General features: G+C 50.1%; 3 protein-coding genes and 2 non-coding genes across 9 annotated transcripts; 3 read left to right on the top strand and 2 right to left on the bottom strand.

Annotated features, from left to right (window-relative positions):
- Positions 1-18,498: 18,498 nt before the first annotated feature.
- On the top strand, positions 18,499-49,971 carry Nos2 (nitric oxide synthase 2). The gene is made up of 25 exons (XM_057774311.1): positions 18,499-18,529; positions 19,347-19,469; positions 22,363-22,511; positions 27,104-27,266; positions 27,975-28,066; positions 29,317-29,458; positions 29,554-29,693; positions 31,620-31,794; positions 31,892-31,993; positions 33,819-34,013; positions 34,405-34,487; positions 34,814-34,958; positions 35,044-35,148; positions 35,845-35,894; positions 36,200-36,374; positions 37,073-37,205; positions 38,393-38,471; positions 39,329-39,510; positions 40,505-40,668; positions 42,159-42,366; positions 44,445-44,532; positions 44,949-45,070; positions 46,553-46,701; positions 47,461-47,655; positions 49,763-49,971. Exons 3-25 carry the CDS (start codon positions 22,402-22,404, stop codon positions 49,859-49,861), a joined length of 3,096 nt encoding a protein of 1,031 aa, XP_057630294.1. The 5' UTR covers positions 18,499-18,529; positions 19,347-19,469; positions 22,363-22,401; the 3' UTR covers positions 49,862-49,971.
- Positions 49,972-54,473: 4,502 nt separating this feature from the next.
- Positions 54,474-77,682, bottom strand: Lgals9 (galectin 9). 3 transcript variants are annotated; one of them, XM_057775223.1, is made up of 11 exons: positions 77,596-77,682; positions 69,926-70,014; positions 64,267-64,468; positions 62,121-62,231; positions 60,968-61,060; positions 59,343-59,378; positions 58,712-58,762; positions 58,156-58,197; positions 57,257-57,345; positions 56,945-57,107; positions 54,474-55,025 (listed from the first exon to the last, which is right to left on the bottom strand). In XM_057775223.1, exons 1-11 carry the CDS (start codon positions 77,632-77,634, stop codon positions 54,879-54,881), a joined length of 1,062 nt encoding a protein of 353 aa, XP_057631206.1. In that variant the 5' UTR covers positions 77,635-77,682; the 3' UTR covers positions 54,474-54,878. The 3 variants fall into 3 exon arrangements, with proteins under 3 accessions (XP_057631206.1, XP_057631207.1, XP_057631208.1); XM_057775224.1 differs by lacking the exon at positions 60,968-61,060; XM_057775225.1 differs by lacking the exons at positions 56,945-57,107; positions 60,968-61,060.
- Positions 77,683-101,860: 24,178 nt separating this feature from the next.
- Positions 101,861-101,966, top strand: LOC130878836 (U6 spliceosomal RNA). Its single transcript, XR_009057462.1, has one exon. It is a non-coding gene; the product is annotated as a U6 spliceosomal RNA (small nuclear RNA).
- A 1,604-nt stretch (positions 101,967-103,570) lies between these two features.
- Positions 103,571-103,675, top strand: LOC130878939 (U6 spliceosomal RNA). Its single transcript, XR_009057545.1, has one exon. It is a non-coding gene; the product is annotated as a U6 spliceosomal RNA (small nuclear RNA).
- Positions 103,676-109,125: 5,450 nt separating this feature from the next.
- Positions 109,126-242,746, bottom strand: Ksr1 (kinase suppressor of ras 1). 3 transcript variants are annotated; one of them, XM_057774062.1, is made up of 21 exons: positions 242,330-242,746; positions 166,762-166,902; positions 141,653-141,800; positions 138,956-139,382; positions 137,304-137,308; positions 135,099-135,159; positions 132,894-132,977; positions 131,652-131,713; positions 131,451-131,557; positions 127,654-127,819; positions 125,549-125,590; positions 123,535-123,583; positions 122,897-122,945; positions 122,039-122,418; positions 120,380-120,476; positions 117,121-117,254; positions 116,349-116,480; positions 116,045-116,180; positions 115,283-115,416; positions 114,166-114,246; positions 109,126-112,076 (listed from the first exon to the last, which is right to left on the bottom strand). In XM_057774062.1, exons 1-21 carry the CDS (start codon positions 242,558-242,560, stop codon positions 111,998-112,000), a joined length of 2,745 nt encoding a protein of 914 aa, XP_057630045.1. In that variant the 5' UTR covers positions 242,561-242,746; the 3' UTR covers positions 109,126-111,997. The 3 variants fall into 3 exon arrangements, with proteins under 3 accessions (XP_057630045.1, XP_057630046.1, XP_057630048.1); XM_057774063.1 differs by lacking the exons at positions 114,166-114,246; positions 125,549-125,590; XM_057774065.1 differs by lacking the exons at positions 125,549-125,590; positions 166,762-166,902; positions 242,330-242,746 and adding an exon at positions 153,361-153,521.
- Positions 242,747-250,966: the final 8,220 nt, after the last annotated feature.

Genomic DNA, 250,966 nt, shown 5'->3' on the forward strand with positions numbered 1-250,966 from the left:
CTGATCAGGCAATCCAAGACGGGATGGGAAACTCTGTGGAGGATGTAAAAAGCAGAGTCTGGGAATGAGGAGGGTCAGGGAGAAGGGCTGGGATTTTAAGTAAGGATGGCGGGGAGCCCAGGGTGTGGCTCAGTGGTGGCATGCTTGCCTGGCATATACTAAGTCCTGGATTCCATTTCTGCTGCTGCAAAAGAAATAAAAGAATGAGTGAAAAAAATAGATAAGCAAATAAAAATAAATAGGTATGGCGGGGCGGGCCTTGACAAGGAGGTAACATACGAACAAAGATGGGGTGTGGTGAGTTGTGGGTCACTTTAAGAAAAGTTGCTCCTCCACAGGGTTCACCCCAACATTAGGGTGATGCTAAAGCCTGGAGCTGTGATGCGGAGTCTCCAGCCTTCTCTTCGATTCACTTTAACTGGGTACCATTTGTAGATCAGCCTCTCTCACCCATCACCTTGAGAGTCCAAGGATCAAGTTCTCCTGTCACTCAAACAGAAACTGGGCATCTTCAGAAGCCCCACCGCCACCTGCTGTGGCAGAAGAGACTGGCCTGGGATGGATTATGCCTCTCTAGTGTTAGAACACTAGGGGTGCCCCTGCGATGAGATTGACTTGGAACATGTTCACTCCAGCTGGCTTTGTTTCATGCCATAACCCCTGTCTTTGATGGGCATTTTAATTAAGTCCTGAAGAGTCCTTTGTCTCCAAGGGGGACATCAGCCCCTTCACCCTCCCACTTTATCCTGCCCAGATAGGAATGTGCCTCTTTCTAAGCAGAGTGCTGGGAGGCAGGATCCCACTCTGGACAGCTGGGCCCCCAGCACACCCCTTTGACAAGCTCCTCTCCCAGGCTCAGGGAGTCTTTGCACTCCTGGCCCCAGACATTGCTCTTTGATGGAGAAGATGAAAAGATCTGTGGCATGAATCGGGGGTAGGCATGGAGCCCGTTGCTTAGGCCTTCAACCAGCTATGGCAACAGCCATGCGACATCAGAGGAATAGCAACCACTCTCATTCCGCCGTGTGAAATGTATGTGCCATGGGTAACTGGTGGGCTCTGGACCCCAGAGCTGCCCTTTGCCAACAGAGTGCCCAGGCTTGGCAAATGCCTTCTTTCCTAGGGATCTCAGCGGAGCTCTCCGCCCTCCGGAGCCCCCATGAGGCTGCTATCAGGGTGCTTTCTTTCCAGTGTGCTTTACATACCCCAAGCTCCCCTCCTTCCATCTCATTTGCTTTTTTTTTTTTTCTGTCATGAAACTGGAGCTTCCTCAATATAGCAGCAGCAGCTGCCTTGGCTGTACTGGGTACCCAGGAGAAGTTACGCTCTTCACACTAGTGTACCAGTTACAGATAGCGGTCTCCTCGGACCCTAGGATGAGAGGAGCCTGCTCAGTTGGGAGTGTAAACCTATGCTCTGACCCGCAGCCACTCAATTGCTTTCTTCCATGTGGTCTAACCCAAGCCTACCTATAACTTCAACGTCTGTTCACATGCCACATCCCAGCACCTTGTCAATCCCCACTACCCATGTCTCTGGGCCAGAGGGCTTTTCCAGAACCAAGGAAGGCGGTCTGTCCATAGCAGGCCCTACGGAATCACCCTCCCCGAGATCAGCAGCCTCCTGTGATGTTCTAGAACTGTTGGGAACAGAGCTGGTGACACCCTGAAGGCTGGGTCACTTATTCCTATGCACTGCCCCACTTCACCCTTCCCCTGGGGCAACGCTCTGTGTGCCTGTTGGTACCGCACCTACCATGTGACAGTTGTTTTACCCCTCCTGGCTTTCTCCCATTCCATTTCCTCCCCACAACCCACCTGCAGCTTCGAGATACTCCACCTGCACCTGACCTTGAGCCACCACACCTCAGACGTCACCTGGTTATTAGTCCTCCACCTTGAGGGGCAGTGGAGGGCAGGCAAAAGAGAATTGGGGGATGTTGACAAGAGACTGAGCCCTTAGCTGCGGACAGAGCACTTAGCTAGCCTGTGTGAACCTGTGGGTTCACAGCACCGAAGTAAAATAAATTAAATTGGCCCTTAGAAGCATTCCTGGAAGCCCTGCCACTAGCTGGCGGGCTGCCTGCCGTGTCCAGGCCTGCTTTGTCACTGGACCAGTATGCACCACAGTCCAGGGACTCAACAAGCAGGGACTGAACATCTGGCACACCCTGGGCCTGCTGACCCCGGGACAACGGCCTGGGCATTTCCAGCTAAACTCCCACCTCTTCCATCAACTGTAAAGTCATCTAACATGGCACAAAAGGGAAACTAGCTACAAGAGTTTGTGTGACTCAGGCTCTCGGCTAGTCATCCAACAGATGACGTGGGGCTCAGAGGCTGGGGCCCACTGAGGGAGGGCAGGTACTCCTTCATGAGTCAGGACGCTTCTTAAAAAGCTGCTTTTCTGTGCCTTGTTTTCTTCTGGCAGATGAGCGGAATGAGGTTGAGGAAGGACATGTGATATGTGGAAGGTCACCCAAGTGTGGAAATACATCACCTACGTCCCTTTGTCTCCTAACTTCATAATTAAACATCTATGCGTTTCCGTGTGTGTGTGTGTGTGTGTGTGTGTGTGCATCGAATGACGCTTGTATGAGTTAGTTCTCTCCTTCCACCCTGTGGGATCTAGGCATCAAATCCAGGTCCTCAGGTTTGGCAGTAAGCACCTTTGGTTTTTGAGCCATCTTGTCAACCCCTTAAGTAAATATATACCTAAAAATCATTTGTCTTTTGCTTTTTGGTACATTTAGCCCATTCTGGGAGGGCTTCAGAGGGCCTTAACTAGAGAAAAGGAAGCTCAGAGGGCTCATGCAACCCAACTAAAGAGGCACAGCCGCTTAAGGAAAGCCAAGGACGCAGATGACATTTACAGGAGGTTGAAGATGACCGTGACACGATCCTCCTGCCTTAGCCTCCCAGTGCTGAGATTATAGGTGTATACCAATGCACCTGGGTCAAACTTTGTCCTTTTCCATGACTGGAGAGCCAATCAATTGCCACAGATGTGATCACATGAAAAAAATATTCCAATTATCAAAAATTAATATTTTGTGTGTCTCCCGAGTCCCCTTTGTATTGCTTTAGGCACACTGGTCATTCTGTAAGAAGGCTGCTTGACCATAAAGAGGCTCAGGAGTTCCTGGATATTGACTTTGCATTTCTATCACCAGCAAGGGTGCCTACCGTACACAAGGGGCAAACACACAGCTAGGCAGCTGCACACCAACCAAAAGAGATGAGAGTGCCACAGGTTACTGAGGTGCCACGGGTTGCCAAAGACTGGGAGTGGCCAAAGATCACTTCAAAAAGGAGTGGGGAGGAGCCTAGCAAGGGGAGTTGGAGAAGGAATCCAGGGTCTAGTGAACATCTGAGACCTTGCAGCCCTCACCTCACTTAGTCCCCAGAAGGCCCTGTGTAGAAGCTTGCTGGACCTATTCTGCAGCTAAAGAAACTGACATTGAGGGATTTGTGGGGTGGAACAGGAACACAGCCTGCACTGGCCTCTCAACCCAACTGCACAAGATGAGCCAAATGGCGGTACCTGCAGGAGTGCAAGGCAGCCAGCTGGTGTCCCGCTGCCTGATGTGGCTGCCCCGAGACCCTGAGCTTGCTTTTTATAGTTCAGGCTGACCTCGAACTCACAACAGTCTTTCTGCCTTTCCCTTTCAAGCACTGAGATTTCTCAAGATCATCCTTGGTTTCATAGTGAGTTCCAGGCCACCCTGGCCTACATGAGGCCTTGTCTCAAGAAATTAACTCACAAACCAAAAAGGATTTCAGATTTCTGATTGCTGCTACTCCCGAGGGCCTGGGAACATTGGCATCTGGGCGACATAGCCTTGCCCAAGGATCATGGGAAGGAGCGCAGTGTGTCAGGATGGCCAAGTGGGAGTTTCCTTCTGTGATCTGTGAGCCAGCAGACCCCCCTCTCTGAGCCCCAGTGTCTCTCCCTCCTGCAAAACGGAACAATGATGTCACCCTACAGGTTGTCTTGAGATTGGGTATCATGACATGCTCATAGCAGTATGTTGATCCTGCTTGCTGTCCAAGCTGAACATTGCTAGAACCACAGAAAAATAGGGTGAGTGTGGCAGACACGTCTCCTCTCGAAGCCCGGGTACTGTGGGCAGATGGCTCTCTCCATTCAGAGCCTGTGTAGGGTGGGCTTGCCTGCTTCCCAGGATCACCATGGAGATCATGGGAGTTCACTTTGGACACATTTGCCCAGTATCAAGCTGAATGAGTTCTAACGAGTTTCCCATAAATACACACATAGTTCTAGGTCCAGACCCTCCTTCACCCCCGGGGACCCAGTCCTCACTTCTCTGGGCTACAGATCCCTCTGCTAGTTGAAGGTAAGGGAAGTATATTTTATCTTCAGAGCTGAGGACCAAACCCAGAGCCTCCCGCTTGTTAGGTAGGCTCTCTACCACCAAGTTAAATCCCCAGGCCCTAGGATAGTACTCTGGGAGACAGCTCCTTTGTCTCCACCCTGGGCAGGAACTGGGCAGGGACTCTGCCTGCCTGCACCTCTTTCCACAGTGTCACACAGATGCCACCGAACACTCCTGCCAATGGGGGACACTAAGCAGATTGACTCAGCTGTTAGTGCTGTCTCAGTCCCTCTACTCTGTGCCCTCATGCAGTGAAGTGGGCACAGAAGATAGGGAGCCCTCTGGGGGTCAGCAAACATCATAGATCTCAGATCTGGGTTAAGCCTCAACTCTGTCACCTACAAGCTAAGTACACTGGGCTTGTGGCACACTTTTTGGTGTCAGTTTTGTTGTTCATGAAATCAGGGTAACAGCTGCACCCGTGGCTGGAGGGTTCAGCCAAAGAGCTGAAAACCAGGCCTGGTTATATTCACTCGGCAAGTACTCAGGGCGTGGAGCTTGTAAGTGTTCTAATAATTGATAATTATTACGGTGCCCGAGAAGGAGACGATGCCAAGAGAGGCAGCTGGGTGGTGCCCGAGGGCAGGTCTGGGAGTCGAGCTACCTTCAGGTCTTTTCCTGGTTCCGTCTCTCAGAATGAGTTTGAGGGGTTGGATGGGGAGAAGGGAAGAGACTAGCTGTGAGCCGGAACCCTAGCTGACTTCTGTGATCCACAGTGTTCCTGCTTTTTAATCCACACGGCTCTCCTCTGAGAGGGCTACTGTGACATCAAGGATCACAAAGTGTCCTGCTCAGTAAGCCTTAGCTACTAGGTCAGTGTTTTGTTGCAAATTATGTTTGTGGGGGTGTGGGGTGTGGTATATGTACATGAAGGCAAGTGTCAGAGGTGACAGACCTCCTGGAGTTGGAGTTCCGGGTGTTTGTGAGTCATCTCATGCCAGTGTTAGGAATCAAACTCAGGTCCTCTTGGAGAGCAAACATTGTACTCAGCGCTGAATTGCCTCACAGCTCTCTGACCACTGCTTTTGCGGAAAGACCCTTGAAACTGTTGTAAGCGGAGGGCCAGCTAACACGCACCACCTTCACATCCTGTCAGGGGCAGATCTGCTATATTTGAGGGACACCCATCCTAGGATGGAGGGGCTGAGGAATGCCACAGTTTGGGTACTATTGGTGTTATGCCTGAGATGCCCAGGAAGTGAGGGAGGAGGGTATTTCTCCCTGCCCATCTACCTTGGGACTTTCACTGTCACCCGCAAGGGGCCTACCCTTCTCCACCTGCCCTTCAAAGTGCCCTTTGATTTTGCCCCCGCGGAGTTCACCTGCCATGTCCATCAACAGCAGACATCCAGGAATGCTATCTGTTAGGTGAGCGCTGCCAAGGGGAAGGCGGCTTTTCAGGCCCCGAAGCTGTGGGCAAATGGTAGAGGGAGACCCAGGACAACCTCCATGAGTCCTGGACCTGCCTACAGAAGTGTAGGGTGCAGCAGAAGCTCACAGTGCGCTGGCTCAGAGGCTGCTATGTGACTGTGGAGAGTCTCGACCTCTCTGTACTGCTATTCTTACTCTCCCTTTCTTCCTGTTCAACAGAATGGCGGGATCGTGGGGATGTCCATACAACATCCTGAACGCAACGTGTCCTTTGCCTCCATGGGTTTCCCATCCTTAGCATCTACTAACTGCTGACCAAAAAGGGAAATATTTAAATTGTTTCTCTAGTGAGCATGTAGAGACAGTAAGCCCTAAGCATATGGTATGGCAACTATACATGTCCTTTAGCTTAGTCTGTGTTTGGTATTAAATATCATCTAGAAATGATTTAAAGTGTTTGGGAGGAGGGGCTGCAGTGTGACTCGGTAGGCAGAGGGCTCGCCTAGCGTGGGTGAAGTCCTAGGTTCTATCTGCTGCTCCACACTGGTTAGGTGTGGTTGTGCAAGCTCAACCTCAGGAGGTGGAGGCAGGATGACAAAAGACTCGAGGTCATCCATCCCTGGCTACACAGTGACTACAGTGGCCTATAATCCCAGTTACTCAGGAGGCTGGAAAGCTCAAGCCCTATCTGGGTGCAGAAAAGCAGAAAGTACAGAAATGATCTAGGATGCATGTCAGTGACAGAGTGCTCACTGAGCATGAGGAAGGCCCTGGGTTCAGTTCTCAGAACCATACATAAAAAGAGGGTGTGGGGGGTTTGGTGGCTACTGACCACCCCCCCCGGGGGGGGGAGGCTGATCTGTCCGAAGGTAAGTGGTTACTCCACAGCTCTAAACATTCTTTTATGTTCACATCTCCTCTTCATCATTGCCACCCCTTGGTGGCAGAAATGGTCCAGTGGCTTTTCTGAGCCTCCACAGCTGATCTGTGGTGGAGCTGTCGCGAGAACCCAGGACCTTGCAGGTTTATCTAGCCATGTCCTCAAAGCCTGGTGCTCACCGTGTCCTGTCCCCTGCACCAAACACCACAGTTGGTAGATGATGAGTTGGAATAGCACTAGAGGAGGCACGGTGGCCACAATGGCCAGGCTGGTACGTGAACAGAACGCAGAACAGTGAAGAGGAGAAATATCTTCCACGCTCCTACTCTGAGCCACCATATTGAGGCTCTGACGGGCTCCGGTCATCGTCCACTCACTCAGCTGCCAGCACAGAGTCACCTGAACTCCAGGCCCGGGGGTCTCACACCTCCAGAGAGTGAAGAGTCAGAGGTCCATGGCTCATCGCCACAGGAAGGCAGCTCTAAGCACTGTGATGTGGGTCGTGGGGTCCGTGGAAACCGAGGTTCCTGATGGGGGGATGCTGACAGCAAAGAGACGAGGCTAGGGAGGTTCCCTGGAGCCTGAGTTTGGGGGAATCTATCTGAGATGTGTCTACGAGGGCCAGCAGGGCACAGTGCCAAGACAAGGATATGTCATACATACCCTGGAGTGTCACTGCTCATGCACCCAAATCTCCTGTCACAGTAACAGATTAAATAACAGAATTTGGCCAAGTATTCAGATGCAAAGTAGGTGAGACTCTGGAAGATCCTATAAATGGGAAAATGTAGTATCTGCTTTATGGCATTTTAGGGTTGATGCATGTATCTGTTGCAGGCACATCTGGAATATTTGGATGCATAAACAGGGGCTAGGGGTTCATTGTGGGAAACTTCTGAATTCTGTCCTTACAAGGCTCTAGCTGCTTTGGGGCCAGGCTGCTTCCATCACTCTGAACTTTAATCATCCGTTCTTATCCTTAGACTTTGTGCTCCCCATTAGGGGCTCAATCTCTCCCCATTTACTGCTTCTTTGGGTTCATCTGGTTGAAGCCTGAAAGGAGGTTGGCTTTGATATACTGAGACCCATAGGTGTGTGTGTGTGTATGCGCACGTGCATGCAGATATACATGGAAGCTAGAAGACGATCTCAGTTCTTGTGTCCCAGGCACCATTCATTGCCTCTCAACAGCCTGGAGCTGCCTAGTAGGCTAGGTTGGCCAGCAAACCCAGGGATATTCCTGCCTTTGCCGCTGCAGAACTGATTTACAGGTGTACGCCACCACGCCCAGCCTTTTATCATCGGCTGATTGGCTGATTTCTCGCTGTGCATGCACAGTGGCACACATGGAGAGGTCAGGGGACAATTCGTGGGAGTTGGTTCTCTCCTTCCACCGTTTGGGTTCCAGGAATCCTGCTGGATCGCCAGCCTTGACAGTAATTCCCGTCACCTGCTGAGCTATCTCCCCGACCCACGCCCCGCACCTTTATATGAGGCTGAACTTAGGTCCTTGTGCATGCTAGACAGGCACTTTCCCAACTAGCCCATCTCCCCAGTCCAACGACCCGGTTTTTAATTCATTTATTCACTTGACGATTTATCTTCTCTCCCATCTCTTTGAGAGCACACATCTTCTGGGTGACTCTTAGTTTGTGTATCTTAGACAAAAGCAAAACTTTGAGGCAGGACTGAGCTTGGGAAACTTGGGAAAATGAGTGGACATGGATAGGGTGTGTCAGGACAGTGTGACCCAGGGGGACTTTCCCCCTCCCTGCGTGTCCCCTTTCCTCTAATACTGTCGTTATTTTACTTTCATAATGGAAATTTCCATGCCGTGTATGAATGCTTTATTTGAAGCATTATAGCGAATTATAACTCATCTATTTAGGTTTTTCAAAACGGGGTTTCTCAGTGTAGTCCTGGTTGTCCTGGAACTCACTCTGTAGACCAGGCTAGCCCAAACTCAGGGATCTGCTTTTTTCTGTCTTTGAAGTGCTGGGATTAAAGGCTTGTTCCACCATGTCCAGGTAGGAAATTATAGTTCTGCATATTAGAAGCTGCACTGTAATGCTCCCCATGAAAAGGAGACTTTCCCCACCATGGTCCTCCCTACCATGCTGACCAAGCTAACTTACTAGTAGTGGGAGAATACCAGTCAATCAGTATCTTGGAGACTTCTCTGTGCCAATGGCCTGCCTTCCATCCTTTCTACAAAACCCTCCTGATGGATGCTTCACTGGCCTTCTGGAACCTGGACCTGTTTTCCAGCACGTTCCATACTGTCAGTATTTCCCAGCTGCCTGGACTCCTGCAAACTGAAAGTGAGAGAACAGACAGGAATTAACCAGAGAGCTCCATGCCCAGAACAAAATTCCCTGAAACCCACAAGCCAGGCTATGTGGTTTAGCCAAGAATAGCCTCCGTCTCTAGTGACCCAGCATTGAAATGGCCATCTGCTGCCAAGTGGCCACTGCCTCAGACTGGAGACCAGGAAGAGGTGGCCTCGCTGAGGATGCACCACACAAAGTGATGTAAGAGTGCCTGCAGAGTAGGAGTGCCCATCATAAAAGAACTAACTGCACACACGCCTGGGGACTCTCCCTTGGGGATCGGAGACTATGCAAAATAGCTCTGCAGAGTGGTATAAAAACCCGATGGCTGCTGCCCTTGCCATGGCTTCACAGGGAGTTGAAGACTGAGACTCTGGCCTCAGAGGACACAGTGTCATTGGTTCGAAACCTCTCAGCCACCTTGGTGAGGGGACTGGGCAGTTAGAGACTCTTTTGAGGTTGGGTCTTGCTCACTCCAAGGAGAAGCGTAGGCAGCTGCAAGGTGAGTCTTGTGTTGGGGACAGCTGCTCTTTAGAGTGGCTTCTTGTTTGGGAAAGCTCAGAAGATCAGACTTTTTTTCCCCCCTTCTCTTTTTGTGGATGGGCTGAGCGGATGAAGGTCTAGGGGGAGCAACCACGGGAGGTTGTGACTGTTGAACAGGGCATCTTGGTCAGATTCCTTCCCTGCAGATCTTTACTGTGGTGGCTAGACTACAAAGAAAAGCTTTCTGGAAAGTTCAGAATGGGGGCACCTGCTGGAAATTTTTTATATGTAGCATATCCTGGCTAATCTTTATAAAACGTACCCCTTTCCTGCCCCCAAATCTGGAAAAGTAGGGATTATTAATCCCATTTCAGGAGTGCAGAAATGAATTTCAGTGAACTAGCTTGATTTAGATCAAGTGCCTAGAAAGACGCAGGTTGACATCTAGGTCATCAGGGCTCTGAGGTTCCTGGGTGGGCTTTGTTCCCACTCCCATCTGAGGCTGTCTTTCCCCAGGGAAGGCACTGGCCCCTGGGAAGCCCAGACACCCCCAGGCTGGCAGGCTGTGTCTCTCTCCATTTCTTATCTTTTTCTCTTCCTTTTGCTTTTTTCAAGACAGGATTTCTCTGTAGTTTTGGAGCCTGTCCTGAAACTAGCTCTTGTAGACCAGGCTGGTCTCGAACTCACAGAGATCCGACTGCCTCTGCCTCCCAAGTGCTGGGATTAAAGGTGTGTGCCACCACCACCTGGCCTCTTATCTTTTTCTTAAAGGAGATAACCTCAAGTGCTGAGAATTTAATGCTCTTTTTTCACAAATCATTGATTTCTTCTGGAATAACAAAGGGGTTAGCTGGTATAGTGTCCTTGGCTTAAGATGAGTAATGATTCCCAAACCAAAGGAAAGGTGGCGAGGACCGGCGCGAGTCCCAAGTGCAGGTCTAGCAGGAAGGTTACTGTTGATGACTGTTGGCTCTTCTCATCAACAGGAAGCAAGACGGGTCAGGCGAGTGTGAACACCTCGCTTCAGTGATCCCCAGCTCCTGTCCACCTTGCTTGAGGCCAAGGATAACTCTGTCCTGAGCCGCTGAGTTTTCTAAGGAGGATTGTGAACGCTTCCTTTGGTAGGTGGCTATGTGGCATCCAGTGTTGTTCCTTTGACTTATTATATGTCTTTGCAAAACAGGAGTCTGTCCCACAGGGTTTCAACCACCGACCCCAGAGTGCGAGCATGGGGAGGGTGGCCCAAGGCAAGCCTTAGCTGGACTTGGTCTCCATTCTCTGGGACACTGGCACCTGTGTTCATTAGTCGCTTTTTTCAACCCCGCCTCACAGCCTCCCTCCCCTTCCTCAGTCCCACAGAGATCATCTCGGAGTTGAAACAAGGGTGCAAAGTCACAGACATGGCCTGCCCCTGGAAATTTCTGTTCAGAGTCAAATCCCACCAAGGTGACTTGAAGGAGGAAAAGGACATTAACAACAATGTGGGGAAAACCCCAAGGGCAGTTCCCAGGTAAGCAATCTCTGCCCCTACCTGCTTGGGGTTTCCTTGACCCTGCTACCTCCCTCTACTTCCAGCCTCAGAGAGCCTGGTCTCCAGGGCACTGCTCGTAATTCTCTGCTGGTGTCTGTGCAGCTAGGGTGTGTAGAAGGAAGGCCTAGGGCTGGTGCTGCGCCCAAGGGAGTTTGGACTCTTTGGAGGAAGAAGGAGGGAAGAATTTGTGAAAATGGAGGCTGGAGAGCCTAGTAGTCAGCTCTGGTGATGTCCTGATTGGCCAGGACATGCGTGCCACCAGTTGTTAGATATTTTGACTATTAGACAACAGAAGGGTGTCAAAACGGCCCTGTGCTGTCCTCAGTGACCTTGTGGCTTTGGGCAAGTCCACCTGTTTGAGTCTCAGGCAGGTCTGCAGTGTGACCTACCTGATAGCATGCTGGGGGTGAAGTGAGGTATACTCAAGGCTTGTTGAAGCATCTCTGCATGCTAGAGATAAATAGAAGGGTTTGCCACCATTTACGGAAGCTTTTTTATCACCAAGACTACACAGTACTGTACCTACACACTTTGAACTTGACCTCCATGGGGTCCTTTGCTGTGGTCTCATTCGCAAACGAGGCTCTGGCAGGAAAGACTGGGTTGCATGACTGTTAAAGATGCATTTTAGAACTGAACTAGTTTATATAGACAGGGTAGGAGAATTCTAGAGAATGCTAGGGGTCCCCAGCCACAGCCTGGGACTTGATCAAGCTGAAAGATGGCTTTCTCTGCAAATGTCATGACACAGAATTATGTCCAAGCCTCAGTCTGTAACAGGCTCAGGTATTTGCAGGACTACAGTGGGCAGCGCCCCCTGGAGGCAGTATGCAGGGCAGCCCTAAATTTCCCTGTCCCTGTACTACCAGATTTCGAAAGGGAACTTAAGAAGAAAGGAATAGCTTTGCTACTTCATAGCCGTGTGTCTTTTGTCAAGTCCCTTAGCCTCCAAACCTCCATTTCCTCACTTGTAGGAAGACAGTTGTCATAGTAGGATTAAAGGAGGCCGACACCCCAGACACGGAAGGCAGAGAGAATTGGAGGTGACAGTACCAGGGCTGTCAGGAATCCTGGGGCTCAGGGGCCCAAGCGCAGCATCGCTGGCCTCTAGGCCACCTGATAGCACTTCAGTTTGAAAGTGCTGACTTTGTCTCCTCCTTCTCATTACCTGGTCCCTGCGACCCCTGCCCTTTGTCCTCCCAGAATCCATCTGCCCCCATACCCCTTTCCCTCCAACTCTACTTCAAACAAGTCATGCCCCTGCTCCGAAGTCTTTGGTAGCTCCCACACTGAGGCTTGACCCTGCCCAGACAGAGGGCATCCCCTCTGACAATCCGGAAGGGGAAGGTTGCTATCCTCCCCTTTAGGGAAGAGAACACGAAAGTCCAGGGTGCTTAAACCGTCTTAAGATCTTATAGTTGGCAAATGGCAAAGCAGGGATTATGGTTATGGTTGGGTTATGATCACTATCCTGGTTGCTGCACTCTGGGTCCTGGAAGAGTTTTATCCCGTTAATAATTACACTTGAATGCTCACCTGACACCGTGCTGCCGGTTAACATGCCGACAAAGCCTTCCTGTTTAATCAGTGGATCAACAGAGACGTTTATTAATTGCATAGCAGCCACAGATAATTATAGTGTACGTGATACTATGTCAATAACCAGGCGTGAACTGTTTTTATCTTGTCTAACAAGGCCAGTTTCTAGAAAGTGAGGGAGCTGAGATTTGAGCCAAGTCCTCTGTGCTCTTTCCCTGAGGACCCACTACGTTCTACACTGAGAAAGAGAAAAACAAACCCAATTGCCACAGTCAGGGAGGAAAGGGGAGGCAAAGGCTTCCTCTCTAGTTTGGGAAGTCCTGGAAAAGCAAGATGTTAGAGAGCTTTATGTGTGCTGGAGGGGTCAGGGAAGGGAGGAGTAACAGGAGAACGTGCTGAGCCCTCTAAAGGTATGGTCTGGCTGTTGGGCCAGGAGGGGCCATGGCAGATGGCTTTCTGGAGGAGGGAGACCAGCTGAAATGGGACTGCCCAGGAAAGGTGACAGAGGATGTTCCTGGAAGAGGAAGCAGCCTACAAAGGGAGTTTTGGCCAGAAAGCAGCAGGAGCCGGTTATTTATTTTTATTTTAAAACATCTTTTCAAATCCATGCAAACCGAGAGCCTGTTCCTGGTGGCTTTCAACTTTGTGTAAACAAGCGATTCAGACGTGTGCAGGGTGTGTCCACGCGTGTGCACGCGTGTGTTTTAGAGACAAAGGGGAAATGTCGGATCACCTGGGTGAATCACAGGGAATTCAGAGCAAAGTTAAGCTAAGTCTTAGTTACTGTGTTACAGGATGCTAAAGCAAACTCCCTCGAAAAGTAATTTGGACTTGGGTTTCATTTGCTGAAATCTTGGCCAGGAGGGTCTCTGAGGGTGCAGCCTTTCCACCTGGGTCCGACCGGCTGCCCTGTCCCAAATTATAACCTACCAACAGAACAAAATACCTTGGTCCTATGCCTTCTACATAGTGGGGTCCAGAGGTCTTGAGAGGACCCTCGGGATGCTTTGGGTCTGATGGCCCCCACTTTTTCCACAGAAGTCACCCTCAACCTTAAGCGTTCTTTCTTTTCCTTTCTGGAATCATAAAGGACAGGGAGAAGGGACAAAACGTTTCCTGGGAGAGTTTTGGTGAAGCAGAGGCAGAAATGGCCCTGGGGCTGTTGTGCAGCCTTGAGCAGGACCCTCATTTCTCTAGTCCCTCATCATCTACCTCAATAAAGCGAAGGTAAAAAAGAATTGCCTTCTTGAGTGAATTTCGTTAGGGGGAGAGAAAATAATAGACAAGGAAGATGCTGGTGCAGCGGAGAGTCTGGGTCGCCATCCTTATGTCACCGCTAAGGGAATACACAAACCGAAGCAATTCGCGCCGCCCTGCTTGTTGTCCTGGGCCACTAGAGGCCAAGCCGTGCGAGGTGGGCGGGCGCTGCGGGGTTCCGCCGGGATAAAGGGACAGCGCGAGCGAACGGCGGTGGCCCAACCATGCGCGACGGGCTGAGCAGCGCGTGCGATGCCACCCGGCCACGGCTCTGCCGCTTCCTGCGCAGGATCTTCGGCCCGAAGGTCGTCCGCCGGGTGGGCCCAGCCAGGTACAGCGCGCGGGACCTGGGGAGCAGCGAGGGTGTTGGGAGCCCGGGTGACCCCTCTGGGACGCGAGAGAGGTCGGGCTGAGCGCCCATGCCTGCCACCCTGTGAGTGCTTCTGCACCAAGGAACGTCTGCGTCGCTTTGAGACGGGTTCTGGCTAAGCCGATAGGTTCACATCAAACCTGGAAATCCTCCTGCCTCGGCTTTCCAAATACTGGGATTACAGGCGTGTGCCACTATTTAATATGTTTTGTCGTTCCCTTCCCCGACTGGGAACTGATCTGCATTTAAACAAGTGCTCTTCCACTGACACACGCACACCACACACACACACACACACGCACGCACGCACGCACGCACGCGCGCACGCACACACACCACCTTGTTGCACTCCTTCTCCTTACTATGCTCTAGACAAATACCGTGAAGAGGGCAAAGATGATCGTCTTTTACAATAAGACATTCTCCCTCTCACAAGACAGTTGGGGCTGACTGGGAGCAGTCGGGACCCTGCCCGCTGTGCATTTAGTACTCTCTCCTCAGCAACAGGGTTCTGCCACGCCATGACTGCAGATGCTTCTATGGACCTGAGCGAATCCTCATGATTCCTTTTGCCTGCAAGTCTTTAATGATTCTTCATTTCTATGACGGGCCAGGCAGGTCTCAAGCAGGCTGTGGGTCCTGGGAGTGTCTGCAGGCTCGCCATATACAGCCCAGTAATTTGGAACCAAGAATCCTGAGCCTTAAATTGCTCATCCCATACCTGGTCCTTGGTCTCCTTTAGCAGATGGCCAGAATAAATCTGCTAACTGGTGGCAGGGCATAGGAACTGGAGCAAAGCTCTGTTTATTCACTCTTACTCTTTTTCTCCTTAATCCTAATTATAAACACTCTTGAAGAATTATAAAATCTCATATATATGTATATATATATATGTATACACACGTATATATGCCTTCTAGATGCATAAAGTTAAAAGGAAAGAGCAAAATGCAAATAGGCCATGGTTTATCACATTATGCTAATCGTTGTGAACCTTTCTTGGCCTTTCCCCCAGGAGCTTCCAGGCCTGCTGGAGCCCACATTCATTCACACGCATGCATACATCGCACACATGCACTCAGACTGTCACCAGAGGGTCAGCAGATATCCAGTCTGAGCACAACCTAAGCATGCAGCCGTGGACCCTGGGGCCAGGCTAACTGGGGCTCATCTCAGCAGTGGATTACAGCGTTTAAAACCTTCTGGAGCACTTAAGTAGACAGTGGCGTTGTCTTTAAGTCTACTACTGTAGCCCCAGCTGGATCTGAAGGATGCGTCAAAGGAGGGTGGTGCGAATGCAAATCTTGGCTTTTTTTTCTTTCTGGTGGAGCAGACCAGTCCAGACCAGAGAAGCATGTCACTCAGCTGGGTGTGGCAGAACCTGCCTGTAACCCCAGCATTCAGGAGGCAGAAGCAAGAGTTCAGCTGAATAGTGAGTTCAAGGGCAGCCGGAGGTACAGGAAACCCTGTCTCAAGCAACCAAGAAAGAAATGTTTCATGATTTTGTTTGTTTAGTTTTGGGGGGGGGTGGGTGAAGGAGGGGTTATTTGTTTGTGGTTTTGTGTTTGTTTTGTTTTTTGACTAGCCTCTCACTAGATAACCCAGGCTAAACAATTCTCCCTCCTCCCCATGGGTGCTGGGGTTCTTCCAGACATCAATCAGACACCCCACTTTAGTGATACTTACTGACACACCACAAGGAGGACTTTACTGAGGATGGTCCCTCAGGTGGGTACAGGGACCACTGCAGTCTTGCAGTGGAGGGAGAGAGAAGGTTCCACACTAACACAGCAGGGCAAAGGTGAGCTATTGCCAAAGATAAAGAAGATTCTCGCTGAACTGACCCAACAAGATTCCTGTCGAAGGTAGACCTGGACAGTCAAACCTCTCTCGGGGATGAAGGACCGGGAGGTGGGTTATTACTAAATGACTAAGCAGGGAGGTAACAAAAACTGGAGTTTGGGCTTTTTGTTTCATTTTATTTTATTTTATTTATTTATTTTATTTTATTTGTTTCATTTTATTTTATATTTATTTATTTATTTTATATGTATACATGCATGCCTGGTGTTCTTGTAAGTCAGAAGAGGGTTTCAGATCTCCTGGAAGTAAAGTTATAGATGGCTGCGAGCCACCTTGTGGGTGCTGGAAATCAGACCTTAGGTCTTCTGCAAGACAAGTGCTTTTGTAAATGTTGAGCCATCTCGTCAGACCCTGGCTCTTTTGCTTGCTTGTTTGTTTGTTTTTTGAAACAGGGTCTTACTATGTAGCCTAGCCTGGCTTGGAACTCATGGGAAATCCCTCTGCCTGTTTCTTTGGTTCTAGGGTCACAAGTATGTGCTACCATGCTCAACTAAATCTTTATTTTATAAGGACACACACAAATGGGTCTATGTCAAGGTATCACCAAGCCAAGAGTCTTTTTTGTAGTTCATACACAGGACCCTTTCAGGGTCAGTGTATAACTTGGTTCAGATATAAATTGCTTTATGATGGCTGCAGCTGTCCTTTCCACCTGAGGGGACACAGTCTAGGACCACAAGGGACGTCTGAGGCCACAACAGTAATGAACCCTGACTGTGTACTCTTATTGTCCTACACATTCTTACCAATGATGAAGTTTAATTTATAATCTGGGTAAAGGAGGAGATATCCAACAATGACTACTAACATAGAACTGTAGTAAGAGGTCGCTTGTTTGGTCCCGGCTGCTCAGCCCTGAAATAATCACACAGAAACCATATTATTTGCAATACTGTTTGGCCAATAGCTTAAGCGTATTTCTAGCTAACTCTTGTCTTAAATTAACCCATCTCCATTAATCTGTGTATTACCACGAGGCTGTGGGTTACCGGGTAAAGTTCCGGCATCTGTCTCTGGTGGGGCTACATGGCTTCTCCCTTGACTCCACCCTTCATTCTCCCAGCATTCAGTTTAGTCTCCCCTGCCTAGCTCTGCTCTACCCTATCACAGGCCCCAAGCAGCTTCTTTATTAACCAATGGTATTCACAGCATACAGAGGGAAATCTCACATCACAGAACCATTATAGCAGTGCACTGTAGTTAAAAACTGTGGGGTGTGGATAGTTGAGGGATTAACAGTGTCAATAGTTGTCTGGTTTTTTCATTTTGTTTTGTCCTTTTCTGGTGCCAGAGCTTCATCTAGAAATGTGACTGCAATTTCTTTACCAGCAGACATGGCTTCTCCACTATTCCTCCCTCTCTCCCTCCCTCCCTTCTTCCCTCTCTCCCTCCCTCCCTTCTTCCCTCTCTCCCTCCCTCCCTCAGTCCCCTGTCCCTTCCTCCCTCCCTTCTTTCCTTCCTTCCTTTATTTATTTTTGTTTTTCCAGACAGAGTTTCTCTGTATAGCCTTGACTGTCGTGGAACTCACTCTGTAGACCAGGTTGGCCTCAAACTCCGAGATCTGCCTGCCTCTTCCTCCCAAGTGCTGGGATTAAAGGCGTGTGCCACTGTGTCTGACTCTTTTTCTTTACATTTTCTTTTTTTCCCACCAGTTATTTTTTTAATTTTTAATCTTATTTTTTATAGGCATTATATAGCACAGGCTAGCTTTGAATTCCCTATGTAGCTAAGGATAACCTTGAACTCCTGATCCTCTTGTGTCTACTTTCTAGGTATCGGTATCACACGTATGTGCCACCCACACCTGGCTTTTTTCCTCTCACTTTTTACAAGATAAAATACTTGGAGTACCAGGCATTGTGACTTCTATCTGGTTTCTCAGTACTCAGGAGGCTCAAGCAGATGGAGTGCCATGAGTTGGAAGTCAGTGTGATATACAGAGTAAATAAGTTAGTGTTTGGGGGTTGTTTATGTGCTTTGTAGAAAGTTTTCATGTAGCCCAGAGAGGCTTGGAACTTTCAGTGTAATTGAGACTGGTCCTTCTGCCACCATCAGCCAGATGCTGGGATCCCAGGCATGCATGACCAAGCTTACACTAAAGCTTGGAAGGACTGGATTGTTGGAGCATTTGCACTTGGTTCCCTGAGTGGGCATTTCCCCAGAGCTTCTGTGTGGTCCTGTCTGAGCAGTCTGGCTCATCCCCCAGACCGTTTTATCTTTGGGTGGTCAAAGTAGAGATGAAGAGGGAAAGCAGTGACAAGGTTCTCTGAGACTGGCTCCCTTGCCCTCCTTGATGGGAAGCCAGGGACAGGCCATTCCCACCTTTAGCCCCCAGTGCTCCGCCTACCAGACAGGGATTCACAGAGGCCTCCCAAGACCCCCTCCCAGATTCTATCTCTTTTCACGATAACTTTGTTTTCACAGTCCGACAACACAGGATGACCCTAAGGGTCACAGACCTGCCAAGCACCAAAATGCCTCTTCGCAGCCCCTCACTGGGACAGCACAGGTCAGTGGTTTGATCAGAGTATGGGAAGATCCTTTATCCTTCTCATGGGAATATTCAGGTTACACAGCCCTTTGGAGTCTGGGCAGGAGGGTACAGGAAACCAAGTTCTAGGGAGTGGAGCAACCCAGACCTGGGGTACAGAACAAGCCAAGGAGCTATGAACAATAGAACAATAGAATAGCTATGAAGAATAGTCTTGACAATCAGGAGAGGAGGTCCCCAGGGTGCACTAGCACCCAGATAACTTGCTGGGTGATTGACAATATGGGTGTCAGTGGTTTAAGACCATTTCTGGAATTATAGGTGGGACATTCTAGAATGATCTCAGACTTAGCTGCTGAGCCTCTAGAATCAGTCCCTGGCTTCCAGCCATGGATCCCATCTTCCTGAAGCCCTTTCCACCCTAGGATTGTAGAGAGGTGGCAGAGAGATGCAGACTGGGAAAGGTGTCCCAGGGGAAGTGAGACAGTGGGTATCTGTTAACTTCGCAGCTCCCAGCTCTGTCCTTGGCAGGCCCAGCTGCAGCAGTGGCCTTCCCATCTAACTTGAATTCCCCTTATGAGCCAGCACTGGCTGGGCCTTGAGAAGGACAGAAGCCTGGCTCTGGCCCAGCCACCTGCAGTGCTCATCTGGCACTGGGCCAACTTCTGGGAAGGGTGGAGGACTGAGGACTGGCCCTGTGTGTGTGTGCCCTGCTTTGTGTGCCCACACAAAGCTCCGTCCCTCACCCAAGCAGAGGATAGAGGTGCAGGGGACACTTGTATGGATCATTGGGGTTTCAGGTATTTGGAAAACCCTGAATGTTTACCCATCTTAGAATGGTCCGGAATCCCTGGAGAAGCTGTGTGTGCCTCCATCGACCTGCCCACAGCACGTGAAGATCAAAAACTGGGGCAGTGGAGAGATTCTGCGAGACACCCTTCACCACAAGGCTGCGTCGGTGAGAAGTCTGGGGACTGAGGAGGGCCAGCTTTGTCCTAGCTGGGGTACCATAAGGGCCCTCTGGGGGTCCATCACACATCCCCTGCATGTAATAGGCACCCATCTTCTCAGACAAAAGATGCTGGGAGCTCTGTTTTCATAAATTACAGTCAGAAGTCAATAAGGCCAGTTTCCTGTTCACCACCCGATTAGGCAGCAGATAACCTAGGAGGTCAGACAAAAGGCTACGGGAACCAATGTTTTCTTAGCATTCAAGAGTGTCCGACAGTTTTCTATTAGGCTTGTCCAAAGCTGACTGAACTGACGGGAAGCAGTGAGCTCCCTGTGACTGAAAGGGTCCAATGCTATTTGATAGGGAGGCGACAGTGGTTCAAGCAGTCAATGATGGGGACTAATTATCTTTTAAGGTTCCCTCCTGTCTGCACATTCCTTACTCTGACTCTAGAATTCACACTAAGAAGCTGAGTGTGCCCAATCATCCAGTTTCCCCAAGTTCCCCTCATCCTCTCCTTCACACTTTTCTCTCCCCATCTCCCCTTCCCCCCATCCCACCCCACCCCCAAGATTCCAATTTTTTGCCCGGCAATCTTGTCTATTTCCCATAGCCAGGAGGATAACTATATGTTTTTCCTTGGGTTTACCCTCTTGTTTAGCTTCTTTAGGATCACAAATTATAGACTCAGTGGCCCCTATCCATGGCTAGAAACCAATTATGAGTGATCTTCTTTTTGGGTCTGGGTTACCTCACTCAGGATAGTATTTTCTATTTCCATCCATTTGCATGCAAAATTTGAGAAGTCATTGTTTGTTACCACAGAGTAGTACTCTAATGTGTATATATTCCACACTTTCTTCATCCATTCTTCCATTGAAGGACATCTAGGTTGCTTCCAGGTTCTGGCTATTACAAATAATGCTGCTATGAACATAGTTGAACAAATGCTTTTGTCATATGATAGGGCATCTCTTGGGTATATTCCCAAGAGTGGTATTGCTGGATCCAGGGGTAGGTTGATCCCAATTTTTCTGAGAAACTGCCACACTGATTTCCAAAGTGGTTGCACAAGTTTGCAGTCCCACCAGCAATGGATGAGGGTACCCCTTTCTCCACAACCTCTCCAGCAAAGGCTATCCTTGGTGTTTTTGATTTTAGCCATTCTGACAGGTGTAAGATGATATCTCAAAGTTGTTTTGATTTGCATTTCTCTGATCGCTAAGGAGGTTGAGCATGTCCTTAAGTATCTTTTGGCCATTTGAACTTCTTCTGTTGAGAATTCTCTGTTCAGTTCAGTGCCCCATTTTTCAATTGGGTTAATTATCATTTTAATGTCTAGTTTCTTGAGTTCTTTATATATTTTGGAGATCAGACCTTTGTCTGTTGTGGAGTTGGTGAAGATCTTCTCCCAGTCAGTAGGCTGCCTTTTTGTCTTAGTGACAGTGTTTTTTGCTTTACAGAAGCTTCTCAGTTTCAGGAGGTCCCATTTATTCAATGATGCCCTTAATGTCTGTGCTGCTGGGGTTATACATAGGAAGCGATCTCCTGTGCCCATATGTTGTAGGTTACTTCCCATTTTCTCTTCTATCAGGTTCAGTGTGTTCAGATTGATATTGAGGTCTTTGATCCATTTGGACTTGAGTTTCTGGCTTTGTGGGAGCCTAGACAGTTTGGATGTTCACTTTCCTAGACCTGGATGGAGGGAGGAGGACCTTGGACTTTCCACAGGGCAGGGAACCCTGACTGCTCTTGGGACTGGAGAGGGAGGAGAAGAGGAGTGGGGGAGGGGGAGAGGGGCGGGAGGAGGGGGAGGGAAATGGGAGGCGAGGAGGAGGCCGAAAATTCTTTTTTTCAAAAAAAAAAAAAAAGAAGAAGCTGAGTGTGGTGGCGCACGCTTTTAATTCCAGCACTTGGAAGAGGCAAGCAGATGTCTGAGTTTGAGGCCAGTCAAGTCTACTTAGTGTGTTCTGGGACAGCCAGAGCTACACAGTGAGACCTTGTCTCAAAACAACAGAAACAAAACCCAGAACAAAACCAAAGAGAGAGAAAGAAAAAAAGGATTCATACTGTGGTTATAAAGTGGGAAAGAACCAGAAAGCCTAAAAAGGCAGGATGATTTCCCAAACCCTCAGAAACTGAGTTTGTAGTCCCAGCAGTTGGGAGATAGAGGCAAGGGGTTAGGAGTTCACGGTGACCTTCTATGTAGTGAGTTTGAGGCCATCCTGGGCCATGTAAGATCTTGTCTCAAAAACAGTACCCAGCTGGGTGGTGGTGGCACACACCTTTATTCCCAGCACTCAGGAGGCAGAGGCAGGCAGATCTCTGTGAGTTCAAGGCCAGCCTGGTCTACAGATCAAATTCCAAGATGGGCTCCAAAGTTACACGGAGAAATCCTGTCTCAAAAAATAAAAACAAAACAAACAAACAAAAAACCAACAGTACCCAACCCCCCCAAACAAAGCAAAACAGAGAAACACCATAGTTAACATCTGGGTGTCCATCTTTCTTGTGCTTCTTTCCGTGCCTCCCTGACTTTAGATTGTTCAGCCACTCATCCATTTTCTCTAGGCTGACACTGTACCTATGTTTCCCCAGGAGCCAGCTGGGTCTCTTAGAAAGAAAAGAAGACAAGAAGTCCCTTAGGAGTAAGCTATGGAGTTTTCTCTGAGGCTGGTGCTGGGTCTTTAGCTAACTGGAGAAAAGGGGACAGAGAAAAACCAGCTTGTACTCACTGGATCTCAGGAAAGGAGAGGGGAGTGAGGCTCTTGGTAGACCCCAAACGAGAGGGTGCCCGCATAGAGTCACTGTGAGTGTAGCAGCCAGAGGAAGGCCAGGATACTGACTCAGGGGTGGAGGGAGAAAAGGGAGGCCTACTTACCCCTGTCTCTCTTCCTAGGATTTCACCTGTGGGTCCAAGTCTTGCTTGGGATCCATCATGAATCCCAAAAGTTTGACCAGAGGACCCAGAGACAAGCCCACCTCTCTGGAGGAGCTTCTGCCTCAAGCCATTGAGTTCATCAACCAGTATTATGGCTCCTTCACAGAGTAAGTCTGGCTTCTGTCAGGGTGACATTTCCCCCTCCTCCCTGGGGCTAGCCTGTCTTCAACTGTCCCACACTGACTCCTGAACTTTGCAATCTCCAGACTTCCCAGGTTCTAGGCCCCAAGCAGACCCTGGAGGAGCTCAGGAACTGACAGTGTAGGGGAGAGTGTAACTGCCTGGGGTTCTGGCTCCACCACAGACCACTGAGACCTGGGGAAATTCACGGGGCCTCAACTTCCCTGTGTCTAAAATGGGGATCTTAACGGCTTATGAGACAGCCCTGAGGTCTGTGCATGTTTAGAACAATGTCCTAGCCTAGGGGCAATGAAACAGTGACTTGGAATGAATCCTTTTGTCCTCGAGTAAAAGGAAGCTTAGAGACTATGTGGTCAGGCTTCTCCTCCTAGAGATGTGAGCAAGATTCCCAGAGACACCCCTGGCATCATCTAATCTAGCTAGAGTCCAGGATACATGGCTTGGTGGGGTGCCACCCTCCTGGAGTGTTTTCATCTTTACTCCAGGAGGCTTCAGGGAGTACTGTGCCCAGATTCCTTCATTCTTAGTCAGCCACTCGACTAACAAACAAGTGTTAAGCACCAAGCATGGTCCAGCATGGAATAGAAAGGTTTGTTCATTGCCAGTTGCCAAGTTTTCTGCAAATGTATACAACTGTGATCAAGGAGAGACTGTGTGACATGGTTAAGAGCTGGGGGCCGATCAGCCACCTACACCAGTTCAAGCCTGGGCAAGTTTCTTCCTCTCTCCGGGCCTTGGTTTCTTGACTGAAAATATCTATTAAAATATACCCACCTTGTAGGAGTTTGTATGAAGATTAAATGAATTAGAGGCTATAAAGAACTAAACTGTGCTGGCTGTAATGACTGCAGCTGAAGTCTTAGTTATCATTGTATATATGTATTTAACTTTTAAGTATTTATTTATTTGTTGGAGAATGAGGTACCTGGGCCTCCAAGTGTATGAAAGTCAGAGGGGAGCCTGTGGGAGTTGGGCATCTCCTTCCACAATGTGGGTTCCTGGTACTGAACTGAGATCATCATACATAGTGACAAGTATCTTTACCCACTGAGACATCTTTCTGGTCCCTCGCTGTGTGTTTTTGACACAGCATCTCATGAAATAGTGGAGACGGGCCTCTGCCCATGATTGTTCTTCTGAGTGCTGAGATGACAGGTCCATGTGCTAACATAGAATATAGAACCTGTTTCTCTGTAGCTTTGGAGCCTGTCCTGGAACTAGCTCTTATAGAACAAGCTGGCCTTGAACTCACAGAGATCCACCTACCTCTGCCTCCCAAGTGCTGGGATTAAAGGCCTCCACCACCACCCGGCTGAATATAGAACATTGTTATTGTCCCATTATAATATGTGACTAAGTAATTTAGCCTCTCTAAACTTTCTAACCGAAATACACAAAGAGGTTGTGAGAACGACAGAGCAAGTCAATGAATGTCTGCTTTACAGCATGGCTACAGTGTGGCTACTGCATGGCTACAGCGTGGCTACAGAGTGACTACTGCGTGGCTACTATGTGGCTACTGCGTGGCTACAGCGTGGCTACTGCGTGGCTACAGCGTGGCTACTGTGTGGCTACAGCATGGCTACTGCGTGGCTACAGAGTGGCTACATCATGGCGGTGTCATTTTGTGGTTCAGCCTCACATAGCAGTTCCAACCTGGGACGTGAGACACAAAAGGACACCTGGGACCCAGGGCAGAAAGGATTGTTCTTGGTGATAATGGCTCCACCTGTCCACTGAATGCCAGAGTGGGGAGGGTGCTTACCAAGAGGCCCCCATTTTTATTTTTATTTTATTTTATTTTATTTTGATTTCTGAGACAGAGTTTCTCTGTAGCTTTTGGTTCCTGTCCTGGAACTAGCTCTTCTAGACCAGGCTGGCCTCGAACTCACAGAGATCTGCCTGCCTCTGCCTCCCGAGTGCTGGGACTATAGGCGTATGCCACCACCGCCCGGGTAGGCCCCCATCTTCAAAAACAATGCTTCCTACCCCTGTCTGGGAACTTGCAGAACATTGATGCCTGGCCCCCCGGGCCAAGGGCAGCAGTCTCAGGAGAGGGTAGGACTTGCTTGAAAACGCACACTGGGAGCCTGGGATACTGGTGCTGGGACCCTGGCTCAGCATCCTAGCATGGAGCCCTGTGGCCCATCAGGATCCGGACTCCTTTTGGAGCTGGGATACCCAGCTGATATTCCAAACACAGGTTAGGAAACCCTGGGAGGCTACAGAGCTGTGCCCATGCCTTTACTTCTCATTTTCCACAGCCACAAGTCCCTATCATGGCCTCCAGTAGTGATCAACAACAGCCTGTCCCCTAGTTGCAGGGACACCAGCCGCTGAAGGCGTCCAGCAGAGTGGGATAGCTGTACATGCAAAATGTCTCCTGACTTTCTGAGAGTGGCCATCCAGTCCTTTCCAGGACCAAGAGATGCCACAGTGTTCCTAGTAATTCTGAAATATGACCCTGAGAAACCACACCATTTGTGAGGTGGGCCTGGTGGTGCAGGCCTGTAATTCCAGTTACCCTGGAGACCAAGGTCCTTGCAGGAGGACTCAAGGACTGCCAGGTGACAGCCTGGGCAGCATCCTGTCTCAAAATAGAAGTGCTGGGGCTGGGCCTGAGGATGTCGGTCAGGGGGAGAACAAACGTAGTTTGATGAGGTTCAATCCCTGGTCCCACACACAAAAAAGAACAGAGAAAGAAAAGTCATAAAAGAAAATGCTAAAAATAAACTTCACTGGGTCTGGTGGCACGTGCTTTAATCCCAGCACTCAGAAGGCAGAGGCAGGAAGATCTCTGTGAGTTTGAAGTCACCCTGGTCTACATAGTAAACTTTAAGCCAAGGCTACTAAGTGAGACTCTGTCTTAAAACAAAACAATGGAAAAATGTCTCAGGGAATTGGGAGAAAACATGAAAATTAATTTTAAGAGTGAGACCCTGACCCAAATGAACAAAACAAAAATCCACTAAAAAAAAACACAAAAAATGAAATTTAAAATATTCTTTTAAAAGTCATCGTCCTCATGTGTTTCCCGTGTTGTGATTCTCAAGGCTTTGGTATTACTTTGTGTGGGAGTGGGTTTTTCAGCTTGCTTTTGCAAGTCAAACTTCCACCCAACCTGTTACTGACTTAATAATGTGCTTTGAGATCATTTATAACTGTGTGAGAACCACACCCTCCCTTCCCGACAGAAAATATTCTCAAATTTACAGGTGGGTGTAGAGGGATAAAATCCGCCTGTGGTCTCATGGGCTGTTCTGAGCCAGGGAATCCAGAAAGCCATGGTCTCTCTCTTGAGGGTCCGGTAAACAACCGGTTAAGACAAAGGCTCCCCATCTGGCTACCATGGCTGCCCCGCTGCTCATTACATGACGAGGACAGCTTTGCCCAGGACCAGTCCACTCCTTAGATTACGACCGAAGAGGCCAAAACAGCTCTTCCAAAGGAATCGGGGCCACTCCTGGGTAAACGACACCAAGAGTTTGTCTTTCCCCTTTTACATGGCATCTCCTTACCATGGGGACTGCTGTTCTCATGCTTGGGTACAGTGTGGGAGGTATTTCTAGAATCTTCCTCTGATGATGAAGGACACTGACCTCACCCAGAAGTCCCCATTACAGGGATCTCTGGGGACAAGCATCACCGAGTCTCCGAGTCTTTCTGTAATCAAAAAGGAGTTGCTAAGACCCTCTGCCTGCCCCAAAGGCTGTTCCATTCCAAGTCTCCGCTGCCTTTAATCACAAGTTCATTCTTTAAATAATTTTTTGTTTGTCGCCATTTCGAAAGCCTGTGGCGGTGCTGGTTGGAAATCTCAAGGTTACTGTGTTTCACCGTCTTTGTGACCAAGTCCCTCTCCCTTGAAATACTTTTGAAGTATGCTTAAATCATTGCGTGTGGCTCCTTTGGGTGGGCTGTAGGGTCCTTCAGGCTGAGTCCTGACCTCAGGTCTTGTCTGGGCCTGCCTTGCTTTCTGAGGCACCCTCCAGGCTGCAGTTTTCCCTTGGGTGGAAGGTGAAACAGGTCCTGTCCACTGCGAGGAGCCTGGCGTTGGCAGCGAGACCACCTGGGTCTGTGTCCTCATTTCTCTGTTTCCAGGCTTGTGTTTTCGGGCCTGGTAAAGACCTTTGATTGCAATGTAAACATGGCAATAGCTACTAACTTACTTGTGGTGGCATGCATCTGCAATCCCAGGTATTTGGGAGGTGGAGAGAGGAGGGCCAGAAGTTCTAGGCTGGCCTGGGCGTCTCAAGATGACGATGATGATGATGACAGCAACGGTGATGACAATGATGACAACTTGCAGGGTCCAGCGTAGAAGTGAAAGTGTGATTTTGTTCCACCAGGACTAAGAGCTTCAAGGTGGAGATGGCAGAGGATTAGAAACTGGCTCCTAGTAAGAGTGGGTCACAAAGCCAGCCCTACAGGGGACAGTGTCCCAAGGGAGATAGTTTGCTCTTTTGGTGTCCAAATTCAGTTACTGATTTCTGGGGATTGAATTAATCCCCATGTAAGGTCGTGCTATTGTTGATCTTCCTAATGGCTTCCTGTTCCCCAGGGCAAAAATAGAGGAACATCTGGCCAGGGTGGAAGCCGTAACAAAGGACATAGAAACAACAGGAACCTACCAGCTGACCCGGGATGAGCTCATCTTTGCCACCAAGCTGGCCTGGAGGAACGCGCCTCGCTGCATCGGCAGGATCCAGTGGGCCAACCTGCAGGTGAGCCTTACGGGCAGAACTGAAGGAAGCAGGATGGGCAGGTCCTGAGACAGAGCAAGTGGCAGGGGCTCCTCAGACTTCAGTCAAAACCAGAGATAGGGTATCCTGGGCCCCCCTCTAGGAGCCTGGAAGCTTATTTTAGCACCGGGGTCTCTAGAAGACCCTCTTTCATATTAAACGTGGAAGACCACATGCCACCATGAAACAAACGGCAACCTTGGATGTCTTATTCCCGAGGCCTTGGTGCTGCAAGTGTTTGCCTCCAGTGTTTACACTCTCGGCTCTAGAGAACATTTTATTTATCCTACCCTCCTAGGCCATCGTCTCCTTGGAGGGTCATTTTTTGTTGGGTCCTATCGAGGGCACTTGGATTGAGAACATCCAGGAGACTCAACGATGGCACACACTCCCATGGCAAAGATCCAAACTAGGGCTATGGGGACCCTGGCTTTTGATGTTTTAAAGCCAGACACTCTTCCCCAAGAGTTTTACTGGGGCCTTCTGAGTGGGATTCTATGTTCCCCATCTCAAGAGCAGAGGTGAGAAGGGCAGCTTAGTGATGGGCTCTGAAGATGCAGAGGGAGAGTGGGCCATGTGCGTTCTCTGGGGCAGTGGTGTGTGGGCTGCCCTCTTTCCCTGGGGACTTCCTGTCAGCCCCAAACCTCTGTCCTCACAGTCTTCCATGGTGCCATCTTGGGTTGTATACAGGTCTTCGATGCCCGGGACTGTAGCTCTGCCCAGGACATGTTCCAGCACATCTGCAGACATGTGCTCTATGCCACCAACAATGGCAACATCAGGTGAGACCCGGTTCCCAGTTGTGCTGGTCCCACCCTGCCAGTCTCAGGCAGAATAGGCTAGAGGGCTTAGGGGAGGGGCCTCTGGTTCCCAGAGAAACTAAGGGGAGACAAAAGAGTAAGGCTTAGCTCTGGAATAGTAACAGGGACTTCTTTCCCACTGGCCTCTGTCACAGTCCCAGATATTTCTTTTCCTTCTAACTTAGAACCATGAGTCAGTGATGTCTTTAAGAAGCCACTTCTAGTAGGCCATGCTCACACGTGCCTGTTATCCAAGCACTTGGAAAAGTAGATGCAGGACGATCAAGAGTTCAAAGTGATCCTTAGCTACATAGTATGTTCAAGGCTAGCCTCAAAAACAAAAAAGAATAGAATTTCTTCGCTGGGCGTGGTGGCACATATCTAAAATCTCAGTAGTGGGTAGACTGGAGCAGGAGGACAGATGAGTTCCAAACCAATCTGGGCCACATAGCCAGACCTTGTCTTGTTTTAAGAAGAGTCTACACAAGGAAGCAGAGGCAGGGGGATCTCTGTGAGTTCAAGGCTAGTCTAGTCTACATAGCGAGTTCCAAGGCAGCCAGGGTTACATGGTGAGACCTTGTCTCAAAAACAAAAGCAAACAAATACAATAAAAGATAATTCTGCCCTGTTTGGAAAGACAACACTGATTTTCTGGCTACACCTTTGCTTTGACATTTCTCTTAGATATGAGAGTCACTGCTTGGCATTGTATGCTCCTTGTCATTCCCCCACACGCATGCACGCACGCATACACACACACACACACACACCATTGATAGGACTGAACAGCACACTGAATCTGTCATTCGCTCATTTTGGTGACCAGCAAATATTTGGTGCACACCTGATGGGGACTCAGCACAGGACTAGAATCAGGCCAGGGAAAAGAGGTTGCAGAGTGAGATGCAGAGGTGACTGAGACCCCAGAATGCAGCTGCAGCCAACTGCAAACTCTGACTGCCAAACAGCCACCATCTGTGAGAAGAGCAGCATTGGCAATGAATGCCAACATGAGGGAGGGACACGAAGCTCCCTAGAGTGATGGTCTCTCTGTTGGTCCCGAAGGATAGGGAGGGACTGGAGGAGGACGGCTCATTGCCAGGGAGTGGTTTCATTCTGATTGGGGTATAGGGACTGCAGAGTAGAAAGAGTGGAGGGGGAACTGGCTGGGAACCCCTGCCCACTCCAGCCAGGGACAGTTGATAAACTGCAATGTCTCTGTCCTGGGGAAGGTCGGCCATCACTGTGTTCCCCCAGCGGAGCGATGGGAAGCATGACTTCCGGGTCTGGAATTCACAGCTCATCAGGTACGCCGGCTACCAGATGCCCGATGGCACCATCAGAGGGGACCCTGCCAGCTTGGAGTTCACCCAGGTACCTGTCCAGTCTCTGATGCATCCCTCTGGGCAGGAACCCAGAACAGATGCAGTGCCATGGGTGCAGACTCAATGCGCCTCTCTCTCCTGTAGCTGTGCATTGACCTGGGCTGGAAGCCGCGCTATGGCCGCTTTGATGTGCTGCCTCTGGTCCTGCAGGCTGATGGCCAAGATCCAGAGGTCTTTGAAATCCCTCCTGAACTTGTGTTGGAGGTGCCCATGGAGCATCCCAAGTAAGCCACCACCAAGGGTACAGATTATGCATGTATTCCTCTTGGGGGAGGGGATGCCTGTCTTCCTCCAAAACCCAGCCTTAGGCAGTCCTCAGAGTTACAAGGCTGGCTTGCCCTCTGCAGCAGCCATGTTCTTTCCTCTCCAGCCTCAGGTTTATGAGGAGCCACGGATGGGGACTGAGGGGAGCAGCAGCCTAGCAGACAGGGACCTGAGAACCTGGGAGGCAGTGCCTTCGGGAGAGCCCTTGAACCTCTGTCTGTGCAGCCAGGCCTTTTGCACTTCTCCCAATACTTTTGTTTTTGCTTTTTCATGACAGGGTTTCTCTATGTAGCCCTGCCTGTCCTGAAACTCTCTCTGTTGACCAGGTTGACCTTGAACTCAGAAATCCTCTTGCCCAAGTGCTGGGATTAAAGGCATGCACCACCAATACTTCCAACACTTTTTAAATTTTTTTCTTACATTTATTTAGTGCACGTGCATGTATGGTGTGGTATGCTTGCATGTTTGTTGTGTGATATGTATATGTGGTTATATTCATAGTGTGTGTTGTATGTGTGGTATGTATACTATGTATACAGTACAGTGTGTGTTTATTTGTGTGTGTGTTTGTGTGTATGATATATGTGGTATGTGTGTGTGTGTGTGTGTGTGTGTGTGTGTGGTGTGTGGTCAGAGGTCAAGTGCTGATTCTTCCCATACGGTCCTGGGAATTGAACTCAGCTCATCAGGCTTGATGGCTGGTGGTCTTTACTACTGAGCCATCTCAATGGCTTCCCAACTTTCTTGGGAAAAGGACCCCCCCCTCCCAGATAGAGGAAGTGTAGGGCCTCAAGGACTTTAAGAACTTAGCTGACTGAACCTCTGCAGAATACCTCCATATATGGAGATTTAATAACCGGATGGCCCTGGACTGACTGTCCTGTCCTTTGAATACACTGAACTCGCTCCTGCCTCAGGACCTCTGCACTGCTTCTCTGCCTGATATGCCCTTTCCTCAGAATTCTGCAAGGCTCAAATCTTCTCATCAGAAGGTGTTTCCTATGACATCACCATGGACTCTGAGAAGCTTTTCCTGACCGCCCACCTTCAGCTTAACATCACACTTTGTTTCTCATTTTCTTATGGTGTATTGGTTTACCTCGTTGTGGTCTACAGTCTAGATGCTGAGCTGTAGCTTCTTTGAGAATAGAATCTTGCTTTTCTTTAGTATATCTCCACTGTCTACAAGGGACAGGACACATAGTAGGTGCTTAGGTATAGGTATTTGTGGAATGACTAGCTAGCCAATGAATGATGCTATGTTTGCAATAATCCATGAGTTTGATGCTGTTGGCTCTATGCTGATGATGGGGATACTGAGGCTCCGAGAGGCTAAAAGCCCCCTAGTCAGTGCTGAGGCAGAACCTGAGTCCACCTGTCTGATGCCAGAGTCCTTAGCTGCTTGCTGCGTTGTGCTGGAGTCTCAGCATTTAGCCTGGCATACGCCTGACCATTTGCATGAATGATTGGTTAAAGGGGGGGCCTTATTTAATGAATGACCCCTAGCATGCCCTGTTATCTCTCCCAGTGGGGTGACTGAGATCAACTCCTAAAACAGATGTTTCTAGTGCTGGCAATATGGCTCAGTTGAGCATGCTTGCTTAGTACGCTCGAAGCCCTAACTTTGATCCCCAGCACTGAATAAACTTGCTTTGAAGAAGCATGCCTGTAATTTCAGCACTTGGGAGAGAGGAGTCGGGGGAATCAGACATTCAAGGCCACCCTCAGCTACATAAAATCAAGGCTGGTCTGGGATATAAGACCCTGTCTCAAAAAAAAGAGAGAAGGAATTTCTTTGGTTGACTCTTTTGCTGAACTTAGTTATTTTTATTAAGGGGAGCAGGCAAAGAAGACCTTAACTGCAGCTGGCTCTCCCTCCCTGCCAGGTACGAGTGGTTCCAGGAGCTCGGGCTGAAGTGGTATGCCCTGCCTGCTGTAGCCAACATGCTGCTGGAAGTGGGTGGCCTTGAATTCCCAGCCTGCCCCTTCAATGGTTGGTACATGGGCACAGAGATTGGAGTTCGAGACTTTTGTGACATGCAGCGTTACAACATCCTGGAGGTGACAAGGGCTACCCAGCTGGACCATCTGGGGGAGCAGACAGGTGGGGTGGGTTGGTCCCCAAAACTATCTCACTCTCAACACCTGTCTTCTATAGGAAGTGGGCAGAAGGATGGGCCTAGAGACCCACACACTGGCCTCCCTCTGGAAAGACCGGGCTGTCACGGAGATTAACGTGGCTGTGCTCCACAGTTTCCAGGTAGGTCAAGCGTCTTAGGGGTGGGTAGAGGCTTTGGCAAGAAGGTCGCCCCCACATTCCCAATTTTGTCAGGCGATCTTGTCTGTTTCCAATTTTCAGGTAGGTATATATATGTTTTCCTTTGGGTTCACCTTATTACTTAGCTTCTCTAGGATCATGGACTATAGCTCACATGGTAACTTCTGATCTCCTTGCATCCACATCCAGAGTGCTGAGATCACAGGTGTTAGCTACCACATCTGGGTTGTTCATTTCTTAATGTGGTACTAGGGCTTGAGCCCAGGCTGTGGTGTATGCTAGGCCAGCACCCTGAAGCTGAGCAACCCTCCAGTGCCTATTCAATGTGTCTTGACTGACGATACTTTCATCTTGTGACGGACCCTCAGAACAGAGCCCTGTTAGGAGACAAGCAGCAACTGCAAATGGGTTTTAAGTGTGGCTAGACAAGTATTGATGGCAGCTGCAGGCCTTGGCTTGTACAGCATCTTCCCTCAGGAATGCCCCTCCCTCAGCCAGCTTGAACCCATCTCTAAAGACTTGCCCTCTCCTTGTAGCTGTCCTGACTCCCATCTCCCCTGGGCCTACCCCTGACATTAGGCTTTCTCCATGGTCCCCCCCACCCCCAAGCAGCCTTTGCTTGCCTCCTCCACAAATCCCACCGGACCTTACAAAGATGGCTGACACCCTTCAGCCTCCCCAAGAGGCTTGCTGTTTGTGGACAGCGCTTGGAGACCCGTGCCATCTCTCCTGTACCCGTGGCTGTCACAGTCCGCGACAGCCGGGCTGGAGCAGATAATGCCCACTGAGAGCATGTGCTGGTTCACGTTCTTTCAACAGCCTCACGATGGAGGAACAGAGACAGGAACTGTTGCCTCCCATTTCACAGATGAGGAAGCTGATGGGTGTCAAGGTTAAGGATCTCGTAGCTCAAGTCACGTGGCTAATGAGAAGGCAAAGTTTTGACCACTATGTTAAACATATTTCTCTTTCAAAGAAAATTTTTTAAACATTTTTTTTAACTTAGTGTGGAGGTCAGAGAACAACTTTTAGGAGTTGGTTCTCTCCTTCTGCTGTGTGGGTTCCCGGGATGAGATTCAGATCTGGCTTGATGACAAACACCCTTATCCAGTTGGCCATCTCCCGAGCCATAAAACAAATTTCTCTTGGTTGAATCGATCTCCAGACTTTGGGGGCACAGCTGCTTTTACTGTGTCGTTCTAGGCTAGTTCAGACCTTCGTGTCCTTTAGGTGTAAGCGGTGGGTAGCTTATCTCCCCTATATTCTGGTCCTCTCTGTCCCCACAGGTGACTAGGAGAGTTTTATATTTGCTTGTTTTGGAGACAGGATCTCCTGTAGCCCAGGCTGACCTGGAACTCCCTATGCAGCTACAGATTTGATCTTCTGCCTGTACCACCGGAGTGCTGAGATTATAGACATAGGGCCCTGTGCATGCCAGGCAAGCCCTCCACCAAGTGTGCCACCTTTGACTTCATATTTTCTTTATCTGAAACAAGGTGGTGCTGTGTGAGTGGCCCCCATCTGAGGTTCGCTGTTTGTTGGCAATGCATGGAGTTTCTGGATGCTCCTCTAGGGTCTGGGGGAAAACTATCATGTGACTGAGGGCTGGCCACCATGTGAACGGCTGTGACAATGGCCTCGGGGTTCAAATCTGTGGGCTTGGACCTGTATGTATTTCTGCAGCAATCGGTAGAGGACCAGGAGTAGTGGCAGAGCCGTTGCATAGATCACCTGCCTTCCGGGGCAGCCGTCCTCAACTCTCCTCTGCTGCCCTTATCTAAGTCCACTCCATCTTCCCCTCTTCCAGAAGAAGAATGTGACCATCATGGACCACCACACAGCTTCAGAGTCCTTCATGAAGCACATGCAGAATGAGTACCGGGCCCGAGGAGGCTGCCCTGCAGACTGGATTTGGCTGGTCCCTCCAATGTCTGGGAGCATCACCCCTGTGTTCCACCAGGAGATGCTGAACTACGTTCTATCTCCGTTCTACTACTATCAGGTCAGGGGGAGCGCCCCACCCTCCCCATCTTGTAGCTGAGCTGCAGACACTATGTAGTGTGACTGCCCAGGGTAGCACATGCCAGCTGAGGGCCACCTTGTCTCTAAGGTGCCCAGATGAGACTATACATTATCTAGTGTCCCCAGTAAAGAAATACTAAAAGTAGGTGGGCCTCTGCCTTCTGGGACATTAATAAAGAAAGCCAAGTGCCCACTGCTGTGTGGCTCCATGTGGGACCCAAAAGGTGCCTCTCTGAGCTTTTGCTGAGGTTTGGTGATGTGGGTGCCATGGGCTTCCATGAGTGCTATAGAGAGGATCCTCTGCCTCCCCCAACATCCTCCAGTCCTAGCCCAAACATCTGCCACTGTCATATCTCCCTTTTTTCCTGCAGGTCGAGCCCTGGAAGACACACATCTGGCAGAACGTGAAGCTGAGGCCCAGGAGGAGAGAGATCCGGTTCAGAGTCTTGGGGAAGTATGTGGAAGTGAGCAATGTTGCTGTCTGCACTGTGTCCCCGTTCACAAACCCCATTCCCTGGGTTTGCCATGAAGGGTGGGGCATATGGAGAATGTTCTTTATGGTTTTGGTTCCCCAAACTCTAGACACCAATCTGAGACTCATTTTCTTCTGTTGTCCCAAATGTCCCAAAGGGACTGAGTCAAGGTGTACAGGGGCCACCAGCCAATGAGAAATGGAGGATGCTTCCCCCTACCATCCCTGGTGCTGTCCCTTTTCCATTGTCTTCTGGGAGCTGACTCAACACAGCATCTGTCTGTCTGTCTGTCTGTCTGTCCCCACAGAGTGGTGCTCTTTGCTTCCATGTTGATGCGCAAGGTCATGGCTTCCCGAGTTAGAGCCACGGTCCTCTTTGCTACTGAGACAGGGAAGTCTGAAGTGCTAGCCCGGGACCTGGCAGCCTTGTTCAGCTATGCCTTCAACACCAAGGTACACACGTAGGAGGAAGGAGTCTGGGGTGAGTGCAGAGGGCCTCCTGGGAGCGGAGGGCTGATGTCTCCTGTGCTCCATGCAGGTTGTCTGCATGAACCAGTACAAGACAAGCGCCTTGGAGGAGGAGCAACTGTTGCTGGTGGTGACAAGCACGTTTGGGAACGGAGATTGCCCCAGTAATGGGCAGGTGCGTGGCCGGGGTCTGGTCATCTGGGGGAAGTGGGCACATTTGGGACTGGAGACTGCCCCAGCAATGGGCAGGTGGGTAGCCAGGGTCCTGGTCATCTGGGGAAAGAGGGCACATTTGGGAACAGAGACTGCCCCAGCAACGAGCAGGTGCGTAGCCGGGGTCTGGTCATCTGGGGGAAGTGGGCACATTTGGGAACGGAGACTGCCCCAGCAACGGGCAGGTGGGTGGCCGGGGTCATGGTCATCTCGGGGAAGAGGGGTTTGGGACAATCAAGAAAAGAGATCCAGGAAACAGAGCATGTCCTGAAGAGGGCATTGGAAGTAAGTGCTCAGGCCACTCTGGGTCCTTCTTGTGCCATTGTCCCAATGGCACACACAATGCCTTCTTGTGAACTGACCAGGCTTTATTTATGTTTTAGGTTATTTGAGGAGATAAACTTCATTACATTTATTTATTTGTTTCATGGGTGTATGCGGGTGTGTGCATGTGCAGGTAGCACAGCTTGCATGTGGAGGAACTTGCAGGAGGCAGTGAGCTGGGGGGAGGGGCAACTGGACCTGTCCAGTGGCCTGCCCCAAGAATGTGGATTCCTTGCCTGCTCGGGTGGCCAGGGTTTAAATGAACCACAATGGGAACGGCAAATAGTAGTTTTGTGGATCCTGCCCTGAGAACTCTGATACTTTGTCTTTGTAGACTCTGAAGAAAGCTCTGTTCATGCTGAGAGAACTTACCCACACCTTCAGGTGAGGCACCCTCCCACAGCCCTGCCTCCTGGGCTGTCTGGGGTCAGACTATGGAAGTGGGCATACACAGGATGTCTTCTCTAAGATGCCGAGGGCAGAGGCCCTGGTCTGAGTTTTGTCTTCTAAGTGGGTTGAAGATCAGGACACAAAAACCAAGTCCCTCTTGCAGGTCTGCAATCTAAGAGGGCATTAGTCACATGACCGAAGAAGGCCAGATTGTGGGTGTGGGAGAGTAGGGCTGTCCCTGCAGACCGTGGCTATGGCTACCATGCATCCTCAGTCTCCGCCCGTGTCCTCCTTGGCAGGTATGCTGTGTTTGGCCTTGGCTCCAGCATGTACCCTCAGTTCTGTGCCTTTGCTCATGACATCGACCAGAAGCTGTCCCAGCTGGGAGCGTCTCAGCTTGTCCACACAGGAGAAGGGGATGAACTCAGTGGGCAAGAGGACGCCTTCCGCGGCTGGGCTGTGCAAACCTTCCGGGTCAGTTCCCAGTCAGACAGGATGTAATGTGTTCATGCCAAACACACCTGAGCCTGGTGTTCCAGGGGTCATGACCTCTGCCAGGTGTAGGCCAGAGCTGTGGGCCTGATGTCTCAGGTCAAAGCAGCTCTCCCCAAACCCCACCCCACCAGGAAGTGTCACTCAGGGCTCTTGATCCAGGTGGGAGAAGGCAGCTCATCAACTCCCCGTCCTGAACTTCTGGCTTAAGGACTTTCCTACCAGTAGCCTTGGCCACCTCGGGACAGTGGTGCCTTGCTTCAGTCTCCCCAGTCTACAGAGGCAGGGACAGGGACCATACTGCTGACCTCTTGTGACCTGGCTGTATCTCCTCCAATCTTCTTTCTGGATTCTGCCCTGTAGATGGAGGGAATTTATCTCTGCAGTAAAAGGACACCAATTGGAAGCCCAGAAGACTTGGGTCTTCTCCATGAAGTTTTCTATCAGGATAGGGAAGCCCTGGGCCTCCCTCACTATATAGGAAGAGGATAAGAATATGATTGCAGCTTTAATATTTGCTATAATATCAATGGCCACTGTGTACTAAACCTGGGCTTCTCTGAGCTCCTTCAGTCCCCAGCTGACACACTTAGGAGTTTGGGGATGCATCCATTTGGTATTTGACCCACAGTGAAGGGTGGTGACGGTGATAATAAATGCCACTCTGCCTAACTTTCCAGGCGGCCTGTGAGACGTTTAATGTTCGAAGCAAACATCACATTCAGATCCCGAAACGCTACACTTCCAATGCAATATGGGAGCCACAGCAGTATAGGCTCACCCAGAGCCTGGAGCCTTTAGACATCAACAAAGGTACCAGCCCCTCTGCGTACTACTGGTCTTTCCTGCCTGGGTTAAGGCTATGTGAGCAAGGCTTGAGAGAGTGTAGTGAGAGCAGGGAGCCAGCATCAGTGGGTAGGTGGCAGGGGCAACTCTTCCAGACACTGTGCCAGCCTCTTGACCCACACGAACTGGCCTGTGGCAAATCCAGAGAAGTTACAGCTCAAGGACATGAAGTGTGGGGTAGCATGTGGGGGACAAGGGGCTGGAGCCAGTCTTCCAAAGGGAGCCACATGACATGAAGAATGCTTCTGGGGTGACTCGGGACAACAGTCAGTGGCTCAGCTCTGCCCATCCTGGGTGTCTGCATGTTAGAACATGCTTGGCTTTACCTCTGCCGTGGTCTGTGAATCCCAAATCCCTAAACTACATGGGTGTCCCAAGACTTTCTGTGTCTTAACGTCTAAACTGCATCTCCCAGTACTTCCCAACCTCAAAGCCACTGTTCATCCGGGATCCTTCTGGTTGTTTAATTTTAGTTACTGTTTCCCCCTTCTTTGTGTCTATGTGGAAGCAGGGAGCTGAGACAGGAACTCATGTGGCCTAGACTGTTCTCAAACTTTCCATGTGGCCAAGAATGGCCTCGAACTCCTGATTTCCTCCCTCTGCACCCAAGTGCTGGCATCATAGACTTGGGAGAACATCCGGCCAGGCCCAGGGTCTTTCTTTTTTTTTTTTTTTTTTGGTTTTTCGAGACAGGGTTTCTCTGTGGTTTTGGAGCCTGTCCTGGAACTAGCTCTGTAGACCAGGCTGGTCTCGAACTCACAGAGATCCGCCTGCCTCTGCCTCCCGAGTGCTGGGATTAAAGGCGTGCGCCACCACCGCCCAGCTCCCAGGGTCTTTCTTTACTTGTGATTCAAAACTAGCGGGGAAGGAAAACCTTACAGGTCCTACCTCAGGACAGCAAGAGCGAGAGTAGCCTGCAGGGATACTCCACTTAGCTTACGGGGCTTCCTCCACCACATCACAGGGCCTTCTCCCCCCACAGGGGCTCCACACACACACACACACAACACAGCAACTCCCTCCACAGCACAGGGGCTCCCCTCCACAGCACAGCGACTCCCCCCCACAGCACAGGGGCTCCCCCACAGCACAAGGGCTCCCCCCAACACACACACAGCACAGAAGCCCATGCCATCCTATCTCTGTCTCCCCAGCCCTCAGCAGTATGCACTCCAAGAACGTGTTCACCATGAGACTGAAATCTCAGCAGAATCTGCAGAGTAGGAAGTCCAGGTAAGGATGGGCAGGGCTCTGGGATGAATAAAGGACCCGAGCGAGTCAGTCTGTAGATGAGGAGGGAAGACGTGTCTGCTGAGGATGCTGCCTTCGGGACCAGCTTTCCTGCTAGTCCTTGGCACCTCTGCCTTTGCCCAGTTTGGGAACCAGGTCTCTGCCTCACTGACCCTCCTCTTTGGACTCTTACTAAAAGGGGTGACCAGGGGACACTCAGACCATTTGGGTCTTCAGATTTTTTTTTTTTTTTTTTTTTTTGATTTTTCGAGACAGGGTTTCTCCATAGTTTTTTGGTTCCTGTCCTGGAAGTAGCTCTTGTAGACCAGGCTGGCCTCGAACTCACAGAGATCCACCTGCCTCTGCCTCCCGAGTGCTGGGATTAAAGGTGTGCGCCACCACCGCCCGGCGGGTCTTCAGATATTTTGTGAGGATATTTGACAAGGATGGAAAGCTCTCAGCTGGGTAGATGAGGGTCATGGGTGACCTGTAATTTGTACCGAGTTGTCTTTCCTCTCCCTCACTCCTACCCTTTGGGGAGACTAGCCTCAGTTCTAATGAGAACAGGGTTTGTTCTAGAGACAAGGAAAAGCTATTTCCAATGCTCACACACCCTGGGTGAAATGCTTCTTGTGGCAAAGTTGTGGCCAAACCCTATGGGCTCGGTCGCTTGCTAGGGAGAGCTGTGGCCAAACTCCTTTGGAAAACTCTGAAGCTCGGAGGGTCCCCAACTGAGGGGAGGTCCTGCCACAAACCTTGGTTGGTGACCAAAGCTGGAGGAAGCCAGCAGGAGGGTGGCGGGAGAGTGCTTATCCCGGGGAAAGCTGCAGGTACCCAGGGCTCCCGTTTTTCTTCTGCAGTCGAACCACCCTGCTGGTCCAACTCTCCTTCGAGGGCAGCCAAGGCCCCAGCTATCTGCCTGGGGAACACCTTGGGATTTTCCCAGGCAACCAGGAGGCCCTGGTCCAGGGGATCTTGGAACGAGTTGTGGATTGCCCTTCGCCCCACCAAACCGTGTGCTTGGAGGTGCAGGATGAGAGCGGTGAGCCCCAGGCCCCCAGAAAGACCTACCCTCCTCACTCCCATCCCCAAGGACTGGGGACTATGTCTGTTCTGGTGTACTCCAGTCCCAGCTCATGGGAGAAACTCTGGTCTCCACTAGTAGTGATGCCTCCTGGAGTGTGTCCCCTTACCTCAGGGGAGGTATCAGAGAAGCAGAACCTGGTAGTGTCACCATCACCTGGGAGAAAGTGAGTCAGCCTGAAACTTAGAGACAAGGGACGTGAGGCATCCTTGGGGCTGTAAGAACGCGGATGTGGTCCAGATGGGATGCCACTAATATACAATCCTTTTTCCTAGAAGGAAGTGGGGGAGGGGAGAGTATGTGCCAGCATGCAGTAAACACCTGGACCAAGCACCATGTCAATCATTTCCCAAGTATGGTTCTCCTCATTGCCGGTGTCAGCCCAGCCTTTGCCAGAGACCACAGGGTTCAGACTCTCATCTGGGAAGTATGGAGTCAGTTTGAACCTGGGTCTGCTGACCCCAGATTGTGCTGTGATTGCTCTACAAGCTGTCTCTTGGAACCCCTGAAGCCTGGCTACCTCAATTTATACTGATCTATCTATCCGGAACCTCTTGATTTAATACCTCAGGGGACTGGAGCCATGAACCTTTCTCTAAATGTGCAGCTAGCCTCTGGGACATACATCAGTCTCCAGTGAACTTAGTCACTGTGAATTTGTAGTTCACGTGAGGATGTCAGAGACTCAAGTAGGGGGCACAAAAAGACATGGTTAGTTTGTCAGGACAATGTCAATATGGGTGCCCAGGTGGGAGCAGTCAGTCAGCCTACCTGGAGAAATTCATCAGCCCACCTGGAGCAATCAATCATCCCTGGCAGCCCTGTCTCAGCACCAGTACCTGATCTTTGCCACGATGTCAGAGCCTTCTCTTCCTTGAAGCTGGGGGATAGGAGTCTTCTGAGAGACCCAGACTGGGCCTTCCCAGACTGATACCTCACTCCCTCCATTCAGGCAGCTACTGGGTTAAGGACAAGAGGCTGCCCCCCTGCTCACTCACCCAAGCCCTCACCTACTTCCTGGACATCACTACCCCTCCCACCCAGCTGCAGCTCCACAAACTGGCCCGCCTGGCCACAGACAAGACTGAAAGGCAGAGGTTGGAGGCTCTGTGTCAGGTGAGGGTCTGGCTGGGGGGGTGAGGCCGGGGCATTTCATAGAGTAGAGGGACCTCTGAGACCATCTTCGCGAGGCTCTAGATGTGACTCATCCGTGTCTGGTGGGGGCTGGGTATCCTTTGCTGCCCATCTCTTGTACACGGTAGTACCAAGCGAACGAGTTTCTCTGAGAGCCAGTATGGTGTGCCCTGTATTCAAGCCCCATTTCTCTGACAAAATACACAATAGAAGCAATTTAAGGAGAGGAGGGTTCCGTCCGTCAGGGTGGGAGTCACAACAGCAGAAGTGTGGGTGGCTGGTCACCTCACTTCCGGAGTGAGGAAGCAGAGAAAGGTAGATGTAGAAGCCCCGCTCATTTTCTCCTTTTCCTCTTGTCTGGAGCCTCAACCCAGAGGAATTCCTGGTGGGTCTTCCCCAGTCGAACCTCTAGAAACACCCTCACAGAGGTGTGTTTCTGCGTGATCCTAAATCCAGTTCACAGTGAAGAGTAGTCAACACATAGCCGAAGGGCACTTCCTCGAATGTGCCCCATGGAGGGGCAGCCTCCACGAGTGGCCTTTGTCTTTCCAAATGTGAAACAAACGTGTGGCGTCAATGGATGTGATGGCAGGAGGGAACCGAGTTAATGGGTTAGTGGAGGGACATGCTTGTCTCTGTGAGAGGCACTGGGCACAGTAGCATCACCTCAACATCCGTGTGTGAAAGCTCTATCAACTTCAGTCCACAAGGACTAAGGCTAAGCTAGAAGGGACATCTAGCCATGATTTGAACCCAGATCCAACGGGTTTCAAATCATAGTGTAATAAGGAAGTGAGTTGATCTGGACATGGTGGTGCATGCCTGTGATCCCTGTACTCAAGAGGCTGAGGCAGGAGGATGGTGAGCTAGAGAACCAGCCTGGGCCAGCAAAAGAGTTCAAAGCCAATCTGGGTTATATAGCAAGACCTTGCCTTCATTCCCCCTCCCCCCCAAAATAGGGCATTGAGCCCTGCCCATAGGGTGCTAATATTGGGGAGGTTTCTGTGTTTTGATTTGTGTTGCTTGGTCTTGGTTTTGCTTTTGTCCTTCTTTTGTGGGCACTAGGAGTTGGCCTCAGGCCTTCATATATGCCAGGCAAGTGCTCTACCACTGGGACAAACTCCCATCTCTCTTATATTTTATTCTGAGGCAGGGTCTCACTAAGTTATCCAGGCTAACTCTCAGCTTAGTCTGTAGCCCCTGCTGTCAATGAACTTGGAATCCTCCTGCCTCAGTCTTGTGACTAGCTGATGTTGCAATACTGCCTCATCACACCTTAATTCTGCCCAGAATACATATCTAGGCACAACTGAAAAATGTTACTGGCTGCCCAGGTCTTTGCTTCCTCCCCAAGATAGTGGCCTCAGCACCCTGGACAGCGCCCGCCTTGCCCTTGTTGCGTGCCTAGGTGGGAGAGCTCCTTCCCTACAATGGCAGTTACCCTAATCCCTCACATTGCCCTTGGGTTTCAGCCCTCAGAGTACAATGATTGGAAGTTCAGCAACAGCCCCACGTTCCTGGAGGTGCTGGAAGAGTTCCCGTCATTGCGTGTGCCTGCTGCCTTCCTGCTGTCGCAGCTCCCCATTCTGAAGCCCCGCTACTACTCCATCAGCTCCTCCCAGGACCACACCCCCTCAGAGGTCCACCTCACTGTGGCCGTGGTCACCTATCGGACCCGAGGTGAGGCAGGCAGACTCTGACGTCATCTGCACTTGTTACTTTAAGGGCAGCTGTACTAGATTGTTTTTTGTTGCTGTGACAGACACCATGGCTACCTCCTCTACAATTTAGGAGAAGGAAGGGTTTGTTTAGTTTTCAGGTTACAGTCCATCATCATGGGAAACCGAGGCAGGAGCTTGAAGCATGGAGGAATATTGCTTTCTGGCTTGTTTCCTTTGGCTTGCTCAACTACTTCCTTATACAACTCAGGGTCACCTGCCCAGGGACAGCATGGCCCACCGTAGGCTAGACTCTCCTCCATCAGTTGACAATCTGCTCCACAGACATGCCCATGAGACAGCCTGGCAATTTATCAACTGAGAGTCCCTCTTCCTGGGTGCGTCAAGTTGATGGCCAAGATTAACTGACCGCCTTGGCAGCAGCTCAACACCTCGGAGCTTTGGTCCCTATCAGCTGCATGGTGCAGTGACGGTCACCTGCCAGAGTTTTCATTAATGTGAGAAGCTAGCTGTGTGGGACACATTGCCAGGAGGCAGGCATGAAGCTCGCCCCTTTGTCTGCCATCCATGTGTCCTTTACAAGGGAGGAAAAGAGGCATGGAGTGGGTAAGCCACTTTTTCTGAGTCACCCTGTTAATAACTGGAGACTCAGAGGCAGGGAGCTTAGCTCTGAAGCTAAGTACTGGACACCGTTACAGTCTCTGACTGTGGAACAGGCTCAAATGGGCAGAGCCTTGAACCCTTGGGGAACCCAGTTATTCTTAGGACCCTAATGATGCAGCCCAAGACAGGAAACTTTGGTACAGATTGTTCACGCCCCCATTGCTCTCATTCTGTGATCCATGCTGGGACCTACACTGGGTGTGGGAACTCTGCCAACAGGCTCTGCCCTCATAGAGTAGGCATAAGGCAAGTAGAGGGTGCAGGCATGGAGATCTTAGAGAAATGGCTGTGTGTGACTGTAAACAGTGGGTACCCTGAGAGAGTGAGTGGGCGTGTGTGTGGAGCTACCATAGACTAGAGGGTCCAGTGATCTGTCCACTTACTCTTGGATCCTGCACTAGGTGGACTTGGCTCCCTGTTCTAACATCTGTAACTGAGCTCTGTCTGAGCTGGAAGGTCTGGGCAGGGTCCATATCTCAGAGCCCTCCCTTCTTGGCAAAGAACACAGTTTCCAAATACTGGACAGAGCCTGTATTTAGACTGACCACACCTCATCACTGGGTGAGAGAGGAGATGCATGTGAGCCCTGTGGAGGCCGAATTACACAGAACAGAAGCAAAGGATCATTCAAGTTGCTGGAGGCCTCCTCTGTGTGTCTGGTCATGAGGAAGAAGTGAATATAACCCAGAGGAAACTGGGGTATCTACAGGCCCAGGAAAGGCTGCTGGGGAGGACAGAGATGCCAGAAGAAACAGGGGGAGTGGAAGACCATTCCTCATCCTGGGCTCCTACTGGTGAAGACCTTCATGAGGACACTCCAGTGCCAGCCCTGGGGGGTCACTTCCCACTGCTGTGGGCAGAGCCTTGGCAGGGAGTGTGGCGAGAGTCCCTAGACAAACACTTGGGAGATGCTCCAGAGCAGGTTCTTAACCTTCCCAATGCTGTGACCCTTTAATACAGTTCCTCACGTGTGGTGACCCTCCCAAACCATAAGATTATTTTCATTGTTACTTCATAACTGTAATTTTGCTACCCTTATGAATCTTAATGTTAATATCTGATATGCAACCCCCATGAAAGGGTCATTTGACCCTTGAAGAGGTTGCAACCCACAGGTTGAGAACCAATGCTCTAGATTAAGAGTGAGGGACCTAAGCATGCATGGACCTGTGTCCACTATGACTTTAGTCACCTGTTCCTCTTACTTCTCTGTGACTCTGTCTGCAATGGCAAGGGGAGAATTTGCTCATCGGGTCCCTTACAGCCTTCCCTGATCTGTGTGGAGAGTTGGAAGAGAAGGTAACTCCTCATTCAGGAACGAGGCACCCAAGGGGTCTTGGCAGTGTAGGAAGAGCACCCATCTGGGTTGCATGAAGGCCACAGCGGTTGTTGGTAATGTCTGTGCTGTCATTGCAGATGGTCAGGGTCCCCTGCACCATGGTGTCTGCAGCACTTGGATCAAAAACCTGAAGCCCCAGGACCCAGTGCCCTGCTTTGTGCGAAGGTAAGCACCACTCAGAACACTTGAGAACCCCTGGGTCTGGGGATTCTGCAATACAATGGAAGGATTTAGGACTGAGTGCTCCCCTCGGCCTATGAAGGTTTGAGGGGGGTGTGATTCTGGGTCTCTTCATTTTCCATCTGACTACAAGGTGTCGTGGAGTCCATGGCAAGGGCAATGGTGATGGTGGGTGGTGGGGTCCAGCGTACAGTGAGACTGGACCTTTCACCAAAGATCTCAGGTGTGGGGAGATGCAATGCCTTGGCAGGGAGGATAAAACTTTGCATAGGGCTTAGAGATCGGCGTATCCCTCCATCCCTGACAGTACCGCCATACTGTGTGCTCAGCTCCCTGGCCCTATCCTGAGTGTGTTTCCGCCTTGGGGTGTCTGAGGTCTCCTTCCTTCTGTTTCCTTGCAGCGTCAGTGGCTTCCAGCTCCCCGAGGACCCCTCCCTGCCTTGCATCCTCATTGGCCCTGGCACGGGCATCGCCCCCTTCCGCAGTTTCTGGCAACAGCGGTTCCATGACTCCCAGCACAGAGGTACAGGAAGGGAGCATGCTAGTTACCGTGATTACACATACACATGTACATCAAATTATTACACTGTACCACATAGGTAGGTAAACAGATTTGGAGGGTTTGTGGCTGCCCACTTCATTCATGTCTCCTCATGTTTCCTTGTTCTTTTTTTTTTGGGGGGGGGGAGGGTTGTTTTTGTTTTTTTCTTTTTGAGACAAGGTTTCTTTGTGTAACTTTTTTTTTTTTCGGTTTTTTGAGACAGGGTTTCTCTGTGGTTTTGGAGCCTGTCCTGGAACTAGCTCTTGTAGACCAGGCTGGTCTCGAACTCACAGAGATCCGCCTGCCTCTGCCTCCCAAGTGCTGGGATTAAAGGCGTGCGCCACCACCGCCCGGCGTCTTTGTGTAACTTTTGTGCCTGTCCTGGAACTTGTTCTGTAGGCCAGGTTGGCCTCAAACTCACAGCAATACAGCTGCCTCTGCTTCCTGAGTGCTGAGATTAAAGGCATGCGCCACCATCACCAGCTTTCTTGTCCTTTTTTAATGTATTTGGAGGGGTGCATGCGTCTGGACTCACATATGGAGGTCAGAGGTCAACTTGCTTCTCTTCTTCCACCACATCAGTCCCGGGGACCAGACTCTGTGTCTTAGGCTTAATGACAGCTCCCTTCCCTGCTCAACCATCGCACCAGCCCATTTTGCTGCACTTGTTTGCTTGTTTGTTTTTGTTTCTTTAATGATGGCCTTGTTTTTGGTACCATCTATGGAATAACCCATAGAATGAGCCTGTGAAGACGACCTCAAAGCTACAAGATGAAATTGATACATTTCAGATAGACATTTTCCTTTTGTTTGAGAAACAGCCCAAAAGAAAGGATATCTCTATGCTTAGAATTATCCCAGGAGGCTTTTGTAGAACCTTTAGCAATGCCTGACATTTAAGAGCATGAACATGAAGTCCAGCACAGTCAAGAGCATTCAGGAGGTAGTCTGGGATGTCCTGGACACCCGAGGCCTCCCCACCTGCATTTGATGTCAACTGTGTCAGAAGAGATGATTTTTACAAAAGAAGGCCACAGAATTTCTGGTATTTCACTAAAAGAATGCCCTTAGCATGTTAAACACACACACACACACACACACACACACACACACACCTACATATATACATCTGGGACAGAGTCTTGCTAGTGTATCCCTGGCTGAACCAAAAACTCCCTACATGGACAAGGCTGGCCTTGAATTTTCAGCAATCCTCCTGCCCCTACTAGCTATAATGATATTTTAAAAGGAGAAAGTAAAATTAAAATGCAATATGGCAAGTTAAAAAAAGATCTATGTGTTGATATAATCATAACTGACACTGACCCATGTTCTTCAGGACTGCTTCCATTAACTATAAACGGGGGATAATACCAGATAAGAAACTTACCTGTTGGGCACCTGATGGTCATGGGTCTCCCTCTGGTGGCTATTGTGGTAATTGCAACCTTCTGGGTTTTAAAGGGCTCAAAGGAGGTCGCATGACCTTGGTGTTTGGGTGCCGGCACCCAGAGGAGGATCACATCTATCAGGAAGAGATGCAGGAGATGGCCCGCAAGGGGGTGCTGTACCAGGTGCATACAGCCTACTCCCGGCTGCCAGGCAAGCCCAAGGTAAGTGTGCCCACCCAGCAAGCCCGTGCCTGAGCTACACAGTCCTCCCTCTCAGAGCCTCCTCTGCTCCAAAGTGGGAGACAGCTGCACAGCCTCAAGTGATATGAAAAGCACTATGAGGAGAACCCCAAGTCTGGAATGGTTTGAGAATCCCACTGTATCCGCAGTCCACAATGCGGGCAGCTGTAGGCGCCCAGCAGCCCTGGGTGCAGGGCTGTGTGGGGAGATGTCCTGTAGACTGGCTTTATCCTCAGCTCCACATTATCGACTTGTTGAGCTGATTCCACCAGGGCCCTCAAATGGGCACTGTGCTCCAGGGGCATGAGCAGTCAGTATAGACTCTCAGCTCAGACCCTTGTTTCCTGAGGATCCCCTTCGGTCCAACAGCTGAACCATCTTATGTGGAAAAAGCACAATTCTGAGCGACTTAGGACCTCTCTTATAAATGGGAACCTGGGTGCCTACACCCCAGTCCTAAATCAGAGCTGGGGCTGCTACATGCTGGGAAACGCCTTCTTCCTGGGGTATAGGCAGGCAGATCTCAGAGCTCTGGGCAGGGAGGGCCACTAGCTTGATGGAGCATTTCTGAAGTACGGTGAACTCGGGGACGATCCGTGGGTTCCATTGGCCAGGATGCTTGTGCATCCTGAGCTGAAGTCCTGACTGAAGCCCTCAGTGCCCCTCCTCCCCTCCTCATGGCCAGTGTGCCTGGCCACAGGGACCACCCAGGGCTGGTGCCACCATAGTCTCTACTTTTAGGTCTATGTTCAAGACATCCTGCAGACGGAGCTGGCCAGTGAGGTACTCAGCGTGCTCCATGGGGAGCAGGGCCACCTCTACATTTGTGGAGATGTGCGCATGGCTGGGGATGTGGCTACCGCCTTGAAGAAGCTTGTGGCCACCAAGCTGAACTTGAGCGAGGAGCAGGTTGAGGACTATTTCTTCCAGCTCAAGGTATGAAAGTTGCCATGGGACCCTAGAAAAGGGTGTAGGTGAAGGTCACGTGCCATTGGAATCGGCCCTGGGACCCAGAACTGGGAGGGCCCTGAAACCCTCTGCGCCACTGCAGACACCTGGGATGGGCTGACTGGCAGGGCTCCTGGGGGCGGGGACTTCCTGTTTCATACCGGCCGCCGGCTAGCTGAGAAGTCCGGCTGGTATTTTCCTAGAATCAGAGTAATAGACTCTGCTCCACACACCCCCGCAGAAAGGACCCATAGAGCAGAGCAGGGCTGTGGACACCAGGACTGGGAGATCTGTCCCTACTGGCTATGGGAAACATACATTTATTTACAGCGATCTGCTGGCTGGATGCCCTCAGGCCTCTCAGGAAGGACTCCCGGTAGCAGGGCTTGCCTTGTTCCAGGAGCTCAAGGACTGTCTGTGACATTTCCCGCTGCCCTTCTAAGGGCATTATGAGGGAAGAATGACTGTTACTCCATTTTGTAGAGGGAAGGGGTCCTGGTGCTGACTATGAGAGCCCAGACTCATGGCCTCTCTCTCCCTTTCCCTCTCTCTGTCTCTCTGGTTCCCAAACCTGTCCTTAAGGCTTAGACTCATGCTCCACATTTATATTAAGTGCCTACTATGTGTTAGAGATTAGAAGCAATTAACAAACTGCCTCCCCCCAAATGGCCTAGGACATGATAGTGCACACCTTTAATCCCAGCACTAGGGAAACAGAGGCAGGAGGATCAAGAGTTCAAGATCATCCCTCGGTTACATGTCAGTTCAAGGTCAGCCTCGGCCACGTGAGATCCTGTCTCAAAACAAAAAAAGCAAAAAGCCAAGCTAAATGGAGCTTACGTTCTGGCAGGGTTGATGAAAGAGAACACGTAGAATGTGCGCTGCTTCAGGTGAGGATTAAACAGAACAGAGGCTCAGAGCAGGCATGCATTATTTTAGTGAAGATGCTGCAGAGGGGGGTTACTGGGAGGTGACGTGTGAGCAAAGTCCCTGAAGAAGGTAAGGAAGCAGGTTTGTGCATCCCCGACACAGAGGTCTGGACTATTCTGTTGGGAGAGCAGCAGGTACAAAGGTCCCGGGGTGCAGATTGTTCTGATGTGTGGTGACTAGCAAGGACATCATGGATGCCTTACAAAGTGTGTTCAATGTGTGTCAGGTGTGGTCATGGACTTTTGTCATCAGGTGGGGCAGAGGCACGGCACACCTGTACACCCTAAGGCTTTGGGGAAGCTGAAGCTTTAGAGTGATGGGGTCAGCATGGGGTATCTGGGCTGCAGAGATGTCTTGGCAGTTAAAAGCATATACTATTCTGTATACCACCTGCCTGTAACTTCAGCTCCAGGGAATCTGATGCCCTCTTCTGGCCTCTGAGGGCATTGCGCTCGTGTACATACAACCATACAGCCACAACCACAGCCACACAACACACACACACACAGAGCACGGGCATGTGCAAAAATAAAATCATAGCCAGACACGGTGGCACATGCATGCCTTTAATTCCAGCACTCAGGAGGCAGAGGCAGGAAATCAATAATTTTTTTTTAATTAAAAAAAGAAAATAAAAGCTGGGGATGTAAGCTCAGTCCTTGCCTCGCACATGAGAGGCCCCAGACTTGATCTCTAGCACCAAGGAGAAAAGCTCCCAAGGTCAGATCATTTGTAACCCATGTTCGGGTCCATAAAGAGCAACAGGTGGCTTTGCCCTCAGCCTGCTGCTGTGTGCTCTGATTTCAAGACCTGGGGAAAGGGAGGCACACACAGCCTGCTGCATGCATGCATGCATGCATGCCAATCTCAAAACTCACATCCACTGGTGTTGTGTGGGATGGACACTAAGCAGGTAGTGGGGCCGCCATCCATCCATGAAGTTTGGGAAGAGGCTGAGGTGGGCCACGCACAGCACTGAGGAGAAATCGAACCTGGGTGTGACGACAGCAAGCCAGGCAAGCAGGAAGGCACAGGGTTAGTGAGTGCATTGCGTGTGTTGCCAGGAAGCTGTTGCAGCCCCAGGGTTTTGCGCAGGCTAGACGTGGGAACTGAGAGTTGGCTGCTTCAGCAGAGCTGACGCCTTGGCCTCTGTTTCATTTCACAGAGCCAGAAACGTTATCATGAAGATATCTTCGGTGCAGTCTTCTCCTACGGGGCAAAAAAGGGCAGCGCCTTGGGGCAGCCCAGAAGCACAAAGTTCTGACAGCCCAGGAGTTACAGCTTCCGACACGGAAGTCAGTGATGGACTCAACTCCCCAGCTGGTCAGGGGCCTTTTTCACCGAGTCCTTCACATTGTAACTCTCGTCAACACACCCTACCAAGTAACATTGTGGACTGCTTGAATCTCTCTTTCCCTCTCCCTCCCTCTTCTTTCTACTTCTCCTTCCCCTCTCATGCTTCCCTAAACCCTTGGAGCTGCAAAAAGAGAAAAAGGAAAAAAAAAATCTCCTGATCGAAGCACTTTGAGTGACCACCAGGAGGAGCCACGCATCGTGTACAGTTATTTATACTTTGTATTTAAGGAAACACCCAAGGCCCTCATGGGCCTTCCCTGTATAATTTCTCGATGAAAATATTGATACAAAATGCAATTTATTTTAATCACCCTGTGTGTTTGATTGAGTTTTGTAGTGTATATTCTCAAGTAATATATGGATTAAGGCTGGCGGGACCCAGAGCCTGGGCAATGAAGCCCCCCGTGAAGGAGCATGCTAACCAGGTCCCCCAGGGGGCCGCGGATGAAGCTTGTGATTGTCTGAAACCTAGTCCTGGCAAGCAGCCCGGATCTGCTTCACACATGGTGCACCTTCTGCAGGGTGTGGTGAGCCCTGGGGTCTTCCTGAAGACCTTGACCCTCACCCTGTCTTAGAAGACAGTGTGCTTAGGGACTGTGGATGCAGTTCAGTGGGCAGAGTGCTTACGTGGCATACACAAAGTTGTGGGTGTGATCCCAAGCACTGTATAACCTTGGGCATTTGGGCACGCACTTGTAATCCCAGCACTTAGGAAGTGGGGGCGGGAGGATTTGAAGTTTAAGATCATCCTCAGCTGCATGGTGAAAGGAAGACCATCAAGAGAGAAAGATTGGAAGTGTTGGGTGTGCTCCATAGCCTGTTTAATGAGATCAGCCAGCCACTAGCTGGCTCCTGGGCAAGTTCTCTGCATGTGAAGCCTCGATGTGAAGGGCACCACTGTCCTCACCTGCCCCGTGCCCTTAGCAGACAGAGCTCCTTACCAGACAGCCGCATTGCTGTTCCTTACCCTGCACCAGGAGGGCGCTGACCTGAGGGGTCGGATTAGTTTTCCTCGTCCACTTCCACAGCTGCATCAGATGGAGCAGAAGAGGCGGGAGAAAGGAACCCACCAGTCTCTGGTTGCCCGTGGAAGCCCCCACCCCCACCTGCAGTAATGCACCTGAACAGTGTGGCCCAGAGTCCAGTTTTCCCACATGCTCAGGTGTTCTGAGCCACCTGGGGGATCGTGTTAAAATGTGACCTAGATACTGGGGGATGGGGAGATGGCTCTGTTGGTAAAGTCCTGGTCATTTGTTTGGACCCCAGCACCCACATAAACTTAGCTAGGTGTAGTCCTGTCACCCCAACTCTGAGAATGTGGAGACAGACAGACCCCTGGAGCTCACATGGCCACAGACCTAGTTAATCAGGGAGCTCTGGCTTCAGTGAGACACCTGGTCTCCAAAGATAAGGCAGACAGAGATTAAGAAAGTTACTGTGTGGGGACCAGGCTCCAGCCACACAGAGCTTTGATAGGAATTCACAGAGTCGGGGAAGCTAAACTTTTCTGAGGCAGGTTAGGGAAAGAAGCACTCCCAAACTCCCTGATGGTTCCCTTCTTTCTCCTCTCTCTGGCTCATGTTTCAGAGCTTCTCTCCCCAACAGACTCTTCCAGGCGGTACAAGAGTCAGAACAGCTGCGCTCCACTCTCAAGTGAACGATTTTAGGGAAAAACGTGTTTTTCATCTCCCCCACATGATAAACATTTTACATATTACAAGTGAAAAACAAATCACCCCAAGAACCCACATACATTCAAACCCAAGCAACTTGATATAGATTAACCATGTGGCAAACAAGGTGTTCTTATCGGATCTTTCACTGGCAGGCTGAAGTTTGCAGTTACAAAGAAAGGACCAATTACTTTATTACTTATCTTTTCTTTTATTGAAAAAAAAATTTCCGCCCGCCTCCCAGCCTCCCATTTCCCTCCCCCTCCTCCCCCTTCTCTCTCCCTTTCCCCACTCCTCTCCCCCTCCCTCTCCAGTCTGAAGAGCAGTCAGGGTTCCCTGCCCTGTGGAAAGTCCAAGGTCCTCCCCCCTCCATCCAGGTCTAGGAAGGTGAACATCTAAACTGGCTAGGCTCCCACAAAGCCAGAACATGAAGTAGAATCAAAACCCAGTACCATTGTCCTTGGCTTCTCATCAGTCCTCATTGTCCGCCATGTTCAGAGAGTCTGGTTTTATCTCATTCTTTTTCAGTCCCAATCCAGCTGGTCTTGGTGAGCTCCCAATAGATCAGCTCCACTGTCTCAGTGGGTGGGTGCGCCCCTCACGGTCCTGACTTCCTTGCTCATGTTCTCCTTCCTTCTGCTCCTCATTGGGACCTTGGGAGCTTGTTTGGGTGCTCCAATGTGGGACTCTGTCTCTATCTCCATCCATCGCCAGATGAAGATTCTATGGTGATATGCAAGATATTCATCAGTATGGCTATAAGATAGGGCCATTTCAGGTTCCCTATCCTCAGCTGCCCAAGGAACTAACTGGGGACATCCCCCTGGGCACCTGGAAGCCCCTCTAGGTTCCAGTCTCTTGCCAACCCTAAGATGGGTCCCTTAGTTATGAGGCTTCCCTGCTCTCATAACCATCCTTTCTTTATTTATTACTTATCTTTAAAGGTGATCTTATAAGGAATCTTAAAGGAATCCAAACCTAAACTTTTATATATGAGAAAGAATCAGTTAGCTCTACTTTAAATCTTTAGGGCACATATCTACTCATTAATTTTTTACATCAGGAGACTGAGGACAGAAATGGGTATAAGGAATTAATCATCACCTTTGGCCATCAACCAAACCGAGCAACGTCAGCCAGTAATTGGGCTGCTTTATTCTTGTTCCCTGACCTTAAAGAGTTCCTCACTCAACGAAGCGTCTTTCTAAATCTTTAGATTATCTTCTTGGGTTTTTCACCTCAAAGTTTTTAGTCTAACGTTGTTATTTTCAAAGCTTTGTTTCAGCTGTTGAGGCACTCCGAGCCCTGTGAACACATCTCCCAACAGTAAGGTTAAAAGAATTTAAACTAGCTGGGCTACTGGGACTCAGCTGTCAGTCATTAACTAGAGCTTCAATCCATGCAGCTCCTTAGGCGAGACTCACAGACCCCGGCTGTGAAACATATCCTTGTTTTTATTTTCATTCATCAAAACTCTGTATAAGCTGTCATTATCAAATTAGCTTAGGGAGGGGTCATCCTGACAATCCACAGGTAAAAATGCCCAGTAGAACAGGATGTTTCCAAGAGATAAACACATTATATTACAGACAATGGATACCATGAAAGAGTGCTGCAACAAACATGTTAAGGCACAGCAGAAGCAAAAAGCATTCTGGGGTCTGTAGTCCCGGGCCTTGACTAACTGAGATTGGCCCATCAGAGGATTCCTTTCTGCTGAGCTGACACCTGGACCTTCAACTGCACCTCGGGGCTCCTCTGGCATGGTCCACAGCAGGAAGACACTCGGGCTGGGCGTGGTGGCGCACACCTTTAATCCCAGTACTCAGGAGGCAGAGAGAGGTGGATCTCTGTGAGTTTGAGGCCAGCCTGGTCTACAGAGTGAGTTCCAGGACAGTCAGGGATACACAGAGGAACGCTTTTGGTGGCGGGGGGTGGGGACACGGATAAAAAGAAGAAATTCAGAATTGACCTCTGGCCTTCACACACATGCAAACACATTCTCACTCTCTTACACGCACATAGGCACTTGTGTACACACACACACACACAGGCTCAGTAGGGCTGGGAAGGACAAATGCGGCCTTTTCTTTTCTTTCATTTGTGTTTATGTGTGACAAGGTCATTCTGTGCAGCCCAAGCTGCTCTTGCCTCAGCCTCCCAGGTGTGCTGCTGCAGTTCTTTTTGTTGTTGTTGTCGGGTTTTGTTGTTGTTGTTGTTGTTGTTTTTCAAGACATGGTTTCTCTGTGGCTTTGGAGCCTGTCTTGGAACTCACTCTGTAGACCAGGCTGGCCTCGAACTCACAGACATCCACCTGCCTCTACCTCCCAAGTGCTGGGATTAAAGGCGTGTGCCACCACCACCCAGCTGAGCTGCTGCAGTTCTGACCAGCTCCCAGGTGTTGGAGATGTTGCTGACCTGAGGTCTCAAAAGTGATGGAGGCCTCGATGAGTTAGCAGGGTGCAGGAGATCCCTCATGTGGTGGGTCCCCACCCCAAGCCCCTCTGCTGGGAGGCCTACTGCAGATCAACTCCTTATCCCTTATCCCATTGCTTCCCCCTCCCACCCAGCACAAGCTACCAAGGCTTCCACAGCCTCTGCCCAGCCTGTCCCTACCTCAGGGGCCCGGGGTTATTTACAGAGGCCAGCATTCCCATCAGAGACTGTGTGTTCCAGTCCCCACCCAGTTACCCCAACACCTTGTGGGGTTTGAGAGGAGGGACCCCTGTGAGCAGGTATGGGCACCTACCTGCTTCCTCGCAATCCCTTTAGAAGGTTCCAGAATGTCTCCAGACCCATTCAATAAGCAAGTCGTCTCTCATGTGTGTGAAAAGGAGTATGATTTATTGTATGGACACTGGGCAAGCATGGGGAAGAACTGATGAGGACAATCTGGTCAGCTGGAGGCCAGTGGGATGACACCAGGTGGCCTTCCTGCGGTGGAGTGATGGGAAGAAGGGATAAAAGAAAAGGGCCAGAGAGGTTGAAGATCAGAGAAAGGGGCAGACCCAAGGGGGTCACTTCCCTCAGTGTATAACTAGTTGGAGAACCATGACACTGTGGGCTGGAAGCCATGTGCCACACAGCCAGGACACCCACTTCGTGGAGCGAAGTGAACTGGGAGTTCCCCCTTCTGAAACTCCTGTCTGCAAGGTGCTCTTCTGATGGCGGGTTCTGGGGAGCCAGGGCTGAGGCAGAGAAGAGGTAACAAAACACAACAGGGTGCCCCAGCCCTCATTTTTAGGCTTTTGCCTATGTCTGCACGTGGGTCAGTTGGACATCGCCTGCAACTTCTAGACTGTTGATGGCTGGCAAATGCTTCAGACGGTGGAAGTATTCACACAGGTGCTGCCCGTCCACGGCAACCTTGAAGCAGTGACCTTCACACAGGATCCACACCTGGGCAGAGACGCCACAACATTTGCAGGGCATTTGGCAACCCAGGCTCGCACCTCCCTCTCCCATCTCTCCTTCCTCAGGAGCCAGCCTAAAACCTGGCCTCTAGCCAACCTGAATGGTTTGCCCTTCATAGGCTGATCCCAAGCCCAGAATGTTGTTCCCACCCTGCACACCTTCCCTACAGGGGAAAGTGCTGGCCCACCCCTCACCATGACCTACCCTGTCTCTCGCACCCCCTGACCCCTACCCATTTCAGCCAACTGTCTGCTCAGATCATATCCCTCACCCCCGTGCTCACTCTCCAGCTGAACCCTAAGCCACTAGCAACAGGAATGCCGGCTCAGGCTGTCTGTGTCGTTCTCAATGAGACAACTGACACAATGTTAAAGCATCGTGACCCATGGCCACCGCTAAGACTCATATCGCAGTGTGTGAGGCCCAGGCTGGCACTCATGACGCACTGTATGCGTGCACTATCCAGATGCTGCAGACTCCGCCTGCTCCACCATTCCGCTCTGTGAGACTCAGTCTTGTTAGGTCTTTGTTCTCACTAAATTAAAATCACAGCTCAGGGGGCTGGAGAGAGGGTTCCGCCGCTAAGAGCACGGGCTGCTCTTGCAGAGGCACTGGGTTCACTTCCCAGCTCCCACATGGAAGCTCACAGCTGCCTGTAACTCCAGTTCCAAGGGATGGGATACTTCTGATTTCTGAGGGCCTCAAGCATGCATGCACATGGTGCATAAATATCCATGCAGAAAAACACTCACACACATTAAAAAGCAAACAAATGAAAAACAAAAAGAAACCTGCAAAGACCTCAGCAGGGTCTGACAGTTCACACATGCCAGTTCAATAGTAAAAAAAAAAAAAAAAAAAAAGAGCCAGGCTTGCTGTATGTCTATAATTAATTCCAGCACTTGAGAGGCAGAAGGATCAGGAGTTGAAGGCCAGCCTTGAACGCATAGCAAGTGTGAGGCCAGCCTGGGCTACTACACGTCTCAACAATAACAAATACAAGCTCCTTTCACTACCCATAGAGCCCTACATTCTACTCTCAACCTTGAGGCAGAGCGTGTTGCCATGACATTTTCAAACGATGGCCGCACATTGCCTTGGGGTGAGGCCCAGGCATTGATTTTTCTTATTTAAGCTCATGGGGTGATCTGATGTCATAATCAGGGTCGATAAGGCCTGCTTAGGGATCAGGCTTCTGGCTGAGCGCGAATCCAGCTCTCAGTGTGCTTCCTCCTGGGTGACACATAATTGCGGAAGCAAAGGAGTGAATGGCAATTCACTCCCGGGTTTGATTGGCACAAACTGGCTGGTATGACCTCATGCAAGTGCCCCAATCTTGTGAATGTGTTTGCCTATCTGTAGAAAGCAGGAACAGTGCCCTGGAGAGCAGAACTGTACTTTGACCTATGCAGGAAACTGAAGCAGCATTCAGGCAGTTCAAGACTTGATTGGGTTCAAGACTAACCTTACCAAGGCCCCGTCTCAAAATAGAAGAAAAGCAAGGAAGGAAGAAAGAAGGAAGAGAGGGAAGGCAAAGCAAAGAAAGAAAGGCTCAGGCCTGTAATCTCAGCTTTTGGGGGCTGAGGTAGATGACTGTAGGCCAGTCATCCTACAAAGTGATTTGTAAGTAAGCCTGGGCTAAAGTGAGTCCCTCCCTAAAACAAAACAAAACAAAAGGAGGGCTGGAGATGTAGCTCAGTGGTATTGGACTTGCTCAGCGTGCACAAGACTGTAGATCAGTCCCCAGAACAGGGGGAAGGGGGCACGGCAGATAGAAGCCCTTACTTTAGCAGGGACAGCAGTCATGAAATAATACCGATTTATACAACATTCTTCCTTCTTTGTGGTGCAGCCCTCCTAACCTCCATCCCATCACAGACCCATACACCCTCCCAGCATCTTACCGAGAAGCTCTGGCCACGATTGAAGGGCATTTTCCCAGGCAGATTTCGCTCCTCAGGCCCCCAGGAGCTGTTAATCTGGGTGTTTCGGACCACCACCTTCTCATCCAAACGGGGATTCAGGTGAAAAGCAACGTCCATCCCAGAGCGAAGGTTGATGTGGAACCTGAGATGGGCAGTTCACATAGACCCCGTCTGTGCACGGAGCTCTGAGCCCACCCTTACCCAACACTCCCAGGTAGCTCAGAGCCAGAGCCTGGCCAGAACAACCCTGGGAGCCTCCAGTCTCCCAAGAGTCCTGGGGGCCTGTCTTACCTTTTAGCATTGGGCAGGACCATGCCTGCTATGAGGATGGTCTTGGATGGGTAGAGCCCACTTGGAATGGAGGTGAAGAAAGGTACAGGCTGTTGGGAGAACGAAAACAGCTCATCAGCCGCTGGACTGCTGCAGCAGGGACTGTGGACTCTGAAGTCATGCCTGTGAGTCCTGCATCTTCTGGAGGGAACCCAGGGTCCTTTACTTGGTTCATTAAAGTTAAAAGAAAGCCTTCCAGTGTTTCTCAAAATACATTTCAACTACCATGGGAGGAACCTTGACAGGGCACAAATGTCTTGTTGGGGTGTTGTGGTTTGAATGAGAATGCCAACCCTCAGATGCTCGTATATTTGAATAGTTGGCCGCCAGTTGGTAGAACTGTTTGGGAAGGATTGGGGGAGTGGCCTTGTAGGAGAAAATGTGTCACTGGGAACGGGCTTTGAGGTTTCAAATGACCTCCACCATTCCCAGACACAACACACTCTATCTCTCCCTCCCTCCCTCTCTCCCTCCTCCCTCCTACAAAATGTGAGCTCTCAGCTACTGCTCCAGTACCACGCCTGCCTGTTTGCCGCCATGCTCCCTGCCATGATGGTCACGGACTCTTATTAAGCCCCAAATCAAACCCTTTGTTCTACGAGTTGCCGCGGTTGTGGTGTTTGTGACATCAATAGAAAAGTAGCCAAGGCCGGGCTTCAGTTTGCTCATGCTGAAGGGGCCATTTTAAAGTTGAAAACTCTGTTCAGCTCTCCACTAATTCACATGGGTATTTTTAACTGTTCACCTGGATGTAGGAACCTTCACTGATCATGCAAGTCAGAGGACGGTCTCCCCTCAAGATGCCCTTCATCCCTCACCGTGCCTAACAGAGCTCAGGCTCTCTGTAGGGAACCACTTACATAAGCCGAGGAGGGGTACACCACAGGCTGGATTCCGGAAGTCTGTGGGAGAAATCAGGATTCCACATAGAAGTGACACATACTTCAGGGCGACCTCAGTATCTAGCCCTTGAGATCTCCCATTCCCCTTCTCTGTCACACTAGCATTTCTAAAACTTCCTGCTGTTTTCCTGGCGCCCATTATGGTCCCCTGCCCTTCAGCCACTCCCCGTGCAGCCCAGCCAACTTTGGGTCTCCCACCTGCACTGCACTGGGTGGGAGGTTGGGGGGAGCTAGACCAGCTGTCTGCAGTGCCTCGGACAAGGGGCTTGACCTTAGTAAGCAAGCTAGAGGCTGGAGCCTGGGCGACCTGAATTTCTTGGAAGACTGTTTCTGAATCTGTGCTGTCCCTAGGAGAGTTTGAGCTGTGTCATCTTTCTAGCCCAGGGCCCGAGCCCAGGTTTCTCCACCCTCTTTCATAAGCACTTTGGTTCCAACTTTGAGACTCTAGGGAATTCTGGTTTTGATTAAAGGAAAGGGGTGGAGCTGTAGGATAACAAAAAATGTTTAGACTTACCGGAAATGGCTGTCCAAAGGCACTGTGAATTGTGTGGATGACGGTTTGAGCCTGGGAAGAAGAAAGGGGTCTTAACCAGTTCTCGCCATTGTGAAGACTATCACGTGCCACCAGAGGGCGCTACTTGATCTTCGCCCTTAAGCTTGAACCTCGAATTCTAACCAGGGAGGTCTTTCACCACAGCCCCTCCCCAGACAGGGACGGGGAGAGGCATTTCTCTACTACAGAGGAAGCTGGATTACACTAGAGTTCCACCCCACCAGCCTTGATTTGCAGGAGGGAGGGGGGAACGTGTGGCTCCCTCTGGGACAAACGAACCCATTCCGCCTACTTCCGCCTCCCCCGCGCTGGGATTACAGCACCATCACGCGTTGTTTGTGAAGTGCTGAGGATCAGACTTTGCAAGCGCTGGGCAAGCACTTCACCGACAGAATCCCAGCCCCATTTTCTATTTGCTCGGAGCCAGCCAAGCAGGCACACCTGCGACCCCTTTCCACCAACACCGCTGAGGCCTGGTGCATGGAGAGCCTTGTCTGCCCTCATGGGGGAGGCTGAGCCTGCCCCTCCTTTTAACCCACAATAAGGGCCATAATGAAGAGGTTCTAAAATGTAAAAGGATCAAGTGACTTACCACGGGTGCCTGGTGGGCAGGCCGGATGCCCTGAGGCTGAAAAGGATCAAGGGGGGGGGGGAGATGTTATCTATGGAGTCTGTGGGTGAGAGACATTTTCAAACTCCAGATGTGGTTCTTGTGGTCAGCTGTACCTTCCTAGACACGCTCACCTCATTGCTGCACCCAGATCTCACCCTCCTGTGCACAGGGGTGTCAGGAGACTGTCTCCTGGCTTCCTGAGAGAGGAGTCAATCTGCCTGACCACAACCACATCATCTCTGGGCCCTCAGAGGCAAGAGCACCACCCCCACCCCCCACTTCACCTGCTAGGTGAAAGTTAGCATTCCATACTCAGCACACAGCTCCAGAGCTTTCCTCGGAGGCAGAACTCTTGCGTCCCATCCCCCCCAGTGAGCCCCGAGGTTCATGAGGGTAAAGCCACTTGTCCAGTCTGGCCCAGGTAGCGAGCGAGTTAGAAGATTCCAAATAGAATCCAGCCTGGCCATATTGTAACCATTGCATCCTCTAGGCTGCCCTGCGAAGGCTTCCAGATGCTCCGCCAATCCTAAAGTTAGTACGGTAGAAAGCGGGTCCCGGCCTGGACCATCAAGAACCAAGAAAGGCTAGTACCTTTCCCCGAACCTCAACTGCCTGGATGACCACAGACCTGCTGGCCTTTTCCCCCTGCCCCCATCGCACTCCCACCCCAGAACCCCCTCCCTCCCATGTTTGCTTTCTATTCTCCCTGGTTGGGGGTGGGGGTGGGGCTCTATTGCATGCCAGCACCATGTGAGGAGCTGGAAATACACAAAAGAACGAACAAGCCACGCTGTTAGTCTTCCAGGGGCTCCTGGGCATGCGGAGAGCAGGTGGCACAATGAAGACAAGACATATAAAGGGTGTTGTGACCCAAGCCAGCACAGAAAGGCACAAAGCCCACGGTGACATGGGGTGGGTCAGAGTATAAACTCTTGAGTGCCATTTAAACAAAGTGTAATTAACAGTTTGCCAGGGACCAGGTGGACAGTAGGGACAGCCTATGCAAGAGAGGTATCTAGAGTGAGCGGTGGAGGAGGCACGGCTGAGCTGGGGTCGTGAGCTGGGTCCGGACGAGGGAGTGTTCTCTTATGCCTTGGAGGAAATTGGAGCTTGTGTTTATTTATTATTTAGGGTTTTTGTTTTGTTTTGTTTTTTGCTGTTGTTTTGTTTTTTGAGATAGGATCCCATGTAGTCCAGGCTGACAGTGATCTTGAACTTATGATCCTTCCAGACCCTGTCCCCAAGTATTAGGATTATAGGTATCCATCAGGTTTGGGCTCTGTTTAGAGAGACTTTGGGACCCAAGCCTAACAATTGTTACAGCGGGAGAGTGTGAGGTGAATGTGTTGGGTGAGGCACCGTGCAGTGGTGGGCAGGAGTGGGTGAAAGGAACCCAGCCACAGACGATGTGTGTGGGAAATTACCACAGGCTGGATCCAGACAGTGGCTAGGGAGGGAGAGATGATTGAGCGGCAGAACAAAGGGAAAGTGACAGAATGCAATGTGGAGGTGGGGCCTAAAGACCCAGGATAGCCTATGGTTGGGACCTGCCTCTGGGCTCTATCATTTTGATGGACCTCCAGGGCCCCAAACACTTAACTCACTTTCGGTTTGCGACCCCGGGGGTTCTGTGAGAACTGGCCAGGATGAGAGAATTGCACTGTGGAGTAGACAGGCAGGACAGGGGCTGCTGAGTTCTGTTAAAACAAAAGCATGTCTGGGTGACAAGAAGCAGGGGGCATGGTCAGAGCAAGCACAGGCAAAGAGAGAGAGGGTTAGCTTCTGACCCCGTGGAAAGAGGCCAAGAAAAGGGTTAGGTTGGCGTGAACGAAATCAGGGTGCTCCTGCAGGAAGATGGTCAGGAAACGGGGTGTGAGTCTAAGGCTGGGGGAAATGGGCCTAGCATATCCTGGCACACCCAGTTTTTCACAGATTATCTCTAGATATTTATTTATTTATTTACTGTGTTTGGTATTTTTTGTATCTGGATTACACAGAATTCAAGGCCATCCCAAGCTATACAGTAAGAACCTCTCTTTAAAAGAAAAAAAAAATGGATTTTCAGAACGGGGCTTGGTGTTACATGCCTGTAATCACAGCACTGTGGAGACTGAGGCAGAAGGATGGACACAAGTTCAAGGCCAGCCACGGCTATAGAGTGAGACACTGTCTTCATATAAATAAAATACTTTGTTTTCAGAGCTGAGCCTGGTAACATATATCTGTAATCCCAGCATTCAAGAGGCTGATGCATAAGGGTCATAAGTTAGGGGCTAGCCTGGGCTACAAAGTGAGATCCTGACACAGAATGCAGCAAAAAACTCACACACAGAAAGTTTTCTTGGTGTTTGTTTTGGCTTTTTCTCCTTCCCTCCTTCCTTCCTTCTTCCTTCTCTTTCTTTCTTTGTTTTTAATACAGAGGTCAAACGGAGCCATGCTGTGCCCTCTGATTTGAATTCCATTTGGTTCCCCAAGCATAGGCTCTTCTAGAACTCCCTGGTCATCTAGCATTAGACAGTTGCAGAGAAAGAGCAGCTTTGGCATCTTGGAGACCCAGGCGGATTGTTCATTACAGAGAAAGCAACACCAAGACGGACAGAGGGACAGACAACAGGCAGGCAGACAGACACCAAACCAGAGAACCAGTGCAGCCCCAAAGCCACCTAGGGAAGATGCTTGCTGGTGCCCTGCTGAGTGGGCACATGCCCAGCTGGTCACTGTCCTTCAACCCGGGGACAGGTGCCAGCTGCTCCTAACCTGGAAGGTGATGAAGGACAAGTTCAAGGAGCCGGAGACAGCAATGGTGTCCACGAGGTGGTAGGGGACGCGGTGTGGGTACTGCGTGAAGAAGTTCTTGTTCACCATCACCTGTGAGAAGAGAGTTGCAGTGGGGGCGTGTCGGCCCAGGCCACACATAGCTTTACGTTTGGAAATAAAGAGCTGAACCCACATCTCGCAGCCAGCCCTTCGAGGCAGGGGCATCACCTTCAGTGGGCTGCGATGGGTCACTGCACTCAGACCCACTGTCCCCTGGGCTCCTGACCTTCAGTTCAGACCATCATCCACCTATTACTCCAGGCTTATTCCTTTTTTAGAATATTTTTTAGAGCTATTTCCTTTTATGCGTATAGATGTTTTGCCTGTGTGTATGAATGCACACCACATGTATGCCTGTGCTGCCGGATGAGGGTGTCTGATCCCCTAGAACTGGACTACAGATGGTTGTGAGCTGCCATGTGGGTGTAGGGAACTGAACTCCGGACCTCTGCAAGAGCAGCAAGTGTTTTGTTTTTTTTTATTGAAAAAAAATTTTCCGCCTCCTCCCCGCCTCCCATTTCCCTCCCCCTCCTCCCACCCCTCTCCCCCTATCCCCACTCCTCTTCTCCTCCCTCTCCAGCCCCAAGAGCAGTCAGGGTTCCCTGCCCTGTGGAAAGTCCAAGATCCTCCCCACTCCATCCAGGTCTAGGAAGGTGAACATCCAAACTGTCTAGGCTCCCACAAAGCCAGAACATGAAGTAGGATCAAAACCCCGTGCCATTGTCCTTGGCCTCTCATCAGCTCTCATTGTCCGCCATGTTCAGAGAGTCCAGTTTTATCCCATGCTTTTTCAGTCACAGTCCAGCTGGCCTTGGTGAGCTCCCAATAGATCAGACCCACTGTCTCAGTGGGTGGGTGCACCCCTCGTGGTCCTGCCTTCCTTGCTCATGTTCTCCCTCCTTCTGCTGAGCCATCTCTGCAGTCCCCAGATTTATCTTTTCAAACTTGATTCATGTGAGTTAATTTTTTGTTGTTGTTGATGTTGAAAAAGGGTTTCATGTAGCCCAGGCTGGCCTCAAACTTGCTACGTAGCTAAGGATGACCTGATCTTTCTGCTTCACTCCCCAAACGCAGGGATTTCAGGCGTGTCCCACCATGCCCAGTTTCTCCAATGCTTCCTGTGAGCTAGGCAAGCATCCTACCGAGTGAACTACATTGCAGCCCTCACCTGTGTGTAGGATGCTTATGAGCCACACAGGAAACGCAACCTCAGGTTTTGCTGAGCGCACACAGGAAGCCCAGTGTCACACAGACAAGCTCAGGAGTAGACACACTCATCCCACCCCACCTCGGAGACGGTACCCCGAGTTTCTCCTGTAAAGACACTGCCTTCTAGCCTGAAGAAAGGACAGAACAAAGCTGTCAGCAGACACACGGTGAGACTGGGGACGCAGCTCAGTGGCAGAGGGCTTGCTTAGTACACAGGAGGCTAGGTCTGACCCCCAGCATCACAAAACACCATGCTACTGGGACCCGTGGTGGAGGAATGGGGCTAACTTGGACTTTGGGACCTGTGAGGCTACCTGCACACGAGGTCCCACCCCTCTGGAGGAGCTTTTGACTGACAGTTGACACTGGTGTGGGGGGAGCCATGTTTTTCCAGTCGCAGCTGCCAGGTGGCCATAATCCGGCAAACAGTTCCACACCCATGTGTACAACGCGACTCTAATAAAACCCCGTGGGCTATTGAGGGGGTAAAGACATAAAAGAGGGGGAGTGGGGAAGGCAAAGTTTCCAGAGGGAGTGGAAAGGGGCTTGGGGGGGGGGGGTGTAGAATGTACTCAAAATACATTCTACACGTGTATGAAATTATCAAAGAATAAATACAGAGATTTGGGGGATGGGGCTTTGGGTTTCTGTTTGTTTGCTTGTTTGGTTTTTTGACACATGGGGCCTAAAAGCAACATGGTGAAGATTGAAGTCTTATTTTCTGAGTAATAAAATCGAGAGGTGTGTTTGTAGACACAGGCTGGAGTGTGTGAGGCAAAGGTCACATCTCTCAGTGAATGTGGCTATTAAAATGTAGTCCACCCAGGAGGACAGGTTTTTTGGGCGGGTGGGGGGGGAGGGATAATTCCCCACTCACCTTGAAGTCTGACCTCTGCACCAGGAAGCAAAGTTCAAAGGGCATCCCCTTCTGGAAGGGCATCTGCATCTTCCTCTCCTCAGGCCCCCACTGTCCTTTCTGCTTCGTGTTACAGACCACATACCCTCCATCTTCAAACCGGGGATTGAAGTGGAAGGCAATGTCATTCTCACTGAAGCCGGTCTGAAAGTTCACAGCAATCCTAAGGCAGAGAAATAGGCTTACCGCCAGGGTTGGACAGAACCGCCCCTGTCTGCTTTGTCAGCATGTTGGGGTTCATCAAATTCCGACCTAACATACTTCCTGCAGTCACTGCATTCTGGCCTCCCTGCACCCTTTCCTTAAGCAGACAATTTGTAAGGAAAAATGACGGCAGCAGTAGCGGCAACGACAAAAAATGCCCATCTTTTGCCTCAGGCTCTGGTCACGGGACACAGAGGAACCAAGCTAGAACTCAGAGCTCAGAAGGTGCTATTCAGGGGAACTGTTTCTGGAGAACTGTCAACCATCTTACTCAGCCGTGTACCCTGTATGCAGCACCACTGTCATAGCTGGTTTTGGTTGTTGACACATCTGGAAAGGGGAAACCTCAGCTGGTGAATTGCCTCCCAGGGTTGACCTAGGAGCATGTCTATGGGGCATTCTTCTTGATTGTCAGTTGATGTAGGCAGGCCCTGCCCAGTGTGGGCAGTGCATCTCTGGGCAGGTGGGCTGGGACTGCATAGATAGATAGATAGATAGATAGATAGATAGATAGATAGATAGATAGATAGATAGATAGATAGATAGATGAATAGATAGAAGGATGGATGGATGGATGGATAGAAGGATAGATAGATAAATAGATAGATAGATAGATAGATAGATGGATGATAGATAGAAGGATGGATGGATAGATAGATAGATAGATAGATAGATAGATAGATAGATAGATAAAAAGATAACTGAGCACGCTAGGGGGAGCAAGCCAGTAAGCAGCACCCCTCTGCGGTCTCTGCTTCGGTGCCTTCCTTGACTTCTTTCAGTGATGGATTGTAACCTACATGCCAAATAAACCCTTTCCTCCCCAAGTTGCTTTTGGTTGGTTTGCTTTAGCAACAAAGAGGTAAACTAATACAAAGCCCATCTGGCCAGGCATGATGTATGTGGTGGTAGGAATGGAGCCCGTGGACTCACGTGTTTGAATGCCTGGCCACGGGGAGTGGCACTATTAGGAGGCGTGGCCTTGTTGGAGGAAGTGTGTCACTGTGGGGGTGGGTTTTGAGGTCTCATGTGCTCAAGCCACGCCCAATGTGGTACGCAGTCTCCTTCTGATGCCCGTGGATCAAGACATAGAACTCGCAGCTCCTTCTCCAACACTACATCTGTCTGCATGCCGTCACGCTTCTAGCCGTGACCAAAACAGACAAAACCTCTAACTGTAAGCCATCCTCGATTAAATGTTTTTCTTGCCAGGGTCATAGTGTCTCTTCCCAGCAAGAGAAAACCTAACTGAGACAATGTACCCACTGGTCAACAGGGGACAGCCTGTTACGGTGGTACCAACTATTTTCTGATTGGATTTGAGGCAGAAATTCACGCCTGGTACTGTAGACCTGGATAAAAGCCTGCAGCTAGAAGGTCTTAGGCTCTAATGGAGAAGCTAATACCATTGTGTTGCTAAAATGGACACAATGTTCACATAAAAACATCTCTACATAATCACGTTTGTGTCTGTAGATCAAAGCTGCTGTCAGCCGTGGGCAGAGAAGCCTCTTTTTGTAGTGGGCGGTGATAACTGCAGAAAAAGGGATAGCCACACATGGGCATCAATGGTAAAAACCAACAAAAACATAAATGGGCAATCTCTATCACCCCCGCCAAGGTTCGCAGAATGTTGCGGAAGGGAGGGCAGAAAGACTGAACGAACGAAGGCCCGGGGAAGGATGGAATGCTCTGGAACACTGTCTTCCAGGTGTAACACGGCCACTTCCCTTCTGAGCCCAGAGCAGCTACGGTTATAAGACCCACTCAAGACTGCATCAGACGACAGCACTCTGTCTCGAGGGAGGAGGGCTCCTGACCACGCACCCTTCCTGGGGATTTTTAAGTAGTTAACAGCAGATGTGGGGGCTGGGGGTTGGCCAGAAGTCTTCTTCTTCAGTGATGCAGCCACAATAGCCAAGTGACCATGTTCCTGTAAACATGCTTTCACGCATGCTCACGGAAGCAACCTTTATGAAGCCTACTAGGTCACACACAATGCATGGACTGGGGGGAAGGGGGCTACTTGGGAAAGGTAAGGGCTTCAAGAGGAGTGGGAGAGAACAAGAGAGGGTACTGCAGGTGAATATGATCCAAATACATTATACACATTCATGAAAATGTCACAAGTAATAGATGATAAAAAAAATTTTCAAAAATTAAAAGCAAGAGAAAAAAGAATGTCTTAGAAATTAATTACAATTGATAACAAAGATGGACATTAGGAATTCTACCCACTGGGAATTGGAGAGAGGGTTCTGAGGTTAAGAACATTTGTTGCTCTTGCTGAGGACCTGAATTTACTTCCCAGTCAGCACGTGGTGACTCACAACCATCTGTAACTCCAGTCCCAGGGGAAACAAAGGCCTCTTCTGACCTTTGTGGGCAACATGCACACATGTAGCATGCAGACACACATGCAGGAAAAACACTCGCACACATAAAATAAAAATTGAAAATAGTAATAAAGAAAAATGGTTCCCAAGCCTGGCCGTGGTGGCGCACACCTTTAATTCCAGCACTCAGGAGGCAGAGGCAGGCGGATCTCTGTGAATTCGAGGCCAGCCTAGTCTACAGAATGAGTTCCAGGACAGGCTCCAAAGCTACGGAGAAACCCTGCCTCGAAAAAAACAAAAAACATACAAATAAAAATGCTTCTCAGGAAAGTCCTTTGCACAAGTGGACAGTGTTTGGAAGCTGACACTGTTGGAAGCCAGCCATAACCTGCTTATTGCAGAAAGAATAGAACAAATTCCGAACAGGTGAGATAGCTCAGCAGGTAAAGACACATACTGCCAAGCCTGGACTCCTGGGTTCGATCCCTGGGATCCTCATGGCGGCAGGAAAGAACAGACTCTTCCAAGGTGTCCTTTGATATCCATATATATGCCATGGCAAGAGTGAGTGTGTGTGTGTGTGTATGCACACGTGCACACGCATGAGCACACACACACGTAATTTTAAAAAATTCAAAAATTATGTAAAGTTGTTCTCCAGGCATGAGAAGCCTTCACCCTGAGAGCAGTCTTCAGAAAGCGTGTCTGGGAGACACATAAGGTATGGAAGGCAAGCACAGACTCTGATCCCAGTTCCAAAGGGTCACCTGATATGACCCTTGACCCACACTAACTTGGCAAGTTCCCCTTTTCACCAACAGTGGAAAGCTCCCATTTCTGCCCCACTCCTAGGAGGAAGCCTCTCCTATAGCCACTTCTGGAGTACAGCCAGGGCTCCAAGGGCAGCAATTAAAATCACAGAAACTTCCAGAGAAGCGGACTCACAAAAGGAGCACCACCAGTGTTTGCCCTGCCTCCCCATGTCACAGCCAGCTTGGATTCAAGATCCAAGTTCAAGTCTGAGGTTCTCCGTCAGGTGCCACCAGTCCAGCCTTCCCTGAACTCTCAAAGTGGCGGGTGCCAGCTCAGCTACTCACTGGTCTCTGTAGCCCTCACACGGAGCTCTGTCACTTGTACCCCAACACTGTGCCACACTCAGTGGCAGCTCGTGACAGTTCCATCAAGTTCCTCTCAAATGGAGAGCCCGTTTGAGTTTTCTGTTGGAAAATGTGCTGTGGAACATTCTAGGCAGCAGAACACTGATGAAGTCCTCAACGGCTGAAGCTTTAGACATCAGGACCTACATACAAGAAGTTCCTGTGACCCTAAGTCAGGCGCTATTCCAAGTAGGTATGTGTTTGGGAGGCTTGAGTAGACACGACATCAAAGACTGAGTCCTCTTTAGAGAGAGGTCTCGTGCAGCCCCGCCTGGCCTCAAACTTGCTGCGCAGCTGAGGATGAACCTGAACTTCTAATCCTCCTGCTTCTGCCTCCTGGGTCTGACATTTTGATTATGTCCACCATACCTGTGGGTTGTTGTTTTTGCTTGTTTGTTTGTTTTTATTTTGAGACAGAGTCTTGATAAATTTCCCAGGCTGTTCTAGAACTCATTCAGTAGCACAGAAAGGCCTTGAACTTGAGATCCTCCTGTCTCGGCCTTCCCAGGAGCTTATTTTAGAGACCCACCAGGGGCTTACCTTTTTTTTTATTTTTATTTTTTGGTTTTTCGAGACAGGGTTTCTTTGTAGCTTTGGAGCCTGTCATGGAACTAGCTCTTGTAGACCAGGTTGGCCTCAAACTCACAGAGATCTGCCTGCCTCTGCCTCCCAAGTGCCTGTGCCACCACCGTCAGGCATGGGGGGCTTACTTTTATAAAGATAGTATATCCCCAGCATGTTTCAAGCTCCTTATGTAGTTGAGGTTGACTTTGAACCTTTTTGTTGTTTTGTTTTTAAGAAAGGTCTCACTATGTAGCTCTGGCTATCCTGGAACTCATTATGTAGGCGGGCTTTGAACTCAGAGATCCACCTGCTTTTGTGACTTTGAACTTCCGATCTTCCTGCATCAGCCTCTCCCATGCTTGGATTACAGGCCTGCACCACCATATGCTGTTTATATAGTTCTGGGATCCACCCAGGGCCTTGTGTGTGCTAGGTAAGCGCTCCACTAATTGAGCTACATCTTCATCCCTGGGATCACTCTTGATAGGAACTCTAAATATTTCCTAGGACTCAGAGGCTATAGGGCTGGAACTAGAGAGACAGCTGGAGGGGGGAGTTAAGAACACTTCCTGCTCTTCAGAGGACACCAGTTCAGTTGCTGCATCCTCATCAGGCAGCTCCTAACTCTGACACTCTCTTCTGGTCTCTTCTGTCACCTGCACACACATGGCATAGGCACACGTATGTGTGCGCACGCACAAACACACACAAACACACCTAAAAAGAAAATTAATAGAACTGCTACGGGAACTAATGGAACTTCCCTTTTTGCAGCACCATGTCACGGTGTCAAGAGTGCATCCTGTGGCCGGCCGCTCTGGCCATGCCGCTACTTCCCCCTCAGACTGTGAGCTCCCTGGGAGCAGCATACTCAGGAGCCAGGAGTCTATGGTGTCTGTCAATGGCGCCAGGATGGCAGGAGGTATAGGAAGGCCAGCTCTCCATAGCCAGTAGCTCCATGGTTGCTGAGGCAGGGGATTAACATCAGTTTTGTGGTGGTTTGAATAGTTATGACCCCATAGACTCATGTGTGTAAATGCTTGGTCCATAGGGAGTGGCACTATTAGGAGGTGTGGCCTTGCTGGAGGAAGTGCGCCACCGTGGAGGCGGGCTTTGAGGTCTTATATGCTCAAGCTATACCCAGTGTGGCACACAGTCTCCTTCTGCTGACTGCAGATCCAGATGTAGAACTCTCAGCTCTTCTCCAGCACCATGTCTGCCTAAGTACTGCCATATTTCCCACCATGATGATCATGGGCTAAACCTCTGAAACTGTAAGCCAGCCCCAATTAATGTTTCCTTTTATGAGAATTGCTGTGTCTCTTCACAGCAATAAAAAGACAAGTGTCGCCCACATACTTATTTGCAAAGGCGTGGATGGTCCCCTGGATGGTGATCTGAAGTCCCTCCTGTAGTCCTCCTTGAATTATTCCAGAAAAGGGGATGGGCTGCAGAGGGAAAAAGGAGAGATATCGGTTGGCAGGCACTTGCTTGGTGTGGTAGTACACAGTTAGGGCTTGGGGGCATGGCCATCAAGGGGCTAGAATCCTAGTCACACAGAACTTAGGGTCCCTCACAGATGCAGGTCCAATCCAGTTTATTACAGTCATACTGAGGATACCAGAAGTTTGCCAGGTTTCTGAGGCATGACTGGCAGTGGACTTCAAGTCACTTCCTTCCATAGTCTGAAGGAAGTGACAGCTGAGGAACCTACCAGAAGGAAACAGCATGCAAATGTAAGGTAAGGAACCAGAATGGTGGTGAGGGCTGCTGGCCCCAAACCAAGTTCCCCGAAAGACCTCAGGGTCCTGACTAGGGATTCAAGAGGCCAGAAGACCAAAGGGACCTACCGTTCAGTTTTGGACCATAAACCATTTCCTCCTAAGAGAGGACTGAGAGGGAGGCATCCCCTCCTACCACCATGTAACAATGGCAACCAGGACCTCACCCTCAAGGCCAGCTTTGCTGTGGGCTGATGGAAACAGCCTCATTCCTGAAGCTCACGGCTCCTGTTCATGCTTGCCCCACAAGCCTGTGAGCCTAAATGTTCCCTCTATCCCAGGCCCTGCAAGTAATCCACCCTCATGTCTCTCCCTGATCTCCCTAAAGTGTCCTAAAGGAGCACTGGGTCCCACTGAGTGTCACAATGTTTTAGAGTCAGAAGGATTGGGTTTGAACCCTCATCACTGCTCAGCATCTGTGGGGTCTTCCAAAACATAGTCTCTCTTTGCCTTAGTTTCTCCATTTGTAAACAGGAATAAACCACCTCCCTGCTTGCTTCTTCACGAGGCTGGTACCTCTCTGTTCCCAACACTTGCCTTGTGTTCCCAGAGTCGAATTCCCAAACTGATAACTTATCAACATCCAGAATGCCTTGGACACCAAGTGTGGACGTGATGTGAGAATCAGCTAGCAGACAGACAGGATTCCCACATCCCTCCAGTGCTTTTAATGGCTTTTCTAACACCAACTCTGGGTCAATGCCCTAAATAAATTAAATACTCCGGGAGCCAGGCAGGTGATGAAGTTGAGTGAAGTGGCCAGGTAGGGCACAATAGGGAGTGACAGGAATTGGGACAGAGTTGGCCTCACACCGTTTAGCAGGACACTGGTCACTCAGCTCTAATGAATGGTCACCATCCATGCCCAGTGCTGGGGAAATCAAGCAAGCAAACACGAGACAGTTTAGTACCCTGGGACCCTATTCGGTTTGGGGTTATGCACCCCCCATTCCTCTTAACACTCCACTTGGCAGCCTGGTTCCTCCACCTGCTTGTACTATGCATGCACACCCTCTCCAAACGATGCAGCTAGAAACCCCCACCAAGTCTCTGATGGCGGCACCTGCACCAGGCTGAACTACTCCCACATCTGAGCAATAATGTAGTTTCCCTGGTAACAATCAAATTTAGACAATTTCTTTTCAAATGGATCCCTAATGCGTTCAGGTAGTAAAAAGAGAAAGGGTTCATCCAGCCTGAACTGGTTTGGGGCATTGTGCAGTAAGGCAAAACAGTGAAATGGGGGGGTCTCTCAGTTACCACCCGGTGCCTCTGCAGGGGGGAAGGGACATGCATGGTTGAACTAACGAATATATTAGCTATCCGTCAAAGCAGAGAACCGCTGAGACCACGTCCCTTAGTAACCAGTTCCCTCTTCTTTTGAACCCTGTAAAAGGAGGCCCAGACAGCGGCGGGGCCCTGGGAGTACTCCCCACACCTGGCCCATTGTCAGTCTGGGGCTCCCACTCTCACCGAAAGCATCACTTCGGATAAGCTGTGTGGCTCCCTCTGCAAATCCCTGTAAGCCCCTTGCTTTGAATTCTTTGGATAACAAGCCAAGAACCTGGAAACACCAACCACAGGTAGCGGAGCTGCCAAAGTCTCACCAGACCAGAAGTCTGGGCAATGGGATGAGTTCATGTTCTAATTCTGGGGTGCAGCTGACTCCTCACAAACATACAAGGATTCTTGTCAGGTGTGGTTCGGCACACCATGATTTCAGCACTTGGAAAGTGGATGCAGGGGCATCTGAGTTCAAAAGCAATTAGTTAAAAATGCATCCTGTATCGTTAGCGGTATGTGAGAGGATGCTTTCGGTGAAATACGACTGGCGTCATTCTGAAATGACCTGGGGACTGGAAAGGAAAGAAGGTGAAGGTGTACGAGAGCATCAAGACAGGCTCTGAAATGGCCGGATGTTTACAACACTTCTCTGCAGGCTCAAATCAACAGAAAACAGCCACCCACCGAATTCAACCCACTGGCTGTTAGACCACAAATGCTGGCCCGGTAGAGACATCTGCCATGACTTGCATGCTATCTAGCAATGGCAAACTTCTAGCATGTGTCAGTTCTCAAGGCAGAGGGATGGGACTCTAGGGTCGGCTTCCTAGACACAGCTCTTAAGGCCTATCAATCATCTTCAATAATCTGATAAACTCAGAGACCTCTCAAGCCTAAGCAAAGAGACCCCTTCAGCAATAAACTCAGAGAGCTCTTCGCTCTAAACTTTGACTCCCCATAAGCTCACCCTCCCATCTAAGACCAGCAACCCCTCCCCTCTAAAGTCTATAGATTTAAAGAACTTCTGTTGTCCTGTGGCTTGCTGTTCCTTGTTCCGTGTTTCTGTTGGATCTCCACCATGTTCCAGCTTCCCCTCCTGCTAATGGCTGGTGTTGTTAAGGAATTGATTGTACAAATGTTGTCAGTTCCTACCTATAGCTAACCAACACCCCAGCCAGATTCTCCTTCCTTACCTAACTGACTCTGCCTTTTGGGCTTCGTCCTCGAGTTGTCTGGCCACCCAGAACCTATGGAAGCCTGTGATGGCCCCCTCATTCAGACCAACCCCACTGTCATCATTCGGGGAGATCCACAGCTCACGTTGGCTCTGTCACTGTTTCAGTAACTGGAAACAACAGTGTGCCGTGTTTGAGTTCCTTTGTTTACACCCTCATCCCCACAGGCAGCCCGAGGGAACTGTGCACTGACATGCCAGGGAAGGTTTGGTTGTCTTGTGTCTGTGATACTAGGGATCCAACCGAGGGTCTTAAATTTGCTAGAGAAGCACACTTTATTATATCTGCAGCCTGGCACGAGATGATTGTAAGGGGACTTACTCCTCCCGGGGGCTGGAGGATGCAAGCACAGCCTGCTTTTCCAGAGGACCCACATGAGCCAGAACCCACATCAGGCAACCACTTGTAACTCCAGCGCCAGAGGATCTGACGTCCTCCTGTGGCCTCCCTGAGCACCTAACACACGTGGCATACACTCACAGAGACACAAGTGAAAACCAAAACTCTCCTTGCCTGACTTTTCCTCAGAGCTTTTGCTGGCATCTGAAGACTTGACACTTAACTTGCCAGCACACCTGGGCAATCACAACCCACGAAGACCAGAAAGCAGATGAGACAGCTGTGAGTCATACGCGCACAGAAAGCAGACACATGCTGGGCAGTGCGGGCTGCTCACTGAAGAATCAATTTTCCCAAAGAAGCTTTGTGAGGTTTCAGTGTCTTAAAGCAATCTCAGGTAGCCTAGGCCAACTATAGCCTAGGTTGGCCTTGAATTTCCTGCCTCAACCTCTTACATGCTGGGATGGCCATGTGTCCCACCACCCCCAGCTTAGACTTTAGTCCCCAAATGCTGAAACATTATTTAGTATGAGTGGATCTTATAAGCAAGGCTGTTCATGTCTAGCATGGAGCAAGGCTGTTCATGTCTTAGCATGGAGCAAGGCTGTTCATGTCTCCACATGGATTGCAAAGGACTGGAAAGAACCTAAACTAAAAGGAAAAGGCAAATAAACAAGCTGTTTGCATATGGCGCAGTCTGGAGAGGATGAAGGTGGGGACTCTGAGGAAGGATATGGAATGACACCATCTGTACGGTCGTGAAGGCCAGAACCTGCAGCAGTCAGTTCTTTCCTTCCACCATGTGGATTCCAGGGACCAACCTCAGGTCGCAGGCTCAGGGGCAAGAGCCCTCACCAGCTGGGCCAGTATGAGGTCATTTGTATAGAAAGTGGGAGGGGCAGCCAGTTGTGTTCAGTTACTAATTTGTAGATAAGCTATCTCTGGAGAAAATCCCCAAGAGAGGCTGCAGGGAAGATCTGAGGCACAGAGCACTCACCCCATCCTCAGAAATGGTCCAGAGCCTGGGAATATTGACTAAAGTCAAGACTGTGGATACACCGCCAAAGTCCAAAGTCTCCTGACGCAGGAGACTGCTGGATTAGCCAGCAGGTCTCACCTAAGGACCAGTATCCTTGCAAGAGGGAGGTCATGGGGTCAGGCTCTGAAGAGGACTCAGCAACAGAAGAGATACTGTGTGAGAGGGCTCAGTGGAGGGAGGCGCCTGTGACCAAGTCTGACGGCCCAAGTTAGGCCCTCGGGACCAGTGTGGTGAATGGAAAAGACTGTACCCAAGATTGTCCTCTGACCTCTGAGGCATACACACACAACAAACAATGTTTTTTAAAGAAGCGTGAGTTGACAGGTGGTGGTGGTGCACGCCTGTAATCCCAGCACTTGGGAGGCAGAGGCAGGCGGATCTCTGTGAGTTCAAGGCCAGCCTCGTCTACAAGAGCTAGTTCCAGGACAGGAACCAAAGCTACAGAGAAACCCTATCTCGAAAAACCAAAAAATGAATAAGAAAGAAAGAAAGAAAGAAAGAAAGAAGGAAGGAAGGAAGGAAGGAAGGAAGGAAGGAAGGAAGGAAGGAAGGAAGGAAGTGGGAGCTGCTGCTGGGACGGGGCAATGTTTGTTGCTGGGCACTAAACCAATGGCCTTCGACATGCTGAGCAGGCAACACTAAATCACAACCCAGAACCTGAACTTTTGGCTTTGAGATTTCTGTTCCCTGTCAACAGGGATAGAACAAGGTGTTAAGTTAAACCTGGAGACCCAGGCTACAGTGGAATTCAGAACTTCAGTGAGTCAGTGAGGGGTCTTAGCAGGAAATAATGGGACTTGCATTTGATCCCTGCTGCGGCCTGGGGGTGGGGGAATGGGGGGAGTGGCAGGTATTGTCTTTTTCTCAGCTCCCACCTCCCTGTGCTAGTCCTGACCCTTCTACTTATGCCCTAGTCCCTCCTGGGATTAGTGGCACAGGTGGCCACCTGAATGAAGCACTCCTGAGAAGAGACAAGATGCCGACAGGAAGTCCCCGGTCCAGAGGGGCCCAGACTGTGCAAATGTTTGCCCTAAGAAGAACATACTCTGCTCCCTGAGCAGGCCTGTCTTCTATGCTGAGGCTAGAGCCTTTGCTTCGGCTGCGCTCACTGCCAGAGGGTGGGCAGCTCGGTGGTCTGTTGGACACACAGTCCCGTACCAAAGGCCCAGCTGTTTCAGAAGTTCAAAGACCCTGCCTGTGACCATCCTTAAATGGCCCGCGTCACTTCCCTAAGCATCCCAGCAGTTTTGGTTTATGTGCTTTTGTGGATGAGGAAATGCAGAAACTTCAGTAACTTGCCCAAAGCCACACAGCTGGATAACAAGACCGGGATTTGAACACTAGAACTCACGTTCTCGGCCATAGGTGACATAGGCTTACTCTTGTGTAGAAGCACATACGTGTTCTTGACCCCTGGCCCAGCAGGGTCACACAAAGGGCCATCCTGACCAGCTCCATCTTCTTCCGAGCCCTCAGGGGAATCTCATTAGATGTGGGAGCAGCAACCAAGACTGGCCCTCGGTCTATGACAGTGCTGTTCCTCAGCAGGCCAGAAGTCGTACCCCAACGTGTGGCCACAGTTGCTGAAGTCAGCGGGTCACTGAGGGGGAGGAGCCCAGCGGAAGAAAGTGTGATCCCAGGGCTATGGGGATGTGAGACTACATTTGGCCTCCGTGTCTGCCTCCATAACCCGCTTGACCTCTTCCTTCTCTGTGGGAGGATTTCCCTCCATATTTAAAATATTGCTTCCTCCTTCATCTTTTTGTTTGATTGTTGTAAAGATAGGTTTCAATGTGTAACCCAGGCTAACCTGGAGCTCATTATGTAATTCAGGCAGGCCTAAAGTACGTGGAGACCCTCTTGACCCAGCCTCAAGTACTGAAGTTTGCCTTCTAAATCTAAATAAAACACAGTTGCCTAGCCAGTGGTGGTGGTGCATGCCTTTTATCCCAGCACCCGGGAGGCAGAGGCAGGTGGGTCTCGGGGGTTCGAGGCCAGCCTGGTCTACAGAGCTAGTTTCAGGACAGGCTCCTAAGCCACACATTGAAACCCTGTCTCAAAAAAACAAAAACAAAGCAAACAAATAAAAAAAAAAAGAACAAAAATAAAAGCAAAACAAACAAAAAAAACCACAACACCACAGTTGCATGATTTGAAAATGTCAGTGCTGTCTTACGGGAAACCACAGAGGGAGTGTCATGGCCTTTCTGTCACAGTTTGCTCTTGAAAGCCCCATAGAAGCTCTGGACACCAGCCTTTCCCAGCCACCTTCCGTGCAGGTCCCAACTCAGAAGCCTCGACAGTGTGGCTGGGGACACGGGCAACTTCCAGGAGCACCAGGCAAAGCCCAGAGCCCATGCTAGAGAAAGCTCTGATGCCAGGCCCTGGCAGCCAGCTCACCCACAGCACCCTGCACACGGTGGGCACACGGCAGAAGGCCCCTGGGAGCACTCTCTTGGGAGCACTCCCTTCTGTTTTCACTGCCATCTCCCTAGGAGCACCCCTCTTCTGGGAGTAAACCAAAGCAGTTTCACGCACTGTCACCATTTGAGGGCACGTTGGCAAGACCCTGCCCTATCAAAGCCTCAGTTTCTTCACACACGGTGGGACAACTGGTGTGTGTAAACGAGGCTACCTGCAGACAGCAAAGAAGGAGCACAGGGCAGCCCTTTGCACACCGCACTGAAGGACAGTCCCTACCTCCTTGCCCTTCCACACACATTCTGGAGGTGTCCTTGGGTAAATTCAGACAGGGTCCTTGGAGGATAGACACCTCTTTGGGAGGGCTTCCCTGCTGCCCCCGGACCACTCTCAAAACACCTATTATGTTCCCTGTGCTGTTTAAGCACATGTACTATCTATCTGCTTCTCCTTACCCCAGACTCAGGAGATGGATTCAGTATTGGTCCCATTCTACAGATGTGGTAACTGAAACCCAGAGAGGAGAAAGTACCATGTGTGAAGTCTCCTAGTTTGTAACCCGACTGAACAGAGGTCCTCTCAAAAGTAAGTGTCATGTGGTTAGCTGGTACCCACCCCTAGAAAACCCATCTCCATCTCTATATAAACTATCTCCTTTCTAGATGCTACTAGGCACCTTGGAACAGGCATCTATCAGTCTACCCCATGAAATCATGGTGAGAGGAACCCTTCCACCCCAGAGGGAGTGTGAGCCTAACACGGAACAAGAGCCGCATCAGGATGACCCCGCCTGGAAAGTCTTCCCCATGTGTTGTCTGCGGGTCACTCCACCACTACCCGTGCCACCCACTCAGCTGTTTTCTCAGAGACCCAGAGCAACTTCGCGTGGATGTGACAGTTAGCTTCTCCCTAATCGCCCCCACAACTCACCGGGTTCACGTAGGGAGCTTGGGAGCTGAAGAAAGCCATCTCTCTTCCGCGCTCGCGCTCGCGCTCACGGACGGACCTCTGCACGGGCTGGCTGCACGGAGCCGACTGCCCGGAGCGGGCTCAGAGAGGAAATAGAAACCGCAACCACTCAACAGGGAGGAGCCAGGAGTCAGTGGCTAAGGAAGTGTCTGGAGAAAAAGACCGAGTGGAGGGCTGAAGGCGGGACTTGGGGAGGACACTGGATGTTCCCTGCTCTGACACTTGACCTCCCTCTCCTGTGTTCTGCCAGAGAATCAGTTCCATTTGGTTTCTGAAGCTTCAAAGGGTCGTAGCCAGAAGTTTCTCGACAGCCTTGCCGGAGGGTGTGTGTGGCTGTGCTTCTGACCGTGTTTCATTACAGCATCCGCTAGACTCAGGCTTTGCTTTCCCTGTGTGCGATGTGTAGGGAAAGTGATGCTCACTCAGAAAGACGAAGGGGCATGAGCAAGGTTGCACAACTCCTTACGGGCGGTCTAAAGTCTCGACGAAGATTTAGGCTTTCCAAGAAGTCTTTCTCCCTTCTGTAAAAGCTTAGCAAGTAGGAAGAACTATTTTGCAAGGAAAACACTGCCACTGAGATTGTCAATGGGGTGGCGGGGGAGTGGGGGTGTTCCCTGGGTGCTTTTCCTTCTGCCTGTGAATTTATCTGTCCGTTCTCTTTTTCTTCTCGTCTCTCTCCTCCTTTCCTCTGTTTTGGGGTGAGAAGAGGAAAAGTAGCTGATACAGTAGAATATCCCAAGTGACAAGGAAGGAGACCAAGGGAATATTTGAAATAGTTTTCAAACTAGGCATGATGGTACCTCATGCAATTCCAGTATGCCTTACCTAATACATACATACCTCCTCCTCTCCTCCATCCCCCCCTTCCTCCTCTTCTTCTTCTCCCAACACTGTCACTTAGGCCAAGCTGGCTTTGAATTCAGTATGTAGCCAAGGATGACCTTCAACTTCTGATCCTCCTGCCTGGAATATAGGTATGGGCACCTGCACCCAGCACACCTGCTGGGGATGGGACCTGGAACTTCCTAGGAGGGAGGCAACCACTCCACCAACTGAGTAACATCACCAGTCTTCCCCAGCCGCAAACACAAACAAACAAACAAACAAACAACCCTGCTCTTATTGTTTAGGTTATGAGTTAGGGGAAATAAGTGGATGAAGCAAAGAATTACAGGATAGATTTGTCGGGGGCGGTGGCGGGGGAGGAGAGCCAGGACAGCAGGCTTACTGGGAGTCATTCAGGTCCCTGCCATTTCACTGCTGCTAACTTGGAGGTTGCCCAGAAGCAAACTTGTGGTGAGCAACTATGTCATTCATTTATTCCTAGAGAATCATGGGAAACAAACTTATTCCCACCGAAACAGTGTTGGTAAGGGCACACACCCGCTCCCGCCATGGGAGCTGATGTGTTTTGGCGACTGGTCCTCTTACATGGGTCGGTGTGACTTAACGAAAGACATGTGGTTACAGATTTGATCTCTTGCCTGTGTGTCTGCCTTCTGCCTCCAACCATGGGGCTATGCAGTTGGAAGGCCTTTTTCAGATGGAATCTTGGTTTGTGCTTGCCAGCCTCCAGGAGAGCGAGAAAGAAACAATCCTTCTTTATGAACCAATTAGCCTGCAATATTCTGTTACAGTGTCATGAAATGGTCCTCCAGGTACCAGAGGGAGAAATGGTTATCTGCCAGGCCAGGCACTTATCTGTGGCACTCTTTCTTCTTGTGCTTAGCTTAAGACACCAAAATTTGCCAAGACTTATCTCCTTGTACCTTTGTCCTACTTATAAGTTCCTCACTCAGCTGGAACCGAATGGATTTAAAGAGCAGACAAACTATCCTATTGGAGCAAAATGGGAGGGAAGTTCCTCACAGCCCTCTGGATGCCATGGACACCAAGGGCACTTTTGTCACGGTAGGTATCTACCAATAGGCAGTGATTTGGGACAACTGCAACCCCCGTTTTTCTGTGGCTGGGATGGAAGAGAAGCCAGAGCAGGACCTGCTGCTTCAGACACCTGCTTCTCCTATGCCTCAGCCATTCCACGGCTGAGCATTTTCCCAAGGGAACGCCATAGAAGAGCTCTGTACATCACAGCTCCAAACCGGAAGCAAGGCACAAGGCATATGAGAGGGACATCAGGGACTCACACAGCTCCATGGAGGACTAGGAAACGGGTACACCCAGACAAGCCTGTACTATGGCAGTTCTGTGCATGCCAAATTCAACAAGTTAGTCTTGGGGTTACTGCCTGGGAGAGGCAAGGTCTTCTGATGGCATCAAATGCTCCAGATCTTGATCCGGAAGTAGTCCCTGCTAATTACATAAGATTCTTTTATTGAACCAGCATCTGCATGTTTCTCTCCAGGTAAAATACCTCAATAAAATAGCTAAAAGGAAAAATCCCCTAAAGCCCTGGAGGAAGCAGGAAAACAAGCCCCTGGGTGGTGTTTGATCTGGAGGTGAGTCACAGTTAGCTGTCTCACTAAAGTGTCAGTACCCAGAGGAGGGGACCCAGGGTCCTTTGCCCTATGAAGACGGCCCATTGGCAACTCCATAGGCTAATGTATCTTTAGAAAAATCATTGCAGCAGGGAAATATATTCAAGGCACTGTGCCAGTCTACAGAGATTCTGATTTTTTTGTTTGTTTGTTTTGAGACAGGGTTTCTCTGTAGCTTCGGAGCCTGTCCTGGAACTAGCTCTTATAGACCAGGCTGACCTAGAACTCACAGAGATTCACCTGCCTCTGCCTCCCCGAGTGCTAGGATTAAAGTCATACGCCACCACTGCCCGGCTGAAAATTCTGATTTTATAACACACAAAAAGCTATCACGGGGTGGCCTGAGTTTTATCCTCAGAATGAAAGGTGGAAGAGGAGTAGCCAGGTGGTGGTGGTGCACGCCTTTAATCCCAGCACTTGGGAGGCAGAGCAGGCATATCTCTGTGAGTTCAAGACCAGCCTGGTCCACAGAGTGAGCTCCAGGACAGCCTGGGATACACAGAGAAAGCTCAAACTCACAGAGATCTGCCTGCCTCTGCCTCTGCCTCCGAGTGCTGCCATTAAAGGCATGCACCACCACCACCCCACTTAGATAAGAATTCTTCTTTTTTTTTTTTTTTTTTTTTTGGATTTTCGAGACAGGGTTTCTCTGTAGTTTTTGGTGCCTGTCCTGGAACTAGCTCTTGTAGACCAGGCTGGCCTCAAACTCACAGAGATCCGACTGCCTCTGCCTCCGAGTCCTGGGATTAAAGGCGTGCACCACCACTGCCCGACTTTTAGATAAGAATTCTAAAGCTAAAACTTGTCCCTAGGCCCAGAGAATCTACAGCTAGAGTATGGGTTACTCTGCATTTTAGAGCATTTGGGGGCAGAAAAAATCCAGCACTAAAATTTGAGACTGGAGATTTAGGGTCCAGTACTACCATTGGGCCTGACCTCGTCACCATGGTGGCCCCTGGAATGGCGCACAGTACTTCTGTAAAATGACAGCTCTCAGATACTGCGTGACTTTGGGAATATGCATGCCTTGATGGTCTGACAGCTTCATGAGTGTCCCGAAGGGAATGTGAACATGTGAACCTATTGATTGCATGATTTTCTGGATCAATCAAGTAGCAAACCATTTTCACAGATGTCGCCCCAGGCCACTCACGACAAAGACCAAGGGCCCGCTTGCTTTCTGATGAACAAGAAAGCTGTCCCATTATGTTTAAAGCTGACAGTTTTATAAGTGTGGGGGGGGAGAAGCATAGATATATAAAGACAATGGGATAAAAGGAGATTTTACATTATTATTGCTTACCACAGTATTTTTAGGTTTTAAATTTCTGTTTTGACATGTATAATTTACCTTGTATGTAGAGTAAAATAATTTAAGTTCAGAGATCACCCAGTCACCCCAGAAAGGAGTCCAAGTCCTGGGTCTTCCCAACCTGGTCTAGAAGTGAAAATGTAAGCCGGGAGGGCAGGCATTTTTGTGTCTTCCCTCGGCATCTTTTTGAGGTTTGTTTCTGTTGTTTTGGTCCATAGCCTGATCCATTTTATGACTGACTAGCGACCTAGCACATGGCCCTGCTACTGGGCATTCATCCATTTGCTTAGAACATTTTGTAATGTGTGTGTGTATCAGTGTGTGTGTGTGTGTATCAGTGTGTGTGTGTGTGTGTATCAACGTGTGTGAATCAGTGAGTGTGTGTATCAGTGCATGTGTGTGTATCAGTGCATGTGTGTATCAGTGCTTGTGTGCCATGGCGTGAGTGTGGCAGGCAGAGGACAACTTGCAAGAGTTGACTCTTTCTACAGTGTGTGTCTGAAGAGAGGCAGAGCCTTCACTGGCTGGGCCATTTCCCAGGCCTCTGTCTGCATTTTGGTGACGCTGGGGCTCCTTCCGTTTGGGACTGTTTGTTTAAAGCTGCTATGAATTTCTTTTTTTCTTCCTTTCTTCTCTTTTTTAGGACGGGGTTTCTCTGGCTGTCCTGGATGGAACTCCCTGGAACTCCCTATGTAATTTGGCTGGCCTTAAACTCACTGAGATCCACCTGTCTCTACCTCCTGAGTGCTGGGATTAAAACTGTGTGCTTCACGTCCAACAAATTTCTTAATTTCTTGTACATATCTTTATGGGGACCTATGACTTTTAAAAAAACAAATCCTCACACAGCCCAGACTGGCCTTGAACTCTCAAATAACGGAAGGATAACTGCACCCCCACCCCTCACCCCTGCCTGTTGAGTTCTGCTGGGTTTTGTGTGTTTCAGGGAGTTGAAGCCAGGGCTTCCTGTATCCAAGCAAGCAGCTCTCAACTGAACAATTACCCCGCCTCAGGACGCAGGCTGTTTGTTTTGAGTAATACCTACGAATAAAATATCTAGGTCATGCTGTTTGTTTAGAGTAATACCTAGGAATAGAATATTTAGGTCATAAGGAAGCTGTATGAATGAAAAACTACTAATATAGTATCTCAAGGGGTGAGCAGTACATAATCTCAACACCGATGGATGGAAGGACCAGCCATAGCCGGTCTCTGCTTTTAGCTGTTTTTGCAGGCTAAAAATAGAAAGTGCTGAAGCTCATGCTGAGAGCCCCTTACATGCTAGGTGCACTACATGCATAGTGCAAAGCTTCCATTTTTGATGAAGTCTGTTTTATACAAAGGGTTGGTACTTTGGGCTACTAAGAAGGCTGTGCCCAGATGTGGGAGACAGGGAACCTCCTATATTCTGTTTCTGAAAGCTTTAGTTTATAATGGGAGACCTAAAATCATTTCTGGGTTTTTGTTTTGTGTTTGATATGTGGCATGAAGTCCACTATACATGTTTGTTGTTGTTGTTGTTTTCCACCCAAATACTGCTGTTTTTCAGGGAGATTTTTCTTATTAGGTATAGTATCTCTTGTCTATAATCCTAGCATTCTGGAAGCTGAGGCAGGAGAATCACACGTTAGAGGTCAGCCCGGGCCCAGTCTAAGATACTAGTATTTTTTTCCCTTTCCACATTGCTGTGTAGCAGACTTTTTCTTTTGGGCCATCAATCAGCTCCCAGATCATGACGCAGAGACTTATTATTAGTTATGAATGCTCGGCCTTAATTTATGCTCATCACATTAGCTCTTAAAACTTAAATTATCCTGTTTTGCTGGACAGTGGTGGCGCACGCCTTTAATCCCAACAAGTGGGAGGCAGAGGCAGGTGGAGTTCTGTGAGTTCAAGGCCAACCTGGTCTACAGAGTGAGTTACAGAGCTGTTACACAGAGAAACCCGATCTCAAAAAGCAAAAACAAAAAATTATCCTGTTTCTCTTCATCTACATTTTGCCTCAGGGTTTTTTTTTTTTTTTTTTTTTTTTTTTTTTTACATTTTCTTTATGTATGTCCTACTTTTCTTCCTTCTTCCATGTCTGGCTGCCTGGCCCTGGACATCTCCCTCTCTTTCTCCCTCATTCTCTTCTCTCTTCTCCTCCTCTTTCTCTTTTCTTTTTTTTTTTAAATTTATTTATTTATCTATTTATTTATTTATTATGTATGCAGTGTTAGTTTCCATGTCTGCCTACATGCCAGAAGAGGGCGCCAGATCTCATTATAGATGGCTGTGAGCCATCAAGTGGTTGCTGGGAATTGAACTCAGGACCTCTGGAAGAACAGTAAATTTTTTTTTTTAAGATTTATTTATTTATTATGTATACAACATTCTTTCCATGTATGTTTGCATGCCAGAAGAGGGCACCAGATCTCATTAGAGATGGCTGTGAGCCACCATGTGGTTGCTGGGAATTGAACTCAGGACCTCTGGAAGAATAGTCAGTGCTATTAACTTCTGAGCCATCACTTCAGCCCCAGTAAGTGTTCTTAACCTCTGAGCCATCTCTCCAGCCCTCTTTCTCTTTATTATTTTCTCTGCCCACCAGCCTTACCTATCCCTTTCTTGCCTAGTATTTGGCATTCAACTGTTTGTTAGACTGATCAGGTGCCTCAGGCAAAGTGAGACAAAGCAACACATCTTTATGAATGAAACACCCATCCTTACACTGTTAAACAACTGCAGCATAAACAAATGCAACACACCTTTATACAGTTAAAATAAATATTCTGCAGCGTAGACTATAGCACATCCTAACACAGCATTGCTGCCCTGTTGGGCACTGATTGTTGGTGTATTCCCCCACTTTACGGTCCATTTCCTAGTGTGTTTGTCTACCCTGATGTCCCGATTCTGCCCAGCATCCGTGAAACCATCCTGATGTGAAAGATACACCTTTGTTCTTCAAGAATATTTTGAAGCTGGGTGTTAAAACGCAAACCCATAAACCCTGCTTTTGAGAGGTCGAGACAGGAGTTCAAGGTCATCAAGTAACTGCTGGGCCACTTGGGACCTTTTCTCAAAAAACAAAACAAATTCAAGGTCATCCTCTGCTACTTAGCAAACTCTTAAGGTCGTCCTGGGCTCCTGGGACCATATCTCAAACAAACAAACAAACCCAAGATAATTTTAACTCATCTAGATACTGTGTGTGTGGTTGGGGAGGGTGCTGGGACCAAGCTAGACTAGGTGAGCTACCCACCAACCCTCTTTGTCTTTTCATATAAGTTTAGAATCAGCTAGTTTATTTCCCAGGCTCCAGAACTACCAGAAACACCTTTCCATTGGATGTCAGCTACTCAGTTTATTTATGTATTTATTTACTTTTGAGACGGGGTTTCATTATGTAGACCATGGCTGGCCTAGAACTCACCCATGCAATACTTTCTGATGGGAAGTTCCCAGTACCTCAGCAGAAACACATCTTTTTTCTTTTGTTTTTCGAGATAGGTTTCTCTGTGTAGCCCTGACTGTCCTGTAACTCACTACGTAAACCAGACTGGCCTCAAACTCAAAGGTCCACCTGCCTCTACCTCTGGAATTCTGGGATCCAAAGCATATGCCACCATGCTTACCTCACATTTTTTTCTACTCAAGAAATTTGCTGCTCTTGCAGAAGACGCACATACAATTCCTAGCATCCACATGACAGTTCACAAGCTTCAGAAACCCGAGCTCCAGGGGATCTGATGCCTTCTTCATACCTCTGAGGGTACCAGGCAAGCTTGTGGTACACATACATTTGTTAAGACAAACACCCATACACATATAATAAAAATAAACCTAATAAAAATGTTATGTATAAGAACTGGACAGTGGTGGCACACACCTGTAATCCCAGCACTCGGAGGCAGAGGCAGGCGAGTCTCTAAGTTCAAGGTCACACTGGTCTACAGAGTGAGTTCCAGAACAGCCAAGACTACACAGAAAAACCTGTCTCAAAAAACAAAATAAAACAATACCAAAAAAATGTTATATAAGTAAAATTAAAAGTTCATGGTAATCAAAAGATTATGTGAATATTCTCATTTCTCCCGTTTATACTACAACAGATACATTATTTGAAAACTTTGGACTTTATTATAAATAATTAATTGAACTGAATTTTTTTTATTTGTATTTATAGTTGTAATGGTCTGTCCTGTCCCTTTAAGAGATGAGCCCCCCCCCCCATCCACTGAGGCAAGCAGATTTTCCTTCCATTTTCAGCCTGAGTTCCTTCCTTTCTGATTCTCTCCTGAAGAGGCAGCTCCTGCCTCTCTCCCTTCTCCCCCCCATTCCCCCTCTATTTCTCTCTCTCTCTGCTTCTCTCTGCTCTTCCCCCTTCTTCCCTTCCCCCTTTCCCTTTCCCCTCCATAACCCACTAAATAAATACCCATTTTCTCTGCATGGCATGTCTAATAGGTCTCTTACCCTCCACGTGACTTCCTGCCTGGGACCAGTTGCCTTCACGGCTAGTGGTGGTCTCGTGGCCCGCTGCTCGCTGTCACCTCTTGGGGACCTGTGTCATTTTATTTTTACCATAGCAGTAGTATTATTGGGGGGGTACTCTGGCACCACAGTGTGAGTGATGAAGTCAGACAGCAGTTTTGGGGAGTTAGTACTCTCAGGACTAAAAGGAAACTCCAGTTTCCCAAACTCCAAAAGGCAGTTCAAATGTCCAGAAATGAGCTTGACCTCCACAACAGGAGGATTTCTGCCAGTTAGATAAAAGCCAGCATCCCTCAGAAACTTGTGAAATTAGTTCCCATTTGCCAAAAGGAGCCATTTCCCTTATTTCTGGCCATAAGCTCTCGAATTAACATATGCCTGTGGTGCCTATCAGTGTGTCAAAGTCCATGCTGGCCTTCAGGCTCCCTCAGTACCCAAGCACCTAGTCCACATTTCAAAGTCCAAGCTAGCCTGCTAGCCTTCTGATCTCCTCCCTGCCCGAAGCTCTCTCCAGCTCAAAGGCTTCCCTCCCCCAGCTACTCATTCTTCTAATAACCTTGTATTCTCTATGTTCTCTCTCTCTCCTGCTTTTCTCGCTGTTCTTTCTACTCTCTATAAGCTATTATCCTCTCCTTCACAGACAGCCCTGGCCACGCCCAGTCTACTGGCCACGTTCAATCTACTTCTTTCTCTTTGCTCTGTACTCTTCCAGCTGCGTCTGCCTGCTCTCTCTCTCTCTCAGATCTGCGATAAAAATACCTTCCCCTTGACCATATCTTGGAGTAGTCATGTCATCAGCTGATACAAGTACTTGGCTTCCATTGTGGGGTCCAGGAATAGAACTCAGGCATCAGACCTGCACTGAAATCTCTGCTACACTGAGCTTGTCAGCCCCCAATTTTTCATTATTTGGCAACTAAACGGACTAAAATTGAACCTTCTCCATACAGTATTTAAGAACCTTCATCTTTAAGCAATATGCAGGTTTACCGTGTCAAGCTTCTCTCAATACAGATTTTCTAATAAGATCTGTTCTCAACTTACATTTCAACGTAAGCACAGAAGTCTTTTATTTTAAGTTGCCTCAGCTTCAACTTGAAAAGAAGATAGGTGATAGATACAATGGTTTGTTATTTAATAAAAAGAAAGATGTTACTTTAAGAGTTTGTCGACTACTAGTCAATTGTATTTTCTATCAATGTAAAAACTGCAGAGACTTATATTCTGGATTCTTTAAAAGTTTATTAATTTATTTTTTGCATGAGGGCATTTGCAGGCCACAGCATGCGTGTGGGGGTATAGGACAATTTGTGGGAGTTCTTTCCTTCTATCATGTGGATCCCAGGGATGGAATTCAGGGGAGCAACATCCTGGTGCCCTCTGCTGTGGGCTCTTCTGGGTCCTGCCATGAGCGATGTTGAGCATTGGTGCCTGGGAAGAGGGAAAGCTGACTGAGAAGTGGCACAAGGGACCATTGTGGGGTGATGGGTCTCAATATTGAGAAAAGCACTGTAGACACAGACACAAAAACTCACCCAGAATATGCTCTTGCTCTGGGGATGTGGCTTAGTGGTGGAGTGGCTGGCCTAGCTAGAGGTAGCCCTGGCCCTATCCCAGCCCTACCAATATAGGCAGACAAAAGCTATAGCTTCAGTTCTGTGCTTTTCTTTACCTCTTGTCTTTGTTTGAAGACAGGGTCTCATGTGATCTACGATGGCTTTGACTCTGTATGAGCCATAAATTCCCAACACCTCCGAGTGTGTGATTACAGGTGTGAGTCACCACACTAGCGAGTTTACACGCCTAAAGTGCAATGAAGCTTTAAAAAGAGAAAAAGAGGCATTCAACTCCTGTATATTTTAAATTTTAGGAGGATTTATTTTTACGTTTATGTGTTAGTATTTTGTGTGTATGCATGCAATTGTTTATGCAGAGCTCATGGGAACCAACCAGAAGAGGTGCCGGATATTCTGGAACTTGAGTTACAGGCCTTTGTGAGTAACTTTGTGGGTGCTGGAGTCAAACCCAGGTTCTCTGCAAGAGCAGCAAGTTCTTTTAACTGCTGAACCATCTCTCCAGCTCTAAGGTATACATTTGCCCCCACCCTCCATCAACACAAAAAGGCAAAACTCATGTATATTGTTGAGGACCGGCCTCGACAAAAATACTTCTTCCCAGGGTAGGGAGGTGGGAAATGAAGAAATCTAAGTAAAGGAGGCGAAGACGCATAGAATAACAAGACAGAAACCGTAAGACAGTACCAGGAGGGTATTCCAGGGATTACCGAAATCCTGAAAATCACCTGTGTTTATTTTTCCACAGTTTTTATACCCAATGTAAACTGGGGAAGAAGGTAATAAAAGACTTTATTACCATGATACAAAGGATAACTCACACAGAGAATGGCCTTATTACTCTGAGACATCAAATCTTTAGCATTTTGTCATCCAGGTAGCTAAAGTGCTCTAAGTCACACACGCTGAAGACTGCCCTTCCGTAGTGACAATAGAAGGGGCAGAAGTAATTTACATATCCTTGTCTTTTTTTTTTTGCCTTTTCGAGACAGGGTTTCTCTGTGGTTTTGATGCCTGTCCTGGAACTAGCTCTTGTAGACCAGGCTGGTCTCGAACTCACAGAGATCTGCCTGCCTCTGCCTCCCGAGTACTGGGATTAAAGGCGTGAGCCACCACGGCCCGGCTGTAATTTACATATCCTGAACACCCATCGGGATGGCATTGAGCTATCTTAATTTCAGAAGAGCCAGGCAACCACCTCCTGAATTAGGAAGTACAGTTATGCCTGTCAGTTTGCAAACTCTCTGACCAACAGACAAGGTGGAAATGGGCCTGCGGTTTTCGGCCTCCGTAGTATATGAGCAGAGACAGCAAGAAACTGTTAATACCATGGGAAAATAAGACCACTACCACAAATTTTGAGCCAAATTTTTTTTTTTTTTTTTTTTTTTTTTTTTTTTTTTGGTTTTTCGAGACAGGGTTTCTCTGTGGTTTTGGAGCCTGTCCTGGAACTAGCTCTTGTAGACCAGGCTAGTCTCGAACTCACAGAGATCCACCTGCCTCTGCCTCCCGAGTGCTGGGATTAAAGGCGTGCGCCACCACTGCCCATTGAGCCAAATTTAAACAAGTTCTAGTTAAATCCTGGCCAGGTTGATGAACTCTGGTCAGGTCCATTCCTGAGTTCCTAGAAAATGGTCATGAGCTACATTGGTCAGAGCCACAAGGTCACATCCTTCTTACCTTCGTCCAATCAGGGACAGCCATACATCCTGACATACTTTCTGTCCATATACTTCCTGCCTATGCAGTTCAGTCAACGAAACTTGTTTAGGGAAGTAAAAATCTATGGCTTGTTATCCTGTATGAACAACCGCCTCCAGCATCTCAGGAAGTGTCTGTCCTTGGGCAAGGGGCTTACAGGTTAGAGGCATTTTTGTTTCGTGGATCTCTTAGGCACAGTCATTAAAACTTAAAATATAACTTTGGCTCTCATATTCCTCCCTTGAGTTGTATCCTGAGTCAAATCCTTGACTCTGGTGGGTACTTGTTTATATTGGGATCTAATAGCCATCAGTTAAACGGTACCCAGACAGGAATTGTCATCTAGTTAAGGCATCAGTGATTCAAGAGCCAATAGTAATTAGCGGGAAAAAGAAGGCTGAAGAGCCCTGAGATGCTGACATTAAAGTTACTATGTAGGAGGAGCCTAGAAACGAGAGTGGGGACCAGTCATTTGTTTCATCTCAGCTCCCCTATTTAGCAAATTTGGTCTTTTCATTGTTGGTGGCAGTGGTGTTGTGTTGTGTTATATTGTGTTGTGTTGTATTGTGTTATATTGTGTTGTGTTATATTGTGTTGTGTTATATTGTGTTGTGTTTGGCTTTTTTTAGTACAGTCAGATTATTTCTAATCAGGTTTGTATAGAAACAACAATTTTCTCTTCAAGTCTCCTTGTTCATGCAGGCTGAGAGACCTATCATATTGTAGAACTGCTTCAGCTAATGAGTCTACCTCATAATAGATCTGGGCCTATTTGGTTTTAACAGGTACCTTTCCTGGTATACTAGTAGACACTCTAGGCAGCCATTGTGTCCTCTGTGCCAGGGAGTTTTCTTTTGATCAGCCGTCCCAGCCTGCTGAAGTGTTCTCTTCTGTAACTAATCCCTGCTAAAACTAGGTCATCACTGTCAGGGCTCAGGAAAGCTAATATGCTAATCGAAGGCTGGGAGGGGATTCAGGCAATGGGGCACACATGAGAAGCACCCGGCTCACAGCTGAAGAGACAGGGAGCTGTCACGTTGGCTGAACTGGTTCACGTCAGCTTTCATCACGTCCAGGGCTCACAGTCGTCTGGAGCAGTGTGTAGTCAGCCGCAGATACTTGGATGATGTCTGCCAGTCAAGTGGAAATCTGCTGAGACGCATATAGTAGACTAGGGATAGAAGTAAAAGTTTAGAAACTTAAAGGAAAATCTTACATTTGGAAACTTCAGGCCCAATATCCTGGAGGGGAAGAGTCCCAAGACCAGGGGAGAGAGAGAGAGAAAGAGAGAGAGAGAGAGAGAGAGAGAGGGATCAGGATAGACAGTTGAGGTGCTCGTCTGAAGTGCACTTGACCTGTGAGAGATAGATCCAAGTCTTATGACTCCCTCAATTCCCTGAAGCTTACATGAATTATTTTCGTTTACAAAAAGAGATAAACGTTTTAGATATATTAGCATTACCATTGTTTGTAATCGGTACTGAAATCCATACTGTAGAGAAAATCGCTAACGGATGTCTATAAAACATCAGAAGTATATACACACTTTGAGTCATAACAAAAGCTATGGCTTCAGGTTAAAAAGCATGTGTCTTTTTTCCTCTATCGAGAGAAGCAGATATACAGATGGACAGATGTTCTTAGCCTAATGAGAAGCACCTTTAAGTCTATACTTTGAAGACAACTAAAGGAAATGTAAAATCTTGAGCCTGTGACTGAATAGTCAGTAGTCAGTGCTCTACCAGCTTACCAGAACTCCCTGATCAGTGGTGAAACTCTGAACTTTTGAAATCTTAGTATAACGATAGCTGCTGAGAGCTTTTATTATTTATTATGAAACATAATTCATATTCAAGGTGCCAACCCACTGGAATTAACTTCTGATGAAGGGAACGCGTTTTGCAAAGTCCATGAGATCTACAGATTGTGGAACATCTGTTGCTTCTGCCCGCAAGCGTACACATGTGCTAACTACATCCTTCACAGCCTGTTTATAACGTGTGTGTGCATCTCGTGAACACCTTCCCGATCTACTGGGCATTTTTATCTGCGGATTGTCAAGAAGATGACTCTTCTTAGCTGATTGTCTAGCTGGTATTAATGTTAGCCTATACAGAGTTTTGATGAACAAATATAAAGAGATGCTGCCCAAGTCAAGTGTTATAAGTTTCCATTAAGAGCTGACTTAGAGCATAGCTTGAGAAAACAGCTGTATTTTTCCCAGCTGCCGAGATAGCCATATACTATCAACTGATATAAAACTTTAAAGTAGCTCTTAGATCAAACCAAGTATTTGCCAAATGGATTTTAAGATAAACTATTACCAGAGAAATACAATTATTTTTTAATTGTATTAATCTTATTTACAAGGACATGTAGCCAGCTGTGTAATTTGTTGAGCCAAGGTAAATAGTGCGTAGTAACCTAGTTGCGGTCCCGGGGACAGTAATTAACGCTTTGCATGGATTCCTAACCTCAATTTTACAACCTTTGTTCAAACACCACGGGATACGATTCCCTGACTGGCCAGGGCTAGCTACAAAATATAAACTAACTTCATAGCCCGAAGAAAGAGGTCTATGGTCAAGGGTCACACGCAGGACAGAAAAACATATTTGAGATTTAAAATGCTCTTAGTGTCACTGAGTCTTGGAGAGGGCTAGGCAGCTCATCTGCCATGCTCCACCCCCTGCCCTGCAACTCCTGTAAAATCTCTAGGACGCTTCTCTCTTCGTAAACAACAAGTCTCTAGTCCAAGAAAGTCCCGCCGCTAGCATCACTAACCACAAAGTGTTTACGATGTTTTATACACTCAGAAGTATAGGACATAACACACAGTTTCCATATTTCTCTTTTTAGTTTAGCTCTACAAGGGCTGTCTCTAGAGATAGGGCAACAAAAAGACTTCTTCCTTTGCCGCTGAGGTTTGCAGCCCACTAGGCAGGGAGGCAAGGTTCTCTTTTCTTCCTCTTTGGATTTATTGTACTGTGAGTGGTTGGAATGACTCTGTTTCTTATCATTTACTTGAGAAGTGGTATGTGATGTGATGTCTAAAAGATTTTCTGGGTCTTTATAAGCCGTGTAGAACAAAGAGAGCTAGCAGAAATTAAATTAGAAGAAACCAGCAGAAGCTGGCAGAAAATCAGCAGAGATCAGCAGAATGGCAGAATGAGAGAAATTGGCAGAATTCAACATGGCAGAAACTGGCAGATTCCATTGTGAGAAAGTAAAGAGTGCTCCCATTCAACAAAAGCGTATGCTTGGCCCATTCTTTCCCATGAAGTCCCTCAGATAAAGAAGTCCTAAGTTCGCTACTCTGTGGAGTTGTTTTTCCCTGAACCCTGCAAGCAGCCCAGAATCACGTTCTTCTGGGCTACTGCAAAGAGAAAAGAAGGAGAAAAGAAATCTGAAACATTCCCCACTTTTCACAGTCCTTATGTTACTTCCCTATACCCCTACGACTTGTACTTACGTATCTTAAGTCATTTTCTTAGTCCATCAGGACACATGCTTTCATATCCTCAGATCTTTATAGATCTTGGAACACTTTCTTAGACCCTTAGAACTTACATAGACTTTAAATCATTTTCTTTCCATTTAATCATTTACCGCAAGACTAAAGTGTTTGATTACTGAGAGCAGTCATTGCAAATCAAGTCCCCTTACATAAAGGAATGGTAAAAAGTTCTCTCTGAAACTTGCTTATCCCTTTAATATGAAGCCTGTTAACAAGAGAAACCTGCCTGCCTTTCTTAGCAGGAGACTTCTTAGCTCTAGAAAAAGCAAGTTCTGATTTTTACATATGAAATGAACTAACAAGGTGGCTGCAGCCTTGAAGGGGGTGCTGGTTGCCTGCTGCTGTTAAATGACAAAGCTACAGTTAGCCTAGCCTTCAATGCCCTCAGAGATCTGAGAAGGATACATTTTTACCAGAAAGTATAACCCAAATGGCCTCTGTATCAGTTAAAATGCAGAGACTTATCTACTACTTAGATGGTTACCCTGGGCTCCCATGGTCTTGATGACTTCATTGGTGGCAGAGGTCCCAGGGCAGCCACCAGGCCCAGAAGATCTGAGAGGCTTGCCTGTACTGGAGGAACTTGGGGGGCCAACCTTACCTTGCGTAGGCAATCAACTTTCTAGTGTCCTGCTTGTTCACACGTTGGGCAGGGGCCTGGGATGGGCGAGGCATTGGAGTTATGCCCCAGTGGTTAACATTACCACAATCCAGGTGGGAGTCACTGGTGCCTTATCTATCCTCTTTGGAGACCTTTGGGTCCGCACTAGGAGGGGTGTTTCTGTCTTACCACAAAAAGCTTCTTCCATTAAACATTTCAAATTCCATATTCAGCAGATCTCTGAAGAGTTTGAGGACCATAATCTATTAAGTAAATCTGAGCTAATCAAGCTTTGCTTGTTTTTAGTACTTGTTTTAGGCTTAACCTTGAAAATACATACAGGAACAGAGAAACCTTGTCTAACCTTGTCTCAAAAAAAAAAAAAAAGAAAAAAGAAAAGAAAAGAAAAAAGAATTTGATCATTTGTAAGGTGACTGATCATTAACTTGCATGTCTTAATCATCTTTAACAGTTTACAGTAAGTTAATAGCTTTTATAAGATTAGAATTTTATAGGTTTAGCCTTAAACAAAATAATAATTTCTGAATTGAGGCTCTTTTAGTATCAAAATAAAACTTTTAGTCATGAATATAATACTAGGGAGACTGACAACTTTACTTTCCCAGTCCTTTCATAGTGCACCTATAAACTTACAAATCTTGATATACAGAAAGTTCATGTACCACTATTATAAATGTTTGGGCTGCTCTGCTTTGCTCTCCTCTCCCTATCAGAGTCAGGTGGCTTGCCTGACACAGAACGTAGAGAAGACTTTAAAAGCATGCCTGGGTCTAGAAAAGGAAAAGTTATAACCCAGTTTCAGAGCTAGATTTTCAATAAAGTAGAACAGCATAAGGCAACTTTAATATTTTCCACACCCAAAAGACATTTGAATCCCTGCTAAACTGAACCCAGTGACCAGAAAGATCAGAAATCAATTCTGAGCCCTGGCCATTAAAAACCAGCCATGATAGCAGTATTAGTGGTGGTGGCTATTGCTGGCATAGGCAGAGACAGCCAAACAAAGCCAATAAACACAGAACACAGAAAGTCAGACCCATATCTGTCTTGGATCCATGTTTGCAATAAGAGTTACAGAGATGCCAGAAAACACAGATACACACACACACACACACACACACACACACACACAAAACAGACAGAAAAAAACTTTTAAACAACCGGAACCAGATGGGTGGGTGACATCTCGCTTCCTGCTTTGGATGGGAGAGTATTTGGGGCCCCATCAAGGATGTCCCAGCTCAGGATCCCACAGAACAGAAACACTATGACTTACCAGGAAGCCTCTGTAGATGCCTGTTGCTTTACTCAGCATGTTAGTTCACTCCGATAGTTCACAAGACCGAAGGCAGGCCTCAGAGCCCTGAAACATCTCAAGAAGATGCCTCCTGAGACAGACCCTCAGCCCTGGAGTAGGAGTGTAGGTCTGGCTTTAGAATTTGGGTGGGTGGTCTGAATCTCACTGGGGCCTCCAGAAAATGTTAATCCCACTGTGAGCGAGTAAGACCACTACCACAACTTTGAGCCAAACTTGAAGCAAGCTTTAGTTAAATACTGGCCAGGATGATGGACTCTGTCCAGGTCCATTCTGGAGTTCCCAGAAAATGGCCACAAGCTACAACCAGGTGTTTATAAAGCAAGGCTACAAGGTTATATACTTCCAGACTTTGTTCAAACAGAGGCAAGCATGTATCTGGACACACTTCCTGCCTATGTATCTCCCATCTATGTGGGGTCAAACACATCCAGTGCAGTTGGTGACGGGGCCTCAGAGTTGGCACAAAACACACCCAGACACCAAATTCTCAGCACAAAGGAGATTTTATTATTCAGAGGAACAAGGGGTGGGTAGTCTCTGATCTCACAGAGATAGCAATGACCGACTGGCACATGGCCATTTTAAGGACTCTAGCATGGAAAAGGAGAAAGGGGGTGTTCCTTTCCTAGGGAAAGTTGGGACGGCTGTCTAGTTGGCTAGGAGGAGAAGAGGTAGCAGGCTTTTTGTCATGTAGCCCTGTGCCATTTTATGAGGTAGTGCACCCTTGATCACACAGCCTGGTGGATTTGAGAGGCTATGTCAAGGCCAACAGCTGGGTCAACAAACTTGTTTAGAGAAGTAAAAACATGTGACGTGTTGGTCTTGTGTGAACAACAGCCTCCAGCATCTCAGGAAGTATCCGACCTTGGGCAAGGGGTTTACAGGTTAGAGGCATTCTTGTTTTGCAGATCTCTTAGGCACAGTCATTAAAACTTAAAGCATAGCTTTGGCTTTCGCGGATCTTGAGCTGTCGTCGTCCTCCGTGTCACCCTCCATCTCAGACGGACCCCTCCAGGATCTCTTGATTCTCGTCTCCGTGGGGCCATTAGGGAGGAGAGTGACCATACTCCCCAGAGAGCATCCTAGGGAGGGACCAGAGGCCCCATCCCTGGCAGCTGACAGACAGGGAAAGAGGCTCCAGGGAGGTTAATAGACTCAGAAGGTGAGCTGCATCACCAGGACAGGACACACACCTTCCCACCGTCCCACAGAAGCTCCTCTTCTAGCTTTTGGTTTGTTTTTTTTCATTTGCAGGGACATAGAATCACTCTGTAGCCCAGGCGGGCCTCACACTCACAGCAATCCCCCTGCTTCAGCCTCCCAGCTACTGCCTCTTCTAGTGTTTACATTTGTGTAATGTAAACGGGGCAGTGTCTCATGTGAGCTCTCATGGGCTCACGTACAGGGAGACCAAAGGGCAGCAGTGTTTCGTGGGTGGGACTCCGGGACACAGAGCCTGAGACACCAGTACCTCCGGGTCCACCCTTCCGGCTCTGAGCAGCTGCTGAATCATGCTTCTCACCTAGGGCAACTGAAACTGACCAGGTGTGAAGCACATGTCTGAAGGGTATAAGAGAAGGAATCCAGGATCCCTTTATGAGGCAGAACAGGGACAAGGGCTTGGGAGGTCCCAACCTGCCCTTGGATACGTTCCCAACTCTCCCTCCTACAGACACAGGCCTGGGGAGCTGAGTGGTGGGAGGGGGACAGCTGATGCTACCCAGAGCTGCTTCAAGGCAGCAGCGGGTTTCCTGGAACAGAGAGTGGGTGGAGGCAACAGATATCAGCAGCCCCCACCTTCGGGCTCTAATAAGTCTTAAGCAAATACACTAGTCGTGGCTAGGGAAGCTCCAAAGAGAGTGAGCCTTCAGTTTCCACAGGGTTGTGTGGTTGGAGGGTGTGGCTAGAAATAGGCATTTTCCAGCCGTTGTTCCCCTAAGGTTACACAATTCGGATGCTTCTTAAAGAAAATGAGCGGCTGCACAGGCTGCCAGGTCAGGAAGAAGGCCAGCTCCTGAGTCTCATGAGCCCTTGTGGGGTCTATCTGACCCCTGAGGAGTATCAGCTTGAGGAAAGAGAAAATCTGCGAAGAAGAAGCCGATAAGTCTCTCCTGAGCACCTGTGCATGCCAGGAGAGGAGTATGGTCCACCCACCCTTAGGTTAAGGGAACCCTGCTACCCTTTGCTTCCAAAGGATATCAAAACAATTAGAGTCATTAGGGTTGGTGACTGTGTGAGTTGCTACCTGGAAACCTCCTCCCGTGAAGGAAGTGAGTTCAACTCAGCCAGGTGTGAGGAAGGCCTGTCTGCGTGTGTGGCTATAGCAGCTAGGAGAAACCAGGCTAGGGAGGTCTACTCTCAGTGCCTCGGTTTCCACACTGTAAAATGAAGCTGGTGGCAGGTCTACTTCCTAGGAGGACTGGGGGTTAATGAACTGATGGCTGTCAGGGTGCGGGCCGGCAAAATGAACCTGCCGTGGGTGTTGCCTCCTGTTTCTCCTGATCCTGCCATGATGATAAGGTCAGGGCGGACTTCTGAGAGGGGTGGGTCTGAGCTGGGCCTTGGGCAACACAGTAGAAGGATGAGCAGAGGGGCTCTGTCTTTGACATGTGAATGCACATGTATGTCCCCAAGCAGCAAGGTGGCTCTCGGGGACTGCATGGAGAACAAAGTGCACGGCCAGGTACGCTGGAGAAGATCCAGGGCCACTCTAGCAGCCCCAGGGTCCCAGCTAAGGAGCTGCGAGCAGTCGCGAATAGTCAGCAAAGAAAGAAGAGGTATGTTTACTTTAGAGAGATTGAGGTTGACAAAGAGGAAGGGTTGAACAGGTAGGACAAACTGGAGGAGGCTGGAGTGGTGGAGATTGTGCACTGTGCTTTGTCCTAGGGAGTCCTGGGCACAGAGGTGTTTTCTGTGCTGGGAAAAGGTGCTGTTTACAGGTGTGTGGAGCCTGGTAAGCACTGCTGCAGGGGAGAAGGCCATGGTACAATATTAATTGAACGGAGATATCACATGAGATATGAGACCAGATCCTGGCAGATATCCAGTCTGCCTGGCAGCCACATGGACCCAGAGTCCTCTGTCTAAGTACACACTATTGACTGTAACTGACCAATTCCATATGGGTGTGTGTGGCCCTGGGGTATCCAACAGAAATGCGGGTGCATGAGAGTGGGGGAACAGACGGTCTAGACAGCATCCAGATGCTTCCAATATAGACCCAAGCAAGTATACCCTAGACATTCTTTGTGGATTTGTTTTGTGCTGTTTTGCTTTGATTCAAGGTCTCTCACTGTATAACCACGACTAGTATGGAACTTGCAGTATAGCCCAGGCTATCCTCAAACTCCCAATGATCCTCCAAACTTTATTCCAAAGTTGTAGAATTATAGGTGTGCACTACTATTCCCAGGTAATAGTCTTCCCTTTAAGGCACAAGGGCAATCTGGGGAGATAGATCTAAAGGTCATCTAGTCATGAGGATCTGAGTTTGAATTCCAAGAACCCAGGTAAAGCCAGAACTGTATCAAAAGCATCTATAATCGCAACACTCCTATGGGGAGTTGCAAAGTGAAGACAGGAGAGTTCCCACGAGTGCAGAGACCAGCTGTCCTGGTGTGTGCAGCAAAAAGCCAACAAAGAGATCTTGTGTCAAACAAGGTAGAAGGTGAAGAATGATATCTGAGGTTATATATACACAGATACACACAAACACACACACAATACACATGCATACATATACACACATAGATATATACAGTCATACATATACACATATACATACACACATATGCACACATAAATAATACACATATACAAACATATATACACGTATATACATAAACATACATACATACATATATACACTGTGAGGGCTAAAGTTATGTTTTAAGTTTTAATTACTATGTATACAAGATTTTTTTTTTTTTTTTTTTTTGGTTTTTCGAGACAGGGTTTCTCTGTAGTTTTGGAGCCTGTCCTGGAACTAGCTCTTGTAGACCAGGCTGGTCTCGAACTCACAGAGATCCGCCTGCCTCTGCCTCCCAAGTGCTGGGATTAAAGGTGTGCGCCACCACCGCCCGGCTGTATACAAGATTTATAAAACAAAAATGCCTCTAAACTGTAAACTCCACCTGCCCAAGGACAGATAACTTCCTGGAATGCTGGGGGCTATTATTCTTGTAAGATAACAAGTCTCTTGTTTTTTACTTCTGTTAACAAGGTTAGGTTGCCCTAACTTCACAGGATGTACTTGATCACATGTAGGTGGGATCACATGTAGGCAAGAAGTACGTCAGGACGTATGCTTGCCCCTGATTGGATGACAGTGGGAAGGACTTAACCCTGTAGGGTTTGCCTCTGTAAGTACCAAACTAATATAATTCATGGCCATTCTCTGGGAATCCCCAGGTATGAATACAGTGTCCATCATCCTGGCCAATATTGAATAAAGCTCCAGACTGGCCCAGAAATTGTGGTAGTGGTCTTATTCTCACCTGGTGGAATTAACATTTTCTGGAGGCCCCCAATGAGATCAGACCACACACCCAAATTCTAAAGTTGGACCTTCACTACAGGGTTCCAAGGATGAAGGGTTGCATCAGAACACACGTGCCTTGAGACATTCCAAGGCTCCTAGGCATACCTTTGGTTTCGTGGACTTTGAACTGCCACGCTGAGAAAAGCAACAAGTGTCTATGGAGGCCTCCCCTGGTAAATCATAGCCTGTTTCTGTTCTGTGGGATCCCCATCTGGGATGTGGATGGGTTTGAAGGAACCCAAATACTCCCCCTTCCAAGACAAGAAGCGGGATGTTGTCTACCCCCCTGGTTAGGACTGCCATCTGATTTCCCTTAGCCACAGCATCTCGAGCTTTTTGGTGTCCTGGACAATGTATGATGGCTACCTTCTTTGGCAAATGTATGTCCTCAAGGAGGCTCGAAATTTCTTATTTTTTATGACTTTTCCTGCAGACGTCAACAGTCTTTTTGTCTGTATATTGCTCCGTGTATATGGGCAGTGGCAAAAGCATACCTGCTGTCAGTGTAGATGTTGATAGACTTCCCCTCTGCCATCCGTAGAGCTTGTATCAAAGCCACAAGTTCGACTTTCTGGGCCGACGTCCCTTCAGGGAGGCTGCTGGTCCAGATCACTTGCTTCACAGCTGTCCCCATCTTCCACTTACCTTCAACCACGAAACTGCTGCCGTCTGTATACCAACTCGGACTCCCTATCTGTCTAGATCCTGTCTTTTCTTTCTCTCCTACCACTGTGGCTAAAATTCTAGTCAAATTTCTCTCCTGTCTGTGATCCCTCCTGTCCTCTCTTTCCTCTGCCCCCCCCCCTTCCTCCATTTCTTGCCTATGAAACACTTTCTCTGCTTCCTTAACCAAATCCTGCAAGGTATGATCCTGCAACCCTTCTAATCGCTGTTACATTTTCTTAATATCTGATGCTTTGGGGGTGACTACTCTACCACGCCTGTTCAATGTAAGGTCAGTCCCCAAGTTTCTCCTCTACAGGAAAATTTCTCAGACCTAAGTCTGGTAGCAGAAGGCTGTGTTGCTGTGTGTGGCAGCTGAAGATTAAATGTTGTCCTACATGCCAGCCAGAGACTGACCACTGCCCCAATGAAGCCATCAAGACCACCAGAGCCTAGAGAAACCACTTAGACAGTGGGTAAGTCTCTGTCATTTAACTGATATACAGACTATTTGGATTATACTTCCTGGTAAAATTTATCCTCAGATCTCTGAGGGCATTGATGGCTAGGCTAACTGTAGAGTCATCATTTAACAGCTCCCCAAGGCTGCAGGCACCTTGTTAGTTCATTTCATATGCAAAAACCAGGACTTGCTTTTTCTAGAGCTACTAGGTCTCCTGTTGAGAAAGGAAGACAGGTTTGCCTTGCTAACAGGGTTCATATTAAAGAATAAACTTTTTATTAATGATTTAAAAAGATAAACAGATGCAACTTTTTACTGTTCCTTTCTTTAAAAAAACTTGCTTTGCAATGACTGCTCTCCGTAATAACCACTTGTGTCTTAGGTAAATGATTAGATGGAAAGAAAAAGGTTTTAAGTTTATGTAAGTTCTAGGGGTCTAAGAAAGTATTTTAAGGCATATAAATGTAAATTGTAAAGGCATAGGAAAGTGAATTAGGGTAATAAAAATGTTTCAATTTCCTTCCTCCTCTTTGCTATTTTCATACTAAGATTTCAAGTTCAGAGTTTTAACACTCATCAATGGAGCTCTGATCAACTTGTAAAGCACTGACTATTATTATCAGCCACAAGCTCAAGATTCTAAATTTCCTTTTGTTATTGTCTAAATATAGACTTAACAGTGCTTCTCATTGGCTGAAAACATCTCTGGACAATGAAAAGAATGTTTGTTTTTAAGCACAAAAATCACAGCTTTTGCTGTGACTTGAAAGCATGAGTCTATTCCAGCTGTGCTACAGACACCTGTTAGCTGCTTTTTCCACAATGTGGATTTCAGTACGGATTAAAAATAGTGGTGATGCTAATATACCTAAAACTTTTATCTTTTTGTAAACTAAAAAAAATTTATGTAAGTTTCAGGGAATTGAGGGAGTCATAAGACTTGAATCTACCTCTCACAGGTCAAATGGATTCCATGTAAGTATAGGCTGAGTTTCCCCACCTGCCTTTTCCTGGGTGTGTGTGTGTGTGTGTGTGTGTGTGTGTATGTGTGTGTGTGTGTGTGATATTCGCTCTCTCCTCTCTCTTTCTCTCTCTCTTTGCCCTAGTATTGGGACTCCTCCCTTCCCCCAACTACCAGGATAATAGACCTGAAAGTTCCAAATGTAGGCATTTTCTTTTTTTCTTTCTTGAGACAGGTTCCAGGTGCCTGTCCTGGAACTAGCTCTTGTAGACCAGGCTGGCCTTGAACTCACAGAGATCCACCTGCCTCTGCCTCCCAAGTGCTGGGATTAAGGGTGTGCGCCACCACTGCCTAGCAAGAATTTTCTTAACATTCCTAAATTTTAACTTCTGTTCCCATTCTATATCGGTCTCCGCAGATTTCTATTTGGCTGACAGACACTACAAACTGTTCCAAATGGCCGAGAGCCCTGAATTTGCTGAAAACTGATGTGAACCAGTCCACACATAACATATATGCCTGCACACATACATGTACGAACGCATTCATGCACACATACACAAGTGTGCAAGGTTTTAATTAAGGTGTTTGCTTTGGCAGCACATATGCTAAAATTAGAAAACACAGAGAAGATTAGCATGGCCCTTGTGCACGGATGGCGTGCAAATTCATGAAAAAAGAAGTGATGTCATTGCTCCCCATCTCGTCAGCCGGGTCAGTGAAGCAGATGCTTTTGATGAATGCTGAATTGCCTTAGTTCCCTACTGGCTCTCCTGGGCCCCGATAATAATGTCCTAATTTCAGCAGGAAGTACTTCCTGAAGAGAGTATGTCACCCCTTATCTTCAACAGGCTGGAATGGAAACTCCCTGGCACGGGAGACAAAATGGTTAATGTCTTAACTAGACACAAAAATTCTTATTCTGGGTGCCACCAAGGTGATGGTTATTAGATCCTAACATAAACAGGTACTCACCACAGAGTCAAGGTTTGACTCAGGATACAACTCAAGGAAGGAATGTGAGGAGGGCTAAAGTTATGTTTTAAATTTTAATTACTGCACTTAAGAGGTAAAAATATAAAGCAAAACGCTCTGGGAATCGCAAAGTTATAAAGTTAGAATTTCCCAGGGTCATAAAGCAGATAAGAGTTATTCTAAGTGGCACTGTCAGCTGTTTTGTGGCCTCAGAGAAAAATGACTAAAAAGACATCCGGGAAGCACAAAGAGGCAAAAGAAGCTGATTTAGGAGGCTTAAAATTCTAAGAGGGAGAAGGGGAGTTCGTGCATTATACTCCATTCCTAGGTTAAAATCCTGTATCGATAAATCAAGGTAAGAGTAGGTGCAGGGGGTTTAATGGACCTTTTAGGGTTAGAGCTGGGGGTCCACTGAGATTAGCATTTTCTCAAATCAGCTGCAGGAGAATTTGGGACATCCAGTCTCCTTATCAGGGAGGACTATGAGTCAAACAAGCTTGGACATGCCATATCCCCTTATCTCTGAAGGTCCCAAATGCGACCTATGTGAAAAACTCCTTTCCTGACCATATGTCCCACCCCATGGGGGATAATTGCAGGGAGCTGGCTCATAATGTTTATCTTGGAATGGAGCAGAGATTAGACCATGGGAACCAAGATTTTTGACTAGTGACTAAATTCTCTCACTGGAGGTCCCACAGTCCCCACAGGTCCCAATTGGAAGTTGCCCAATGAGCAAAAGATCAAGGCAGCTTTTTTACGTGTCCACAGACCTTGAGGAACAAATAGACCCAGTTAGGAAACATGTTCCAGTATATATTTTATATATCAAAACCATATAGCTATAGAAATGGTCATCTTCCTGATCACCCATACATATATATGCCCATAAGATCGAGATGCAATCATGAGATTACATACACACATCACATGAGATTGCACACTACAATGGAGATACCAAGTTACCTTAGCCAAAGTGAGCAGCAGTTTCCAGAGCCGATGGCCCTGCAGACCTTGTCTGGACAGCATTAACCTCCAGCAGAGGACCATTCCTCTAGTGGGCTGACATCCGAACACTAGTCGTCACCTGCCTTAACCCTCATGGCTCCTGACACATACACACATAACACATACATATACGCATGCACAATATTCATACACATAAACACACACATAAGCACATACGCACACATATGCATTCACACACATATAAACACATAACATATGCATACATAAACACATACACATATATGCATGCACACATATATGTATAAACACATTCATGCACACATACTCGAATATACAAGATTTTAATTAAAGTGCTCACTTCGACAGCACATACACTAAAACTGAAATGACGCAGAGAAGATTAGTATGTCCCTGCAATAGATGACTCGCAAGTTCATGAAGGGCTCCATATTTTTATTTTGTTTGCCTTTGTTAATATTTAAAACATTTGCGTGGCAGGAAAACTAAGGGGAAGATAAAATTTCTTTCTCCTTGTGATATTGTGATACTGCAGGTTTGATTCAACAGGTTGATAGAACCTGTTTGTTGTAAGACATAAAAGTAGCTACTAACTTTGTGGTCTCAAGTGTTTAGCTGTTGAGCTGGATTCCTTAGTAAACCAAATAATTTGTCACTTGGAAATGTTCGGAGATATAGCTTCATGTTTAAAAGGAAAAAAATTAAGATGGCTCGTTTTATCCTAAACTTTTCCATCCCCTGTAGTTAATTCTGCATGTATTAGTCTTAGAAGTAATTACACAAGCTAAAACAACGGAGGGATTCCCCAGGTGGCTTGTTTTCCAAAGTACCCAGAACAAAAAACAAAACCCCAAGCTTCCCTAGGTCTTGTCACTCAGCAAGGCTTGGGAACGGAAGTACAATGCCCAGTCCCATTCTGTTTAAAAAGTAAATACAGAAGAGATAAAAAGAAAACAAAAGATTTTTAAATAAGAAAAACAGAACAAACCTAAATTCCAGAAAGACATCTTAAACCTGATGCCCCTGGCTTTGGGCAGGAGTGAGCCCGGACTGTGAGATGTAATTGCTGTGAAGCCCACTCGTCTACAGGAAGGCCCACATCACATACATATATGTGCTTTGCATGGGAACTTGGTGTGGGTTAAGGTTCAGATCTGCCAGGACTCTTCTAAGACCCCCCTTCCCCAGCCCCCACAAACCAAGCTTGTATAAAACAGTCACATAATCTGAAGAAGGCTAGCCACGCCAGTCCCTCTGGCCTGCCACTTGAAAAGTGTTTGCAAGCCAAGTGTCTGGAACTGATATTTGTGGATGGGGTGACAGATACTTATAATATGGACACTTGGGAGGTGTAGGCCGGAAAATCAGGAATTCAAAGAGTTCAAGACCAGCCTTGAACACATGGGGAATGTAGCTACTCTGGGCTACTATGGAACTCTGTCTCAAAAATAAGTAAGTAAATAAATACATAAGCTCAGAGCGGGAGGTGGCTCAGATCTTTAAGCCCAGCACTGAGGAAGCCGAAGTAGGTGGATCTCTGTGAGTTCAGAACCAGCCAGGGTTACATCGTGAGAGCTTGTCTCAAGAAAAAGAAGTGAGTAAGAAGGAAGTTGGGGAGGGACTTGCAGTTACTAGAACAGGGTTCTGAGGTTAGCCAAGGCATATTGTAAAGACTGAGTTCAGGGTTGTTTGTTATTTTGAGACAAGGTCTCATACTAGCTTCAAACTCTCAATCCTCCTGCCTCAGCCTTCCAGGTGCTGGGATGATAGCTGTGCACCACCAAACCTGGCTGCAACAAGTTTTTTTTTTTTAAGATTTATTTATTTATTATGTATACAGCATTCCTTCCATGTCTGCCTGCATGCCAGAAGAGGGCACCAGATCTCATTATAGATGGTTGTGAGCCACCATGTGGTTGCTGGGAATTGAACTCAGGACCTCTGGAAGAGCAGTCAGTGCTCTTAACCTCTGAGCCATCTCTCCAGCCCTGCAACAAGGTTTTAAGCAAAGATCAATTTAAGGGAAAATAATGTTATTCTTATTGTGGTGGTGCCTACGGACGGAAGGATGGAGGAACGTGACGCATGATTGACAGACCCACAAGAGCCACTACTAGGGTTCAGAACACAAGTTAGTGGTGGAGCAACTGACTTGCACACGTGAGGCCGAGTTCAAAACCAATACCACACATGTACACGCACATGCACACACCTGCACAGCCTGGTGTGATGGTGCATTCCTATAATCCCAGCACTTGGGAAATGGAGGCAGGAGGATCAGGAGTTCAAGGCTAGTCTTGTCTACATGAGACCCTGTCTCAAAAGCTAAAATGAGGGCTGGAGAGATGGTTCAGTTGTTAAGAAGAGCACTGACTGTTCTTATAGATGATCTGGGTTCGGTTCCTAGACGCACATAGTGGCTCATAACTCCAGTTCCAGGGCATCTATTGTCTTCCATGTGGGGTGCACATGTATGCATGAAAGCAGGCACTCATACACTTAATTTCTTTAATCTTAAAAAAACAAAAACAAAAAACAAAACCAGACAAGCAAAAACCAATCTTCAAGTCTTTCTGTCCTCTTTGTGCCTTGCTGGGGATGGAATCCAGGGCTCTGAAACACGAGGCAAGCAGGCATTCTACCACTGAGGCAAACTCCGGCCTCACTCCAGTTCGATGGGGATACTGAGGTACTGAGACGGCAGGGGACTCTCTCAAGGTCCCTTGTACAGCTTGGGATGAGTTCTGGTAGCCTTCCACAGAAAGTGCCCAGCTAGAGAGACTTGAAAACCACATGAGTTTGCTCTTTCATCTGAAAGAGGTTGGATGTTGGTGAGTTAGGGCCAGGGAGGCAGCTCCACCATCATAGGGGTTCCAGCTCCTTTTCCTGTATCTTATACCATTTTGAGTTTGTTACTTCATGAGCTAAAATAGCTGCTGGAGCCTGCGCCATCACACCCATATCCACTATAACTACGATGTTTGCACGCACGCACGCACACAGCCTCGTGAAGCCCAGGCTGGTCTCAGTTTCTGATCCTTCTGCCTCCCCCTCCTGAGGGCTAAGATTACAGGGGTGGGTGCACTACCACCTGCACCTGTGTACTTAGTTCTAGGGATGAAACCCAGGGCTTCATGCATGACAGGCAACCACGCTACCAAATGAGCCCCAGGCCCAGCTGTAAAACATCTACAAACTGTAAATCTAGTGAACTGGGCCTGGCCACTGGGGTGGGGCTTACAGAGCCGTTCTCCCCCGGTGGAGCTCTTATCTCTGCTGGGAGGCACAGGCAGACTGGTGTTCACACAGAGGTCACACCTGCCCTGCTGGAAGCCCTCGCCTGACACCTACCGGAACTGCTCCCTCCATGTCACTGGCCTATAGTCCCCCTGCATGTCCTGTAGCGTCCCCAGTAGAGGAGCCAGTGTCGTTCTGATGCCAGGTTGCATTCTGAGCAGCGGTGGGCACAGATTTTTCCATTTGAGATTTTTCACATTTCAAGTGAAGCCCCCAGCAGCCCCGTAGAGTCCAATAATTGACAAGTCCAAGAATCAGAGAACCCCTGGGCAGGTGGTGAATGGCAGAATCAGGAGGCAAACAGGGCAGCCTGATGCCTAAGTCTGTGACTGCCCCGGCCACCATCAACTATTACCTACCGGGATGGCTTAGAGGAGGTTCTCTGAGCACCCAGTCACTTGGCTGCCCAGCTGCTCCTCCAGAGCTCATGCATTTGCAGCTGGCTGCACTATCCTGACAGCAGGGATCTGGCTTGCACCTTTACAATCTGGGCAGGCATTGGGTCCCTGCGCTACTCGGCACCAGAGTGGAAGTACCAGTTCAGAGCAGGGTGGACCAGAACTCAGTTTCTGCAGTTGGCAAGCCCCATGTCCCAGTAAGAGATCAGGAAGGATACCTGAGGCTCACTTCTGTATAGTCACATGTGTACCTAAAAACACATGAAAATACACATATACTTATCACACGCAGAGAAAAAAAATTCAGGGGATGTAGCCAGGCATGGTGGCACAGACCTATAATCTCAGGATCAGGTTCCGACGTTGAACCATCCTTGCATTCCAGCAACAAATAAGGATTAGCAAAGAATCTTTTAATATTCTAAATTTAGTTGGCATCTCATCTGGCAGTGGTGGTGCACACCTTTAATCCCAGCACTCGGAAGGCAGAGGCGGATCTCTGTGAGTTTGAGGCCAGCCTGGGCTAAAGATCCAGTTCCAAGACAGCCAGGACCACAGAGTAGTCCTGTGTACAGAGAAATCCTGTCTCAAAAAAAATTTAGTTGGCATCTCATTAAGGATTTGTCATCATCATCATCACCACCATCATCATTGCATGGAGGGGGTGTGCATGTGGAAGCCAGAGGAAAATTCTATGGAGCCATTTCTTTGTCTCTACTTTTACATACAAGAGTTCTGACAATCAAATTCAGGTTACCAGGGTTGCAGAGCAAACACCTTTACCTACTAAGCTATATGATTTTGAAGATTTTCACATCAATATTTATCATGGGACATTTTCTTTTTCTTTTAATATCTATTTATTATGTATACAATATTCTGTCTGCATGTATGCCTGAATGCCAGAATAGGACCCCAGACCTCATTACAGATGGTTGTGAGCCACCATGTGGTTGCTGGGAATTGAACTCAGACCTTCAGAAGAGCAGCCAGTGCTCTTAACCTCTGAGCTATTTCTCCAGCCCCTGATGGAACATTTTCTAGTTTTTTTTCTGGGGGGGGGGATTTTATTTATTTTTCCATGATATTTATTGAGCTCTACATTTTTCTCTGCTCCCCTCTCCCTTCAACTCTCCCCCAAGGTCCCCATGCTCCCAATTTACTCAGGAGATCTTGTCTTTTTCTACTTTCTACTTCCCATGTAGATTAGATCTATGTAAGTCTCTCTTAGTGTCCGTATTGTCTAAGTTCTCTGGGATTGTGGTTTTGTCTTTCTATATCTGGGTTACTTCACTCAAAATAATGTTTTCTAGTTCCATCCATTTTCCTGCAAAATTCAAGCTGTCATTTTTTCTGTTATGTAGTACTCCATTGTGTAAATGTACTTTTTTTTTTTTTTTTTTTTTTATCCATTCTTCGATCGAGGGGCATTTAGGTTGTTTCCAGGTTCTGGCTATGACAAACAAAGCTGCTATGAGGCTCCAGCCACTCATGGGACATTTTCTAGTTTTTTTTTTTTTTTTAATTTGAGCTTTATATCAGTGTGATGCTTACTTTTCACATACGTGCTCTCCACTCTTCAATTTTTCATAAAAGTTTAAGAAATACTGGCATTGGCTCTTGAAATGTTTGGGTAGAATTCACATGTTAAGTCAGTAGGTCCAGGTTTGTAGGTGTGTTTGCAAATAAATTATTTTGGTTTGGTCTTAGTGGGCTTTGTGTGTGTGTGGTTCATCCAGCTTATCTCATTTGTTAATACACATTCATTCTGTCTTACAATCTTTTTTATTTCTGTAGGGCCAGTAGCAATGTCTCCAAGGGTTACTGACATGGGTGCTGAGAACTGAACTCTGGTCCTTGGCAAGAGTAGGATGTGCTCTTAATTAAATACTGAGTCATCTCTCCAGCCCCGAGACACCTGTTCTGAGGTCTAGGCATAGTCAAACTATCTCTCTCTGAGGTGTGAGGGTCTCATGTGCCTCGACTGGCCTGGAACTTGCTATCTAGCTGACAATGGGCTTGAACTCTTGATCCTCCAGTCCTGGCTCCAGAGCACTCTCTTTGGAAAGGTATTCTTCAACTCCTGGAATGGGCTCAGACCCCTGGGCCCTCATTCTTGCCTTCCTATGCCATCTGCTCACATGGTCCCCAACAGTCATCTAGACCGGTCAAAACAAACACGAGCCCCAGAAGACCTTGGTAAAACTTTATTCACAAATGCCAGACCCTAGGCCTGGCTCAGCCAGAGGGTGCATTCTTAGCAGTGGCAAAAACCCCGATATAACACGTTCATCTAGACTCACCGTTTTAATTTAAATTAAAGCATTTCTGGAAGACAAATGTAATTGATAGAAAATATAAAAACTTTTACTGTACAAATTTTACATCACATTCAAAATAAGCAAATGAACATGTGCCTTGTGGCCACAGAAGACACTGGGAGCACACAGATGACGTCCTGGCTAGCGCCGCAGGATAGCATGGCTAATCCACCCCCACTCTGTCACTACAGAGCTACACAGGCTTGCTGCTCCCTGCCTCGACCATAAGACAATGGTCGAGGACTTTGATTTGGTGCACAGGAGCGGCCAGACCAGCACAGCTAGGATTCATGACTTCACGGCCACTCCGATGGGTTAAGGCCTCCTTGGAGGTGAGGCTGGGAACTCGGGATGCCTGGAAAGGTGCCAAAGCTTTTGCTGGGCTCAGACCTTAGGTGGGTAGGCCCTCTGCAGCTCACGCCTTTTTTCTTTCTTTCTTTCCTTTTTTTTTTTTTTTTTTTTTTTTTTTGGTTTTTCGTGACAGGGTTTCTCTGTAGCTTTGGAGCCTGTCCTGGAACTAGCTCTCTAGACCAAGCTGGCCTCAATCTCACAGAGATTCACCTGCCTCTGCCTCCCGGGTACTGGGATTAAAGGCGTGTGCCACCACTGCCTGGCTTCATGCCTTTTTTTCCCATTGCCTTCACAGTGGCTATTGGGGCTGAATTCACAGTATCTGTCATCCTTCATGTGTTTCCCAGGAGACAGGGAGAGCACAGAGGAGGCAAACTTTCCTAACCTCAATTCACATTTACTGAAGTAGAAAAGGAAACAGGGACCATGATGGGGACTCTCTTAAACGAAGGGCAGTGCAGCAGCAGGCCTTGGAGAGGAAGTGAGGAAGGTCCAGCACTATAGCTTCACCAGTGGCCCCAGGGTTCCACGAAGATGTCAGGTCTCCTGCATACTGACTCCCAGCAGATGGTCATCTCCTTAAAGCAGGGACCATGGCTATTCTTACTGGTCTCTAGTACGCGCACAAGATCACATTCACTGCAGGGCTCAGAGCTTCTGGCCCTGAGATGTCTACAATACAGGGTGAGACCCCGTGGGCTGTGTGTGATGCCCTCTGTGGTCTGGTGTTGAGGGATGACTGAAAGGGTTGACTCAGCTGTGAGGGGAGGCCAATGCCACACCACTCACAAAGGGGGAGAATGGCCAGAGGCTGAGTCATTGCGGCGTCTGGGAAGGGACAGCCATGAGACTGCCATAGAGGCAGTAGTTACAGACTCTGTGGTTTTGGAGTAGAGAGGTCACACCAGGGGCTAGGGTGGGAAAGCCAAAGGGACGCGGAAGTGACATGACGGTCCCATTTCAGAGGACAGATGACCCATGCAGAACTGAACAGAGGCTCGCAGCTCTTCCTCCTTCTCACACTGGGGCAGGGTCAAGATGCCACTGTCCCAGCTCTCCTGTAGCATAAACAGCTGTGCTGGGGTGGATGTGGGGAGGATCCCACAACTTCTCAGACACCTGCACTGGACTCTGGTGCTAGGGCAGGCTCTGACAACTGAGCCTTAGTCGGTGTTTAAGAGGGAGCCACATGGCCACTCCACAGTGGGACTGTAAGCCCGTGGGCCAAAATCTACCCACTTCTCCACTCCCATTTCTTCCCCCTTCTGGTTGTGGAGTCGGATGCTGCCCAACCTCTGCTCAAGGACTGCAACACGTCTGACTCACCCCAATCCCTCCTGCCTGCTGGAGTGAACACAAGCAGAAGTCTGAGGCTCACGGATAGGGACTTACTAGGCATGTCTCACTCAACTGTCTGGACAGCCTCAGGCCCCAATCTGAGCTCAGGGCACACACAGGGGTCAGAATGGGCTAAAAGGCTTTGATGAGACTGGGGAAGTGGAAGTGGTGGTAGGTCTGGAACCTTCTGGCATGACAGACATGGGTTTTAAAGTGCTAGGGTCACCGTAGCCTGTATTTGCCACCTTCACTGTCTTCTTCAACCAAGGACTCACTGGACACGTGGCTGATGGGCTAGCTCTTGGCTCTGGGGGTGAACTGAGGCACTGGGGGGGGGTGTAATGATGAAGGCTGGGTTCCACAGCCTTCGTGCCTGCCTGGAGGCCTCAGAGAAGCAGCAAATGTCTCCACAGACGTGTGGCTGTTTCCTCCCACTGCAGTACAAGCTGAGCCAAGATCCATCAGATCTGTCTAGAAGCCACCTGGATTCTGTCTGTACTTTTTAATACAACAAGCCCGGAGCAGAGCAGAAACGAAATCCAAACTCTTCAGGAACTCCTGACCCCATAGTCCAGATGGGTTCCTGGCCAGGGTTTCCTCTGCAAGTTAAGGAACGGTTGGTGTTCCTTATAGGACAAACAGAGGGACCAGGGGCAAGCCTTCTGTCATGTCCTCTTTTCCTAGAACAGTAACATTCATGCTACTTTTCTTCCTTCTTGCTCAACCCTGGGTCCCTCGCTGCTGCAGAATCGTAGAATAGGAAATGTGGGGGCATTTCTCTTGCTCTGAGGTGGCAGCACCCTTCTGTGGAATTATTATTAACTACTGTAAAACACCAAGCTTGCGGGGCAGAAATCTCTGTGTAAACACTGGCTGTAGTGGTGTCGTCTGGAGAGGCGTGTGGCTCCGATCCTGAGCCCCACACCCCCTGTAATGTACATTCTTCACGGAGGAGTCATGCAAAGCTTTTCTGAGTCCTCCTGGTGGCGGTTTGTGTGTTTCGTTATCATGTTTCAGAAAGGAAGACACCCTCTGCACGAACGTGCACGGCCGGCTACATCTTTGGATTACTGGACTCCAGGGCGCCCAGGCCAAACCTTTCAAAGCGGGGCATGACTTTGCTGCTGTTAATGCTGCGGAGAGGAGCAGAGACATGGGTTATGGCTCTGCTGGTTTAGCCAGAGTTAAGATGTCGCTGGCTATGCTTGGCAGAGGATCTGAGTGAGGACAACTGCTCGGCCCATGGCCTTGGCAGAGCTGCTCCTGGCTCCTAAGTCCTGGGCATTGGCCACAGTCCCTACCTGGAGAACAGTGACATGGCCTGTTCACCTGACTCGCCAGCACCCAGCATAACAGCAGCCGCTGTGGGATGGAGGGTGTTCCCTCACTGGCTGCTCCGTGTGGATGTAGAGCTGATGAGAGACCTGAGGACCTGTACCTGTACTGATGTCACACACTCTTTTTAGAAATGGTGTTCAAGTGGGATCCACTGCGGGGAGCAGAATCAATCCTGAGCCCAACAGAGGGCCGTGGAACCCCTAACAGGTGTGACAGCAGCTCTGCCTCTATTACTGAGTGACTCTCTTTAGGACATTTCTGAGTGTGGCTTTTAAGGACTCAGCCCTTCTGAACTGATGCCGTTCACGGTAACACGATGTGTGTGTGTGCGTGCCTACTGTCCTCTGTCTTCATGAGAGAGACACAGGGCTCCAGACAGGGCCCATGACCTCGGTGCGTGCCTACTGTCCTCTGTCTTCATGAGAGAGACACAGGGCTCCAGACAGGGCCCGTGACCTCAGTGTGAGCTTTGGGTAGCTCTGAACCACTACACCCCTTGCAGGACAATGTCCCAGGGTCGTCAAGCTCCTTCCCATCCTCTGAGCATGCTCAGCAGGGGCTCGTGAAGGTGTTAGTAGGGGCTAGGGACCAGAGGAACACAAGCAAGAGCCACTCTTAGGAGAGCAGGAGAGAAAAGTCCGTCTCATCCACGGAGGCCGTTCTTCCGCCTTGAGGGGTCACCCTGTTAGTGCCATCCTCCCCTGGCAGTGACTCAAGTCAGGTACCCACAGGCCGTATGGAGGGGAGGGGCCGTTGTTAAAAAAGCACAAGAAGGAGTCTGGAGGGAGCAGACTGGAGCAGCAGAGATGGCATCCCCTGGGTTAGTGCCCGCTGGCGTTTGGAGTCTTAGAAGTCACGGAGCGGAGCTGGCGGTTAGGAGGAAAGAAGCCTGGGGCATGCAAGACAGCCAGGCCTATAACCTACAGAGAGAGAGAGCAGCGTCAAAACCTGAGCCTGAGGGAGCCAGGGCACGGCGTCTGGCCAGAGCGGCTGCCCAGGGACACAGCTGCCTGCAGAGAATAGGATGCCCAACTCCACTCCTCGGGATGGCAGAGGGGCAACTTTGATAGGTGGTGTGGGCACGGGGGAGCTTTTCCAAGTTCCCATGGGGCCGTGACGGGCACCCCTCAGTTCCTTAAGCCCACAGCTCCTTGTGATAATCAAACTGGCCCTCTAGGGAGTACCACTTCTGCTCCCTGATGCTTTCCCTCCCCCAATGTATTTATTATTACTATTACTGTTACTAACATTGGTAGTGCTGGGGCCTCATAGATGCTAAGCAAGAGTTCTACCATGGAGTCTCATCCCCAGCAATTTGTTGATGCTTTTTGTTTGTTTGTTTGTTTATTGAGACAGGGTCTCTCCTGGCACTCACTACATAGACCAGGCTGGCCTTGAGATCCACCTGCCTCTGCCTCTGAAACTGGAATTAAAAGTGTGTGTGAGTCACCGTGCTCAGCTGCCATTGGTGCTTTTACTTCTGAGACTTCACTATGTATCCCAGGCTAGACCCAAACTTAAAACCCCCCTGCCTCAGCCTCCTGGAAGCTGGGATAACAGGCATATGCTACCACAACTGGCTCACTAGATTCTCCTCTTCTGAACTTCACCCAGAAGTGGGATTTGAGGGACTTGGCTCAATGAGCTCATTCTCCCTCAACCACATGGTATGGAGAGGGGCCCTGCCTGCCACACCCCTCTGTGAGAAACACTAGCCCAGTGGCCCTTGCTGGTGCCCATTTCAGCTGCAAAAGGTCACTGTGGATTATGGGAATGAAAGCATGGATGCGAGAAGCTGGCATGCAGAGACAGAATGGGAAGCGCAGGTATGCAATGGGGACAGTCACACACAGGCAGGAAATGAGAGAAGTGATAGAAACACACTATTCCTCCAGAACTGGACAGGAGCTCTTAAAGTCAGGGTGACCATAGCGTCCTTTCCCGTAGTAGCGGCTCCGCCAGCGGCTGGGGGTGCCCGAGACCATTTCGCCAGCAGTTGAAGAGGGCCGTCGGATCCGGTCCGGCCAGCAGACAGGTTGGGGGGCAGGGGAGATGACAAGACAGGCCAGGGGATCCGCCACCCCCCGAAAATGAAAAGTGACAAAGTCATGGGGAAAGAAAAGAGAAAGTGAGAGTTAGCGGCCCCGGAACAAAGACCAGAAACAGAAGGCTCTTCCTGGCTGTCATGGAGGCCTGGGAGCTGGTGGCTATGGACAGATGACGGCTCTACTAGTGAACTCAGTTTCCCATCTGTGAGATGAGAAGGTGGCACTGACTGGCTTCCAGCAACAGGGGTCGTCTTTGGCTGCCGGTGCCTGCCCAGTGCCTGTCCAGTGCCAGCAGGGTTTGGTGGAAGAGGAACCCTGTATTCACAGGGCCCAAGACCTACAGCAGCACAGGGCTCAGCCTGGAGGCCTCATCACCCCTCACCCACTGTCAATGCCCACACTTCACCTGCCAAGCTTATGGGATTTACCTGATACTTCTGGGCAAAGTTCCTTACCTAAGCCCCGCTGTGGAAACTGAGACAGGTAACGAGGCCCCACATCCTGACAAAGGGGTGTGGATGGAGAGGGGTCTTTAGAGGAGGAAGCCAGAGTAGAAACAGAACAGGACAAAATGCAGGAGAGATGACAGTGGCCCCTGGGGATCTGGGGCTCTACACAGCTGAGTGGCATGGCCCATTAAGGCACAGCAAGATTTCAGTGATCAACAGCTCAGCGACTAAGTGGGTACCAGGTCCTGACCTCTGACCCTTTCTCCTCTCAGGCATAACTTTCTCACCCTGGGCTTGGTGTCAGTGATGCTCTATACAGTGAGTGACATGTAGATTCCCACAGGTGGAAACTGGAGGTGTCTGCCTGCTAAGGGCGTCTCTCCCCCTCCCCCATGGAAGCCCCAGAGCATAGTCTGATGCCTGTTCAGCAGAGGGCGCCCTTAAACACCCCAGACAGGCTCTCCAGGATCTGATGGCAGGTCAGGCTTAGGAGGGAATACTTACTCAGCCGACTTCCAAAAGTGCCCGGGATGAGAGAGGCGCCGGTTCAGCTTGGGCAGCTTCTCCAGCATGTCCATCAGCAGGCTGAAGCTGGGTCTTTCCTGCAGGTCGAAAGCCCAGCACGCAGACAGGATCTCCTGCAAAGGGCACTGTGGTCAGTGTGTGTGGGCATCTGGGAGGCGGTGAGGGTGCAGATGGACAGGACACTTCATAAGGGTTCCTGTGAAGTTCCTAAGTGCACTACATGACTATTGGCACAGAATCCTGGGAAGTAAGCGTTTCAGAGGTGCCACCAACCTTCCAGGTCAAAACGAACTTGCCTGTTTCCCTTTCTCCTCAACTTGCCCTTTCCTAATGTCAGTGACCAAGTCAGGCAGGATGGAAATAGGAGAGGGGGGAATGAAGGCAGGTGGCCTATGCACATCATAGGAACGTGGAAGTGTCCAGGGGTGAATGTGAGATCCTGGCACTGTATCCAGGGTGGGGAGGCCACAAGTGGGCGTCTTAGCACTACCAGAGTGAAGACTGGCTGGACAAGAACTAAACACAGGAATGCAGCTGCCAGCCTGCAGAGCGGCCTCCACAACGGAAGGAAAACCTTCTCTCAGCGTCCACTCAGCCCCCAGCACCATCTGCAGCCTCAACACCCAGAAGGGTGGACTACACACACGGCCATCACAAGACCCCTACCCCAGGCTCGGGGTGAGTGGAGGGCAGTCATGTCACACGCCCAGCCCACCCTCGGGCCCTGCTTCCTCTACTCACGCCGACTTCCTTCCCCAGGCTGACGGAGGCCAGGACGCGCCTCACTCCTTCCCCACTTCCGATCTGCCATATCAAGGCTTCTGCAGGCTGGTGTTTAAAGGGCCACTCTCTTGCCTGTAGTTCATACCACACGGTCCTATGGAGACACACACCACAGTGAGAGCTACTGTCCATGTTAGGAGCCAGAGACAAAAGGTCAAAGATATGGTCACTCTGCCAACAAGGGGGCACAGCCATGACTTCCCAAGGCACACTTCCCAGCTCGATGGCCACCACTGTACTTGAGTGCCAGTGGCCTACTCACCCGAACGCATAGACATCAGCGGCTTTGGAGAAGGGCAGCTGGTCCTCATCCCTCCCGGGTATCATTTCTCGTACAATCTCAGGTGCCAGGTAGCACAGCCAATCATGGGACAGCTTCAGTTGGTTCTCACGCCTGGAGACCAGGACAAGAACATGGGCCCCTCAGTGGGGAGCAGGTTGCCTGACTTACGCATCTGTGCTCATTCACACGTGGCAGAGAAAACTCAGAGAGGAATATGGAAGTCTTCCTTGCCCTTGAACAGGATAGGCACTTCTAGAAAGGGAGGCCACAGTTGGGAATGGCAGGGAGCCACTGGGGACAGTGATGGAGTCCTTGTACTGAGAGAGTGACTAGTCTGTCTAGGACCTCAGGCCTGTCTGCAGATGTCAAACCTGCAGGCTGACTCTCTGGCCTGTCAATCTTCCTTGAGGCCCCACCCCCATTCTTATGGAGGAGCTTTTCTTGTCACCCAACCCCTTTACAATCACAGGCAGTAAAATCCAATGCTCTTTCTCATCAAGAGGATATAAACCAGATCTCTCACCCACCACTGAGTAGCCAAGCCGAATGTGCCAGGGGACTCAGCCTCCATGGGTATCCACCTAAACACCACCCAGACCCAACCCTGGACTGAAACCACATGGGCAGAACCAGGAACTGCGGCAACCTGGCCTGTGCAGGGAAGGCTCTTGCCAATGGATACAGCCTGGGTATTCCACACTCGTGTAATGCTGCAGCTCCCCATGCATGCAGATACCCATGGCCAACTCACCGCTCCTCCCGGACCACGCCCGAGATCCCAAACAGCCCGAAGTCTGTGATGACCACTTTGCCGTTATCGTAAAAGACATTCTTGGACTTGAGGTCTTTGTGCACGATGCCCTTGGCATGAAGATACCCCATGCCCTGAAAGACAGCCAACCTTGTATCAGAGGGTAGGGGATGCTGAGCTTTACTTGGGGCGAGGTGCGCTACCCATCCCCCCACCCAATCTTAAGGATACTGTCCTCACCTCACAGATGAAGCAACTGAGGCCCAGAGAGGGCAAGTGACTGCCCCAGGTCACACCACAGCAGTTAACCACGGAGCCCAAACCTGACCTCAAACCAGTTCATGCTCTTTCTACAGCCGCCTCAGACTTGGGTAAGGTGTGAGGCATGGGCACAATGACTGGCAGTGGGCAGAGGTCGAGGAGGTAAAGATCAGTGATAAGGGCTGGAGATGGAGCTCAGTAGTTAAGCGTGTGTTCCCATGCACAAGGTCCCATATTCAGCATTATCAATTTTAAATAATCAGGGCTGGAGGGATGGCTCAGTGGTTAGGAGTACCTCCTTCTCTTGCAGAGGATCAGAGTTCAGTTTCCAGCACCCACATAGGGTGGCTCACAGCCATCTGTAACTCTAGGTCCAAGGAATTCAGTGCCCATTTCTGGTCTCTGTGGGCACCAGGCGCGCGCGCGCGCGCGCACACACACACACACACACGGGATGGGGGGGCAGCAGATGGATGACAAGATCTTAGAAACAGATTTGATGAATAAGGAGTTCCCTAGATGGGCTCTGCTCCTAAGCAGGGCGACACCCAGAGCAGGTAAGAGACATTCCTTAGAGGGGATCTCAAGTTTGGCTGTTTCCAACACCTTGCCATGGTAACAGGGGATTCAGACCTGAAGCCTGAGTTCCACGCTCCACCCTCACTCAGTTAGCACTATGTGGCCTTGGGCACAGTGCTGGCCCCTCTGAGCCTCTGCCTCCTCATCCGTCAGGTGAAATGTGGTGGGCGATTCTCACAGCAAGTGCTCTGGCCTGACCTCAAGGTCAGGGGCACATGGTCCAGGTGCTGGAGGGACAGGTTCCACCATGGGCTAAGGACAAGCAGCTAACCCTGTCTGAGGCGAGCTTGGTGGGTGACACTTGCAATCACAGCACTTGGGAAACAGAGGCAGGGCTTAAGGTCATCCTCAGCTACAGTGAATCTGAGGACGACCCACCCACATGCACAAGCCCCAGGAGTGATAGCTGGGAAGGGCCAGGTTACAGACAGGCTCTAGAGTTGAACCTGGACCATCAGTCTTTCTTCACAATTTCCCCGAGTCTCCACCACAAACCCCCAGGTTGCAAACCCTCTCACAGAAGGTCAGGTCCCTCCGCTCTGCTTTTGACTCTCAATGCATCTCAAATTACTCCAAAGAGAAGTGACTAGGGTGGGGATGAGGTGGGGGCTGAGCCAGGGCCCCCAGGGGCAAGAGAAGGTCTTTCAGTAAAAAGTGAATAGAAGGAGTGAGAGGCCAGTGTGAGTCACCTGTCCTCCTGGCCCCCTGGACTATGGTGACTCAGAGGGCAGCTCCCAGATCTGAGGGTGAAGGGGGAGTAGGGACGGGTAGGAGTCAGGTGTGGGGGCAGGGCAGAGTCCTTGGTGAAAGGCCACACCTGAGGCAGAGGTGACACTGAGGGTTTTGGTCTCGGAGGTTTAATTTCTAAGTGTGGCCATGGGAAAAAAAGGGGCAGACTGAAATCCTGGTTTGTCCTCAATACCATTATCATTTTTATCTTTTCCTTTCTAAGACATCCACATATACAAAATGGCCTGAGAGAAGAGGGGGAAGAGGAGGGGGAGGGGTCAGAAAGGAAGGCCAGTTGGCACATAGCGGCAAAGGGGCAGCTCTTCTTTTCCGAGACAAGGTTTCATGTAGCTCGGGCTAACTTTGAATTTGCTTGGTAACCAAGGATGATCTTGAACTTCTGATCTTCCAGTCTAGCTTCCAAGGACAGGGATTACAGGTGTGCCACTATGCCTGGTTTATGGTGCTGGGCACTGAACACATGACTTTGTACATGCTAAGCAAGCACTCGACCAGCTGAGCTCCGTCCCAGCCTGAGAGGCTGCAGATTTTCAACACAAAGAGTCTTATCAGTGTTCTAGGGTTTCTGTTTTGTAGCCAAAGAAGTCCCCCTTCCCTGTGTGGTCCAGGCTGAGTTCAAACTCTCAATCCTCCTGCCCCAGCCTTCCTAGCTCTGGGATTTATATTCATGGTACTTGGCTTTTATTCTTTTAAAATTAGATTTATTCATTTTATGTGTGTTTTGCCTGAAATTACGTATGTGCATCATGTGTGTGCTTGGTGCCCATGGAGGTCAGAAAAGGGTGTCGGATCCCCTGACCTGGAGTTAAGGATGGTTATGAACCACTGTATGGGTGCTAGAAATTGAACTTGCAAGAACAAGTGCTCTTAACCGCAGACCCTGCCTCTCCAGCCCTCGTAATAGTTTGTATAAGCTTCGAGTGAGAGGCTCACTTTACTTTTTAGATGAGTACAGAATGGAAAAGAGCTGCCTGCACAGAACAAAGGGGCCTGTTCCCAGGAAGCCTGGATTTGGATAACCACAAATTTGCAAAAGGTGTGGGTCCTTAAAACTTTTTAACCTATTTATATATTTTTAATGATTTATTTTTATTTTATGTGCAATGGTATTTTGTCTGCATGTGCATCTGGGTAAGGATGCCAGAGCCCCTGGAACTGGATTACAGACAAGCTGTGAGCTGCCATGTGGGTGCTGGGATGTTGAACCTGGGTCCTCTGGAAGAGCAGCCAGTGTTGCGTCATCTGTCCAGCCCAGGTGTGGTCTTTTGATGCCCTGAAGTGAAGCACTCTGTTCCCCACTGATGATGCTAAGAAACCCTCACCATGCCTATCTCTTGCCAACTGTTCTCTGTACGGATGATGTCATTCTGTCTCTGCTCTGACCTAATCAAGGAGGCTGTGTTGGTATTCACGGGGGGAAGCTGAGGCTCAGCTCCGTGAAGTCACACAGCTAGGATACTTTAGAACATGCAGTTTCTTCCCAGCTAATTCGGTTCTATTAACACCAGCTGAGTGGTGAGCTCTGGACCTGATTGGAGGAGACCAGGCAGAAGTGCCCCAGTTAGGAGACAGAGGAGCCACAAACCACCTGGCACAGGCGGATATGGCCTGGGAAAGGACCAAAAGCTCTAGAGGCAGCTGGAACCCCCCTCCCCAACCCTGCTTTTACCTTGATGATCTCCTGGGCGATCTGCCTCGTCTTGTTGATGTCCAGAGATATCTTGGGGTCCCTCACGAATGAGTGCAACGTCCGCCCCTTGCAGAAACTGTTGAGGGCAGTGGGGGTTGGAAAGAGGCCTGAAGCTGCGATAGGCTAACCCCACTCCCATGGAACCTGGGAGGGAAACTGGGCCCACCTGCTTCTGGAAGGTTCTCCATCCCAACCAACAAGACACAAACATGTGTTTTTTAAGCCAAGACTCCAGCTGGAGCCCAACTAGACATGCTTACACATACATGCACATCCATTTCTGGAGGTGCAGGGCCTGCCAGCTTTCCTTGCACAAGGAAACAGCTGGATCACATTCCCAGCCAATCAAGGCTGAACAGAGGACTCAGATGGGGAAGAACTCTGCCTCCAGGGCATCACATCCTGTTGTTCCTCTCTGTGCAGCCCCTTGCACTAATTCTAAGCTCTTCAGGAACTGAGGCCCGAGTGACAGGAGGGTGGATGGATGGCAGAGGAGGCTGCAGAGCTGCGGCACCCCAAGGGGACTCCCTGGGGAGTCGCTGCCCTGCTTTTTTATAGAAAGTCTCAGAGGAGTTCTTTATCTCTGAGAAAAAATCATTTATTGTATTAAGAAAAAAAAACAGTTGTTTGTTTGTAGTGGTTTGCTTGTTTCCCCAAAGCACATGTGCAGGTGCAGGACACCTCATGCTGGTGAGGGCGGTTCTCTTGGCTTTGTGGAACTGAAGTGGTGAGTACCTGAGTTGGGCTCCATCGCCCACTTACAAAGCGAACATGAAACTGGGCGTGACAACAGACACCTTTATTCTCAGTACCCAGGAGGCAGGAGCAGGGGAATCTGGGTTCAAGTCCAGCCTGGTCTACACAGTGAGTTCTAGGACAGCTGAGGCTCTATCAATAGACCCCATCTGTGCGTGTTTGGCAACCCACACATCTGTAAACCCCAGTGCTGGGGTCCGAACTCAGGCCCTCAGGCTCACACGGGTGTTCTTGTCCATCAAGCCTTCTCCCCAGCTCCCTTGTCTGATTTTAAAGAGGCCCAGGAAACCGTTTCTGTGTCTAGGCCTGTTGCTCTGGGCAAGGACATTGTTTTCCATGGAGAGCGACAAGTGGGTCAGAGAAGACTTTCTGAAGTGAGAAACAGTGCCCTCACCTGCTGAGTCATCTCGCAGGCCCCCAATCTGCTCTATTTTAATGGAAGGGATATTGAGATTCACCACACCCACTTTCGTGGGGAGAAGTGTCCAGGCAAGGCGCTATAAGTGTAGCTTCTGCTCTGTGTCTTCTAGAACACTAGGGTTTCCTTTAGGCTCAGAGGGGTCTCTTGATCGATTGGTTGACTTATTTATTTATGCATTTATTTTGAGGAGAGCCAAGGTCTTGCTATGCAGACCCGGCTTTCTAAAACTCAAGATTCCCCTGTGTCAGCCTCCGGGTGCCAGCACTACAGGTGTATGCTGCCACGCCCAGCTCTGGTGTTCTAACATCAGTGGGCAGTGTGGATGGGGACATGATTCCCTATCTTTGGTTTTCTTCTTCCTCTTTGATAACCCTTCCACATCCTCCAGGGCATCCACAGAAGCCTCGGGCTTCAGGGACAGGGAAGCTGTGCTGCTCACGGACCCAGACGGGGTGGCTTACCTGGTGATAATGGCCAGGTGGGGTGGGTTCATGCAGGCCCCCATAAAGAGAACCACGTTCTCATGCCTGGTCTGCCTGTAGTTCATCACCTCTTTCTTGAACAGCTTCAGGTGGTCCTGATTGTGGCCATCCATCTCCAGCAGCCGAATGGCCACCTCGCCATGCCAACGGCCTCGGTGCACCCGGCCCCAGCGGCCCTGCCCAATGGGCTCGCCTAGCTCCACCTGTTCAAAGGGGATGTCCCACTCCTGCAGGTACACGCTGGTCTGGCTGGCTTTTCGAGAGATGGGGCCCCGCCAGGGCCGGCGGGAGCTGGGGAGGTCGTCCACCTCGTCCTCATCATCTTCTGCCTCGGATTTGCCAGCCTCAGGTTCCTCAGCCTGAGAGGAGAATGAGATTGAAAGAGAGGAGTGAGTCTGGGTCTCATGTAGCCCAGGCTAGCCTCCAACTTGCTATGTAGCTGAGGATGACTTTGACCTTCTGATCCTACCACCTCCATCTCCTCAACGTCCTGCACCACCACACCTGGTTAAGATGACGATGGCGGTCCTTGGCACCTATGAGAACCGCCTATCAGGCTCTGATTACAGAGGTAGATGCCTGCCTCCATCCCAGGCTAGCTGAATTAGCTCCCAGGCCAGGGGCGGGGTCTGTGGGCTGGGAGCCGGGACAGGAGAATACAGAGGCTCTCACAGCTAGCACTTTACATCATTCTCTGGTTATGCACACCACACCTGCCCACACCTGCTGCAACAGGCTCTGCACCCTCACTCCCCCACGGCCCCCACCACCCTGTGCACCCTAAGAGAAGAGAGAGAGGCAGCTATCTTGGGTCTCAGGCACATCGCTCCCACTCACCTCTGCTTCATGAACACCCAGCACATCTGCTTTGGGCTGGTCATCGGGCCTAAGAGTGAAACGGGCTTTGTCAAGGAGATCCTGGGCTGGGCCAAGGGTGGCCCTGGGGGAGGCAATGTGGAAGCTGTGGATATGGCTGGAGGCTGGGGGTGGGAACGCGGGGGTGGGCAGTTACCGCCCTGGCCCTTGCAGCACATGGTGCAGGGTCCCACACTCCTGCCTCTGAGCAGGCTATCACCACCTCGCAGTGTGAACTTATGTAATTTAGCCCCTCTAAGTGGTTGCACTTAGAGACCTACTTCCCTGGCTGAGAACTGAGGGCCAGGAGACAGGAGCTCAAGGTAACCTAATGGAGAGGGGGATCTAGAGGCAGGAGCTAGGTGTAGCAAGTCTCTCTGTGTTCACCTATATTTCCTGCTGAGCCATGAGTCTGCTGTTGTTGTATACACAGCCCCATATAGGGCTCACAGTATGGATAGGAGGCGAATGTAGATTCACCCATCCCCCACCAGGCTGGCCCAGAACCAGAGGGTCAGATATATAGGGGTGGGTTGGGAGGGTCAGATATGTAGGGGTGGGTTGGGAGGTGGCTGGGGAGGGTCATATATGTAGGGGTGGGTGGCTGGGGAGGGTCATACCGTGTGCTTTCAGCTGTGCTGGAGGGCAGGGCTGCCTGAGCTGAAATGTCTGTGGGAAAGAGAACAAGAGCAAAGTGTGAGCATGCTTTTCTTCATCCGTAAAGACTGGCACACCAGGGATACCCTTCTCTTCTGAGCTGTCACCTCTCCTCAGGCCGCTTCCACCAGGATCAGCTCATGTTTTGCAAGCTGACACAAACTCAGTCTCTACAGCCTTTGGTCTACATGGCTGCCCCAGGCAGAGGCTTTGGGTGAGTGACTCTAGAGACCCCAACAATTAATACTACTGCTGTGGGCTCAAATGACCCCACTGTAGCAAAAGCTAACACTGCTGCCCCCACAGAGGGTCCTTCTGGAAGGAAGCAGGGCTGGCTGTCACCTTTCAAAGCAGGGATACCCTTTGCCTAGCTAGAGGTCGGGCTGGCAGCTACGCAGCACCGATAAAGTCTGTGGCACCTGGTGCCTGGTGGAACTGCTGGTCCCGACTCTGAGAGTGGTTGGCTGCCCTCACAGTGCTGCGTAAGAAGAGGAAATCCAGTCTGTGCACCAAGAGGCTCCAGGCTGGCAACTAAGGCCAGCCCCGGGACCCTAGGTGGCCCAGCTGTAGCACAAAGACCTACTTCTAGGACACCAGAAACAGACACGTCTCCTCCCGAGTGGAACAAAGAGCCACGTGAAGAGCGGTGTCGGTGAGCAGAGCTCTCCTCTCTCCACAAAGAGAACCAGGAAGTGGCAACAGCTCAAGCTATCAGAGCCCCTTTCCTACCCTGGACAAAGACCTCCCCCCTCAGCCCTCAGCTAGTCTCCTTTGCTAGAAGGGTTTCTCCACAGCTGTCAAAGAAACCAGACTCAGAGAGAAGCTGTGGCCTTCTTATGGGGAGATGCACACGTGAGCGCAACACCTTGGGCAGTGTTGGGGTCCACGGACCTCAGAAGCATCTGCTATGACCTCTCCAGACACCTCCATATTGCCTCCAGACTGCCAGGCCAGCATATTCACACATGCTCAGGCCACTCCAGATGCTACACACGTCTTGGGTGAGGTGCGGGGGTAGGGGTGGGGGGCAAATGTCTGGGAAGCCTCACACCTGCCCTTAAGAGTGTATTGTGCACTCTGTTCTTGTTCCAACTAATACACGGAGCCCTACCCCACCTGCAGGGCACAGCAGGCCACTCGGGAAGAAATGCTGTGACTCCCCAGCTGTGTGTGTACATACACATCCTAGAGCCGGTAACTACAAAGGCTCTGCGAGGTGAGGTAGGGGATCACACAACAGGGGTGCACCCAAAGCCCCTGGCAGCCTGCACACACACCTGAATAGAATTATGGGGAAAACGGTTACCAAACGCTCCAACTCGATTCTTCAAGGGAGCTGATCCAGAGAATAGAAAAGCCTGGAATAACCAAAATACTGGGGCTTCCAGTCTTGGCAAATCAGAGAAAAGACTATTAGAATTGTCTAAAGCGCATAACCCCACAGTGTTGGGTACTTCCAGCGGGAGGAGAAAAGCATCGATCTTATTCGGCCTCGAATGGGAGGAGTCTGGGCCAATACAGAAGTGTGCAAAATAGTTTTTGTAGAGGGAATCCAAAGGTTGCCTTACTAAGTGGAAATTTTTCCGTCAAGCAATGGAGGTAGTTCCACTGAATGCCAGCAGGTGGCACTGTGTGCTAAGGCTGGGAAAGGCAAAGCCAGCTGAGGGATGGAGACGGTGCCTGCCTGCTAAGACTTTCCCAAATTAGCTTTCCCTTGTCACTCATTTTTCAGGAGGCATCGGCAAGCAGCCCCCATCCCTCATTCTGCAAACCCCACTTCTGGGCAGGGTGACCTTGAACCAGTTCCCTGCAGTCTCTGTGAGGGGCTGCACAGGATGGACTCCAGGGTCCCATCCAGCAAGGTACTGCCCTCTGGCCCAGCTGCAGAGGGCTCAAGCACATGGGGAGAATGCACCAGGCGGGACAGACAGAGGGTCACAGCAAGGGGCAGTGAGTGGACCCATGCAGAGGACTCACCTGGGAAGATAAACTGCTGTCTGTGATGGATGAAGCAGGCAGCTTAAAACAGAAGAGGAGGTGAGTCACACGGTGCGAAGGCAGCGCGGGGGGGGGGGGGGGGGGGGAGGGGTGCATGGACTGGTGGGGGGAGGTGCTGGTTATTGGCTTAGGTGGCTCTGCCCTAGGGGCTCTGGTGAGCAAAGGTGAAGCCATGCAGGAAAAAGGAACTGAACTAGAAAAGAATCAAGTGTGGTGAGCCCAAGAGCGGAGGCTGTACTCGAGATGGGGCAAGGGACCATCTCAGCGGTCGCCTTGCTGAACAGCCATGGCCAGTGAGCACTGGGAAAAGCTACAGCCAGTTTTGTTGGAGAGAATGCGCAGGAGCCAGGATGAGTATGGAGAGCAGTGGCTTTGATGACGTCCAACAGTGTGTGCGCAACGGCCTCCCTCCCTTCAGTCTACCTGACCCAGAAGCATCCTGACTGCGCTGCTTGAGCGCTGGATCCTCCCAGTGCTGGGAGTCTAGACAGGAAACCCCGCACGCGCCACTCGCCTTCTGCTTCTGAGATGCTTGTTATCCTGCCTGGGCCAGTTTCCCACACACGAGAGCCATTCTCCGGCCATGTATGTATAGCCTTGCAAGTAGCTGGGACTCTAGGCGAGTCTAACCTTGACTCTCCTCCGTGAGAAGGTGGTCAGCCCCCCAGTGACTTGCTGTAAGTAGGGGAATACACAAGCTAGCCCAGGCTTTCCTATGAAGCTCCTAGATAGCACAGGGCAGGGAGGTGGCTGGAGGGGTCCAAGGTCCTTCCCTGTGGGCCCCTCCCAGCCCCCCAGGGATCTGCTCAGGAGTCCACTAAGACCATGGAGAGAGTGAGGCTTCTGTGCAGGGACAATGGGTCCCTATTTCCCTGTGGGTCATCGGTCCCTTGTCTTTTCAAACAAGTACTTCTTAGAAAAACCCAAAGTAGGTTTAGCAAGACACTTGTTCAGAGAGTAAAGGCAGAAGAGAACTGAAAAGGACGCTAATCCAGGGGGCACCGCTCAGCCGCAGGGAAGGATGAAGTGCAGGACAGACGGCATTGTTAAGAGCACCCCCGCCATGAGCATTAATGCAGGTACAAGAACAAATGGCAGAAAAGTCCGACCCTTCGGCCCCTCACCACCCCGAAAAGAAGCCCTGAAGTCCCCGGTGGGCCCAGAGGCTGCTTGGCCAGCTGCTGGCTAAGTATAGGTCAGTGTGGGTACGGCTAGCCAGAGGGAATGAGGGGCGTGGTGGTGCTCTGTCTTTTTGACAGGAACTAGCGACAAGGGGCTGATCTGGACCCCGTGCGTTACAGCAAACAGGAGCGTCAGAGCTGCGGCTTTCCCTTAGGACTGCAAACTGGGTAAGCCCAGGGCTGAGACGGGCAGCAGAGCTGCCCTTGCCAAGGATACCAAGGCAACAGCTCAGTGCCATGGGGGCGAGTGGGCTTTGCTGTGCTCCCTGGAGACAGGGCAGCCCAGGGTGGCTGACCCCGTGGAACCGAGGGCAAGAAAGGATGCGATCCTGACTTCTTCCTGCAGTTCCTGGGCACTGCATCTGAGGGCGGCTGGGCTCAGCTCTGTCCCTCCAGAGCTGTCCCAGGACTGTCTTCACTTGTTCAGTGGGAACACCTCATTCTAATTCCCCAGGGTCTCTGGGTGGCACATAAAGGAATATGAAGTCTTGTCTGAGAAGCCAGCCCCAATCAAACAACTATATATGCCAGAGGCCCAATGCCTTTTTGTAGGTTTTCTACTCCATACTGTGCCTGTCACATCACCCTTGAACTCAGAAGTCACCCCTGAGAGAGGGAGAGGCTGGACAGGAGCCACCACAAGCACAGGCAAGCAGCCTGGGGCTACCCCAAGAACCCAGGCTCTGCGTTAGACAGACTTGGGTTTGGCCCTCACTCTACCACTGTACAACGCAGGGCCGGCCACTCCTCCTTTCTCAAGCCCAGCAAACTCGTCTGTAAGAAGGGGGCAACAGCACCAATCCCATGCTCAACAAATGCTCCACAGACACAGCTCTCAGGGGACACCGGGAGAGGGTCTGAGGCTACCCCTAAGAATCCAGAATAAACTCAGAGGTGTGGTACCTGGGAAGCTGAACCTGCTGTCCCGCTGGCCAGGTGAGGGGTTGGGGGGCGTGGTGGCACTGGAGGGGTTAGATGAGGTCAGAAAGGGCGCCGGTGATGAGGGTGTGGAGGACGTGGTGGAGGATGGGTTGCTGCTGGAGTCCAGGTTCATGGCTGGAGGATGTTCCTGCAGGATCAGAGATGCTGGGCTGGGCAGGGCTGCAAGCTCAACTCAGCCACTGCAGACCTGCTGAAGACTCCCTTCCTCCCCTCTCCTTTCACTTCCATGGGTGAAGGTCAGCTCAAGAGATCCTTGGGGCCCTGTTCTGTAGTCCCAAGATTTCCTGGGACTAATCTATGATGAAAAGACACTTGGAGACCCTCCTGCCCATCTCTCTTACTGCACTTCCTGCTTCCCTCTGAGTCCATCTGAGCCCTAGCTGGAACTATGTGTGTTCTTCCTCTTTATCCTCCCAGAGCGCCCAGCATACTACATTGAGGCCCCTTAACACACATCTTGTCAGCTGCAGACGGCCCAGGTTGGCTTGCTGCCAACCACTTCTCCCACCCCAGCACCTGCCTGGCTCTGAGCTGGAAACCTAGCTTCTTAACGAATTGGATCCACACTGTGACCAACCGTTTTTCAGTTTCTGCTATGTGTCGGGCACTCTGCAGCCAGCAGGGTGATAACAAGGCTCAGAGTCTACAGTTCTGTGACCTTGTTCTAAAAGTACAAGAACCCGCAAAACTCCAGAAGAGGCAACAGCTTGCGCCAGTGTTGCCTGCCATCGTGCAGGGTTAAGAATTCCAGGACTGGGGGCGGGGGTATGGCTCAGCTGCTGTGGTGCTTGCCTAGCACACAAAGCCCTGGTTTTGGTCCTGGTACTGCAAAAAGTGGGCATAGGGGAACAGGCCTGTAATCCCAGAACTCAGGAGGCAAAGGCAGGAGGATCCCAAGTCCAAAGTCAGACTTAGCTACAAAGTGAGTTTGAGACCAGTCTGGGGATACATGAAACTTTGTATTAAAAAAAAAGGGGGGGGGGTAGGGTGGGATGGGGAGGGTAGGGTGGGATGGGGTAGGGTGGGGTGAATCTAGAGCTTGAAGGAAGTTTCTGAGAGAGACTCCAGGAACTGACTGCAGGGGCAGGCCTGGTTCATCACACACTGCAGCTTCAATACCTGTCCAGCCCTATCTTGGAAAAGGCAGGTGACAGGCTCAAACCTTGGACAGGTGTGGTTTCTAGTCAGAATGAAATAGCTTCTGGATTTTAAAGACATTTGAGTATCATTTGCACATGCACATACGTGAACACCTTCTTACACGTGTGCGGGGGCCAGAGGCTGAGACACTAGATATCACCACTTCATGCCTTGTTTTCAGAGGCAGCGTCCTTCACTGATCTGACCAGACTGGCTGATCAGCAAGCGTCTTCCTGTCTCCACTTGTCTGGTACTTAGGATCACAGGTGCACCACTATCCCTGGCTTTTTATTGTTTCATAGTAAGACAGGGTCTCCCTACATAGTCCTGGCTGGCTTGAAACTTATTATGCAGACCAGGCTGCCCATGAACTCACAGGGATCCGCCTGCCTCTGCCTCCTGGGTGCTGGGATTAAAGGTGTGAGCTTTATGGCTCTCATGCCTGGCTTTTTTTTTTTTTTTTTTAGTTTTTTGAGACAGGGTTTCTCTGTAGCTTTGGAGCCTATCCTGGAACTAGCTCTTGTAGACCAGGCTGGTCTCGAACTCCCAGAGATCCGCCTGCCTCTGCCTCCCGAGTGCTGTCACGCCTGGCTTTGTATGTGGGTGTTGGGGATCAGAATCCAGGTCCTAAGCGATCACGCTATGGACTGAGCCATCTCTCCAGCCCCAGAGACATTTAGTTTATATATTTATTTATATATATATATATTTATCTATTTATCTATTTATTTATTTATTTATCAGGCTGGTCTCGAACTCACAAAGATCCGCCTGCCTCTGCCTCCCGAGTGCTGGGATTAAAGGCGTGCGCCACCATCGCCCGGCTGACATTTAGTTTATTAATTACCTTCTACCTATAGGAGGGGATTTTCTTATTAGGATGGATTAAAGCAGGGCTTTTCTAGTTGTGTTGATAAGGACTACACACCAGATTCTGGTCAGTAACTACGAGGCTGGGCTATGCCCCTTAGGACAGAGTGGGGTAGATGGCTTGGAGCTCGAGACCTGGGTACCCAGGGAACCTGGGATCCGGGGATGCAGTCTGCAAGGGAAGCCAGTATGGCAGGGGTGGGGGAAACTCAGGCTCAGCCCTTCTGCCCGCAGCTTTGTGCAATGGCATCAGGTATGACGCAGGCTGCCTCAGATTCCCACCAGGGTTCTACCACTTCTTAGCTGGGTGGCTTTGAGCAACTTCCTTGACCTCTCTGAGCTTCCATTTCCCTAGCCTCACACCGTGACTTATGCCAGTGTACCACTGTGTGGATTTGTAGCAAAACGAAAGCCGGGCATGCAGTACACAGTAGACGTCTAATGTTTGCCCATTTGACCCGCTATCTTGGACCAAACAGGGCTTGGGATCATGCTTTGAGACTTAACTAAGCTACAAGGCCAAAAAGCCAAAAGGCCCAAGAGGGGTCTGGGAGCACTTTGGGTTAGGTGGATTGCAGATCTGGTTCAATACCTTTACTTCCTAGGGCAGAAAGGAAAGCCTTAGACAAAACAGGTTCTGACCTGTTAACGCCACGTATATCAAGCTTCTCTTTTGCAAGACCTGAGGCTGTGGGTGGCCAGTGTACCCTGAAGTTCACAGAGCTGAAGCTGGCCTGGCCTGCCCCCACTCCAAGGCTGCGGATCCCTCCCCCACCCCCAGTCCTCAGCCTCTCTGCACCTGTGCGGCTTGGACACAATTCTGACCTGAGCTGCAGTGTCACCCAAAGACAGGTCGCAGCGGCTGCACCACAGGCACTCACTCAGTGACCCCCACACAGACGCTTCTGACTGTCCAGCATGTGCAGGGGACAAAGTGGACGTAATGGGTGTGTGGGGGGGGACAGCACTGGGGGACTGGGGCGGGAGCGGGTGGCTAAAGGAGGAGCTGGAGAGGAATGAGAAGGTATTCTCTCCCCCCCACCCCCAGCAATAGGGGCCCCATCCTAGCGTCTGTGCATGAAGCACTGTTATCCTGCTCCAAACAATCCATGAGGGAAGCTCAGAGGGATCAAGCCATTCATTTAAGGTCACAGAAGCACAAAAGGAGACGGTGGAGACTCACAGCCAGGGCTGAGGAACCGCGGGACTGTGTTCCCCAGAAAGATAGAATGTTGAAATCTAGCCCCCTGTGGTGCTATTGGGGAGCTGCTCAGACCATGAGGATGGTGTCTTCATAAACAGGGTCACTGCCCATATCAGAGAGGCCAGGGCAGCTTGCTGGGCTCTTCCATTATGTGAAGACACAGTGAGGGACCATAAGGAATGGGCTCTGGGAAACCTGGGCATCAGTTTTTCCATCTGTAACACGGAGCATGTACATGCCCCTCAGAACTAGATTTTGGGCGCACAGTAGGTGCTTAGGAAATGTCGGCTCACAAATGCTGGGGTAGGGGGTCATGGGAATCACCACATAGAACTCCAACATGGACAGAACCACACCCGGGATGTGGCTAAGCCAGGATCCCTGGCGCGCCCCAACCCTGTCTGTGCCACAGATCTTGGATTGTGGTGTGGTATCCCACTTCCCCAGTAAGCCTGATGAGGGGGTGTTTGTGAAGGGAATCCAGGGCTGGGGGTGGGTGGTGCTCTCTGACGAAAGAGCAGACCCCAGGGCACTGCCAGCTTACCTTCTTTGTCAGGGCCTTGGGCAGGGTTCCAAAATGGGGCTCTGACGCTCTGTCCACCGGGTTGTTGATGTCCGAGGGGACAGACTCTGTCCTCCGGAGCCTGGCTACTGTTTGGAGAGGAGGGAATCCGTTAGCAGGAACAGATACCACTGAGATGCACCCAATTCCTGGAAGTGGGAGAGGGCAAGAGCGGGCACTCACGTGGGAGGAAGGATATTCTGCAGGCAGGGGCTTCCTTCGTGCACCTGTTGTGACATTTCAACCTGCAAAGGGGGAAAGTTAGCATGTAAGGGGTGCCCGGAATTACCCAGATGACCCCGACACAGCCTCAGTTTTCCCAAAGCTCTCAACAAGTGTTAGCTTCAAGGTGTGGGGGCACCCTGTGTACCACAGCCACTGTCTTCTATGTTCCCACAAACCCCTCTCCTGCTTTTTAAGGGGAACATCCTTCACTTCCAAAAGCTCGGGAAAATCTGACCTTAAAGAAACATTCTAGAGGCCACCAGCATCAGCAGGGGCCCTGAAGCTCCCAAGGGTGTCCTTTTTCAGGCATGGGCCAGTCTGATGGGCAGTCCCCAGCCAGGAATGGGGAGAGCTGGGTTCCCCTTTGGGACTAGCCAGTTGGTCCCACAAGTCTCAATGTTCCTACTAACAAAATGGGTGATGGGGCCACTATAAGCACAGGACAGTGTGTGGCTCAGGGGCCGCCATGTGCTGGCCACACCTGCGTGGGAGCTGAGGATCTCACTTATAGCCAAATGACCAGTTTGCTCAGAGGTCGGAGAGTCCTCAGGATACAGTTCATCATGAGACCCTGTCGCCTCTGTCCTGATGACAGCTCAGGAGTTGCCACTCATGGGAGCTCAGACAGGCTGAGCAGATCAGCTCCCCCATGTCTAAATGGTAAACACAAAGCCCAGAAAGGGCAAGTGCCCCACTCCACATCACACAGCAACACCAGGGCACGGGCGGCTAGGAAATGAAACTCCAGGCCACCCTCTGTAAGGTGTGTGGGCAACCAGATGGCAGATGCCAGACCATTAGCCCTCACTGTTCCCCACTCACGTCCCTTCCCACTGGAAACCAAGCGACGACATGGCCAATCTCCACCTTTCCTCACTCTGCCCAGGCATAGGGCAACTCTGCTGCCACTGCCCGTCCCTCTAGCCCGTCTCTCAACTTTAGAGCTCCTCCTAGATCCTGGAGAGTCCTCGCTTTCTTCCTGCCTTCGAATTCTTTCTTTCCTCACTTTCTCTTGGAAACTTCTTTATGTTTTTCCAAACCCACTGCAGAAGGGCCTTTCCTCCAGGAGTGCCTTACTTCACCCTTCAGACGGAAGGAGTGCCCAGTGGCACTGTGAGCAGCTGGCTAGGGAGAGCCCTGGAGTCTGACCGGACAGGAGGCTGTTACAGGCACAGGCGCCCGCCCCGCCCCCGCCAGCACCTGCAGTGTTTGCACTTCACTCCGAACATCATGCTCTTCTGGCACACGTTGCAGACCTGCGACAACCACGACTTTGTGGAGAACCTGCCGGGGCAGAAACGTGTGGAGGTCAGAGCCTGACCTCTGGAGGGGTCCCATGTATGGGGGGGGGGGGTCGCAGCTTCCCCCAGGCACCGGATTTCCCAGCTGCTGTCAGTGTCTTAAAGCTTGTGTGGCCACTGGCACCAACAATCAGGCATGGGTGTGCATGCCCTCGGACCCAGCGATTCCAGTCTTTGTATTTACTCAACATGGTAGTCCCTGGGATGAGATGTCACGTGACCTGTGGACACCGTGCTGCTGCAGCCATACATCACACAGAGAACACATGCAGCTCTTTCCACACACGTGTGCAACCACCTCCAAATCTCAGTATCAGATGACCGAACTAAGTCGAACAGGACATGATGCCACTGCTATGAAGGTCAAGCACAGGAAAAGGCCATCTGTGATGACAGACTTGGGCTGTAATGGCAGGTGGCAGAAGAGTCAGACGGGAAGAGCCAGAGATGACTCTCAGGGTGCTGGACCACTCTTCATCTGCATCGCACACACAGGGGGCACAGCTATAAATTCCTATGTATGTTTGGCTCTCTGTAAGTCACATGGACTTAAAGAGGAGAATAAAGCAAAGCACGAAGCTGTAATATGCGCAGTTCTGTGTGAGCAAGGAAACAGAACACCACACACACACATGCACACACACACACACACACACACACACACGCTTGCCTGTGTAAATCACCCCAGATGGGTACATGACCTATCTGCAGGCACACTGAGAAGCTGGGGCAAGAGTGGCAGGACTCTCTTCTCTATCCCTGAAACCTCTTCAATTTTAAGCATATGTACTTTCAGTCTAAAATCTGCCTAAACAAAAACAAACCAGAAGGTAGACTGGAAGGAGAAGAGGGATTTAGGGGAGTGGTGGCCTTCAGCACAAAAGCACAAGGCCAGCCCAGGGAGACACAGCCAGTCCTTTCAATTTTGGAGGAACGCGCTTTTTGGAAACACAGTACATCATAGTAACAGCAGAATGACTGGCGACAGTGTTTGTGGCTCGGTTTGTAACACACCCACAAACATTAGCTCACTTGAGGATTTCAACCACCTCCAAGAGTTAGGCGGGTCCAGGAATCTTGAAAACCAACTCAGAGAGGTGGGCGACGGTCTATTCTAGCTTAGCTGTGTGTGTCTCTTCCCTCAGACAGCGGCTGAGGGATTCTGGTGTGGGCAAGACTCCAAGAGAGGTCCCCGTGTACCGAGGCCCAGGCTGTGCTCCTGTGGCAGTGACCTCAGATGCACTGCTCAACCCTTAGGAGCTAGAACTCCCCCTTGGGTGAGAACTTGAGGCCAGCATCAGCACAGCTGGAAAATAGCCCACAGTTTCCATGGAAACCACAGGCCCTAGCAAGCTGCAGTGCCCTTGAGACCCTGACTGTGTCCTCTGTTGTGATTAGAACAGACTTTAGCAGGGACAACCAGAGCAGGGGCAATCCAAGGCACTATCCTGCAATCCATCCAGAACTCTGTGGCCAGCACAATCCAGTCTCACAAGCACTGAGGTCAGACCTCTGGAAGGGTCCTTGCCACAGGTCTCCAGTGGCTCTCTCTTATATGAACAAACATTGATCCCTGGGATTGTGAAAATCCAGATTATTGCTGGGTGAGATGGAGCACACATTTAATCCCAGCAGTTGTGAGGCAGAGGCAAGAGGATCTCTGTGAGTCTGAGGCTAGCCTCGTCTACACAGCCAGTCCAGGCCAGCAGGGCTATACAGTGAAATCCTGATGGTGAGACCTAGAGGCATATGGGCAGGATCTGGAAACATGGATTCTCAAGCTCCACAGAGGACCCTGACTGACGGCATGATGCAGAGGCGAACGTGGAGGAAGCTTGGGGTTTCTGCCCTATTTCTCTCCAACCCGGAGAAGGTAGGAGATTGTTTTCCCTCAGCAGGATGAGAACAAGACCCAAGAAGGTGCAGGTGAGGGACCAGAAGGCCCAAGAGGTGTCTGATTAATTAAGTCAAGAGTTCAAGGTGGGTGCGAGTCTGTTTACCGCAAGACAAGCAGGTAAGCCAGAGGCAAAGGGCGGCCAGAACAGACCCAACAATGCCCTGTGGAGCCCAGGTCAGCTCTGTACTTCCCCACAGCTGAACCTACCTGTGTGTCACTGAGAGCCCGATATCCCTGCGTACCAGCTGTGGGGATCCATGAGGGAGATCTGTGGGGCGAAGGAAGCCAGGTCAGGTGAATGAGGAGGCTCTGTGGGGCTGGCTCAGAGATCACAGGCTAGATGGGGCATGGCACTCTGTTGTACAGCATGGAAATGCCTCATTGAACCAACATCCATCAAGGCGGGATGGGCCAGACCCAGACAGACAAGGAGAACAGGGATCAGCCTCATGCTGGATGGCTCTCTAGCACATATCTCTGTCCAGCTCTGCAGTGGGCACACTCATGGGTCTACATATGACGGGTCTGCTGGGGAGGCAGCCGGAATGCAAAGACAAGGGAAGTTCATATACATGGGAAGTTCATATACATGCCAGCCTCTTGCCCCCTTTTATGGGTATCTACCTTTGGGGCTCCATTTTGGCTAATCCTGGCTAAACAGGTGGAAACTTGACCTCAGCGGAGGGCACAGGGCTGGTCAGCCATGCAACTCCACCGCACCCTTCCAGCCAGCCACACTCTGGAGACAGGCCTTGCTGAGCTGGTGGAAGAGCAAGCGGAGGGTGTGGTTCTTCTGGGCCATCCCTTGGGGACATCCCTGGCTCCTCTTTCTCTGCCAGGGAGAACCACAGGCTTGGAGGGTCCCCTCTGCTTACCTTCTGTAGGTCCCCTGGGGGCTCCCTTTCCTGACAGGGGTTCCTCTAAGAGCAGGCATCCCAGTGTTTAAGGCAAGGCCGGCTTTGCAGGGGAACAGCTGCTGGATACTGTCTATCACCCATAGCCTATTCTCTGAGCCCCATTCTCTGAGCACCCCCCAAAAGATTCAGGGACCCATGACTCCTCAGTGCTGATCAGTAGACTATTGCCGGCTTTGTCCTTGATAGACAGGGCCTGGATTTTTATCCAACGTATCAAAGGTCTCCATAACCCAGAAAAATCAGGAGCATGATGCTCAATGTCCCTTTAGTCAGCACCCCCCAATCCCCCAGGGTAGCTACTGCCCCTCTCTCCTGTGTTCGTTCACACAGCTGGTACTCACAACACACCGACTCATCTAAGGCCACGCACTATTGAGTCTTCCCTTACAAACCAAAGAACTGTGATCGTGACAAAAGGTCCTTGGCCACCCACAGCCGTCACCTGCAGCTCTCTGGCACATCCCCAAGAGGCTGCTGCCCCTTGATTCCTCCTAGGGTCAGCCCACTCCAGTCAGTGGCCAAGGCCATCTAAATACACTACTCTGGGAGCTGCAAGCTGCCAGCTACAGAGAAACAATGGGAAAGCGAGAGAGCAGTCATCAGACTCAGAGCCCAACCTCTGATCCGTCTGTCAGCCACAAGGACGCAACCATGTGTGTCAGGGAGCCCTGATCTGGATCTAGACAGAATCCTGGTCCTGAGAGCCCCACAGCCTCACTGCTGTGGTCCCGATACCATCACAGCCACTCAAGAATAAGTAGTGATGGCCAGGACTATCTGAGGGTCAGAGGTGTGGGCTTTGGTAACAATGCTGTGAGAAAAGCAGGTACCCTCCTCCTCTCCTTACCCGTGCCTTCCTGGGACCCTGCAGCAGCTCCCTCAAGGACTGTCAGTGCCTGCCAAGGCCTGCGTGTCCTCTCTCCCGGGCCTCACCCAGCCACTGTTATCAGCTGGCTAGCAGGACAACAAATCACCACTTCACTTAGGAAACCGCAGACACTTCTCTCTCAGAGCACCCAAGGCAGACCCAGGAGGCCGGGCTGACCCCTCTGCAGTTTGTAAGTCTCTGAGGGCCTGAGCTGCCCCGGGAAAGCCTGTCTCCGAGAGAGGGGAGTCCTGAGATCTCGGCAGGGCAGGGCGCTAGGTGGATGATGTCTCCTAGCCAGAACACAGCTTTCTGAGGCAGCTCAGAAGAAAGGAGTAGGCACAGGGGTCACTACGGGGCTGGCGAGGTGGAGACAGGTTTGGTACTGGGCTCATGTGCACCGAGCGAGACACTTTCAAAGTCTCCACTTCCCATGGGCTGTGCTAAGGCCAGGCTGTCATTTAAGGCCAGCTGTCATTTCGCGGAGCGGTTGCCAGTACTTCTGTTTCTGCACTACGGAACAGCCAGCCAATGGGCTAAGGTGGGGGCCAGAGAAATCCACCCTCACCAGGGACAGCGACTCGAACATGACTGCCGGTGGTAGAAGGGATGAAAAGGAATTGTTCTTACCAAACCTGGAGAGACAAAAAGAACAAGGGGTGATGTCACCACACTGGCTCTACCTGTACCTGGAAAACTACCTGGTGATAGACTAGGTCAAGGCTGGACAAGGGTCAGAGACCTGGCTCTGTGTAAGCCCTGCTAGCCACCCAGCAAGGCATAGTTAACCCTTTTTTCACCACTGGGGAAACAGTAGCTTCCTCGGTCACGTGACCCATGGGGGTTGGGTGCCAAAGGTCCAGGAAGAGGGGGGTGGGTTGGTGTGTTAGAGAGGCAGGGAACTGGGGAGCTGAGCAGGGACTCAGCCGTGCAGAGCCAAAAGGTGGATTCCAAGAAGGGTCAAGTAGGGACATGCTCTGAGCAAGCCTGCCTTCTCCGCTGGAACTCCCAAAAAAGGCAGGGGGCTAGGGAAATGAGGACTTCCTGTTGCCCTGGGAGTTCACCAGGGAGCCTCTGTCAGGGCAGAATCAGTGGCAGGATTTGAGGGGAATGGACTCAGAATCCTGAGGTCTGAAGGCAGTGTTCCTGGTTGGAGGATCTGCTTCCTATGTGAACATGGGACAAAGCCACCGCTCTTCTCAGGATAAATGAGAAACAAGGCCACGGCGAGGTCCTCTCCAATGGACCATGCAGCAATTCTCCTATTCCCTACAGCCGCACCTGGTGACGTCGGGGCTTGGTTACACAGCTGGATGGGGGGGCCACAGAGGGATTTTTCTAGGTTTCTGCTCCATGGTCAACAGTGCCAAGCATCTCAGTCACCCAGCATCTGACATGTAATGGGCCCAAGATAGGCTGCACGTGAGCAGAAAGGCAAGAGGGCCGCCAAGGCCCTGGGAACCCTCTAGAAAAGGAGTTGTGTCACAGAAAAAAGGGTAATAAGAAAAAGAATGCCCCCCAAACCCAGCAAAACCCACAACTGTCTAAACACCCACCGGAAGGGTCACACCGACTAAGTTAAATGCTGGCATGCCACGAGGAGGTTTTTGGGTCAGGTTGCTTTGATTATTACAGATATTGGTAGTGGCGGTGAGGACACAGGGATACTTTTAATGGTGGTACCTCTACAGAGGTACCACGAGCCACCACTCTCCTGCCTTTGGGCCACGTGTAAATGCTATTTAGAGTTGTTATATTGTGTCGTTAAGAAACAAGGATAAGAGAAAAACTGCAGGCACACACATTTTTCTCCCAGGTGTTTTTTATGTGTGCTGGAGATGGAAATGTTCTATCACGAAAGCCCATCCCCAGCTCTTTCCCAATACTTTCAGTCCTTCAATGGTGGATCCTCGGGTGCAACCCATGAACGTGGGGAAGGAACTCTATTTAATTGCCAGTACACAACATCTAGAATTTTGTCTGGTCTGTCAGTGACCAGTAATGTTCTAGACAGGAGTTGTTTTGCTAGCCTATGAGAATCAAGTCTTTGGCATTTTAAGCATTGGAGATACAGGGCTGGTTTGTAACTGTGGCCTAGTCTAGCCTATCCTGACGGATACATGGCACCATTTTATATATTTCTGTATGTACGGAAAGAGATCTGTTGGGATTTGGTCCAGCTGCAAAGGGATGGCCACCTATTTTTTCTCCCCACTTCTATGTGGCTTGACTTTTATCAGTTCTTTGTATGTACCTAAGAGGAAGTCAGAGGGCAAAGGTACCTCATTGGGGAGACTTCATCGATTCGGTTTCCAAGCTGGGATTCATGCGACTTGCTCCGCGTGAGTGTGGGGAAGTTGGGTAGCAGCTGGAAGACCTTGCGGCTCGGCGGTGGGGGTGTCCTCGGCGGCTTCAGCTTGGTGTGCCGTCGTAGCTGGGGTGTGGTAGGGGGTGTGATGAAGCTGTGCAGGGCCCGGGGGGTCAGCCGGCCACTGTTGTGCAAGGGAATACAGGTGTCCGAGAGGCCCTCACTGAGGCCAGGAACTGGAGAGTCCGAGGCAGGCAGGGCTGACACGGAGATGGAACGCGGGCCCTGAGTGCTGGCACCCACTCTGCCCAGCGGGGAGAGCATGTCCACCGAAGGCCCTGAACTGCTTTCCCGCTGTGCATCTGCCGAACTCCAACCAGAGTCCTCTTTGTGCTCCCCTCCTGTGGGCCAAGGGGTCAGTCAGAAATACAAGGGACAAGGGTGCCACTACTATCAAAAGCATGGCACTTTGACTGAGGTGACAATGTTCCTCAGCAGCAGCAGGCTCTGCTCCCAGCTTCTGGCTTGTCAGGGGCTCTCGTGCACCCAACAGCGCCTTCCATGGTGCTCAATCTACACAAGGGGGGATGCTGGGACACCCACCCCAGAGTGGGACATCAGAAAAGGACGAGGTGACAGATCCTGAAGAAAGCTGAGGTATTGAGGAAGGGAAATTTTTGCTGTAGGCCAGTAGCTGGGTGGGGATGGGAGGGGGCACACACCTGTGATCCCACTATTCAGAAGTTCAAGGGCATCCTTGACTACATGGTGAGTTCAAGGTCAGTCTAGGCTACAGGAGACCCCGTTTCAAAAACCAAAAAGGAAAACAAGAAAAAAGTCTTCAAACATCAGCTGGGTGTGGTGGTATATGCCTGTCAGAGACCCTGCTTACAGGGTAAGACCTTGTCTCAAAAGCAGAACAAACATTAAACAAAAGCCAAGAATTCAGCCAGGCTTGGTGGCACACATCTGTACCACCGCACTCAGGGAGCTGACATCAGAGGATGGTGAGCTCACGGCCAAAACAGACTACATAGGAAGAAAAGACCAGAGACCGAGAGGGGAAATAACGGCAACATTCCCCATCCTCCACAGCCTAACAGTGAAAAGTACACCTGACCTTTAGTGACCCCTGGGGTTCACTTTGCCTTCACACAGAAGAGGAACTGAGGCCCAGGATGTCTGAGCTCTCACCAGGTCCTGCTGGGTACAAGCAAGATGCTCTGGAGGCTTGCGACCCTGGTGAAGAAGTCATGTGCGACAACAGGAAGCTCATGACCTATCACAGGAATGCCGGAGAACTGTGAACGTTCATGTCCTGGCACAGTGGACCTCAGACATATCTAGTACCACGCACACTCAGGTGCCGTCACTACTTAAGCCATGCCCTTTGGGGGACAAAACACATCAGCTGGGCGTGGTGGTACACTTGGGAGGCAGAAAGGTGGATCTCTGTGAGTCTGAGGCTAGCCTGGTCTACACAGGGATCCTAGACCAGCCAGCACTACACAATAAGATCCTGCCTTAAATTTTTTTTAAATTAAAAAAATATATATAAATAAAATAATAGGGCTGGAGAGATGACTCTGCAGTTAAGAACAATGGCTGCTCTTCCAGAGGTTCTGAGTTTAATTCCTAGTCACCACATGGTTGCTCACACCATCTGCAATGAGATCTGGTGCCCTCTTCTGGCCTGCAGGCATACATACATGCAGACAGAACACTATACATAACATTTTTTTTTTTTTTTTTTTTTTTTGGTTTTTCGAGACAGGGTTTCTCTGTAGCTTTGGTGCCTGGAACTAGCTCTTGTAGACCAGGTTGGCCTCGAACTCCCAGAGATTTGCCTGCCTCTGCCTCCCGAGTGCTGGGATTAAAGGCGTGCGCCACCACTGCCCGGCCAAACAACTATTTCAAAAAATAATAAAGCCGGGTGCCTCCCTTTTCAGCCTCAGGGGGACGGAGCTGAAGCAGGCAGCTCAGATCTTTTAAACCTTTAAATGAGGCCTGCTTCCATTCATTAGCTCATTGCAGTGCCTTCTCTGGGTGGCGGTGGGAACAAACTGTTTCCAAGGGAAGACATAGAATGTCCGTGAATAATCCCTGGGGAGACTGTGGTAATGGCGAATTATGTACGGCCTGGGATGGCCCGGGCACACACCCGGAGAAGAAGCTGCACGATTTCTCATAACTGTGCCGGGCTCAGGCTACACTGATACCAGAGGGCCCTGGTGAGCAGAGAGCCGGAACAGCCCACAAGGACAGGAGCAACAGGGGAACTGTTCAGCGGAGGGAGGCTGGAATGCAGGAAGCTAGCAGAGGGGTTGGAGCAACACAGATGCCTTCCTGTGTGTGGGGGAGGTCTGTCATACAGGGCCTGTCCTGAAAGCCAACTAGGATTCCTAACAATGGCTGAAGCTTGTTAGGTCAGACTGGCCAGAGCAACTGGGCTCCAAGGCCCTGGAGACTCTGAGAGGGCTCCCTCATGGCCAAGCCCTACCATACTATTTTCTCAATAGTCACACCAAAGTTGCCTCAGAAACCCAGAATCTCTCCCTCTCTGCGTCCCAAGGCCTACTTCAGCAGAAGTCCCATCTCCCAGGGAGCTGGCCAGGCCTGGGCGCACGGGCAGGAACAGAGGCCTGGGGGAGGGAAGCAAAGCCTTTCTTACCCAGGCCGGTCACCTTCCGAAGGCAGGTGAGGGCTTGCTGTAGCCGGCTACACTCCTCAGGGCTGGCCCCCCAGCGCCGGAGCATCTCCTTCGCCTTAGACTCGTCCATCTCCAGCAAGGCATCCAGTGTTAGCTCTTGGGGAATCTCCTGGGGGCATGGAAGGGACAGGAAGAAAAGCTGGGGAGCTGTGAGGGAGTTTCAGCCCTCTGCTCTGCAGGACAGGCCTCCCAGCTGAGTGGCAGGAGCCAGCTGCTGGCTGGGCCCCTGACTAGAAGCCACCACTTGTCAGGGACACAAGCAGAACTCTCCACCCTCCGTCTCCCAGAGACAGCAGCTGAAGAGGAGTGCCACCTTTGGCCTGGGCTAAGGGGAGGAAGAAAGCACCAGAAAGGTCTGGATGGGGACTCGCCACCTCTCCCCCTCTCTCTTAACTCTTCGGTACAGAAAAGTTGGCGACTGTGACACCTTTGGTAGCCCTTCCCAACTTGATTGTGTCTGGATTGTACAAGAGAGATCTCCGACTAAACTGCCTTGAACAAGGATAACACAATGAAAAGAGCCCTGGCTAGAAACTGCAAAGGCGCTCGCTGACTTGCATTCAAGTCAGTCAAGGTAGGTCGGCTGACCAGCCATGGGCCTGCCTGCTAATCCCATCTGCTTGAGAGGCTGAAGCAGAAGGATCCTAAATTCAAAGCTTGCCTGGATTAGAAAGGGAAGTCAAGGCCAGTAAAGACAACTTGGCAAGACCATGAAGGCTGAGGCTGTAGGTCAGTTGGCAGAGTGTTGCCTGCCATGCCCAAAGCCCTGGGTTCTCACCTTGGCACTGCACGAATCAGGCCTGGTAGCACATGACTATAATTCTAGGTCTTTTTTGTTTTTTTGGGAGGGGAATTTCGAGACAGGGTTTCTCTGTAGTTTTGTAGCCTGTCCTGGAACTTGCTCTTGTAGACCAGGCTGGCCTTGAACCCACAGAGATCTGCCTGTCTCTGCCTCCTGAGTGCTGGCCTTCTAAGTGCTGGGATTAAAGGTATGCGCCACCACCGTCCAGCACATAATTCTAGCTCTTAGGAGGTGGGGCAGAAGGATCAAAAACTCAAGGTCATCCTTGTAGAAGTCTGCGGCCAGCCTGGGTTACATAAGACTGTCTTAAAACGGGGGCAGGGGTTGGGGAAGCAGGCCTGGATGTGTAGCTCAGTGGTGGAGCATTCGCAGATTGCTGGCTCACATTACATCTGGAGAATGAGCCTCAAAGGGCTACACTGCTGGGCAAAACCCCTTGGGGGGCACCCCAAGATGGAGCATGCCTTGTCTGTAAACTTGATGACTCAAGTTCAATCTCCGGAACCCAGATAGGAAAAAACTGACTCCACAGTGATGTTCTCTGACCCTGTACATACAAATGTAGTGTGTGCTTGTGCATAGACTGTACAAGCATTAATACTATAATGAACTTTCTGAAAGAAGCTATTATTGGGCCAGCAAGATGGTTCAGCAGGTAGGAGTAACTTGAGGTCGAACAGGACATGAGTTTTCTTCTTTTTTTTGTGTGTGTGTTTTTTGTTTTTGTTTTTTGAGACAGGGTTTCTCTGTGTAGCCCTGGCTGCCCTAAAATTCATTTTGTAGATCAGGCTGGCCTCAAACTCAGAGAGATCCCTCTGCCTTCTGAGTGCTGGGATCAAAGGGTGCACCACCACCACTACATCTGGCTAAGTTTCATTCCTGGATCCCATGAGGTTGCAGGAGAGTGATCATTTGATTTATACATGTATGCTGTGCTTTGCCCAAATCTGCAGACACACAGATCCACACTGACACACAATCTCCTCGGGGGTGAAGGGAAATTGGCTAGACAAGATTGTTGTCCTGTTTGGAGTGAAAGAGGGTCTCACTCTATAGACCAGGCTGGCTTTGAACTCACAAAAATCTACCTGCCACTGTTTCCCAAGTGCTGAGATTACCACTATGCCTGGCTTTAGAAGGGTCTTTGGGTTTGTTTTTTTAAATATTAATTTTTATTTTCTGTGTGTTTTGACTGCATGTATGTCTGTGTACCACTGGTGAGCAGTGCCCACAGAGGTAAGAAGAGGACAGGACACTGGATCTCCCAAAATTGGCGTTACAGACAACTGTGAGCTGCTGGGTGCTGAGAATTGAACCTGGGTCCTCCAGGAAAGCAGCCAGTGCTCTTAGCCAGTGGGCCATCTCTGCATCACCCTTAGAAGAATTTTAAGATGACCCTGTGAGCTTTACCTCCCGGTGCCATTCCTGACTACACTATATGGCAGCACTCAAAAGCCCTCTGGTTAACCTGAGGAAGTCGATTTAAGAAGAACTCTGTAGACGCTGGAGATGGAGGGTCACCTGAGAAGAAATTTGGGAGGCCTCTCCAGTGGCCTGTAGGTCGCTGATGCCCAATGAGAAATCAGAAACTCAGGCCTGAATGACATTCCCCAAATGCAATGCTTTGGCTAGGTAATTTGATGGAAATGAACTAAACGGCCTCAGAAGCAGGCTCAGAATCCAGGGCCTCTCACCTGGCCTTGCTCAGCGGCATTATTAGCCACCGCTGCCTCTGTCCTACCTAAAACCCCACCATTCGCCACAGAAAAGGTGACCAGGGACAGAAGCCACCGACCTTCCTCTCCTCTGCAAGATGATGCTGGTCCCTTGGGCTCACTTAAATTCCAAAAAGTATCACTTCACATGCAGCTGGTTTTCTGCCTCAGACCATTCACTGCCCTAACTATGAGCAAGGGCCTCTCAAAACTGCCCATGCCCCTCCCTTCTCTGCAGAAACACAAGGTAACTTTAGGATCGTGTGGCCACTGGGGACAACTGGATGGCATCTGTGCGTGTAAATACGTTCATGTGCTTTTTTTTTTTTTTAAATCCCATTTCACCTTTGCCAGTTTATTCCAAGGGCCTGTGGAAGGGCAGAGGGGAAATTTTCTTCTGTCCCTAAAGTCACCGAAAGAAACTGGATTCTGCTATCAACCTAAATATACTTGGAATGGATCCTTTCCCCCAAAGTTTCCAGAAAAGAGGCTAGCTAGCCTGGCTGACATCTTATTTGGCTTTGTAAGAGCCTATGCAAGGAGGGTTGCAACACTGGCCTGGGGCAGGGCCGTCATCCTCCTCCCCTTACAGAGCTGTGAACTTATGCACAGGTGGAGCCTGAAGCTGCTAAATGGGACCCAGCATTAGAAAACTCATACAAAGCATGAACACTGAGTTAGATTGGGTCTCAAAGCTGGATCTTTTCTCCCACCCACAGATTGACTCTCTCTCTCTCTCTCTCTCTCTCTCTCTCTCTCTCTCTCTCTCTCTCTCTCTCTCATCTCTCATCTCACTTTCCCCCTCTCACTTTCTCTGAGGTGTATTGGGGGGAGGGAGCTGGGGGTTGAGTAAATAAGCAATTATTGTGAACTAAGGTACAAACAGGTACTGGGAGCCCATAACCAGCTACATGACTGGACCGGCCATCTGCATCTTCATCGTCTTTCTTGGCCTCCTTGATGCCTTGTAAGACTTTTCACGTTTCCCGGAACAGGAATGGCCTCACATCCCACAGAGAAAGTGCAGAAAGCGGGAAGTGATTTTCAAGGGCTTTGAGGGCAACCTGTATATATCTAATTTCTGTGTTTTCTTGGGACAGGGCTACATTGTATCTCATCTGGAACTCATTTTGTAGCTCAGGGTGGCCTCCCAGCCCCAGGTGACCTTCCAGCTTCAGATTCCCAAGTGCTGGGCTACAGACCTGAACCACCACACCCAATTCAAATTTCATTTCAAAAGACTGAATTCACTGTCAGGGAATCTACAGTGCTGCAAATCTTAGACTCAAGTGTCAAACTGACCTTCTTAAGTCCTCCTCCCATAGCACCCGAGGCAGGTACACGCACCTCAGCAGTGGTTTCTCTACTCCCAGGACTCTGGCAAGACTCGCAACAGTGTTTACAACAATCCCCACCACAGTGAGAAAGAAACACACAATACCAAGAATATTGCCACCACTGGTCAGACAAACTCTGGGCTGTCAGAAATCCTTCCAGCCCACCACAGGAAAACCCACAGGAAACCGCTGCGAGAGCAGTGTAAGGGGGTGGTGATTAAAAACGGGTTTCCACATGGGAGCTTTGCCCCCTGCCTGCCAGCCTTCCTTTGTTTCCCCAGCAACTGTTCTTCAGTGCAGTGCAGCTTGGGCATCCTTCCCCTTCATTCTGCCATGGAAAGAAGCCTGACCAAATTGTTCCAAATTGTTGTGACAAAGACAGGTGACCTTTGCCTCCCCACAACTGCACTCAACCAACAGCCGGGGGGGGGGGGGGACACGACACACACACACACACACGAACGGACACACAGCATACCGGTTCAGAACGGCATACAAGAGGATCTTAAATTTGAGGCCAGCCAAACCAAGAGACAACTACACAAAGCAACGTTCTACCTTGGATGGGACCTCCTCAGTCGGTCACCCACAGACACCCATGCATGGCTACGCACCCACAGGTACACCCACTGTCAAGAATGCTGACTCAGTAGCTTCGGGGAAGATGAGAGACACGGTGGCCATGATGGAGTCAGGCACGGCATCCCCAACCTCCAGCCTGACTAGAAAGCTAATAGGAAGGGCTCTTTTTCATTTTTACTCCCTTTTCATCAACTATGCCCTTTCAATTTCTCAAACAAAATAATTATGTTCATTACGACCTTCCATTTGCCAGTACAATATGCCCACCACCTTGTGTGTGCTGTCTCCACTTGAGCCAACTCAAGAAGTCCATGCCACTCAGTCCACAAGTCTGAAGAGCTCACATGACTTATATGGCAGCCTGTCAGAAGCCAGAGCTCCTGTCACTGTCCCACACTGCTGACTGCTAACCTGGAACTCAGAAGCCCATCCTGGGCAGAGGGCTATTTCCAAACAGCCTACGTTCCAACAGAACCACCTAGTAACATGAACGGTCCTTTGTTCTTTAGCCAAGCAAATTAACTTTCCTGGAAAGTGAAAATAATATGCTCAAATCCCTTTCCCTAATACATAAAAAAATGTAAAAAGAAAAAAGGATTGCTTTATAGCTTCAAATTTAGCTATAAAGAAAAAGTGTCTCACTGTACTGAAGCCTGCGGATCTGTGCCTCCCTGAACAAGGCAGAAGTGTGGCCTTTCCCTTGCCCTTACTCTTCAGGATTTGATTCAAATCAGTGCTAAAAAATGGGCGCGGTCAAAGTGGGGCAGCAGGAGTGCTGGAGAATAAAGCCCCCATTAGACCCCATAGCTGGAGCCGTCTCCGCCCCTCCAGCATGGGCCACTCAGTGTTTGCACCTGGCTTCTAGGCGTGTGAACATACACCCTCCTCACAGGGATGCAACCGGACTGCCTGGCACGCCATCGACACCAGTCTGTTGCCATCATTCCTGAGTGACAGCTCTTTTTATCACTTACATCTCCTTGGCAAGAGGAGTCAGAGAGGGAACTTGGGGAGAGGCAGCCCCAGTCCCCAGGAGTTGCAGCAATGGAACTGTCCTGTACTTATCTTTTTATGAGAAGATGTTTTCTGCCACAAAAGGGAAGGCTAACCAGAAACCCACCCACTGCTCTCAGTATTATCGGGATGGAGAAAGTCAGGAAAGGCACGAGAACTTCCGGCATTAAAAAAATAAAAACTGGTCTAGGCTTGGTATGCTATGCCTATCATCTAAACTTTGGGAGGCTAAGGCATGGGGGATAGCAGTTCAAACCAGATGTGGCTACAGAATAAGTTTGAGGCTGCATGGGCTGCCTAAGACCCTGGTTTTTTGTTTGTTTGGTTTGATTAATTAATTTACTTTTATTTTATGTTCATTGGTGTTGCGTTTCCTGGTACTGAAATCACAGAAAGTTGTGAGCCACCACGTGGGTGCCAGGAATTGAACCCGGGTCCTCTGGAAGATCAGTCAGTTCTCTGAACCACTGAGCCATCTCTCCAGCCCTCGTTTGTTTGTTTTTAAACAATAATGGCAATCTGAGTTATCTTGGAATGGTTGTTTTTACTTGGTGGCAACTAATCCAGATGTGTTGGTGGACACGGAGCCTGGGGCCTGAGGATGGAGGCTGTGGAAGAATGTGATACTTCCCAGGGGGGATCTGACCACTAAAACCTTCCTTCTGCTGGACATGCGAGAAACCCTGTCTTGAAAAACCTAAAAAAAGAAAAAAGGAAGAAGAGAAGAAGTTCCATGAGGCAGGCATGAGAGAGGAAAGAGAAGTCCTCAGGCCTGCCCAACCTCTTCAGTGAGATGAGCGCACCGCCTGGGAGTGGTGCCGGCATCACAGCTCAACCCAAACAACTCAAAGCCCAGACCTCGCACGCAGATGTGTTTCTCCCACCCACCGAGACAGGCACAGCACAGGGGAGCATGCGTAAGGAAACCAGGTCAAACCAGTCATTCCATGCGTGCTAGAGAACCAGAAACAGGTTAGGGGTCACCATATGAGCCACTGGGAAACCCTCGCTGGCTGGAGAGGCCCCTGGTTGCCCACCTACCCGTAGGCCTGTAGAAGATGGTCATCTAAAAGCTAGGAACAATGCCTACCCCGCTCTGTCATGCCCTGGAGATCTAGAGAAGGGAGGGAGGCTGTCAAGCCGCACCGGTTCTGAAACTGCTGCTCACTCCAGCTGTTGGGCCAGAATCAAATGTGTTAACTAGAAGCTGAGAGAAGCCATATGCCCAGCCATGGACCGACATGCCTTGGGGTTCATATGGAACATGAGCAGGGCACCAGAAACACGGCCTCCTCGGCTCCGCCATTTTCCCTCAAACCATGACTTACGTTTTCCAGTGAGTGACATTAAGTTATCCTTTCTGGCAATAATGAGGAAGCAGGGCCAGTTGCAAACTGAGGTCACCCCAGCCCGTGACAATTAAGCCACGCTGTTAACAGGAGCCTGCTAGTCTCTGTTCTCTGTAGCCGAAGGCAGGGGAGGGTTTGGCCAAATATGCCCCCGCCTCCGCCTCCGCCCCCAGTCTCCAGCAGCTGGCAGTGGCTGGGGTCACAGGTCACACTGAGTATCAGATGGTATCCTGGGACTTACCAGCAGCCACGGGGCAGCCTGGGTCTATACTTAGAAACTGTGTCGGCTGCCACAGGGAGTCGTCCGCACACATGTGGTCCAGGGAGAGGACAGTGGTTAGGCCAGAGGCCACTTTGCCTGGCATGAGCCACATACACACAAATACTCTGTAACTCCAGCCAGAACTGAGGAGGCAGTCGGAGTGAGGGCCTCGTTAGGATGAGCTCTTAGCGGTGGGGATAAAAGCAGCTGCAAGGAGCTCCCAGGAGGCCTCTTCCCACCCACCCATTTCGGCTCCTCAGCAACGCATGCCAGTTCCTTCCCTGGTACTTTCCACCACTGCCTGGTACAGCTCTGACTCTGAACCGCACCGGTGCCACTGTCCAGCATCAGTGCCACCTACCTGCCTCAGAGCAATGACCCAGCCCCACTTCCTCACATGGGCAGAGAAAAGCTCCTCCCACTCTGCCCTGGCTCTCTAATGCATCCCAATATCAACATGTAAATGAGTAGGTGTGGCCATGTTCAAATGACACCCAGGGACACTCAAACTTGAATTTTATATCACTTTCATCTGTCACAAAATATTTTGTGCCCCCCACCAGTTAAAAGAAAAACATTCTTCATTCTTTAAACAATGGGTGGGTTACATTTGGCTTGTGGAGTGGGCTTACTCAGCCACTCCATAAATACTTGCCAGCTATGTCGGGCTTCATCTTCCAGAGTCCCTGGGCCTCATTGTCCCTCCCTTCCTGCTTCCCCTTACACTAGCATCCCTGGTCCCACCCCAGCACAACATCAGTAGGAAGGGGGTCATCCAGGCCAGGCTTCAGGCCAGGCCCACACCTGCCACTCAAAACCCAGCCCGTGCTCATCAGCACCCACGTCATCGTCACCAGTTTCCAGAAACACCTGCTTCGCTGCCAGCTGAAAACAGCCAGACATGGCCAATGGCAGAAAAACACGCGTACCCAAGCGGGCGGGAGAGGGGGGGACGGGGGGACTGGAACGGGACAGGTAGTGTTTCCCTGACTTCATACCCTTCCTCAATAAAGAGAGGGCTCCTAGCTTAGGCTACAGTGGGAGACCCTGTCTCAATAAATAAACACACTATCCACAAGAGCCCACAGTAAAGCTCAAGTCAAAACTGTAATAATCTGGTCAAGTCTCTGGGTTCAGCTTCCCACACAGAACAAAACAGAAGACAACACGGCAGCTGGAAGGTCCTTTCCAGAACAGAGGCCAGGCTGCAGGCTGCAGAGCAGTTCAGGCACTCACTGCAATGCATTAGATCAGGGTTCAGTTCCAGGTCCTCTGTCTGGTAGCTCAGAGCCACACCTGTAACTCCAGCTCCAGGGGGCGCTGATAACTCTGGCCTCTGTAAACACCTGCATTCGTGTGTGTGTGTGTGTGTGTGTGTGTGTGTGTGTGTACTTGTGCATCTGTGTTCATGTGCACACATGACATGTACACAGGCTTAACATTAATAAAAATAAATCTTAAAAAATTAAAGACCACTTGGAAGGAAGTCTTGGGGTTAGGGTGGACAGTCTGACCACAGCCAAAGAGCTACAGAAACCCTTTGCTTCAGGGGGAACTGGCAAGTGAGAAACTCCCACTCCGTGCCACACAGGGCCTGGCTCAGAGGCCCTTATCTGACCCTGCCCTGCTCTAGGGCACAGCTCCCCAGATCTTCAGGCTTCCCTGGCCTCCTTTGTAGATGAAGCAGGCATGAGGAGGCACCAGTGGGTAACAGCTGGGTGACAAATGACCACAGGATATGCCATCACACCCAGCCACTTCTTGAAGCAAATGGGGAGCTATGACAACAGGCCTAAGCTGGGACTGCCCCAGTAGTTCAGGGTGCCTTAAAGGGCTAGAGCCAATCTGAGACATTTCCTATGGACAACACAGTCCTCCTAAGGGACAACCAACTCCTTGAGAGAGCACAAGGACATGGCCATGCCTCCAGTCATCCTTATTGTTTGCTGTCCCTGAGATCTTCCCTACCCAAGTTCCTTCCCACATCTTCTCTGTACCAAGGACTACACCCAGAATTTTGCATACGCTAAGCAAGCGCTTTACCAGTGACTTCTAGCCCAAGTCCCAATTCTCCCACTCTTCCTACCTACATCTGCCTCCTCCGGGTTTGCAGGATGAGAACTCCGAGTACAGGTGGCGAATCCTGCCACACCATCATGCACCCAGTGTGCCAAGTGTATCACAGCTGCATGCCTGACCCCAGCTTCAGTCCTGGAGGGCCAGGAGCCTGATCCCAGAATCCCTCTAGTAGAGCGCCACATCTGGGGCCATCACAGGAGGTTTGTCTTCTGGGTAGTTTGTCTGTCTCAGCAGGGTAAGAAGTAGGCTGGCAGCAGGAGCCCAGGGCTGGAGACCTGAGAAGCAGACTCTGCTACAGACAAGGGATGCATTGTTTCAGAGCTCCCCAAAGAGTGCCCAAACAGGAGGCACTGGAGAGCTCTCATGAGACCATGGGGCAGGCAGTTCTCTCTGTTGTTTTCCAGGGCCACTGAATACTAACAGCCTCACAGCAACATTGAGCCCCAAAGCTAAGGAAGCCCAACAAAGCTTCTGAGATGATGGCTAGGACCTGAGCCAGGGGGCTATCACCATAGCTACCCAGTTCAGAGGACATGAAAGGAGCCAATGGATACCCAAGAAAATGAGGAGAAACCCATCCCCTGCCAAAGTCAGAGGCAGACTTCAAAGGGACTTTAGAGATAATCTAGCCCAATAGCGAATTTACAGAGGGAAAAAAACACAGGACCTGGGGAGGAGGAAGCCTGCTCCTGTCACCCAAACAACAGCACTGGGACAGGGCCCTGGCTACCAGAACCCCACAGAAACCAATACCAGACTAGGCTGGGCCTCAGGAAGGTCCCCGGCTTCTATGGCAGTTCACGCATTAACTGGGGACTGCAAAAGAATGAAGAAAATAAGAGACGGACACAGACAGGAAAACTGGGGTTGGGTGGCCCTGGCTCTTGGATGGAGGAACTGCAGCACCCTGGAAGATCACTGTGATTATTTCATACAGCTGGACAGGGAGAAGTGTCACTGCGTACAGCTGGACAGGGAGGAGTGTCACTACATAGAATTGGACAGGGAGGACTGTCACTGCATACAGCTGGACAGGGAGGACTGTCACTGTGTACAGCTGGACAGGGAGGACTGTTACTGTGTACAGCTGGACAGGGAGGACTGTCACTGTGTACAGCTGGACAGGGAGGAGTGTCACTGCACATAGCTGAACAGGGAGGACTGTCACTGCACACAGCTGAACAGGGAGGACTGTCACTGCACACAGCTGGACAGGGAGGACTGTCACTGTGTACAGATGGACAGGGAGGAGTGTCACTGCACATAGCTGAACAGGGAGGCGGGGTTGTTACATCAGATAAACAAGGAGGCAGGGCTTACGGTGACAACAGGTCTGGCTAATCTTGGCTGGAGTGGAGTCTGCTGGGGAGCAGACTTACGGCAGTATTCATTGGGGAGAAGGTATGGTAAACATTTTCTGTACACGCTGTTAACACCCACAAGGAAGGGTTTGCCATTTTCCTTTAAACCTCACCCTGTGGGGAAGGCTTTCCCATCTTCCGAGAACCCCTGAGGCTCTGGGATCCTTGAACGGCTGTGCCCATATCAACAGCACACATTCACTCAGCACCTCACCCCATCAGGACTTCCTCTGCTCCCAGCAAGCCCAAGCCCTCCCTACCCAGTTGTCAAGGCCCTGGTCCTTCCAGATCTTCTGAGCTGGTGGAACACAGACGCTGAGGGGAAGTCCCTGGCCTCTGCCACGAGCCTCACCTCCAAAGACAACTGCCAGAGCAGTGCCAAACCACACGGTGGACTCGTGAGATGACAGCCCTATGCAATCCAAGGCAATCAGTCCTGGGATGTTGCTCCAGGTCCTGCCAAGTTCCTAACACAGATGATGGCAGGAGAGAACAGATCTAGCCCACCCAATTCACCCCCACTCTGGTGCCACTTTTCACTATAACAGGAAGATGGAATCTCACAGCGTCAGCTATACCCAGCACCTGGCTTCTGCGACAAGGCCCAGGACCCACTGATTCCTGCTCAGTTTCTCAACACGCTTCCCCCTTTCCAACCAGCTTAACCATAAAATAACAGCTATGGGCGCTGCCACCACTCAATAAACGGCCCAGGCATAAATGCTTGCGAGCTATGGAAACTGGGACTCTAGATGATTTAGTTAATCATCTTGGGCCACAGCAAGTAGGTGCTGGCCTTGGTCCCATTTCTCTCCGGTCAACACTGCTATTTTGTGTGGTTCGGCTTCCCTGTCCTGACGACCAGAAGCTTCAGGGACAGGCTCAATCCCTTACAGCAGACACAGGTCAGCTCCTGTGGACATAGCAGGCTCAAAACACAAAAGCAGCCAACCCCTTCATTATAAAGATGGAGACAATTAGCTTCCAAGATTCAGATGGCTCTAACCATTCTCTTCGACAAGAAAGGGAGGAAATATGAAATGACAGTCACCTTCCCTAAAGTGCACACTCTTCTGATACGTTCTATAGCCAGTTGACAAAGCGAGGACTCAGAGTCTAGCAAAGGGACCCGTTCTGAGGACCCATGAAAAGGCGCTGCACTGCCTACCTCACAGCTCCCATCTGGCGCAGACTGGCTTGAGCCTCGGGCTCCTCTCGGCAAGGTGGGTGGGGGGGCTTCTGGGTCCCTTGAAGCCTTTGCCATTACCCAGCTCCACAGACAATGCATGGTGAGAGGGCCCGAGGACGGCAGCCCTGGTCCCCGGTGCACTGTCCCATGGAAGAACAAGGCAGGGAGAGGGGTTTCTGTTTTCATTCCTAGCGAACAGTCACTGTGGCCAAAAATAGTTTGTGCCTGGGAGCTGGGGAGTCAGCACATACTTCCCAGAGCAGGTGCTGGGCCGCCTCACAGCAGGGGTGGGGACCCAAGCTGCCAGGACCCAGTTTCCCCTGCCTCACTGCCTCCAAAAGGCTAGAACTGAGTCAGGAGGGAGCACTGTTATCGCTCACCTCCCATGAGTCACCGGGAGCTCCCCACCTCCACGTGAACCACAGCTACCCTCCAGACCCCATCTGGGGCACACAAGCACCTTAAGAGTTACAGCACGCCCTGGACAGCAGACAAGATAGCAGCGCAGTAGCAAGGGCAGCTGTCACACTGCTGGAAGTGACCCCAGGACCAGTGACCCCTCCTCTCTCAGAATAAGAACATAACGAGAAGGAAGTCAGGGAGGACAGGCAGTGTCTGGGGGCAATTTCATTTTCTTTTTTAAGTTTTTCTGTACTTTCTAGTTTTCATACAATGAACACTTACAGTTAGATTTGGGGAATGTTTCTTTAAAGCAATAAGTAACTGTTTTTAAAATAAATAAAATTAAGGGTACTGGGGAGATGGATTAGTTGTTGAATTGCTTGCCACACAGGCAAAGACCCAAGTTCAGATCCTTAGAGCAAGTAAAGGAAGCCAGGTGAGGTGGCCCATATCTGTAACCTCAGGGTTGGGGAGGTGGAGACCGGAAGATTCCCCCAGGCTTGGTGGCCAGCCAGTCCAGCCAGTCCAGCCAGTCGGTGAGTTCCAGGCTCAGAGAGACCCTGTCTCCAAAAACAATGCAACAAGCAATCGAGGAAGGTATTGATGCTGACTTCTGGCCTCCACATACGCACGCGTGCACGCACAGATGAACACATGCACACGCTATAAACACACTCAATAACTGTGAAAACCTCAGGCATTAGAGAGGGAAAGATGCAACAAGGGCCCGTCCATGAGAACTGAGAGAAAAAATAACAAAGAAGAGAAAGAGTTTTGGGTACCAGTTTTGCAGCCAGACTTCCCGAAGGCTACCACTTCCCAGCAATGTGGCCGCGAGTAGGTGACATGTCATCAGTTTTTCTCCCTTTGCTGCACCCTGAGCATCACAGCTTTCCCGAAGATGATGGGAGGACCGAATGGTACAGCTCACATCAGTCCCAAATCAAGTCCTTGATAAATAATTACAACCTAAATTCACATGTGCACTATATAACCTTAAAAGAAATGAGCGTAAGCCGGGCAGTGGTGGCACATGCCTTTAATCCCAGCACTTGGGAGGCAGAGGCAGGCGGATCTCTGTGAGTTAGAGGCCAACCTAGTCTACAAGAGCTAGTTCCAGGACAGGCTCCAAAGCTACAGAGAAACCTGTCTTGAAAAAACAGAGAGATCTGCCCAGAAGGAAATGGGAATATCCATATTTGCTGTGTTTGTCCGGGAAGCAGTAAGAGCATCAGGTCGACCATTAGTAGACAGAACTATGATCCCTCCCTAGCCTTTGCCCACTTTGAACATGACCACATGAGCGAGCACTGAAGAGCAGGGAAGATCTAACCTGGGCACTGTAGTGGAAACCTATAACCCCAGTACTTGGGGTGTGGATGCATGAAGGTCACAAGACCAACACAGTGAGCTCAAGGCCAGCCTGGGATCACCATATGTTCTCACAGAACTGGGGGTAGGGAGTAGAGTGGGGCTAACCCCAAGAAACAGTGATCATCTCTGAATGTGATTGTAAGTCTACTTTCTTTGCTCATCTGTATTTTAACTTTTTTTTTTTTTTTTTTTTTTTTTTTTTTTTTGGTTTTTCGAGACAGGGTTTCTCTGTGGTTTTGGAGCCTGTTCTGGAACTAGCTCGTGTAGACCAGGCTGGTCTCGAACTCACAGAGATCCGCCTGCCTCTGCCTCCCAAGTGCTGGGATTAAAGGAGTGCACCACCACCGCCCAGCTGATCTGTATTTTAAAAAATATGTATTTATTACTTTCTTAGAGATGTTAATTAAAAAACCAAAACCCAACAACAGAAAACTTGCCTCACTAGTTATATTCTAGGACATGGTCCCAGCAGAGCCACAAGGGAGCTGAGAAGTCCTACTAAGGCACCTCTGAGCTAGAGGCCTGTGGCTCCTCTGAGAGCACAGGACTCCTGTCTGCTGATGGTCACACGACCCTCAGGTGACCCTCTCCTATAGGAGAGAGGGGTGCAGATGCTATGAGAGCTACAATAGTAACTGTTATCTCTCCAGGATGAGGTCGCTTTAGGGAAGCCCTTTGGAAACCCGACCGCCATGTGACTACCGAAGATCACCAGACGGAGCTCTACCTTCTTTTTCCTCTGAAATATTGAGACACCCAGGCAAGACTTGAATTTGCTATCCTCCTGCCTCAGCTTCCTGGGTAGCTAATACTGCCGAGCTGTACCACCACGCCCTGGTCAGGAACCTATTTCTGAATGTAGGTGGCCCTTGGTCCTTCAGGCTTCTTCATCCAGGCTGAGCCCTTCTTAACCTGTTACTGACCTCAGTATGTGATCATGTGTCCAAAGCAGATCCAATCAGAGCCCCCCTTGAGGTTTGTCAGCTACAGTTCCAAGGTAAGAGGCCCTTCTGACAGGCAGCATCGCAAGCTGAACTGCCCAAGTCCTGCAAGCCTCCACCCAGGGCTGCCCATCCAGGAGGCTCCACCTGACGGCATCAGTCCCTGTACACAGACTTCCCCAGGCTTGAGAGTGAAGTCTACTGGTAGCTTCGTTCACTACAGAAAAGTCACAGCTACCAGGAGGCACACACAACAGCTTTACTTGGTAAGTATTTATGATTGCCCTTTTTCCAAAGGTTTGGTCAGCAAGAGAATTACACAATGACAAAAATAACGACAACAACAGAATTACAAGTGTATAAGACACCTGTCTTGAGCTGTCTTCTTTACCACTCTGAAACCTGGACAATGAAATGCTCCTCAGAACAGCAGCTGGATGTGTTTGAGATGATAAGTCTCAGGAGAATTCCAGGCGTCACACGAAGAGACAGGCTGCGCAATGACATTAAGAAACAGCTCCACCTACAGAAGGAAGTAAACTATAGGACAGAAGAGCAGCACTTGAGATATTTCGGCCATGTTATGAGAATGAATGACAGCAGATACCCGAAGACAGCACTGCTTGGAGGAGTGCACGGGATAAGGCAAAGAGGAAGGCCCTGTCTCTAAGGAATAAGGTGGAGAGTGACAGAGAAGGACACCCAACATCCTCCTCTGCCTCCACATGTGCACACACCTGCATGCACACATGTACACACTCTACACTTTTCGTTTTATGGTAACTGAAGCAGGGCACAAACATTTCCCTATACAATCTGGGTCATCAGATCGCTTTTAGAGCAATCCCATCTTTACGGTGGCCCTCCCAGGGGAGGAAGGAGCACACATACAAGCTAGCAGCTAGGAAGCTAGCGGTGTCCAGCAGGGGCTCAGTATACACCACTCCCAAGCCACGGGCCACAGGCACGAGCTGTTGTTCAAGTCCAGCCTGGAGACTGAAGACACAAGAGCTAGAAATAGCTGTTATGATGACTGGTGAATTCAAGGCCTCCCCAGAGACTGCTGGCGTGCCACCTTCACTGGTTCAGATGACAGAGCTCCTATGACATCTCAGCCCAAGGGGCAGAAGAGCTATGGATGATATGTGAACTCAAGCATTCAGAAAGCATATCAGTGTGCAGACACTGGGGACAGAGCCGGGACTGAAGCAGCCCGATCTCTGTCCTCATGGCGCATCCAGTCTGGCCACTTTGGGCTGTACGCAATAACCTGCAACTCCAGAGAGCTAGGAGATGGACTTGTAGTCCAAAGTACCACACAACACAGGCGTATACGGTACGCTCTCACCTGTGACTCTTTACAGACTGTCAGAGTCCAGGATCAGAAAAAAAATACATTATTCTATCAACCGGAAAATGGCATATACCTAGAATGGGACCCAGTGTACAACCATGGCTAAACACATACTCACAACCATGGCTAAACACATGCTCACAACCATGGCTAAACACACACTCACAACCATGTCTAAACACACACTCACAACCATGGCTAAACACACACTCACAACCATGGCTAAACACACACTCACAACCATGTCTAAACACACACTCACAACCATGGCTAAACACACACAACCATGGCTAAACACACACTCACAACCATGTTAAACACACGCTCACTGAGAGAGTGAATTAACTAGTGAAAGAGTGTCGCACACACCTCCACCTGAGACCTGGGGCCCTCAGTCACTCCCTCTGCACCTTTGCTATTTGTAACCAGTGTATATCTGGCCTCAGGGCACGCTATCTTATTCCTTAATGAATTCCTGGGATAATTCATGTGGGTACCTAGCAAAGAATGGATGGCTGGTGACGTGAAGAAGAGAAGGAAGAAATGGGGAGAGGCAACAAAGGAAGGGAGGAATGAGAGGGAAAGGCAGCCAACTCTGTCACACCACCACAGGCAGGAACACTGAACTGGTGCCTGGGGTGGGGTGGAGCCCGTGGCTTTGGATCACAATAGTTTAAACACTGACCTAGCCATCAGCTAAGTCAGTGCACAGTTCTGACAAGTCACTGGATTTCTCTGAGCTTCAGTTTGCGAAGCCAGAAATGAGGGCCCCTTCCCCTCCCCAGGCATAAACATCACACAGGATTGTTGTTATGCCCATGTTCTTATTAAGCTTATCACGGCTGGCTGAGTCCTCCATTTGTGACAGGCATGCATGGGTGTGCATGTGTCACACACACGCACACTCCCCTACACAACACTAGCCTGTCCTTTGTTTCTTCCTTGCCACACACCAACTTCAGCTCTTCTCTGGTTAGATGTGACAGACAGAAGCATGCTGGTCCACCACTGGCCTCTACTAGTCCATCCTAAGCAGGGAGAACTCTGGTCCAGCATAAGAAGCTGTTCATGAGAGCCAACATCCGTACTGAGAACTGCCATCCAACACCGCAATCTCTTCCTCTGGCGCAGGGGGCCTGCTTCCTGGGAAGGTTCCCAGTTGCTAGGGCCAGGCCTCTCTGATGGGTAAGCAGGGCTGCCGGGAAAGAGGCTGGGAAAAGAGCCACAGGACTCATTCTGTTGATCTATACCTCAGGGACCAAATGCCAATGTGCTTTTTCTCTTTTCCAGTTTGTTTCTTAGAGAACCCTCCTATCTCTGGAGCCACACACAGCCACACACAGGGCATACACCTAGAATGGGACCCAGTGTATAACCATGCCCGAAGCACATGGCACAACTCTCAGCCTGTCGGAGGCCAGGACGGTGGCAGTGGTCAGGTGCTCATCCCCAGAGAAGACCTCTGCTGATCTAGAGGTCTTTCTTCTGGGAGGACAGAAGAAAGGGAGAAGAGAATCCTGCCTATCTGGCCCACAACACAGAGCCCTTTACCAGACCCATGGGCTCAGAAGTGCCAGCCATAAGAGCTTACGCGGGAACAGACGTACAGCAGCAAGGCTCTGTGTTAGACCCCACTTTCTAGGCAGCATCCGCCTCTGCCTGTTAAAACTGGTCCCAACTGGCCCTTCCCACTTCCTTTAACAACTTCCAACAGGGAAATTGCTGAGGGGAAAAAAATGGCTTCTGGCCAGCGGGCTCTGAAATCATTTCCCCAGTGGCAGCCAGAAACCAAAGCTGTGATGTTTAGATTTAACCTGTGGGGCAGGGGTGGCTGGAAATGGTTAGTGGGGGAGCCAGCGGGAGGGGCCTTCCTCTGAACTGGTCCCCAGATCTCCTTCCCATCCCCTGCACCTTTACTCTCCAGGCCGTGGCCCCCCAGCAGGTTGCTGCCTTTCTTGTTTGCTTCTCTCTAGCAAGCCATGGTGAATGAACTCTGCCTGCTACTCAGTGGGAGCTTTATTTCCCTTAAAACAACTCCAATATTCACCCTTCCCCACTTGCTTTCTCACATGCTTCAATTACCCCCACCCCAGACAAACCCACGCTCTGTGCTCCACACACGCAGAGTTCCTGAACTGGCCCGGTTTCCTCAGCAGCCTCCTCCCAGACCTCTCTCCAGTGTATCCTATGATCACAGTTCTGGCTTTCCCAGCCACAAGGTCCCCACAGACACTCCTCCCTTGTCTGGGTGCTCTTCCTGCTCTAGTTAGGGGCTGGTATGGTCTGATGTCTTCCCCGGAGTATCTTTCCTTGACTGTCTGGGAGGAGTCTGTCTGCTGGCCTCACACATGCCACGCTGGCTTCTATCAGAGCACCTCAGGTCAGTTCTCAATTTGTGTTTTACCCTAGCCACAGGGCAGAGAGAGTGCCAGAGCACCCAAGCTCTTGGCAGGGGTGCTCTTAGGCAGAGTCGGGACCTGCATAGCTCAGGTGCAGAAACAACACGATATCCACATAATTTAAAACTCATGTTGATACAGAACCATGCAGAATTCAAGTTGCCAGTGTATCTAATACATCATTTCCTGAGCTTACCACACTGGTGGCGCAAGGGGGGGGGGGGGTGTAGAGCATTTCCACCACTGAGGTCCCACTAGGCAAAGAGTCTGCCCAGGGTCTGAACTGGGCATCACAGGTGTGGGGGAGAAAAGAGGAATCTAAGATTTCCAGGTAAGAAGAGCCACAGTAGGCTCTGAGCTGTGGAGGGCTGGGATTCACTCAAGTGACCCAAGCTAGAGTCATCTGAGAGGAGGGAGCCTCAGCTGAGAAAATGCCCCCATAAGACTGGGCTGTAGGCAGGACTGTAGGGCATTTTTTTTTTTTTTTTGATTTTTCGAGACAGGGTTTCTCCATAGCTTTTTGGTTCCTGTCCTGGAACTAGTTCTTGTAGACCAGGCTGGCCTCGAACTCACAGAGATCTGCCTGCCTCTGCCTCCCAAGTGCCGGGATTAAAGGCGTGTGCCACCACCGCCTGGCTGTAGGGCATTTTCTTAATTAGTGATTGATGTGGGAGAGCCCAGCTCACTGTGGGCAGTGCCACACCCCTAGGCAGATGGTCCTGGGGCACGAATAGGAAAGCAGGCTGAGCAAGTCACGGGGAGCAAGTCAGAAGCAGCATCCTTCACGGCCTCTGCACCAGCTCTTTCAGGTTCCCGCCCTGACTTCTAGTGATGAACAGTGGTGTGGAAATGTAGGCTAAATAAATCCTTTCCTCTCCAAGTTGCTTTTGGTCATGGTGCTTCATCACAGCAACAGCAATCCCAGCTAAGACAGGTAAGGACAAAGGAAAAGAACTGTGGTCCCCCCGGCTTACCAGGAGCCTGGAAGTGTAGCCATCACTCCATAATCATGTCAAATAGCTAAGTCATTTTTCTGAGGCAATGTCTTGCTATGCAATCCAGGTTACCGTCAAACTATGTAGCCCAGGCTAGACTCAAACTCATGACCTTCCTACATCATCTTCCTGAATGTTGGCATTAAGTGTGTGTGCCACCACATGGGCATGGTTTGAAGGTCCTCTTCCTTCAGCTACCAGGTACCATTGCCTGGAAAGTGACCATAAGCACTGTCCAGTCCTGTAGCATAAAGCTGAGGTGATGGTTAGCCAGCCCTAGGAAGGCGATGTTGTAGAAGAGAGCCTATCTTCATACATACATGCATACATACATACTTGCATATGTCTTCCTCAGTCATGAAGCTGTGAAGAGCCAAGGTCAGCACAACATTCAAGAGGTGGAAGGGACAAATCCCACCACAAAAGGACCACTCCCCGTCATGCAGAGAGGCTTCAGGAGCAGTCCTAAGACAGATCATCCTGTGGTGAGATGCCAAGGCTGGACCCTTCAGCTGCCAGGCATCCTGGATCTGGTGTGCAGAGATGAAGAGATACTGAGAGGAACCCAACACTTCCAACCTCTGTCCCCACTGATGCCAGGCACTCTGGGGCTAGTATGTAGCTTCTGTGGGCACAGGTTCTCAGTCATGTAAGCAAGTAGTCCCATCCAAACACAATCATTCATAACAACAGATTCCTTCCTTTCCTTCCTTCCTTCCTTCCTTCCTTCCTTCCTTCCTTCCTTCCTTCCTTCCTTCCTACCTTCCAGTGCTGAGTATATAACCCAAGGGCTCAGTGTGTGTGTGTGTGTGTGTGTGTGTGTGTGTGTGTGTGTGTGCAGGGATGGGGCTTGGGGGAGGTCTTCCTTTACAACTACCTGATGTGGGATTCCTCTCTGTATGCTGTGAATACCATTGGTGAATGAAGAAACTGTCTTGGGCCTGCACGAGGAATAGAGGTAGCAGGGAAAACTAAACTGAGTGCTGGAGGAAGAAGGCAGAGTCAAGGAGAAGCCATGGAGCCCCACTGGAGACAGATGCTGGAACTTTAGCCAGTAAGCCACAGCTACGTGGCGATACACAGGTTAATAGAAATGGGTTAAATTAAGATATAAGAGTTAGCCAATAAGAAATTAGAGCTAATGGGCCAGGTAGTGATTTAATTAATACAGTTTCTGTGTGATTATTTCTGGGCTAAGCAGCTGGGAACTAACTAGCGGACTCCAACAACTACCCTTCCCTGGGATGTCCCTGCTCCCACGGAGTAAGTTAGCCATCACTGCAGCTTCATCCGCAGGCTGGGGTGTGTTCGTGGTCATTCTCCAGGCAGCAGCACTCTATCTACCCTTGAGCTGCAGCCCCAGGCCATTGTCAGACATTCTAAAGAATTCTCTCACCATTGTGCTGTTTAAAAAAAAAGTCAAGTGTATTTTCTGGATTTATACAAAGGTGAGAAAAAGACTAACATCGTGCAGAATTCGTACTGTGTGATCCCATTACAGCAAACAAAAGACAGGAAGGGAACGAATGTGAACTGTCAGTCTCAATGACTGCCGCAAGCCTGGAGAGGTCTGGCCAGCGTCCCTGCCTACTGTGAGCAGGGCGGTTATCTCAGTACAGAAACAGGGAGGCCTCTGCGCGTTCACTTCCTCACAACCCTGCCGCTGTGCTGTGTGAGACTCAGTTTAAAGGCACCCATCGGTATCGATGGGTCTTTGATCTCCAAAGGGGTGAAAACACACAAGACAGATCTGTGAGAATCCACAACTGAAGAAGCCTGGCTTGGGCCTGTGAGGTGGAAACAAGCTTGGGTGTGGGGTTGGGGGACGGGGGATGTGTCCCAGCTCTGACCACAGGACACATGTTCATAGCAGCCCAGTGGGAAAGCATTGTGAAGTCCTTCCTGAAGGACAATGAGCTGAAGTGTTGGAGAAGGTCTGCCGCTGAGGAAGCAGTGTCCCCTGTTTGGAGGGTTCCATGGGAGGGGACAGCATGGCTCCACACAGCCTCCCCAGAGCACCTCACAGTACACAGTACACAACTCTACTGCTCTGGCCTTCCTCTGTTTCTCAAAGAACCCGCCTGAGGGCTGGAGAGATGGCTCAGCAGTTAAGAGCACTGGCTGCTCTTCCAGAGGACCCAGGCTCAATTCCCAGCACCCACGTGGCAGCTCACAACTGTCTGTAACTCCACTTCCAGGATATGACACCCTCACACAGAAACACATGCAGGCAAAGCCCCAATGCATATAAAATAAATCTAAAACAAACAAACACCTGCCTGAGGAGGAAAGGACTGAGAAAACTATCTAAGCCATTTCTAACGAGAGTAAACAGAGGCCCAGAGAGATGAAAGCGACTTGCTTAGGGATGCATAGGTGGCAAAGGATGAAGGGCCCTCAGCACACCCACAGCACCTCAGGTTCTGGGTGCCCTCGCGCCTGCACACCTGTGGCAACAGTACTCAGGACTGTTCTGTTCCCACTGGAGAGTAGCTCCACCACCACCCACCCACCTCCCCCACCCCCCCCGCCCCGAGCCTTCAGAGGGCGCCTTCAGCCAGGCAGCCACAAAATGTGTAATTCCTGTCCAGAACAAGAAGCAGATGCCACAGGTTCCTGGCTACTGATCCTGTCAGAAGTGCATGCTCCCATGCCCTGGAAACAGTTTCTTTAGGGAGCTGAGTTCTGCAGTCCGAATCCCTCAGAGGAGACTCTTTCCAGGTCAAATGTCAGGATCTCTCTAGAAGGATCTATATTGCCACACAGAGACATCCAGCCAGCCTTCTGGGGAGGCTGCCAGGCTCTAGGCCCTCCCTGTGGCAGGCTGGGATGCTGAAGCTGCAGTTATTTCACAAGGGTGTCAGCAGGACCTCTGTACTCTCCATCCAAGGGTGGGGACCTGTTAGCTTCCTTAACAGCAGGTAGGTTAAGATACTAGGGCAAAACGGCCAGGGAGATAATGCTACTTAACCTTCCATGTCCACGGCCTGGGCCAATCTGGCACAGTAAGAAGCCCACGCCTCCTGCAGGATGGAAGGGCTGGGAAGGACTGGGGTCCCTGGTTTCTGTGATAGAGTACATATGCAAGGAGACAAGGAACTTCTTAGGATCACCCAGAGAATAGATGGGAAAGGGGGAGCCTAACTATTGCCCAACAAGATACTGAAGTGAGGAGACAGAGGGGAAGATGGCACCCACCCACACATGCAAGTGGGCAGGACGCAGCCTCTGCTGGAGCAGCTGGCTTCTCAGGTGCCAATGTCTCCAGGTGAGAGGTCGCAGGCAGCAGGCAGTGTTCCTGTCCTCTCGCCCTCACCTTCTGTTCTCCAGAGCTCTCCTTCCCAAAGGGGCATCCTGCCTCCCATCATCCACCTACCCATAGGCCATGCTGTCTATCAGCTCCTTGGAGCCAAGGCGTTCACTGCTTACTGAGCACCCGGCTCTGCTGAGTCATTTAGGGCTTCAGGATTCAGTCAGTGCTTGACTTAGCGCCTCATACAACTTGGCCTGGCTGGCAGGCCTCTAACCTGGCTGCCATCACACAGCTCTCAGGGGCCACAGCAGCAGCTGCAGCAACGCTCCACACTGCTACCCACTGCCCTGGGCACACTGGGGCCTCTCCCAAAGATGGAGTCTCCCAGTTTTCCAGGCTTTTGCAGAGAAGTCCTTTGAGGCATAAGACCAGCTGCCACGTATATCTTCAGAGAACAAAGGGGGTGAAAGGGCACAGCCTGGAGCCTAGCACCGTGAACTTGAACCATGCACGCATTTGTCCTCGTCACTGATGTAGATCCTGGGTATGGAGGAGATACAGTGTGATTCAGATGATGGTGGCAGCAGGGGCTGGGGTGGTGGCTCATTTTGTTTCTGCACAATTGCCAAGTCTATGTACTTACATCTGTGCCCAAATTGTACGCCCAACCTCCTTCCTGTATGGCAGAAGACTGATGAACGAGGAGGTAGGCGAGGAGACAGACAGAGGTTGTAGCTCATTATACTCTGTGTGTGTGTTATGTGCACCCACGTGTGTGCGGGAGTGCAACTGGTTGTTGTACAGAGCAGTTTCCCTCAGTCCTATTCCAGCCCTCCCTTTCTGCCTACAACGTGGACCACGCCGCACATGAGGGTAACTGGGCCAGTCGAGCTGGGATCCACTCGCTCCCCAACCCTATGACAGGACAAGGCACACTTTATGTTGGGGTCCTTTTCTATTCAGGAATGTCTCCTAGGGAAATTGTCGAGTATTTATGAAGATCGTCACGCTAGTACTGGTCACTGTCACACCTAATAGCCAACGGCTGGAATTCACCTTCGTCTGATAACTTACCACACCCACTCTGTAAAACAGTAATAAAGAAGCAATAAATAAGACACGGAAGTGTGAAAACATGAGAAAAACGCAGTGGTTTCACTGCCAAATGATGAGAGCGAAGCCTAAGATTACACCAGCTGGTCCCAACGGGAGCCGCCCCACAGACCTGCTAGGTGAGCAGTACACAGCCGGTCCCAACGGGAGCTGTCTCACAGACATGGGAACTGTCTCACAGACTTACTAGGTGAGCGGCACACAGCTGGCCCTAACGAGAGCTGCCTCACAGCTGGTCTAGGTACAGAGTTCCAAGCCAGCCAAGGGCTATATAGCAAGACCCTGTCTCAAACCAACCAACCACACCAAATGACAGAGGAGATAAATTTTAGTAATGTTATAAACCCTCATATGTCCAAAAAAGACTGCTCCTCCAACATGTGGGAGACAGAAAACGTCACACACAAGGTAATTTTATACTTTCTTTGGTGTCCAGGTTTCAGATTACAGCGCTCATCTCAAAGGTACAGCTACAGCCACATGAGACTCCCTGCCTGGCTGGCTGGTCCGAGCCCCCTAAAAGTGTTATAAAGATTTTTACATCGGGGGAAAGGATCAACATCTCAAAGGATTGTTTTATTTTGTTCCTGAGTGGCAGGGCTATGCAAGACATTCTTCTTTTCTTTCTGTTTTCCTCAGAGCCCGCACACAATGGACTTAGCTTTAAGCACTAGCGGGTTAGTCTTACATTTTAGAGACCTGACCTGTCGAGGCACAGCTTCACACGGTTGCTATGGTAGCTCCATGGAGGCTGCCCTAGACCCTGATACATTCCTCAAGAATACTGGTTAGTTAACTGGTAAGTTGTGGGTGGGTAGAAAGGATGGATGGAAAGATGAACTGAAAAAGAAAGAACACAGCTCAACAGTGGAGAGAGTAAACTGAGCTCGGATTTTTGTTTCCCAGTCCCCTGGCTGCCACTTGCCAGTGGAGTATAAGACAGAAGAATGGCAAAACCCTCTTTATAGTACTCTGGGCAGAGTAAGATAACCATTTGATTTTCTTTTATTATGTGGACGAGTGTTTTGTTTGCATGTATGTGTGTGCACCACATGCACGCTTGGTGACTGTAGAGGCCAGAAGAGGGCATTTGATCCCCTGGAACTCAAGTTACAGATAGTTGTGAGCCACTCTGTGGGTCCTGGGTCCTGGAACTGAACCCAGGTCCTCTGCAAGAGCAAAAAGTGCTCTTAACCTCTGAGCCATCTCTCTAGCCCCTAGGTTACAAAGTCAGTGTTAAATACAATGTCTGCCATAGAATCAAGGATTCCAGAAAAGGTCATTGTCATGTGATCAAATGATTGACCAGTGTGGTCAGGCTGTCCCAGTTAATGAGGCACTGGCATGTGGGGCACTTGCTGTAGCCACAGGTACTCTGGGTTCCTACTGGATGCTGCTGTTCCCCCAAAGTCCATGCCATCCCCTCCCCCTTCCCAAAAACAGAGCATGTAGCCCCCATATATTAGCCATGTGAGCCTCGTTCTCAGGTTTGGATGTGACCCCTGCTTGTCCCCTCTTGTCTGTTCTTGGTCTGGGTCTTGCTGCATACCTGCACCACCTCGGGCCTCACGTTGAAGATATACAGCCAGTCAGTGAAGCGCGGGTAGCTGTTGAGCTCGGCAGTCCTGTCGCTGGGGGTCACACTCAGCTTGCACTGCCGCTGCTTGCAGATGTACCGCACCAGCTTCGCCTGTGGGAAGTCCAGCAAAGACAAGGTTACCTTTATGGGTGGCACAGGCATGTGGCAGCCATGTGACCTCTGGGAGAGTTCAGGCAGGAGCCAGCAGGGGGCGGGGAAACCCTCGCTGTCATTCATGGTGAAGAAAGGCTACATACACAGGGGGAGAGGAGTTAAGATGGTCTGGTCCAAGTATGGAGTCCCCTCCTTCACTGAGGCAGGCCAACCACACTGCCTTCAAGACCAGCTCCTCAACAGTATTCACAACAGCGGCCAGATAAAGAGAAGCCAGCCTTCCTGCTTGGGGCTCAAATATGGCTAACTGATAACAAGGAAAGGGGGAGGCTTGCGAAGATAAGCAAGTTTCCAGCTGTGATTCAGACAGCCTGGGTTGGGGCAGAAGGTTTCCTTCCCCTGGCTCTGTGATGCTGGACAAGTCACTTATCCTTCCCCTCTGAGACGCGTGCACACACACACACACACATGCGCGCACATACACATGCACACAGATGATAAAAAAAATGCTCCCTCAGAGAGTTGAAGGGACAAGCAGTCAGCTCATCACTGCACAGAAAGCACAGCTATCAGTGATACACACTCCCAAGATATTGGCAAATTCCAGACCCAGGGGAAGAATGTCCAAAGCTTTTAAAAAAAAAAAAAAAAAAAACCTCAAGGAAGATAAGCCTGAACAAGGACCAAGGACGGACTGACCCGGGTCAAGCAGAGAGTTCCGAGCAGCACTGAGGGACATAAGGGCAGAGGCAAGACACAAAAGGAAGGCACAGCTCGGACAAGCTTGAAAAGGAGGCTCTTCCAGCTAAGGCTACATGGGAGCATGCCACCGCCCTCCAAGAAAACCAAGGAGAGCAGCTACCTGGTTGGCTAAGCCAGTGGCATCCATGAGAATATTTGAGATCAGACTCTAACCTTATTGCAACTCTCAGTGTCCCTCCCCCCAAAGCCAAGCCCCATCTAAACACCAGACCCTGTCGCTTAGACACACTCAGGCCTAGAGAGTTTGGCTAAGTAATGTATCCCTTTTCCCATCACCATAAAGATCTCAATGTGTTTCTCAAGAGCTGGATGACATTTTTATCTAGTTAACATGCACCCAAAAAACTGTAAATATTGGTCGACCAGATGGCTAAGCGGGTCAAAGCACTTCTGTTACCAAGACTGATAAACTAACCCTGAGTTTTACCTCCGAGTCCCACATGAAGGAAGAAGGAAACAACTTGTCCTTCGGCCGTCCCATGTGTGCTATGAAGTACATGCACACACACACGTGCATGCACACACACAAACACACATACACACACCCCACAGAGAACAATTTTTTTATTTTTTTATTTTTTGGTTTTTTGAGACAGGGTTTCTCTGTTGCTTTGGAGCCTGTGCTGGAACTAGGTCTTGTAGACCAGGCTGGTCTCGAACTCACAGAGATCCGCCTGCCTCTGCCTCTCGAATGCTTGGATTAAAGGTGTGCACCACCACCGCCCGGCAAAAAGAATTTTTTTTTAAAGCTAGAGAACAACTGAGGAAAATATCTGACATCAACTCTTCCACATGCACGCGCCCAAAAGAACACATACACAAACATGCACAATACATAAGACTATTTTTTTTTAAAAAAATATATAGTTTGGCTCCACCAATAACCCAAAAAAAGATCCTCTCCTCAGCCCATTCAAGAGTCACTTGCCCTCTCACAAGGTCCCAAATCATGCCAACCAGTGTCAGAGGGTTAGTAGTAACAGGAATCATTGGTAGGGGAAAACAGAGTCAAAATAATGCACTCAGGTATATGGGTAGGATGTCTGGTGAAAGTGCTTGCACAGGTGAGCCCAGGACACCCCTGCATCCTGTTCTGAAGCCCAGGGCAGACAGTACTAATCACACTCCTCACTGAGCCCAGGACACCCCTGCACCCTGTTCTGATGCCCAGGACAGACAGTACTAATCACACTCCTCACTGAGCCCAGGACACCCCTGCACCCTGTTCTGATGCCCAGGACAGACAGTACTAATCACACTCCTCACTGAGCCCAGGACACCCCTGCATCCTGTTCTGATGCCCAGGACAGACAGTACTAATCACACTCCTCACTGAGCCCATGATATCCCTGCATCCTGTTCTGATGCCCAGGACAGACAGTACTAATCACACTCTTTGTTGATTAGTCTCCCAACCCCCAGTCTAGTTGCTATTCTACCAGGAAACCTAAGATCCTGAAAAGATTTTCAGGGCAAAGTTCACAAATGTCATTGCACAGATGCCACTTTTACTGTGCGGACCTAAGTAGGGACACACCCATCCTTCCCTTAGGCTCGGATTCAGTCTTTACAGTATAAGCAGAAGCAAACTTGAAACTCAGAGCCCCAAACCATCCCTAGTTTGTCCGCACGCCTCCCACCAACACCATGCCTACTGCTTTCCTGGTTCCCTCACCTAGCAGCCGAATACGCGTCTCCCAGATGAACAGGTCCCAGCTCAAATCTGCCACTCACTGGTTGGTAACCTTGAGGAAGTTCATTTCTTTCTCTGAGTCTTACTTCACTCCTCTAAACCCCCAAGGAACTAGCTCATCCTGAACAAGGACATGGAATCCCCACAAGTAACACATTAGGTCCCCCTACTCTGCATGAAGGCAGGGCCTGCGCCTCTCACTGACTTCTGACCCCTTGTGCTGGGTACTGCACCTGGGTGTGGCACATGTTCATAAATGGCTGGACACAGAAGGAGAACGGAAACGCCAGGGCACTATCCTCAGGATCTCATCCCTCTCCTCTCCTCTCCCCTCCCTCCCACCCTCCGCAACAAATGGCTTGCAAACCACAGCTTCGCAGGGTTGACCAGAGGCAGCCTACCCACCAGACAGCTGTGAACTCAAAACTACCCTTTTCCACGCTAATGAAAGAGGCGAGGCCCCTAGGGTTAACAACAGTGTCGGTAATGACCATCCATTCCAGTGTGGCTTCACGCTGGACCTCTGGGGATGATCGGTGACACAGCTGTTTTACACAGGATTTCGGCTGTGACCAGCTAACGCAGGGAAGTACCACCCTGGCCTCGGCCTGAGCCAGCCTGTGGGTCTCCGGTTCTGCGTGTCCACCCTGTCCAGCCACTCACTCATATTTGTGCCAGTGAACCTCTTGCCAAGAATCCTTGGGCCTAGGCTAGGTTTCCACATCCCTTCCTCCAGGAAGCCTCTCGGCCCTTGCCCAAATGGATCTCAGTCCTTCCAGCTTCTCCACCTCCCTTCCTTTGGTATGAGTTCTGCAGAGCCAGGTTTAGTCTGCATCTCTGATCACCCCTAGAGCCCAGGAGCCCAGCACACTGTGGGTTTAAAAAAAAAAATGGTGGTGTGCGCCTTTTACTCCCAGCATTCAGGAGGCAGAGGCAGAGACAGGTGGATCTCTGAGTTCAAGGCCAGCCTGGTCTACACAGCAAGTTCTAGGACAGCCACACAGAGAAATCCCTCCAAAACAAACAAAAGTCAAAAAACCTTCGGCAGCGTGGCATGGACCTCCCAGCTGCATTCACTCCACTCTCTGCCACCGAGCTGTGCTCCAGTCTCATCTTTTTATAAAAGCTGTGGGGGATCTGGGATAAATATCCCAAGCATGCCATGGGCAGCTTACAGTAACCCCTCATTACACCCAGACCACAGCTCATACTGCCGGTGAGGCCTAAGCTGAGGATCAAGCCTCTGGTGTGCTGTGACTGTTGGCAGCTCTGGGGTCCTGGAGCTGCTGTCCCCTGTGAACTCACTCTGTCCCAGAGTGGTGCTCTCTCACGCCCTGCACTGAGGGCTCCTGTCACAGGGAAATGGAGCTGCTCTCACTTTTTCTGAAAGTCAGGGCAATCACTGACGCACCAAATGGCCACTTTCTGAGACAAACCGCAGCAGGGCCTGCCAGCCCAGCCCAGCCCAGGGGGTGCCAGGGGAACTCTCACTGGGGGTGTCATTTCCTCTACCACAAACCCCACAAGATCTACATTTTCCGGAATTTAAAAGCACCTGAGGTTCCAGGGAAGTGACCAACAATGGCAGGAGCCATTAAGATGCTGGCCACAGTGGAGGACCTTGGTCTGCCCACCCCAACACCCTGGGAGTCATTTGCATTAAGAGGGTATGCCCCACTGTGCTCTGACACACAGCCAGGTTTACAGAGCCGAGTTGGTAGGCTGCATACAGCAAGCAATCTGTATACAGCAAGCACTCACTAAGCAGCCTGGACTCAAAGAGCTACCTTCTGCTAGCAGCTTTGACAGTTAAGAGTAAAGACAGAGAAAAGCCCCAGGGCTCAGGTCCAACCTGGGAAGGACAGTGGCACTTGGAGACTGAAGCTGGTCAGTTGCCATCTGCAAAAATACTTAGAACCAGCAAGAAAAACGCGACTCCCACAGCACTATTGTCTGCTACTTGGGCCATCCCTGGAGATCACAGTGAGGTGAGAAAGGACTTGTACGGGGTAGCATTGTCACTGGCCCGGGGTGTCAGGCAAACATACTATCCACATGCAAGGACATTCAAGCCTCCTGTTTATCTCTAACACCTGACCCACCTGGTTAGTTCCTTTGTTCCATCCCTGACGGAGACACTTGGTCAGACAGACCGTGGCCCCATGCCACCTCCCCAGTGGAAGGCCTAGATCACTTCATTTCAGTCTTCCCTCTGGACTCCACTGCCAGTACTTCTCCAGCACTCAGGACACAGCGAGTGCTCAGGAGATGGGACCCTGTGAGCATCACTCAAGCTCAGACAGTAAGAATGCCTCAGTGAGAAGAGACACACAGGCCTCTCTGGTGGATATCATCTGAGCCACACTTCATACCTCAGCAAAAACATCTCTTTCCAGAGAGCTGATTCTGCAAATGACATCAGCTCCATCCTAAAGTTGCAGGGCCTAGCAAGGCTCATGAGGTCCCTTCTGTAGGAGACCTATAAACCAGAGATCTAGACTAGGTGAGTGGCCAGATGCCAAGACGTTTGCCGTCCTGCCTCTGGCTCAGGTGTTGATGATTGCAGGGCATTCCCTGTGGCCCAAGGCTCCGTGTCCAAATGCCGTGCAGGAGGTTATGTCTAGGGTAGCAGATACGCAATGCTGGAATATACAGGGGCCAACGGTGCCAGGAGCAGGCTGAAGGAGACACCAGAGTCGCTTGGACAGAGGCAGGTTCTCTGGATTATGAAAATCACGAAATTGTTAGTACTCAATTATGAACCTAGACGTAGAAACCACTTCCCCATTTGTACAGGGCCTAACTCTTTCTCTTCCTGGTTTCTCAATGGCATGTCCAGGAAGTAGGGATTTTTCTAGATCCCTGATAAGCACCAAGGGACATCCAGTGTCAACCAACTCCAGACCTAACCATAACCCTGGTGCATCCTTCTCCTACAAAATAAGCACCTGGAACCCAAAACATCACAGACTCTTACACGCTTAAGGTTCTATTTAGTTTTACTTTATTTTTTGGCAGGATCTCACCGTGTAGTTCTGGCCAGCCTGGAACTCCTGTGTAGGCCAGGTTGGCCTCTATCTCACAGAGATCCACCTACCTTTGCCTTCTGAGTGCTGGAATAAACAGTAGGGCCACCACACCTGGCCTTATTTTTATGTGTGTGTACATGTTTGTACCTGTATACACGAATGTGCATGGGGGTTCCTGTGAAGGACAGGACAGTGTCAGGTTCCCTGAAGTCAGAGTGACAGGTGGTACTTAGGGACCACCCTACACAGCCCCAGGAACTGAAGACAGGTCCTCTGTCAGTGGAGCAAGTGCTCCTAGCTACCGGACCATCCCTCCAGCCCCCTGTACACACTCTGGGTGGGATGTTCATTTACCCAAAATTAAGCAGCAAGCAACACAGCTATGTTGAGATGCGTGCTGAGAAGCTAGCTGGCTTGGCTTACTCGCTGGTCAAGGGACCCCTCCTCACCAGCCTTAGCACAGTGACAAGCTCATCCCAGTCATTCAGCCTATGCTCAGCCCATGAGACGCATAGCTGTGCTATATTATTCCCAGCCTACAAATGAGGACACCAAGAACTTTATTGGAATTTCTGAATCACATAGTTAAAGAAATGATCTAGTCTGATGTTCTGCCCCTGAGTCCTGCATAAGCTCCCCAAATACTGACTTCTGATACCCACTTTCTCAGCCTGCCTGAGCTGTGTTGACCACTATACACAGCATGGCCCTGGGAAAGATGTAACCCTTTTGTGACCCAAACCCAGCAATGCCTGCTCTGTAGCAGGCAACAGACCTGTGTGTGAAAGCCACATCATCCACACGCCTCTTAAAAGGATCTATACATCCCAGGAGACCACCCTCTCTGTTCCGATTTGCAACAGCGCTTGAGCTAAACATGATCAGCTCCAAATTTATTTAATGCCTACTCTCCCCTGCCTGGCACCCGTGGACACCCCTGAACATGCCGAAGTCCTAGCATGTTCTGCAACCTGAACAAAGCAGCTGGATGGCCACACATTGTCCCTGTCTTCTAAATCTACATAGACTCTAGCTATAGGCTCTGGCTTTGGACTAGCTCCCAGCTCCCCAGTACCCCGAGTCTTTCCTCCCCCATGTGCAGCAATGCACACACAATAGTGAGTGGATGCTCACAGCAATCCTTGCCAGAGTCAAATCCCTGAAACTCTCACGACCCACTACACCCAGAACAGCCTTCATGCTCCGACAGCTGCCGTCCCTCCCTTACCGCCCCTCTGCTCAGTCCTGGGGGTGCTCCCTTCCAGCTTCCATCTCGTCTCCAAAGCTGGATGCTTCTGGGGCTTCCTGCCAACCCGGCTGGCTAAGTACTCTGGCCTGGCTACCAAGGCCAATGTGTTGCAAAACAGTTTCTGGGAATGCAAAGAGGGCTCTGGGGGCTGCCACACGGCTGCTGGCTCCACTAACAGGCATGGGCTGACCGCAGTGCTTGGCCCTAGAAGTGGCCCCTTGGCTCCCAATCGAACCCTTCGGGGTCTCGGAAGGGCTGACATTAGCAGGAAAGGGGGAGAGCGAGACAACATCAGCCAGAAACCAAGGGGTGGGCAGAAGAGAGCCGCGGCGGCCCCACGCTGAGTATTGTGCAATAACCTTCCCTGGCCGGCTCCTCAGGGAAGCTGCCAGCCTGTGCATTTGTGCAGAGACAGCCTCCCTGCAAGCCTCCCCACCAGCAATCCTGCCTTGACGTCAAACTCCAAGTTGGGGAACTTCAAACAGAAACAAACAAGTCTGCCCCAGACCACAAGTGAAGATGTTCCCAAGGAGGCCAACACTGAGAGCAGCCACAGCTGGGAGCATGGAGCTGACGGCCCTGTCCTCATCCACCAGGACTGAACTCTGTGACCCGACCCCAAGCTGCAAATGCAAGGGTCTACTCCCGCCTGCTCCCTGGCCTGGTTGGCAGGTGTGCAAGGGACCCTGCCCTTGAAACACTCACAAGTCAGCTGGTGTCTCTGCACAGGTGCCACCATCTCTGATAATGTAATATCACCAGTTTTAACGACCCCGAGACTGCGTGCTGAGGCCAGGAAGTACACCGGCTTGGTCAAAAGCACTGGTGGGGCTTGCTGAGAAACTCCAAGCGCAAGCCAGGCCGGGTTGACAGTCAGGCGAGGATTCGAGTTCTCAGTGATACCTGCTGAGGCCGTGAGCTTCAACAGCGTCCTCTGACCTCAAGGTCCTACGGCAGCATCCACCCAAACAGCCGGGAGTGAGCCAAACACATTGCCCTTTGGAAAGCAACCTTTGCCTTGAAAAGTCTGTGGGCCATCTGCCTCAAGACTGTTTTCCCAAGGTTTGTTTCCTGCCCCGACTAATTACTATGACCCCAAACCTTACCCTGTGTGCTCTTAGTGCCAGCACCCCTGAGGCGCCTCGGGGACATACTGGGCTAAATCAGAAGAGAGCAAACATCCCCATGTCCTGAAGTGACTGCCCTAGGCAAGAGAAAAGTGTACCTATCCATCTTTCAGTCATTCAATAGTCAAACTGCATCCTCCCAGGGTCAGGTATGGCGTCTGTCATAAGTGGCATGGTTCCCAGGATTCAGCTGAGACAATAGATGTGTCCACAGGCATGCCTGGCTGGGGACCGCAAGAGACAAGGAGGCTGAGAGCAGGCACGGCACCCTCTGAACATCCATGACACAGTAGCCTCAGCGGACACAGGTATGACACCCTCCGCTTGTCACCATTCAGAGGCCCCTGGTGCTTTGTACTTCTGTTGGGAAACTGGGAGAAGGGACAACAGCTTTGATACAATGCACATACCAAGGCCTCCGGACACACCTGTGCTCTAGTCCCAACACCCCCACATACCTGTCTGAAGTCCACCAGACAGACAACACGGCTAAAAAATGAGTTTACGCCTCAACTTCACAGTCACAGAGGCTGGTGCACACACTATGGGAGCTCCAAGAGACCACCCCAACTGGGAGGTGCCTGGGACCTCCACAAGGCATCAGAGAAGAGGGCATTCCTAAAATGGTTGAGTGAGCCTGGGGTGTGGCACACACTGAGGGAAATGTGGGGAGGGCATGGCAGGTGAGGACACCCTATGAGCAAAGATGAGCATCACAAAAGCTCTAAAACTGGGGGAGGAGGACAGTCGGAGACTAGATAGGACCAAGAAGGGAGGGGTCAGGACAATACTGGCTCATAGAGAACATTAGAACAATAACTGGCTCAGGACAGTACTGATTCATATAGGTCCGAGAAAGAACTGGAAACTTTTTAGAAGGTCTTGAAAGACCACAGCACTAAAATAGCTATAATCATGCAGGTATGGGGAGGGAAGCACTAGGAGAAATGTGATCATATTTGCATTTCTGAATGATTATCATTTTGGAAACCACGAGGAGAACAGATTGAAGTGGGCGTGGAGAAACCAGAGACAGGAAAATCAAAGAAGCCACCGCAACCGGCAAAAGATGAGAACAAACGGTAATTTAGCTAGTGGTGGTGTGGGAGGAACGACGAAGCCGATCCAAGAGATGTTTTATTGGCATTTTTTACTATGAAGATAAGCCTTCCTTCTTGCCTGTCCCGGGCACTTCTGGCATACCAGCATGCTGGAATGCAGGAAGCCGAAGCACTGGGGCTCACAGCAAACGCGCTAGCCACGCGGAGCCCAGTTTGCCTTTTGGTTTACTAGAGCCCGGCACTCTGTGTGTGTTGGGATGGAGGTGGGGGGCTTCTGCTGAAGGACCAGCCAGCCTGCAAACCCAACAGCCCAGGTGCTCCCCACTTCTGAACACGTCCCAGGCAGAGGGGACCTGTGTTTCCCAGTGCTGGGGGAAGCCAGGCAGAGACTGAGCGGATCACACCCGCGAGCGGGGCCAGGCCTGAGAGGGCCCTCTGCAGCCAGCCTGCCACACTGTTCTGCCCACTCCTCTTTGCAGGGTAAGAGCGTCTTTCCCATCGGAACTGCAAAGGCCAAGAGGGCTCACAGCAGCACGGGCCACAGGTCACGTCCCACTTCTACCTGCTGCCTATGGCTTCAGGTGACTGACAGGCCGCCTGACCCTTTACTTCCTCTGTCTTAAGTGAGGGAAGAGATCTTTGGGCAAATAAAATGTCACTGCGAGTTTTGAGTACCAGGCATGCTGAGGGCCCCACAGGTACTCAGTCATGGCTTCCTTCTCTGCAGCCTTCAGCACGGGAAAGGCCTGGTAGGGAGACCAGGTGACGAGAGGCAGGGTGGACTTCCAATGGCCAGTGCCCAGGTGCAGGATCTGAGGGACAAGACCATAAGCACAAATGCAGATGAGCACCAACCTGTACCGTTTACGATCCACTGTGCACCCCAAGGCCCGAGTGGTACCTCTGAGTCCGACTTACAATGAGGCCAAAGTGGACCCCCCTTCCACCAGTGATATAACCAGCCACTCTGCCGACAGCATTTATGATCACATGTCACACCCCTCGTGCTGACTGACAATACTTCACAATGCGTGGAGTGCGCGCTGAATTTAATCGTCACGCTATTTATCAGAACTTGGCTCCATCTCCACACGTTCCTGCAGCCTGGCCACCCTGCCCCAAAGGAAAGCCTGGCTTTAACCGAGAGACTAAAACGCTGAGTCCCAAGGAGGGTCCCTATAAGGGGGGGGGGGGCTGGCCTGATAAAACATCACCCCTCTTTCCAGAAGGGAACCTGTGACGGCCACTGCGGGGCCATTTGATGAGCGGCTAACGGGAAGGGAAAGGTGATAGGGAAAATAAACAGCCGCCCAAGGGAAGGAACTGAAAGGGTGAGGTGATGTCAGCTGTGGGAAGGGAAAGAAAGCAAGGCCACCAGGCCAACAAGCAGAAGCCAGAAGGCTGCAGGCCGGTCTTCCAGCCCTGAGCCCACTGCAACTGCGCTCAGCAGCCAGGCGTCAGCGGGGCCTCAGAAGGGCTCTCTAACAATGGCGCTACAGACAGAGCTGCACTAGGAGCGTGCAGGGAGGGCCAGCCAGGAACCCTGCAGGCCTGGGCAGCTCACATGACCATTGCCCTACTACTGCCTAAGCACACTCACTTTCTTTCATTATCTGCAAAAAGGTGGGGGGCGGGCAGAGGAGCCTTCTTAGCACTAGGCTAGGCAGCCTGACCATTCATAGCTCACCATCTTTATCAAGAAAATTCAAAAGGCCTGGGACCTTTGAAGTCTCTAACTAGACACTTAAGGTTCTCAAACATTCTGCTGTGCATTTACTAGTCAAACCTGGCGCTCTCTTTGGGCATTCCTTGACAGGGGGTAATCGCAGGGAGGCTGGCCCGCCTTGAAAGATGGCTTCCCTGGGCCTCACTCTTCCCAGGAGGTCAAGAGCAGTTCAATGGCCAAGCTAGACTGTGTAAAACAGAGTCCTGGGCAGAAAAGTCCAACAAACCATGAGAGCTACCCCGCCGTAAGTGGCCTGGGAGAGCAAGCCAAAGTGGCCTTGCTGCAGGCAGGAACGGGGCTGTTTTCCAGGCGTATGCTGGGGTGACACCACACAGACATGTAAGCACACATAGATACAGACATGCGCACTCGCCTGCTACCCCAGAGGCACTCCACCTGGACAAAAAAGGGATGCATTTGAAAACAAATATGCTGCTGGCCATACAGCCTCCCAGGAAAACAGTGGGCTCCAGGCACCAACAAAACTGGATTTCACAGAGCTGTTTTCCCTGCTTCCCAGAGCTGACTCATGTTATCCTCCCTACAAAGCTGAAGTTCAGCACCGTCCTGTGGTGGCATTTCATTTGTATTTTAATAAATAAAGCTTGCCTGAAGATCAGAGAGTAAAACAGTCCCACTGGTCAGCCTTATAGACCAGGCAGTGGTAACACACACCTTTAATACCAGTAGACACACTAGTTTGCCACAGAAACCGGGTGGTGCACACCTTTAATCCCAGTCCTAGAGAGGAATATAAAGCAGGAAGAGACAGCTCACAGACATGGTCTCAATCTGAGATTCCTAGAGGCAGGATCACCATTTCGAACTGAGGTGGAGGTAAAAGCTAGTGGCTTGCTGCTTTGCCTTTCTGACCTTCAGGCTGAACCCTAATTTCTGTCTCTGGGTTTTTATTAATTGTGCTACACCACCCCCATTTCACAGAGACATGAACCAGAGACAAGTGGCCACAAATCATGTAGCTTATGTAGGCAAAGGAGGGCCTGCATGAAGGCAGTGTGTAGTGGCATTTCACTTGTATCTTTTTTTTTTAATATTTATTTATTTATTATGTATACAATATTCTGTGTGTCTGCAGCCAGAAGAGGGCATCAGATCTCATTTCAGATGGTTGTGAGCCACCATGTGGTTGCTGGGAATTGAACTCAGGACCTTTGGAAGAGCAGGCAGTGCTCTTAACCTCTGAGCCATCTCTCCAGCCCCCTTCACTTGTGTCTTAATAAATAAAGTTTGTCTGAAGATCAGAGAGTAAAACAGTCCCACTGGTCAGCCTTACAGACCAGGGAGTGGTAACACACACCTTTCATCTCAGTTGTCATAGAAACTGGGTGGTGCATGCCTTTAAGCCCAGCCCTAGAGAGGATATAACTGGAGTTATCGCCTCTCAATACACAGTCTCATTCTGAGATTCCTAGAGACAGGTTCGCCATTTCACACTGAGGTCAAAGTAAGAGGCAGGGGCTGGCTGTTTTGCTTTTTGGATCTTCAGGCTGAACCCCAATTTCTGACCCTGAGTTTTTATTAATCGTGCTTCAGCAGTGTGACTGTCATGCCCACTCTCTTTACCAAAGGACAGTTAGGGTTTCTACGGATAAAACACTGTAACCAAAAACAATTTGGGAAGGAAAGAAGGGTTAACTTTTGCTTACACTTCCAGGTAAGGGTCCATCAAAGAGGTAAGTCAGGGGAAGAGCTCAAGGTGGAATCTGAAGGCAGGAGCTGGAGCAGTGGCCATGGAGGAAAGCTACTAACTGGCCTGCTTTCTTACAGAACCCAGGGCCACCAGCCCAGGCATGGCACCCCTCACAGTGAACTGGGTCCTTCCACATCAATCATCAATCAAGAAAAATGTGCCACAGGCTTGCCCAAAGGCCAGTCTAGTGGAGGCGGATTCTCAACTGATGTTCTCTCTTCCTGAATGACTCCAGTTGGTGCCCCGTTGACATAAAACTGAAAGGCAGAATGTGGGGGACCTGCTGGGTGGCAGGCAAATGACGGGCATCTTGGTATGAGGATCGCTAGCAAATGGGGACCCAGAGGTCAAGAAGCCAACACAACACCACTCAATTGGCTCCTTGCCACAGCAAACACCCTCAGCACAGCCTAATAAATACCCTGCGCGGCCTCATCCATCTTTCACCTAGCAGGCCACCCACCCAGCTGTAAACTCGGCCCTGGGAACAGACCCTGCAGGCCACACTCCAGTCATACACACCATATATCACCGACAAAGCACAAACCCAGGGAGGCAACTAGCAGCTGCTGTGCCACGTGACCAGGAGTGGCCAGAATTTTCCAGAAGGCCTGTTCTCTACCTGGGAGAGATTTCATCAGCACTGTGTCGTCCCCTCACGGGGACAAGTCACAATTCACTCCTTCCCACCCATGGGCAGAAAGAACCAGATTGAGGGCCTCCTGTCCTGTGCCAATTGCAGGAGCTCTGTGTACTCAGCCTTCCGGGGTAACCGTCTGAGGTACGCGCAGGCGCAAGCACACACTGTCTTGCATAAGATCCAGCTTCATCCACATTCAGACCTCAGGCTAAACAAGCAGACAAGCACCGTGGGCTGTAACACACTGTGGCCCATTTGGTGAAGTAACACATACCTCAGGTTTCACTCCAACGGACAAAGCAGCATTAGAGTCTCGCCTAGCCAGGGCCAGTACCAGGTGACCCAGATCCAAACCCAGATCCAGGTGACCCAGATCCAAACGTGTGCACGTGTGCATGCGTGCGTGTGTGCATGTGTAGGTGTGTGCACATGTATGTACTTGTGGAGGTCAGAGGTCAATGGTGAGTGTCTTTCCCTATTGTTCTCCACCTTCCGTTTGACACAGGAATGCTCAGTGGACCTAGAGTTCACCGACAGCCTAGGCTGGCTAGCTGGCAAGATCCCAGGATCCTCTAACCTGCCTCCCCAGCACCTGAGGTCTGTGTGGGTTCTAGAGATCTGAATTCAGATCCCCAGGACAAGCATTTGACTCACTGAAGTATCTCCCCAGCCCTGTTAGTTATCGTTTTAAGACAGAGTCTCACTATGTAGTCTACCTAGGCTGGTCTCAAACTCTCAATTCTCCTGCCTCAGCCTTCAAGGTGCTGGGATGGCAGGCATGTGTGTGCCACCACCGCCTGGCTCCGCCACTTTATTTAACAAATCAAGGGATGACCTATAAAGTATCCAAGCACTAATTCACTGGACCAGGCAGCAAGTCGGTACTGTAACTGTCTCATGTAGGGATGACAGTCGGACTCAGAGATTAAGTAACCATCAGAGAAGGAGGTTAAGATCCAGATGATGTCATTCCTCTGTGGCAGCCAGGCTCCTTAGCTGGACTGCTGGCTGTCAGCTGATGGGTGGACTCAGTTCTCAGCCTGCTCTGAGCCACTCCTCAGAGAGGAGGGGCTGAAGCCAAGCCTAAGGCAGCTTCCGTCTCAGCAGCCCCAAGGAGTGTTCTCTTCTTTTTTTTTCTTCTTTTTTTTTTTTTTTTTTTTTTGGTTTTTCGAGACAGGGTTTCTCTGTGCTTTTGGAGCCTGTCCTGGAACTAGCTCTTGTAGACCAGGCTGGTCTCGAACTCACAGAGATCCGCCTGCCTCTGCCTCCCGAGTGCTGGGATTAAAGGCGTGCGCCACCACCGCCCGGCGAGTGTTCTCTCCAGAAGAATCAATCATCCACAAGATACAGATTCCTCCTAAAGCAGAGACGGCTGGGACCAGGCAGAAAATGGAGCCAAGTGTTTGCTACCAGATCCCAGGCCAGAGAACATGTAATCAGTGCCCCCAGATACCCCTGAAGGCTCTGCTTCCTCGGGCCTGCAGGGCTGCACCCTTGAGCGTGTGAGAGCAGGGTTGAGGCTCTGACCCTACGCAGCATGAGGCCTTCTGTGCTCATATCTGACCTCCCGAGGACTCAAGCACTTGTGTTTTCTTCCTGAAAAAGGAAGCCATTTCTCAATCTGTTGCTACATAAGATACCAGGAACCAGAAGCAAGAGACACAGGGGGCACAGGTACGCAAGAGTAGAGAGGGAGGGGCACAGGTATGCAAGAGCAGAGAGGGAGGGGCTGCTGTGGTTGCTCAGTGGCTGGCTGGGCCCTTGACAAGGGAACTGGCCAGAGGCCCCAGCTTGGGAGCCATGTGAAGAAAGCGGCTATAAAGTCGCTTAGTCAGCTATGACAAAACCACAGAACACGTTTCAACACACAGTTTCGTGTGTAGTTTTATTAAGTGACAAAAGCAGAACCAGAGTTCAGTATGACAGATTAGTAAAGCCATGTTAGGGGCAGGCAAAAAAAAAAAAAAAAAACAAAACTCTAGCTAGAAAGCACATGAAATGATGGTACGCACCAGAAATCCAGCAATCAGGAAGCCAGGACAGGAGGATCAGGTGTTCAAAGCCCATTAGGGCTACACAGTGAGTTCAAGGCCAACCTGAGCTACTTGAGACCCTGTCTCACATCAAAGAAAGTGAAGGTTGAAAGGTGGCTCACAGAACACTGGCTGCTCTTCCGGAGCACTTGGGTTCAATTTCCAGCATCCACAGGATAGCTCACAACCATCTGCAACTCCCCGTCCAGAGGATCAGCGCCTTCTCCTGGCCTCCATGAGTACAAGCTATACACAAGATGCCATTCATGCATGCTGGCAAAATACCATACACATAAAATAAAATGATAATTTAAAAATTTAAAAGAAAGTAAGGGGGGATGGCAGACACAGGGAGCCAAGGGGGTTGAGGGGGATGGCAGACACGGGGAGCCAAGCGGGTAGAGGGGGGATGGCAGACACAGGGAGCCAAGGGGGAAGGAGCAGGCACTTGTTCTTTTCTCTCAGCCTTTCCATGTTCTGAACACTGTGATTACACAGGCTGATTTTGCAATGCTGTTACCGGTAATAATATGTGTCAAACTGTTGACCAGGTACTGGCTGTTTTACAGCATGGCAGGGTGGGTGGTGGGCTGCCCGTGTCCTGTCTGTAGGGGAGCTGAGCCAGGCCTTCCCACTGAGGCTAGCTCTGGCAGTCACTGTGCCAGGCCTGACGGGTACCAGAAAAATGAGTTAAGTCCTACTCCACAATTTAAAGACCTTGACTCCAGCTCAGGTCAAAGGTATTGACTTGAATGAGAACAGGCATCTGACAGGGCTCTACCAAAGAGGCTGTTAAGGGGAAAATTGAAGGTGAACATTATAAACATACAGCTTGTGGTTGGGAGGAACATGAGGACCCAAGTTGATCCTAGCACCCCTGTAAAATCTGAAAAGAATAACAGGACAATCGCTGGGAGTGCTAGCTGCATTCCTAGCTCCAGATTCAGTGAGATCCTGACTTAAGGGAGTAAGACAGAGATAGAGCAGGATGCCCAACATCCTCCTCTGGCACACGTTCACACACACATATGCACATATGCGCGCACACGCACACACATACACACACACACCTACCTTGAGAAAAGTGAGATATCAGGAAAGATTTCACAGAAAAAGGAGGCTTTGCCCCAGATCCTGGAAAGTCAGGAAGAATCCAAGAGGAATCACCTCAAGGGGAAGTGACAGATGGCCCAGGAATGCAGGTCTGTAACCCCAGCTATTTAGGAGAGCAGGGAGATGGGGACTTCCTGGATGGCCTTGGCAACTTAAAACAATGACTTAAAATTTATAAAGCTGGGACTTGGGGCTCAGTGGAAGAACACGAACCTCACATCTTTCTGCTCCATCATCACAAAGAAGGGAAGTGTCCCCCTTGCTGATAAGCAAGTAGAAAGTGAAAACACACATGCGGAGGCTTTGGACAACACTGGCAGTCCCCAGGCATTGTGGCAGGCCACTGACCTCTGACCCTGGCCCCTGGAAGGCAGACGGGGAGCTCCACCCTGCAGCATGAGCTTCCCCAGGTAACTGGGAACCCCAACCCCAAGTCCACTTCTAGGAATTTCTCTTAAAGAAATAAGCCTGCTTACATGGAGATCGCAGAAGTGCAACTCAGAAGGGCCAACCACAGAAAGCAGGCTGCTGTGGTCTGTGCAGCTGTGACAGAGACCAGAGAGGCCTCTGACAAAAGTCCTGTGGGAAAGGACTAAAGGTGGGGGCCATATCTATGGACATGTCATAGCAGATTTCCAAGTCAAGTCCAGAAAGCTGAGCTCACAGAAATAACCTCCAGCCATTTTTGCTGTTAGACCTTCCAGTATAATGATACTGGATGCCCTTTCTTTAACAGAAAGGCCAATTTATGTCTTAAAACAAACATATCAAAACATAACACTGGAAATAGAGGTGGTGTGTATGTAGCCCAGGCTAGCTTCACTCACAATCTGGGAGGACAAGCCTGTGGTATCATATGCAACTGGAAACAGAGAAGATTTTATTTGACTTTTTTTTTTAAAGATTTATTTATTTATTTATTTATTTATTTATTTATTTATTTATTATACAGTATCCTGCCTGGAGGCCAGAAGAGGGCACTAGATCTCATTACAGCCGGTTGTGAGCCACCACGTGGTTCTTGGGAATTGAACTCAGGACCTCTGGAAGAGCAGCCAGTGCTCTTAACCGCTGAGTCATCTCTCCAGCCCCCTTATTTGATGTTTTTACTTTTTTTTGTTGTATTTTTTCCAAAGAACATGTGTGATTTTTCTTGAAATTTTAGAAGTCTGTAGTAATAATAATTGTTAAAAGGGCACACGCATATGCCAGGTCACTCCATGGAACCTAGCGGACAGTTTTGTGGGATGGACTCTCTCCTTCCGTCTTTAAATAGGTTCTGAGGACCAAACTCTGGTTGCCAGTCTTGCGTGGCCAGTGCGTTCTGAGCCCTCTTGCCAGTCTATGTGCAAGGCTTATAATCAGGAAGCAGTGTCATTCATTGGGATGGTAAGATACCAAGTGGGGTTTCAAATGGGAGGAAGGTGGGCATCCTGAGTTTGAAAACACCTGCAGCCGGAACAAGGAAGAGAAAAGACTGAACTTTATAGAAATCCCTGAGCATGCATCCTCTGAAGACTGGACGTGCTAGACTATGCAGAGCCCACTGCCTCTCTGAAGAGCTAACCTAGTCAGGACTGCTTCTGCTCATCAACGAAGCCAGATCTAACTGGATGCACCACTGCAAGCGGGACACGCAACGGAAAGGTGAGTTAATTAGAGCACCCTCAGAAACTAGTGGTGTTTGGTGAAGACGCTGCACCCTGCACCCTAGCCCCAGAAATGCTTTCTTCCTAATGAGGCTGGTGACGAGCGGGAGGAAGCACTGGCCACAGCCTGCTACATTAGCACGGCTTTCAGCGTTTCTGATACCCAGGACGTGTGCCTCAGAGAGGAAATGGACAGTTTGGGGCCAGCAGGACAGAGCAGAGGTGAAGGGTACTTGGTGCAAGACCAGAAGGTCTGCATTTAATGCCTGTATCCCACAGTGAAAGGAGAGGACCAGCCCCTGAAAGTTGTTCTATGACCATCACATGTATGCCATGGCATGTGTGCACCCTCATATGCACACGCATTCACACACCCCCACCACCCCCTCATCGTCACCATCATCACCACCATCATCATCACCGTCGTCACCACCATCATCATCACCAACGTCACCACCATCATCATCACCAACGTCACCACCATCATCATCACCAACGTCACCACCATCATCATCACCAACGTCACCACCATCATCATCACCAACGTCACCACCATCATCATCACCATCATCACCACCAACGTCACCACCATCATCACCACCATCACCACCATCATCACCATCGTCACCACCATCATCATCACCATCGTCACCACTATCATCATCACCATCACCACCATCATCATCATCATCACCACCATCACCACCATCATCATCACCATCATCACCATCATCATCACCATCATCACCACCATCATCACCATTGTCACCACTATCATCACCAACGTCACCACCATCATCATCACCATCGTCACCACCATCATCATCACCATCGTCACCACCACCATCATCATCATCATCACCACCATCATCACCACCATCGTCACCACTATCATCATCCTCACTATTGTCACTACCATCACCATCGTCACCACCATCATCATCCTCACCATCGTCACTACCACCCTCATCGTCACTACCACCCTCATCGTCACCACCCCCATCACCACCACCACCATCATTTAAAGTCAAGTGAAGCTCTGGAGCAGGCCTGCATGCTACAGGGCGATCAGCTCTTCCGTCAAGGTGGAAAATGCTCTGGAGTCCTCACCTCCCAGGCCAGGTGCTTGTTGGTTTTGCACCAATTCCAGCAGGAATGCATTTGCAAAATGGGCCCCACCCTTCTCTGCCTTGTAGGATAGAGTTTGCTGAGTTTAACCTCCTTGAATCTACCCAGCTTCGGATGCTGCCCTTCGAGCCGTCTCCACCCCAGCCCATGGGCTTCCTGCCCGAGTGAACTGTCTTCTGGGCAAAGCTGTCAGTGCGGTGAGAGAGGTCACTCTGAGCCCAGGCTCGCCCATTTGTCACTTTGTGGTTCCAATCTAATCCTTTGCTCTGCCCAGTGCCCAGGCCTGATCCCTGAACCCTCTCACCTCTCAAGTCACCTCCTTTCTCCACTGTGACAAACCAAGTGTTACAACTGGAATGGAATGAGGACTGATCTGGGTCATGGCTAGAGGTTTCTGGCCGGACCGGGCCGCCGGTAACAGGAGGGCAGGAGGACATGACAGGTGGAGCAAGCAGAGAGGGAGGAAAGGTGAGAGAGACTGCTCCCACTCTCACCTCCTGTTTCTCATCCCTTCCAATAACACCAGCAGATACAAATGGTCAAACGGTCAACCCACCGCTAAGGTCAGGGACCTCAGGACCCTGTCACATCCCAGCCTGTCAGCTGAATAGCCAAGTCTCTAACACAAGCCTCGGGCAGCATTTCAGCCTGAGGCCAGGCCACCAGTCCGTCTCCACTGCTGCTTTTCACTCAGCTTCCTGGGGACACCGTAAAGGCCTCTTGCTCTGCACACGAGCTGTCCTAGGGTCTGGCTTTTCTCCTACATTTCCAGCTTCCTCACCATCTCCAAACATACGCCTCCTAAACCAGAAACTCCGCCCAGGTACAGGGCCCAGTGGCACCCCCACCACAACAGGTCTGAACCTGTGTGATCGAGACCCCTCTTTTCTTTTCTTTCTTTCTTTTTTTTGAGACAGGGTTTCTCTGTGCAATTCTGGCTGTCCTGGAACTCGGTCTGTAGACCAGGCTGGCCTTGAACTCACAGATATCCGATATCCACTGCCTCCACCTCCTGAGTGCTGGGATTACATGGGTGCCACCACTGTCTGGCCCTTCCTTTCTAACAGAACACTAACGTGCTGGCACCCCATTTCTTGTGAGACACTGGCATCTGGCCAATGACAGACAAATGGGATTCTCGCACGGGGATTATGAACGAGTACATCAAGCCCTTCTCCAGCCCGTCATCATCTACTGCCGGAATTTGGTGGCTGGTGCTCTGGCAACCATCTTGGAACACGTAGACAAGAGATGACAGAGAAGTAAACCGGAAAGGGTCTGGTTTCTTGGTGACCATACCAACCTAGGCCTAACCTCCAGGTTTCCTTCATATGTGAGAAAAATGAACTTGTTTGAAATGCTGTCATTACAAACACCATTTTCTCTCATTTTCCATCCAACAGGTCCTTACTCTGACTTGGCCAATAACATCAATGTTTACTTTCTGGAAACCCTTAGCTGTTTATTTACTTATTTCCTCGTTAATTATAGGCAATTTCTGGAAAGGAGCATGCCTCTCATTTTTTAAGTGAATATTCCAAACATAACAAGCAGTGACTCCTCCTGTCCAGGCTTTTTTGTTTAATTCACTGTGTGTGTGTGTGTGGACATGCACACACGCACATGGCTGCCACAGCTCTCATGGGGGGTGAGAGGACAACTTTCAGGAGTCAGTTTGTCCCTCTGCGATGTGGGATCTAACTCAGGTCCTGTCTTTCTGGCAGATGCTGTGCCCACTGAGCCTCCTCACTGGCCTTTCACAGTGTTTGTTACACTGGTTTTGCTGCTGGCTGTACCTGACAGGAACATCCTTATTCCATGCATTCTAGACCAGCATCCTACCGATCATTTCCTTAAGCACAGTCAGGCTGACTCATAAGGAAGGTAAGGAAGGTGGGGCCATTGAGCGGTACTGGGCTCCCAGTGTGAGCACACCGCAGTGCACTGATAACACCTTCCTCCCACAGGCACTGGGCTGCTCCCAGCTCCCCCTCACCACAGAAAATGCCACACTGCATGTTCCCACCTGTCTCATTCCTGCACCTCACATCTGCCTGATGTGACACCCCAAGTGTGCTTTCTGGTGATGGGAGTCTTGTACCTTTAGCTTCATCTTGTTCCACTTAGCCCAGCCCAGACGTCCAGGTCTGGAGAAACAGGGTCCTTCCCTGAACCAAGTTACACTTAGCTCTGAACCACAAGCCCTAGTCACGTGATGGGTGGCAGGCTTCTACATTCTCTTCTTATGACCTAAACTAATCATAGCAGAAATACAAATACAAAGTCCCCCTGCCTGAGCTCCCTCCCAAAATGGCTGCTCCTTGGAGACACACGGTGCTGACTCCAGAGCCAGTGCGCGTGCCTGTCTACACACAACATCTCCCTGAGAGCCAAAAAAAAAAAAAAAAAAAAAAAGGCTTTCTTTCCCCTGCAGCAACCTCAGAGGAAGAGACCAAACCTCTGCACACCTCACCCCTCAAATCAGTTGATCTCAAGCCTTTTCCCAACTCAAAGAGCTTTCAAAGTCCCCACCTCCACCCCTTCCCCAGAGCACACGTAGGCTGCAGGGCAGACACAGCTCAGCTTCTTTCCGAAGCTGTCTCCTGATAAAGGAAAGTCCCAGGCGAGGAGAGGGGCCAATTTGTTTATTTCCAAACACAGCCACATTCCAGCTGCGACATGTATGCTGGTTGGATGGGTTCACTGCAAAAAGCAGCTGGGAGGCAGGGCTGCGGGAGGGGGCTGGAGCCTCAGAATGGGTTATTTTTAGGTAAGCCAGTGTTCCCAGGATCATGTTCACAGCCCCAAACCAGGCCTGTGTTCCCGCTCTGGCCTGCCACACACTTTTCACCAGAATGGGTCTCATACGCAAATGAGGCCCTCTGTGCCTCGCTGAGGGCTCAGATCAGAGGCAGATGACTGGCCAACTCGAAGCCGCAACCAACATCCACTCTTCCAGGCCACATTTCCCGGACACCTGCTCAGCTCAGGTACTAGGGCTTGTGCACAGCACAACCACAAAGCTGTGCTCTGTAGCAAGGAAAATAAACACCCCCGAAGCCACAGAGAAGGTGGATACTGAACCAGACAGGGTCAAATCCCAGCTACGATCTCTAAACCTAGTTACTCACCAGGCTTGAGGCAAGGGAGGGTTGAGTGTTCAAAGCCATCCTGGGTAACTTAAAGAGACCCTATCTCAAAATAAAAGTGGGGGAAAGGCTTGGGGACACTGCTCAGTTGCTGAGAATTTGCACGAGGTGAGTAAGGTACGGGGTTCCAGTTGAGCACTTCAGGAGAAGAAAACAGAACCACCGTCTAAAACAACACCCTAGGCTGTCAGCCATCAGGGCTTTAGAAATCCCATTTTACAGACAAACTCAGAACCTGCTCCAGGAAGATGGTTAGGGGCCACCCTGACAGCCTGTTCTCTCTTCCCAGGGACATCAGGCAGACCTGACTAGGAGGGCAGGCAGACTGGACACCGCCCTCCCAAAGCTTACCGGGTTTCTCTTGCAGTCAGCCAGCGATGTGCACCCTTCCGTGGGCAGGGCTTGCTGGCTCCTTCTACTACCCATTCAGAGGGTGGTGACCAGGAGGTGCAGGTAGCACCCTCCAGTGCCAGACAGGGCTCCTCTCTTGAGGAAAGAAAGCACAGGAGCTGCAACCACGGGGCCTGGAAACTGCAATGGCCTCCCTGCTTGTGGGGAGCCAAGAGGCAAGTGATGTTTTTTTGGACAACGGGACAGAACAAAGCTGCATTGTGATGCCCGCTGGGCAAGGAAAAGCAGCAGAGGCAAAGGGGCTTTGGGGCCTGTGGATTTGTTAGTGGCTCATGTATTTATTCAGCCAAGGAAAAGCAATGCAGGCAAGAGGCAGGCAAGGCTAGGAGAGTCCTATACCTTTTCAAAACAGTAGCCCATGCCAGGCCTGGGCCACATACCTGTCATCTCAGCATTCAGGAGGCTGAGGCAGAGGGATTGTAAGTTCCAGGCCAGCCTGGGCTACACAGTGAGATCCTGTCTCCAAAGAAAGAGGAAGGAGAAGGGGAAAGTGAAGAACAGAAATCAGAGCTTTCCCAAGTTCATGTCCAGGGCGGGGAAGGAGATCGTCCCCTCTGCCAGGTGTGGGAGCCATCTGCAGCGGCTGTCACCTGCTGAGGTTGGCTATTGGTCCGGTGACTGCCCTTGGAGCCAAGCAACCACCATCCTGCAGAGTTCAGTGGTGTCCCTTGCAAAAAGATGGTCCCAGCTGGACTTGAGGACCCCTCTATGGGGTGACTGATGGGAGGGTCATGGGACCCTCACCTGAGAACCCAGCCGCTTCCTTCACTGCTCTGTCCTAACTCCATGTGGCCTGAGGGAGGGGCTAGAGCATATAGACCACGGAAGACTGGGGTGTGGGGGCACACCGTCTATGTGGCTATAGGCAAGCCTTCATTCCTGCTGGGTAAAGACTTACCAGGTGCTGCTCGCAGAGGGAGGCACAGCCACACACTCTAAATCACCTTTCACCTACAGTCTGTAAGGAAGTCCAATAAACTCACTGGTACCCAGAGTGAACTCTAATGGGATGGTGCCTTGGTTTGTCATTGGGACCTTGGGAGGACGGGTTGTTTATGTTTCCCCCTGGAAAGGCATGTTGGCCACAGAATACACAAGGGCCACTTGAGTCTAGGAACGCGTCCAGGGTGTGACCTCAACTTCTTACTGTAAGTTTCAGTAGGAGGGGCATTTCCTCTCAGCGAGCTGGAGAGAAGGGCCACGCAGACTGCATGTGCGGACCATGGGACGTTGCCTGAGGAAGGTAGGAGCAGAGCAGGTAGGAGCAGAGCAGCCCACCTCTAGGGTGCGCTGTGTTGAAGTGAGGTAGCCAGACGCAAAGGGCTGGAGGCAACTGCAGCTCGCTGCCTTCTCCCCCTGCAAAGCACACCACTGGCAGACAGAGTAAGCCCCGTGGGGCCCAGTATCAACATCCTAGTCCCAGTTGGGGAAACTGAGGCTTGAGTGAACAAAGAGCTTCTAAGGCTCACAGCTTTCAGAAGTGGAGACAAGACTCAAACCCTGTGTCAAAAGCTACCCTCTTGGTGTCTGATGGCCAGTCCTTCACTCCTGTCGCCCCCTCGGCAATGGTGGTGGTGACGCTGGGTTTTAGGCCGACTGCATTGCAATCACGACTACTCTCGGGTGTAGGGGAGGAAACAGAGAGACCAAGCGTCCTGCCCAAAGTCACACAGCTACCTTTCCTAACTCTCTGAGTTTAGCCTAGGTGTGACAGGTCCCTTAATGAAGCAGGACTCTGTACCAGACAGGGGAATTAAGGAGGAAGTTACTCTGAGTAGAGATGGAAAAAGCAGAAACAAGTCAGCCATGGGAACCAGTTGTTTATTATCACGATTGGGGAATGCTGGAAACTCCCTCCCCTTCTTGAAGAGTGGGTGGAAGGGTGGAAGGGTGAACGTGTGAGGGTGAACGTGTGAGGGTGAACGTGGATGGGTGGTGGGAGGGTGGATGGGTGGTGGGTGGGTACATGGGTGGGTGTTACAAACTCTCTTACACAGCAGGTCCGTGGAGACCTGAGAGATGGAAAGCCTGATCAGAGGCTGTCACTAACCCAGGGGAACATGTCAGATTCTTTTCCCCAAGATCTGTCCCCCAATGGTCCAGTCTTCACTAACCCAGGGGAACAAGTCATTCTTTTCGCCGAGATCCGACCCCCAACGTCCAGTCTATTTGGTAACCTGCCCCAATCAAGCACAGCATTTGAAGGCGAGAAGACCCGTGGTGCCCACAGGAAGGGCACAGAGGCAGCGATGACAGATGTAGGGAGAGCTGTGCACCTGGCGCAGGTTCAGAAAACATCATCTCAGCCCAGCATGGTGGCACACGCAGGTATCCCAACACTCAGGAGGCTGACATGGAAGGACCGTGAGTTAGTTCCAGGCCAGCCTGGGCTATATAACAAGACCTTGCCTCAAAGTGTGAGGGGGAAGGCATGTAATTTTGGTTTGAGCATGTTTCTCAGTGGTAAAGTAGTTGTCTAGCACATGTAAAGTCCCAAGTTCAATCCCCAGCACTACTAAAAATTTATTTAAAAAAAAAAACGGGAGGGGGTATAATTGTCTGGGATCAAAACAACAGGATAAATCACACTTCAACAGGGACTGGATGGCAGACTTCCAGCCATGAGGGGACATTACGGGGGGTGGGGGTGGGGGTGGGCCTATGTGCCTTCTTGAACTACTTTAAATTATTTTAAAATACATTTTGGTGATTACTGTCATAACTCTCCATTACTGAAGAAATGTTATCTAATGTGAAACAAACGTTCCCCAATAAATCAGGGCATCTGTTCTTAGCTGGCCTTCCTCTGTCTACCCTCCCTACTTCCTTACCTCTGGAGAGACCTGATTTTGCTCAGGTTAACAATGTGCTCAGCTTCCGAGGCCCCATGCAGCCGGTGAAATGGGAGCTACTTCTAGGAAGTTGTTTTTTCTCATAGGATGGGTAACAGGCAGGTAAAAACAACATTACACCTGGAATACAGAACGTATAACCTAAAAGCAGCAGCTACTTTGAGAGCATGCAGCCCTGTGTGGAGGATGGTAATATGAGACAGGAGGGCCAGCACAGAAGCCAGGTACTGCTGACCTCCAAACTCCCCGTTTCCTAGGAAACCAACTCCTTGCTTTCCACAGTGGTACTAAGATTTATTTCTGACAATCGGGGCAAAGGAATCTTAACATTTTTATCAAATCCTAATTCCAGGGCAATGAACAGGGCTTGTGGTAGCTTCTCTGTTCCTGCGAGTGATCTGTGAACTTAGGGGGTCCTTGGGGTGCCCAATAAGCACAGGCTAACTCTTGCTGGCAGCACCCTGCTTGGTGCTGTAAGGGGCAATGACCGTGCACGGGTATTATGTCTGCTGAGCTGGCTTGGTTTTGCAACTTGGAATTTTGCTAGCAAACAAAAAGCGCTTTATGACAGAGACTGACAGCCACAATGGGACCTTTCTGCTTTCATTATGAAAGCACATTAAGAGTTGAGCTGCCCCAAAAGCTGTAGCCAGGAGCCTTGGCCCCCCTGACCCTGTACCCTGGAAGGCCTCCAGAGACACTCACTCAGGTCAGCACTGCGCTGTGATGGATCAGCTGGGCCCCCATTGCCCAAGCCCCTCTTCTCCATCTCTGCTGCTCTCAGGTCCCTTGTTCATGCTCCACCTGCTGACACAGACGGGCAGCACACGAGCTTCAGCACTGCAACATCTTGAACGTCTGAAAAGCCAGTGTGCCCTCCAAGGAGCTCAGAGGAGAGACGGGACAGTGGGCAGAGGTCTTCTGGGGACCTGCCAGGTCCTCATTAAACAGTGATCTTTTCCTGTTGTACGAGACTGATGTGAACTGGAACAAGAGGTAGTGAGCCTGTTGCTAGCAGCCTCCAATAGTGTGTGTGCAAAGGCCCCCATCTCTCTCACACACAGACACACATAGACACAGACAGACAGACAGACAGACAGACACACACACACACACATATTCACCAGGACATGTCTGATAGTGATCACAGTGGCATTCTGGGTAGCAGTTTAGAACTAAACAAACCAATTACTCATTGGCAGGAAAATGACAGACCTGGAGCCACCCGTGACTGTGCACACGGCTCAGGGAATGAGCAAAGTACTTCACACAAGCTTGAGGACCCGGGTTCAAGCCCGGCGACCATGGAAAAACTGGGCACGGCAGGACTGGAACCGACAAGAGACAAGCAGATCCCTGGTGCTCACTAGCCAGCCAGTCTAGCCAGTTGGTGAGCTCCTGGTTCAGTGAGATACAGGGTGGATAGCGGAAGGGGAAGAAGACAACAACAAAAGATGTAGAAAATTTTTTTTAACTGTGCCCATCTACTGGGATACTACATAGCAAGAAAAACGCACAAACGCAGCTACATGCGAGAAAACTGCACAAGTTTTCCAATGCTGAGCCAGACAGATTCCCACATATCTGATATAAGAAATGAGCAAGGGGAATCCCAGCACCAAAGGGATATAATTTAGTGGCAAATCATACTTCAAAGCAGGGACACGATGACTCTGAGAGTCAGGTTAATGCCACTTGTGACAGTCAGGAAAGGGAAGATGGTCCGAGAGACTTCTGGGCTCTGGTGGGTCACTAGGGTCCACAGGCTGTGGCTGTCCCCAGCTGTATATTAATGACCTGTGCACTCTGAATCTGAATTGTATTTTAAGATAAGTAGTTACAAAGGAAAAAGGGAGAAAAATGCGTCTGGACACAAGTCATTTTTGTGAACCTTCAAAATCTCTTGACTGGACCTTAAGCTACTCGGGGGAACTCCAGGGAGTTGGCACCTCATCACTCCAGCCAGAAAGTGACAAGGGCACAGCCAAGTCCTCTGGCTTGTAGGTTGTTTAGATCTGATTAGGGTTCCCTCAGCAGGAACCACAAGATCCTCTGGGGAAGGAATAGTTTGAGACACACATATACTTCCTCCCTGGATCAGAGATGGACACCTAAGAGAAGCCCCTGCCCCGGTATAATGAAGATGGGCAGGCATGCAGGGTCAGTGCAACAACGGCTGCACCCGGGCAGTGGTCGGGACCGCAGAGAGAAGACAGGGCGAGCCTGTGTTCTGCTTCCCACAAGGCCATGTCAACTATACAGAGCCTCTTCAACATGTTGCAGAGGCTCCTGCTCTCCTATGAGGCCCGCCTACACGGGCACATTCTCTCCTAGGAGCAGATTCTCACTGAAACCTTGGTTTCTTGGAGGAACGTCATCACCTGACACCAAACTGCCAGGTTTTGTGGCATCGGGCTAACAAACCTGGATGTTGGCCATGACCACAGCTATGGCTTTTGCCAGGGAATGGAAATGTTTGGTAGCCTCTTCCATTGGTTTTCGGTGGCACTGTTAAGACACCATCAGAACCCCCTTTCCCTGAGCTGCGGCTCACCAAGCTGCCTTGAACTCACTGCTTCTTTGTTGATAGGACCACAAGCCACAGCTCTGTTCTGGCAACCCGAAGCCCCAACCCACCTACCTCAGGTCCTGCAGGAAGCCTGGCCTCTGGGTTTCCAGAAGGCTGACTGTCACCCTGCCTTTCTCAGTTGTGGGTCCCTAGAGACCATGGAGAATGCTGAGCTCCTGCCCAGCAGTGCTCGGCAGCAGTGGTGCCCAGCTGCACCCTCTACTTCCTGGCACGGTGTTGGGGGGTGGTAAGCCTTCTCTTCCCAGGCTCACCTGTGCCTCAGGTTGGGAAAGCTGGCTCCCTATCTGTGGCTCACAGTAACTTGGTGGCGGCAGCTGTCCCATGTGCAAACGCTTCTGCAGGAACAAAGCATAGGGAAATACCAACCTGAAGACTCCGCCCATTTTCTTGTTTCGAGCAAAAGCAATCAGAGAAGGAAACTGACAGTAAGGGCTTTTTCTTCTACGTAAAATCCACTCATCTAATTAATGCGGGCATGCGGCCATGTGTGGGGGTCAGAAGGTAACTTGCAGGTGTCGATTCTCTCCTATCACTGGGTCTCGGGTATTGAACTCGGGTCACCAGACTTGGCGGCAAGCACCTTTGCTCACGGCATCATATCACTGGTCCAAAGTGCTTTTTCTTAACACTTCCTACAAGGTTTGTTGAAGAGTTGCTTGCTCACATCCACCTTCTGGGATGCCCTTCTATGACAGGAGCAATGGTCATGCTACCTGCTCTTGGCTATGAGCATCGATGGACGTGAAAACAGTCACTCGTGAGCCGTGCATGACCTTGAGGTCTGGACACTGAGACAGTGCCTGCAGGACTGGATCATGGCAGCCATACAGAGGGAAGTCGGGAGCAGCATCTGTGCTTGCAGAGGATGCTGGACAGACCCCAGAGCTCAGCAGACCCCACACCATCCAATCAAATCACTTGGGAAAAGAAGGTGGAGACTGAACCGCTGCTCTAGACCCACCAGACCCCATGGTCTTGTTCAAGTCATTTCAGCAAGCCCATTTTACAGACAAGAACACCAAGGCAGGGGAGGTCATGTTTAAGTTACTTTAAGCTAAGGCCACTCGCTCTTCAGCCTTAGAGTTTGGATCTGTTCTCCCCAGTTCTCTTCTGTCTGCACTGAATTAAGCGCAGCGACTGCCCGTGCTAGACATGCTTTTCCAGTGGCCAACCTTCTACACATTCCCAGACGATCTGCACAACTTTTCAGGGTATGTCCGAGCCTCACTAATATTCCCATTTTATAGAGAAGGAAACCTGAAGCTGGGGAGATAAAAGATTTGCCCATGGTATCATAGATAACCTTGCCAAGAAAGTAGTGGATATTCCTGCTCTCTGCGGGCTAAAGCAGCATCATTTCCCCAGACTCCTGGGCTCTACTACCACTCAGGTTCTGCAGGAGGCAGGACCAGAAGGCTCCCACTGGGCTTGCCTCTTTCACAGACACCAATGGGGCGGGGGGGGGGGGAGCTTTACACTGGTCCAGGAAACAGGCTCATAACTAAATGCCTGAAAGTGTGGACACTGGCTTTCCCCACTTACTCTGCATGGGATCCGGAACCCAAGAGGACCTCAGGACAGATGCCCTAGCTTCTCAGTGCATTTGCTTCAAATCCGAGTAACTTCCCAGACCTCTCTAAAACAGCCACTCCACCCGGAGAGACTTCCCAGCATCCTACAAACGTGACTGGGATGGCTGCGACAGTAGCCCCTTGCTCCTTCTTAACCCAGGAGGCAGGCCCAGGCCCAGTCCCTTCCCAACTCTAGTTCGTCCTCTGTGGGGCAGGACAGCGATGCCAGTCCGTGCTGTCTAGACAGCTCTGCCTCACACATGGGCAACAGCAGCTGCGCGCTTTATTCCGCCCCAGTAGCTGGAATAAAAGCTATTATTTATTATGTATTTATTTAGGAGACAACAGCTCATGAAGCCCTTACTGGCCTCAGATTCCCTGTGTAGATGGCAATGACCCTGAACTTCCAATCCTCCTGCCTACATCTCTGGAGTGCTGGGAATTACAGGGTGTGCCGCCACATCCAGTGTAAGTGGCTTTGGGGACTGGAGCTGCGAGCCTCACGGAGGCGGGACATGCACCCTACCAACTGAGCTACAGCCTCATCAACGTTAAGGATATATCTTACTTAGGCAAACATACCCAAAACATCATGTGAAATCACGTGCCTACAACACACAGTACACAATACACAAAGATACACTTTACATTGTGCTTTTGTCGCCCTGGTCTTCTAAATCCGCCATCCACAAGCCCATCCAGCCAGGCCAGCCACACGTTCATCTTCCCAACTTCCAAGAGCTAATGGCTGCCATCCTGGAGAAGGCAGAATGGGCACCTCAACACTACCAGAGATTCTGTTGGGTGCCACTGCTCTCCACTAAATCCTGGGTGCTGCTCGGAAGGAGGCTGACACGGGTGGGGCTCCCTTCTGAATCCCCGCGGGGACAGACTTCTCTGACAGCTGGGCACTGGCAGGAAATACCTGTTTGTCTGGCTGTGAGAATGCTTTCCCCTGTTGCTTCCTGGACTTGGGCAGGGCTGGGGGTTTCCATGACATCTGCAGAGCCCAAAGCACTGTCTCTGGGGAGCTGAACCAACACCCAGACCAGAACGAATTGAAGCCTGGGGTTTTCTGGTAGGGTGGGGATGGGAGATGAAGGCTGAGCCTTTGGCGGGACAAACCTCTACCAACAGCTACAGGTGTGGGGGATGGGGCGGGGAGGTCACCACACCAGCAAGCCTGTAGAGCCAGCAAGAAGAATGCCTTTTGAACTGCCATTCTGAGCTAGTCTCCCCACTCCCCCGCCAAGGATACCAATTTCACTACTGTAATCAAGAGTTAGACTAGTCTTATTCCACGATGTGAAGCCGTCAGCGTCGTCTCTTCAAAGTGATGCTAATTTGCCCAAGACAGATATGCTAGCACGGGGCACAGGCCACACTGAACAAAGCTCACTGCACTCCAGTCCCCAAACTTACTATATTGGTGTCCTAGGTTGTTGGTGGAGAGGGATTTTAACATTAAAAAATATCTTTTACTCTTTAGCCTCGACATTCCATACCGGCCAGCACGCGCCACGTCAGGGAGGAAGCGTGAACACAGCAACACAGTTAGTTAGGTGGGGAGCCATGAGCCACTGACTCTACAGTGCTGCACCGACCATGCAAGGTACCCTTTAAAAAATTACTTTTATGCGCATGAGTGTTTACCTACATGTGTATATGCATGACTACATGCATGCCTAGTGCCTGTGGGGGCCAGAAGAAGACCCTCTGGAACTGGAGTGACAGTTGTGAGGCACAATACGGCCACTGGGAACCAAGCCCTCCATAAGAGCAGCATGCGCTCTCAACCGCTGGGATCTCCCCAGCCCTACAATGGGTCCTTTAAAATAACTCCTAAGGCCGGGCGGTGGTGGCGCACGCCTTTAATCCCAGCACTCGGGAGGCAGAGACAGGCGGATCTCTGAGAGTTCGAGGCCAGCCTGGTCCACAGAGCTAGTTCCAGGACGGGCACCAAAGCTACAGAGAAACCCTGTCTCGAAAAACCAAAAAAAAAAAAAACCAACAACAACAAAAAAGAAACTCTTAATGCAGATTTTATTTATTTTTTTGCTTCTGTGATGTCTATGAGCGCTGTGTGCATACTCACATACCGTATATGTGTGGAGGTCAGAGGGTCAGAGGACAACCTGTGGGAATGGGCTTTCTCCGTTCCCTATGCAGTTATCTGGCAGGGCTGCCAGCGCCCCCACCCACTGAACCACCTTGCCAGCCCAGAGCATCTGGTTTAGAGGCTACCATCATCTGAAAAATAAAGCACAGGGAAAGAGTGCCAAGGTGACCATCTATGCCCGCACCTGTCCTGTTCACCCCTGAGATCTGGAAGTCGGCTTTATCTGGAGCTGGTTAGATGTTTGAAGTACAATTAGAAACACATCCATTATTTATGTCAAAGAGGCAGGAGCAGGTACAGCTGACGCTGACCCTTTGGTGACACCAATACTTGGCACCACAAGGGAGAAACACAGAAAACCGTGAACCGTCACCATGTGCTTGTTCAGCACTAAACACACTAAGTCATCAGCCACAGGACAAACCCTATGGAGGCAAGCTCCCTTCTCAGACTCTCTCTACTGATAAGGCAAAGGAGACATAACTTGCTCAAGACCGGCCAATCAGGGAGTGGCAGGCTGGAACTCAAACTCAGGCACTGAGGCTCCAAAACTCCCTTTTTACTATGTTTAACCATGGCAATAATAAATGTCTGGGGCCTATACTCCATAATGAGTCACCCACTGAGGCAGAGGCCACTGGCACCTTCCTGGATGAAGAACCAATTGCTCCTGGATTCATGGGGATGGAGCGAGGGGCAGAGGCAGGCCCGCAGGTGCTGGGAAAGGCACAAGGCTGGGCGAGCGAGCCACCACGGAGCCTGCAGCCAGTTCACACTAACCTCTGCGGTAAGAAGTGCGAACAGAAGAACAAGCGGGCGCCCCTCCCTACCAGCTCCCACATGATCAAAAGATCAATCCCACCACACATAGCCAGCAGGTACCCTCAGGAAGGTGCTACCCAAGCTGTCCCCAAGCTCTTGCCCCAGTCACCCTCTAGGCAAGAGTTCTTTCAGGACCTGAACTGAGTCACTAGAATGCAGAGGCCACTCCTTCCATCTGCCGTGTCAGGGTATCTGTCGCCGAGTTTACAGGGCAATGCCCTTACCCCTCCCCTGAATGCTGACTTCAGCAGGAGGCAGGTGGAGACTGATTCCTGACCATGCCCTTTTTATAGATGGGAACACTGAGGCTCACAGGTGCGTGAGTCAGGCTGACTTTGATCTGCACTGCTGAGAACTGTGCTGGTTCAGTCGGGGCCAGGGTGATGAACAGCAGGCTGCTCAGCAATACAAAGCTTGCTCGGGCCGAGATAGAATCCAGAGCCCCTGACTCAAGGCCTAGGGATGGGGTACACCTTATCTTCAGTGCTCTGAGTCCCTGGGGACTGGAGTGCTTGTTGCAAATAGGAGAAAAGTCAACGACACGCAGCTCTCTATTGTCTCCCTGCTCAGGGCTGTCCTACTCGGTGGTCACCCCTCAAGCTGCTTCTATGCTCTGGCAGCCACACTAGGACCTCTCTCCCCTCAGCTACACCCCACCATGGCAACACACACTTCTACACTCAACGAACACTACCCTGGCATGCTGTGAGAGGCCCTGGGAAGGCAGAGAAACTTTGCCCCTAAAACATTCACGTGCAACAACTGTTCGTGTGACTGCCTGACAGAGGCACAAGCTCACACAGGAGTAGACCAGGCGCAGCTGCTGGATCCCAGGAGAAATGCCACTGGTGGCTGAGGTGGCTGAGTAAACCATCCCTTGTAAAACAACCCACCGGCATCCCTGAGCTTCCCTTGGGGACCAGCACGGCATCTCCACTACAGAAGCAATCGGTCAATACCGTGGGCTGGCACTTTCGCTCTCGGCTGGTAACAACCAGCTTCGCAACCCAAATCTCTGCTTCGTATTCCTGTGGCACTTGGTGCACAGGAGTCAGGATCAGGCAGGCTCCGTGTTTAACAGCAGTCCCCCAGACATCAGGGTTGAGATAAAACGGGGTGCACATGCCATTCTTACCTGCGCCCACTGTGAGCAGGTGTGGGGCTCTACTCAGACCTCCCCAGACTCAGCGGATGGGGTCTAACAAGGGAAGGACTGTGGCAAGTAACAGGAGCTCTTAGGAGTCCATCCCAGCGCCATGTTACTTCCTACTAACAGCTCATTGGCTAATGAAAGTCACATGTCTACACCTCAAAGGTGGAAGGCAGAACACCATGATCTCACCATGAGCTTGCTCAGTTGAAAGAACCAGAAGCAGATGGGACAGAGAGTACCTGGGCACATGGTTATGATACAGCACCAGGTGAAAGGCTGGCAACAGTTACTTATTTTGGGGGGGCTTTTGCTTTGTTGAGACGGAGTAGTATGGGTCTAAGTCGGCTTTGAGCTTGCAGTTCCAGTGAGGATGGTGCAATCCTCCTGCCTCAGCATCCCAAATGTTAGGATCAAAGGTGTGAGCCTACACGCCTGGCTTGACTGATCATTCCTTGTGACGGGAATCTGCTGTGACCCTGCAGGGTATTAAGCCGCATCTCTGGCTTGCAGCCAGCAGCCACCCTCCTCCAAATTATGACAACCAAAAGCGCACTGGGTGGGGCGTGTGAGAAAGCTCTAGATGGTGAGCACAATAATCTTTCGAAGAAAATGATGATGTCACCCGTCTCCCACAAGAGTCTTACTCAGATTTGTCTTTGCTGATGACTTAATGGTTCGGTAAATTGCTTGGCACAGGGCTGGGACACTACGGAGGACTCCACAACAGGGTGGTGGCATCACAGTTCTGCTGCTGGTACTGCGTCCAGAGCGAGAAGAGATAGGGATTTTTGTTCTGGGGAAACCAGCTGGGCCCAAGGTCATCCTTTGCCAGGTAGGAATCTGAAGTTGGAAGGCTCATGGGGAACTGCTGCCATGTGTTCCCATGATTAAAGTCGAATCAACATCTGGGTGGCGACTCTGCCAGCCAGGGAACGCAGGTCCAGGGATGGGCTAATGTTCCCATACGGGCAGCATGGAAAGACAAACGGGCATCTGCCCAGGGAAGGGCTTTCAACTAGGCACTCCATCATGTACAACCCTACAGCAATTGTCTGTGCGGCTGCACGTGACCAGAGAACACCCTCCTTCCTCACCAACAAGACACTCTGGTGAGCATATGATAATACCTCTTAGGCTCAGCTCCAGAAATAGCAGACCTGGTTCCAAATTCCATTTCTGCCATGTTCTAACTAGGTGACTTTGGTCAAGCAATCAACTTCAAAGCCATCCCCTGCACTTGCCTAGTCTGTACCCTGCGTTAGGACACCAGTCCTACACACCGACGCGGAACCAAGACCCTAATTCACACAAGTTTCATCAAACTGACATCCCACATGGCCCAAGCTCAGAAACATTTTTCAGTTGCTGACATGATGGTGACCCACCTGACCCTCCATTCCACTGCCCCAAATCGTCAAAGGAATTTTAACAGTTGCGGTTTTGATCAACCTGAAAACCCTAGACATCCCAGGGAAGAGAATCTCGATTGAGGAATTCCTCAGACTGGCCCACGGGCATGTCTGTAAGGCATTCTCTTGACAGCTGATTGACATGGGAGGACCCAGTCTACTATGAATGGTACCATCCCTGGGCAGGTTGGTAGGCTGAGCAAGCCAGGGAAAGCAAGCCAGTAAGCAGTGTTCCTCCATGGTCTCTGCATCAGCTCCTACCTCCATGTTCCTGCTTAAGCTCTTGTCCTGGCTCCCCTGAACGACAGACCCTAGTCCGTCAGTTGAAATAAACCCCTTACTCCCCAAGTTGGTTTTCATCATGGTGTCTGTCTCGAGAGACAGCAACCACAACAATGACAATGTATACAAAGTGTTCGTCAGAGCCTCCCACAGCAGTCACTGGATGAGGACCGCTCCCTATGGTGACAATGACTTAATTTAGAGCCTTGGTTGGTGCCCTGCCTCCAAAGCAACCAAGAGAAATCTAAAATCTGCCTTGTGGGACTCAACAAGGATTATATGAACAATGCATGATGGGAGTTTAGCACAATAGGAAGGGCTCGACAAACATCAGCAAGTATTCTTACAGACCTACAGGGCTGGGCCTGAATCCATTCTGCAGCTTGCAGTAGAAACTCAGGACAAAGTCTGGCATCGAGGAAGGGCTCAAAAACAGTCAGCCACTATTATTCACTTGTAGCCTGCCAGCACTTTGGAGGGAATCCCACCTCCCGGGGACCACCTATGTCTGATCTGTGCCTGGTGATTCTGTGCCTATAGCAAATTTGGGGTCTGCATGTGTAAACAGTGGGGGCCAGGCCTAGCAGCCAGAGCCAGCACCCACAGTCCTCTCTGTACTCCTTCCTAGAGGGCTTACTAACTCCTGAAGGTGGAGGTCATCATTTCTCCCAAACCTCACACTTCTGCACCCTAACCACCCATATATCTTCCAAAGGGCAGCCGTTCCCCTGCAAACTTTCCCTAGATTTCTAGTTGTTACAATGCTGTGTTTAGAACCTTAAGATACTCTTTCCAAACAATAGATTTTAATGTAACCAAGTAAGTTCGAGATAAAGAGGGGCCAGCTGTGGCAGTGCCCACCCTCGCCTGCCTCTGATAGCTATGAACAGCAGACCTGTGCTCACGGTGTCCTTTGTCGTGCCAGGCACAGTCACATGGAACACGACAGCAGCTGAGATCTGTGTCTTTCCACAGCATCCCCCCTACACTGTCCCGTCCGTGCCTCACAGCTGCCACTGAGATGGGGGGAACATCACCCCCATCCCAGCACACTGATACCAAAGGGAAGATCTTGGGCTACGGACGTACCTTAGTGGTAGAGCTAGCACGCACAAGACCCCACCCCACCATGGTGGGGAGAGTATGTAGGGGTGACCTAGAAAGCAGGCACACAAGAGGCCAGCAGGGCACAGTGGTAGGCCTGGCCTCTTGATAGGAACTAGATCCACCAGGTAACCTTGACGTTGGCCAGAGATAGAGAACATCTGGAAATTCAGTCAGTCTGAAAAAGATCCACTGGGACTTTTGCTCTGGCAACACCCAGCTGTTTCCCTAAATAGAATAGTCAAGCAAGCCGTGGGTAAGGACAGTGGGTCAGGAGGGACAAGTATGACTACAACTGAAGAAGCACACACCCACATGGCCCATTCTTTCAGGGAAACCTCCAGACGCCTGCCCATGCCACCTGGAAGCACACTATCACCCTGAAAGCATGGTGTGTTTGTGTACTAACTGCTCGGCTTTCCAGAAAGCTCCCTCTCGGGCAAGCACTGGGATGTCTCCTGGCCAGTCCTCCTGGCTTCCTCACGGCAAGCAGGTCGTTAAGCAGGCAGCCCCAACACTAGTAGCTCATCACTTTGGACACAGACCACTAGAACTAATATTTATTTTTCTTTTCTTTTCCCTTCAATTTACTCATTTTTAAAAATATTGAGCAGAGGGGCCAAAGGACAACTTTGTGGAGTTAGTGCCTACCAAATGGGCCCCTGGGGATAGAATTCAGGTCGTTTTGGTTGGCATGAGTGCCTTGGCCACAATAAACCATCTCGCTGGCCCAGATCTACTCACTTTTTAAATACACTTTACAGCCTTACCACAGAAGGGACATAAGTACTCATGCCACACAGAGATTTCCGTAAGATCAAGAAGAACTGGGCGTGGTCACACAGCTGTAAACTGACACTCAGGAGTTCAAGGACAGCCTGAGCTGAAACCTTGTCTTAAGAAATCAAGGATTAGGGGTATAGCTCAGTTCTGGAACACTTGTCTAGCATGTCTAAGGCCCTGGGTTTGAACCCTAGTGCCACAAGAGAAAAAGAAGAAAAAAGAGGAGGGCAGGAGAGAGGGAGGGAGGGAGGAAGAACAAATATAATAACCGAAATTAAAACGGTATTAAATTTCTTGTGCCCTGTTTCCTATAGAAGGCTAGGATTCTGAGGCCTATTTTCTCCAAGCCTCATTTGTGGTTTCTGAAAATGGATGTCACACTCAGACTTTGTGTGAAATGCCATTCAAGGGAGCTGGAGAGGTTGCTCAGTGGCTAAGAGTACTTATTGTACTTATAGAGGCCCTGGGTCTGATTCCCAACACCCACATGGTGGCTCACAACTGCTTGTGACTCTGGTTACAGAGTATCCAACACCTTCTCCTGACCATAGCCAGCATCAGGCACGCATGTGGTACACATGCACGCGCGCAGGCAGAACACTCACACACAAGAATTAAAGTATTTGCAGAACACTCATCATACACAAGAATTAAAGGATTTAAAAAGAAGATGAAGAAGCCATTCAAGGTCTGTATGCATAAGACCATAGGTTCAAGCCCCAGAGCTGTGCAAAAAGGGGAGAGGAGTAGGGAGAAGAGGGGGAGGTAAGGGAAAAAGGGGGGCAGGGAGGAGGGAAGCAGCAACAACCACACAGCTGGAAGGAGTGGCTTCTTCCTAACAGGACTTAAGGCAATTAAGGTCAATTCTAAGCATCATCTAAAAACACCTGGGCACCACCCTATAGGGTGTCCTGAGCTGGGTCTGCCAGAAAGAACAGCAGCTCTGAGAAGAGCATTAGATTGCTGGTCCGGGGTTAAGAGCGCAAATCCCACTGTTACCTCGTTATCTTCTCTGTAGAGGCTTTTCCCAGGGAGTCATGAACACACTTATCCTTGAACAATCCCATCCAAGTCCAGCTTAGTGAACTGGGTTTACTTCCAGGAGCACAATGAGGGGTCACTTACAAGAGTGTGGTTGTCCCCAAAGCAGTTGCCTTACTGAAAAGTCTCAGCCATCATGAATGGTTTTCTACAGCTAAACCGAGTCTTCCCCTCAGGTCATCTTCCACCCTGTGTCCTCTAGCCTCCTGATACTATACAGTTAGGACAGAATCACAAACATTGGGGGAGCAGTACAGTGAGGAGTGCAGGAAGCACAGTCTGGACCCTCAAGGCAGGGTCTAATGCCCCCCACTTCCTCCTACGATGGGCTGTCAGCAGACCTTACCCTTAGGGCTTTAGGAGTAATCGCAGCTGTAGCTTCGGCACAAAGGCTGTTACACTCGGAGACAGCGTGCTTAACAATCCCCCGAGAGATCACCACAGGAGGCTGACAGCCCTTGCACAAGTGTGCATGATGGAGACGGATCATCAATAACACCAGCAGCAAGCCTGGGTGGTCCTCATCCCACAGGAGGTGACTGGAAGAATGAAGGGCCGAGCATCTTAAAGGAGCAGCTTCACAGCCGCTGCCCCGGTGGGGAAAGAGAGAAGTCCCACAGCTCACCATGAAAAGTCCCAGAGTGTTTAGGGAAAGTCCTTACACACAGAAAATAAGACAGACGGCTCTCTAAACTGTCGGTGTCAGTGACGAAGCTGACTTTCACAGGAGCGCTGGCCGGCACAACAGCTCTGACCCTCTTGCTCAAGCCCTCTTTAGAGCAGTGGCTTCTCTGCTTCCTAACACTGCGCCCTGACACACTGCCTCATGTTACAGTGAGCCCAACTATGAAGCTATTTTCGTCGCTACCTCATAACTCTAATTTTGCTACTGTTAGGAATCACAACGCAAACCTCTGTGTTTTCCGATGGTTTTAGGTGACCCCCATGAGCCAGTTATTCCGACCCTCCATGGGGTCACAACACACAGGTTGAGAACCACTGCTTTAAAGGTTCCATGAGTGGGATGTGGGTGCCAACACATCACTGGTACACGGTAGCCCCTGGGTGTCCCTCTCTAAAACAGGGTTCACTTCCACTCAACTCTGAAGAGCACAAGAGGGGACAAGAGACAGGACAATACCAGGAAATCTGGCTGTGATCAGTTCAAAGATTTAAAATCAGGCAGACCCACCCCTAAGGCAAACCTGAAACCCTGCACCCCACTCCAGGCCTTACCCAGGGCAAACCTAGTCCACAATGCAATTGCTCAAGGAGAGGAAGGCCTATCCTGGGAGCCGGGCTGCAAAGTATTCAAGATGCAAATGGAGTCTGGCCACTGGCCCATGAGGTCCCTATAAACCAGAGCCTGGACTAATGGGACTAAGGGCAGAGTTCAGAAGGTTCTAGAAGCACTTAAAAAAAGGCTTGGGAACAATCCCATGGGATGCAGAGAAGGAAGCACTTTTCAAAGTGTCCCTCTGGCTCCTGGGGCCAAGTGAGGGCACACTAACCATAACCATACAATCCCATCTTTGAAAAAAATTCCAGAGGCTGAAGCGATAACTCGGTCAGCAAAGCCCTTACACACGAGCAGTAGGGCCCAAAGCCAATCCTAGCACTTAGGTGAAAAGCCAGGAGCATGGGTGGCGCTTATAAACCCAGCAATAGAAAGGCAGACAGGAGAGTCCTTGGGGCTTGCTGGCCAGCCGGTCTAGCCAACTCAGCAAGCCCCAGGTCCAAGTTAGAGACTTATAACAAAAGACACGCTAGCTGGCTCCTGAGGAACAGCTTCTGTGGCTGATGTACACCCGTGCTTACACAATCCCAACAAGCGCCTCCCCCTTAACTCCCAGCTTTGCAGCAGATACCTGCACCTAGTCAGTGCCACACCAGGAGAATCCCCAGTTGTGGACGGACATGAACTCGGTCCCACCAGGCCTGCGTGACATGAAGAAAGAAGAAAGGGCCCCCTAAGGCCTCATCCTGTGACTCTGAACTCAGTGACTAAAATACCCAGTTGGCAGTCATGTGTTACCGAGTGGGGACAGCTCAGCAGACAACACTGCTTTCGAGATTTCTGAAGCTAAAAGGGACACTGGTAAAGATCACCAGGCCTCCCTCTGGTGGCCCATTTGCACCTACGAAGTCTCATGAGGGGACTGAGTCACAGGGAGACCAGGAACTAGGCATAAGGCATCACGGGAACAGGTACCCTGATACCCTGGGGCTCCTGGGCCAGGTTACTCACTGCCCTTATCCACCACACTGGTCTCAAGCTACAGAAATTCCCAAACACATGCAGAGTGTCAAAGACATACATCCTGGCAGACGAGACACGGCGTGGTCAGGGGGACAAGGAAGCGGTAGAGCCACTGCATAGACCACTCCCCATCGCGCATGTCCGCTCTGTGACTGAAACACAAGTTTCCAGAAGACATGGTTTCTAAAAGCCAGCCCAGCGTCCCACACGTCTTTCCCTGCTCAACAGGTAAAAGCCTCCAGGTCTGTGCACAAATGACGCCCACTCTGAGCACGTGGGTCTCTGCCCCATGTCTACCTGTCTGCCCCACCCACCCACCACCCCAGCTGCTCCACTTACCCAGATGTGCCCACGGAGACACCCCTGCAGTCTCTCACTGGGGCTGCTGGGCGGGAGTGGGACCACTTGGGGCACCTACTTATGGGCTGGGCAGGGACACAGCCGCCTACCAGGCACAGGGAGTCACCCAGCAGGCCACACTGAGTCAGAGGCCAGGGTCCAAAAATCAGTTTCCTGGAGGACCTGTGACACCACCCAATGGTTCGCGCATAGCTATCAGGGCAGAGACAGGCCTGCCAACCCGGCACGGAAATCGGCTCCATCAAGATTTTTTTTTTTTTTAAACTGCACAAGTGCCAAAAGCCTCTTCCTCTTGATAGGACTTTTAAATGTAAATGAAAAGACCTGTTAGTTCACGTCTCCGGAATGCCGATATCAGTTCCTCAACTGTCCCCAGGAAAACATTCCCTCTGCTGGAGTCAGAAACAGCAGGGCTCAGCCCTCCTGCCCTCCAGTCTGGTCCGAGTAAGGACACTGGCCAGGAATGAGACTCTCCGCAAATTGTCCCTTTCACTTTTTATGACAAGGATAGACTTCAAGCTTCCTAATTACTGCCACCTGCTGTTCCTCCCCACATCCAGAAAGCCACGGGCTTCAACTGCCACACTCTGCACACCTCTGGGACCCCAGGGCACGCAACCCTACCTCCAGTCCCTGCACAAAACCGAGTGGCAATTTCGGCCTCAAGTTCAAGTCCTTGTTGTTTTTGTTTGTTTGCTTAGTTTTTTCCAGACAGGGTTTCTCTCTGTAGTCCTGGCTGTTTTAGAACTCACTCTGTAGACCAGGCTGGCCTTGATCTCACAGAGATCCACCTGCTTTTGCTTCCTGGGTGCTGGGATTAAAGGCATCCACCACTGCCACTACCCAGCTATACCCAGCTTTTTGTTATGTGGGTGCTGGGGATGGAACTTGGGTTTTCATGCCCAAACATCAAACAATTTACCAGCTGAGCTATCTTCTCCTGTACTTTTTTCCTTGCTGTCAGACAGTTAGGGAGAGAAGGAGAACTGTTCATAGATCTCCAGCACGTCCAGGCCCCTGCTCTGAACCACAGCAGCCATCAAAGTTCATGTGGGAGCTGGCAAGAAGGCTCAGTGGGGAAAGGTACTTGATGCTAAGCCTTCGATCCTGGGAAATCACATTGTGAAGAGAGAGAGAGAGAGAGAGCCAACCCTCACAAGCTATCCTCTGAACTCCACGCCTACACTGTGGCATACGGGTTCACACATACACACACACACACACACAGAGAGAGAGAGAGAGAGAGAGAGAGAGAGAGAGAGAGAGAGAGAGAGAGAGAGAGAGAGAGAGAGAAACAAACCCACAGAGTCGCGTGGATGACAACAGAGAGAGAGAGAGAGAGAGAGAGAGAGAGAGAGAGAGAGAACAAACCCACAGAGTCGCGTGGATGACAACTGTTCCAAGGGGAAGGGGCACAAGCAAAGGCCTCGGGATGCCTATGGTTCCAGACACACACAAGAAGACAGAGTGAAAGGCCTGTCGATCACACAACCGTGGATCTCTTAAATTAAAGGGAATCAACACGACAGCAGAACCTCACATAGCTGGGGCAGGGGCTGTTCTGCTGTTTAATTTCTCAGCAGCAGGCAAAACCTTCAGCTCTGCTAGTGAGCATCACCAGTGTGACTCCACTCTTGCCGGCCCCATTATTCCCTCCCCAAGCTCCCCTCCCTCCTCAGCATACCCCACAATTAAAGTTTAGGGTTGGGATTTTTTTATGATGTTGCTCTTTAAGTAGGTGACAACACAGAAGGAAGGGTTATTTAAATCCAACTTGCAAGGGAAAACCAGCATCATTAAAAGGGCAAAGCAAGAGCGCATTTCCCAGGTTTTAGGTAATTTAAGGTCACTTCTGAGAAACGAGACAGAAAGAGGGGATCATGGAACCAGGCGACAACGGCCTACAGGGTTTTCCTGGGACTACTCCGATACCCAGCTTACCCACGACTCTGTGAGAGTCACACACTTCACTGGTGGGACACATGGAAGATTACCCTCAGAAATGGATGGGAGAGGAGGCCCAGAGCCCCGATAACAAGAAAAGACACCCTCAGCCCCGCCTTTACTCCTCCTGCAGGGGCCATGATCCTACTTCCTCCCAGCCCTCTGGTCCTCCTCACCCTGGTATAAGTCTGAACCTAACACGGGAGGCCCTCCCATGATGCAGTGATGGGCCCTCCTCCTCCTGGGATGAAGCCTGTGGGATCCGTTCCTGAAATGAGGTCTCATGTGGAAAACTACATGCTCATGACATCCAGGCCTCCAAGGGATGAGATCTTCCCACTTGTTCCACGGGTGCTCACCCAGCCTGGCATGACTTGGCCAGACAGAGAAGCCAGAAGGGGCTCCTTATCAGCTTTGTATTACTTGCCCTATTTCGTCGGATGCCAAGGTCCCGTACCTGAGTGTTTGCAGCAAACTATTTTCTTCCTAGCAAAGAGAATTGTTTGTGGGAAGAAATGGGATTTAAAAGTACACTTTGGCCAGGTGGTGGTGTACACCTTTAAAGCCAGCACTTGGGAGGCAGAAGCAGGTGAATCTCTGTGAGTTCAAAGCCAGCCTGGTCTACAGAGTGAGTTATAGAATAGCCAGGGCTACATAGAAAAACCCTGTCTCAAAAAAACCAAACCAAAACAATAATAACCGTTTGGTGGTACAGTTTGGTGGCTGGAGAGATAGCTCAGTGGTTCAAAACACTGGCTGGTCACGTAAAGGACCCAATTGGAATGTCACCCAGCACAACATGGTGGCCCACACCACAATCATCTGTAAATCCAGCTCCAAGGAATCTGAGGTCCTCTTCGCTCTCTACCGGCACCAGGCATGCACAAACACACATGCAGAAAAAAAACACTCATACACATAAAATAAACACATTTTTAAAACGTTAAGTGCAGTTTTGGCTGGGTGTGGTGGCACAGCACTCTGTGAGCTCAAGGCCAGCCTCATCTATGTCCTGAATTCCAGGACAGCCAGAGCTACATAGTGAGACCCTGGCTGAAAAACCAAACAAAGTGTAGTTTTCTTGTGTTTTATGAACTATGAACATAAAAATGAAGACAGTTCTTTTAGTTTAGCTTTTTATTTTTTTAAGAGGGAAGGAAGGAAGGAAGCATGCTGAATTATGTGATACTTGTGGGCCTTGGGGCTCCACCTGGTTTGGCAGGCAAGAATAGGCAGCGTAGAGATGATCACCAGGGTAGCTGAGAAAACCTATTGGACTGAGTAATTCAAGGTCATGATTTCCTGTGGGGACCAAACATTCCCAGCCATAGCCCCAGAACTGGTTCCCTGCCCCCATTTCCTCAAAACCTGTCTTTAAAAGGTCATAAAAACAGAGAATTAAGAGTTGACAGCTGGGACTCCAGTCCTAGCTCCACACTGACCACAACTGGGCAGGTCACCGAGACGCAACTTTGTCATTTTCAAAGTGCAACAGACAACAGTGCCTGTTAGTTCACGGTGTTTCCTGGGGCTCCGAGATCAGGGTGTCATACACGCCACACACAGTTGACTGTTGGGGTGTCAACTGCAATTGAAACGATGTGGGCAAGGGTGGCCAATTCCAAGTGGCATCCTTAAAGCAAGATCGTGCCCATTTCCCTCCCTCCATGGAATACACCCTCCAGCTAAGACAAAAAGCAGTTTCAAAAGCCAAGTCCTAAATGCCAACACTACTTAATGAGCGTCTACCAGGAATTAAAACATACTTCCCGAATCCTTACTGTTAGCCCTTCCTTGTGGATGGGGCACCATGGCTTGAATCTGTCCTGCCGCCTACTGATTACACCAAGCCTAAATGTTACCGCAGATTACAGGAGCCAGGATTCGCAGCGACGGCTGCCTGACAGTCTTGGATTCAGGGCTTTATCGAACTCGTGACTCTCTTGCTGTAACAGTATACATATCTATTATTCAAAATGTTCTAAGACTGTGACAGACCCCCAAATTCCCCTGATTCAGAAGTGTCAAGAACTGAGCCCAGAGAAAGGGAAGTAGCTTGTTCAGGTGGTCTCAGGCCGGACTCTGGAGGAACCCTTGCCATTAGATGTCCAATCTTCCCTAGAGGAGCAGGATGCTGGGCAGATGCCAGCTGCGGAGCAATGCGAAGGTGCTGGACAGGGATTCTGGGAGGGCAAGGCTGCCTGACCCATGCTGCCTGCAGCATGGCTCGCTCCGAACCACGGCCTCTAGGAGATCCACGTTTAAAATTACCTTCCTAGACGCTTCATGCGCTTCTATTTTGAAGCCACCCACTCCTAGCTGTTGCTCACACCCTCCTCCCATGTGCAATTTAACTGCTTGTCAGCACCGTCTGTCTGAGGGCAAAGGAGTCCCATCAGGTGGCTGACCCAGTCAATAATTAAAGGGAGATCCCGCAGCCCTGGCGGAGGCCTACTGAGAGGAGGGTGCCCTGCTAAATTAGACATGGGAGGGAGGCATGCTAAAAGCTTAGCAACTGCTTCCTCAACAGATGGCAAGCAGGGCGCAGCCCACAGAGCAGCCTGCCAGGGGCAAGGCAGGGCAGGGCAAGGAGCCTCGGTTCAGCAGGCAGGGCCATGAGAGCCTGTACTCTCTCTCTGAATACACTCGGCGATGATGGCTCTGCAGCAGAGGTCTGCACTGTACCGGCAAGCCCACCACCCTCTTGGGACTAAAGTGGCACACAAACCTTTTATTTCCCTTTCTTTTTTTAGTGGGAGGAAAACACCAACTGAAAGTAAAATTTCCCAAAGCACCAGCCGTCTATGGGCAGGGTGGGAAAAAAAAATCAGCTTCCACTTCATCTTCCCACCAAAGTGAAGCGCATGAGAGAGATTTGTGCAGGTGTGTATACAGAGACCCGCATAGGAACACACGTACATAGAGGCTTTGTGAGACACGGCTGGACCAGTGACAGACGTCTGTATTTTCAACTATGCTGGGCTACATAGTGACGCCTTGTCTCAAAATCTAAAAGAGAGAGGGAGAAAGAAAGAGAGAGGGAAGGAGGGAGGGAGGAAGAAAAGTAAAGGAAAGGAGAGAAAGAGAGAGAGAGAAACAGGTATTGTGACACAAACCTGTGATTCCAGTGCTGGAAAGGGTGGGGGCGGGTTGCAGGAGGATTACGGATACCTGGAAAGCATGCACGACCTAACAGATTCTGTCTCACAGTAGAATGCTTGCGTAGCATTTGTGAGGCTCTAGGTCCAACCTTCAGCACCACTAACAAACAAACAAACACGCAAATAAATAAAAACAGCTGGGACCAGGTATGGGGACTAATACTTGTCATCCTTGTTTTTGGAGGTGGGCACAAGAGAATAAAAAGTTCAAGAATATCCTTGGTTACACCAAAAATCTGAGCCAGCCTGAGCTGGGTCAGGTGTGGTGGTGCACACCACAATGCCAGCACTTGGGAGGCAGAAGCAGGAAGATCTCTATGAGTACGAGGCCAGCCTGGTCTACATAGAGAGTTCCAGACAGCCAGGACTACGGGGAGAGACCTTGTTTCAAAAACAAACAAGCAAACAAAACACTGGGCATGTAGCTGAGTTGGTAGAGGGTTTGTCTAGCACACACACAGAGCTCAGAGGTCCACCTCAAACACCGCAGAACCAAGTCACAGTGGTGTAGGGCTGTCTTCTCAGCACTCAGGAGGTGGAGAAAAGTTCAAGGTCATCTTCAACTGCGCGGTTGGAAGCCAGCCTGAGCTACCTAAGATCGTCTCAGGAAAAAACAACAACAGATCAAACTGAGAGTGTATCTCAGGTTAGGGTGTGTGCAGTTCAGCGTTAGGGTGCGTGCCTAATCACAGAACTTCAAAATTGATTCAGTCTTTCCCCTATTACTGAACGCATAGCAATCTCCAACTTTACACACAATGAACAGCTTTGTGCGTAGATTAACATACTTGAAGGCTGTAATTTCTGTAGGTGTCCAGGTCCTGTGCACGGGACTGCGAAATCCTAAGACTACACATTACTGTCAAGTAACAGTGTAAAGTTAGTACCGCACATGAGAGCTACACGCTGCTTCCTGGACCACTGGGGAAAGGTGACTGAATCGACAGGACACCCAGGCACTTGCTTGCTCACTTGCTGAGACTCCCATCCATCCTTACCAACCAGTGAGGCCTGCTCCTCTCCCATGTGGGCTTTCCATCTAAGCACTCACTTGGAAGAGGAGGGGCTCTGTGGAGCCTGAATGAACTCTATGGCTGTTTTTACCTATGTTTTTACTTTTTAATTTTTGAGTTTTGTCATTACCTGTGTTTTGTAAAACATGTGTGTGTTTCTGTCTCTGTGTGTGTGTGTGTGTGTGTGTGTGTGTGGGAGAGAGAGAGAGAGAGAGAGAGAGAGAGAGAGAGAGAGAGAGAGCGAGAACACAGACCTTAGAAGACAACTTAGAGGCGTCAATACTCTACTTCCATCATGTAGGTCCCAGGGACTAAGCTTGGGTTGGCAAGCACAGTGGCATTAGCAGGCATGCTAACACGTGCCTTAACTGGATGAGCCATCTCACCAGCCTTCACCTGTGTTTTTTAATGATGAGGACAAAATATTTTTACATTTCATAATCAAACTGTATTTTCCATCATGTATGAGCTAGTTTGTTACAGTCTATTACAGAGAACACCACCAAAATTATTTAAAAGACATTAATGATTGCTAACATTTAGGCAGTATCACTGTATGCCCAGTGTATTACATTATCAACAGCCAGCCCTCTTACAGAGGGAGAAACAGGGTGACTTTTGGAGTTACTCAGGCTCTCTGAGCCTTGCCTTCACCTGAGCTCAGCAACTATGGTTTCACAATGGGCATCTCCCATACACAGAACAGAGGGGAAGGAATGGTAGATGGATGATTGGCAGAAATAGCCAGGCTACCAGAGCCAAAGAAGAAAGGGTGACGAATGAGAAAGCATAGAGGAAAAGGCACACGGTGTTGCACAGGGAACATGATGCTCACCTCAAAAACACAGGTGCCATGCAGGGCAGTGATGGCGCACGCCTTTAATCCCAGCACTCGGGAGACAGAGGCAGGCGGATCTCTGTGAGTTCGAGGCCAGCCTGGTCTACAGGGTGAGTTCCAGACAGCCAGGGCTACAGAGAGCAACCCCAAAGGTGCCCTGTATCCTTCAGCACCCCTCCCACTCATGCCCCTCTGCAGAAAGGCAAGGAAAAGCAGAAGGGCAGGCCCGGGCCCCGGGAACATTGCACAATGCAAGAACAGGAACTCTCTTCTTAGAGTGCAGCCTGTAGCAGAGCTCCACGGACATCCTCCCTACAAATAAGCACGGTGACAGGTCCAGCCGGGGGTCCCAGAGATACCTCTACTTTCATGGGCCTTGGGGAAGATACACACTGTCAGGATACCCCAGTACCCACGGATGTGCAAAGTAACGGGACACCATCACGCAGACAGAGCCACAAGGGCTCCCATGCCGAGAGTGTCTACATGTTTTGGAGCTGCCTGACAGATCAGGGACTGATGCAATAGAGCCTCTTCCTGGTCATTTCGATGAATGTCAGTTCCTGGAAGCTAGGAGAATTACTGCAGTGTTGATGGGAACAGCAAAAGACTGGAAACACCCTAAACATCCATCAGCGGGAGTTTGTTTTGAAAAAAATAAAAAGCTATGTGGGGTGGTGCACACCTATGGACCCATTGGGAAGGTTGAAGCAGGAGAACTATATCTTGTACATGGTGTGTACCACGCCAGCCGGGGCTACATACACAGCAAGCCCCTGTCTCAACACTCAAAACTCCTGATACTTATAATGACACAGGCACAAAGAGGAAATAGCATGCAGTTGTTAAAAAGGAACAAAATGATGGGCTTGGTGGCGCATGTCTTTTATCCCAGCACTTGGGAGGCAGAGGCGGTCAGATCTTTGAGATGTTCAAGGCCAACCAGGTCCATACAGGGAGTTCCAGGATAACCAAGGCTGTACAGTAAAACCCTATCTCAAAAACAGACAGACAGACAGAGAAGATGGGGGCAGTGAGATAGCTCAATAGGTAAAGGTGCTTACCACCAAATCAATCCCCAGGATCAACAGATCGAAAGGAGAGAATCAATTCCCTTAAGTTACACACACTCTCTCTCACACACACACCATACCATATGTGAACACACACTAAATAAATAAACAAATGGACTACAATTAATTTAAAATTTTGAAGTGTGGATGCCTCTGAAAAGGGAAAGTAGGCGGCCGGGGGGAGGGGGAGCACCACAGCAGAAAATGTGTACAGGAAGGAGGTTTCCTCTTTTACTCTACAGCCTTCTATAACTTCTCAGTGTCTTGTACTACATGCATAAATTGCCTACGTTAAATATATATAAAGCAAAACAACACACAGTAGCTGGCAATTTTCCAAGAGCGTTTCAACATCACAGAACAGGAAGGCACTCGACCATCACTTTCCCCATTTACAGCGATAGCCACAGTCCAGAGGCGGCGTGCCCTGGTGACAGAAGTGGCAGTGCACGCCCACAGCCCCTGCCCTTCAGAAGCACAAGAACAGCTGCAAGTCCAAGTCCAGCCTGGTCTATACAAAGAGCTTCAAGCCAGCCAGAAATACCTGCTGTAGAAGAGGAGGAGAGACAGTGTGGAGAGGGGAGGTTGGCACATACCTTCAATTTAATCCCAGCACCTGAGAGGCAGAGGCAAGGGAATCTCTGTGAGTTGGGGCCACCTAGGACTACATCAGCAACTACACAGTGAGACCAGCTCAGACAACAAGGCACATTGCATGTGAATGGTAGGTTCGGAAAGAGAAACCACATCTCCATCGTGAAGGTCTGTTTTCTCTACTTCCTACTTTCTCTCCACCAGAGAAGACTCAGGCTGCTGCTACCAGCGTGACCTGACCTGGTCAAACCCTTCCCAGGCTACAATCACACATGGAGCAGGCCAGAGGAGGGAAGGGGCCCACAAGTCCCTGAGGGAAGTCAGGACAGAGTCATGGTTGGAGCACCCAGCTGAGAAGCCAGGGCTGTGGCCTCCAGGAGTAGGCACATGGACATGGATGGGGAAGGGGAAAATCTGCTGCAGCCTCCAGTCCTGACTCTGGGCACTCAGCCAGTATGGTCATTCCTGTGTCCTCAGCAGGGAGCCTGCCACTTGCCCTGATGCCTTCATGCCAGCAACCAGGCAACTAAACAGCCTCAGATCCTAGACCCAAGCCTGCGGTGCCAACCAGAGCCAAACCACCCCTGTTAAATACCACTCCTGTCAGCGTGTTTACATAGAAGAAAAACCTTGAAGAACTGTGCAGAAGATCATAAAACCTCAGAGCCAGGGGGGAGTAAGAAAATATGATGCTTTTCCTCTGCAGCAAAAATCCACCATGCCCGCTTCATTTATTGGTGGCCAGAGAAAACCCAGTCCAAATCTTAATACTTAATACCTAGTTAGCAAATGCTAACACACCTAAGACCAAACAGTCTTTTCAACAAACTCCAGCCCACTGAGGGCCAGACTCAATAGAAGCTCCAAGGATAATTAGAATGATTGCCATTTGGAAAACAAAGACCATAAATATAATTACGCCAGACATGTGCCACTCTAAGGACTTCCCAGGAGCCCATGAAGAGCATCTTAATGATCCCATTTTACAGAGGCAGAAACCAAAGCTCTGGGGTGAGACAATTCCTCCTAGGTCTCAGAACTAGCAAATGGCAGTCTCGCTCCAAAGCGCCTCCCCACACACACTCCACAAGACACTACCCTGTCTGAAGGAGTTCCCCTCTGCAGAGAATCGTGCTTCCTCTAAACCCACTGTCAGGAGCAAGGCAGAGGAGCCCATGACTTATTGTCCCCAGATGCCAAAGTCCATCCATCTGAGCCCCAGAAGGGGCTCCCCCAGGGTGCAAGCTAAGCAGGCAGAGGTAGGAACTGAAGGGTGGGGGACACAGCAGTTCCCAGGAGCTCCAAACATCTGTCCATGTGGCAACCGGAGCGCTGGGCTCAGACCAGGGGCCCTGGGGACTCTGCATAAAGAGACACCAGAGTAGCAGCCTAGAAGAGAATTCACAGGTACATCTCTACCCACCAGAGCAGGTATCTTGCACCAACTGGCCAACTCCCAGAAGTAATGTATTTCTATTTTCCTATGTGTCCAAGTGTTTGACACCATTAAATGTTCAGTAAATGTTTGCTAAGTATTATCATCACCCTCTGGAAGGTATGAAGGACAAAACTCTCCTTGGATGTGACACATTGCAGGGCCCCAAATGCTGGGGTGAATCAGACCAAGACCACAGGAACCTCCTTCACAGTCTGCTTCTCAGAGAAAGTTCCTCTCCCCCAAAAGCTCAACTCCTCACCATGAAGCAAAGTTGGCCTCACCTACAGAAGGAGCACACACAGTCCAAAGACTACGCCCAGCACCCTACATGCTAAGGGAGTTCTTGATGTTGGAGGTCCTGCCAGGAGGCCACAAAGGGCTGAGTGACAGAAACAGACCTTTCACTAGCCCATCCTTTGAAGGCCTGTTTCTGTAGGCACACAATTCTATGGACCCTACGCGACAGGACGGCAGTCTGTGAGTTCACTGCATAGGTGAAGAGACCTACATTTGGAGCACGGTGTGTGTCCTGGCTGCTCTGTGTCAACTTGACACAAGCTGAAGTCATCAGAGAGGAAGGAGCCCCAGCTGAGGAAATGCCTCCATGAGACACAGTTGTAAGCCTGGGTTCAGTAAGAAAGCAGGCTGAGCAAGCCACGGGAAACAAGTCAGTAAGCAGCTCCCCTCCATGGCCTCCGCATCAGCTCTTACCTCTGGGATCCTGCCCTGTTTGAGTTCCTGTCCTGACTTCCTTCAGTGATGAACAGCAATGCTGACGTGTAAGCCTAATAAACCCTGTCCTCCCCAACTTGCCTTTTGGTCATTGTATTTCACCGCAGCAATAGAAACCCTAACAAAGACAGGATGAAAATGTCTTTTATAGAGGGGTACACAGGAGAAGATCTCGTCTACAATGCAGCAAAGAAAGGCCAGCAAGAGTTGCTCGCGCTAACAAGGCAGAGGTCACACAGGAACAGACACTAGATGTCTCAAAATGGAGCTATCCAAGGTCCCAGGCCTAGCACCCTCCCTGCTAGAGAAGATAGGACAGAAAAGAGAAAGGAAACAGATGAGAGAGACTACCCAGTGAGACAGGAAGAGCTCCAGGCATTGAGGAGAGGCAACTTCAAGCCTGAAAACTCAAAGAGCAGCCCTGTGTGCTGTGGACAGAGATTCTAGGGCTGGCACCAGGAGGCCTACCAAAGCCTGAGAAGCAGGCACAGTGACACACTGGAGAAGTGTGACTCCTGAGGGCACCAGGAGCCCCCACCAACAGCCCACCTCCTTTGGTGCCATGACAGGGAAGGGAAGGCTGAAGTAGCCCAGGGCCTGGAAAGCCCTGTGCAAAGGCTGACAAAGGCATCACCCTCCGCTGAAGCAATGCATTGGTGCTCCAGGCACAAGGAAGCCCTTGGGTTGAGACCCGCAGATTCTTGGGGGGGCACGACTTATGGCTGGGTAGTCTTTCCCAACAGTGAAAAGGCCACTTTCTGAGAACACCCACAGTAAGTAGTCAAAGAAGGCGGGAATGGTAGTAGGGGCAATGTTGGGTTGGAATATGCCAGGACCCCACCTGTGTCTGCAGAACGCAAGAATCCGCATCACATTTTCTGAATGGGCCAAGTCATGGACGTCAGAAACAAAGGCTGGGGAGATGGCTGAGTGGGAAGAGCGCTTGGTGCACAACCACAGGACCTGGGTTCAGACCCCAGCACCCACACAAAAAGCAGGCTTTCTACAGTTACAGTAGAGAAAGAGTGTTAAGAGGCAGAAACGGGAGAGTCACTGGAGAATGCTGGCAGCCAGTCTAGGGAAACAGTGAGCTCCAGGTTAGTGAGAGAAGGGGCTCTGTCTTACGGGAAGACAGTGGAAGAGCGACGGAGCAGGATGCCCGTGTCTTCCTCTGGTCTGTGAACATGTGTGCACACACGCGCGCATGTATACACACATACACAAGCACGCACGGGCACAAAATGGTGGAAATGCCATCTCTTTCTCCTCCACAATTCACCTCAAACCTGGGTCTGAGGTAAGTTTCCCTAATAGCTGGCTCTGAGAGAGGTTGGCCTGCAGCAAGAGGTTCAGGAAAGAGGCCTGAACACGGAGGCTGACACTAGGGTCCAACACCAGGCACAGACAATCCTGTGAAGACCTCTGGAGCAAGGAAGGTCATTTGACCTGGTCTCCGATGGAGATGAGAGGCTAGGATTTGTACCCCAGCTTTCAGGTGGGGTGAAGATGACATTCCCTTTGGGAATTCCAGGACTGCCAGTGCTACACAGCAGGGGACAGGTAGGCTCCTGAGGGGTCCCTGCTGCAAGCTGCCCCTGCTGCAAGCCTCACCTCTGCAGCTCCTCTGCAGCAGGTTCCCCAAGCAGCTCTTGGCTTCGGCAGAGCTTCAGCCCAAGGATTTCAGAAAGACACCGTACGAGAAGTCACGGAGGAAGAACACTGTCACTCACGGTGGCTCTGACAGGATCTAATGTTCTCAGTACTGGTTTTAGATTATTTTTAAGAACACATAATTTCACTTCATAAAAAAAAAAAAAAAGCCTGTCGACAAGTTGCTCTGTGAATTTTCCATTTTCTCCCTCATCGTGCTCAAGCTCCTACTTCACACACCTGAAAAAAAAAAAATCTATTTTTTGATCTGTAGGCTCAAGCCATGTCACATGAGCAGATACTTGCACTGAGCCAGGGGCCAGGGCTTGGCAACAAAATGGTTAAAACTTAACAGTGGGGATAAAATTAAACCTGAGAAATGTTTGTCACATTAAATTCTATGAAGATGAAAATCCATCCAAAACATTTTTACATAAATATGGCATGAAAAATGCAGGTTCACTGAAGAAAACCTGATGGGGGAAGGAAAATCACCCACAAGTGTAATGGCGCAGCTACTGGGGAGTCTGAGGCAGGAGGATTGCAAGTTCAAGGACTGCCCGGACAACTTAGTGATTCCCTGTCTTAGAATTAAAAAACATTCCAAGTGGGCAGGGAATATGGCATGTCCAAGGCCCCTGGGCTAAATTCTAGAACAAAATAAGGAAAGGCAAGTGCCAAGAGGAAAACAAGCCAACCAGAAGGCCACTCCAGCTCTACCCCACGCATCCACGTCTCTCGGCATTTGTTCTTCCTGTCGTTTTCTTTTAGATTTATTATGTATACAACATTTGGCCTCCATGGATGCCTGCAGGCCAGAAGAGGGTGCCAGATCTCATTACAGATGGTTATGAACCACCATGTGGTTGCTGGGAATTGAACTCAGGACCTCTGGAAGAACAGTCAGTGCTCTTAACCTCTGAGCCATCTCTCCAGCCCGTTTTTCCTGTCTTTTGAGACAGTGTTTCACATATCCTAGGCTAACCTTGAACTCCAGATCTTGTGTCCATTTCCAAAGTGCTGGGAGGCTTTATACCTCCATGCCAGGATCCTTCACCCTCCCTCCCTCCCTTCCTCCTCCCTCCTCTCTCTGTCTCTCTCTCTCTTTTTGAAACAGGGTTTCACTGGCTCTGTAGACCAGGCTGGCCTCAAACTCAAAGAGATCCGCCTGCCTCTGCCTCCCAAGTGCTGGGATTGGAGGCGGGCACCTCTCATAACTGGACTCCTGCTTTTGGTCTGTTAGTTGTATAGCAGGATCACTTTTTAACTCTTTACAATAAGTACGGTGTTTTTAAACGCTGTCATCAAATGTGCTTGGTTTTGCTGGCACGAGAGCCCAGAGTTATATGTTTAGTATTCTAGATACCAGGGTTGTATGCAGTTCGCCATCAGTGTAAAGTGTAAAGCATGCTGTGATGAACATCCGCGGGGTCAAATTCCCTGTGAATCCTGGCTGGCCCTCAACACAAACCCCTGGCGCCTCCACTGAGCATGCCTCAGGCTGGGCAGGGTGACAAACGTTTAGAAACTCTAACAGGAAAGACCCGCTGGTGCTCCATAGCAAGGCTTTGTCTCAAAAACAAAACTCTTCCCTGAAAAACCTAAAGAATGAGATCCTCAAGCCTAAAGTAATAGCAGCAGAGAGAGGAAGCACCCAGGGGTCCATCTCAGCCTCTCCAAAGGCTAGAGCCTCCCCTTGGTTATTCTGCGTGTATTTAGATGAGAGGAATGGAGGGCACACACGTACCAGGGCAGGTGTGTGGAGGTCAGAGGACAATCCTCTGGCGTTGGTTCTCTCTCCACCATGTGCGTCCAAAGGACTGAATTTAGGTCAGCAGGCTTGGCAGCAACCCCCTTGGCCCACTGGGCCATCTCACCTGTCCTAAAGGGCTTCTCTGTCATAAAAACAAACAAGAAAAAACATGTAGAGGGGATGGAGTCTAGCTCAGCCATTAGGAGCACACACAGCCCTTGCAGAGGACCCGGATTTGGTTTCCGAAGCATAGATCATGGCAGCTCACAACCATCTGCAACTCTAGTTCCAAGGGTTCTGCAGCCTCTCCTGTCCCCACACAGCCACGGTGTGCACATGGTGTGGTGTATCCATGCAGGCAAAACACTCCTACACATAACTCTTTAAACAATCCAGGGAGACACCTGAGATTGTGAAACTGGCCTCCGGCTTCCACATCTGCATACACGTTCATGGAACCTACACTCCTAGGCATAGACATGCACATGAGCGGAGTGGGGGCATTATAACACATGCTGGAACCTGTAGCATGTGCCCACGATCCCAGCACTCACAAAGCTGACTCCAGGGAGCTGCATATTCCTAGGCCAGTCGGAATAGTCTTGACTACATGGCAATGTCCCTGTTTAAACAAACAAAAAACCAAAACAACAAAAGCCAGACATATCAGTCTTCATCCTTAAAGGAAGAGGAAACCCTTCTTACAGGTTAAGTATGCCTCTGTAAAGAACAGGCAGCCATGACTGAAGGGGCTGATCTTGCAGTGATGGTATCCTGGGAGGGCTGAAACAGGCAGCAGGGAAGGGTCACAGGGTTGCAGTTTTCCCTGTGTGGCCAGATTTCAAACTTGCATCACCATGGTCCAGTCTGCTGGGACACAGACCAGTCAGGCTATCACCACCACCAGCAGAGGGCCCTTCTGCAGCTACTTTGCCCTTCTGGACACGGAACTCTGGGCTGGGACACACCATATCTGACTGCGGGCTCAGTGACTAGAGTCTCGTAGGCACTCACGTATTCACTACTTCAGTTAAAAAATACGTACAAATGCTTGGCCTGCCTACGTGTCTGTGTACCACGTGATGTCTTGTACCCTCGGGTGTCAGAAAAGGGCATCATCGGCTCCCCCTGGAACTAGAGTTACAGTTGGTTGTGAGCCAGCACGTGAGCACGGGGATCAATCTAGGTTCACTGGAAAAGCAGCAAGTGCTCTTAACCACTGAGCCTTTTCTCCTGCCTACGCAGTAATAAGTAAAACTGTGACATTACAGAGATGAAGAAGGGATTTTAACAAAGAAAAGTAACCACCACCACCCAATTTATTTCACTCTGGCTTTCCCATCTATAAGCTTATTTCTACCAACTGAGTAACCATAAATGCTGCAGGCATACAACTTTGCCATCTGGGTGTTTATTTTCTTAATGTAATGTCATAAACGTGACCCTGCTCTTTCCAGCCTTCTAAAGTAGCATCTGGGTCCACAGTAACCCACGCATGGCATAATGACCCATCTGGGCTATAGCACATGTGATTAACCACATGCTCGCACTGGACAGCTCTTGCTGTCTGCTCTCCCGCCTATATTACTGATAGTTTTACTATGTTCTCATAAATTCTGCTTTTTGCTGAGTCATCGCCTTAGGAGAAACTCCCGAGAGAGACGGAATTGGACCAGACATTGTGTACTGTGTTCTACAGGACCATGTGAGAAAGGGAACATCAGGCCAGACCAAGGAGGATCTCCCATGCTGAGGCTCAATGCACACTCTCGGAATAAGTAAGGACAACTCACCCACATGACGCCCTAGCAGGTGGCAGACACAGCCTGACCAAACCAGGGTTCTGCCAGCTGCCCAGAATCAGAAAATACACTTTGTACAAGTCAAAAACACGCCTTTTTATAGCAGGTCTGCATCCTAGTCTCCATATTGCTCTTTACTAAAAAATTAAGGAAAGAGGTTGGATGTGGTCCACCCGCAGAGTGCTTGCCTGGTATGTGTAAGGCCCTAGGTTCCATCAGCAGCACTGCAGGAGCTAAGGAAGGCGGTGCAGTAGTCAGGAAGGTCAATAGTTCAAGGTCATACTTGGCTACAGAGCAAGTGAGAGGCCAGGCGGTGTCACAGGAGCCCCTGTCTCAAAACAACAAAAAAGCATAATAAAAAGAATTTTTAAAGTAAGACATAAGTCGCCAGGTATGGTGGTGCACGTCTTTCACCCCAGCACTTGAGAGGCAGAGGCGGGCAGTGTGGGGCACCTTTCATCCCAGCACTCGGGAGGCAGAGGCGGACCCCTGTGAGTTCGATACCAGCTTGCTCTACACAGCGAGTCCAAAGAAAAGAAATGCAAAGGATAAACCAAGTTTCAGAACAGTTTCTACAGGGCAGAGGCAGGGTCCACCGAAGCATTCACATGAACCCCAAACATTCTCTCTCCTCGCTCTTCTATTTTCACAGACCCTCCCCTCCTCCCTTCCTGGAGGCTGAGTCCTGGGAGCAGGGGCAGGCATGTGACAACCTCCCTGCCGGCCACCCTAGTCTCCTCGAAGGCTCTCCAGAGCCAGGCCCACTCCTTGGGCTTCTGGCAGTCGCTTAAGGGACAGCACAGTTTCCCCTTTGGTTACTGCCTGCGCCTTCCCTCAGCACTGCAGTGTTAGTCCCACAGAGCTCCGTTTCACCCACTGTCTTCACAGTTTAACCCCCACTAGATCACAACAGTGTCCATTCCACGTGGGTGCTAATCAAATACCTAATGAGAAAATAAGAAGCAGGCTGGGATTATAGCATGCACAAAGCCCTGAGTTTGATCTTAGCATGGAGTAAGTCAGCCTGGTGGTGCACACCTGGAATCCCAGCACTTGGGATGTGAGGCAGGACAGTCAGAGTTCAAAATCATCTTGGGCCGAATAGTCATCTCAAGGCCAATCTGGGCCACATGAGAAAGGGAAGGAGGGAGAAATTAAACAGCAGATTCTGGTGTGAGGACATCACGACTCTGGGTCAGGCGCTGCGCTTCATCCGCATGGCTCATTTCGGTAGCTGCGAACAGCACTCCTTCATAATCTCTATTAAAAATAAAGACATTGCCCAGGCAGGCTAAGCACCTTGCCCCACCACACAGTCAGGAAAGAAGTGTGAGCTCTATCAAGCATCAGAAGCTGTGGTCTCACCTACTATGGTGTTGCTGTTCACCCTCCTGGCTCAGCTGCCAAAAACAGCCACGGTCAGTGAGCAGCCGAGCTTCTCGGAACAAGATAAAGTCCCTACATCCTGTGATCGAGAGGGGAGAGGAGGAGATGGGCAGTGAGGCCGGGCAATCGGCCCCAGGAGTCCCCACTTCCCAGGGGAACCTGGTTTGACAGCCACGGAGTGATGAGGGCCAGTTTGCTACAGCAAGTGCATCTGGGGCTTCACCAGCCAAGTGCTTTTTGCTGCCAGAGTAGGAAACTGACAAAGAAACCTGCGGTCAGAGAGGAAGCTAAGTCTAAGGTGCAAACTGCCCAAGACAAAGTCTGGATATTTGAGGCCACAAAATCTTTCTAAGAAGGATCAGAAGCCACTCCGAGTGAAGGAGTGACCAAGTTTCCATTAGTCACGCGGCGAGCTGTAACCCACGTGGCTTTCTGTGCACAGATCTCACAAGTGCATGACCGGGCTCCCTTTCCCTGTCCTCCTCTCTCCCCTTCTCTTCCCCTCCCCCTCCCATAAACCACTAGCCTACCACACAAAGAAGGCTTCTTGTCCCCTCAAAGACAAGTTTCCATTTGCCAACGGAGTCATCCTGCTCTGTTCTGTCCCCTTGACCAGAGTGAGTCAGGGCCACCAAGGGGAATCTCCCTGGGCACTTACCACCTTCTTTTTAGTAAAATCAGCCACCAACGTTTAAAACACAGCTGTGCCACATGTCACCGACCATACTTTGTTTTTCATACAGAACACTGTGGGAGTCGAACCTGTGCGTGGCTCTATGGAATCCAGGCACCCCCACGGGAGCCTGTTTCTCACAGGAGGCCTCGCCCCAGCTTGCTCCCCACCAGGAACCAGACACTTCTGGCCCTCTTTTCCGTTACTTCAGTTTCCAACACTCTGTTTTCGTTGTGTGTTTTATTTTGGGTTTTTTGTCCTGTTGACAACTTTACAGTCTTCAAAATGGCAACAAAAAGGAGAGATTTTCAAATCCTCTCTCCCAGCATAATTTCTTTCAAAATTCTAAGCACTAGCAAATATGGGGAGGGGGCACGCATGCAGCACAGCACGCATGCAGCACAGCACGCATGTAGAACAGCGTGCATGCAGCACAGCACGCATGCAGCAAGCACGCATGCAGAACAGCGTGCGTGCAGCACAGCATGCATGCAGCACAGCGCCATGCAGCACAGCGCAATGCAGCACAGCACGCATGTAGAACAGCACTCACGTGGAAGTCAGAGGACAACTTTTCCAGAGTCAGTTTTCCTCTTCCACCATGTGAGTTCTGAGGCTCAGACTTGGGAGTCAGGCTTGGCAGCAAGCACCTTTACCCACTGAATGATCCCACTGGCTCCCAAAACCCCAGCTAAGACCCAAGGCGAGGCAGTTTCTGAAGGGTGCAATGAAACACACCAGTATAACTGCAGGCATCTCTAGACTCCACCAATGCCCTTAAGGCTGATTTCTTTATTTACAAGATGGACCCGTAGAGCTGTTGTGACTCCAAAATTCACTATGAGAACTCCTGGGAAAGTGTGTTGGGTCAAATCAGTCAGGTCCATCTCAAGTTAGCCCTCACTGTGGGATGAAGAAACAGGGAGCCCAAATTATCCTCCTCCCGGGATCCGGCCTTCCCTTCCCATTTAGCAACAACTCCCATGCAGCGAGCTCGGGAACGGGCCACCTCTGACTGACCCTGGCCCCACTCATTAGCAACAGAGCTTATGAGTGTTTCAGGTCAGGACAGACTCTTCCATGAGCCCATCCCCCAGAACCGTCATGAAACCTGTGGTTCTCCAGATGAATACATCTAGGCTGTCCAAAAAAAGACTTGAGGGGTCTAGGACTATGGTTCAGTTGACAGAATGCTTACCTAACATGCATGAAGCCCAGGGTTGTATTCCCAGCACCATATAAACTAGGCATGGTGGTGCACACCTGTAATCCCAGCACTCAAGAGGTAGAAGCAAGAGATTTATAAATTCAAGACCATCTACATAGCAAGTTCAAGCTTAGCCTTGGATACATAAGATCCTGGCTTAAAATAAAAAGATAAAGGACATTTTGAAGAATCCATCCATTCAGATTTCATATTCCTTCTTTGCCCACCCTAAGGAAAGAAAGCCAAGCCAGAGGTGGTGGCACCAACCTGTAATCCCAGCACTCAGGAGGCATTGACTGGGAGGAGGGTCAAGAATCAAGGCCAGCCTGATCTACACAGCAAGCTCCTATCTTAGAAAACCAAGGGCAGAAGACAGAGTTCAATAGCAGAATCCTTGCCTAGCAAGTAACAAAGCCCTAAATGGGGGGAGGGAGGAGAGAAGAAGAGGAGGAGAGAAGAAGAGAAAGAGAAGAGGAGAGCGGAGCACAACACCCCCAGGACTACATTCCTGGCAGAAGCTAAAGCCAAAGTCTTAGTAAAGATCGGACAGCTGAGGTAGGAGGGGGTTTCCCACGTCTCCTTCTTAGACACTGTTTCCCATAAGTGGGTGCCAGATAACCACACCTGGTCTCAGCAGCCCTGCATCAGAGCTGGCCACCTCAGTTCCCAGCTCCTCCCTTGGCAGAGGTCCAAGGCGCCCCCAGTAGGGCTGGGACCACACTCCCGTTCCCACAACGAGAGCTGGCAGCACACAAGGTGTATTTCCCAAGCTCTTACACACCTCAGTGCAGAGATGAGTCAGCCAGGCAGCCTGGGGAGCCTCAACCTCGTTCACACCTCACCGACACCTGTGGGTTTACTCAGTTTCAGAGCCCCTGCCAACCAACCTGCTAGAGTAAAGCGCCTCTTAGACGGGCTTATGGCATGCCCCAGAGCAGTGTCCAGGAAAAGGCTAAGAAGACCTGTGGGGAGAAAACCCTCTGTGTCACCATGGTGTCCCAAGTACCGTGTCTCGCCTCAAGGCTGCCACACAGGACAATCCCTCTGCCCTGACCCTCTTCCCAGCTGCAGAGGCATTCTTGTTCCTGGACCCGCCCCCCTTCCCTGGAAAGACCCCCTTTTCCACCACCCCACCCCCAAACTAAGGCCATAACCTCCACCTCCTCTCCATTCTCCTGTCTCAAACCACTTCTCTCTGTCCCTGGCTTAGTAGCTGTCTCCTTCCACTAGAGAGCCCTCGGCCTTCCCTGCCAGTCTTCCGGTGTCTAAGGGAGTTCTGCACACAGCAGGAGCTCAATAAATACTGAAGGAACGCACAGGTGAGAAAAAGCAAATCCAAGATGAAGAATGATCTAACAGGGCCAAAAGAAATGTAATAGAGGGCACAGGAAGAAGAGCACAGAGAAACAGGTTAGCAAACGAAGAAGCCAGGCGGTTTCTTTAATCCCAGCACTCGGGAGGCAAAGGAAGGTGGAGGAAGGTGGATCTCTGTGAGTTCAAGGCCAGCTTGACCTACAGAGTGAGTTCAAGGACAGGCTCCAAAGCTACAGAGAAACCCTGACAGGACAGAGACAGACAGATAGAGACAGAGACAGACAGACACAGACAGAGACAGAGACAGAGACAAAGACAAAAAGACACAGATAGACATAGAGACATTCCAGGCTCTTTAACCTAAGAATTCCATTCTATACTAAGGAAATGAATTCAGAACAGGAACAAAAGCGGTGCCTGTATAAGAATGATTCCAGCCCCACTATTTAAATAGCAGGATTCTGGAAACAATTTAAATGTCCAAAAACAGTGGAAACACTGTGGCAGGCGACAGCACTGCTACTGCAACAAGTATCACACAGCAATTAAAATGACAAAACTGGAGGAAACATACAAGGGGGGGGGGGCATGTTTTAAAATAATGCTAAGCAGAAGCCAGGCCTGGTAGCTTAGTCCTGAAATCCCAGCTACTCTGGAGACCATGGCTCACAAGGTCAAGGCCTGTGACAGAATAAACTGAAGGAGACCCGGTCTCAAAACTCAAAAAGTAAAAAGACAGCATCACCAGTAGGAGAGCGCCTGTCTGTCCTACATGAGGCCCTAGGTTCAATCCCCACGCCTGCAAAGGATCCATCAATGCTAAACAAGAAAATGAGTAAGTACATTGAATTTCTTCTTAAATACTCGGTTCTGTTTCATGAACCCTCTACAACTGGGTAAGTTCTCACAAATGTCCAAAATGGTATCTGTGTTCCCCTTATCTACCAAGAAAAAATAAAAAATAAAACTGCACAGAGAGCTGAGCCACTTGCCTGGGGTCAGAACTAGCAAGGAGTCAGGAAATGACTGTGTCTCACTGGCCCCAAAGCCCAGGCATACTCTTGTGTCCTTGGAATGGCCCATCCCATAAGGACATCATAGAGGCTAAGCCCAGCAATGTCCAACAGCCAACAAAGGTGACAGCACCTGAAACACCACCATAGAATGCAGCAGAAATCTATGGGACCAAAAGCAAGCCACTGCCGGTGCCCAGGAACCCCAAGAAAAGCAAAGAAAGAACTGTCAGCAAAATCAGGCTTCTGGGCCGGGAAGTGCCCAGTAATCCCAGCACTTGGGAGGCAGAGACAAGTGGATCTAGGTGAGTTCAAGGCCAGCCTGGTCTACAGGGCGAGTTACAGAACAGTCAGGACTACACAGGGAAACCCGTCTCAAAAAACCAAAACATAAATAAATAAATAAATAAATAAATAAAGGCTTCTGGAAAAACTGTGTGGAGCCAAGACACAGGCCTGCAGAGGCCAAGGAACCTGTCTGCCAGTCTGGACCTACAGGAGGAGCAGAGGACAGCATCCACCACAAAGTGCCGCAGCTCTGAGGCACTGAATCCACGTATGCTAAAACACCCTCATCTAGTTAATGAAAGGAAAGGTAAGAAAATAGCCTGAGCCACAGAGAAGAACAGACAGGTCACCCAGGTACATCACACGTCACACTCGGTATGACTACAGACTCCCAGCTAGGGGGAGGGGGAGCCGTCCATCACTGAGAGGTGATGACCTCAAGCTAGAGCAGGAGATGACCTGGCAGTGTTGACAGAGCAGAGTGGTACAAACTTGGGGACCACTGGATGGAGAGCCCTCCTAGTCTAGGGACACAGGAGGCAGAGAGCTAGGCAACAAACCCTCCCTCGGCCTCCCCTTCCCGGAGACCCACTGCCTAGGGCACCACAAGTGGACTTCCTCAGAGACTGAACAGGGCAGATGACCAAGATTGGCCAAAGCTGCTTCCTGTAGAAGCTTCCTCTGGGCTGGGGAATCACTAGGAGGTGTGTGTGTATGGGGGGGAGAGGGGCTGTCTTTCAACACACCCATCTCTCTACCTTTGCATGTTTGAATAATGAAAGTATAATGAAATTTTAAAACACGTAGCTAAACACATTGCCAAGCACCTGCAGTCCCAGAACTCAGGGGGCTGAGAGAAGAGGACTACTGAGCTCGGGGGCCAGCCTGAGTTACAGCGCAGACATCTTGTGTCAAACAAACAAACAAACAAGGGGTGGAGAGATGGCTCTGTGGCTAAGAGGCATCTTCAGATGTTCTGACAAAGGACACAAGTTCAGTTCCCAGCTCCCGTGTCTAGTGACTCCCATCTGCTTGAGACTGCAGCTCCGGGGACCTGGTGCCTCTGGCCCCACAGACACTTGTACTCACTTGCACACACCACACACAGACACAGATACATAATTAAAATAAAAATTAAGATAAGAAACAAGCAATAAGGCCGGGATGACAAGGTAGCTCAGCAGGTACAGTTTGAGGACCTGAGTTCAATGCCTGGTAAGGATAAAACTGACTTGCTCACTCGTACATGCACACACACACATACTATAATAAATGCTTTTTTAAAATTAAACTGCATTGCACAGGCCTATAATTCTTGCACTTGGGAGGTGGAAGAAGGAAAATCAAAAATTCAAGGTCATCCTCAGCTACAAAGTTTAAAGCTAACCTGAGTCACTGTCGAAAGAAAGAGAGAAAGAAAGAAAGAAAGAAAGAAAGAAAGAAAGAAAGAAGGAAGGAAGGAAGGAAGGAAGGAAGGAAGGAAGGAAGGAAGGAAGGAAGGAAGCCAGGTATTGATAAAAGCACATGCCTTTAATCCCAGCACTAGTTTGTGGCCAGCCATCATCTACAGAACAAGTTCCAGGACAGCCAGGAACTTGTGTTCTGTGTGTAAGAGAAACCTTGTCTTCAAAAACCAAAACCAAAACCAAACAAAAAAGGATCATCCAGGTCACACATCCTTGGCTCTGCAACACCTTACTCTACAGTACTGCAGCTCCTTGCACCTCAGTTCCTTTTCTGCAAAGAGGGTGATGGGTGGACTGCCACACGCACTGGTGTGAGGCGTTCACGCCAGAAAGTGCTCCTAGCAAGGAGGCCAGGGCGGTGGTCAGGCAGTAGAGGGTCAGACACGGTGACACATCCGTGTTGCAGCAGGTAGAAAACGTGTGGCCATTTAACTTGGCCATCTGGGGAAGATGGAGCGGATGCCACCCGTGCCATCACTCTGAAACCTCAAGCAACAGAGAGGGAGCAAAGGCTGGAGAGCCTTCACAGCTGCCCCAGCCAGCTTCTTCAGGCCTAGGGGACAGAAAGAGCTCCGCCTCTCACAAAAAAGCCACCACCAGTAACAGGAAGCTGCTTCCTTTCCTCTCCTTCCGAGCCAGCATTTCCTTTTTGTTTTAAAAAGCATTCCTTGTCTGCAGGCCAGCCCTTCCCCTCCCCTCCAGCCCCAGGCTCAAAGGCACCCACAGCCGTTGGTAGTCTCCCTCTTTGCTTTCCGTCCTACCAGGAATGGGGGAGTGGGAAGGAGGATGCCCAGGCAGACAGACCTCTCTGCGCACCAGTGGTGGCAGGATTAAGTGCCCAGGAGACCACCAAATCTAAAGGACCTCTCTCAACAAAAGGCCGAGTCCACTGGGGCTTGGGCTTCCGACCATCACCAAACCCTGCCTTGCACCTCAAATGGGCCCTACAGTTTATAAAACACCTAGAATAAAACCAACACTGGCTAAACCTGGGCCCACAGCTCCTAGTCTCTTTCCTTGCCCAAGGCGAAGGTGTTCCCTCAGCTGTGTTTGGTAGGGAAAAAAGAACCCTGGGAGTCCACAGGAAGCCTTACAGGACTTCTCAGGACCTTTAAAACAAATCCCCAGCCTCTGACGTTGTGGGCGAAGGGGGAACACACTAACATAATACACTCTCCACGGAAAGCCCTCTTCTAAAGGAGCACTACAATATGGGAAAGGCTAAAGGATCCCAGGCTAAGTGGAACACTAGTCTAAGACCCTGTCCAGATGACTTTTTTTAAAACGGCCTGTAACTGGGGCTGGAGAATGGTTCAGTGGTTAAGAGCTCTGCAGGCCCCTGGTTCATTTCCCAGCACCCACATATAAGCTCAACCACCTGCAATTCCAGTTCCAGAGAATCTTATGCTGTCTTCTGGCCTCTGCAGACACCAGGCATGCGCATAGCACACACACATACATGTAAGCAAAACATTCATACACCGTGGTGGTTTGAGTAAGAATGCACCCCCAGAGGTTTATTTAGTCACTACAAAGGAGGATCCCTATTTGAGAAGGATTAGGAGGTATGGCCTGTTGGAGGAAGTCTGTCATTGGGGGTGGGTTTTGAGGTTTCAAAAATCCACACACCACACACACACACACACACACCCTGCCCCTCTCTCTGCCTGCCTGTGGACCAGAATGTAGCTCTTGGCTACTTTCCCAGCACCGTGCCTGCCATACCTCCCCCATGGTGATAAGGGACTAACCCCCTAAAACTGTAAGCAAGCCTCCAATTAGATAATTTCTCTTCTAAGAGCTGCCTTGGTTATAGAGTCACTTCACAGCAATAGAACAGTGACTAAGGCAGTCACATAAAATAATAATCCTTAAAAAATCAAAATGATCTAACTTTTTTCTTTTTAACAAAATTCTGTGTGTACTGGGCATGGTGGTCTAGGCCTGAAATTCCAGCACAGAGGGCACCAAGGTTCCAGGAGAATCACGGCAACTTAGAGAACCGCCTAGTCTAGTTCCAGGCAATGAGGGCTAAACAGGAAACTTTTAGATAGAGAGTGTTTTTTTTGAAATGGGAGAAAAATAAAACTCAAATTAATCAGCTACGTTGATTTCAAAGCCTTCAGATATGGTAGGAGACCTCGCCACCCCCTGGGCAGCTAGCCTTGCATCTGCAGAAGGCAAAATCCTCCTGATCAATATCCTGCCAATATAAGCCCACAGTTGGTGCTGTGGGGAAATTTATTTCTTCTAATCAGAGCTGGCTGATTCCTGTACTGCATATTTTTATTCCCCATTTTTTCCCCTTAAAATTGTGAATTCAAGTGTTAGCTCGTTCTTGTTATTATTCCCAGGGCAGAAAAATGAAGGGCGGGAGGAGGGGGTACAGTACAAAAGTAAAATGCCTTTGGCGTGGCAATCTGACCAGTTAAAGCGCTCTGCTGCCCACCAACACCGGAACAGAGAAAATGCAGACATGTTCAAATACAAAGGTTTGACGGGTGGCGGTGGCGGTACTTTAGATTGAGACCTCTTTTCAATGTGTAAGAATCCGGGACAGTTTTCTCATCTCAGCAGCTGGCCCCAGAGTAAACCTCTGCATTTCCACCTGGATTTTAGAATAGAAGAAGCCAAAGAGGATGTCGGAGACGGCTATCCACACCAATGGCAGGCTTGTATAGGCCACTCATTGATAAGGAGGGTTTTGCTCTCCACAGATGTGAGGTAAGCTGCCTGTGGGGCTGTGGGGTCCTCTACCACATCTGGAAACAACTAGGAAAAAAACACAAAACAAAACTGTATCTCCCTCTTTCCTTCCTTTTTTAAGCTCCAGGGCAGTTTTATGAGAATGTGAAAGGAAAAACAAGGCAGGCAGGCTATAAATCATGGGAGCAGCTGGGAGGAGGGAGATGGAGAAGATGAAGAGAGAAAACTAGGCTTTCAAGAGAATGGTCAGGTTCAGCAATGAAGGTTGGTGAGCTTGGAGGAACCGGAGGGGGTGCTTCAGGGAGCAAGTGAGAAGCCCAGAGTGTACAGGAAGCAAGCAGGCTTTTGGCCATTATTCAGAAAAAGATAAAGAAAAGGAAAAGTTATGCTTCTCTGAGCAACTGAAAAGTGAGCAGACCACGTGACAGAGGCCTCACCAAACAGCCCGTGGCTGGCCTGGAACTCACTCCACAGCCTAGAGACCAGGTTGGCCTTGAACTAGAGATGCTCCCCATTGTCCCAACACCTCAGTGAAAGCTGACACTGAGAACAAGAGAGTCAACAGGCCTGTGTCACCCTAATTATCTTGACAGCAAAACCAGCGATGGAGAGGGTAAACACGCAACATCTGTAGGAAGGTGTCCAAGCCCAGGCTCCACGGGAAGGAAGGTTAGCAGGACAGCTGTCGGTGAACAAGCCTTGAAAGAACAGAGTCAGGGCCAAAGACAGTCGGTCCATTCAGCCTGGGTGTGGTGGTGCAAAAAAAAAAAAAAAAGATGATCCATTCAGGCGGAGTCAGGCCCACACTGGATACTTCTGGAGCTCTCCAAAATCCCAGCCAACCCTCAGAGTCCCTCAGTCTGGATGGAGCAGAGAGGGCCCAGCCATGCTTGAGTCAAGTTCAAGGCACTGTCTTGTACCACTCAAGGGAGAGACACTCAGTTTAGGGCTCTTCTGTTAACCACTGCTAACTCTCCCTAACAGGAACTCTGCTTAGCGAGGTGCTTGCCGCCAGGTCTCTGGACCTGAGCTCCAATTCCTACAAGCTGTCTAACCTCCACTTGGGCACTGTGGCACACACACCCACATCCACACATCCACATACGTAAAGAAATGTAATTTTAAAATCAAGGTGTTAAATTTTTTAAATGGGCAGGTACCAGATAGCCGGAGGGAGAGACGGCTCAGGGGTCACAAGAACTGGCAGCTCTTCCAGACGACCTGAGTTTGACCCCCAGCATCTATATGGTGGCTCACATATCTGTCAACTCCAGTTTGAGGGGATCTGACACTTTCTTCTGGTCACAGAAAGCACAAGGCACATATATGGTATACATATATACATGCAGGCAAAACACTAAATAATTTTTAGTTTAAATGGACATATGCTAAATGTAGTCATACATTTTAATTCAGCAAAACCTTGCTTGAAAATTGGGACATGCTGGCAGTGATGGTGTAAACCTTTGACCCCAGCACTCAGAGGCAAAGCAGGCGGGATCTCTGTGAGTTCGAGGCCAACCAGGTCTACAGAGCGAGTTCCAGGACAGCCAGAACTGTTACACAGAGAAACCCGTCTCAAAACGCTAAAAGAAAAAAGAAAGGAAGGGAAGGAAAAGACAAGACAAGAAAATTGGTATCTGGTTAAAGGATTGTGTGGCATGGGTGCACGACTGGCCACTGATGGCGACAAAGTGCACATGCTGACACAAAGACACAGGGCACACACTGCAAGCTCCTCAAGCACACGTGTGTACCTTTCCATGAAAATGCACAGTAGAAAGCTAGGAGGAGTCGGGGGTGGGGGGGACGGTCCCAGGGCTTGGTTCTGACAGGTGCCATAAATAGGTGATTTTTCTATTATCTAGGGTGTTTCCCTTTTGCAGAGGGAACATGTATTAATGTGTATCTTAAGCACTGCAATTAAGAGTAGCAAATTAGAGATATATTCCTTGTCTCAAGAATTGCTCAAAAAGAATAAAGCATACAGAGTGGGCTGGGCATGGTGGTGCACACTTCAGTGCCAGCACTCGGGATACAGGGGCAGCAGGGACTCTAGGTTCGAGGCCAGCCTGTATGCAGAGCTAGTTCTAGGACAGCCAGAGCAGCACAGGGCAGCCCTGTCTCAGAAAAAAAGAAAAAAAAAATCAACCCTCTGAGTAAGTTGAACTCAGAGCGGCTTCTCCTTTCTCAGAATGAAACCAGCAGGCTGGGTGCCTTACCTCCTGCTTTGAGGATGTGCTGAGCTGAACAGGAGGGAAGCTTACCCAACATTCAAACACAAAGGCTGCACAAGGCGGCCACTCATCAACCCACTGGGCTAGAATTGAGCCAGTCCTGGGTCTGTCTTTCATGACTGACCAAAATCCCTCTCCCAAGCCTCCCAACATCGGTGTGTAGAGACGGCTGCAACATGAGTTCTCAAGACCAGGGTGTGGTGGTACGTGCCTGGCATTTCGGCCCTGGGGATGCTGAGGCAGATGGATCACGGCAAGTTCAATGCCAGTCAACACAGACTCAACCATCTCTGGCTCAGGCTCTCTGGCTCTCCTAGCTCCAGTGGCCTCATCTTCAAACTAGGAACAGAATCTCACAGGCAACAGTAAATAACTGATCAGTGGTAGAAAGCACGTGCTAAGGAGGGCTTCACATGGAGCACGTTCAAGAATGTTCCTCATGGCCGGGCGGTGGTGGCGCACGCCTTTAATCCCAGCACTCGGGAGGCAGAGGCAGGCAGATCTCTGTGAGCTCGAGGCCAGCCTGGACTAGAAGAGCTAGTTCCAGAACAGGAACCAAAAAAGCTACGGAGAAACCCTGTCTCGAAAAAAAAAAAAAAAAAGAATGTTCCTCATGTATGTGGACCCTCTCTTTGCAGAAGTCACTCCCATGAACACTGGTACATCCGCAGCTAGGAGGGGTTCCATCCCTACCCCAGGCAGCAACCCTAGCTCCAGGTCCTGGGTGCATCCCAGGCAGCAACCCCAGCCTCCAGGTCCTGGGTGCACCCCAGGCAGCAACCCCAGCCTCCAAGTCCCGGGTGCACCCCAGCCCTCTGCCCCAGCCTCCAGGTCCTGGGTGCACCCCAGGCAGCAACCCCAGCCTCCAAGTCCCGGGTGCACCCCAGCCCTCTGCCCCAGCCTCCAGGTCCTGGGTACACCCCAGGCAGCAACCCCAGCCTCCAAGTCCCAGGTACACCCCAGCCCTCCTTGGCTCACAGCCTTCACAAACAGCAGGCCCTCCTTACGCCTCCTCTGAAGGACATCTGGGAAGTAGGTCTGTCCAGAGTAAAAGTTGCCAAGTGAAAGCAAACACCCTCTGAACTAAATGTAAAAATGCCTGCCCTGCAAGGACATTTTTTAAAGAAATAAAATAAAATAACCAAAAACGATAGCTTAGGGGGCTGGCAAGATGACTCAGGGGAGTAAAAAAAGGGCTTTCAGCCGGGCGATGGTGGCGCACGCCTTTAATCCCAGCACTCGGGAGGCAGAGGTAGTTGGATCTCTGTGAGTTCGAGACCAGCCTGGTCTACAGAGCTAGTTCCAGGATAGGCTCCAAAGCCACAGAGAAACCCTGTCTCGAAAAACCAAAAAAAAAAAAAAAAAAAAAAAAAAAGGGGGGGCTTTCAGCCAAGCATGATGACCTGAGTTTGATTCCCTGAGCCCACATGGCAGAAGGAGAGAACCTACTCCACAGAGCTGTGCTCTGACCTCCACAAGCACGCTGTACGTAAATAAAGGCAGAAAAATTTGAAGGCTCAGATCAAGGACCCAACCAAGGCTTTGTTACCTTCCCACACATCTGCAGACGCCATCAGTGTCACCTTTGTGCATGGTCCCTCTCTGGACCACAGCCAGCAGGCAGGCAGGGAAGCATCTGGCATGGAATGCTGCTTCCCAGGATTGTGAGCCAAACCAGGTGTCAAGAAACAGCCCTGCAGCTAGGAGGCGGTCCACGTCTATCCCAGGCAGCAACCCCAGCCTCAGGGCCTGGGTGCGGATGCATGCAATAAGGTCTCCCTCCAGCATCCCCACCCTCCTTGGCTCCTGGCTTTCACACACAGCTCGTCCTCCTTAGGCCACTTCTAAGGGACAGTTGAGAAGTGGGTCTGCCCAGGTTCAAAATCACCAATGTGAAAGTGGACACCAAAAGAGACAGGCCCTCCTCAGCTCCATGTCCTGTTGGTGATAACTGGAGTCTCTCAGGCGAAAGGTTAAAACCAAGGCAGCGAAATGACACTCTCCAGACACTGCATGGGTGAGGAAAGGAGAACCAGGTTCTACTCGCATCCTTCTGGGGCGTCTGACTCGGGAGCTGTCACCAGGACTGGCAATGTTTAAGTCAGACTGACGGATTCCACAGAACTCCTAACTCAGGGTCCACTCAGAAGAACTCTCTGCCAGTCATGGCAGTGGAGGCCCTGCTATCCACCTGCCTGGTTCCCCTTCAGATGGAACAGGCCCCTCACATCCAAAGACCCCACCTACCGGAGTTCAGGTAGCCACTGGCTAGGACTAGCACATAGGTAGTGACAGAAAGCTGGGTCAGTGAACACATCCCTCCACTCTTGGTCTTTCCACTGGACACTTCCAGGGACCACGAGGAAACCAGGTCCTAACACAGAAGCCTCTGAACTCTGCCCAGCCCAGTGGATGAGGGTCAATTCTCTCTGCCTTCCCAGGCAGAGTAAAGCCCCAGGTTACCTCTGCTCCGGGGCAACTGCTCAGGGAAGTGCCCAAAAGCAGACTGTACCCATGACTGTTTCTGTTAGCCTCTCCCCATAAGGACTCATGAGGAAAGCCCTTTAGGGACCCGAGCCAAGACGGAACTTGTTTGTGGGAGGTGCTAGCATGCTGGCAAAAAAGAATAGACTACAGAGTACCAACGAAGTGAACGAGCATGAGCCGGCATGGGCATCTATCTGCATGGCACACCACTGTCTCCCCAGGCACGGACAGGGCCCACAGGGAACCCACAGACAGGAGCAGCAGGCCCAGCTGTAGAGCGGGCCAGGTGTCCCTCCATGAGCACAGCTGGAGAGTGACATCCATCGTCCCTTGCTGCATGCAGGAGTCAGACCTCTAGGGGGCCTTCCAGAGACACCGAGCTCTGGTTGTGTCTCCTGCCTTTTCCCTTTAGACAGGGGAAATGTGTGTGATGAAGTTGGTGGGCCTCCCGTAAATCCTGAGAGGTTGAGAGGAAGACAGCCAGAGCAGCCCTGGTCAGGTGGGGAGTGAACATTAAACCCTGGCTCCTTTCTCCCCCTTTCAAGTGTAGGATTGGAGATTTAAACACAAGGCCTACGTATACAAGGCAGTGTTCTACCATGGAGCTACCCTCCTCACCCCCTTTAATCCCCTTTCAACCCCAGCCCAACTGCTTCACAGAGCAAAGCTATCAGCAGATAGCTTATCATCGTGACCTAGGATCTTCACAAGCAGCCTGCCCCTGGTCAGGGTCCCACAGGGGACATCCCACGAGCTGCCACTCTCATTAAAAGTTTAGCTAAGGAGGGGCCAAAGTGAGCTGGGCCTCTTGAGATTCTACCAGAAGTCTGATATAGTTGGATAAGCCAAGCTCTCCAGTCAGACACCTGTAATCCTAGCACTCAGGAGACAGAGACAAGAGAACAGCCACGAGTTCAAGACCAGCCTAATCTCTATGCTGAGTTCAGTCAGCTAGTTCAGAAGACCTAGCTCAAGGTCACACACACACACACACACACACACACACAAATCAGAAACCTGGGACTGGACAGGTGGCTCAGCAAGAAGTTAAAAGAATTTACTGCTCTTGCAGAGGATCTAAGTTCATTTCTCAGCACCCACATGGTACTAACCTACAACTCCTGTTCCAGGACATCTTCTGGCCTCCTCAGGCTCCTGCACACATGTACTGCACCCAATACATTTTTTTTAAAAAGTCAGAAATTCATGAAGACTGAGAATGGCCCAGGTTAACTGCCTTTCTGCACACTGCTGGGGTAAGCTGCCCTGACCCAGCCTTCTAGGATGGCCTCCTGCCCTGTGTCACCACCTGCAGGAAATCAGTTCTATGTGCTTCTTCTTCTAAAGGCACCCTGTGCAGGAATGTCACCAGAACCCAACCAGGGAAAGTTTATAGGCAAGCTTTTGGTAGCAGGGCAGACACCGACTCCATCAAACACTACAGGTAAAAGCACTCCATCCCCACTTCACAGATGGGAAGTCAGAGTAGACGTTAACAGTCTTGCCCAAGGTCATCTAGACAGAAAGAGGACCAGTCACAAAGCTGTGTGGGCCTTCTGTTCCTACCTAGCACTCCTGCGTTCAAGATGCTCGCCATAAAAAAGGCATCTCCTACTCAATCTGTCCAGTACATCTGGTTTTTAGTGTGGGTCTTAAAACAGGGATAGCTACATAGAATAGCATACACAAATGTTTAATTCAGCCCAACAGAGCGTGTGCGTGCATGCATATGTACGAGTGTGCGTGCGTGCATAAGCAAGAGTGTGCGTGCATGCATATGCACAAGTGTGCGCGCGCGCGCGCACACACACACACACACACAAAGTCTAAACCACAGAATGCAGAGCTTTTTAGCAACAGCCTGAAGGGAACTTACTCCAACCTCTTCCAAGCAGATGTGGAAGGTGAGGCCCCAGAGATGAAGTGATTCACCCAAACTAGCTGGTAACAGTCCTGGGAAACCAGACCCAAGGTCAAAATTCCCATTTGAAATATCTCCCAGTCCTGTCTTTCCAAGGACCAGAAGGACCCTTTCAAATACACTGCAAAGAACAGGACATGTGTCCTGTTCATACTACAAATGACCCCTGGGCCTTTGAATGCCACCGGGGATGACCTCACAATGCACGTAGTAGGGAGACAGCTGCCTAGCCAGCTCAGAGGCCTGAACATCTGGAGACTCTGGAGTATCCTAATGCCACAACTTCGTCAAACTGTGCAACATTAGAAAACAAAGAATTTGCAGAGAATAGAGAGTAAGTCATTCGACATACACCCTGGGATCCAGGAGCACCTCAAGGGGACAGGGGGAGGACTAACGGAGGCCAACAAGAGAGCATTCTCTCCACCCAACAACACAGCAGCTCGAGACACACACTGCTGGACGACAACCCCGGAACTAAGACACACAGGCCTCCTATTGTATCAGCTTAAAACCGAACTTTGCGAGGCACACACACTCAGCTGTGTTCAAGAAATCCACATGCTGAAAAGCTGGGCGCAGAGCTTCGTTGGTTGTTTTTTAAGCAAAGCCCTGGTCGGTCCTGCTATAGCAACTATAACATCATCATCATCATCATCATCATCATCATAATAGCCAGCACGGCTTGGAGTCTCCCAATGTCCCTGGCTTTGTGGCTTTTCTGAAAATACAGCTAAGGAAGAGTCACCCTTGCATTTTGGATCAAACAAGAATTCAGGCTCGTGGTGTGAGAGGTGGGAGTACTGGTCTTATAATAAGTACAGCGATCACCGGCTGGCTCTATGACAGCTGGCAGATGCAATTAGTAATAGTGTGTGTGTGTGTGTGTGTGTGTGTGTGTGTAAAATCACATATCTAATAAAACAGACATCCTTGCCAGATGAGGAAAGGCCCGTCTTTAGGACAGAGCTATTAACTAACCCTCTGTACTTTCAAAGGTCTTCCAGTCCTTGGAAGCAAGTTAGGAAGGCACTAGTTTTTTCTCCAACGTTTAAGGGATGGGGGAGCTCCCCCTTCTGAAATCCCAATCATCTTGCCGGCTGCTTCTTCCAAATCCTTTTAATGCTGCACTTCCCAGCTATAATTTGAGAGAAGACAGCTCACACATCTTATTTTTCATTGCACTCCAGGTCATCTCTGTCAGCAACCCCCCTTAAGTACTGTGTTCTTACCAAAGGTTCCCTTCCTTGGTATAATCCTTCCTAGACCAAAGCCCAATAATTGGGATGGAGTGGGAAAATCAATGGCTAATTTAATTTTAAACAGTTAACCGGCGTGACAGCGCGAAAGAAAAGCATCCCAACGCCTGAACTGCAAAAATGCTGCTTCAGCAAACACTTTTTGAAAAGCGGCAGACAAGTCCTGGTGGAAGGGGAAGGAAAGGGCAACAGGATAAGGAGAGTGGGTAGTGAGGGAAAGTCAGCGCCACCGGCCGACGCTCACACTTCAGGGAACGTCCCCTCATCACCCTAGCCCACGCTACCGGGCTTAAGCACGCCGAGAAAAGTCCAGCGCGTGATTCAGTGGGACAATGATTACTATGGGCACTGGAAATATGGGGTGAGGACGGCGAGGGGTTTGCAATGTGATACCCGCGAGCATCCTACCCGACACGAGAGTCCTCCAACCTCAATCCAACCCCCCACTCACGCCTCCTCCCCCAAATCCTTCCAAGGTGAGCGCTGGTCGTAGGTCCTCTCGCCACCGCATCAACGAGCCCCGGCAAGGGAGGAAGACTCTAGCCAGCAGACCCAGCTGCAGGATGCAACTCGGGAAGGAAAGCAGCGGGGCGGTTCCCGGGCCACAGCCGGGTCGGGACTACGGGCACTTCGACCCCTTACCTCCAGGGTCCGGATCTCCTGCTGCGTGAGGTCGTTGGACACGGAACACTTGGTGCGCAGCCCGCGCAGACTGCCGATGGAGATATCGATGAGCTTCTGCAGCTGGCCGCACTGCTGCAGCGCCCGGCTGGCCGCGGCCCCTGCACCCCCGTCCGCGGCCGCCGCGGCGCCCCCGCCGCCGCCCTCCTTCTTCTCACCCATCGCCGCCGCGCGCAAAGCCGCTCTATCCATACCTCGGCATCGGGGCCGCGGGGGGCCGAGGCAAGGAGCCCGGGGGGTACGGGCGCCTCGGCGGAGAAGCCTCAAGCCGGGAAGGCTGCACTAGGAGCGCCCCTCGGCGCGGCAGAGCCTGAAGTCCCAAGAGCCAGCCGCCCAGACGCGGCGGCAAAGCGAAAGCCTTCGCGACCCGACGGCTGCGGTTGCTGGAGCCTTTAAGCGGCCGCGGGGGCTGGATCGTAGCCGCGGGGCATGCTGGGACTTGTAGTCCACACCGCGCCAAGTGTCTCTTGGCCCGTGCCCTCGGGGCCCCGCCCGCACTCTGGCCCCGCCTGACGCCTAGGAGGGGCTGTTCTGCGCCTGCTCCAATTCGTGTGCCTCGTGGTCTTCGAAGCCTGGTTCCCCATCTTTTCAGTTCCTTCACCCACGTCTCCCACTACTACCCTCTTCTCACACACGCAAGCGCGCACACATTAGTAGCTTCCCACGACCCACGAATGGGGTGGGGCAGGAGCTTACCTAGATGAGTCCTGTAATTTGGGATATTGAGGGTCCGGAATTTTTGCATGAGCTTAGAGTCCTCCACGTATGGGAATGTGCCGAGGATGTAGCTCAGTGGCAGAACATTTGCCTGGCAAACATAAGACCCTAGGTTTGATTCCCCAGCACTATCGAAGGAAAAGAAAAAGACCCCCTCCACTCTCATCTAGCCTTGGTGTTCGCTTAGACCTTGACCCTGAAGATCTGTACCTAAGTTAATGGACAGGCAAAGAGAAAGGACTTTCTTCTGTGTTCTATTGACTCAACAAAATAAGTTTAGCGTGCCATACCCTGTAGATGACAGATGAGTGGCGATAGTTTGGAGCAGAGAAAACCTGGGTTCAAGCCGGGCGGTGGTGGCGCACGCCTTTAATCCCAGCACTCGGGAGGCAGAGGCAGGCGGATCTCTGTGAGTTCGAGACCAGCCTGGTCTACAAGAGCTAGTTCCAGGACAGGCTCCAAAACCACAGAGAAACCCTGTCTCTAAAAACCAAAATAAATAAATTAATTAATTAATTAAAAAAATAAAAAGAAAACCTGGGTTCAAATTTGAGTCCCACTACACCACTGCCTGTTAGGTGAACCTGAGCAAATGGCCTTCCTCCGGGTTTCCCCTTCATATTAGATCAGGTCATGGCCACCTAAGCTTTCTAAAAAGAAGGTGTTCGCACAGCACCCAGATTAATTACTTGCACGTGTGGTCATGTACAAACGTTCGCTCCATTCTAAACTCAGACGTCCTGAATGAGACCCTGAACCCAAGCAGTCAGTGGCCACAACAGCAGAATTTCCCAGTATTTCCTAGCACAGCATTTAAACCTCGCCACACCTATTCACTCTCCAATCAATCTGTCTCATCTATCAATTAAAAAGAAAAAAAGGGAAAACGAAGCCAAGTGTGGTGGCACACATGTCATGTTTAATCCCAGCGTTCCAGAGGCAGAGGCAGGAAAATCTCTGTGAGTTCAAGACCAGCTTGGGTTACTTATCTAGTCAGGTCTTGCTCCCAAGCGGGAGTGGAGTGGAGAGATGGCTCACCAGTTAAGAGCACTTGCTCCTGCAGAGGACCCAGAGTTCTGTTCCCAGAACCCACATGATGGCTCACAACCATCTGTAACTCCAGTTCTAGCGCTTCTGAAGCCTTTTAACCTATGTAGGCACCAAGTTAGTCACATGGTGCACATACATGCATGTGGGCAAAACACTCATACACATAAAATAAAATTAGCCTATGCCGGGCAGTGGTGGCACACGCCTTTAATCCCAGCACTCGGGAGGCAGAGGCAGGCGGATCTCTGTGAGTTCGAGGCCAGCCTGGTCTACAAGAGCTAGTTCCAGGACAGGAACCAAAAAGCTACGGAGAAACCCTGTCTTGAAAATCCAAAATAAAATAAAATAAATAAAAAATAAAATTAGCCTAACAGAGCAAAACAAGGAATCACTGATACAGGTAGGTATGGTAGCTCATACTTATAACCCCAGCACTCTAAGGGCTGAGGCAGGAGGATTCCTCACTTGAGACCAGCCTAAGCTATATAGTGAGACCCTCTATCAAAGGATGACGGTGACATAGCAATCCGCACGGGGCATGCACAAGATCCCCGTGTTGCACTTACAGATCTCCCAGCCCTGACCATTACCTAAGCCCCACTCCAGATCCTTAGAGAAATGACTACCCTGTAAGAAAACCTCAGTGATGGTTTTTCAAGCTTGTACAAGCATCACAATCAACCGGAGGACTTGTTCATCCTCGAATGCTAGCCCCAGAGCCCATAGCTTCCTGATCCAGAGATCCAAGCCTGGGCCTTGAGAATCTGCATTTCTAGGAAGTTCCTGGGTGGTTTAACGCTGCTAGTGTGGCCACCGTGCCTTGAGAAGCTACAGTGCAGGTGAATGATAGACTTCACAATCACTCTCCACCTTATTGTTTCCAGGCAAAGTCTCTCACTGAATCTGGGAATAGCCAGTCTGCAAGATTAGCTTCCTAACAAGCCTTGGGTTACAGGCACACGCTGCTTTCCCACCTTCTTTATGGGTGTTAGGGCATTAAACTTGGGTCCTTAGGCTTGCATGGCAAGCACTTTTACCAGCTGAGACATCTCCCAGCTCTCGGAACTACTTTTGTCCCCACACCCTGGCAAAGACCCCTACTGACCTATGACCTATGGCATTCATGCCTACCCATTCCACCATGGTGGCTGCAACAGGGTTGGAGACTAGACAAATGTCAGCCTCTTAGATGCTATCCTTGAGCACCTGACCACATAGGGCATATGTGTACATTCACACACACACACACACACACACACACACAGAGATCAACAATACATTACCCAAATAAATTCAGTGATTGTTGGGTGCTATAAAGGAAGAAAAAGTGTGGTCAAGAAAGTACTCTCTGATTACAGAGCTGAGATTTGTCAGTTCTTTTTTTAACTATCCTTTTTTTAAAAAAATAATTCATTCTTATTTTATGTGCATTGGTGCTTTGCCCTGGGTGTCAGGTCTCCTGGAACTGGAGTTACAAACTGTTATGATCTGCCATGTGGGTGAAGGAATTAAACCCGGGTCCTCTGGAAGAGCAGTCAGTGCTCTTAACCACTGAGCCAACTCTCTAGCCCCTGTTAGTTATTTTTGTTTTACTTTTAAGGCAGGGTGTCACATATCCAAGACTGAAACGCACTATGTAGCTTAGGATATGACTTTTATCTCCTGATCCTCCAACCTCTGCTTCCCGAGTGATAGAACTACGGGTGTGTGCCACTACACACAGCCGAACAGAATCCTGCATAAGGAAATGAAGCTGTGTACAAGGTTCTCCAGGAAAGGGCCCAGGGGCAGGAACTTGAGAGAGAAGGGCCCACGTCACCACAGCACGATGAGAAAGAGCAGGTGGAGACGACACAGGGAAAATGGGCGGGGCTAGTTTAAGCAGGGCATAGGAAGGAAGCTGAGGTTTGCTCCTAGGTCTTTATCACTCAATATGGTGCAAAAGCAATGGCACCTATATCATCTGGGAGCTTCTTAGAAACGCCACCAGGGGCTGGCAAGATGGCTCCAAGGGTGAGCAACAGCAGCTACCACATCTGAAGACCTGAGGTCAATCCCTGAGACTCACATGGTGGAAGGAGAGAACATACTCCCCAAAGTTGTCCTCTGACCTCAAGATGTATGCCAAGACACATTTACACACTCATGAATACACATAAATACACATACACACACATACACACACCCCACATACAGGCACACAAATAAAGAAATAAACTGTAATTTTAAAGCAGGGTGAGGGAGACACCGGGAGCTCAGTTAAAAGGCTTTGCTGCCAAGCGTGATGATCTGAGTTCAATCCCCCAAAACTTACATGGTAGAAGGAGAGAATTGACTCTTCCCCAAAACTGTCCTCTGACCTCCGCTTGTGCTCCATGACACGCTTGCACACACACAGTGTAAAAATATGGGAGAGAAAGTAGGATGCCGCTGAAAAGCAAGGTATAGTAGCCCAGGCTTGTCAGCCCAGCTCTAGAGAGAAAGGAGAATCTGTCTGTTCAAGGTCAGCTTCAGAGTCCTGTGCCCAATCTGAACCACACGAGACCCTGCCCCAGAGAAACAAGCACAGCTCTCTAAACACACAAAGTGAGAACTATATGTATATTTACATAATGTATATTTATATAGAAATAATTATATATAATACAAGTATATATTACACTATATCTAAGCTGTTTCTGTGATATATTTTTTATTATTTTATTTTGCAGAAAAAGCTTAAAAAAAATAAAAGAATCCTTCCGACTGCAGCCTGAAGAGCAAGCAGCAAGGGACTAGGGCAGAAGCAGCAGCTCCCTATTTTGAGACTCCTGCAATGGAGACAGACTCAATAGGATAAGCCTGGGGGTGAAAGGGGAGAGGAGGGTAGGAGGTACGGCTCATCCTGGCAGTGGCACTGCTGTTCCTCAGGACTGGGCCAGGTGCAGGCTGGTTCCCCAGGTTCACATCTGCTTTCCTGGCAGTCACCTACGTCAGCAGTACGGCAGGAGCAAGCAGGTTTCTGCTGACGTCTAGGGTAACCCGCTCAGAGCTGGGTTTCCTGGATGCCATCTTCAATCTAAGAAAAGTGTGTGTCACCATGGAGAGATGCTCTTTCTTGGAGTTTGTTCGTTGAGAAAGCACTAGATCTCCCTATGTAACGTAGGGTGGCTTTGAACTCACTGTGTAGTTTCTAGGTTGGCCTCAAATTTATAGTGATCCTTTTATCTCAGGTTCCTGGTATTGGTATGCCACCATACTAGTGTGAAATGTGCTCCTTCCTCCCTTCCTTCCTTCTTCACCCCTTACTTCTCTCCTTTCTTTTTCCCTCCCTCCCTTCCTTTCTTCCTTAAACGTGCTAAGCAAACACTCTTACCACAGCACTCCATACCTAGCCCCTCAGATGTTTGTATATGTATATGAGTGTGGCACGTATGTGATGGATGCCCAGTTGTGTATGTATGTGAGTTCCTGGCTGGGCCTGTGTGCATGCTATAGGGGTCAGAGGAGGATGGCAGGAGACATGGTCTGTCACTTTCTGCCTTACTCCTTTGAGATAGTCTCTCCTTTAAAAAGAATTTTTAAATTCTCTTATTTATGTGTTTGTATGTATGTATGTTTGGATGGATGGATGGATGGATGGATGGATGGATGGATGGATGGATGGATGTTTGGCACATGTGGAAGCCAGAGAGAAGTTTTGGAATCCATGGAGCTAGAGTTCTAGATAGTGGTGAGCTGCCTAGCATGGGAATCATACTCAGGTCCTCTGGAAGAGCAGCAAGCAGTCTTAAGCACTGAGCCATCCTTCCAGCCCCCAAGAAAATCATTTAATGGACCCAAAGCAGCCAGCGAGCCCCAGCAGGAATTCTGTCTTCCCCACCCCCACCTCCACGCACAGTGTTGGTGTTACAGGTACACATGTAGCCACACTCAACTTTTCACACAGGTTCTGAGAACTGAATTCAAGGCCCCCATGCTTGTTCAGTAAGAGCTCTCACCTTCTGAGTCATTTCTTCCCAAGAGCCACTTTCTCTATTGTTATGACACATATCTGAATGTCTGTACTTTCCTCGTCCCATCCATGCAACAGATAGTCACTGGGGGTCAAAGCCATGTTCAGCATGGGGCCACACTCTGGCACACTGCTGAGACTAGTATATCATCCATCCCTCTGTGTCTTCAGGGTATTGGCTCCAGGACTTTCTATAGATCCTAAACTCAGAAGATAAACTAGTCCCTTACAGAAAATTGTGTAGTTATAGCAAAGTCTGGTGGCGTATACCTGTCATCTCATTTGTGCCCACAAGTCCAAGACAAGCCTAAGTAGTGTGTGTGTGTGTGTGTGTGTGTGTGTGTGTGTGTGTGTGTGTACAGGTCAGAGGACAACTCTGGTACACAGACTGAACGTGGATCATCAGGCTTGGTGGCAATTGCCTTTACTCTCTGAGTCATCTCCCTGGCTTCCTTGCTTGAAAAGAAGATGGGTAGCACTGTCCTGAGAAGCACACAGTGTCTTGGATGTGCACCAACTTTTTCCTAAGCACCCATCTCTCCCCTAATGCCTGTGCTTAAGCCTGTATTAAAACAATTTCTTGGGCTGGGGATGTGGGGTGTAGCTCAGCTGGTACGGTGCTTACATAGCATTCACAAAGCTCCAGATTCAGTTCCCAGAACCACATCCACTGGGCCTGGTGGTACGTGCCTAGAAACCCAGCCCCCAAAGGTGAAGGTTAGAGGTTCAGAAGTTCAAGGTCAACCTCAGTTACAAAACAAGTTTAAGGCAAACCCAGGATGCATAAAACCCTATCTCAAATAAACAAAACAAAACAAAAACAAACAAAAAACATAGACTGGTTTCTTTATCTTTTAAATTGTATTTATTATTGTTGTGAGTAAGCACTCTGACTCACAACAGAACCATGAAGTCTATCCTTTTATATAGGTTCTGGGGATTGAATTCAGGTCACCAAACTTGCATAGCAAAGGCGCTTGCAGGCTTGGCCATCTCACTGACCCACAAACTTGTTTTGTTTTGTGTTTTTAGTAAGCTCCAACTTTGTTGTAGTAAAAACAACAAAATACAGATTAGTGGTTGCCTGCATCCTACCTCAACCTCCTGTCACCCTGCTACGATTTGAACATCTCCTGGTTGTCTAGAGCACCTCACATAGTGCCAATGCTGTGCACAGGGCTTCTCTGTTGTGTTGTGCAATATTTGTTTATATTACTTGAAGATGTGTCACTGTGATTGGTTTAATAAAGAGCTGAATGGCAAAGGAGATAGGCAGGATGTGTGGGGAGAGGAAGAAAGAGCAGGAGGAATCTAGGCGCACGGGAGACACCAGGAAACGTGAAGGGAAAACAGGAGGTGAAAGATGGAGCGAGGTAATGCCATACAGTAGACCGTAGTAGATCACTATACAAGGGTTAATTCAAACTGTAAGAGCTAGCTGAGACATGCCTATACTAAAAGCCAAACTTTCATAATTAATAATAAGTCTCCATGTCATGATTTGGGGCTGGAGGCAGAAAAGAAAGGCCAACTACAGAATGGTAACAAAGAAAAACGTCTAAGAGGCGAGGGATGTGGAAGAGCAAGGCCCTGAGCTGCATCCAGGTCAATCCAGGGGTGGTGGCATATCTGTGCATCAGTTCAGACTCTGTTTTTGAAAACTTTCTTGAAGTTTCACTCTGTACCCCAGGCTAGCTTCATGTCCTTTAGACCTTCCTGACCTCCAGCTCAGTTTAGCGCAGGGCCCATGGACGAGGAAAGCCAGCCACGCAGTGCTTTGTAGAATACGGAGCTCACAGTGAGCCATCTTCCCAAGTCCCCTCCTCATTGCTTTCTGTCTGCATAGGCTGCCTACAGCTGCGGAATAAACCACGATTTCAGATCAAAGCCTACAAGGTCCTTCCATGCCAGGGTCCAGCCAGCATCTTCAAGCTTGTCACTACCCAGACCCTCACTTAAGAATCTGATAGATGACCAGGTGGTGGCACACGCCTTTAGCCCCAGCACTCGGGAGGCAGAGGCAGGTAACTTCAATGCTAGTCTGGACAGCTGAGTTCCAGGACAGCCAAAGATACACAGAAAAACCCTGTCTTACAAAAGAAAAAAAAAAAAGCCAATGGAAATATAAAGCATCTCTGAAGAAAATTCAATACACAGACACCCTCAGTTGGGATAAGATTGTACATAGGAAAGGAGGTTTCAGGTCCCTGCAGGTTGTCCCTGAACCCCAGAACTAAAGACAACGTTAGGAAACCTGTGTGACAGATGGTCCTCACTACCCTTACTCCACAATCTTGGGGGTGAGGGGATGGTGGGCTTTCAGTTTGTGATGTCTTTGCTTAAGCTGTCATTTCTTAAAACATGTCTTGAGTCCGTTGTGTGGGTATACGAGAGTGCAAGCCCACCACAGCATACATGTGGAGGTCAGAAGACACCCCCGGGTGTTGGTTCTTTCCTTCCATCAAGTGGAGCTAGATTGAGCTCAGATCATCAGGCTTGACAGCAAACACCTGTACCCCCTCAGCCACCTTGCCAGCCCCCCACAACAGAGTACCACGATGTAGCCCAGGCTGACCTCACAGCCTTCCTGCTTCAGCCTCCTAGGACTGGACTTCAGTATATTGTGGCCGTCACTTGTAGCTGCAGCCTATCTTCCTCCACGTTTCTGCTTGTTCTGTTGACCTAATTCACAGACACCTCCCTCGTCGTAACCGCAGAGTCACCTTGCCAGCACCCACAGTCCGCAGAATTTTGCTCCCTAACCCATCTCCCTACCTGGCTTGGGAATCCAGCTGGACTTGAGTTGACCTCACGCCACTGGCAAAGTTCTTTGCCTT

This window comes from Chionomys nivalis, chromosome 7 (assembly GCF_950005125.1).
Source record: "Chionomys nivalis chromosome 7, mChiNiv1.1, whole genome shotgun sequence".
NCBI classification, from domain to species: Eukaryota; Metazoa; Chordata; class Mammalia; order Rodentia; family Cricetidae; genus Chionomys; species Chionomys nivalis.

Excerpts from the sequence above, each read along its gene's own strand:
- Nos2 (XM_057774311.1), top strand. The coding sequence starts at position 22,402 with ATGAATCCCAAAAGTTTGACCAGAGGACCCAGAGACAAGCCCACCTCT. Across the intron at positions 22,512-27,103 it reads TATTATGGCTCCTTCACAGA|GGCAAAAATAGAGGAACATC; the intron begins GTAAGTCTGGCT and ends CCTGTTCCCCAG. Across the intron at positions 46,702-47,460 it reads GGCTGCCAGGCAAGCCCAAG|GTCTATGTTCAAGACATCCT; the intron begins GTAAGTGTGCCC and ends CTCTACTTTTAG.
- Lgals9 (XM_057775223.1), bottom strand. The coding sequence starts at position 77,634 with ATGGCTTTCTTCAGCTCCCAAGCTCCCTACGTGAACCCG. Across the intron at positions 70,015-77,595 it reads AAGCTCCCTACGTGAACCCG|CCCATCCCCTTTTCTGGAAT; the intron begins GTGAGTTGTGGG and ends TTCCCTCTGCAG. Across the intron at positions 61,061-62,120 it reads TGTCCTTCATCACCTTCCAG|AACTCAGCAGCCCCTGTCCT; the intron begins GTTAGGAGCAGC and ends TTGTTTTAACAG.
- Ksr1 (XM_057774062.1), bottom strand. The coding sequence starts at position 242,560 with ATGGATAGAGCGGCTTTGCGCGCGGCGGCGATGGGTGAGAAGAAGGAG. Across the intron at positions 132,978-135,098 it reads GGGCTCTCAGTGACACACAG|GTTCTCCACAAAGTCGTGGT; the intron begins GTAGGTTCAGCT and ends CTGCCCCGGCAG. Across the intron at positions 123,584-125,548 it reads ACAGCAGTTTATCTTCCCAG|ACATTTCAGCTCAGGCAGCC; the intron begins GTGAGTCCTCTG and ends TCTTTCCCACAG.